General features: G+C 37.4%; 2 protein-coding genes, 1 non-coding gene and 1 pseudogene across 9 annotated transcripts; 2 read left to right on the top strand and 2 right to left on the bottom strand.

The window, feature by feature from the left end:
- Window positions 1–19,822: 19,822 nt before the first annotated feature.
- On the top strand, window positions 19,823–53,243 carry GORASP2 (golgi reassembly stacking protein 2). 2 transcript variants are annotated; one of them, XM_061184732.1, is made up of 10 exons: window positions 19,823–20,061; window positions 32,144–32,224; window positions 33,804–34,007; window positions 34,690–34,776; window positions 35,558–35,688; window positions 38,663–38,795; window positions 40,492–40,615; window positions 44,702–44,788; window positions 45,803–45,913; window positions 50,536–53,243. In XM_061184732.1, exons 1-10 carry the CDS (start codon window positions 19,999–20,001, stop codon window positions 50,592–50,594), a joined length of 1,080 nt encoding a protein of 359 aa, XP_061040715.1. In that variant the 5' UTR covers window positions 19,823–19,998; the 3' UTR covers window positions 50,595–53,243. The 2 variants fall into 2 exon arrangements, with proteins under 2 accessions (XP_061040715.1, XP_061040706.1); XM_061184723.1 differs by lacking the exon at window positions 50,536–53,243 and adding an exon at window positions 47,523–49,178 and having other exon boundaries at window positions 19,824–20,061.
- A 27,650-nt stretch (window positions 53,244–80,893) lies between these two features.
- Window positions 80,894–81,391, bottom strand: LOC133098726 (elongin-C-like; annotated as a pseudogene).
- Window positions 81,392–85,287: 3,896 nt separating this feature from the next.
- On the bottom strand, window positions 85,288–235,977 carry TLK1 (tousled like kinase 1). Of its 6 annotated transcripts, XM_061184746.1 has the most exons (21): window positions 235,294–235,977; window positions 193,716–193,834; window positions 171,160–171,231; window positions 151,812–151,887; window positions 148,745–148,791; window positions 147,147–147,242; window positions 145,315–145,404; window positions 144,185–144,277; window positions 139,940–140,050; window positions 139,689–139,825; window positions 136,511–136,699; window positions 117,839–117,905; window positions 105,929–106,026; window positions 103,596–103,677; window positions 97,914–98,005; window positions 97,739–97,828; window positions 97,410–97,579; window positions 96,959–97,094; window positions 93,466–93,577; window positions 91,939–92,046; window positions 85,288–87,125 (listed from the first exon to the last, which is right to left on the bottom strand). In XM_061184746.1, exons 1-21 carry the CDS (start codon window positions 235,430–235,432, stop codon window positions 86,949–86,951), a joined length of 2,301 nt encoding a protein of 766 aa, XP_061040729.1. In that variant the 5' UTR covers window positions 235,433–235,977; the 3' UTR covers window positions 85,288–86,948. The 6 variants fall into 6 exon arrangements, with proteins under 6 accessions (XP_061040729.1, XP_061040747.1, XP_061040766.1 ...); XM_061184764.1 differs by lacking the exons at window positions 148,745–148,791; window positions 193,716–193,834 and adding an exon at window positions 170,029–170,097 and having other exon boundaries at window positions 235,294–235,373; XM_061184783.1 differs by lacking the exon at window positions 193,716–193,834 and having other exon boundaries at window positions 235,294–235,304.
- Window positions 104,585–104,656, top strand: TRNAE-UUC (transfer RNA glutamic acid (anticodon UUC)). The gene has a single exon. It is a non-coding gene; the product is annotated as a tRNA-Glu (tRNA).
- Window positions 235,978–288,358: the final 52,381 nt, after the last annotated feature.

Below are 288,358 nucleotides of genomic sequence, written 5' to 3' on the forward strand. Positions count from 1 at the left end.
CTGACATGAGAGAAATGGAAACTTCCGGATGTTCCCTGTGGCAACTGTCTAGTAATTCACTACGGCTGACTCAGATTTCAAAATCAGTAGAGTTCAGCCCCTCTTCCTTGCCTGCCCCCAAATATCTGGCACAATCCAAAATCAATAATTCAGTTATGTGGATTATCTCAAAGGTATGAAGTAGTACAATAAGTAAGTCCCTCATTTTGTGTGTCTCTGTATTTGTAAGGCAAGTTTCACATTTCACTCCGGGCATATCACTTGCCTGGCCAGATTTTCCTTTCTGTGTGTTTTGTTCCATAGGACCAGCGGCTAAATACCACAGCTTGCAGGAGGTGGGTGGAGGTGGGAAGCAGATTTTGCAATATCTGTAGCAATCTTCCAAGTAAATAATAGCCATTCAGGAACATAGACCTTTGTTTCATCAGTTCAGGAGAATTCATTCTCAGTGGAGAAAACTCATTTGCTGGTGGCAGTGATTCAAGCTGCTAACTTCACAGAGAATATTGCAGGAGCCAAATTCTTTCTCAGTTATGGAGGTCAGAGGTGAGGCAACCGTGCTTACAGGGCAAAGCTCTTTTATGGATTCCCTTAAAAGAAGCTTTCTGCTTTCTTCTTTACAGCTGATTAACACCCAATGGCCATTTCCTTAAAAAAGAAAAATTCAATTCCTCAGTTTAATTAACTTTCCTAATGCAGTATTCACCACAGCTGGCCAGAATTCAGATGATAACTTGAGAGACTTCATAATACTTGATTTCAGTTCAAGGTAAATGGTTGTTGCTGTAGTTTGCTAAATTCCAAGTATTGTCTCAGGGCTGTGTGGTCAAGATCAGGCCTGGACTTAACTTGTGGCTGGCCCATGTGAGGACTCCTGAGTAATGCATCCATTGTAGGTGGTTTTTGGAGAGCCTGAAACTTTTTGTCTTGGTTTGACATTTTGCCTTGACTTCATGGTCAAAGCTTTTTTTCTTTAATATTTATTTATTTGTTTGTTTGTTTGGTGGGTCTTAGTTGCAGCACATGGGATCTTCGTTGCCATGTGCGGGATCTTTAGTTGCGGCATGTTGGGTCTTAGTTGCGGCATGCGGGATCTAGTTCCCTGACCAGGGATTGAACCCGGGCCCCCTGCATTGGGAGCTCGGAGCCTTAACCACTGGACCACCAGGGAAGTCCCCAAAGCTTTAAGATCAGTGTTCCAACCCTCTCCAACTCATTCGCTGCCAGCGTGGGTTTTGTTATTGTTCATTTTAAAACACTCATTCTTTGAACTATTAATAAACAAATGTTTATTGAGAATCCAGGGAGCATGGTTTACTTTGTACATTTACTGAGTAGCTGTGTATTTAGACAATCATATGCATTTTTATTCTTTTATTATAGCTCTTCAGTATTATATGATAGAGGCAATAAAGTATAATGGCTAGGTGCATGAATGCTAAGTCAAATTGCCTGCGTTCAAATGTAGCTCTGACATTTCACAGGTATGTGATCCTGGGCAAGTTAATTGACGGCTCTGTGCCTCAGTTTCCTCATATGTAAAATAGGGATAATAACAGGATCTACCTTGGTGTTGTTAAGTAGTAAATTAGTTGATAAATATAAAGCAGTTAGAACAGTGCTCTGGCTTATAGTATGTCTTCATAATGCTCACTCATAGTGAGCATTTATTAAAGAATATCACTACTGAAAGATCATTATTTCATTGAGAAGGGAAATTGTAAATTGTCTACAACTAATTGTCCTGTCAACTATCATTCGCCTATTACCTGTTTTGTGCAAGGCATGAAGCCACAGAGGTGAATCCTGCATAAATTCTACCCTCAAGTTGACTGGGAATCTTGCATGTACATCACAATTGTGTAATGAGTTGCTGCGTGAAGAAGTCGCTCCATCGCACCAGCTGGGCTATGACTGAGTCAGTACCCTGTACATCACACGATAATGTGAAGTGTCACAGGGCTCTGATATCTAACTCATTATTTCCTTTAAGGCTTTCTAAATTACCTTACCTTTGTTGGTGATCTCTGCTCTTGGGGAAAAAAAGCCTGGGGCACAAGAAAAGAAACAATTCCTAGTGACCTTTAAAAAGGTGTTATTGTATGTCACTGATTCTAAGGCACACATTTTTTTCACCTTTTTCACCTCTGAAATTGGATGCAGCTAGAAAGCTTTGCCATTGCCTTCTCATGATCAACCGTGATCAAAGGAGCTCAGCTGTCACTTCAGTTCAGTTAGGTACATTGTCAGTACCATAAGACTTGAAATTTATCGTCGTTAAAATGTCTTCAAAAAGATTACACTATGATTTAGATCAAAAGTTACTGTAAAGGGACTTCCCTGGTGGTCTAGCGGTTAAGAATCCGCCTTCCAATGCAGCGGATGCGGGTTCGATCCCTGGTCAGGGAACTAAGATGCCACGGGGCAACTAAGCCCACGCTCGGCAACTACTGAGCCTGCGCTCAAGAGCCCGCACGCCACAACTAGAGAGCCCGCATGCCGCAACAAAGACGCGACGCAGCCAAATAAATAAATAAATATATATTTTTTAAAAGTTACTGTACAAACGGGAAGGCACAGAAAAAGAGTACTGCAGTATATGATAAAAAAAAAAAATTGTACCTAGTGAGAATAAAAGAGAGCTTTCATTGAATACAAAACAAAATTCTAAGTGCTAAGAAAGCATGGGCCATAGTTAGCAGCATTCTCTGTTTCTTCATGATATATTATATAATGGTTCATTGTACAATTAGAAGCTTCTTAGATTTGATGAAATGTAGTACATTTCAAAGCCCTAGAAATAATTAGAAGCTCCTAAAATAGTTACCTTGAAATTTTCCCCAACATTCCAAATTTTCAATTTGGGACAGAACCAAAATTCTACCTATATTACTATTTAATTAATTTTTAAACTCATCTCATTTTTTAAACCTGAATACATTATTTTGAAAAAAAATATTATTCTTATAAATATGAAATGAAGGTTTTGATGTGCTAGTCAAATGGTTTAAATATGAATTACAATAAATGCATAAACATTAAAATGAAAAAGACACATTTGACTTTTTACCACCTAAAATCATCTTAAAATAGAATGCAGGATCCCTTGGGGGAAACCCCACATTTAGATGAGATTCCACCTGCTCAGATTCGTCACTTCCTCCCAGCCACTGAGCCATTTCCAGACTTCATTTGCATTGGCTTCCAAGAACTCCACACTGAAAAATCATGCCCAATCTGAACTCACAGAGAGCGGCTGCCAATTTAGTGTTTGACTCCTCAGTACCCATAATTCCCATGTTTGTTTTTGTTACCAAGGGACAGAAAGTCGATGCCCTACTTTGGGCCATCGACTGTAATGACCGACTCTCTAAGGTTGCCTGAGACTTTGCCATGAATTGTTACCAACGTTTTGACACATTAATTTTGCTACTTTGGGGGAGGGGTCTGATTTTAGCCTAGGGATATCATTTTCAAGATTGGTACTTGTTCTTCAATTTACTTCCAATTTGTAAACCCAGTCATACATCTTCTTTGACTCAATAGAGCATCACTTTCACATATGGGCAGGATTCTTGTATCTACAAGATGAGGAAATTCTATTTATCAGCAAGTGACACTTTCCCCACTTCGCACTTCCTACTAATTATGGCTGTTAAGTTTTCAGCATCCTATCACAAAGAGCAGCTCATTAACTTTAATTATGTTTGAAATCCGTTGGCTCCAGTACAGTGAAGCTGGCAGGTGCCAGAGGGTTAGAGTTGCAGAAATTAATTAACAAAGAATGAAAGCTCTTATTAGCTGATGTTTTTTGCTATCTTCCTTTTTCTCATTTAACCAGTTTAGAGTGGATCTAAGACCCTTCAATCTGGAGGTAGAGAAAAGTTAAGAACTGAATGTTCAAGACCCAAGAAACCCAAGTCTCAGGCCTCGGCCAGGAACAGAGTAGAGTACTTGGCTTGTCTTTCACCATTTTCCAACTAGTGTATCACTATCAGGTCTGGATTTAGAAAATCCACAGGTCAGTTGGGTTCCAAATCACCTCTAGCTGGTGTCAATGTTTAGTTGATTCCAGATAGAAGTTAACCCTTGAAAGCATGACTGGAATCCCTCTGCATGGCAGCCTGTTAAAACTAGATTTCAATGGCCCATGGAAGTCCTCTCCTCTGTGAAGATGTGGTACTTTGCTGTTATTCTTTAAACAGCAAACTAGTTAGAATCGATTGTGGTAAATTCCACTGTTAAGTTCATGTCTGTTCTAATTTCTCTTTTTAAAAGTAATTTCCTGATGTGGCAAAGTAGTACTCTCCAACACTGCTAGAGGCAGTGTAAATTGGTACAATCTTTCTTTCTTTCTTTTTGTACAATCTTTCTTGAAAGCAAGATAGCCAAAAGCGTAAGATGCCATCAAATGCACATGCAACTTGACCAAGATTCCGACAAGTATTTTGTCCAAGGAAATAATAAGAAATGTGAGCAAAGACTTATCAACAAGGAAGATCATCACAGCATTAATTATAGAGTGAAATATTAGAAAAACCTAAACATCCCAGCCACCTGAATATTATACAGCCTGCAGAAGTGATGTCATAGAATATATGACACAGGAAAATGTTTACCTTACGTTGTGACGTGAAAGAACTATGTCACAGAATTATATAGTGTTATTCTAATTTTTAAGATTTGTATACATTTGTAGCACTTATGAGGGGTAGAATTACCATATATTTAAATTTTCATCTCCATATGTTTCTATATTTTTCAAACTTTCTACATTGAACAACTACCACTCTTGTAATCAGAAAAGAAACATTAAAGGCTTTAAAAAAAGAAATAAAAGAAAGCAAGCACCTCCTCGAGGCAGAGCACAATTGTTGTAATTCAAAGTTTATCAAAGTCAAGTCCTTATTCTTCCTGAAAGTTCAGGAGGGAGGAAACTATGATTGGCCATGTTCTTGGCACTGTGCTAGGACATTTTGCCTATTATCCCACTTAATCATCACGATAGTCTTGAAAGGTAGACACTGTTATCTTTATCCTTATGGGTGAGGATGCAAAGTCTGAGAGAACTTAAGTAGCTTAACTTACCTCAGTTGGCTCTCAGTTGGTTGAGAGCCAAGAGCACAAAGGCACCATATTGTTTACATTTTAAAAACTTTGTATACATAGTGTCATCCTATACATTTCCTTGCTTTTTTGTTTAACTTTATACTTTTGAGATCTAACTGACAGTCAGAATTCAGAGTCAGGTCTCATTCATTTTCATTCATTGATTTATTCATATATATGTCTGTGTGTGTATATATACACACACACACATATATATAAACACACATATGTAATTATGAGGATGGCTAAAATAGTTCTGGCATATGAAAAAATAGAGAATCATATAACAAACATAGAGAATAATTTAAAATATCCATATATTCACTTCCCAGCTTAAGAAGTTAAATATTTTAGATACAGAAGATGATGCCTATGTACTTATCCCTAATTCCATTCTGTTCTTTTCTATCCAGAGGGAGCCGTTATCTTGAACATGGAGTTTATCATTCCCATGCAAGTTATTGTTCCTTTGCTACATACGTGATTATCCATAGACTATACTGAATCAGTCACTGTCCAGTCAGGAAAACAGAAACGATGTAGTAGACACAAGGGAGATTTAATGCTGAGAATTGGTTATAGAAGTATAGAAAGGGCTGGAGATGTAAACGGGATGAGGAGGCTATGATCAGTTTCATCCACTTGCCCCTCCAGGTCAATTCTGCACCTTTCTTTGAACTCAGAAAGCTGAGCTGTACAGACTGCCCCACTGGACTCTTGACCTGATTTCCGGTCAGTTTTGGACAATGGAAAGTGCTGGCCAGAAGTAGAGGGGAAGAGGAAAATGAGATCAGAGTATCTACTTACCTGCCTTCTTCCCTGTTGGGGTGCTACAGGTTGGCACTGCCACTGCTAAAATAGCCACCGATACTACTGAAATGCTCATTTTCAGTCACCTCCTACTATTGCTGTTACCACGTGTGCTGGAAGCACTGCCAGGAATGCAAAGGAAAATGGCATCTCCCTTTCTTTGGTTTTGCCTGGCACTGGCAAAACCTAACTAGAAGCCAGGTGACAAGGGAACCTGCAACATGTAGTTCACAGGTTTCCAGCCCTTTGCAATACAGAAGGGTGCACAGAAAGGGCTGGAGTGGGGTTGAGAGCCAACAGCGCAAGTGCACAATATTGTTTACATTTTAAAAACTTTATATAGAGAGTGTTATGCTATTCATATTCTTGCTTTTTTGTTTAACCTTATACTTTTGAGATCCATCCATGTTGATATATGTGGCTCTAGTTTATTCATTTCAGCTGCAGTATTGCATTCAATAATGGTATTTCTGCAAGGGAACAAGTGAAGATAGAAACATGGCATTGGAAGAAAAGAGGTATAAAGATAATAAATGGCTAACTACCAATACTAGGTAATATTAGATGAAAGGAAAATGTTTCCCAAAGCTGTTGATTCCTTCATTCAACACAGATTCATTGAGCTTCTGCCATGTCCCAGGCATTGTGCTTGACACAAAGAACAGAAAATTGAATATGACCTGGTCCCTGCTCTCCACTTGCTGATGCATACACAATTAGATATACAATTTTCATCATGGTAATAAGTACTATGTAGAGGTATGACTAGTGTGCTATAGAGGCACAGAGCTTGATAAGTAGAGAAAAGAAAACTACAGAGCAATTTCAGTTATAGGTATAGATTTTAAATTTCTAAATAAATAAAATACAGTATTACCAATGGAATGCAGCAGCATAGTGAAAAAATAATACCGTATCCAAAAAAGACTTATTTCAAGAATGTAAAATGCTTCAACATTTTAAAAAACCTATAAACATAACAAGTTAAATGAGAAAAATCATGGATTAAGTGGAATTACATCCAAAGGCATTTGACATAAGCTGAAATTCAGCAGCAGCTTTTCCTAATAAAAACTTGAAATAAAGTAGGCTTAGCAGGATTCCATCTTAACATGATAAAGATTAGTTAGCAAAAACTGAGAGCAAACATCATATTAAATAATAAATTGTTAAATACATTTCCATTTAAACCAGGAGTAAGATACCACTAGTAATCACTTCCTTTTGGAAGTCTTAAATAATACAGCAAGTTTTTTGGGGTTTTTTAAATCATTTTTTATTGAAGTATAGTTAATTTGCAATGTTGTGTTAGTTTCAGGTATACAGCAAAGTGGCTCAGTTATATATATACTTATATATACATACACACACATATGTATATTCTTTTTCAGATTCTTGTCCATTATAGGTTATTACAAGATATTGAATATTGTTCCCTGCGCTATACAATAGGTCCTTGTTTATCTATTTTATAAGTAGTAGTGTGTATCTGTTAATCCCAAACTCCTAATTTATCTCCCCCACCATAATTTATTTCCCCTTTGGTAACCATAAATTTCTTTTCTATGTCTGTGAGTCTATTTCTGTTTTGTAAATAAGTTCATTTGTATCATTTTTTAGATTCCACATAGAAGTGATAACATACGATGTTTGTTTGATTTACTTCACTTAGTATGATAATCTCTAGGTCCATCCATGTTGCTGCAAATGGCATTATTTTATTCTTGTTTATGGCTGAGTAGTATTCCATTGTGTGTATATATACCACATCTTCTTTATCCATTCATCTCTTGATGGCCATTTAGGTTGCTTCCATGTCTTGGCTGTTGTAGTGCTGCTATGAACATTGGGGTGCATAGATCTTTTCAAATTAGACTTTTCTCCAGATATATGCCCAGGAGTGTGATTGCTGGATCATATGGCAACTCTATTTTTAGTTTTTTAAGGAACATCCATAGTGGCTGTACCAACTTACATTCCCACAAACAGTGTAGGAAGGTCCCCTTTTCTCCATACCCTATTTAGCATTTATTATTTGTAGACTTTTTAATGATGGCCATTCTGACCAGTGTGAGGTGATACCTCATTGTAGTTTTGATTTGCATTTCTCTAATAATTAGCAATATTGAGCATCTTTTCATGAGCCTATTGGCCATCTGTATGTCTTCTTTGGAGAAATGTCTACTTAGGTCTTCTGCCCATTTTTTGACTGGGTTGTTTGTTTTTTTGTTATTGAGTTGTATGAGCTGTTTGTATATTTTGGAAATTAAGCCCTTGTTGGTCACATCATTTGCAAATATTTTCTCCCAGTCCATATTTTCTCTTTTCATTTTGTTTATGGTTTCCTTTGCTGTGCAAAAGCTTTTAAGTTTAATTAGGTTTCATATGTTTATTTTTGTTTTTATTTTCATTATTCTAGGAGACAGATCCAAAAAAAATGTTGCTGTGATTTATGTCAAAGAGTGTTCTGCCTATGTTTTCCTCTAGGAGTTTTATAGAAAATAAAAATTAGACATTGTCGCAAACATCTAATTGGGAACTATGATATTGCTATTAAAACAGAAGTATGTTCATCGCATATTAAATGAAAGGAAGAGGGAAAGCAAACTGCAAAATCTGGTGTATAATGTAACCCTTTTGTGTGTGAGAGAGAAGAAAAGAACAACGCATGTGTATGTTCATAGGTTTGTATCAGTTTGTATTTGTCTAGAGAAAGAAATGGTACTATACGTACCCAAATCTTAACACTGGTTATCTCAGAGGGGTAGAGTTAGAGTATGAGAGTTAGTGGACTTTTTATTATTTTAATTATACACCTTTGTAGTATTTTTAAATGAGCATATATCACTTTTATCATCTGGTAAAGTAAACAAAACTTTTCATCAGATGGGAGGTAGTCAAGGGAGGCTTCCTATAGTGAGGCTTTGAGCTCAGTTTAAAAAGATGAGCAGTAGTTCACTGAAGATAGAAATAGTAAGAAGGGCTTTCTCAGCAGGAAACAGCGAAAGCAAAGTCAAGGAATATATTAGCATGAGAACTCATTGATTTTCTCTACCTGGACTGAACTTTCTCATTGAAAGAAATTTTCCTCTAGGATGGGGCTGGAGAAGCACTTTCTGGCTGACCAGCAGAGACATAGCCCCAAAGAGAGAGTCTAGACCAATGGTGGGAGTGGCCTAAGGAACATGGCATCCTTGGCTCATGCTGGAGGGGGTTGACTGAGGACATAAGCTCTCTGGGGGCATGGACCCTCCTGTCCCTGCTTGGACAACTCCATCCCTCAGAGTCTGCTTAATGGCTGTATAAGGTGGCACTCAAAGTCAGAGGGAGACCCTTTGGGGTGCTCTGCCCTGAGGGTCCTTAACTCTTCCCCCTCCGCCCATGCAAATGTCCACCATGCTAGTGCCGCTCTCTTCTCTCCTCCTGGTCCCCACCCTTCCCCAATATTCTAATCCTTTGCCTATATTACTCAGAGGAGTTCACCTCTCCCAAGCCCCTCCCCCAATCTGCACATCCAAACCCATCCTGATTTGGGAAATCATTGAGACTTTTTCTTTAGCATAAGCCAACCTCTTACAAAGACTCTTTTGAAATTATATGTAGCAAAACATTTAGTTTGTTTTGAATCACAACTATGGTTATTTTCTCTATGAAGAGTTTCCTGATTTCTTTCTATCCACATTCCATCTTTTCACTCTCTATTGGCCTCTCAATACGTTTTAAAAATCATATATTTCATGGAAGAATTCTAATTTTCTAATAAAACAGTGTCTCACTCAAGAAGTCCAACTGATATGTTATAAAATACCCTCCCATGCAGTTAGATTCATATGAGATGGAGAAAAGTATGCCTGTAGCCGACACTTTAAGCAGGAATTGTAATCAATTTTCTTCCCTTATCCCCACTCCCTGGCAAGGACTAATCTGTTTTCTGACCCTGTAAAATCATCTTATCCAGAATGACATATAAATAGAATCTACAGCTTGTAGCCTTTTACATCTGGCTTCTTTCACTTAATGCTTTTGAGATTCAACCAGGTTGTATCAGTAGTTTGTTCCTTTTTATTTCTGAGTAATATTCCACTGTTTGGATGCACCACAATATGTTTATCCATTCACCAGTTGATGAACATTGGGTTGTTTCCAGTCTTAATGATTATAAACAAAGCTGTTGTAAATGTTTGTATATAGGTTATTGTATACACATTTTGTCTAGACATTTATCTTTTGTAATTATCTAGGACTGAGATCACTGTATCATAAGGTGTTTGTTTAACTTCAAAAGAAACTGTCAATCTGTTCTCCAATGTGGCTGTACCACTTTACATTTCCACCAGCAATGTTTGAGCGTTGTAGTTACTCCACATCCTTGCTAGTGCTTGGTATTGTTAGCTCTTTTTATTTTAGCTACTCTGATAAGTATGTAGTGGTATCTCATTGTGGTTTTAGTTTTCATTTACATAAAGCTAATGATGTTAAGCATCTTCTCATATTCTCATTTGTCATCTGTACATTTGTGTGTGTGTGTGTGTGTGTGTGTAATATCTGTTCAAGCCTTTTGGTCATTTAAAAAATTGGGTTGTTTTCTTATTACTGAGTTACTACAGTCCTTTATATATTGTGTGTATATTTATTAGGTATGTGTTTTGCAAATATTTTCTTCCATTATGTGGCTTATCTTTTCTTTTTCTTATTAAGTGTCTTTGAAGAGCCAAAGTTTTAAACTTTGATGAAGTGTTATGTACCATTTTTTTAATGGTTTACATTTTTTGTGTCCTATGTAAAAAATCTTTATTTATGTTTTCTTCTAGAAGTTTGAATTTTTAAAGTTTTGCACTTTAGGTATATTATCTATTTTGAGTTAATTTTGGGTTAAGGTTAAGTATGGGTTGAGATTCTTTTTTCTTTATTTCTTTTTTGGATGTCCAATATGGAAGTGCAATTGTTCCAGTACCATTTTGTGAAAAGATTATCCTTTCTCCATTGAATTTCCTGAGTACCTTTGTCAAAAGTCAATTAACCTTATATGTAGGTCTCTCTATTCTATACCACTGATCTGTGTGTCTATACTGAAGCCAACATCACTGTGACTTGATTACCAAAGCTTTATAGTAAGTGCTTCATGGACCCTTCCCTAGTCCCAAGGGTAAGTACCAATTCATTTAAATCAAGTCTGGTATTTCTATTCTCTTTGTCAGAGTCTGGTTCAGGCGTGATAAAACCTTGGCTGATAAAACATGTGTTCTGGATGGCTTCTAAGAAAGTGTTCCTTGGTCTTAAAAAAGATACAAAGCCAAAATATGTTCTCTTCTCATATGCTGTCACATGACAATGTAACGTGTGGAGCTGCCACTACCGTCTTGTTTTCACTTATGAAAAACTAAGAGAAGCAGAGAGAAGCTCACCTTCCCTGTGCCCTGACATCATTGAGACCATGAGTTAACCAACTCTGGAATTTCTCTGTCTCCAAACTTCTTATTATATGAAATAATAAAATTTCCTCAACTTATAAGCCACTTTTAGTTGGCTTATGTTACTTGCAACTGAAAGCATTCCAACACAGCCCACATTTAGAGCAACACAAAGGAGAAATACTTGACTGGAAACATTGTAAGAAACACGAGGACAAGATTAAGAAAAGCAAGAAAAATGAAACAGATGAACAGTGATAAAGAGGATTCAAGAGGAAATTATAGATATAGAAAATAGCCAAGGAATATCTAAACACATAGACATTTAATGTTCTAATAATGAGAACTAAAATATTAAATCTGAATGTATATTTGAATATATAGGAAAAAATTAAATATTACTGAAGGATACCAAATGAGCATTAACCAAATAGTCATTTCCCATTCTATGATAGAAAGACTCAACATCATAAAGGTATAGATTAATTCTCTCTAATTGATCTATACATTTAACAAGATCCCAGTAAAAATACTAAGATTTTTTTTAACTAGGCAAATGAGTTTGTCTACTTCAGGGGCCAGCAAACTATAGCCTATGGGCCAAGTCTAATGCATCCTGGTTTTGTAAATAAAGTTTTGTTGGAACACAGGCACATCCACTGACTTACTTATTGCTGATTGCTGCTTTCACTACACAATGGCAGAGATGACTAATTGCTATAGAGATGTAGTGGCTGCAAAGCCTAAGATATTTGCTCTCTGGCCTTCTATGGAAAAAGTTTGCCACTCCTTGATCTGGTTCATATGGAAAAATAAGCAAGCAAGGATAGAAGGAAAATTCTGAAAAGAAAGAATAATAAAGTGACCACTCTACCAGCTATTGAAATATATTGGAAAACTATAGTAATTTATGCAATGTGACACTGGTTCATGAATAGACAATGGGACAAAATAGAAAGATTATATATAAAACAGAATGAAATATATATTGGGAATTTAGTATTTGGTAAAGGTTATATTTCAAGTTATATTTCTTCTGGGAAAATGTGAATAATGCACTAAATAGTTTTAGAACAACTGAGTAACTATTTGGGGAAAAATTAGGTTGGATCTGTTACTACTCTCATCAAAATAAATTACATCGAGTGATTCCAACAGGATACGCATTGGTTGCCTCCAGGGAAAGGAACTTCCTGGGTGACTTGGCCACAGTTGTCAAAGGGAGACTTAGTTTTCACTGTTCATTCTTTTTATCTGTTGAATCTTGTTACAAATGAGCATATTACCTATTCAAAAATTAATAAGTAAAAGTTATTTTTTTAAGTAATAAGATCTAAAAATATCACAAATGACACAGGGAAGTTGGAAAGCCCAAAGCCCTCACAATTTTGTATGTATTTCTAAAAGAATAATTATTAACATACCTAAAAAATTTACAATAATTCTTTAATATTATCAAATATCTAGTCAGTGTTCAAATTTCCCAGGTTGTCTTATAAATGTCTTTACAGTTAGTTTGTTCAAATCAGGAGCCAAACAAGAGCCATACATTGTGTTTTGTTTATATACCTCTTAAGTCTTTTTTTTCTTTAATCTATAGGTTTTCCCTCCCCTATCTTTTTTTTTTTTCCTTGCATTTTATTTGCTGAAGAAACCAGGTTGTTGTCCTGTAGTTGCCCACAGTCTGGAGTTTGCTTGCTTAACATGTTCCTCAGTGTGCTGTATTTACTGAAAATGTGTGGTTAGTTTCCAGAAGCTTGATCAGAGTGGAGGGGTTTTTTCTCACAATATCTTAGAAACATCAATGTAGCAATATTGCCATTAACATGTTCTGACTAAAACCTAAATGTAGTCTCTGAACTTTTCTAAAATGTATTCTATGGGAATTCCCTGGCTTTCCAGTGGTTAGGACTCCATGCTTTCACTGCCGAGGGCCCGGGTTCAATCCCTGGTCAGGGAACTAAGATCCCCACTAGCCACGTGGCCAAAAAAATAAAATAAAATGTATTCTTCAATAACAGGGCTTCTCCAGCTAGCTCTGAGATTTAAAAAATGTTAATAGTGAGGTCCCTAGTTTAACTTCCCTATCCTGCTCCACACAGGACTATGAAACAGGACAAACCCTCCAGCTACCTTCAGTGTTCTCCTATGTAGCCCTGGGCTGAATTCTCCCTCCTCCAGCTTGGAAAGAGAGGTAAGCGTGTAAACTCAGCTACAACCCTTTAGTTCCACTTCCATTCCAGGGAGAGGCAGCATGGTGTAGCTAAAGGGCATGAACTTTGAAATCGATAGGTCTGGATTTGAACTCTGATTTACCATTTACTAGCTGTGGAATCTTGGGCAAATCACTTAACTTCTCTGCATCCCAGTTTCTAAAAAAATGAAGTTACCACCTTTCATTAACAAAGTTATTTTGATGATTAAAGATAATGCTTATAAACTGTTAAGGGTGTAAGACATATATGGCTGTCATTCAATAAATGAGGGCTACTATTAGTGCTCTAATTGTTAGTGCTCTAATTATTAGTGCAATGGAAGGATTTCTGAACATATGGTCAAAGACTTTGGTACCACATCTGGTTCTGACACACCAGCTGCTTCAATTTAGGCAAGTTACTTAACCTCTCTCTTCCTCCACGTGTATCCAGCCCAACTCATTCCCTCCATAAACAAATGAGTTTGTGGCCCCTGGTTACATCAGTAATATGTTACTGTTCCTAAAGTATCAATATTTGCAAATGACATTTTATATGCACTAAAGCAAGATCAAAGTTTTCCTGGAATAATATTACTCCCAGCCACTTAGATTTCAATACACTTTTTAAAAAAAGGACTTGAGAGGTGTGGCCAAGATGAAAGAGTAGGAAGACCCTGGGCTCACCTCCTCCCACAGGCACACCAAGATTACAACTGTTTACAGAGTGGCAATCTATGAGAATCACTTGAAGACCAGCAGGAAAGATTTTCTACCACTAAAGATATAAAGAAGAAACCATAATGAGACAGATAGGAGGGGCAGAGACACAGTATAGGCGAGACCCACACTCCCAGGTAGGCAACCCACAAACGGGAGGATAATCACAATTGCTGAGTTTCTCCACAAAGAGCAAGGGGTCCAAGCCCCACATCAGACTACCCAGCCTGGGGGTCCTGCATTGGGAAGAGAAGCCCCCAGAATGTCTTGCTTTGAAGACCAGTGGGGCTTGAGTATGGGAGAGCCAGAGGGCTGTACGAAACAGAGACTCTACTCTTAAAGGGCACATGCAAAACCTCACACACTCCAACACCCAGCACAGAGGTGTTAATTTGAAAGGTGCCTGGGTCAGAACCATCTACTGATCTTGGAGGTCCTCCAGAGAGGCAGGAGGCAACTGAGGCTCCCCTGGGAACAGAGACGCTGGTGGCAGCCATTTGGGGAACTCATTCTACCATGAGGACACTGGTGCTTCAAGGCTATCATTCAGATTTGAGGAGAGATAAAGAGCTTTACAGACAAGCAAAAGCTGAAGGAGTTCAGCACTACTAAACCAGATTTACAAGAAATGTTAAAGGGACCTCTATAAGTGGAAAAGAAAAGGGTACTACTAGAAATATGAACATTACAAAAGCAAAAGTCTCATTGGTAAAGGCAAACATACAGTAAAGGCAGTAGATCAACCAACTATAAAGCAAGTAGGAAGGTTAAAGGCAAAAGAAGTAAATCATCTATATCCACAATAAGTAGTTAAAGAATACACAAAACAAACAGATGTAAAATGTGATCTCAAAAACATTAAACATGGGGGGGAGGTGTAAAAATATACAGCTATTAGAATATATACAGATAACATTTTATCCAAGAGCAACAGAATACACATTCCTTTCAAGTCAACATGCAACATTCTGCTAGGTAGATCATGTGCTAGGCCACAAAACAAGGCTCAATAAATTTAAGGAGAACAAAGTTATATCAAGCATTTTTTCCAACCACAATGTTAGGGGACTAGAAATCAACTACAAGAGAAAAACAGCAAAAGAAACAAACACATGGAGGCTAAACAATATGCTACTAAACAACCAATGGGTCACTGAAGAAATCAAAGAGACAAATGAAAATGGAAACACAACAACCCAAAATCTATGGGACTCAGCAAAAACAGTTCTGAGAGGGAAGCTTATAGGGATAAAAGACTGTCTCAAGAAACAAGAAAAATCTCAAAATAACAATCTAACCTTACACCTAAGGGAACTAGAGAAATAAGAACAAACAAACTCAAAGTTAGTAAAAGGAAAGAAATAATAAACATCAGAGCAGAAATAAATGAAATAGAGACTAAAAAACAAAAGGAAAGATCAGTGAAACTAAGAGCTGGTTCTCTGAAAAGATAAATAAAATTGATAAACCACTCATAAAAAAAAAAGACCCAAATAAATAAAATCAAAAATGAAAGAGAAGTTACAACCAACCCCACAGAAATAAAAAGACTCATAAAAGATTACTATGAATAATTATATGCCAATAAAATAGACTACCTAAAAGAAATGGATAAATTCTTAGAAACATACAATCTCTGAAGACTGAATCAGGAAGAAATAGAAAATATGAACAGGCTGATTACCACTTATGAAATTGAATTGGTAATTTTAAAAACTCCCAAAAAACAAAAGTCAAGGATCAGATGGCTTCACGGGTGAATTCTACAAAACATTTAAAGAAGAGTTAACATCTATCCTTCTCAAACTATTACAAAAAATTAAAAGGGAAGAAATGCTTTCAAACTCATTCTGTGAGGCCAGCATCAGCCTGATACCAAAATGAGACAGACTCCACAAAAAAAGAAAATCAAAGGCCAGTATCACTGATAAACATAGACGAAAAAATTCTCAACAAAATATTAGCAAACCGAATTTAACAGTAAATTAAAAGGCTCCTATACCATAATCAAGTGGGATTTATCCCAGGGATGCAAGAATGGTTCAATACCCACAAATTAATCAACATGATAACACCACATTAACAAATTCAAGAATATATATTGTATGATCATCTCAATAGATGCAGAAAAAGCTTTTGATAAAATTCAACATCCATTTATGATAAAAACTCTCCACAAAGTGGGTTTGGAGGGAACATACTTCAACATAATAAAGGCCATATATGACAGACCTACAGCCAATATGCCCAGCAGTGAAAAGCTGAAAGCATTTCCTCTAAGGTCAGGAACAAGACCAGGATGCCGATTCTTGCCACTTTTATTCACATAGTATTGGAAGTCCTAGCCACAGCAGTCAGACAAAAAATAAAAGGAATCTGAATTGGAAAGGAAGTAAAACTGTCACTGTTTGCAGATGACATGACACTATATATAGAAAATCCTAAAGACACCACCAAAAAAGTATTAGAACTAATAAGTGAAATCAGTAAAATTGCATGATACAAAATTAAACACAGAAATCTGTTGCATTTCTATACAACAACAATAAACTATCAGAAAGAGAAATTAAGAAACCAATCCCATTTACAATTGAATCAAAAAAAAAAAAAAACCTAGGAATAAATCTAACCAAGGTGAAAGACCTGTACTTGGAAAACTGTAAGACATTGATGAAAGAAACTGAAGATGACACAAACAAATGGAAAAATATACTGTGCTCATGGATTGGAAAAATTAATATTGTTAAAACAAGCATACTACCCTAAGCAATCTGCAGATTTAATGCAATCCCTATCAAAATACCAAAGGCATTTTTCACAGGATTGGAACAAATAATTCAAAAATTTGTATAGAAACACAAAAGACCCTGCAAAGCCAAAAGAATCTGGAGGATTAATGAAACCCAGAATAGACACACAAAATTGCGTATCAGATGCTTCTCCTTCCAGAAAAATAGATTTCATCTCGTTTGACTTTTTTTAGTCTGTAGATATTTGCTTTTGCTGGGCTTCGTTTTTCTGCTGCCTGTGATGTTTCAAAATACCAACTTGCCTGCAGCAGATTCCAACTTCAATTGAGACTGAGTTGGACAATAATTTCCCATGTGTTCCTCTCCATCATGTTATATTAATTTATATTAGCTTTGGCAACATCGTTGGTTGTTCTTTTATTTATTTTATTCTCTTCCCTCTGAGCATATTTCCCAAGTAAAAGAGGGAAATGAGTGGCACCAGGAAAAACAGGAGCAATGGTTATCACATAGTCTCAATCCCAAATCAGGTGAGCCTTGCACCTCACCCTCTACCAATTGCCGATAAAGAAGTAACACAGGTTTTGATGAGGCACAAATAGGAACAGCAGAGGTAACTTATTAACTGATCCTGAAAAAGGAAAGGTTTGGAAACTCTTCAATCACACACATTCAATTCAAATCAACAAATAATAATACTACCATGTTCCCAACTCTCAACGAGGAACTGGGAATCTAAAGGTGAAAAATATGGTCCCCACCCTGAACGAATGGACTGTAAATGGTGGAAGACAGGCCTGTGATGATGATGATGCTACCAGAAATGAAAGAACTAACTATTCCAGGAACTCAGGGTAAGGAGAGAGTCGTTCTGAATTTAAGGATAAATAAGTAACATTTGAGATAGGCCTTAAGTGATTAGTTAGAATTTTCTGAAGTAGAAAATGTAGGAAAGAGCATCCCAAGATGTATGGATGAGCTTGAATAAAATCAAGAAGGTAAGAAAGTAAATGGCTGAGATACATTACAGCTCTAAGGAAGGGCTGGAGTTGCTCATGGGCTACTTAAGGTCCACAGCCAGGGTTCTGCAAACCATGGCTAGTGTTAGACGTCTGGGAAACAAAAATTTTGACCACTCAACATAGCAACATCTTATGACCCCACCACGAAGAGGATTATAATTGCCAAGCAGAACAAGAATATTATCATCAAACCTAGCTCTTACACTTATTCCTTTGTGTCAAATTCATTAATTCATTAATTTGCATCAAATTCATTAAATTAGCTGCCAGGCACTCTGCTGAGTATTAGAAACACAGAGCTGACTCCACTGCATTCTCTGTCCTTGACGAGCCTAATAACTGGAGAATTCATTTATGTATGTACTAGGTCTCCTAAAAACCTTGTATTGGTTTATGGACAGCAAAGAAAGAAAAATGATTTTTTATTTTAAATACTCTTTTATTGTTACAAAAGCAGTCCATGAGCATTTTAGAATGTAGAACCAGCAAAAACAAAAAATAAAACATCTCTGTCACCACCCAGGAATCACCACTGTAACCCTAAGCTGGCATCCTGCCACGTCTTCATATACATACTATGTATTAACACATATTTTATTTACAAAAATGTTTTCATATTGTTTACAGACATATCCTGTCTTATAACCTGTTTTTTTTTTCAGCCAATAATTTCCACTTTTCCATGACAGTAAATGCTTTTCTTCAAACACTCAGTATTCACATTTTCCCAATTGAGCCCAAAATGTCCTTTACAGCTAATTTCTCCAAATCAGCCCCCAATTCAAGACCTTTCATTTCATCTCCTGGTTATGTCCTTCATATCTCTTTTAACCCAGTACAGACCCTTTCTTATTATTCTGACTTGATGAAAAGAACTGACCAGCTGTTCTAAAGAACAGCCCATTTCTTTTATTTTTGCCTGGTTGTTTCCTTATGAAGTCATTTTACTTGTTCTTCTCTCCTTTGTATTCCTGTAAACTGGAAGATCTAAATAAAGGTGTGAGAGGAGCAAGGTAAACATTTTGGTCTGGAATACTTCATGGGTGATAATAGTTACTTCACGTTGCTTCACATCAGAATACACATGTTCTGATATCTGGTTGATCCACCGTTAGTGATGGTCAAATTGACCCCTGGGCAATAACTGGGGATTTTGGAGGGAAGGGACAAAAGGAGCAACCGAGTAGGAAAAGTGTGAATACAACTTGGCTACTTAAAGGAAGTGGAATGGGGAACCCAGCATCAGGCGGTGCAACGCCAAGGTCATCCAACTGTGTTTCCCACTCTGGCATCGCTCAGGTTGTGATAGACTGATCTTGTTCTCACAATTAGGGAAGACAAAAAACAAAAAGAAAAAGAGAACTTTGGTGGGTCCTCCATAACTCTTTAGGACATTTTCCTTTATAAAACTGAGCTAAGCTGAGCGGACACGGTACTCCGCCCACGGAGAGCCACTACCACGATCCTCTGTGCAACCTGGGGACAAGACCTAGAGGTTCAGAGACCCAGAGATTAGGGAGCTCGCTGTGTTTGCATCCGCCCCTATTCTTTTCAGCAGGAGCCCCTTCCCGGCCTCTGGCCACCAGGGGGAGCTACAGTCAAGCGACCGTTCTTTCGGGAGAGCGGGAACGCGTCTGGATGAATCTTGTCAAGCCCAGGGACCCGTAGTAAGGTGTAGCGACTGGATGAACTGTATTTCTGCTCTCTCGCGAGCACGAATAGGCCTCTCCCCGCCCTCCACTCCAGCCCTGCCTCCCGGGCTCAGACCCCTTCCGGTGACTCGCGGCAGGTGGCGCTGTCTACGGCGTCGCAGCGGCCCTGGCTGCCGCGGCGACTATCTCCCAGCGGGCAGTGCGGCCCGGCTCTCCTGAGGCTGCGAGTGCCACGTCCCAAGTGCTACGCGGAGAAGCGGAGAGGGCGGTGCGCGGGGGGGGCGGGGAGCAGCGCGGAACTCGGCCTGGCCACACTGATCGCCCGCCGCCATGGGCTCCTCGCAGAGCGTCGAGATCCCAGGCGGGGGCACGGAAGGCTACCACGTCCTGCGGGTAAGGGCTTCGACGGCGGCCCGGGGGCGGCGGGCTGGAGGCGGGGCCCGGCCGCGGGGAGGCGGAGGCCCCGACGGGCTTCTTCCCGGGGCAGCCAGGCCCGACCCCGCGAAGGAGAGGCGACCGCGGGCGCTGCGTTGGCCGAGGCCGGCTCAGGAGGCCGCTCACATCCCGCCTCCCCGTAGCGCCCCGGGCCCGGGTCCGCCGCTCTGGGAGGATGGGCTGGGACCAGAGGAGGCAGCCGGCGACTTGGGCAGGAGCGGCCCAGGCTAGAGGGCAACCTTGACTCCTTTCCTCTTCACGGCCTTCTCTGCCCCCACCCTTTCATTCTTAGCTCCCAAAGTTAGGGAAGGCTCGGGTGCAGTCTGCAAAAGAGGTGATGGTGAAGGTAGCATTTGAGTTTTCCGAGAAAAGGAAGCCTGGAACCCGCAGACTAGAGGCGGTGGATGCGACGGCAGGTGTTGATTCTCCTCCGCGCTGTCCGGGTGTCCGAAAAGGCCAATTAAGCAAACAAAACGAAATGGCCTAGAAGTAGGTTTGACGGACTTAAATCTACTTGATTTTGACTGTAGTTTTTTCTCTCCTGTGTCGCTCCTGACCTTACCAACCCTCCTCTTCCACATTTCCTGGCGGTGGGAACTTCCGTTCTCTTTTTTCTAAGGCTGCTCAGGGTGTGGTGGAGATTAAGGTTTAGATCCACAGTGTAAAAGAGGTAATGGAGAGGAACGTTTTTTTAAAAAAAATCCAGGTAAATAAAGGAAAGCAACTTCGGTCACCAGGATGCAGAGAAACATAGTATCTCGAAAGGCGTTAGCTAAGCCCCAGTTATGAACAGCCTGGGTTGTACAGAGCGTGTGGTCCTTTCCTCAAGGAACTGGGAGTCTTTAAAAGTGGCAGTGTTGGTTGTGTGCTGTGACACCTGCGTTGAGTGATAACATGATGGACTGTCAACAGAGTGGCCCCAATCTGTAGCACCATTTCAGGACATAATATAGTGTAAACAGATAGCTCCTCACAGGCAAGAGCATTTTCACTGAAAGTGGGAAAGTGCACTTCCTGGTGCTAGTCATCTTCTTCCTTAGGTCCCATGTTTTAGGTGAGACAACATTCTTAAACTAAATTACCAGACATCTGCTTGATAGGACCGTTATCAATCACCTTTCTGATCTTCAGGATTATCACGTCTAGTTGTCTCTCCACTCTGCTAAAAATCCCTCTTGAAGCCATACGCTTGGTGGGAAAGGATGATTTTCCCAGAAAATAAAGGGAATCTATAAATAAACCATAATACTTTCCTGTTCTCTTCAGCTAAACCAACCCCCAAGTGCCACAGTGATAGGGGAAATGGAAGAAGAATTGTCAGATCCCAGATGTGAAGTGAAAGTTAGTGGCAGTACTTTCTCTATTCTCTGGTTTGATTCTGAGTTCTCTGCTTTGCTGTATGTTATCCAGTATTACTAGCTGATTCTCACAGTTGCTGATTGTGGCCCTGAATCCTTGGGGATTCGTGATATTTTTATAATAACGTGCTAGGTAAAGCACAGTATTAATGAGTGTTAAAAGTCTGTAAGAAAGCTGTACACATCAAAAGGATTCCAGTTCAGTGACTTCTGTTGACTTTTGTTAATGACTACGTTCCACGTTAAACAAGTTGAAGTGTATTTCTTTACATAGGTGCACCTCCGAAAATCAGCACTCATACATATTCAGTAGTGCAGATGCTGTTATTCTATAAATATGATTTTTAGAAGCACTAGGGACAACCTTAGTTTCCAGTCTGCATCTGGAGCATAAATGTTGCAAAAGATGAAATAATTCTTTTTTCATTTGAAGTTTATTAGAGGGAGCTTTAAAATAGTAATGGTCATCTAGTTTAGGAGAATTTTTAAAAATGTTTCTGAGTTCCTAACCCACTCTGCCCTGATTCTGTAATTGGTTTCTTTATCTTTGTTTTTAGAGGGGAAAAATACTCTGTTAAATCTCAACATATAAAAATTTTCTTTTCATTTATTATTGCCTAAATTATGGTTGTATATTTCATCTCTGGATTACTGAGCTTGTAAACCAGAGTAAATATGGCAGGATAATCATGGAATAAAATCACCCATGTTTAACAAGTTCTAGAATGATTTAATTAGAAGTTAGTTTTCTTTAATAATTCCCTGGCCATTTCCTTGCTAGTGATAAAAACTTGTATGATTGTGTTTTGAAATACCAATTTATAGTGACACCCATATACACTGCTATTTTATTACTGTTATTTTTAAATTGTATTCCTACAATTCAGAGATTGACTTTTATGTTTTCTCTGTTATTTTTTCATATCCATTGTTAGATTCTGCTTTAAAAAATATTTAGGGGACAGCCTTGAAATGTTTCCAGATTTTCTGCTATGAACAGTATACTTACCTTTTTATCTATTATGTATTAATGCACATTTTCATTTTGTGATCATATTATATACCCAACTCCCCATACTCACCCTAGAAGTAACCAACATAGTTTATGTATCCTTTCAAGAATGTTTTATGCGTGTAAAAGAATCCACCCCCCCCCCAACCTTTCACTGTTTCTTTTTGTTTCCTTTTGTAACTGTTAGAATAACATGCTACATACCATTAAACACCCCGGTCATCTTTTTTGGCAAAGTGTCTTGTCTATCTTTCCATAGCAGCGCACAGAGATTTGCCTCTTGCCTTCACCTAGCTCCATAGTAAGTCTGTTATACCATAGTTTGGTTAAGCACCACCTCCTGGTGTTAGACATTTAGTTTTTCTAGTCTTTTGCTGTTACAAATACATATCTACGACCTTAAATCCTACCTTTCGTTTTCACTTAAAATGTATTTTCCCATATTATTGAATTGTAATGTCTTTATATAAACATTGGTCTTCATTTTAGTAAATTACTACATTGTTTTCTGATTATCAGCACGTGTTCGTTAGAGAGCATTTGGATAAGTTCAGAAAGTATAACAAAAAACCTAAATTACCTGTAATCCTACCATCTAAAGGTAAATACTGTTGAAGTATTTTTCCTCGTCTTTTTTTTCCCTGTGCCTACCATTGCCCTTTAGCCATGTTTCACAAAGATTTTGAGTAATATGATATAATCAAGTACAATATGGCCAAAAGTTGTCATAGGATGTTGGCTTTACAACCTAAATATCCAGCAAATGAGTAATTGTTAAATAAATCAAGGCCTAACTACAGATTGGAATTCTGTGCATTCAGTGAAAATTATGTTTTAAAACACTCTGTGGTCATAGGTATGCCTCCGTGTGTGTGCATGTACATTTGAGTGCCTAGGGAAATAAAATGGAAAGGTAATAAGCCAGGATATTAAAAGGATTATTGGTGGATGGTGACATTTTTATTCCTTTTAAATTTTAATATATTACCCCAGATTTTCACAGTGACTATGAAATATTTGTATATTTACAAAAAATATAGTTATAAAAATTATTTTTTGAAAGTGGACTCCTAGTGAAAGATTTTAAAATTTGTTCAGAAGCTTTCTTTTGAAAATATAGGGAATTCCCTGGCCGTCCAGTGGTTGGGATTCCTTGCTTCCTCTGCAGGGGGCACAGGTTGGATCCCTGGTTGGGGAACTAGGATTCCACAAGCCGCAGGGCATGGCCAAAAAGAAAAAAAAGAAAAAGAAAAAGAACATTGTATTTCTGATTCCCTTATGCATTGGGTCCGGTTCCGCATTCACCATGCATACCACTTTTATTCCCATTCTCTAATCCTAACATAAGGCAGGAGAAATGTTAGCCAGGACTTACCAGTTTTGTTAGAAGTTACTACAGTTGCAGTATGTTGAATACAGAATTCTTGTCTAGATTTTCTATTAATTATCAAGTAAACCCAACAAGACCATTTTCAAAATTACGTTTTTGGAGTTGCCTCATGGATGCCCATTATAAGATGTTTCTAAATTAAAATATTCAAATTAATTCCACTCTACACTTAATATTCTTTGAAACAGAGGGTATCTGAGGACATTCTGGAACCAGTGTTCACACCAGTATGGGGATATGGAAAATGTCATGTTCACTGTTCCTTATAATTTCCTCTGAGAGAGATTTTGAGATGATAGATGTTTTGAAGGAAAGGCCATTGAGATGAATTGTGTTTCCAGTGTAATAACAGGCGTTTATCTTCTGAGCCATTTGCTGCAGGCTGGGCAGCATTAGGTACTCTCCTTAGAGGAGAAAGTGAGAGTAAGTGGAATTATTTCTATAGGAAACAGAATACCTAGACCGTATCTACTATTATATAGATGTGCTCTTTTTCTTTTATTTTAAGAATTGCCTATACTTTTTTAAAAAATTAATTAATTAATTAGTTAATTTTATTTTTGGCTGTGTTTGGGTCTTCGCTGCTGTGCACAGGCTTTCTCTAGTTGCGGTAAGTGGGGACTACTCTTCGTTGCGGTACGCGGGCTTCTCATTGCGGTGCTTCTCTTGTTGTGGAGCACGGGCTCTAGGCCTGCGGGCTTCAGTAGTTGTGGCACGTGGGCTCAGTAGTTGTGGCTTACGGGCTCTAGAGCGCAGGCTCAGTAGTTGTGGCGCACGGGCTTAGTTGCTCTGCGGCATGTGGGATCTTCCCGGACCAGGGCTCGAACCCATGTCCCCTGCATTGGCAGGTGGATTCTTAACCACTGTGCCACCAGGGAAGTCCCTAGATGTGCCCTTTTTTAACGGAACCTAAGTAATCTACATGAAATCCTGCAAGATTTCAACTTGGTACTTGTTCTGAGAAAGTGAAATCCCATTATTTGATAGTCATAATTTTTTTTTATTCTAACCCAATGTTTCTCTAACTTTTTAAACTCATGCCCCCATTTGAAAAACATAAAAATCTCACTATTATCCCTTCTCTTCTCACTCATTCTGAAACAATGGGTATAAAAAGAAAACAGTTGGGTTATTTGATGTTTGCCAAATATAAAGTTATAATTGAAAAAGCTTTATAAACACCATTTGAAGATTCTAACCTGCTCCCAAAATTGATCTCTTCTAATAAAAGGCTGTGAAATTGTTTAATACACATTCTTTGATATTGCTTTCAAATGTAGGAATCAGAATACTTCATTTTATTATGAATGAATGTTTTATTAATGCCATGAAATACAATGTTTGTGAACCTTAGGACACTTTCAGGAATTGTCAGTATCGTTAGACATAAACTTTTCCTGATATTAATAAGCCTCGAACAAATTAATAGTGTCATGTTGTTTGTATACCCTTATATATTTTTGTGATGAAGTGTGTTTTAATGTATGGATCTTCAGGATCCTCATTTGGGGAGACCTGCTCTTGGTGGGTAATTACGGTTTCTGTCTCTGGTCAGTAAGTAGTAGAGTGCACAGAACTGGCTTCAGTGCCTTTCTGGGTCAGATACTGACAGGGCTTTTTAATAATTCCCCTGAAATTTTCAGAAGAATTGAACTTAGAATAACCACTGATATCAGTACATTCATTTTGCTGGCTTTGATATTCTACCAAAAGGATTATATTGATTGATTTAGTAATAAAAAAGCAGTTAACAATCTAAACTAGAAAATATCTATAAAGATTTGATATGTGCTTTAGAATCTGACTATAGATTGCCTTGGGAGTTGTGATTATCAAGTAAGAAGACTTTTTTCCAAACAACATGCAAAAACAAAGTAGTTACTTTGAGAGACTGTATAGGTCCTCTTGGCATCGCATATCAATTTACTACAGCATGAAGAGAATAATGCTGGGGTTTTTTGGGGTTTGCTTGTGTGTTTGTTTTTTTAAGCATCAGTGAGAGATCATGTAAGCACATTATCAGCAGTAAGGAACCTTGTCATCTTGTGGACATGGATACATTGAGAGACTATCATAGTAGACCACTGGAGACCACCCTTGTGAATCACTAGATTCTAGTGTCACTCCATCACTTCATTGTCTTCCCTTGGGCAAACCTTTGAACTTCTTTGAGCTTCATTCTTTTTATCTGAAAAGTGGGGATAAGAGTAGTGCCTCCTCCACCTTTTTTTTTTACTAAAAACCACATTAGATAGTGTACATGAAAATATTTTGAAAAAAATTGAGCACATTAAATTTCTTTATTAAAAAAATGCTGTCTACTTCATTGGTTATTCTGAGGATTAAATGGCATATTCCATGTAAAGCACTTAACATAGCATCTGGAATATGATAAAAACTCAATAAATGTTAGCTGTTGCCTTTATTAGCATTTACATTATTGTGTCACCTATTGAGAACAACTATTATAGTGCCAATACTGCTTAAAATATACTTGTTGTAAACATTTTAATTAGTATTTCCATTTAATTAGTCATTCAGCAGCTACTTTTTGTCCATGTACCTAACCCTGTACGTCACTGCTGTTTAAGTTTTGGATCAAATCTGACCCATTAATTTTATAAATGTCCCTGTTAATTTTTAAAGATCCTCATTTTTGAGGAAATTTTACATCTGTATTTTAAAAGATAGGTGAGTGCCAGTGTCCTTTTCATTGCTTTGCCACAGTGCTACTAAACACCTGAACTAAAATGACCTACAGTCTGTATAATTAAAAATGATCTTGTTGGGTTTGATCTACACTGTAAAATCTATAGATAGCTTAACAACAGACTTCTTTCATGGTGAGTCATTCAATCTTAGAGACTATCTAGTCAGCCTCCTCACTTTACAGCTAAGGAAAAGGAGCACAGAAAGATTATTGCCTGAGATCACACAGCAAGTTTTCTTTCCCTAAGAAACAAATACCCAAGTTGGTATTTGAAGAGTATAAAATGAGATGGCATGTTGTCAGAGTTTTAGTTTCTTTTGGAGCGGACCAGTTTCTTTCAGCATCGTTTTTCTAACATGCAGATCTTTTCTAGGAAGCTATGATGTAGTGATGGGTTTTTATTTCATTTAATTAGCATTAGAATTTTATTTCAAATTTCTTCATATGTCACAAGTTACATCATTGGGTCAGAATCAGGAGAACATGCTCTTTGAGTTATTTTGATAAAATATGTGAAGAGAATGTTTTAGCAGGTGAGCCTTGAACTCCTCCAGTCTAGCTTGGGGCTGTTACAAATAGTGCTGCTGTGAATGTTACATTGTGTATGCCTTTGGAGAACATATGTATTCCCAGTCCTACTGGGTATACTAAAGAGTGGAATATTTGGCAAAGGTGTGTGTGTTTTAGTATAGATATTGCCAAATAGCTTACTAACGTACATTCCCACTAGCAGCAATTAAGGTTTCTGATTGTTCCATATCCTCATAACACTTAGTATTTTCCGTCTTTTTCATCTTGGCCATTCTGATAGGTGTGTAGTGGTATCCCATTGTGGTTTTAATTTGCATTTCCTGATGACTATTGAAGTCGACCACATTTTCATATTTATTGACCACTTCAGCATCCTCTTTTGTTTAGTGTCTGCTAAAATCTTTTCTCCATTTCTTTAAGTTGTCTGTCTTCTTTTTTAAACAGCTTTATTGAAATATAATTTACATACCATTAAATTCAGTCTCTTAAAGTTTACAGTTCAGTGGTTGTTTAGTATATTCACCGAGTTGTGCAGCCATCATCAGTATCTAATTCCAGGACCTGTTTATCACCCTAGAAACAAACTCCCTACCCATTAGCAGCTGCTCCCTTTTCCTCCTACTCCAAGCCCCTGGTCACCACTAATCTACTTTCTATGGATTTGCCTATTCTGGACATTTCATATAAATGGAATCATACAATATATGGTCTTTGTGACTGGCTTCTTTCACTTAGCGTAATGTTTTCAAGGTTCACTCATGTTGTAGCATATATCAATACTTAATTCCTTTTTATTGCCAAATAATATTCCATTCTATAAGTGTACCACATTTTGTTTATCCATTCATCAGTTGAAGGACATTTGGGTTGTTTCCACTCTCCAGCAGCTATGAAATTTGTGTATAAGTTTTTACATGGACATGTTTTCATTTCTTCTGGTTATATACCTAGGAGTGGAATTGCTAGGTCATACAATAACTCTCTGTTTGACATTTTGAGGATCTGCAAAACTGTTTTCCACAGAGGCTGCACCATTTTACATTCCCACCATCGAAGTATGAGGGTTCCGGTTTCTCCACATCCTTGCCAATCCTTGTTGTTGTCTTTTTTACTTTAGCAGGTTTTGTGAATGTGGAGTGGTATCTCATTGTGGTTTCACTCTCCTTCTTAATGATTTGCAGTAATTCTGAATTTGTTCTGAATACAGTTCCTTTGTTGGATATTATGTTGTATCATTTCACTCTCTCAATTGTGTGTTTTGATGAACAGAAGTTCATAGTTTTAGTAAAGTTTATCAGTTTTTAAAAAATTTATGGTTAGCTTTTTGTGTTCAGTTTAAGAAGTCTTGGGACTTCCTGGCGTCCAGTGGTTAAGACTCTTCCAGTGCAGGGGGCACGGATCTGATCCCTGGTCAGGGAACTAAGATCCCGCATGCCATGCAGCATGGCCAAAAAAAAGAAAAGTGTTCATACTTGATGATCTCAAAGATATTCTATGTTTTTCTCTAAAAGCTTTATTGTTTTACATTTGACCTTTAGATCTGACGTCCATATAGAATTGATTTTTGAGAGACAACATTTTTTAAAATGATTTATCTCCTTTTCCTAGCTGACTAACGTTCTATGTCTTTTTCTCTTTTTTTTTTTAAGAGGTGAGAGATAATTAATACATGGTTAGAAAAATAATGTAGTGTCCAGGAATTAATTGGTTATAAAGATTTGCCCTCAGGTGGTGATTGTGGAGTTAGGAAGAGGAGCTTAAGATTTGTAGGACTCCTATCATATGTCAGAGACTTCGCTAGGCATTTCATGAACTTAAACTCATTCAATCTCTACAATATTCTTGTAAAGTAGATGGCATTTTCTCTTCCTTGCAGATGAGAAAATTGAGGCCCAGGAAGATAAACTTTCCCAAGCTCAAAAAGCTAATAATTAGGCAAACCATGACTCAAAATCAAGTCAGTTTGGCTCTAAAATTCTATTACCTTTTCACTGTACATTTTTTCAAAATCATGTAAAATCTTAATTATTAAACTTTCAAATTTAATCTATTCATCTTAAATTGCTGTGATATTTGGCCCAATAATAAATTAAATAGCCCATGGAGCCGGGTATATATATTTTTTCTTTTCTTTTTTTCTTTTTTTAAATTAAGATGGTTTGAAGGAAGCAGACGAATCAACAATCATGAGATCTCATAGGGGACAAAGTATTGAAGTGGTAATCTGATGCTTGAGAGATTAGGTGCCTAAGAGATTCTTGTCAGTGGGTAATACTGCCAGAGGAACTTACCTTTGTGGATGTTTAATTTGTGGTGTAGTAGAATTTATTTTCCATGCTATGAAATGTAGGAAATTTTCTTTAAATGAATTAGGGTCAAAGAGAGCATTTTCTAGGGCTCCCTCTGCTGGCTTCCTAGTAGTAATTAAGATACCTAGATGCCAGAATTGTGCTGGTACTAATGATGTAAATAAATTTAGGAAAGAAATTAATTTCAGGGTCCATTAGAAACAGAGATATCGATGTTTCTAGCAAATGAAAATAGAAAATAGAGAAAGGATTATTTACATTTATTTATTTATTTTAGAATCCAAATTTAGCTCTTAAATCTTTTTAGAGTTATGGGGAAGAACAATTCTAATGGTATTGGAAACGTTCCATTTCAAACAAATAGTGGTAAAACTTGATACTTGGAGGGTGGCATGATAAGAATCAGTGTGTGGGATCACCTTTCTTGGTTGGTGATGATATTACAAAAGTATTCCCTTTAGCCCTTTTTAACTAAAAGGTAAAGTGTTGGCAGCCTCAGTGGAGAAGTCCGAAATTGATCAATGGACTAGTTTTTTTCTAGATAAAATGGTCATTTGGAAACATTTCCAGTCAGAGAATTAGATGATTAGATGTGGACCCAGTTAAATTCCCTTCTGAGGGGGCTCCTAGGGTCTGTGCTAATTATCCTCTTTTCACACCTCAGGCATTTCGAACCTAATTGATAGGAACCTAATAGACAGGTATCTTACACCTAGAGTATTATGACTTTTTTTGCCAGCTAGCTGTGACTTGACAGTCTCTTTTCTTGTTATAATAGCTCCAGGCAGCCACCATTTTCCTTTCAGAGTTGCCATTTGAGGAGAAATCTATCTGCCATTTTGGAATATAAAATAGCCCCCATTTAAGAAAACTCAGTATAAAGAAAATAAACAGTATGTACTGATTATTTTTATTAGAGAGCCAACACCTTTAAATAATAAGTCCCTTTGATATTTAACTCGTTTAATTTACAAAAATGATTTAACCCCACATTTGCAGGAAATTTTACATAAAACAAGGTCAAACAGTTTTAGCAAGTTAAACATTGAGCCATCTTTATAATGGACAACTAACTATTCCTTACTGTGACAAATGAAGAAAATCTAGTTTTACTTCTTCAGAGGCAATGATAGTATAATTTGGCTTTAAATGAATAAAAGGTAACATTAATCCAAATAGTAATGAATGTATCGTTAATCCAAGATCAAGTCTCATTAATCCAAGAAGTCTGGTATAAGAGGGACATATTCTGGGAACAATTTGCGTTCCATTTTGAAAGCATTAAAATGATTTGTTACTGTGTGAATAGCTACAGATTGATATATGGATGGATGTGGATCTATTATTTGCATTAGCCTCAGAATTGACTGTTAGAACTGTTTAGACTATTATATAAGTTCAGCCTACAAATACCAATGCAAACTCTTTTCATAGGATAGTTTTGACCGTATTTAGTAACATCAAGCAGGATAAAAATTCCTTAAAACATTATGAAAATATTTTAGAGGAAATGCAAAATGTTCTGTATTAACTTTTTGCTCTTTTGTCATATTACTACCATTACTAGCTACTAATATTTATATTACTGCAAATTTAGGAAATTTAATAGTTTATTTTAATCCATTTCAAATTGGGGATGCTAAACATTTGAGTTGTTGAGAAACTAGGTAATCTTAATCGTCCATGTAAAATCCTCTATAAGTCTAGCTCCATTCTTTCCTTCCAGCCTTCTTACTGGGCTAATAGTTATATACTTTTGAGTTTCACCTCTACCACTACCCAGCTGTAAGACCATAGGCAAGTCATAAGATGGTTTCTTCACCTGTAAAATAAAAGAATTGCGCAGAATCCATGATTTTAACACTTTATTTGGGTTGAGGAGAAACCCTTTGAGAATCTGATGAAAGCCATGGATCTTTATACCCTGAAAACTGCTGATTCATACAAAATGTTGCATATAATTTATTTCTATCCCATACCACCCTGTTGTCTCTAGGTATACTATATTATGATCCTCATTTTTCAGACTCCCTCTAGGTTTTTACTCATATTATGTCTTCAATTTTCAAATGTTTTTTCTCATCCCCTTATCCATCTGCACCTTTGAAAGTTCTACCCCCTTTTAAAGCACAATTCAAATGTCATTTTTTTTTCTGTGAAACTTCTTCAGTCAGATTTAATCTTCCCCTTAGAACTCTGTACCTCCATTATAACCATTAACATCTTTGGTCTTGTATTACAGCTATTAGAGGTCTGTGTCCTCCATCTCCCCTTCTTCTTGCCTGTTCCTCAACAGATTATAAATGTCTTGATAACAGCAGCTATGTTCCTACATTAGTTTTGTAATTGAATAGTGCCTTGCTAGTAGTAGTCATGGAATAAGTAGAATAAATTAATTTGAATTTGCCGCTCAGTTGTAATGATTAACTGTCTGCTATGTCATGTGCTAAATGCTGGGAGGATTGTCCCCCACCCACCAAAAAGCAGAAAGTGGTGTGAAATAGAACCATAGAGGAAAAACCTCATGTACGAGATGAATTTAAAGAATGAGTAGAATTTAGGGAGCTGCAGGGGCATTATCTGGGAGATGAAGAGAAATAAGAGAACTAGTGGGTACCTGTATCAATGAAATTAATCTATTTTTACTGAAAAGTGATGGGTATTAAAATTTAGCTATTGATTCATAATTAAGCTTTGCATTTTTCATTTTTGGCATTTTTGTTTTTACAGGTACAAGAAAATTCCCCAGGACATAGAGCTGGACTGGAGCCATTCTTTGACTTTATTGTTTCTATTAATGGTTCGAGATTAGTAAGTTCAGCTTTTTGTAGTTACGCCTATGGTATTTTGTAATCTTTTGAAAATGGAATTTTTCAGATTATCTGGGATGGATGTGTATTCATTGGTTACAAACATTATTTAGAGTATGATACCAATAAAATAACCCTGTGTTAGTAAACATGAGAATGTCAAATATAGAATACTATACCTCACACTCCAGTGATTATCTTAGGAGAAGAAAATCAGAGACTTTTACTTTATATGTTAAATATTTAATTTTTACTTTTACTTTATATGTTAAATATTTAATTTTTTTAAGCAGAAAGACGTGGTTTTGTTGCTTTTTCAAAGATGTCAGACTTTTGTAGGTTATTGACAAATGGATTAGTAAAGGCTCATTCTCAAGTAACTTGTCAGTTTTCTTGTTGCTCAATTCCCTGATATATCAATAGAAATAATGTTACAAAACTATACAGAGATGTGTTCCAGAAGTGCACAACTAAAACCACCTTTTATAAGTTGCTTTCAGTTTACATGTAGTAAAGTCCAATAGGAAGGAAACTATAATTTCCGTAAAGGAAATTCTTATGACAATGGCTGCTTGGTTGGTTTATTTTTTCACAACAGTCTTAAGTTTTTGTTCATTACTACCAACATCACCTACGTAATGGCCTTTATTCATTTATGTAATGAAATATTTAACATACTGTTTCCATTTTCTTTTCCTGCCAGTTTGTAATAAATAAAGTGTATATGTAGGAGTAGAGTCCAAAATTAAACTTCAACTCTAGCAAATGTTTTAGATTTTTAAAATCAAAGTCATACCAACTCTGTTAGTAATATGTCTTCTTGTGGAGTATTTTGGTTTTTTATCATTGAAGCCCCGGATCATTTCAAATAATGTTGTCTTGCAAATTCTGTAATTCCATAGTCAGCTATGGAGTTGTTGCTAATGTTACTTGAACACAAGTTCATGTGCCTGACGCACAGTGGGGCCAGACAGTACCAAAATGTCAGAGTCTGGAGCAGAGAAAGGTTTATTGCAGGGCCAAGCAAGGAGAATGGGTGGCTCATGTTCAGAAAAACCCGAACTCCCCAAAGGGTTTCAACAAAGCATTTTTAAAGGCAAGGTGAGGGGAGGGGTGTCCCAGGGTATGTGATCAGCTCATGCACAATTCTCTGGTTAATGGTGATCAATCCTTAGGCGCCAGTAGGTCTGGAGGCTACCTGCTCATGATCTTCAGGTAGTTAATTTCTTCCTTTTGGTGGTGGTTTTTAGCATTTGAAAAACTCAGGAAATATGCATGAGATACTATTATCTGGGTACTTCAGAGAGGTACTACAGCAGAGGATAGGGGGAAACGCCTGTCCCAGGAAGGCCCCATAGGGTCCTGCTCTGTTACACTAACATAAGTTCTTAATTTCTTGACATTCTTTTATTTTGAGGAGTATTTGAATGTTAATGAAACCTCCACCTATTGAATGTTTTATTTATGCTAATAATATTATTCCCATAGGGCCATGGGATGCTTAAGGTAAGATAATTAACATTAGATTTTTACTGTTAAGTAAATGTTTTTTATTAAGAAAAATGTCTATGTGTTTACAGAATAAAGACAATGATACTCTTAAGGATCTACTGAAAGCAAATGTTGAAAAGCCTGTAAAAATGCTTATCTACAGTAGTAAAACACTGGAGCTGCGAGAGACCTCAGTCACACCAAGTAACATGTGGGGTGGCCAGGGCTTGTTGGGAGTGAGCATTCGTTTCTGCAGCTTTGATGGGGCAAATGAAAACGTTTGGCATGTGTTGGTAGGTATCAACTGTGAACTGTTACTTGCAGTTTAAGAAACAGTGTAGAAAGGTGTTTTAATAGTGGTTGTTTCCAATTTGGTGAGATTGTAGGGGTATTATTAGGCTATTTTTAGTTTCTGAAACTCAGAATTGATTGCTTTTAAAATATGGATTAATAAAAAAGAAAAACAACTTGAGGAAGAGAAGCAAATATGATGCCTAAGAATTATTTTTCTAATGATTTATCCATTAGAAGAAGGTATTTTAAAGCAAATAGCTACGGGAACTTCCCTGGTGGTCCAGTGGTTAAGACTCTGCACTCCCAATGCAGGGGGCCTGGGTTCGATCCCTGGTCAGGGAGCTAGATCCCATGTGCCACAACTAAAGATCCCGCATGCCGCAACGAAAATCCCAAGTGCTGCAACTAAGACCTGGCGCAGCCAAATAAATAAATATTTAAAAATAAAATAAAGCAAATAGCTACAGAAATGTTTTAAATATTTATTAAATATTGTGGGTTGTTTAATGCTTGGGAGATTAAATATATCTATATATATATCCTATAGTTTCTGATCTGACATCTCTAACAAGAAAAATATGGGGGGGTTAAATTACTATAATTAAGGACTGAACTATACAATTTGGAAGATTATTTTATATGCAATAATTTGATGGGGGGGTTGTTTTTGTGTCATCCTAGGAAGTGGAATCAAATTCTCCTGCAGCACTGGCAGGTCTTAGACCTCACAGTGATTATATCATTGGAGCAGATATGGTCATGAATGAGGTAATTCGTTTGTTTATTAATACTAACAATTATTTAACATTTTCTCATTAATGGTTAAGTTCAGAAGTATATTTGCACACTTTACATTTAAAGTTGAAATTTAGGTCTTTGCTGATCAAGATAGCTTACGCTCCAGGGTGTTAAACAGAAATCTGAGAGGTATGTTACTAGGTACAGCTGTGAGGAAAAACATACACTCTGTGGCAATTGCACAGATTTTGTGTATGGTATATATTAGAAATCTCTTGTACCTCAAGATTAAATCGAATCCTCATCTTGATTATTGATTTCCTTTTCTCTTTTCCTTTCTAAGGTAACAAAATTGGCTTAGCTGTATTAGTTGGATCCTTTTCCTTGTCTGTTAGCTAGTGGAAGTATATATTGCTAAATCACAAATGAGAGAAAAAATAAGGTGCCCAGAGAACCAGGTCTTAATAATGGATAGTAAGCAGAATATGTAGAATTTGGGTATAGAAGACTTATACTAAAATTGCTGACTAGGTCTTACAGAACTGGACATGAGGCCTTGCATTGTGTAGATAGGTAAAATATTGAATTAAACCTCGTTTGGAGTATTGGTTTTAAGAAATGATTTTTATGTCTAGCAACAGGGCCCAGAATCTGGTTTTTGTGTGTGTAGTTTTTTTCGTTCTTGTTGTTTTAGGTGTGTTTTTTGTTTGTTTGTTTTAGGTTTTTGTTGTTTTAGATATTAGTCAGGTTCGAGACCTATTATTCTAAAGTTCAGTAACAAAAACATTTTTCTCCTGTAATGCTTTTGCAGTCTGAAGATCTGTTCAGCCTTATTGAAACACATGAAGCAAAACCATTGAAACTTTATGTGTATAATACAGACACTGATAACTGTCGAGAAGTGATTATTACACCAAATTCTGCATGGGGTGGAGAAGGCAGGTAAGGTCATTTTTTAGACTAAGTTATGACTACTTAAATTTACCAGTCAGATATGTTGTAAACATTGTTTTTATTTTGAAACAAGTTATTGGTTTATTGTAAGACTTCTCTTGAGAAAAGGAAAGAGCTGACCTAGAATATTGAATCCAATAATTCATTTTTTTAAAGCACATATTTAGTGAGCATGGTACACATACCCAGTCCTTTTTTTTCTGATCTAAGAACTAACAAACTTTTTTGTTTTGTTATTTTAGTAAAATAGTTTTCAGTTTTATTTTATTTTCCCAAAATTCCCTCCTCAGCAGTGGGACAATACAGTATAACTTTCTCTAGCTGCTGGGGAAATTTCTTAGCACTTTGTGGAAACTGTTACCTTTTAGAAATGGACAGGCTGATTTTAACCAAAAGTTAGACAAAATTGCAACAACAATAAAAAGCAATTTAGAAAGAGGATCAAGCCAAGCAGAAAAGCAAACTTTATAAAATCAGTTTTCTGGGACTGTTCATCAAGTCAGTTCCCTAATTTCAAAAGGCCAGACCAAAGCAAAGCATGCTGACTTAACATGGTATCTTTAGGTCTTCTGTCTACTGTTTAAATTGAACTTTTTCATTATTTTGAAAGTTCTAAGAACCTTTTTTAATTTGAGGAATTGTTGAGTGTAAACCAGAACTATAGGAAAGCCTAGAGTTTGGAAACTTAAAAAACTACCAGTGTTTTATAAAAGTTCCAGCACTTGCTGGGAAAAGGATGACTTAGTTGATGCAGACGGAGAAAGCCTGTTTGCTCACAGTACCTTTACCCACACTACCTGAGGTTCTACAGCTAAATGTATATTGCCACCAGAATGCTAACTTGTTGCAATTTGAGAAAATGAGATAGAAAATGTGGCCTGTCTGGGGGCCATACTTGACCAAGTTATCATTGTCCTTTGTCCAGGTTTGTAAACACACAGAAAGATGATCTTCTTAAGGTATTCAAAGTTGATTTCATTTCAGAGGGACTGCCTCATATAAACTAAATTTGCAAAGAAGCTTCTGTCTTCATTAGAGTGGCAAATTTTCAGTTTACAATAGAAAAATACCCCCTCTCCAGCTAGAATAATACTTAGATCCTATTACTACCACAAGATTGCTTGGTGAGCATGAAATCAAAGTCTAAGGAAGAGATTCTAGATGGTGAAGTTCAACAGCAAAGAACATTACTAGTTCATTAATTTTTAATTATGCTGACTAAATACTGCTACATTCTTGTTCTTGGAGCCCTTCTTTTCTAGACTTCAGCAGTTATTCCTTTTCTATGGAAGACATTTTTCCTATTGACATGGTTTAGTACCACTGATCAGCCATTGCTTTAGACAGGCCCATACAGACCACTTTCCTGAGTCCGCCCCCATTTGGCATATGTGTGCCTCTGGTTTTCATTCCTTCCTCAGAGGCTGACCACATTGCTTTCATTACAGCACATTTTTCTTAGCTTCATTCTTGGGCTGTCTTTAAATTTATGGAGGTCTCCCTCTTGCCTCAAGTGCCTTCTCTACCACCACTTAGTTCTTTTGATTGATAAGCACCTTGTTTTTAAATGTAGCTACCTCTGAAAGGCTTGTATTGATCAGTATAAATTATTTAATCTTTCTTTCTTCCTCTAAATCTATCTGAGATCCAGTTCAGTAAAATTTGCAGCTTGATGGTATAAGGGAGGAAAAGTGGGAGAAGAGGGAACAAGTAATTTTTTAATATGAAGCATTGTTATGAAATCAGATTTGGATAAGGAAGAGACGAAGTTGGCCACTGCCTGCTCTCCCAGCTTTTGGTGGTAGTAGTACCCATGGAAATAACAGATGCCCTGGCAGGAGAGAGGCACAGTGATACCTGTGCATGTCCTACTCAGAAAGTGCAAGTAGTTTGGAAAATAAAAGCAATTGTGATGGAAACATAAGTTGGAACTTGATTGTGAAAAGCCTTAAATACCGTGGTCTGGAATTTGGATATACTTCGGGCAGTGTTAGTTCTATAATATTGTAACAGTGAGGGTTCTTTGGTTCCAAATAGTAGAAACCAGCTGCAGCAGACATGAATTTATAGCTACGGAGTCACTCATATAATCAAAGACTCAGAATGGGAAAGGACAGGACTCAGACACCTTTAGGGATTTAGAAAGGAAGAACTAATTGGCAATTTCATCACTTTCTACTGAAGGGATAAAGCCATTTTGGTTTTTTCTGTCACTTCCAAGATTTGCAGCCCTGGGCAAGAGAGGTAAATTGGCCTGGCTCTGGTCATGAGCCACTCCTTGTTTTGGGCAGGACAGGCCCCCTGATTGACAGTCCCACCCGTGCTGCACAGAACGGCAGAGGAGTAGTTCTCCAAAGGGAAGAAGGAAAAGGGAATGTTGGGAAGACAGCAGACTCTGGAAAGAAGACAACAGACTATGGGAAGATCACTCTGGAAAGTGATTGTATCTTATTAGAAAAATATCTCTGGTGGCATTGGGAGGATGAATTAGAAGGAATCTGGATTAATTTGGATTGATATGTGTCAGGTTCTGAAATAGACCTGTAGGTTGTGTAAATGACATCAACATACAAAAGTGCTTGGAGCTCTTCAGTGGAAAGTCTATATGTCATTCATTGAGCAAATAATTATTTAGTGTCTGCCATGTGCCAGGAACTGTTAAAGCAGTAAACATACCAAGGTCTCTGCCTTCAAGGACCTTACCATTTTATTGGGGGAGACAAAATAAACAAATAAATATGCAATGTGTTGGATGGTGATAAATACTTGAAGAAAAATAAAGGAGAGTACGGTTAGTGTCTGTGGTGGAGAGAAGTGTGCTATTTAATAAAGGGTCGTCAGAGGAGACTTTTGATAAGATGACAGTATTTAAAAGAATGGAGATTTGTTTTTCTGTTTCAAAACCTCAAAAATGCGAGCTGTGATTGATAACAATAACTTTAAGAAAAAAATATCTTCATAGCCTAGGATGTGGCATTGGATACGGTTATTTGCATCGAATACCTACACGCCCATTTGAAGAAGGAAAGAAAATTTCTCTTCCAGGACAGATGACTGGTACACCTATTACTCCTCTTAAAGATGGATTTATGGAGGTAAGATAACTTTACTGCCTGATTATACCATAACTTTCCACCCAAATGAGTAGATGTGTGGGGTGGTAGCACTTATTTGAGACTGGGCAGATGATGAGTTAAATATTGACATGTTAGATTTGAAGTTCCTGTAGGATATCCAAATGGATATTTTCTGGTTCTAGATTTCAGGAAAGAGGACAAGGCTAGAGATACAGATTTGGGAATCAGCAGAGAGGGTAATTTAATCCAATGAACATTGATAAAAATCATCAAGGGACTGGGCCTGGGTGGGTCAGAGGACCGAGGCCAGAATCTTGAACATCCCTAGTGTTTAAATGGATGGGCAGAGAAAGGGGATTCAGCAAAGGAAGCTCAGGAGAAGGCCAAAGGGAGAGAACAGAGCTTCAGGAAAGGGGGCATAGGCAGCTATGTGAGGTACTGCAGAGAAGTCAGGTGAGAGGAGGAGTGAAAAAACATGTCCTGGGCTAGAGCAACTTAAGGCTTGATGGGATGCAGATCCCAACTTACAGGAGATAGAGGGTGAGTGGTGAGTGATATGGTGATGATAGTTGCTGCTTCCTATTTCAAGAAACTTGACTGGGAAAGCAAAGAGAGCTAGGGGTGTGGGAAGTATTACAGGATCAAAGTGAGGCTTTTTAAGGAATAAGAGGTATTTGTGCAGGCTTACAGGCTTTTAAAATGTTTCCTGTGTAGGCCTTATAGGACAGTTAACTCTTCTGCATGACTAAATAAAAACCAAACATTCAAAAAGAAAATGCTACAGTTGTAAAGAAAGCGCTGCTGCCACTGTCATTTTATGATGCATGGTTGGGCCATCCCCAATTCTAGAGGAAGTGAAGGGGAGCTATGGGGAAGTGTAACCTCTCCTCATCCCCATCCACCATTGGCTCATGACCAGAACCAGTGTTGTTGTATGTTCAGACTCCTGCTACCATATCTGCTGCCCCAATCAGTGCTCTCTGCCCCAGACGAGGCACTATGGGCAGTCTGAGAAGACCAGAGGGTGAAATGGCAGCTAAGGAGAAGGGCCAGAATACAAGTTATGTTGGAATGTGCCAGAGGGCACTGGAGCTGGCGTAAGTTGGAGGATTCAGAGGTGAAATCACCCATCCACCCATCTGTAGAGTCCATATAGATTCATTCCCACCCCCACCCCATGCTCCCAGAAGGTAGAGATCTGGCTGCCACATTCATTCATTGATGAGAAAAGGTAAGGAGGACTCATGAGGTTAGACATCTTAAGAAATTTTTAAGGAATCTATCATGGTATTAAGACTTCAGCTGACTTCTTCCATGAGCAGTGAAAATTGAAAACACAAAACTGGCTGAGAATTCAAAGAAGAAGAAAGCAGTGGTGCTTTAAGGGTTGAGTATAATCTTTTTTGGCTGGCTGGGAAGGAGGAGAGGGAATCTCCTTCTGGTGTCGAAGTGGCTAGAACAGTGTGTATCATGGGCTAGATGCCATGTGTTAAAAGACTGGAAGTGACAGGAGGGGGAGATGTTTACAGTGCATGGTCCTTGGCACGTATCAAAATTAGGAAGGAGTGTCTGAAAGCCAAAGTACCAGGTGAAAACTTTTGACAGTTAGTACATGATCGAAAAAGGTATCTCTAGGACCCGTGAGAGCCAATATTTATATTTTCTTTTAAGTAAATTTGAGTAATTTTCCTTTTTTCTTTCTTTTTTTTGGAAGGTCCAGCTGTCCTCAGTTAATCCCCCGTCTTTGTCATCACCAGGAACTACAGAAATTGAACAGAGTCTGTCTGGACTTTCTATTAGCTCAACTCCACCAGCTGTCAGTAATGTTCTCAGTACAGGTGTGCAGAAAAATAGATTCTGTTTTCAGTCTACTTTGTTTTACACGATATTGTTTTCTGTCCGAAGCTGTAGAATTTTAGAAGTTGATGCCAGTGTACTTTGAAAACTGTAAACGTGCTCTGCATTGACAGGCCCTGTCTGAAAGCTGGTACTAAATCATCACAGGCATTCGAACCTCTTCTCAGACAATTTTAGACCTTGGGCTTGTCTTGTTGTAGTCAGGATTCTACCTTTAATTTCTGTTTAATAGCTCTACTTACTCAACAAATGTTTGCATATCCCCTAAGTAGTAGACACGGGGGATACAAAAGTGAGCAGTTTACCATTCCTTTCCTAGGGACTCAGTCTTGCTCAGGGGACATACGCCTATCTCCTCTTTTTCTGTACTCCTTGTTCTACCTAATATACTCCTTTTTTGTTTGTTTGTTTTGGTTTTTTTCAACAGCTTTCTGGAGATGTAGTTCACATAGCATTCAATTTACCCATTTACAGTATACAATTTAGTGGGTTTTTCAACCATCACCTCAATCAATTTAGAACATTTCATTACCCCCCAAAAACACCCTGTACCCGGTCACTCCCTGTTTTCCCCAATCCCACAGGCCTAGGCAATTACTAATCTACTTTCTCTTTCTAATCTAGACATTTCATATAATATGTGTGGTCTTCTGTGACCTTCCTCTCTGGCTTCTTTCCCTTAGAATAGTGTTATCCATGTTCATTCATGTCATAGCATATATTAATAATTCATCTTTTTTTATGGCTAAATAATGTTCCATTGCATGGATATGCCACATTTTGTTTATCCATTCATCGGTTGAGGGACATTTGGATTGTTTCTACTTTTTGGCTATTATGAATAATGCTGCTGTGAACATTTGTGTACAAGTTTTTGCATGGACACATGTTTTCATTTTTCTTGGTTATATACCCAGAAATTAGAATTGCTTGGTCACATTAACTTGGTATGTTGATAGAGTTTATTTTTCCCTTTCCTTTATTTATTTATTTATTTATTTTTAACATCTTTATTGGAGTATAATTGCTTTACAATGGTGTGTTAGGTTCTGTTTTATAACAAAGTGAATCAGCTATACATATACATACATCCCCATATCTCCCCCGTCTTGCGTCTCCCTCCCACCCTCCCTATCCCACCCCTCTAGGTGGTCACAAAGCACTGAGCTGATCTCCCTGTGCTATGCGGCTGCTTCCCACTAGCTATCTATTTTACATTTGGTAGTGTATATATGTCCATGCCACTCTCTCACTTTGTTCCAGCTTATCCTTCCCCCTCCCCGTGTCCTCAAGTCCATTCTGTACGTCTGCATCTTTATTCCTATCCTGCCCCCAGGTTCTTCAGAACCATTTTTTTTTTTTTTTTAGATTCCATATATATGTGTTAGCATACGGTATTTGTTTCTCTCTTTCTGACTTACTTCACTCTGTATGACAGACTCTAGGTCCATCCACCTCACTACAGATAACTCAATTTCGTTTCTTTTTATGGCTGAGTAATATTCCATTGTATATATGTGCCACATCTTCTTTATCCATTCATCTGTTGATGGACATTAGGTTGCTTCCATGTCCTGGCTATTGTAAATAGAGCTGCAATGAACATTGTGGTACATGACTCTTTTTGAATTATCCTTTCCTTTTTTTAAATCTCCTGTTTTCTGGTTTTCTTTCTTTATACCAAGAGTATATTATATACTCAATTAATGTTGACTAAGTGGATGAAATACTGTGACATGGTTTAGTTTTATTTCATTAATAGCCTTTTATTCTTGAGCTCTTTTTTTAATATTTATATTCCAAATTTGATCATATTCCACTTTGTTCTCGAATGGATTTAAAACAGCCCATCAAGATGCAGTTAAGGTCAACAGTATGATCCCTGGAGTTTGTCCCCTAGGTTCAAATCTCAGACCTTTTCAGAGTCTTTGTTTTATTTCCCAAAGATATGTATGAAATTTAAATTTTTTATTTTTTATAATTAAAAACTTGAAACATATTCAAAAGTAGATGACTATTAATAAAGATTCATTTGCATAACAAGTAGTACAACCAGCCGCCACCACCCAGCGTCACCAGTTATCAGTACCGTAACCTACCTCCCTACCCACTGCTCTTTGCTGGGTTTTTTTCCCAGCTTTATTGAGGTATAATTTGCATACCATAAAATTAACTCACTGCAAATATAGAATTCAATGATTTTTAGTAAATTTATGGAGTTGTGCAATCATCACCACAGTCCAGTTTTAGAATATTTCCTAGATGACATTAAATGTTAATGTCATCAGTATCAAGTCATGGATACATTTGGAAGAGATTTTAAAGTATTTCATTCAAGCAGTGTTTGAGTTCTTTTTATGATATTAAGATTTTTTTCTTACATCCCATCAGATGTAAGAAATGGTTTTTTAGTTTATTCCTGAATAGACTTTCCAAGACAGCAATCCAATCTGTGTCTGATAACTCTCACCAGGCTTTACAGTAAGTGTTCCAGTGCAAAGTGTTCTGGCTTTAGGAGATAGCTGACATCTCTCTTCAAGTTCCAGTTTCTTTTGAGAGGCATTTTAAATCTTTCCTGATTACATTACAGTTATATTGTCATGTAAGCACATGCACTGAGATCCCTGGTCTTATTACACTGTAGAGAAATGGTTTCTTGAATATTAAAAGACAGACGTAAATAAAGCAGAAATTGCTCAAAGGAAACTGAAAGAAATCAGCATTTTCACTTTGAGTAAATAAATTTAAAAACACTCAAATGTTCTAACATTATAACATGTGAGAAGCCACTTTTTGTTAGGCATTTATTTTTCTGTCTTTGCTTTAATTATATTGCTGCAAAGTAGCCCAAACAGTAACTGTAGAAACATTAAAGTATGTGGTTTAAAAAAAAACCTCTGTAGATTTGAAAATTTTGGATTAAGAAATTTTCAGAAAATGAATATATCATTTTGAAATGACATTAATCGATGTGACCCTCTCACACTTTCTGTCTCCCTTTCTTTTTCTGCCCCTTATCAGAATGTAAATTTCCAGAAGGTAGTGATTTCTATTTTCTTTATGCTGTAAAGTTGCTCAGTGCCTAGAACAATGTCTGACATATAGTAGGTGCCCCCCACCCAAACTTTAAAGACTGAACACACCAACCAACCATCCAACCCCTTTGAGAATCTGATAAAACAAAGAACCCTCTTCTATTTTTGCATGGCTCCAATTTCTGCAAAAAAGTAAATACATTACTAAATAAATTTTAAAAGCTATCTGAAAATGGTTGCTTCAGACTTTTAGGCACAATTCATTCTTGCTACCATATTTAAGCAGATCTCTGTAAGACAAAATCTAGAATCCATGTGCAGTATTACTGTTGTTTGGACATCAGCAAAACCTCCCACATGAGTAGGTGGTAAGCATTAATAGGTAATCTTTATTAGGTGGTATCGTAAGAGTTACTTGAATGTAAAGAACATGACCTCCTCAAGCTAACAGCAGTAAAAGTGGGAATGTACTAGACTTAAAGGAGTGTCACAGAACCTAAGGTCAAAAGGAAATGAAGACTCAGGAAGCCAGGTCATTCTCCCCATCTCTGGAGGTCCACATGCTCTTCTGTCTCTTTCAGGCCATCTACATCATTCTCTTTCACAGACCAGAATTCACTGTTTGATGTGGCACATAGCCCCCCAGCAGCCCCAGGTGTACGTGGCCTTTTAGGTCAGGAGCCCAATAGAGACTGATTAGGATCCTTGTGTCCCATTTCCAAATTTCCAAAACAGTTTTCTAATCCAGCCCTGCTTAGGTCAGGAGTAAAACTCTTACCTGGTTTTACTTAGCTGCGGAGGGCTTGCAGAGCCCCCCACCCTCTTGGCTCATGGTCTGCTAACAGCCATTGCGAAGGGCCAAGGGCAGAGTAGGTGGATGAGCTGTGGCAGTGATGCAGCCAGAGACCAACTGACTAAAGTCACTGAGTGAAGACCTGACCACGGCGGGAGGGAAGGGACTGAAGACTGTCCGAGATAGTCTGCTCATTCCTTATCAACTGAAATTTTTAAAAGGTTGTGCTTTTATTTTAGGTGTACCAACAGTACCATTATTGCCACCACAAGTAAACCAGTCCCTCACTTCTGTGCCGCCAATGAACCCAGCTACTACATTACCAGGTAAGCAGCAGGAGACATATATGTAATAACAATAGGTTTACTGATATTTTGCATCTTAGAAAACAGTGAAAAAAATTTATACCTTTGCGGTGACTATTTATGTCTTTTACTCTCATTCTATCTCTGCTGTAACTTTGTGATAAGTGAGACCAAGTGGCAATGAACTGCTGTCACCAGCTAGTCAGCTGCTGAGCCTTGGGCTCCTTAACCCCAGCCAACCATCCTCCCTGCCCCCAGTGCAGCCTGAGGCAGGAATAAGGAGTATATAGACTGTCCGTCCTTCAGCACAGGGCTTTCTGGTCGTTGTTTAGTGAATAAGACATTGTGTCATGGAGGAGAGCAGTCCTTACTTGAGTCTTCAGTAGCTCTAATGTTAGGTTAGATTTTTGTTTATTTCATTTACTGTGAAGACCAAGTCCCTTTATCCAGCAGATAATGATCAGATATTATTTCAATGATCAAATATACTTGCATTGTGAGAGCCTTTAATTGTATGGCTAAAGATGTCATTACACAGACATATTAAGCCATTAACCAAATGTGTGCACACACAGAATGATAAAGCAAGTGTGGTAAAATGTTATTTGAGAAGTTTGAGTGAAAGATATACATGGGGATTCTTCATATAAATTAGCAACTGTAAGTCTGAAATTAAAAAGGAAAAAGAAAAATAAAAAAAGGCTGAGAGACTGTAAACCTCAACCATCAAAGAAAATCAGTTCCATATTTGCTGAGATAAATCAGCCCCTCCTCCAAGACACAGGCCAGCATCATTCTTGCTTTCGGGTTCAGAAGTGTGTGTGTGTTTTAACCCTTACCCACTTAGCCATCTAATCACTTAGGTATAGAAGGATGCTTCACTTGGGAGAGATTTTGTTATTGTTACTGTTGTTAACGATACAAAACTGCCACACGGTAAGTGGACTTCTGGTATTCTCACTTTGAAGTGGGTAGTATTTTCTTCAATATGCAAGGATTGGATGGTTTATCTTTTGTCCTCTGCCTTCTCTTCAGGTCTGATGCCTTTACCAGCAGGACTGCCAAACCTCCCTGCCCTCCCCAATCTCAACCTCCCTGCCCCGCACGTCGTGCCAGGTGTCAGCTTACCAGAGCTCATGAACCCGGGTATGTTGCCCATCTTGCCTTCCTAGGACTCTGTCTAATAAAAAGCTTTATCCAGGAAAGGCAGTCCTCTATTTCAGTCTTTCTCTGGCAAGGGCAGATCAGTTTAACAAATTTCAGCTGCTTCAAATAAAAATCAATCTTTTTTATTTAAAAAGCTTGAAAAAGAAGAGGAGGAGGAGTGTCTTTGTGATGCTCCTCTGCCTGGCTGCCTCCCCCCCACCCCCCCCCACCCCGCTTTCTCCTCTCCTGCGCCTGACAGCTCAAGCACCACAAAGGCCAGCTGTAGAAATAAGGAGCAGTGGCGCGGCCTTGCTGGGCTGAGTTGGATGGGAGGTGTGCGCAGTTCACTCAGTGGGGGCAGATGAACTCCCTGTGATTCTCCTCATGTTTTGGGCAGCTGCCACCCGGGGAGTAGTGATACCGGTTTTGCGTGGCTGAGGCTAGCTGGGCTTGCTACTTGATAAATATTCTTCGTTATTAACAAATTTTTTATAACAAAAACTGCGAGAGATTTTAGCTACAAATAGTTAAGTTCACAGATATTCAGAGTGTTTACACTCAGATTTTATGCACTGATGAAAATGAAGCAGCAGAATGTCCCCACAAGTCTGCTCTTCCGGTTAATGATTGCCCAGATTATCTTTAGCTTTGAGATGGCCACAAGTCAGGTCTGACTTTTAATTGCTAATCTCAGGAATTTGGCCTATCAGTGATGTCAGCGAGTGATCTTATTACACCGTGGTGTACATTGCCACATTTCTAACGGCCCCTGTTGTAACACTCATCATCTACACGTATTCGTTACCCATCCTCATTAACCCATTTGCTTTTCAGCGCAATGGGTTAAAAAACAAATGAAGTCAATAAGTTCAAACTAATGTTTACTGTCTCAGTGCTCCCTTTGTCTTTTCTTTCGTGCCCTGTATTCTTGGCTTCTGGCTCTGCCCTTTCCCCAGATTGACAGGCTCTAAGAGCATTAAGGGTTTCACCAGGCCCCAGGTTGCCCCAAACCTGTTTTACAACCTGCTTTTCCTTTGTTTCTTAAAGAAGTAATACTCTTTCCCTTCATCTGCATTTTAAAATCATTACAATAAACCCGCCAAGTGTACTATAAATAGTATACTATAAATAGTTACAAAGGCTGAGTACTTCTGGTGAGGCTAATGCCAGGGGCTACACAGCAGGCCCCTCCCTTGTGAAACCTTCACAGGAGGCCTGGCCCCTGTGTCTCCTCTTCCTCTTGTCTGTCCAGAGGGCAGCTTAAATCCACCTGCAGCTTGCCTGGGAGAGTGGAGTCCTCCTGCTGGGCACTCCGTGTAGCTGCATCGCAGGCTGGGTGGGCTCCTGTCCATCCTGGCTGGGAGAATCATTTCCTCCCTGAGCTCTGGGCTGAGTCACACGAGGGAACCTTTCCTCCTGGCCAGCTGGTCCTGCAGTGAATATTTAACTCTGTCCTGGCCTCCAACTGAGGATAATCAGAAGTTGTGATTTGTATTGTCTCTCCTCAGCTTCAGTTTCCTTAACGAAATGCAAATTAATAGTCGTGTGATGCTGACTGCTGCTCTTCTAGTGCTGGGAGGATGTGTGATCTATGCCGTTTTTGTCCTAGGTTTGCCACCTCTTCCTTCCCTGCCTCCCCAAAACTTACCTGGCCTTGCACCTCTCCCCATGCCATCCGAGTTCCTCCCGTCATTCCCTTTGGTTCCAGAGGTCTCTTCCGCAGCAGGCTCCACAGAGCTGCTGTCCTCTCTCCCACCCACCGGCAGCCCACCCTCCGACCCTGTCCCGACCACTGCAAGGGCAGATGCCGCGTCCGCACTCACCGTGGGTGTGACGCCCCCCACTCCCAAGGCCCCGGCCACTGTTGAGGACAGAGTCGGCGAATCCATCCCAGCCAGCAAGAAGCCTGTCTCTGCGGTTACGGATGCAAATGCCTCTGAGTCACCTTAGCTTTGGACCAGCCTTCAGAATTGGCGTGGTGTGCTTATTTCACCACAGGAGTGTGTCTGGAAATGCAAACTATCGTTAATTTCATACTAGTTTGTACCGTATCTGTAAGCATCCTGTAAATAATTCTAAGGGGAAAACTAAGCAAGAGGACGTGGGTTTGTATCCTGCCAAGTGGGGGTGGGGCTCATGGGCCGGGGAGGGAAATGTCAGGAAGTGCTTGTATTTTAAAACAACCAAAAAGAATTGTAAGGGTGGCTTGCTGCCAGGTTTCCACTGCCATTCTTGGGGGCGTCCGTCCTTGGGAAAGGTGGTGACAGGGTGTCCGCTAGGCCCCCTGTCCTCCTGCTGCTCCTTCTGTAAGAAAATGAAATACTTTATGCCTAATACCCACACGCAACATTTCTTGTATTTTGTAAATCATTTGCGAGAATGCAGACCACCTCAGTAAACCATGAAAGGAAAAGATATTTTACTTTTTGGTCTCTGAGAGTCACATCTCTATTAAGGTTTACACGAAAATTCCAATGAAAGATGTTAAAGTTACACTATGTACACTATTAATTGAACATCTTTTTATTCAGCCTATACACAGATCTTTGTTTTGAGCTCTCAAAAGTACTCAGACAACATTTTGTAACTGCTGCCGTTGTTATACGTCCACCAAAAAATGGCATTTAAAAAGAAATAAAGATGTTGCACAGTTTTAAACCAGAAGGTGGCACTTTGTAGCTACTTATAATATTATAGCTATACTGGGAAGCATAGATACAGCAATAAATTACAGTAGTTTTGCTTTTCTTCTTGTGGTACATTTAAATTACAACTCCTGACTGCCATGGTGCATTCGTTCCTCTCCAATGCATCACACTGCGTTCATGTAATTTTTCATGTCTGACGTTTGCTGTCTTCTGAATTTTCTAAGAGATGGTAAGTTATGTGGAATTGATTTATTGAATGAAATTAAATGCATATTATATCTCTGTTTTTAAAATAAGATGAAAGATTGATCGGTTATTGACCTGGCACTAGCATGAATGTTGCCAGGGGAGCAGCACGTGGAACTGGTCTGTGATCACTAGCTGGGAGCTAGAGTTATCAGCGCCCACCCGGTGCCAGCCAGTTTTTAGGATAGGTCCATTTCTGGAGCCAGGTTTATACTTAAAGCTAAATGATAAAAGAAGGCTCCACCTCTAATCATAGCTCCTTCTGTTTGCATTATAAATATTTCTAGAATATTTCTTTCAGTTAACAATCCTGTTTTTTGAAATGGAGCTTTAACAGGTAGGGAAAATATTCACAAGCATAACTTAAATGTTACAATTTTTTACTTTCCAGGATAGGAAAAGTTGAGTTGTTATTACTTTCTAAAAGATGTTCATATTTTTTAAAAATGTTAAGGAGATACTTAATGGAAAGCAAGTAAGTAATTTTTAAGCTTTAAAGACAGTTTCTTTAACAGTAGTTTTTCCAGTGCAGTGATTCTTAACTCTTGTGAGGTCACAGTTCTCATCTGAGGATGACAGCAGCCCTGATGACATCTTCCCAGAAAAATGTCTATAAGCATATAAAAAATACTAAGCTCTGGGGAGAGAGAGGGATTCTTAGTACTCACTTGGAAGATGGGCACAGACTTGGCCCAGATTGGCTCATTGGATCTTCCTGAGGTGGAAAACACTTATTTTAGATATTCTCTGCTTCCTTCAGAAAAACCAGTTTCGGTGTTTATAGACAGTAGCATATCCTGTACCAGGGGCCAGAAACACGGATGTAAAAGATAGTGTCCCTGCCAGTAGACCACTCACTGTGGCCTTGTAGAGGGACAGCATGGGTGGTCAGTGCTCAGGGCACTCGAGGATAGCGCTCTAACCATGGAGATGTGCCCCGCAGTGAGGATGGCAGTCAGAATTAGCTTCGAACCCCTGGGTCGCTCAGTGTGCCTACGTTCACGTGAGAGGCACGAGGCAGTGACAGGGAGGGCGCTGGTTTGAATAGGCCCGGTTATCAGAACAGTTCTCAATATAACAGTGGTTTAAACAAGCAAGTTTATTTTCTCTTCCATGTTCAGAGTTGGAGGTGGTCTGGCTGAGGCAGGACCAGCCCTTGGCAATGTCAGAGACCGCAGCTCCTGTCTTGTAGTTCTGCCTGGTGTGGTTTCCATTTCCAAGGTCGCCACATGGGCCCAGATGGCAGCCAGAGCTCCCACCATGCCCTCCTCGTTCCAGCCAGAAGAGAAGGGCCAGCCCCCCTCTTTGGGGGACATTTCAGAGAAGTTTCACGCAGCACCTTGGCCTACATTCTTCTGGCCAGTGTGGAGTTATATGGCCACTTCTAGCTGAACGGGAGGCTGAGGAATGAAGCCTATGCTGTCATGTACTGAGGAGGAAGAAGAGTGACTAGTGAGGCCCCGTGAGCAGCCCCCGCCGAGCCCTCACGTGGCCCCCGCACAGCACCTCCGTTTGCCCAAGATTCGATGGAGCCAGAGGAGGCAGTTTGGCCAGGGTGCTGGGGCGGGAGTAGGAAGATTTCTGAGAGATAACATTTGACGTGAATTATTTAGGCAAAGGAGGGGCAGAGACCATTTGAGGTTAGAAGAATGAATGGTGAGGAGTAGAGCGCACGGGGCCAGATCCTGAGTGCCAGGCTGAGGAGTTGGGACTTTGTCTTAAAAACAGGAGTCACTGGAGGATTTCCGTGCGGACAAGCTCATCTGCATTTGAGGAAGCCTGTCTAGCAGTGGAAGCTGGAGGGGCAGTCAGCCCTGAAATGAGCGGAAAGGAGGGAGGAGCTTCAGAGCAGACGGAGGAGACTCGGGAGGCTGCTGTCACCTGAAGGCCACTTTGGTAGCTGAATAGTCTGTGAGGATAACTTTATCTTTACACTTTGTGTTCCTGTTTTATGCTTAGTCCCATACTAAACACGCTTACCTTAGAACAGCTGGCTTTAGCTCTATTACTGAAAATTGAAGAAGAAAGTGAATTGAAAAAGACTTTCCCCATTTGTGAGGCAGCAACTAATGTTCAAGAATGGCTCGGCCGGGGCCTGTGGGTGACGGCCTCCCCTTTAATTATCTGACCACCGAGTAAGGGGGGTCAAATTGGAACCACTTCTCTGAGAATATGGATTCCTGGGTTCCTGAGTTCTGGAAAGCTTTTCAGGGAATGAGAGACACTAAACCCATATGTCTCCTTCATTATACCTGCCCCTCCCCAGGTCCAGTTAGCAGAGGCCCTGCACCGCCTCCTGGGTGATAATTGAGACAGGCTGGTCTATAACTTGAAGTAATAAGGCAACAGAAAGTCCATTGTCTACTGACACTTTCACCGCTTAGCAAAGTGCACACGTTAGAGAAGGGATCCTTTTATCAATGATACTGTTTGTAGTAGATCTAGGAAGAACAGTTTCTGGTCTTGCTAACCAACGCGTTCCTTTGTCAGCTTCTTACACGTGAGCCAGTTTGATTAACTACAAGAATGGGGAAATAACGCCAGAACCACAGGCCAGCGGAAGGGCAGGTGAAACCACTCCCAGGCTGGCATCACTCTGGGAGCTGGAGAGGGACAGAGACAGAGAGAATGCACTGTTCACAGGGATGCGGCCAGTGGCAGAGGCACCCACAAGCTCCAGGACTGGGGACAGAGTTCGCTGTCTGTCAAAGAGCAGCTGAGGACTGACCAGTGCAGGAAAAGCAGCCTCTCCAGGGAGTTACACGAGCACCGTGCCCTCTGGTCACTCTTCGCCAGTTCAAACAATGAGAAAGCACACTCCATCTGCTGGTGGGCGTGGGCTCAGGGACTTTGTTATTAGAGTTAAGGTTGCACCATATTTCCTGGCACTAGATAGAAACAGGCCTCGGCTCGTGGGGTAAATACTGAAGGGAGGAGCTGAGCCAGCCCTGTGCAAAGCCCTCTGTAGGACAGTCTACACAGTGAACAAGAGGTAGCTTCCTCCAGACTGGTTCCTTTGAGCCACACTGTATATTTTTAAATGTGAATTAATTGCCAACATTTCAAAATCAGAAAATTTCACATAAATCCAGATTTCTGGTTTCTCTTACCCCACACCTGGCAACACTAGTTCCTCAGTCCCACAAGGAAACAAACGCCCCCTTGAGCCTACACCCGCCAGTTTGCCACCTGGCCCACTGGTTTCTGCCATCTGCCCGGTCCACAGGCGTCTGAAGTTTTATCCTGGTAGGGATGAGTATTATCCTGGTAGGGATGAGTGGGAAGCCTGGGCTTCAAAAAGTTGGAGGGTCCAGAGCCTAGGGGATCCAGGATCAGAAAACAAGATATTTCATGGACATTATTTTGGATCCATGAATCATGGTGAAATGGGCGCTAAGGTTGACAAAATTTGAAGCAGTCCCTTAAACTATAAACCTGGGGGAGACGTGGGTGTCTGGACAATGACAGGGACAGTGACAGGAATTTGGGTCTCCAGCCTCTTCTGGGACCAAAAACCCATTAGTTATTTACCTTAACAACCAAATCTCTTGAAATATATCATCAGTTCTCTTTTTTAGGGACCAAGGAGTAGGTAATAAGAGGTCCTGCCTGAATTCCCGAGGGGCTTTCTTGCCCTGCGCTCTATGGCCTCGAATCCTGGTGAGAGGGAAGCCACTTACAATTGCCCAGCTCTGGCCAGGCTGGCCCAGTTTGAGACTGGAACTAGTAAGTCTGCCTGAGGTTGGGGGGTTGAGGAAAGCATCGCCGAGGAACACTCGCATTGGGGTGCCTGGGGTGGGGTTATGGGAACTTCTCATATACTTGTACATCAACAGAATTTTTAAAGACGCATTTGAATTACTTTTCAGTCAACAAAAACTATAGGGTTATTTTCACGTAGGAGAGAAATGGGAGACTTACAGAGCCAGGACTGCCTAGCCTGGAGGGGAGGTACTGGCCTTCAGCAGCGGCATTTAAAAGCTCGCCACTAAGAAATCCCTAGCACTGGCCCTAGATTAGAATTATCAGTGACATTTGCCTTAATAGACCTGCACTGTAATGATCTGTGATACTATGTTGTGTTTGTAAATCAGTTTGGCCGGAAATGCCCCTGTGTGGTTCAGATAGCTCTGCTGAGCACAGAGACATGATGGCAAGAGTTCACATTGTCTCTAGGAATTGTTCTGGCATTCAGATCACCGGAAATGATGCCAGCTGTCGGGTATATGAAGTATTCGCAGTTCTAACACTGTTTCATTTGAGATCAGCAGCTGAAAAACCTGTGTGCTTTGAGGCGGTGGGGAACATAAATGTGAGAGCAAACGCCATCTGTCTTGTTAGGGAGCTGAATAAAAGCAAGAAGAAGCAGGTTCCTATTGCCTGAGTCCGGGGGCTCAGAGCTCATTGTGATTTTAATAAAGAATTTACCCTCCGTCTCTGCCAAGTGTTTGTTTTTCTTTTTCTGGTATGACCAGAAATAAAAAGGGTATGAAACGTCAGAGACAGTGAAATCTATTTTTCCAAATTCAGATCTCTACTAGGCAAATGGTATCAGGTGAGATGAGAACCCCACCCACTGGGGACTTCCAGGAGGAGACAGGTGAGGGGTGACTATGGCCATGGAAGGAGGCAGAAGAGAGAGAGAAAGAAGAGGGGTCCTTGGGCAGGCACAGGTTCTAGACTTGATCCCACGGACTGGTGTTGACCGTTGTCCATGGAGGAAATTTTTGTTTTCTAATTTTATTACCTATATATTTATTTTAACATATATTGAAAAAATAGAGCTGCTTCCTAAGATGAGGCTAAAGTAGCTTCCTTTATAAATAAACTTTAGTGAGAAAAAGGAATCAATTTAAAGAGAAGCACTGAGTTGACAACAGGTTCCAAGCGGCGAGTTGGGCACGTTTTTCTACTAATTCTCCCGGGCATCCCAGCAGGCGGTACTGCTCTCTCCATTTACCAGAGAAGAAACCTCCTCCAGTTCACACAGCGGGAAACTTTGGCGTAGGAGCTGACTCCTGGTAGGTCTGTCTGCTCCCAAGCCTCAGTTCTGTCCCCACACACCGGGTTGGTCGCAGGGCCCAACACTGACTTCTGCCCAGGGACTTTCGTTGTCTCCAAGGCCACGTGGAACGGGAGCCTGGCCCGCAGTGTGCGCGCCGCGGCCACCAGGTGGCGCTGCAAGCCCGGAAAAGCCGCGCCCCGTCGGAGGCCGCGGGGTCTCCGGGCCGGCCTCGCAGGGCCCCTGGGCGGGGCTGGGGCGTCGCGGCAGCGGCCCCAAGGGTGTGGGCGCTTTTTTGTTCTTTGGAAAAGGGCTCGGGGACTTAGTCCCGTACTTCCCTTCCACCGCAGATGAGTTCAGCTGGGTGGGGTTGCAGAAAAGCACGGGTGCATTCACCGAAAGGAGTCCTCTTTCAACATAATTTTAAAGTAAATAGATCAACCTGAGGATTGTTAAGATAAAAATGAAAAGCCCTACGGGTGTCTGTGAACCCCTCAGATACTTCAAGAAAAACGTCAGAAGTCTGAGGACCCGGTGGGGGAGGTGCGGGGTCTTGCTCCCCACCATTCCCAGCCCCCATCCTCCCTCACCCTCGGCCCCCGGCCCCAGGCTCCCCACTGAGGTTACGGCCTGTCTGTGGTGGGTGCACCTCGCACCGCCCACCAACCCTCCGAAGGCAGAAGGGCTCGAGGCCCCGCTCATCCTCCGCGCGGCTCCGCGGGGCACACACTCCCGCCTCACAGGCCCGGGCGCACCTAGTGGGGCAGCTGTGTTTGGGCCCAGGTGATCTGAATCCACAGGCTTCCCCCACGCTGCTGATAATGAGCAATTTAGTATCCGCTGTGCTAAGTGTAAGGCACGAGGATCCCGGGAGCGGGATGATTTCCACGGGAGGAGGTCTGAGAAGGCTTCCGGGGGAGGTGACGTCAGGGCTTTGAAGGACGGAGAGAGGCTCTCAGGCGAAGTGGAACCGCATGGTTGGCAGAGGCAACAGCGTCCGCAGTGACACGAAGGTACGTGGCACACAGTGTGTTCTGGAACCGCACATTGCTCCAGGTGTCTGGAAAGCGAAGGGCGACGTCTGGAGTGGCAGCAGTTGCAGCTGGGGGTTGGAGGGGAGCCTTGGGTGCCAGGGAGCTCAGACTGTACCTTAATGGGGAGTTGATAAAAGCTTTTTTGTTTTGTTTTTGCAAGGGAGTAAAGAGTTTGCCCTTTACAAAGATCAGAGGTTTGAAAATCTTCCCTTTTAGCAAGCCTTTTTTAAATGAAGTAGGTGGAACATAGACTTAAAAACCAAAAATTAAGGTGGAACTGCCGGCAGCTTCCCTCTAAGCAGGAGGGGAAAGCGTGGGAGGCATCCCTGAGGAACTGGCCCCAGTCACCCCAGAGCTGCCCTGCGTGGGGAAGAGCTCATTCCCACCCCCAGCGCCCTGCTCTCGGTGTGGCTGGGGAGCTCCCTCCCTTTGTCCTAGTCTGTAGAGGTCTGGGAAGAGCCAGAAACCCAGTGGGGTGAGGCCTCTTCCTCTTCTGCAGCCCCTCTCCAGGCAAGGCAACCCTTTACACCTGGGTGCAGAAAAGCCACCGACGGACCCGTGCTTTCTCAGCCCTGCGTGCTTAAAAAAATTACCGATGTACATGGCTCAGGGAGAGAGCTTGGGAGGCCTTGGAGATCTTCTCCCTCGATTTCTCATGTTACAGATGAAGAGAGTGAAATCCAGAGAGGTAAAATGACTCTCCTTCGGGCTCACAACTATAGGGCTGGTCGAGCTGGGGCTGGTACCCAGGTGGAAATAGGAACCATTCATTTGTTCTTTCAGCCTGGCTGCAACCTGTGCGGTGGGGGGACGGGGTGGGTGGGCAGCTCCCAGCCTCGTGGGAAACACGCAGATACGGAGGCAGCTGGAGAGCTAGGGTAGAGGTAAGCTCGAGGTCCTGTGCCCGCACCTAGGGGATGGTCTTAGCGCACGCCAGAGCTAACATTACCCTCATTTTTGTCAGAATTTAAAATGCCAGTGATTTTGTCAACAGTGAGACAGTGCAGTCATCAGGGTTCTTAGCTGAGATAAGAACCCCATTTGAAGCAGCCTAGTCAGTCGGTGGCCATTTAACCGCGGGCTCCTGGAGGAGCTTCAGCAGCTGGAGGGGAGCCACGCGTCTGGGCTGCAGCTCTCTCTGGGCACTGGCGTCTTTCTGCCCCTGCAGACTGGCGGACAAGTGCATGCGGAGGGGATGACTCAGGTTGGAAAGTGCTGCAATGTGACATTTGAGGAGGGGAGGCCGCCCCTAGGGTTGCACCATCTGTGCGCGTTGGTGGCAGGGACCGTGTCCGGTTTAACCGTCTCTGCAACACATAGCACATCGCTGGCTCACAGCAGGCACCTGACTTCTGCTGAATGAGCGACCATCAGAATGTGTCCTCATCTAGCTTGGAGTTTAGTCATGGGACCCAGATGAGAACGAGTCCGTGCGGTGAAGGTTAGAGTAGGACCGGCAGAGAGGGCGCCCACCCCACCTGAACTTCCCCAGGCCCGGGACCCTCAACAGGGATGTGAGGGTGGAGCGGCACGCCTTCCTGGAGGAAGTACAGAATGCGGCAGGGGGAGACCACAATCGTCCCTCCCCCCGGGGGCGACAGTTGTCAGTGGGGACGAGAGTGGGGTCTGGCGGTGTGCTGTGCATGTGACCTAGGGTGACAATAGGGTGAGGGCTGCGCACAGCTGCTCTAATACCCAAGTCACAGGCTCTGTATTCTCTCATTCCTCATCTAATTGGGGTGGGGGAGAGGCGTGGGTTTGTTTTTGTTTTAGGATTGGGGGCTTAGCTCTTTGCTTAAGAGGAAACGGTAAGTTGTGGGAAGGAATTGAATCTAAAGAGAGTCTGATGGGATTCTCGCTCTCAAAAGATGATATTCAGAGATTTATTCTTTTATTTATAATAGGTTGGGGGAATTCATAAAACTTTTCTTATTAATTAATTAATTTATTTATTTTTGGCTGCATTGGGTCTTCGTTGCTGCGCGCCGGCTTCCTCTAGTTGTGGCGAGCAGGGGCTACTCTTCGGTGCGGTGCACAGGCTTCTCATTGCGGTGGCTTCTCTTGTTGCGGAGCACGGGCTCTAGGCGCGCCGGCTTCAGTAGTTGTGGCTCCCGGGCTCAGTCGTTGTGGCTCACGGGCTCTAGAGCACAGGCTCAGTAGTTGTGGCACACGGGCTTAGTTGCTCCGCGGCATGTGAGATCTTCCCGGACCAGGGCTCAAACCTGTGTCCCCTGCATTGGCAGGCGGATTCTTAACCACTGTGCCACCTGGGAAGTCCCCATAAAACTTCTTAACTGAGAAAAAGTTAAAACCTTGAAATATCTGAACATGTGAGATACTACCAGCTCTTTGTTATCTTAAGAGAATGGAGTGGTGTCTGGAGAGACCTGCATTATATAAAATATTGGCAAAAGTATCAATAACATAATCATGGGGGGATTTAAGTTCATACATGTAATAAAAATGACTCAAATTATTAGAGTACCTTTTTGGAGAATTACCAAGGAAAGATTTTTAGCTTAAGTGATTTCCAATTTTTCACAGCTAACATTTGTCCAAAAGTTTCTCTTTTGAAGAGTCAAGGAGAATGGATAGCATTAAAGTATATCTATGAGCTGCTTCAGATTAGAATTCCCTAAATACCCGGAGTACTGCCAGCTATTATTGCCAGTATTCTCAGTTTTCACCCCAGGGTATGCTTTGGCACTTTTGATAGTTTGGGGGGTATGACTGTGTCATGTTATTTCATTTCTGAAGTGAGGGGTTGTTACAGTGAAATGATCTTAATTATTTTACGCTAGAGTACCATAGACGTTCGACTTTTCTATGTACCTCTTATTATTTTTTTCAGTAGCACTTATCACATTATTGTCTTACCACAATATAATTTCACTTTTTTGTGTGTGATTCTCTAATTGTTGTCTGTTTTCTCTATTGGATTCTATATTCCAGAAGGACATTTTCCTGCTTTCTTCTGTATCATCAGACTCCAGAGTATCTGACATAGAATATATGCTCTGTAAATTCTTGTTGGATGAATTGGAAGGATCTTTGAGGAATTTTAGATTAGGCTAGATAAGAACCCATTTTACAGCATCCCTGAGTGCATTATTTTCTAAATGCTCAAACAGCATTTGTGAAGGATGGGATTCTCATTTAGCAGCTTATATCATTTAAAAGATATAAGCTGCTAAATCCCTCCCATTTTGAAAATCCTTCTTTGATTTACTTAAATTTATTCATAACTGAAACCACTTAGATATGTTGACTTGTCTGATTTTCCAAGCAACTTTTTTTCCTTGAAGAAAATAATATATGACACTTTACCTTTATTTGAAGATGAAGAGATTGGGGTGAAGTAATATTTCTTGAGATATAATTGACATATAACAATATATTAGTTACAAATGTACAATATAATGATTCCATATTTGTACATATTGCAAAGTGATCACCACTATGTCTTGTTAACATCTGACAGCATACAGCATTAGAAATTTTTTTCTTGTGATGAGAACTTTTAAGATGTACTCTCAGCAACTTTCAGATATACAATAGTATTAACTGTAGTCATCATGCTGTATGTCACATTCCCTTGACTTATTTATTTTATAACTGGAATATGTACCTTTTGACTCCCTTCACACATTTCATTCACCCCTTACCCATCAACCACCAATCCTCTGTATCTATGAACATGTTTTTTTTTGTTCATTTGTTTAGATTCCGCACATAAATGAAGTCATATGGTATTTGTCTTTCTCTGTCTGACTTATTTCACTTCCCATAATTCCCTCAAGGTCCATCCATGTTGTTGCAAATGGCAAGATTTTATTCTTTTTAATGGCTGTATAATATTCCATTATATGTATATTTATCCCATTCTCTTTATCCTTTCATTCTATCAGTAGACACTTAGGTTGCTTCCATGTCTTGGGTATTGTAAATAATGCTGCAATAAACATGGAGGTGCAAATATCTTTTCAAGTTAGTGTTTTTATTTTCTTCAGGTAAATATCCAGAAGCAGAATTGCTGGATCATAATGGTAGAATAATTTTAAAAATATTTATCTATTTCTTTATTTATTTGGCTGCGTCGGGTCTTCATTGCAGCACGCAGGATCTTTAGTTGCAGCATTTGAACTCTTAGTTGTGGCATGAATGTGGGATCTAGTTCCAAAACCAGGGATGGAACCTGGGGCCCGTGCATTGGGAGCATGGAGTCTTAGCCACGGGACCACCAGGGAAGTCCTAGAATAATTTTTTTTTTTTAAACATCTTTATTGGAGTATAATTGCTTTACAATGGTGTGTTAGTTTCTGCTTTATAACAAAGTGAATCAGTTATACATATACATATGTTCCCATATCTCTTCCCTCTTGCATCTCCCTCCCTCCCACCCTCCCTATCCCACCCCTCTAGGTGGTCACAAAGCACCGAGCTGATCTCCCTGTGCTATGGCTGCTTCCCACTAGCTATCTATTTTACATTTGGTAGTGTATATATGTCCATGCCACTCTCTCACCCTGTCACATCTTACCCCTCCCCCTCCCCATATCCTCAAGTCCATTCTCTAGTAGGTCTGTGTCTTTATTCCCATCTTGCCACTAGGTTCTTCATGACCTTTTTTTTTTTTCCCTTAGATTCCATATATATGTGTTAGCATACTGTATTTGTTTTTCTCTTTCTGACTTACTTCACTCTGTATGACAGACTCTAACTCCATCCACCTCATTACAAATACCTCCATTTCATTTCTTTTTATGGCTGAGTAATATTCCATTGTATATATGTGCCACATCTTCTTTATCCATTCATCCGATGATGGACACTTAGGTTGCTTCCATGTCCTGGCTATTGTAAATAGAGCTGCAATGAACATTTTGGTACATGACTCTTTTTGAATTATGGTTTTCTCAGGGTATATGCCCAGTAGTGGGATTGCTGGGTCGTATGGTAGTTCTATTTTTAGTTTTTTAAGGAACCTCCATACTGTTCTCCATAGTGGCTGTATCAATTTACATTCCCACCAACAGTGCAAGAGTGTTCCCTTTTCTCCACACCCTCTCCAGCATTTATTGTTTCTAGATTTTTTGATGATGGCCATTCTGACCGGTGTGAGATGATATCTCATTGTAGTTTTGATTTACACTTCTCTAATGATTAATGATGTTGAGCATTCTTTCATGTGTCTGTTGGCAATCTGTATATCTTCTTTGGAGAAATGTCTATTTAGGTCTTCAGGCCATTTTTGGATTGGGTTGTTTGTTTTTTTGATATTGAGCTGCATGAGCTGCTTGTAAATCTTGGAGATTAATCCTTTGTCAGTTGCTTCATTTGCAAATATTTTCTCCCATTCTGAGGGTTGTCTTTTGGTCTTGTTTATGGTTTCCTTTGCTGTGCAAAAGCTTTTAAGTTTCATTAGGTCCCATTTGTTTATTTGTGTTTTTATTTCCATTTCTCTAGGAGCTGGGTCAAAAAGGATCTTGCTGTGATTTATGTCATAGAGTGTTCTGCCTATGTTTTCCTCTAAGAGTTTGATAGTGTCTGGCCTTACACTTAGGTCTTTAATCCATTTTGAGTTTATTTTTGTGTATGGTGTCAGGGAGTGTTCTAATTTCATACTTTTACATGTACCTGTCCAGTTTTCCCAGCACCACTTATTGAAGAGGCTGTCTTTTCTCCACTGTATATGCTTGCCTCCTTTATCAAAGATAAGGTGACCATATGTGCGTGGGTTTATCTCTGGGCTTTCTATCCTGTTCCATTGATCTATATTTCTGTTTTTGTGCCAGTACCAAACTGTCTTGATTACTGTAGCTTTGTAATACAGTCTGAAGTCAGGGAGCCTGATTCCTCCAGCTCCATTTTTCGTTCTCAAGATTGCTTTGGCTATTCGGGGTCTTTTGTGTTTCCATACAAATTGTGAAATATTTTGTTCTAGTTCTGTGAAAAATGCCAGTGGTAGTTTGATAGGGATTGCATTGAATCTGTAGATTGCTTTGGGTAGTAGAGTCATTTTCACAATGTTGATTCTTCCAATCCAAGAACATGGTATATCTCTCCATCTATTTGTATCATCTTTAATTTCTTTCATCAGTGTCTTATAATTTTCTGCATACAGGTCTTTCATCTCCTTAGGTAGGTTTATTCCTAGATATTTTATTCTTTTTGTTGCAATGGTAAACGGGAGTGTTTTCTTAATTTCACTTTCAGATTTTTCATCATTAGTGTATAGGAATGCAAGAGATTTCTGTGCATTAATTTTGTATCCTGTTACTTTACCAAGTTCATTGATTAGCTCTAGTAGTTTTCTGGTAGCATCTTTAGGATTCTCTATGTATAGTATCATGTCATCTGCAAACAGTGACAGCTTTACTTCTTCGTTTCCGATTTGGATTCCTTTTATTTCTTTTTCTTCTCTGATTGCTGTGGCTAAAACTTCCAAAACTGTGTTGAATAATAGTGGTGAGAGTGGGCAACCTTGTCTTGTTCCTGATCTTAGTGGAAATGGTTTCAGTTTTTCACCATTGAGGACAATGTTGGGTGTGGGTTTGTCATATATGGCCTTTATTATGTTGAGGAAAGTTCCCTCTATGCCTACTTTCTGCAGGGCTTTTATCATAAATGGGTGTTGAATTTTGTCAAAAGCTTCCTCTGCATCTATTGAGATGATCATATGGTTTTTCTCCTTCAATTTGTTAATATGATGTATCACGTTGATTGATTTGCATATATTGAAGAATCCTTGCATTCCTGGAATAAACCCCACTTGATCATGGTGTATGATCCTTTTAATGTGCTGTTGGATTCTGTTTGCTAGTATTTTGTTGAGGATTTTTGCATCTATGTTCATCAGTGATATTGGCCTGTAGTTTTCTTTCTTTGTGACATCTTTGTCTGGTTTTGGTATCAGGGTGATGGTGGCCTCGTAGAATGAGTCGGGGAGTGTTCCTCCCTCTGCAATATTTTGGAAGAGTTTGAGAAGGATAGGTGCCAGCTCTTCTCTAAATGTTTGATAGAATTCGCCTGTGAAGCCATCTGGTCCTGGGCTTTTGTTTGTTGGAAGATTTTTAATCACAGTTTCAATGTCATTTCTTGTGATTGGTCTGTTCATATTTTCTATTTCTTCCTGGTTGAGTCTCGGCGGGTTGTGCATTTCTAAGAATCTGTCCATTTCTTCCAGGTTGTCCATTTTATTGGCATAGAGTTGCTTGTAGTAATCTCTCATGATCGTTTGTATTTCTGCAGTGTCAGTGGTTACTTCTCCTTTTTCATTTCTAATTCTATTGATTTGAGTCTTCTCCCTTTTTCTCTTGATGAGTCTGGCTAATGGTTTATCAATTTCGTTTATCTTCTCAAAGAACCAGCTTTTAGTTTTATTGATCCTTGCTATTGTCTCCTTCATTTCTTTTTCATTTATTTCTGATCTGATCTTTATGATTTTTTTCCTTCTGCTAGCTTTGGGGTTTTTTTGTTCTTCTTTCTCTAATTGCTTCAGGTGCAAGGTTAGGTTGTTTATTCGAGATGTTTCCTGTTTCTTGAGGTAGGCTTGTATTGCTATAAACTTCCCTCTTAGCACTGCTTTTGCTGCATCCCATAGGTTTTGGGTCGTCGTGTCTCCATTGTCATTTGTTTCTAGGTATTTTCTGATTTCCCCTTTGATTTCTTCAGTGATCACTTCGTTATTAAGTAGTGTATTGTGTAGCCTCCATGTGTTTGTATTTTTTACAGATCTTTTCCTGTAATTGATATCTAGTCTCATAGCGTTGTGGTCGGAAAAGATACTTGATACGATTTCACTTTTCTTAAATTTACCAAGGCTTGATTTGTGGCCCAAGATATGATCTATCCTGGAGAATGTTCCATGAGCACTTGAGAAAAATGTGTATTCTGTTGTTTTTGGGTGGAATGTCCTATAAATATCAATTAAGTCCATCTTGTTTAATGTATCATTTAAAGCTTGTGTTTCCTTATTTATTTTCATTTTGGATGATCTGTCCATTGGTGAAAGTGGGGTGTTAAAGTCCCCTACTATGATTGTGTTACTGTCGATGTCCCCTTTTATGGCTGTTAGTATTTGCCTTATGTATTGAGGTGCTCCTATGTTGGGTGCATAAATAGTTACAATTGTTATACCTTCCTCTTGGATCAATCCCTTGATCATTATATAGTGTCCTTCTTTGTCTCTTGTAATATTCTTTATTTTAAAGTCTATTTTGTCTGATATGAGAATTGCTACTCCAGCTTTCTTTTGATTTCCATTTGCATGGAATATCTTTTTCCATCCCCTCACTTTCAGTCTGTATGTGTCTCTAGGTCTGAAGTGGGTCTCTTGTAGACAGCATATATATGGGTCTTGTTTTTGTATCCATTCAGCCAGTCTGTGTCTTTTGGTGGGAGCATTTAATCCATTTACATTTAAGGTAATTATCAATATGTATGTTCCTATTCCCATTTTCTTAAATGTTTTGGGTTTGTTATTGTAGGTGTTTTCCTTCTCTTGTGTTTCTTGCCTAGAGAAGTTCCTTTAGCATTTGTTGTAAAGCTGGTTTGGTGGTGCTGAACTCTCTCAGCTTTTGCTTGTCTGTAAAGGTTTTAATTTCTCCATCAAATCTGAATGAGATCCTTGCTGGGTAGAGTAATCTTGGTTGTAGGTTTTTCTCCTTCATCACTTTAAGTATGTCCTGCCACTCCCTTCTGGTTTGCAGAGTTTCTGCTGAAAGATCAGCTGTTAACCTTATGGGGATTCCCTTGTGTGTTATTTGTTGTTTTTCCCTTGCTGCTTTTAATATGTTTTCTTTATATTTAATTTTTGATAGTTTGATTAATATGTGTCTTGGCGTGTTTCTCCTTGGATTTATCCTGTATGGGACTCTCTGTGCTTCCAGGACTTGATTAACTATTTCCTTTCCCATATTAGGGAAGTTTTCAACTATAATCTCTTCAAATATTTTCTCAGTCCCTTTCTTTTTCTCTTCCTCTTCTGGGACCCCTATAATTCGAATGTTGGTGCGTTTAATGTTGTCCCAGAGGTCTCTGAGACTGTCCTCAGTTCTTTTCATTCTTTTTTCTTTATTCTGCTGTGCAGTAGTTATTTCCACTATTTTATCTTCCAGGTCACTTATCCATTCTTCTGCCTCAGTTATTCTGCTATTGATCCCGTCTAGAGTATTTTTAATTTCATTTATTGTGTTTTTCATCGTTGCTTGGTTCCTCTTTAGTTCTTCTACTTCCTTGTTAAATGTTTCTTGCATTTTGTCTATTCTATTTCCCAGATTTGGGACCATTTTTACTATCATTATTCTGAATTCTTTTTCAGGTAGACTGCCTATTTCCTCTTCATTTGTTAGGTCTGGTGTGTTTTGACCCTGCTCCTTCATCTGCTGTGTGTTTTTCTGTCTTCTCATTTTGCTTATCTTACTGTGTTTGGGGTCTCCTTTTCACAGGCTGCAGGTTCGTAGTTCCCGTTGTTTTTGGTATCTGTCCCCAGTGGCTAAGGTTGGTTCAGTGGATTGTGTAGGCTTCCTGGTGTAGGGGACTAGTGCCTGTGTTCTGGTGGATGAGGCTGGATCTTGTCTTTCTGGTGGGCACGTCCACGTCTGGTGGTGTGTTTTGGGGTGTCTGTGGCCTTATTATGATTTTAGGCAGCCTCTCTGCTAATGGATGGGGCTGTGTTCCTGTCTTGCTAGTTGTTTGGCATAGGGTGTCCAGCACTGTAGCTTGCTGGTCGTTGAGTGAAGCTGGGTCTTGATGTTGAGATGGAGATCTCTGAGAGATTTTCGCCATTTGGTATTACGTGGAGCTGGGAGGTCTCTTGTGGACCAGTGTCCTGAAGTTGGCTCTCCCACCTCAGAGGCACAGCCCTGATGCCTGGCCGGAGCACCAAGCACCTTTCATCCACACGGCTCAGAATAAAAGGGAGAAAAGATAGAAAGAAAGAAAGAGGATAAAATAAAATAAAATAAAGCTATTATAATAAAAAATAAGAAAAAAATTATTAAGAAAAAATTTATTAAGAAAAAAAAATTTTTAATTTTTAAAAATAAATTTATTAACTTTTTATAATAAAAAATAAGAAAAAAATTATTAAGAAAAAAATTTATTAAGAAAAAAATTTTTTATTTTTTAAAATAAAAAATATAAAAAACTTATTAAGAAAAAATTTTTTTTGAATTTTTAAAAATAGAAAATAAGGAAAAAATTATTAAGAAAACACTTATTAAGAAAAAAAAATTTTTTTAAGTAAAAAAAAAATACAAAAACAAAAACAAAAAACGGACGGACCGAACCCTAGGACAAATGGTGAAAGCAAAGCTATACAGACAAAATCTCACCCAGAAGCATACACATATACACTCACAAAAAAAGGAAAAGGGGAAAAATTAATATATCCTGCTCCCAAAGTCCACCTCCTGAATTTGGGATGATTAGTTGTCTATTCAGGTATTCAACAGATGCAGGCACATCAAGTTGTTTGTGGAGCTTTAATCCACTGCTTCTGAGGCTGCTGGGAGAGACTTCCTTTTCTCTTCTTTGTTCGCACAGCTCCCGGGGTTCAGCTTTGGATTTGGACCCGCCTCTGCGTGTAGGTCGCCTGAGGGCATCTGTTCCCCGCCCAGACAGAACGGGGTTAAAGGAGCAGCTGCTTTGGGGGCTCTGGCTCACTCAGGCGGGGGGTGGGGGGGAGGGAGGGGTACGGATGCAGTGCGAACCTGCGGCGGCAGAGGCCAGCGTGACGTTGCACCAGCCTGAGGCGCGCCGTGCGTTCTCCCGGGGAAGTTGTCCCTGGATCACGGGAGCCTGGCCGTGGCGGGCTGCACCGGCTCCCAGGAGAGGCGGTATGGAGAGTGACCTGTGCTCGCACACAGGCTTCTTGGTGGCGGCAGCAGCAGCCTTAGCGTCTCATGCCCGTCTCTGGTGTCCGCGCTGATAGCCGCCGCTCGCGCCCGCCTCTGGGGTCCGCGCTGATAGCCGCGGCTCGCGCCCGCCTCTGGGGTCCGCGCTGATAGCCACGGCTCGCGCCCGCCTCTGGGGTCCACACTAATAGTCGCGGCTCGCACCCATCTCTGGAGCTCGTTTAGGTGGCGCTCTGAATCCCCTCTCCTTGCGCGCCGCGAAGCAAAGAGGCAAGAAAAAGCCTCTTGCCTCTTCGGCAGCTGCAGACTTTTTCCCGGACTCCCTCCCGGCTAGCTGTGGTGCGCTAGCCCCTTCAGGCTGTGTTCACGCCGCCAACCCCAGTTCTCTCCCTGCGATCCGACCGAAGCCCGAGCCTCAGCTCCCAGCCCCCGCCCGCCCCGGCGGGTGAGCAGACAAGCCTCTCGGGCTGGTGAGTGCTGGTCGGCACCGATCCTCTGTGCGGGAATCTCTCCGCTTTGCCCTCCGCACCCCTGTGGCTGCACTCTCCTCCATGGCTCCGAAGCTTCCCCCCTCCACCACCCGCAGTCTCCGCCCGCGAAGGGGCTTCCTAGTGTGTGGAAACCTTTTCTCCTTCACAGCTCCCTCCCACTGGTGCAGGTCCCGTCCCTATTCTTTTGTCTCTGTTATTTCTTTTTTCTTTTGCCCTACCCAAGTACGTGGGGAGTTTCTTGCCTTTTGGGAGGTCTGACGTCTTCTGCCAGCATTCAGTGGGTGTTCTGTAGGAGCAGTTCCACGTGTAGATGTATTTCTAATGTATCTGTGGGAAGGAAGATGATCTCCGCGTCTTACTCTTCCGCCATCTTCCCTAGAATAATTTTTAACTTTTGGAGGAAACTCCATACTGTTTTCCATAATGTCTGCACCAATTTACAGTCCCACCAACAGTGCATGAGGGTTCCCTTTTCTCTGCATCTCAGCAACACATTTATTGTCTTTCTGATAATAGCCACTCTACAGGTATGAGGTGATATTACAGTTTTGATTTGCATTTCCCTGATGATTAGTGATGTTGAGCACCTTTTCATGTACCTGTTGCCCATCTGAATGTCTTCCTTGGAGAAAAGTCTACTCAGATCCTTTGTCCATTTTTTTAAACTGGATTGTTTAGTTTTTTGCTATTGAGTTTTATGAGTTCTTTATATATTTTGGATATTAACCCCTTATATGTATGACATTTGCAAATATTTTTCCCACTTGGTAGGTTTTTTCATTTTGTTCATGGTTTCCTTTGCTGTGCAGAAGCTTTTTTATTTGATGTAGTCCCACTTGTTTACTTTCACTTTTGTTGCCTTTGCTTTTGTTGTCAAATACAAAAATGTCCTCACCGAGACCTTTGTCAAGGAGCTTACCACCTGTTCTTCTAGGAGTTTTATGATTTTAAGCCTTAAGTTCAAGACTGTCATCCATTTTGAGTTACTTTTTGTATATGACATAAGATAGTGGTCCAGTTTCATTCTCGTGTATGTGGCTGTCTAGTTTTTGCAACACCATTTATTGAAGAGACCTCCCTTTCCCCATTGTATATTCTTGGCTCCTTTGTCATAAATTAATTGACCATATATGCATGGGTTTATTTCTGGGCTCTCTATTCTGTTCCATTGATCTATGTTTGTGTTTATGCCAATACCATACTGTTTTGATTACTATAGCTTTGAAATACAGTTTGAAGTCACAGAGTATGAGGACTTAAACTTTGTTCTTCTTTCTCAAGATGGCTTTGGCTATTTGGGTCTTTTGTGTTTCCATATGAATTTTAGGATTTTTTGCTCTATTTTTGTGAAAAAAATGCCATTGGAATTTTGATAGGGATTGCATTGAATCTGTAGCTTGTTTTGACTAGTATGGACATTTTAACACTATTAAATCTTCCAATCCATGAACATGGACTATTGTTCCATTTATTTGTGCCTTCTTCAGTTTCTTTCATCAGTGTCTTAGAGTTTTCAGTGTACATGTCTTTCATCTCTCTGCTTAAATTTATTCCTAGGTATTTTATTCTTTCTGATGCAATTGTAAATTGGATTGTTTTCTTAATTTCTCTTTGTGATAGTTTGTTATTACTGAATAGAAACACAATAGATTTTTGTGTATTGTTTCAGAATCCTGCAAGTTTATTTAATTTGTGATTAGTTCTAACAGTTTTGTGTGTGTGTGTGGAGACTTTGGGGTTTCTATATATCATGTCATCTGCAAATAGTGGCATTTTTACTTCTTCCTTGTCAATTTAGATGCCTTTTATTTATTTTTCTTGCCTAAATGCTCTGTCTAGGCCTTCCAATATTATATTGAATAAAAGTTGTGAGAGTGGGCATCCTTCTCTTGTTCCTGATTTTGGAGGAAGAGCTTTCAGGTTTTCACTGTTGAGTATGATGTTAGCTGTAGGCTTGTCATATATGGCCTTTATTATGTTGAAATATGTTCATTCAAGGCCACTTTGTTGAGATTTTTTAATCATAAATGGAAATTAAATTTTGTCAAATGCTTTTTCTGTATCTATTGAGATGATCATAAGATTTTTTAATTTAATTTTTATTTTATATTATAGTTGATTTACAATATTGTGTTAGTTTCAGGTGTATGGCAAAGTAATTCAGTTATATATATCCATATATCCATTCTTTTTCAGATTCTTTTCCCATATAACTTATTACAGAATATCGAGTAGAGTTCCTTATGCTATACAGTAGGTCCTTATTAATTATCTATTTTATATAGAGTAGTGTGTATATGTTAATCCCAAACTCCTGATTTATCCCTCCCCTTCCTTTCCCCTTTGGTAACCATAAGTTTGTTTTTGAAGTCTGTGAGTCTGTTTCTGTTTTGTAACTAAGTTTGTTTGTATCTTTTTTAAGATGACACATATAAGTGATACCATATGATATTTGTCTTTCTCTGTCTGACTTACTTCACTTAGTATGATAATCTCAAGGTCCATCCACGTTGCTGCAAATGACGTTATTTCATCATTTTTAATGGCTGAGTAATATTCCATTGTATATATATACCACATTTTCTTTATCCATTCCGCTGTCAAGGGACATTTAGGTTGCTTCCATGTCTTGGCTACTGTAAATAGTGCTGCAATGAACATTGGGGTGTATGTATCTTTTTGAATTATGGTTTTCCCCAAATATATGCCCAGGAGTGGGATTGCTGGATCATATGGTAGTTCTGTATTTAGTTTTTAAAGGAACCTCCATACTGTTCTCCATAATGGTTGTACCAATTTGCATTCCCACCAAAAGTGTAGGAGGATCCCCTTTTCTCCACACCTTCTCCAGCATTTATTGTTTGTAGATTTTTTAACAATGGCCATTCTGACCAGTGTGAGGTGATAACTTCATTGTAGTTTTGATTTGCATTTCTCTAATAATTAGCGATGTTGAGCATCTTTTCATTTGTTTGTTGGCCATCCATACATATTCTTTGGAGAAATGTCTATATAGATCTTCTGCCCATTTTTTGATTGGGTTTTTTTTTTATTTTATTTTTTATTTTTAAAATTTATTTATTTATTGGCTGTGTTAGGACTTCATTGCTGCGCATGGGCTTTCTCTAGTTGCGGCGAGTGGGAGCTACTCTTCATTGCAGTGTGTGGGCTTCTCATTGCAGTGGCTCCTCTTGTTGAAGAGCACAGGCTATAGGCACATGGGCTTCAGTAGTCGTGGCATGGGGGCTCACTAGTTGTGGCTTGCAGGCTCTAGAGTGCAGGCTCAGTAGTTGTGGCACACGCGCTTATTTGCATGGCATGTGGGATCTTTCTGGACCAGGGCTTGAACCCGTGTCTCCCTGAATTGGCAGGCAGATTCTTAACCACTGTGCCATCAGGGAAGCCTGGGTTATTTGCTTTTTTGATAGTGAGCTGCATCAACTGTTTGTATATTTTGGAGATTAATCCCTTGTCAGTCACTTCATTTGCAAGTATTTTCTCCCATTCTGTGGCTTGTCTTTTTGTTCATGGTTTCCTTTGTTGTGCAAAAGCTTTTAAGTTTAATTAGGTCCAGTTTGTTTGTTTTTGTTTTTATTTTCATTACTCTAGGAGGTGGATCCAAAAAGATATTGCTGCAATTTATGTCAAAGAGTGTTCTGCCTGTGTTTTCCTCTAAGAGTTTTTTTTTTTGTTTTTTTTTTTTGTTTTTTTTTCCTCTAAGAGTTTTATAGTACCCAGTCTTATATTTAGGTCTTTAATGCATTTTGAGTTTATTTTGGGGTATGGTGTTAGAGAATGTTCTAGTTTCATTCTTGTACATGTAGCTGTCCAGTTTTCCGAGCACCACTTATTGAAGAGACTGTCTTTTCTCTGCTGCATATTCTTGCCTCCTTTGTTGTAGATTAACTAACCATAGGTGTGTGGGTTTATTTCTGGCCTTTCTATCCTGTCCCATTGATCTATATTTCTGTTTTTGTGCCAGTACCATACTGTTTTGACTACTGTAGAGTTGTAGCATAGTCTGAAGTCAGGGAGCCTGATTCCTCCAGCTCCATTTTTCTTTCTCAAGATTGCTTTGGCTATTCGGGGTCTTTTGTGTTTCCATACAAATTTTAAAATTTGTTGTTCTACTTCTGTGAAAAATGCCATTGGTAATTTAATAGAGATTGCATTGAATATGTAGATTGCCTTGGGTAATATAGTCATTTGACAATATTGATTCTTTCAATCTAAGAACATGGTATATCTTTCCATCTGTTTGGGTCATCTTCAAATTCTTTCATCAGCGTCTTATAGTTTTCATAGTACAAGTCTTTTGCCTCCTTAGACAGGTTTATTCCTAGGTATTTTATTCTTTTTGCTTCAATGGTAAATGGATTGTTTGCCTAATTTCTCTTTCTGATCTTTCATTGTTAGCATATAGAAATGCAACTGATTTCTGTGTATTAATTTTATATCCTGCAACCTTATCAAATTCATGATGAGCTCTTGTAGTTTTCTGGTAGCATCTTTAGGATTTTCTATATATAGTATCATGTCATCTGCAAATAGTGACAGTTTTACTTCTTTTCCAGTTTGAATTCCTTTTATTTCTTTTTCTTTGACTGCTGTGGCTAGGACTTCCAAGACTATGTTGAATAAAACTGATGAGAGTGGACATCCTTGTCTTGTTCCTGATCTTGGAGGAAATGCTTTCAGCTTTTCACCATTGAGTATGATGTTAGCTATGGCTTTGTCATATATGGCCTTTATTATGTTGAGGTAGGTTCCCTCTATTCCCACTTTCTGGAGAGTTTTTATCATAAATGGGTGTTAAATCTTGTCAAAAGCTTTTTCTACATCTACTGAGATGATCATATGGTTTTTATTCTTCAATTTGTTTTGTTTTTGTTTTTGGCCACGCCACCACACAGCTTACAGGATTTTAGTTCCCTAACCAGGGATTGAACCCAGCTCATGGCAGTGAAAGCCCAGAATCCTGACCACTAGGCCACCAGGGAACTCCCCTCTTCAATTTGTTAATGTGGCCTATCACACCGATTGACTTGCGGATATTAAAACATCCTTGCATCCCTGGGATAAACCCCACTTGATCACGGTGTATGATCCTTTTAATGTGCTGTTGGATTCAGTTTGCTAGTATTTTGTTGAGGATTTTTGCGTCTATGTTCATCAGTGATATTGGCCTGTAATTTTCTTTTTTTGTGATATTTTTGTCTGGTTTTGGTATCAGGGTGATGGTGGCCTCGTAGAATGAGTTTGGGAGTGTTCCATCCTCTGCAATTTTTTTGGAAGAGTTTGAGAAGGATAGGTGTTAGTTCTTCTCTAAATGTTTGCTAGAATTCACCTGTGAAGCTATCTGGTCCTGGACTTTTGTTTGTTGGAAGATTTTTAATCAGTTTCAATGTCATTTCTTGTGATTGGTCTGTTCATGTTTTCTATTTCTTCCTGGTTCAGTCTTGGAAGGTTGTACTTTTCTAAGAATTTGTTCATTTCTTCCAGGTTGTCCATTTTAGTGGCATATAGTTGCTTGTAGTAGTCGCTCATGATCCTCTGTATTTCTGTGATGTCAGTTGTTACTTCTCCTTTTTCATTTCTAATTTTATTGATTTGAGTCCTCTCCCTCTTTTTCTTGATGAGTCTGGCTAAAGGTTTATCAATTTTGTTTATCTTCTCAAAGAACCAGCTTTTAGTTTTATTGATCTTTGCTACTGTTTTCTTTGTTTCTATTTCATTTATTTCTGCTCTGATCTTTATGATTTCTTTCCTTCTACTAACTTTGGGGTTTTTTTTTTTTTGTTCTTTCTCTAGTAAGGTTAGATTGTTTATTTGAGATTTTTCTTATTTCTTGAGGTAGGATTGTATTGCTATAAACTTCCCTTTTAGAATTGCTTTTGCTGCATCCTATAGGTTTTGGGTCGTCTTGTTTTCATTGCCATTTGTTTCTAGGTATTTTTTGATTTCCTCAGTGATCACTTGGTTATTTAGTAGCCTATTGTTTAGCTTCCATGTGTTTTTATTTTTTACAGTTTTTTTTTCCTGTAACTGATTTCTAATCTCATAGCATTGTGGTCAGAAAAGATGCTTGATATGATTTTAATTTTCTTAAATTTACCAAGGCTTTATTTGTGACCCAAGATGTGATCTATCCTGGAGAATGTTTTGTGAGCACTTGAGAAGAAACTGTATTCTGCCGCTTTCATGAGGAGTGTCCTATAAATATCAATTAAATCTATTTGGTCTGTTGTGCCATTTAAAGCTTGTGTTTCCTTATTTATTTTTTGTCTGGATAATCTGTCCATTGGTGTAAGTGGGGTGTTAAATCCCCCACTATTATTTTTTTTTAATATTTATTAAGACATAGCTTCATCTCTCCATTTCATTATTCATTTATTTTTGGCTGCGTTGAGTCTTCGTTGCTGCACGTGGGCTTTCTCTAGTTGCGGCTAGCGGGAGCCACTCCTCATTGTGGTGGCTTCTCTTGTAGTGGAGCACGGGCTCTAGGCGCACAGGCTTCAGCAGTTGTGGCACGTGGGCTCAGTAGTTGTGGTTCGTGGGCTCTAGAGTGCAGGCTCAGCAGCTGTGGTGCATGGGCTTAGTTGCTCCATGGCATGTGGGATCCTCCCCGACCAGGGCTTGAACCTGTGTCCCCTGCATTGGCAGGCGGACCCCCAACCACTGTGCCACCAGGGAATTCCCCCCATTACTATTGTGCTACTGTCTGTTTCCCCTTTTATGTTAGCATTTGCCTTATGTATTAAGGTGCTCCCGTGTTAGATGCATAAGTATTTACAATTGTTATATCTTCTTCTTGGATTGATCCCTTGATCATTATGTAATGTCCTTCCTTGTCTCTTATAATAGTCTTTATTTTAAAGTCTATCTTGTCTGATATGAGTGTTGCTACTCCAGCTTTCTTTTGATTTCCATTTGCATGGAATATCTTTTTCCATCCCCTCACTTTCAGTCTGTATGTGTCCCTAGATCTGAAGTGGGTCTCTTGTAGACAACATATATATGGGTCTTGTTTTTGTATCCATTCAGCCAGTCTATGACTTTTGGTTGGAGCATTTAATCCATTTACATTTAAGGTAATTATGTATGTTCTTATTGCCTTCTTGTTAACTGTTTTGGATTTGTTTTTGTAGGTCTTTTTTCTTCCCTTCCTCTTTTGTTCTCTTCTCTTGTGATTTGTTGACTATCTTTAGTGTTGTGTTTGGATTGCTTTTTCTTTTTTGCATGTCTATCTATTGTAGATTTTTGGTTTGTGGTTACTATGAGGTTTTGATATAGCAGTCTGTATATATACAAGTTTGTTTTAAGTTGCTGGTCTCTTAATTTCAAATGCATTTCCAATATCCTGCATTTGTACTCTCCTCTTCTCACAATTGCTGGTTTTAATATCATATTTGTTTGTGGAAGATTCCTACCTTTACTGTATGTTTGCCTTTACTGGTGAGCTTTCCCATTCACAATTTTCTTGTTTCTAATTGTGTCTTTTTCTTTTCCATCGAGAGAAGTTCCTATAGCATTAGTTGTGAAACTGGTTTGGTGGTGCTGAATTCTCTTAGCTTTTGCTTGTCTGTAAAGCCTTTTATTTCTCCATTGAATCTGAATGAGAGCCTTGGTGGTAGAGTGTTCTTGGTTGTAGGTTTTTCCCTTTCATCACTTTACATATATCATGCCACTCCCTTCTAGCCTGCAGTGTTTCTGCTGAAAAATCAGCAGGTAACCTTATGTGGATTCCCTTCTAGGTTATTTGTTGCTTTTCCCTTCTTGCTTTTAATATTTTCTCTTTGTCTTATTTTTTGTCAGCTTGATTATTATGTGTCTTGGTGTGTTCCTTCTTGGGTTTATCCTGCATGGGGCTCTCTGCACTTCCTGGACTCAAGTGTGTTTCCTGTCTCATGTTAGGGATGTTTTGGGCTATTATCTCTTCAAATAATTTCTCAGGCCCTTTCTCTTCTCCTTCTGGGACTCCTATAATATGAATGTTGGGGTATTTAATGTTGTCCCAGAGGTCTCTTAGACTGTCCTCATTTCTTTTCATCCTTTTTTCTTTATTCTGTTCCCCGGCAGCGATTTCCACCAATCTGTCTTCCAGCTCACTTATTCGTTCTGTCCCCTTTATTCTGCTCTTGATTCATTTTAGTGTATTTTTCACTTCAGTTATTGTATTGTTTATCTCTGTTTGTTCCTTAAAACTTCTAGCTCTTTATTAAACATTTCTTGGATTCTCTAGGTCTGTGCCTCCATTCTTTTTTGACGATCTTGGATCATCTTTACTGTCATTACTCTGAATTCTTTTTCAGGTAGATTGCCTGTCTCCACTTCACTTAGTTATTCTTCTGGGGTTTTATCTTGTTCCTTCATCTGGAACATATCTCATTCTGTCTAACTTTCTGTGTTTGTGGTCTCCATTCCTCAGCCTGCAGGATTGTAATTTTTCTTGGTTCTGGTGTCTGCCCCCAGGTGTGTGAGGTTGGTCTAGGGGCTTGTGTAGGCTTCCTGGTGGGAGGGACTGGTGCCTGCCCACTGGTGGGTAAAGCTGGGTCTTATCCCTCTGGTGGGCAGGGCCATGTCAAGGAGTGTGTTTATAGGTGGATTTTGGCTCAGGGTGACTTTAGGCAGCCTGTCTGCTGATGGGCGGGGCTGTGTTCCCCCCCTGTTGGTTGTTTGGCCTGAGGCCTCCCAGCACTGGATCCTGCAGGCTGTTGGGAAGGGTCAGGTGTTGGTGCCAAAATGGCAACCTCTGGGAGAGCTTATGCTGATGGGTATTCCCTGGGGTGTCTGCCAGTGTCCTTGCCCCTACAGTGAGCCACAGCCAGCCCCTGCCTCCCCGGGAGACCCTCCAAGACCCACAGGGAGGTGTGGCCCCAGCTCCTATGGAGTGACTGCTTTGCCCTGGGTCCCAGTGCACATGAAATCTTGTGTGCGCTCTCCAAGAGTGGAGTATCTGTTTCCCCCAGTCTTGTGGAGCTCCGGCACTCAAGCCCCACTGGCCTTCAAAACCAACGCTCTGGGGGCTCCTCCTCCCAATGCCAGACCCCCCAGGCTGGGGAGCCTGATATGGGGCTCAGAACTCTCATTCCTGTGGGAGATCCTCTGCAATATAATTACTTTCCAGTTTGTGGGTTGCCCACCTGGCAGGTGTGGAATTGGATTAGATCATGACAACACCCCTCCTATCACCTTGTTGTGGCTTCTTCTTTGTCTTTGGGTGTAGAATGTCTTTTTTTGGTAGATTCAAGTCTTTTTTGTTGATGGTTCTTTAGCAGTTAGTTGTGATTCTAGTGTTTTTGTGAGAGGAGGTGAGCTCAAGTCTTTCTACTCTGCCATCTTGTCTCCAGCTCCTGAATCACTGCAGAAACATTCTGGAAATGAAGCATGCTAATCTCCTAAGCCCATTTAGAAATACCTTTGATCATAAGATTTTTATTCATTTTGTTAATGCAGCATATTATATTGCATTGCAGATGATTTACTCCTTCCATTCCTGGAGTAAATCCCACTTATTCAGTCATGGTGCATGATTTTTTTTAATGCATTGTTGAATTAGGTTGGCTAATATTTTGTTGAGGATTTTCACATTTATGTACATTAGGGATATTTGCTTGTAATTATCTTTTCTTGTGTCATCCTTGTCTGGTTTTGGTGTCAGGGTAATGTTAGCCTTGTAAAATGAGTTTGGAAATGTTCTCTCCTTTCCTATCTTTTTTTTGGATGAGTTTAAGAAGAATTGGTGTGTATTGTTTAATGTTTGGTAGAATTCAGCAGTGAAGCCATCTGTTCCTGGACTTTTGTTTGTTGGGAGGTTTTTGATTACCGATTGAATCTCCTTATTAGTAATTGGTGTGTTCAGATTTTCTATTTCTTCATAATTCAGTCTTGGTAGGTTGTATGTTACTAGGAATTTATCCTTTTCTCTAGGTTGTCAAATTTGTTGGTGTATAATTATTCATAGCAGTCTCTTATGATCCTTTGTATTTCTTTGGTATCAGTTGTAACATCTCCTTTTTCATTTCTGATTTTGAGTCCTCTTTTTTGTTGGTTAGTCTAGCTAAAGTTTTGTCAATTTTTGTTTATCTTTTCAAAGAACCAGCTTAGTTTCATGTTTTCTATTGTTTTTTTAAGCCCCTATTGTTTTATTTCTGCTGAGTTCATAATTTCCTTTCTTCTAACTTTGGGTTTTGTTTGTTCTTCTTTTTCTTGAAGTGTAAAGTAAGATTGTGGTTTGAAATTTTTCTTGTTTCTTAAGGTAGGCATTTATCACTATGAACCTCTCTTAGAACAGCTTTTGATGCAGCTCTTAAGTTTTGCTATGTTGCATTTCCATTTTCGTTTGTCTCAAGGTATTTTAAAATTTATTTTGAGTTATTCTTTGACTCGGTTGTTCAGCAGTATGTTGTTTAATCTCCACATACTTGTGAATTTTCCAGTTTTCTTCTTGTAATTGATTTCTGGTTTCAGGCCATTGTGGATGGAAAAGCTGCTTGATATGATTTCAATCTTACATTTATTAAGACTTGTTTTGTGGCCTAACATATGATCTATCCTGGAGAATGTTGCATGTGCAACTTGAGAAGAATGTGTATTTAGCTGCTTTTGGATAGAATGTTCTATATACAGTTGACTCTTGAACAACATGGGTTTGAGTTGTGTGGGGGCACTTATATATAGATTTTTTTTCAATAAATATACAAAAATATATGTGTAGAACATTGTGCACAAGACTTGTATTGAAGTGGATAGTCTATCTTTACATAGACATAAGGTGAGTGATATTTAATATGAAACTAATAATGTATTAGTTTTCTTACTATTTTATAACTTTGCTTTCAAAGAATTATATTACCATACAGTATGCCTCTCTCTCGTAATTAGAGAAAACTGCATATCAACCTATCATCACAGATAAATTTTTTTTAAAAAAATGTGTAACAGTGTTTCCAATACTATATTATGAATATGACTGATACTTTGTGCCATAAAATTTTCACAGTGATTCATTCATTGGTGTGTAGGCTAGGATACTGTGATGTATTCCTATGGATTACAGAAGACTACCATAAAACAATCATATTACTGCTTCTTCATTATCAATGCATGAATTGTTATACCTGTAAATAAATATGAATTTTTTCATTTTTGATATCTAGTGTTAATAATACATATATCTGCAGTGTTTTGTATAAGACAATATTTTACTGACAGATGATTCATCTTGTAAACCATGTAAACTTACGGTATCAACAAGTACAGTACTGTAAATGTATTTTCTCTTCCTTATCATTTTCTTAACATTTCTTTTCTCTAGCTTTATTTTAGGAATACAGTATATAATACATATAACATACAAAATGTGTTGATCAATTATTTGTGTTATCAGCAAGGCTTCTGGCCAATACTAGGCTATTAGTTTTGGAGGAGTCAGAAGTTATACATGAATTTGACTGCATGGGGGGTTGCTGCCCCAACCCGTGTTGTTCAAGTCTGTTAAGTCCATCTGGTCTACTGTGTCATTTAAGGCTGATGTTTCCTTATTTTCTGTCTGGATGATGTATCCATTCATAAAGGTGAATATTAAAGTCCCCCACTGTTACTGTATTACTATTTCTCCCTTTATGTCTGTTAATATTTGCTTTATATACTTATATGCTTCTGTTAGGTGTATAAATATTTGCAAATGTTATATCCTGTTTTTGAATTGATCCCTTTATCATTATATAATGCCCTTCTTTATCTCTTATTACATTCTTTGTCTCAAAGTCTATTTTGTCTGATACACGTATAGCTACTCCAGCCTTTGGTTTCCATTTGCATGAATATCTATTTTCATCCCTTCACTTTTAGTCTGTGTGTGTCCTTACGTCTGCATGGGTCTTGCCTTTTTACCTATTCAGCCACTCTTATCTTTTGATTGGAGAATTTAGTCCATTTACATTTAAAGTAATTATTGATAGGTATGTACTTATTGCCATTTTGTTAATTGTTTCCTGTTTTGTAGTTCCTTTGTTCCTTTCTTCTTGTTCTCTTCATTTGTGATTTTTCTGTAGTGGTATGCTTAAATTCTTTCATCTTTTGTGTATCTACTATAGATTTTTGCTTTGTGGTTACTATCAGGGAAAAAGTTTTTTTACTAATAACTATGTGTAGATATATTCCATACCTCTGGGAAGGAAGCTCACAGGAATAAAATTCTAAAACATTCCCACTGATGAAGTCTAAATTGTCAAAAAGAAACATTAATTTTTTTTTTTTTTACATCAGTGCAGCAACCACCATGATGATATTTAATATTCATGGTGGCTTGAACAGAAACAATCTTGAGATCCAAATAGCATTTCTAAAGTGAAGAAAAAAGAGTTCTGGAAATAGAGACCAGTTAGGTCTCCAACCCAAAATAGTCATGTGCCTTGGATGTGCAAGTCATTAGTTTGTGTAAACTTCCAAAATAGCTGCATGTGCTGGAGTGAAGGGAGTCATTTATGGAGTCTACCTTATGTCATTGATGACAGGCAGGGCTCATACTAAGCAATTATGCACAGATACGAGTTAAAATACAGAAACATCTCCACATTGATTGATAAAAGGCTGCTGCTTGGAGTCTCCCAAGTTCCTACCCCAACTGGTCCCATCCCTTCCTCAGAGTGTCCCACAGTTACTCTTGACCCTCTCTTCTGCACTATGGCCAGTATTTGTTCTGACTGGTCAGAGCTCATGCCACATTAGTTGGAGGACCTTCTGAACCCACTTCTAGTGCTAGGTGCATGAAAGGCAAGTACTATTTTTTTTTTTTTCAGTCAATAGTCTTTATTAACATGCAAGTATCATGCGCCACAAGATATACAGTTTTTCCTAATCTTTCAGTTCTATTTCAATATTTTGAACTTCAGGTAACTTCTGGACCTAACATATAAAGTAACCTACTAAAATGGATCAAAGTTAAACTGTATTCTAGCTATCACCTTGACCTTTAAGATCACCACTTAGGTTTATAATTGGCATTATTTGTCACCAAGTAGCAGAATATATATTTTTAAATTTTATTTATTTATTTATTTATTTATGGCTGTGTTGGGTCTTCGTTTCTGTGCGAGGGCTTTCTCTAGTTGCAGCAAGCGGGGGCCACTCTTCATCGCGGTGCGCGGGCCTCTCACTATCACGGCCTCTCTTGTTGCGGAGCACAGGCTCTAGACACGCAGGCTCAGTAATTGTGGCTCACGGGCCTAGTTGCTCCGCGGCATGTGGGATCTTCTCAGACCAGGGCTCGAACCGGTGTCCCCTGCATTGGCAGGCAGATTCTCAACCACTGCACCACCAGGGAAGCCCCCAGAATATAAATCTTGTACTTGATAATTCTATACTAAAATATGTAACAGTATGTCTTAAGATGTTACTAAAATATATGCAATTAACATTTATATTTAATTGCTTTCAATAACAATGTTAGGTCTTCTAGGAGGAAAAATTACTTTTGTCGATCTTGGTTGTTTATGGTTTTTGCAGGTTCCAGAAAAACTGGTCCATACTGAACCAGTCTTAAAGTAGTAAGCTGAAGACTTAAATTTTTAGACCCTATAGTAACAGCTTTGTTTTACTACCAAGAGAGAGACAATAATAAACCCAACTCTAGTGCTTCTTTTTCCACGACTAAGCAGAGACACTCTATTATAGTTCTTCAAATTTTTTTTTGTCTTAGCGTAAAAGCTGAATGACCTCTTTTATAAGTTTGAGTTCAGAAGACCCACATTATGGATATCATGTCTAGTGGGACATACTTTAATAGAAGATAATTAATATACTATATCAAAGTGCATTATTAGATTTGCACTGCATCTCTCCACGTTTTTCATATTTTATAACATTTCAGTTGAATGGAGGAAGACTGGAATTGTCAGAAGTCTTGCTCTTAGGATCTAGATGAAGTTCATAGTGAGTCTTTTAAAACATATTTAAATAATGAGAAGTGTAATCACAACAAGGGACTGTGTAAGAATGACTATTGCAAAGGAGACTTTATAGTCAATGGATTGGCCAAAATGCAAAATGCACGTGAAACTAAAGTCATGTAGTTTACTTGTTGACCATGTGGCTACAGTTCAAAAAGTCTCTGCTCCAAAAGCTGTACCTAGTAATCTTCCAAAATTGATTTTAAATAAAGTTCTTAAATTGTAGCAATAAACAAAAAGACAAGATACACTTAAACAATACTGCAGTTTATCAAAAGACACATAAGAAATTTCAACTCTGTCTGTGACAGTTATAAAAATCAATATTTTGGCTAAGTTATAAATATGTTTATAATGCAATTATATGCAGTTGCATAAGTCTAGTAATGCTAATGACAGCTATAAGATCAGGTTTTTAAAACAACACTAAAAACATAAAAACATGTAGCCCCATTATTTACCTGTAGAACGTGTTGAATTTATGCCTAAATTTCAGCATTTACTATATCACCACTGTTCTAATTTTAAAAATCACATCCAAAGGATAAGGCAAAACCACCTACGAGTTGGCATATTTGTTTATTTCTCAATTTGTAAAAATGTCCTTAATTTGCTGATGTAGCAAACAAATTTCAACTCTGATTGCTATGCAAAAGAACAGAAGGTAACTGCTTTGCAACGAACTTTAAAGTTCAATTGCACACAGGCAACATGCTATATACGAAAAACATACTAACTACGGGTATTAAATACTGAAAAAAGTTAAACAGTTTATTATAATTTATTTTATTTAACAATCTAGGAAGTTTGCAGCCATCAGCAGTTCCAGTGCAATTTCAGGTGCAACTGGAAATTCAGGAATCTCCGTGGAGCTGTTAGTGTAGCGAACCTTGTAGGTAAAATACATGCATACTTTTGACAGCACATGTGAAGGGGTCTCTCTAAAATTGACTTCATTAGTTTTGTTCTCAGCAAACTGACCTGGGCCACTCAACATGCCTTTTTTGTCCTGATGTTAGCGCATGTTCTCTTTTTACAATAAATTCATGACCATCCGAAGATATCAATTTGACATACATGGCATCAGGGCCCTCACAGCCACCACAGGTTTTCTCTTCTCCATCCATTGTGTTCTTATGAAATTCTACTTTGCGTCCACAGGAACTTTAGTAGCTTCTCTTCAGCCCCGCAGCCACTGTACCGGGTCCCCGCGCACTGCCACAGTCCCTACACCAGGCCCCACCCCCAGCTGCCTGCCTGCAAGTACTATTAATATATACACTTTACAGATGTGGAAGGTAAGCCGAGAGAGGTTAGTCAGTGACTTCTCTAAGGTCATCCAATTATTAAGTTGCAAAGCCAGGTGCAAAGTCAGGTCAGACTTCAAAACCCAGACTTTCACCACTTTTTTATTCTTCTGAATACCTCCTTAAAAGGAAGTTATGAATTTGGTCATTAGCAGACATAAAGAGATGAAATAGGATCAGTATGAATGACATAAATCAGCCATACTCATTCTTTAGATCAGGTAATTTTAGTATCTAAGTTTGTCCCATCCTAGAAAAAAATCCTCATCATCTGATCATGTCAATGGTATTTAAACCAAATATACCATATACTCCACCAAGAACAGTGGGGTGCTGGTCATGCACGTCTACTGTTTAGCTTGGGTATTTGGTTATGGGAACAGCCTAAGTTCTTCAGATGAAAATGGATCACATATTTATAGAAAATTTTAATTACAAAGACTTTTAAAAATCAAAGTGAGAGTCACTTGATGAAGTCAGGATTACTCATTTGTGATCTTGGCACTGGAGCACCACACATGGGTAATTTCATTAGATTTATAAGACTTTCTCAAGTTTTTGACTTAATAGAGTCAGTTTTCCAGATTTCTTATTAGAGACCAACCAGTACCATTGCAGGGAGAGGAAGCAGAATATACCTTCTATGCTCATGAAAGTGGGCTGAGGAGGAGAAAGGTGAACTGATTCCTGCAAGTTAAGCAGAACCTAATCTGATTGTTGACTTAAATTAAAAATGCAATGAAAAACAAGTGTGAGAACAGGAAAAGGTCTGTGACCCACTCTCTGCCTTGCCTAGAATGAATCTGGACAGAAGCCCCTCTCTAACATGACTCACAGCCAGCCATCAAGGCACAGCTCAGGTGGCACTCCTGATCTAACAATTTAAGAATTCTTTATATTTGCTCTTTTATGGTGACAATTATGTTTCTATCTGTTCATTTTTGTCATTTTGAAGAATCATGATAATTTAACACAGTAAACAAGTTTTATGATAAAGAGGCAAGCGAAATGTTAGCATGGTAAGAACCTGGCTCTAGGACTCCAAAGTCCAGGCTTTAGTTCTGATGTCATTTACTAGTTATGTGGTCTTACCAAGTTATTTCTTTTCTCCAACTGTTTCCCCCTCTGTAAAACTGGGATAATACCACCTATCCTACCTCAAATGGTTGCTACTATCAAGGAAAACCCTGGGATGTACAGTAGAATTTCCTCTGATGAAATAGCCTTAAATGGTTAAGGTATGATCCTTTGGGTAATTACAGTTGAGACAGAGTTACTTTTTCTTGTTGCTGCACCCCACCACCTTCCCTTTTCAGGTAATCTAATCATCATTTGAAATGAATGAAGTATTGTAAAACTGTTCCTTAAAGGAAAATAATTTATCACAGGAAGCAAAGTAGACTGCATCTTATATGTAGGATAAAAGCAATAGAATAATTTTTGAGTCTTAAAAAAGAATAACAGCAGCTTTATATACATGGTATTACAATGTGCTGGGCTTTATATATGTGAGCTAATTTACTCCTTGCAACCACTCTGTATGGTCGCACTGTTATCTTCATTTTCAGATGAGGAACCTGAAACACAGGTAGTAAATGGCAGTCAACATTTAAGCCCAAAGAATCTGGTTCTAAAATATGAATTCTTACCAGTATTATTGTTACTGCCTTTTTAAAAACAGTCATAGGTATGTAGGTAACCTACATCTCTAGTATTTTAAATGAGTGAGGATTTCCAGGTGAAAACTATGCATTTTGATCCTAATGAAAGATGACTCTTCTAAGTTCTCTGGCTCTATGCAATCGTTTTGAAGTTAAGTTTATATACATTTACTCAAATCTTTCCCATTCAAAAATCCAAGAATTCCCAGGGAGAAAAATCCTCAAAAAAAAGAAAAAAAGGAGGGAAATGAAAGCAGGGGAAGGTAAATGGAGATGTGTATGTTGTAATTCAAATCAACAGATAAGTTATAGAAATTCGAAAACTGTTATAGAATTCCTGAAATCCAAAACTAGAATTCTAACAATTTTATTTAAAAACTAGCTGCTAAAACACTTTTTGAAACAGATTAAGCTTGGGAGGAAAATGATCAGATAACATGTCAAAATTTAAAGTGGGATTAGAGTAAGACGTGCCAATGTGATTTTAAAAGACTAAGAGTAAGGCTGTCTTTTTCACACAAATCAAACGGTAAATTCTAAGAGTAAACTCACAATCTAATAGGACTGGACCATCTGCACTACCACTGCAAAACATAGCTAATAACACCTGATGGTAATCAGCATTATTGCATTTAATAAGTAACGATCAACAGCAAAACACAATATACTCTTTAAATTTGTTTCACTGAAATTCTACCATTTTGGTTTCATGTAATGAGGTATTTGTAGAAGTATCTGTTCACATTTTATGTACTATTTAAATTGAAAATTATTTTTAAGGAGCAGGGGATGGCGGCAAGTAAAAAATAGACTTGAAACTTTATTTGTGAAAAACAACCAAATATCTACCCAACTCCAGACTTAATAAATTAGGGTGGTTTCTACACTTACTTCCTCTCAACATGCATGCACTAAAGCTAATTCATACCAAAGATTTCAAATTCTATGCAAAAACTGTACATTTACCTTGCAGTGCTTAAAGGGAGAAGACCTTGGCTACTGTCTTAGGAATATAGGAAATACTTTAATTCTGAGGACAGAATTCAGGAGACCAAAAAACAATGTAAGCTTCAAGATGTTAGAGCCAAAGATTGCCAGAGTGACTGAAACTACTTAGTGACAAATACCAGTTTCCCAGGTGAAGGTAACAGTACTCACTTTGGCTCAATTAGAGCTATCTTGTACCTGCTGGGATATGGGCATACTACCCCAAATCTGTATCATTTCTTTGGAAAAATTTTAGGAGGAATAGATGGTCTCTAAACTGATTTACTGCCTATACATCTTGGACTCTAAACAGATGATTACCTAAACCCAGGGAAGCATTTTATTTTATGGCTTGTTTTCCTCCTTTTCTGCATTTTGACAGTAGCAGTCACTTTCATTCATTTGAAAATAGTGTGGTCAAGACCAGTGATCTAGGTCTGTACCACTTCTTCAATCTCATGTTAGATGTACACATCCACTTAAATATCTCACCAAAATTTTAAACAAACTGGGTATTTTCTTTTAATTCAGGACTTAAAATAACTGTTACTATATGAACATAGTATTTTAGGATTCAGAAAGATGAAAACTCAAAATTGAAAAATTGGCCGACAGCACCTAAAGCACTCAATTGGTGCTAACAAACATTCCATTACCACGTCAATATTTTTTTTAGTAGGATTTCTATCTTAATCTAAAGAGGAACAGGTATAGCCCTTAAACCATTCCTGATAGGGCTAAGTGTTACTTACCCAGGATTAGCTTTGATAATGGTTATTAGGTATACTTTAACAGCTTGAAACGCTTCATACTTATCTTGAAGTATACTTCAAGAATTTATTCAGTTAATTCTTTTTTTTTTTAATTATTGATTTTCTTTTATCTCTTTTAAATTTTATTTATTTATTTATGGCTGTGTTGGGTCTTCGTTTCTGTGCTAGGGCTTTCTCCAGTTGTGGCAAGTGGGGGCCACTCTTCATTGCAGTGCGCGGGCCTCTCACTATCGCGGCCTCTCTTGTTGCGGAGCACAGGCTCCAGACGCGCAGGCTCAGTAATTGTGGCTCACGAGTCCAGCCGCTCCGCGGCATGTGGGATCTTCCAGGACCAGGGCTCGAACCCATGTCCCCTGCATTGGCAGGCGGATTCTTAACCACTGCGCCACCAGGGAAGCCCTATTCAGTTAATTCTTAAGGAGCCAAGTCAGTCAATGTCCTAAATCTTGAAAGCTCCCTTCAAATGTAACTTCATAGTCTTTAAATTTTAACTGTCATTGTTTATTACTGTTTTGGCTACATTCTCTACAATTTCAGCAGCATCTTAAAGAGACAATGTGTCTATGTACAATGAAAGAACAAAGAGCCATGGTTTAACTGTACAATATTAAGGGGAATCTGTGGTAAGCATAGCCTCCTTTTTCAGCAACATGGACAATTTACGTGTAAGTATCAGCATTATGAATGTGATGATAAAGAAATTTCTTAGAGGAGTGAAATACAGCATCCTGAAAAATAATGGTTTCTACCATACAAGGCAGTTAGAAAATGTTCACATTTTAACAAATCTGTACAAACCACAAGAAACTCGTTTGAGGGACCATCATCCCACCTTGCTGATAAGAACCTTCTAGAAATGTAGAATTACCATGAACAATTTATATAAATCTAGTATATATGTGCTCCACAGCCCTAGAAACCAAGAAACTGATTTCGAGAGCTCTTTATGTCCAACACGGATCATTTTTACATGCCTTGATTGTTAATAAATGCCTGCTTTTAATAATCTCTCTATAATGTACAGTCAACTTGCACCTTTAAGGAGGTCATTTGATTTTTTTAGCAAAGAAGCAACATCATTTAGCAGCAATTAAAGCGCCTTCAAGAAGACTTAAAAAAAATACAATATCCAATTAGAAAAGCCATATTTTTAAACATTTGTACAAGAATAAGCTGCTGAAACTTGGTAATTGAAATACGACATCTGTACACAATTTACAATAGAGCTAGAAGGGAATTTATCATTATCCTGCATAGAACTGGTCTGCATTTGGTTACGTATTGTCACTTGTTTGAATGAACAAGGCCTGGTAACAAAAGAAAAATACCTGTTCACAATTCTAACATGTTGAGAACACTGGAGATATTATAATTTAGTGAGTTCAACTGATTTCAAAACAAGCAGCTCACTTTGTCAAAGGTGTAATGTATCTAGGAATAGCTCTCCCTTTAACATGACCAGTGAAAAAAGCGGACATGTGATTTCGAGGTACAACTTGGTAAAAGCCAGAATAGGCAAATGACAAAAGTCTAATAACTTTGTCCAACGATTCTAACTCTCACATTCTATTACTATAAAACACAACTGTCACTGTCATTCAGTTCTTACTTTGGTTGCAGCAGATAAACTGCTGAATGCTGAAGAATGTATCCAGGCACTAGATAGTTCCTGTGTTAGAAATATGTCTCATATTTTTCCCATGTGTTTTTAAATAATGAAAAACCACCCTTCATATTAGAACTCTCTAGTAACAACCAAATGTATTTAAGTATTATAAACGTTATTTACAGTGTTCCCCCAAAAAACCATTTTTCTTTTATCTTAACATGGTATTCCTGTTTCTGTGCAACAGGCAGTCACCCTTCACTGCTCAAGATTACAGTCAGAAGTGTACATTTATTCACTGTCCATGAGCCACTCTCATACAAACGATGCTATGAAGAACTTCAGTTCACAAACAGTTCTCAACCATATCCTGTGTAAAAAAGAAAACAACAAAAACACTCAAAAGCTCTCAAACTCAAGTATGCATCTGGAAGCAATTCAAAGACATCATGCCAATTTTGGAGGAAAGTCAGTAAGTAATTATGCTTGAAGAAGGGGGTGTAGGGGATGCTGTCAGCCCAACCATGTGTAAGTTTCCTGAAGAATTGGATCTTCTCATGTGTGGGAGAAGGTAGGGGTCATTTGCCAGTTGGTGCACATCAAACCTATCTTCTTTTCGGTATGCCAAACAGCGTCTTATAAAGGCCTAAAAAAAAAAAAAGTCAGCAATTAAAATCTTTTCCTTTTCTAAATATCAATCAACTAAATACTACAGATGATGGACACATTTAAAACAATAAATAGATTTCACTTCACTGGGGATTCAAATTTTTTAAGAAATTGTAGCAATAGGGCTTCCCTGGTGGTGCAGTGGTTAAGAATCCGCCTGCCAATGCAGGGGACACGGGTTCGAGCCCTGGTCCGGGAAGATCCCACATGCCGCGGAGCAACTAAGCCCGTACGCCACAACTACTGAGCCTGCGCTCTAGAGCCCGTGCTCTGCAATGAAGAGTAGCCCCCACTTGCCACAACTAGAGAAAGCCCACATGCAGCAACGAAGACCCAACGCAGCCAAAAATAAATAAGTAAAATAAATTTAAAAAAAATTGTAGCAATAAAATTATCACTCCAAATTCAACTCTCAACTCACAGCCCCCTAGTAGTTCACTTTACAATCTAAATACTATTGCTACCATTTAAACTTATTGCTGGAAAGCTGCATTTTTTTCCTTAATTTTTATTGAGATTAAAATATACATAACATAAAAATTAGCATTTTAACCCTTGAGTGTACAATTCAGTGACATTAAGTACATTCACATTGCTGTACAACATCACCACTATCCATCTGCAGAACTTTTTCATCATCTAAAACTGAAATTCTGTACCCATTAAACAGTATCTCCCCATTCTTCCTTCCCCCAGCCCTTGGTAACTTCCTTTATGATCTGGCTATTCTAGGTACCTTATATGAGTGGAATCATACAATATTTATTTGTCCTTTTGTGTCTTTCACTTAGCACGATGTTTGAGTCATCCATGTTGTAGCATGCATCAGAATTTCATTCCTTTTTAAGGCTGAATAATATTCCATTGCATGTACATACTACATTTTGTTTACCCATTTATCTCTTGGTTGACATTTGGATTGTTTCTACCTTTTAACTATTGTGAATAATGCTGCTGTGAATGTTGGTATATAAATATCTGAGTCCTTGCTTCTACTTTTTTTTGGTATCTACCTAGAAGTAGAAATGCTGGATCATATGGTAATTTAAAAAAAAAAAAGACACATTAGTTTCAGATATACAACATAATGATTCAACATTTGTATTGTGAAAAGATCACCGCAATTGTCTAGTTAACATCTGTCACCATATGTAGTTACAAAATTGTTTTTCTTGTGATGAGAACTTTTAAGATTTACTCTTAGCAACTTTCAAATATGCAATATAGTATTATTAACTATAATCCCCAGGCTGTTCATTACATCCCCATGACTTATATAACTGGAAGTTTGTACCTTTTGTCCCCCTTCACCCATTTCCCCCACCCCTCACCCACCCGCCTCTGGCAACCACCAATCTCTTCTCTGTATCTGTGAGCTTGGGTTTTTTAAGATTCTACATATAATGGCAAGATTTCCTTTTGTTTAATGGCTGAACAGTATTCCATTTTATGTATATATATATACAAACACACACCACATTTTCTTTATCCATTCATCCCACGATGGACACCTAAGGTTGCTTCCATGTCTTGGGTATTGTAAATAATGCTGCAATGATCATGGGGATGCAGATTTCATTTTGAGTTAATGTTTTGGTTTTCTTCAAATACTCAAAAGTAGAATTGCTGGATCATATGGTAGTTCTATTTTTAATTTTCCGACGAACCTCCACATTGTTTTCCATATTGGCTGCACCAATTCACAATCCCACCAACAGTGCACACAGGTTCCCTTGTCTCCACATCCTTGCCAACACTCATTTCTTGTCTTTTTAATAATAGCTATTCTACAGGTATGAGGTGATTTTGATTTGGATTTCCCTGATTATGAGTGATGTTGAGCACCTTTTCATGCACCTGTTGGCCATATGTAGGTCCTCCTTGGGAAAAAACCTATTCAGATCCTCTGTTTTTAATCAGATTGTTTGATTTCGTTATATATTTTGGATATTAATCCCTTATCAGGTATGAGTTCCAAATATTTTTCCCATTTGGTAAGTTGTCTTTTCATTTTGTTCATGGTTTCCTTTGCCATGCAGATTTTTCATTTGATGCAGTCCCACTTGTTTACTTTTACTTTTGTTGCCTTTGCTTTTGTTGTCAAATACAAAAAGTCCTCACCAAGACCTATGTCAAGGAGCTTACCACCTATGTTTTCTTTTAGGAGTTTTATGATTTCTAGTCTTAAGTAAGTTCAAGACTGTCATCCATTTTGAGTTACTTTTTGTGTATGACATAAGATAGTGGTCCAGTTTCATTCTTGTTTATGTGGCTGTCTAGTTTTCCCAACACCATTTATTGAAGAGACCACCCTTTCCCCATTGTATATTCTCGCCTTCTTTGTCATAAATTGACCATATATGTGTGGGTTTATTCAGGGCTCTCAATTATGTTCCATTGATCTGTGTATTTTTATGCCAATACCATACGGTTTTTTTTTTTTTTTTAAATAATCAATTTTATTTATTTATTTATTTTTGGTTGTGTTGAGTCTTTGTTGCTGCATGTGGGCTTTCTCTAGTTGTGGTGAGCAGGGGCTACTCTTTGTTGTGGTGTGCTGCCTTCTCATTGTGGTGGCTTCTCTTGTTGCGGAGCACAGGCTCTAGGCACGCAGGCTTCAGTAGTTGTGGCTCGTGGGCTCTAGAGCACAGGCTCAGTAGTTGTGGCACACAGGCTTAGTTGCTCCGCAGCATATTGTACTGTTTTGAATATTATAGCTTTGAAATGTAGTTTGAAATCATGGAGCATGAGGCCTTCAGCTTTGTTCTCAAGATGGCTTTGACTATTTGGGTCTTTCATGTTTCCATACGAATTTTAGGACTGTTTGCTCTATTTCTGTGAAAAATACCGTTGGAATTTTGATAGGGATTGCATTGAATCTGTAGATTGCTTTTAGTAGTATGGACATCTTAACATTAATTCTTCCAATCCATGAACATGGAATATCTTTCCATTTACTTGTGCCTTCTTCAATTTCTTTCATCAATGTCTTACAGTTTTATTCTTTCTGATGCAACTGTAAATGGGATTGTTTTCTTTTCTCTTTGGCTGCACCCCAACCAGGGATCGAACCTGGGCCCCAGCAGTGAAAGCGCCAAGTCCTAACCACTGGACTGCCAGGGAAGTCCCTGGGATTGTTTTCTTAATTTCTCCTTCTGCTCTTTTATTATTAGTATATAGAAATACACAAAAATTTGTTGCATTGATTTCATATCCCACAACTTTACTGAATTTGTTGATTAGTTCTAACTTTTTTGGTGGTGTCTTAAGGGTTTTTATATATAAAATGATGTTATCTGCAGATAGTGACGGTTTTACTTCTTCCTTTCTGATTTGTATGCCTTTTACTTCTTTTTCTTGCCTAACTGTTCTGGCTAGGACTTCCAACACAGGCCCACCTTGTTCTACTGCACTTTGCAAATACTGCAGTTTTTTTTACAAATTCAAGGTTTGTGGCAACCCCATGTTGAGCAAATCTATCAGCACCATTTTTCCAACAGCTCACTTTGCGTCTCTGTGTCACATTTGGTAATTCTAGCAATATTTCAAACTTTCCATCATTATTATATTTGTTATGGTGATCAGTGATTTTTGTTACTATTGTAATTGTTTGGGGGATGTCATGAACTGCACCCGTGTAAGACTGCAAACTTAATTGCTGAAATGACAACAAAGGATTTAGAATATTACATAAACTTAGTTCATAAAGCAGTGGCAGGGTTTAAGAGGACTCCAATTTTGAAAGCTTTTTACCCACAGTAGAACTTCTTTCAAACAGCACTGCATGCTACAGAGAAATGGTTCATGAAAGGAAGAGTCCAAGAAATTGCCTCAGCAGCCAACACCCTGCTCAGTCAGCAGCCGTCAACAGCAAGGCAAGACCCTCCACAAGCAAAAAGATTACTACTGGCTGAAGGCTCAGAGGATGGTTAACAGTTTTTAGCAAGCATTTTAAATTAAGGTATGTACATTTTTTTTTAAACATAATGCTATTGCACACTTAACAGACTACATTATAATGTAAACAAACATAACTTTTATATGCACCGGGAAACCAAAAACTATGTGTGACTTCTTTATTGCAATATTCGCTTTATTGCAGTGGTACAGAAACGAACCCACAATATCTCTGAGGTGTGCCTGTAACTGTGTTGAATGTGGAATACTGCATTTCTCCCTACAAAATTCTAGAATCTTCTTTTTCTGGAATTTGTCTTCTGTAAAACAAACACTCCTTTCACCCTCATTCCACTTTACTGTCAATTTAGTTTGGCCAAAGGATATGATGCCATTTTGCCCTAATACTTTTTCTTCCTGTTGAGCATAGAGTGTACAGCACAAAGTGAATATATCTATGTAACTGGCAAACAGATCAAGAAAAAGAACTTTATCAGAACTCCTAAGAAAGACTTTTCATGCCCACTTTCAGGCACTGGATCTGCCCCCAATCTATTGGGGTAACAGCTATCCTGACTTTTAAACACCATAATTGAGTTCTGCTTGTTTTGAACTTTATGTAAATGTAATCGTAGATTATGTTCTCCTTTGCCTGGCTTCTTAAAAGAATCACAGACCATATTTGGGTCCTTAAAAACTATCACAACCAAAGGCCTAAAGCAACTCTCTTCCAGAGCAAATCACCAGCCCCTACTGGACAGATTTTCCTGTGGCTGCAATCCCTTTTGCTTTACTTACTTACTTACTTATTTAACAAGTACTTACTTTGTTTTAAGCACAATTTATGAAATCAAAAATTTACTTCACAAAGCTTATTTTCATAAATTTAGTACCTTTGCTTCACTGCTTACAACCGGTTTTACAGGGAACTGGACATCTGTGGCTTTTAATATTGTATTTTCTTGAAGAATGTCTTGTTGAGATTGATTGTGACCAAATGGCTTAAAAAAAAGAAAATGAATAAAATGTTGAGAAATTTATCTCACCAAATATTTAAACAGAGATATTATCAGAGAATCCCCAAGATACAAATGATTTGTGTTCTAAAAAAATCTTATTCTCAGTTACTTGCAAGCTGGGATGCATTCTCATAGAAACAAGGTTATAACTGATAGCAGGCTGAGGAAGAGCATCTGATCAATCCTTAGCATAGCCAAAACATTGTGAATAAGCAATAGAAAAATCATACCATTGCAATATAAGTGATTAATTAAGATAAAAATAAAAACAAAAAAATTTAAAATTTTATTCTGAATGTTTAAGTTTAATTAGAGAAGAGATGATGGAGAAGTAGTGGAAACATCTGTGAAAAGTCCAAAGAGTAAAATACCTTGAGTATGACACACTAACTTAAATGAAACAGCTCTGGGTTTGGTCCTAACATGCAATGAATTCCCAGACAAGTCCCTGAATCTCTCTTTTCACACTGATGGAGGGACTGAATGGGATAAGGAAATCTATGGTAGCTTATAGTTCTGACTTCAATGTAAAGAGAGGTTTGGGAAAAATTAGTACTAAGTTTGATGGAATTTCCCTGACGAAGCACAGAGGGAAACATGCTCAGGCCAAACTGTGTGTGTTGGGTGGGAATGGGGTAGAGGAGGTGAGGAAGTGGAGAGAATGGAGGATCATGAACAGTTTTGACTCCTTTGTTCCTAGCAACAGAAAAACGTAAGCACTGTTAACAGGTTACTTCTCCTTAAAAGAAAAAAGGCCAAGAGCAGGCCAAAGAAGCTGTTGTGACATTAAAATAATTCTGATCCACAGAAATTTTTGGAAGTGATAATATATTTAAGATCATTTAAAAAATCAAATGGAGTAACCATGGTTCAGGCATCCAAAATGGAGCTGGGTGGCCATTGTGGATGTGGTTTCAGACACATTCCTGTATCATAGAAAACCTGAACTTTCTGAACTGTATCAAACTAAAGGAAACCACTAGATGTTTTCAAAACCGTATCTGCTAGCAATTGCCAGCTGCAACCTTGTACTTTCAAAGTCCCCCCCACCAACTACGTAATCATTTCAAACCCCAATCTTTGCTTAACAAGCACCCTTACTTCTTGCCAGCTCCAATCCTAATTCTTGACAATTTGTGTAAGCTTGCAGTTTTTTGCCTATAAGCACCCTCCCCCGCTTTTGTAGTCCAGCGGAACACAATTCAAGTGCTTTCATGTATTTCTGCTTCCCAGGCTGCTCCTAACCCCAAATAAACGGTTATTTTGGGTTTTGTTGTTGTTGCCTCAACCAGGTCTCCATTCTTGGAATTCTTGACTAAATTGACTTCGAGTTAATGAAACTTTAAGAGGGGAAAATTCAACTTATCTCCATATAGCTGAATCTGTTATACTTGAACTTACTTTTCTACCATAAAGACACTGAAAGAAGATGACTCCGACTGACCACACATCAACCTTGTTGGAAATCTTCGGTGGTTCCTTTCCAACTACGAAACACTCAGGAGGTAAATACCTAGTTTTTTGGGGAGAAAAAAAGGAAAGGATATTAACAATTTATAATTTAAAACCTTCTAAATGTAAAATTTTATCCATACGAAAACCTTAGGTGATTTTCACTGATTAAAGTCCTAACTTTTAAAGCATTTACATCCCTGTATCATTTGACTTTAGAGCCAAAACAAACAACTTTGTGGTTAAAGTGTGTAATATACAGTTGACCCTTTTCCAACACGGGTCAAACTGCACGGGTCACTTATATGAGGATTTTTTTCAATAGTAAATACTGCAGCACTACACAATCCCTGATTGGTTGAATTTCGGGCATGTGTAGGAACCACGTATATGAAGGGCACCTCCAAGCTATACTCAGATTTTTGACTGTGCAGAGGGCCGGTGCCCCTGCACTGTTCAAGGGTCAACTTATATACATTTCTGTAGTGTATGATCTACAGAAGTGACAAATTATCATTAGAAATTACAATGTTCTAATCTGAGTAAGTATCTACTAATAGAAGAAATCCTCTCCTATCCCCCTTCACCAATCTTCAAACTGTAGGCAGTTCTCTTCCTAAAATACACATCTGATAAGCCAGTTCTTTTGTTTAAAGAACCTCAACCTCACTCACTGCCCAGGCAAGACCTCGTATCTCTTGCTTGTAATACGAGACCTGTCCTAATCTAGCAGCAACTTAAAATTCCAAAATCTCTTCTCCTGAACCCCAGCCCCTCAAACTGGCTAGGCAAAGCGGATTCACTTGGTTCCCTACACTGTGCTTCCCCCACATGCTTCTGAATATGACAACCTCTTATGCCTTTCTTCTTCAAGACCTGCCCAACTTTCACAAGCCTTCTCTGCTTCCCTCCAGGCAGATGTTACCTCCATTACAGCGTTAATTCATTGTACAGTTTCAAACAGTAGCAGCATCAGAAATATATGGAGCATTCAAAAATACTATTTTTATTTATAAATTCATAATTTTAGATAAAGAAAAGGTAAAAATAGATTGTAAAATTTATTTAAAAGGTAAAAATACATATAAGTAAAAATAAATTTTTACTTATAACCTTAGGTTATATGTATTGATAAAAAGCTCCATCAGGATGCAAGCATCTCACACTTCAAAAATTTAGATAAACAACTACAAAGTCCTGAAAAGGAATAATACAGCTAAATGGGAAGCTGCTCTTTTTTTTAGTTTTATACTCACTATGCTAAAATCGTTTAAATTTCAGCAGAACATTCACAGATGACCAATAACTTATTTGTGATGTAAATCCTTTCCTACCCACCAAATCAAGTAAAAAGCCAGATTTGTTTTATGAATAAAAGTATATATTTTCTGTAGGTTTATGTGTGTGTAACTGAAACAAGAATGACTCTTAAACACTGTGCTATACCGTCTCTCAAGGTAAAAGGGTATAAGCAAGGAGAGGAAGTGTAGGAATAGATACCAAAGCTACTCGGGGAAAATGACCAGCAGGATTTAGTGGATGCTTGCATTTGAGACCCAAGAGGAAGGGAGAAACAAAACTCGTTTTCTTCTAAGTGATACTGACAAATAGTTTAAGCTTCTGGGGATAATGTGTAAAAGCACTACATACCTATATTCTAAAAGTTTGTATAGGACATCGTTTACCAAATACATAGCTAAAAAAAACCATTTTGTGGAACGCTGTTTCTACAAGAAGTATATAATTCCAGGTTCCTAACATGGAAATGCCACGACTATATCTGCTTCCTGCACAGCACCCTAAACATACGCTTCCCTGTCTCATGCCCATCTGTCAGGGGGAAATTTCCTTGCCCTGCCCTACACTAGGGAAGCCAGAGTGAGAGGGAAACAGTAAGGTGGGAATCTCTGCAGAGGAAGGATGATCTATTACTTAGAACAGGGTTTTCAAGCTGTCTGCCACAGAATACAGGGTTCTACCAAGAAGCCTTATTTTTGTTGGTTTTATTAGGATTCTAAGATTTTTGTGGTGAAAAAAGGAGCCTTGTTGCTAAAAGAAAAAAGTCTAAAGACTACTGACTGAGGGTACTGACTTTTAAGGAGTTACTAGTTTGAATGATTGATAGATTTTTTAAAGAATATATATTGAGGGCTTCCCTGGTGGCGCAGTGGTTGAGAATCTGCCTGCCAATGCGGGGGACACGGGTTTGAGCCCTGGTCTGGGAAGATCCCACATGCCGTGGCGCAACTAGGCCCGTGAGCCACAATTGCTGAGCCTGCGTGTCTGGAGCCTGTGCTCCGCAACAAGAGAGGCCATGATAGTGACAGGCCTGCGCACCGCGATGCAGAGTGGCCCCCACTTGCTGCAACTAGAGAAAGCCCTCGCACAGAAACGAAGACCCAACACAGCCATAAATAAATAAAATTAAAAAAAAAAAAAAGAATATATATTGAAAGAAAACTATGATACATTATTATCTTCATTTATATTCCTAAAAAATGCCACGAGCATAATTTGAAACTCTGAACTGGCTTTAAATGAATACATGGAACATGACTAATCCTTATTCTGAGAAGTAAAGTCCACATAAACCTGTGGCATTTTATAGAATTGGTTATTACTGCCCAGGCTATGTGAAGATTGTTCTAAAAACTCTAATGTCACATTTATGTTTGTAGTCACCCTCCTGCTCAGTGAAGCTGAGTAGTTATCTCCCTTCCATTTAAGATTTCACTCCTCTTGCTAAACTAATTTATTCTGAAAACTAAATTTGTTTTGAAATTTTATAGTCTATGTTCTCCACTTTGGCAAATTTGATACTAACTTTGAAAATTCACACTGAAGTAATTTTTGTCAACACGTAGGTAACTCTGAAGGGAATGACATTCATTTAGACTCATATCAGTGAACCTATGGTTCTATCTAGATTTATATCTGTATGTATGAAGTTATTAAAAAGATTTTTGAGCGTTAAGGCCAAAGACCAAGATTGTACCAAATTTCTCTTTCATTCATTATCGACAAAACATCCATCTTAAACAAAAAGTGTAACCACAAAACCTCTACAGGGAGGGCTTAATGCTTATTAGTTATTGCTTTTAATAGCTAAGATATTATATTAAGTATCATTACTCATGATAAACATCACTCTAACATTATAGAACAAGATTCACAAATTCTCCATGTTAGGAGTTTCTAGCTGGTAGGGAACTAGCTGGTAGTCACGTGCTGATGCCAAGTTTTTCTTCCTCCGGTTTGCTGATAGTTACAGTTAAGACCAGATGAGAAAACAGGACTGATGACAGTAGTCTCTCAACTCAGAGACTTCATATCAGTACTCTCATCACACCACAGTAATCTCAAAGGTATGCGAAAATAAACTCTCATTAAAAAGACTGGGCACTAATCTAGATAATTTTGGTGTTTTTAATAATACACTTACCAGTAAGTGCCTGCCCCTTGGGAAGTTAGATCCATTCCATCTACACCATAGCTGTCATCATCCATAATCTTGGACAGACCAAAATCAGTTATTTTGATTTCTCCACATGCTGTTCCATCTACCAGAAGGATGTTTCCTAAGAACAAAGTATAGTTCTTTTAATGATACATAAATGAAAAACATTATCTTTACTACTAAAGCTGGACTTTTGGGAAATAAATAATACACTTAACATACATATGTAAAAATATAATTAAAATATACATTTAAAATATAGTTTTAAAATGTAGTGATACAAATTTTAAAAACACTTCAGATACTACCACTAGTATTCCACTGACTTTTAAAAACTAAACCAAAAAGCATATTTTCAGATAACTTAATAAGTATGACATTTAAAAATTACACTCTTTAAAGCTTAAATTATTTAGACAAAAATTTTATTAATTACCTGGTTTAAGATCATAATGTATAATAGGGGGTTTGATTTCATTGAGATATCTTAGTGCATTTACAATCTGCATTACAATAGACCTAGCTTCTTTCTCTGACATTAATTTATGTTGCTTCAGATAGAAATCCAAGTCATTGCCTTCACAGTATTCTAACACTGTACAAAACCTACAATGGAGAAGAGAAAAAAATCAGACATAAAATATTATCCAATAATTCAGAATCACAATGGACAAATGAAGAGTATTTATATCATCACTATGGAATAGGGGAAGCAAAAGCCAACATGTCTTTTCTTAAAAAATAAATCCTTTTATATTCACTTACGTATCTGTATCCAAGGAGAAATAATCATAGAGTTTAACTATTCTGGGGTGATCCAGTTCTTTGTGTATTCTATACTCTCTGCAGGCATGTCTACAAGAAAGAGAATATATTAATTCTCCATGACGATTAAATATATTTTCAAAATTGATAAAAATCATAAAGAACTAATATTTACTTGTGGTAGTTTTCCTTCTTCTCATCCCTCCAGCTTTTATTAAGCTGATGGATCTTCACAGCAGCATATCTTTGTTCATAAAGGTCAAAAGCCTAGGATTCAAGGAATAGAAGAGTTTGGACCAAAGACCAACTGAATAGCTGAAGAGATTTTTTTCTTTTGAGTGATAATTTTTGCAATAATATGGAATGAGAATATACATTACGATTTTTGGTAGTCATCTCTGCTAAGGTTATATATAGTTCAGTGGCACATTTATTATCAGAAACAAGACACAAATTCCATGGTGCTAAATCAGAGAAAACCTTAATGTGAATTTTCACGTTCAAGTTTTATAAGTGCCAATATACTGAATCAAGATAAAACAATAAAGCTCTCTGGGTTGTTTTTTTTTTTTTTGGCTGCATTGGGTCTTTGTTGCTGCGCACGGCCTTTCTCTAGTTGCAGCAAGTGGGGGCTACTCATCGTTGCGGTGCGCGGGCTTCTCTTGTTGCAGAGCACGGGCTCTAGATGCGAGGACTTCAGTAGTTGTAGCGCACGGGCTCAGAAGTTGCGGTGCATGGGCTCAGTAGTTGTGGCTCGCAGGCTCAGTCGTTGTGGTGCACGGGCCTAGCTGCTCCGCGGCATGTGGGATCTTCCTGGACCAGGGATCAAACCCGTGTCCCTTGCACTGGCAGGTGGATTCTTAACCACTGCGCCACCAGGGAAGTCCCAAGCTATCTGTTTTTAATATAGATGTTCTTCTCTATACTGGTAGTAGCAGTAAGCGGCCAGGAAAACAGGCAGCTGTAATACTTTTTTGGTGGGTTCCTGTATCCTTTCCTAGCAACTCCACCTTTTTTTTCCCCCCCTTATTGGAAAATTAACAAGTTCCTAACAATTTCCCAACTGTTTTAAAAAAATTCTAGACTTTTATTATGAAACTGTTTAAACATAACCATAACCATTAATTATCACACCTAACTCTATCAGCAATATTTCCTTAATCTGGGCTCAAAAAAGGTTTTATACTGGTTTGTTCAAATGACCAGACTATTTCTTAAATAAAGAATGATCAATATTTTAAGGCTTCAGGTGACTTATAAATGTTTTTTAAAAAAATGAATATCATTAAAGAGGAATTTAATAATTTAGGTTCAACTGTGACTTTTACACAAAAGCACTCCCTTAAGAAAACACTAAAAGCTTACATATTTATTAGGAAGAAGGTTCCTAGTTCCCACTCCCTCTATCAATTTAACCTTAAAATAAGCAGTAGGGGTAAACTGCTTGTCACGAAATTATAAAAGCATGAGATCAGAAGTAATATAGGATGCAGTAATTAAGAATATTCACTTTGGAGTCAGATGAACTTATTAGCTGCATGACTTTGTGCTTAATACCCTCTCTAATAGCCTCAGTCTCATAAAGTTTGGGTTGTCGACTAAATGGGGTGAAACATATAAAGTGTTTAGAATAATATATGATTCATAATAAATATCCAATAAACATTAGCTCATTATACTATTAAAAGTTAAGTTTTAAGAAATATAATAGAAAAGAATAAAAATAAAAGTTCATGTGAGAGAAAGCAAAAAAGCTTTTATAAAACTCAAAGGCAAAAATGACTCTACTACCCAAAGCAATCTACAGATTCAATGCAATCCCTATCAAACTACCAATGGCATTTTTCACAGAACTAGAACAAAATATTTCACAATTTGTATGGAAACACAAAAGACCCCGAATAGCCAAAGCAATCTTGAGAACGAAAAATGGAGCTGGAGGAATCAGGCTCCCTGACTTCAGACTGTATTACAAAGCTACAGTAATCAAGACAGTTTGGTACTGGCACAAAAACAGACATATAGATTAATGGAACAGGATAGAAAGCCCAGAGATAAACCCACGCACATATGGTCACCTTATCTTTGATAAAGGAGGCAAGCATATTCAGTGGAGAAAAGACAGCCTCTTCAATAAGTGGTGCTGGGAAAACTGGACAGGTACATGTAAAAGTATGAAATTAGAACACTCCCTGACACCATACACAAAAATAAACTCAAAATGGATTAAAGACCTAAGTGTAAGGCCACACACTATCAAACTCTTAGAGGAAAACATAGGCAGAACACTCTATGACATAAATCACAGCAAGATCCTTTTTGACCCAGCTCCTAGAGAAATGGAAATAAAAACACAAACAAATAAACAAATGGGACCTAATGAAACTTAAAAGCTTTTGCACAGCAAAGGAAACCATAAACAAGACCAAAAGACAACCCTCAGAATGGGAGAAAATATTTGCAAATGAAGCAACTGACAAAGGATTAATCTCCAAGATTTACAAGCAGCTCATGCAGCTCAATATCAAAAAAACAAACAACCCAATCCAAAAATGGCCCGAAGACCTAAATAGACATTTCTCCAAAGAAGATATACAGATAGCCAACAGACACATGAAAGAATGCTCAACATCATTAATCATTAGAGAAATGCAAATCAAAACTACAATGAGATATCATCTCACACCGGTCAGAATGGCCATCATCAAAAAATCTAGAAACAATAAATGCTGGAGAGGGTGTGGAGAAAAGGGAACACTCTTGCACTGTTGGTGGGAATGTAAATTGATACAGCCACTATGGAGAACAGTATGGAGGTTCCTTAAAAAACTAAAAATAGAACTACCATACGACCCAGCAATCCCACTACTGGGCATATACCCTGAGAAAACCATAATTCAAAAAGAGTCATGTACCAAAATGTTCATTGCAGCTCTATTTACAATAGCCAGGACATGGAAGCAACCTAAGTGTCCACCATCGGATGAATGGATAAAGAAGATGTGGCACATATATACAATGGAATATTACTCAGCCATAAAAAGAAATGAAATGGAGGTATTTGTAATGAGGTGGATGGAGTTAGAGTCTGTCATACAGAGTGAAGTAAGTCAGAAAGAGAAAAACAAATACAGTATGCTAACACATATATAGGGAATCTAAGGAAAAAAAAAAAAGGTCATGAAGAACCTAGTGGCAAGATGGGAATAAAGACACAGACCTACTAGAGAATGGACTTGAGGATATGGGGAGGGGGAGGGGTAAGATGTGACAGGGTGAGAGAGTGGCATGGACATATATACACTACCAAATGTAAAATAGATAGCTAGTGGGAAGCAGCCATAGCACAGGGAGATCAGCTCGGTGCTTTGTGACCACCTAGAGGGGTGGGGTAGGGAGGGTGAGAGGGAGGGAGATGCAAGAGGGAAGAGATATGGGAACATATGTATATGTATAACTGATTCACTTTGTTATAAAGCAAAAACTAACACACCATTGTAAAGCAATTATACTCCAATAAAGATGTTTAAAAAAAAAAAAAAACCTCAAAGGCAATCATAGTAAAAATAGGAGAAAATAAAATTCTTAGTACTAATAAAGTTATCATCCGTGTATATTGATTATAATAACTGTATATGACACATCTTTCTCCCAAGATTCGGAGAGTAAAGTATACCTTCCCATAAAGTTAAGATGGTAATCACTGAGCAACTGATTCAATGTTTTCCACCTTGGTATAGAGAAGAGTCAATTTTTTGACTTACAGTCCGCTACTTTGTTTACCAAGCGACCTGGCAACAGTGAAAGGACTTGAAGGGGTTGGAGGGGCTGTCATTAGTATTTAAGTCAGTACTGAGGGTTCAAGTCATTAGGGCCCCACAATCTGCATTTTCTAATTTCTACAGAAGCCTTTTCTTCCAAAAGAAAAGTCCCTTTTAGACCCTATCTATGGGGCTAAAAACAATGGAAATACTGTTGGGCAGTGGCAGAAGACTGTCATGAAAGCTATCAGTAGGCTCAGAAGCCGGGCAACTTCTAGGCGGAGCTAGTGCTAGCTAGCTACACTTTTGGTCATTTTTAGATCCACAGTGAGCAACATTATGACCTTCTTTTCTACCTTGTGGCCTGAGTAAGACTACTCAACCATTAAGTGCCTGAGGATGAACTACCATTAGAATCAGAGAAATAGGAATTGGAAGAGAGCTCACAGATCACTCTTGATGGGTAACACTTAATGCTCATCCAAGTTAACAAAACAAAAAATAGTTCATGGTTGAACCAAGATCAGAAATGAAGTTCTCTGAATCCAAATCCCATAATTTCCCCCCGAGTCAGAACTGGATACAGGTTGTCTCGTTGAACAGAGAGGATTTCTAATAACAATCTAATGAGCTTACATTTTCTCAGCAACAAAGTTCTATGTGATTTTCCTGTGATAGTTTGTTTAATCACTATAATGATCCTATTAGCATTCCCAGGTGAAGACAGGCAGAGGATGGTAAGCAATAAGCCCAAGTTTATACAGTTAGTAAACAGCAGTCAGAATTAGCCAGGATTCAAACCCAGCCTGTCTGGCTTCAGAACCCAAGGTCTTAATCTGACTATACCAATACATAATGAAGCACCAAGTGTTACAAGGAGCTAATCAAAGGCAGACTAACAGGGAAGCCTTCTATAGGAATTGAAGTTTAAGGTGAGACTATGACCTTCATATGACTTTATGCTAAGAGCAAATGGGAAGCCACTGGGGCTTATAAGCAGGGGAGTGAGATGATCAGACTGCATTTTATAACAAGGCCACTCTAGCTGCAGCATACACAAATGAACTGGAGAAACTCAATGCCCAGAAAAAGGTGATCAGCTAGGAGACTTGGGCAGCAATGCAACAAGAGACAATGAGGCCCTGAGCTAAGAGAGAGGGAGAAGGGTCATTGCTGGATTTAGGAGAGCTTAATGACATTAATAATGACAGACACCAGGGACTGGTTATGTTGGGGGAAGGGAGTTAAGGGCAAGGTGAATTGAAGGATGGCTTTTATGTTTTTCACTTGGGGGACTGGGCAGATAAATGGCAGTGCTGTGTATTAAAGTAGGGAGCAATGTTAAAAAAGGGGGGGGGTTGGGAGAAGAGATAACTTCTATTTCAGATGTGAGTTTGCAGTGCTTATGAAGCATCCACATGAGGTGAACAGACTAAGTCATATAAACCAGCAGGTATGGGGCTCAGAAGGAAAGTGTGGGGTAGATAGCTATGTTTCCATACATCTGTATCTGAAATCAAATAGGTGATAACTTAGTGAATGCGAGGGGGATATATTTGAAAAGGAGAACAAGAATGATGAGACCTTAGGAACTACAATATTTAAAGGTTGGGCAGAAAGATAACATAAAGTGGAAAAAAAGTAAGGTATAAAGCATTAAACATGATGAGTAAATATTTCTACATTTATAAATACACATTTGAGAAACACTGGCCTTAAAATAGGTAGAAATTAGGGTAAATTCAGGACGTGTAAGACTTGTGACACATGTTTAAATTAAGAGATACAACCTTTCCATAAATGTACTATATTAAATGGCTACCTGCCTATCTTGATTCTAATGGCTGTTATTACTTGTATCAGACTGGCTAGTGATAACCAGGTACCAAATATCAGAGGGACTGCAAAGGCACAAGGATAGTTTTTAGACTCTTGAGATAAGACAACATAAGCCACCACAGACTCTTTTTTGTAATGAGAGGACATAAAACCAGTCAAAAAATCATAAAATCAATAAAAACACATGCACTTCTTAACCACATATTCCTATATCTTTGTCGTATTAGTATGAAGAACAGGAAAAAAATGTACATTACCTTATACACTTCACTAAAGCCACCTCTACCAAGCAGATGGAGTAATAAATATCTTTCATTTAACGTTGGGTGATCTTTGAACCTTAAGGGTGGGGAAAAAAACACTCAGGCACATGAAAACACCCACAAAAAGGTTTCATCCACAACAAAGTTAGCTCTCTTATTCTACTCCCAGCTACTTCTTTTTCAGCTACTCTTCTGCTAATTTTGAATTCCATTCCATACTTCTTTTCCTTCTCTAACTGCATGACTATCACCCATCTTAACGCTCTGGTGTTCACAAAGCTTAACATTTACAGCCGAATATTCAGGTTCAATGACCAATTATAGCACTGTGATAAAGACCTACCGACTATTGTATTACTAAGAGCTTTATGAAATCCCATATCTATTCAGCAGGAATTACTTCCCTTGGAAAAATATACTTTTATTTTGGGAGTTATAGTTAATCAAGTTTTATAATATTGACATATGATTAAAAATAATTATATTTATAAACTGGCTTTCATCCACAGTGAAATTTTACAGCCTTTGCCTTTTATAAATAAAATTTTAATTCCCAATCAAAAAAGAAATGCTTTAAAAAAAACCACCACAGACAATACTGCTATTACTATTTAAAGCTTACTGCACCTGCTATACATTAAGCACTCACCTGTATTATCTCATTTGGTTCTTAACCAACCCTTTGAAGTAGGCCCTGCTACTACCTCTATTTTACAGATGAGGGCACTACTGCACAGAAAGGTTAAGTAACTTGTCCAAGGTCAACAGCTAATACATGGCAGGGCTTAGCAGAAAAATGTGGTTCCAAAATGTGCACTCTTGATATTTAAGGAAAAAAAAAAAATCAATGATAGCTTTATAATTCCAGATGCAAACACACGATATTTTATTCAATATCAACACAGCTTTGATAATTTAAGCTTTTCCTGAGAACTTATAAATAAAAGAGATTTCTGCTAGTTTTAAAGCAAAATGTAGGGAATTCCCTGGTGGTCCAGTGGTTAGGACTTGGCACTTTCACTGCCGTGACCCAGGTTCAATCCCTGGCCGGGGAACTAAAATCCTGCAAGCCACGCAGCCAAAAGAAGAAAAAAAAGAAAGAAAAGAAAAATGTAAAGCTGTAACAATTTATTTAATTTTCATCAAGTGGATTAAGTAATACCCACAAACAAGTTTGGACATAATTTTCACAAGAGCCAATTTTAAATTAGTTTTGTCTTATCTGCTGTATCAGAATTTTCATCTGGTACAATTAAGGATATTACATAACTATATTATTTCATTGACATTATACACTGGAATGATTGTGTTCATACAAAGATGATCATAAATAGGCCTTCTATTAAGCAAGATATTTGTATTTCACGGCAGAAATAGGCCACTTCCAATTCTGACACTCATGTTAGGTCATGAAGATTTAAATTACATAAGTCTCAAAGTGTAAAAAGACATCCTTCCTGTCCTCTACACTGACTAAATCCAATTAATGCCTTGCTTAATTTCTGTCTTCTTCATAAAGTTCCCACCAGTCCACATATATTTTCTATTCTTTGAATTCCTTTAGCGTTTAATGTCATTTTGATAATTAGGGATTAAGGACAGAGACTATAACTTAAGCTACTTTTCTAGTTCTTCTCCAGTTTTTACATAATGCTGGATACATGGCTTACTGCAATCCCTTTGGTTGAAATAATTTTTTCCTCACTACTATAATATTAATTTTGGTATTTAGTTAACAAATATTTATTCTGTGCCTACCATATGCCAGGCACTGGTCTAGGTTCTGGGGATATAGCAAGAACAAAACTAAGTCCCTGCTCTCATGTAGCTTACATTCTAGTGAAAGGAAACAGATAAAATAACTGAAAAAAAAAATTTTGTAATTCTAAATAGTGATAAGTGCTAAGAAGAAATAAAGTAAGGCAAGGATACTGAAATAGGGGATGGAGTGAGGCAAGGACTGCTATTTTAGATAGGGTGGCTTCTCTAATGACCACTGGGAGTGAAATAAGGAGTAAGCCACTCAGATATTTAGAGGAGGAACATTTCAGGAAGAGGAAATGGCGAGCACAAAAGCCTTGAGGGAAGCCTTGAGTCAGACACGTTTGAGGGGGCCAGTGTGTCTACGACATATAAGTGAGGGGAGGATGAGAGAGATGGGGTGGTGAGGTGGCCAGAGACCAGATCATACGAGGCCTTCTGAGCCACGGGAAGGACCTTAGGTCTATGATGAGAAGCCCCCCAACAAGGAAATACTGTGTTTATGATCTCCAAGGGGAGAAAAAACTTTTATCATGTAAAACTGTGAAATACAAATAATGACTTACTGTGAATTATCTTCATTATTTATTCTTTTGAGCTCTCGAATGTGAAGATTTCTGACTCTTTCCAAACGTTCAAGTTCTGCCTGGATTTCTGCCTCTTCCTGAAAATGAAGAGAGGGGACTATAACAAGCTCAATTTATTTGTGATATAAAAAAGATATTTTTACTCATGCACCAATTTTTTACAGTGATGGGAAGAATAGTGTATTATAAAGTACCACTGAGTTAAAAGACCAAAGTGCTCTTTTCAATGCCTGAAAGATAGGAAGAGATAAGGCAAAAGCCTATTTCAAGAAACCATCCTCCACATGAAAATCTATATACCTAACGAGATGCTGACTTTTATTCTGTACCACAAGAAATCTATTTTTATAATGTCTAAACTGAAAATGACTGCAAGGTAGTCTGAAACTGACTTATAACACAAAATGAGCTGAAAGTTTTATTTCTGGTACATCCAAATTTTAATTTACAAGGGAATAATTTACTAGTACAAAACAAATGAAATGGAGATATTTCACAACAGTTAAAAGAGGAAGAAAGGTAGAAGACAGAACTACTGATTATTGAGACCTGACAACATTTGGAATACACACACACACACACACACACACACAGTCTGACCACTCACTTTGGATAAATCCCACTACAATTTTAAAGAGGCTCTTAAAACAAAAATTTTATGAATAGCTGTGGCAGATCCTTAGTTATCAGAGCAGACCGAGGCAAATCCTAAAGAAATTTACTTTAACATTCATTTAAACATTTTGATAAATATTTTTCATGTCTCAAAATATACAATTTTTAGAACATTTAAAAAAATTAGACACCAAAACAAATAAAATCACCCATTACACACATACCTCTTGTCAATATAAATTTAAATACTACTTAAAAAACAAGAACATATCAAATTTCAGTGAAAAGTTCTACAAATGCCCAATTTTATAATATTTTTGAATAACTATTTATTGAGTAAGTAAACAAATCCAGATTGCCTTGGCCTAAATGTGTACCACTACCGTTATAAATCTATACCACGTGGAATAGAGGTTATTTAAATTTTTTTTTTTTCATTAGCACTGTCTCTTAATGATTTATCTTCTGATATTTTTAAAAAAATCCTTTATCTCAAAAAATTAATAGTTCTGAAATTTACTTTGAAAATATAAATATTATTTCATCGTAAAGCAGATAATAGAGATATAAAGTCTATTACACCTTTATCTAAGGCTTAAACTGAAAGGAATATTCTAAGTATCATAAAGAAAAACGTTCACAGATTAAAAAACTAAATCTAAGTATGTTGTTCATATTCCACCTGACCTTAAGATTATTTCAGTTATTTTAAAATGAAACAACCACTACTTGTTGCAGAGATATTTAATATAAATTAGGCATTAGATGATACATAGAAACCCTCAAAATAAATTTAAGTAAAAAAAAAAGAAAAATAAATAAATTTAAGTGAAGATGAACTTTTCTAAAATTTTGGGGAGAGTTTTCTAAGATAGATACACTAAATTCTCTGAAATTTCCTCATTTAATGTAGCTTCAGTTACAAATATTTCTAATTTTAATGAAAAAAGAAAAAAGGTAAGATAATGTCCCAGGGGATTAAATAACTAAAGATTCATTATAAGGAGAGGAAATAGATTAAAAAGCTTTGGAACAATAAAGTCAAACCACAGTTCAGTTGTCTCCATTTAGTTATATAAAGTAGAATAAGAAACTGGCCATATAGTTGTGCCCATGAGTATGAAAAAATTCAAATTCATTTATGCCACAGAACACAGAAAGTGGTAACCTTCTTTCTTCAGATTACTAATGTTTGCTGCCTTAAAACCTGCCATTAACCATTAACTTCTTATACATGTAGGAAGCTACTAAACACTTAGTAAGTTGGTATAATTTTAAATAATCTGATAAAATGGTGAAATGCCTATTAGAATACCAGCAAAAATACTTGTTTCAGCTTTCATTTGAAAATGTGGTATGGGGATACTATTTTAAAAATGAATTTATAGAAATTAAATTTTATTAACTCATAAATATATAATTATGAGATTCAACTAGATTGTTGACACATAATTACATTTGTTTTATAATTTTTGGTAATCTTCAGATGTTTATACAATGGCAGTAATCAATATCACAATACACTTACTAAAGAAAATAAAATGTATGTCTGTGCCAGCTAAGCAAGCTTTTTACCCTCTATAAAACATGACAAGTATGCCCCATAAGATCTTACAATACAAAAGCACAGGCAAGCTTCATTCAGTTTGAACTGTAGTGTTTACAGGAAGAAACAAAATGTCAGGAGCACTAATTTAAAAAAAAAGCTGGATCCTAGGTATTTAAGAGGCATGTCGGGCTTCCCTGGTGGCGCAGTGGTTGAGAATCTGCCTGCCAATGCAGGGGACATGGGTTCGAGCCCTGGTCTGGGAAGATCCCACATGCCGCGGAGCAACTAGGCCCGTGAGCCACAATTACTGAGCCTGCGCGTCGCTCCGCAACAAGAGAGGCCGTGATAGTGAGAGGCCAGTGCACCGCGATGAAGAGTGGCCCCCGCTTGCCGCAACTAGAGAAAGCCCTCGCACAAAAACGAAGACCCAACACAGCCAAAAATAAATAAATAAATAAATAAATAAAAATTAAATAATGTATAATTCAGGTGTACTTTAAAAAAAAAAAAAGAGGCATGTCAAGGGAAGGAACTATAACAAAGTCATATGCAAATAGACATAAATCCTCCATAGTCATCAGTGAAATAGATTTACATCTTCCATATTGTAATTTAATATTTATTCCACAATATCTTGGACCTTAAAACAAAGTGACACACTTCTAGAGGAAAGATAATTCAATAACTCTAAGTAACTTCTCTCAAATCCCACTGAGAAAAAGTATACATGCTATTATGGATTGAAGGTTTGTGTTCCTCCCAAATTTTGTATGTCTAAGCCCTAAACCCCAATGTGATAGTATTTGGAGAAGGGGACTTTGCGAGGTAATTAGAGCTAGCTTAGGTCATGAGAGTGGAGCCCTCATGATGGTATTAGTGGCTTTTTGAGGAGGAAGAGAGAGAAAGAGATCTCTCCTTCCAACCCCACTACCTCTTTGTGGGAGCACAGAGAAAAAATCATGTGAAGGCTTGAGAAGATGGCCATCTACAGATGAGGAAGAGAGCCCCATCAGAAACTAAACCCTGCTGGACCTTGATCTTAGACTTCCAGCCTCTAAAGCTGTGAGAAATAAGTTTCTCTTGTTTAAGCCATCCAGTCTATGGTATTTTGTTATGGCAGCCTGAACAGATTAATACACATACTTTTAGGCAAACGCTAGGCAATACTGCTTAGTATCCTTCCTCTCCTTACAGAAAGGGGCAAGGCCCAGTTTTGGTCTGGCCCCAAGGTACAACATCCAGAATATGGTAGTCTTAGCAACTAAACTTATCTTTACTGCAGATCATTTCCAAAGATCTATATACTGTAGGCCATGCTCTCCTTGCTTGAGACTGACATTAGCCTCTGGGCCATCCTCAGAATTAATCGTTTTCAGAGGGTTCAGGAGAGGCAAGGCAGACCTGGGCTCAAAACTGATCTGAATCATTATGGAATGGAAGCCTGAAACGCATGGCAAAGGTAGTCCAAATTATTAAAATAAAAAAGAGAGGCAATCCAGACAGCTAGATCATGCTTAGTAAGAACACCAAGTTTCAATCCTCAAGTCATCCACCAGCTAAGCAATTAAAGCAGAGAAGGTCTAAGAAGAAACAAACAGCATCTCTGGAAAGGAACTGGTCTCTGTAGACAATTATGGTGTTGAAGGGACATAAGTAAGAAAAGATCCCATTAAAGAGAGAGGTAGGTTTGGTAATCACATACAATAAAAGGACATGGCTCTTTTCCATTTAAACAAAAAGATATAGCAATGGACCTTAACAGTACACACTACAGCTATTTTAACAGTATTTTTAAATAAGATCTAATATTCTGAATTACTTAAACATATTAAAAAACCCAGGTCAGACAAGTATACAACAACAGATCTCAATATTGCCTCATCATTTAAGTAACATGCAAAACACACCACCTTCTAAAATTTTTAACTTTTAAAAATTTATATGGAAGGTAAAACCAGTTTGTCCCTCACCAGATATTTAGCATAGAAATGCTTTCTATTTGTAATCAAAGTCCTTTCTGGCAACTTAGTATCCTCTTGGCTCAACATTCTAAGCTAAAATTACATTACAGCAACAGTAGAATCTCTGCAAAATGCCCGATTAAAACTGCTAGGCAGATTTGGGGTATTTTTGAGCATTTCCCTTACTGGCAATTTCTTTTTAAGTGGGGGTGTGTAGGCATTAAAATATAAAGCTTAAAGAGTTATAAAATGCATTTTCACATGTAAAACTAATGGATATCCTGAAAAAATTAAACATCCTAGTTTAAACGTCTTCAGCAAATCTTTAATGTATGTTACATGTCAGCCCCACAAAAAACCCCTCAATTTCGAAGAGCGGCCTTTCTATAAAGCCAAGATAAGATAGAAAGTATTTTCTGATATATCATTCTCAGCTTGCCTATAATCCATCAGGGTTGGTAGAAGAATTCTGTGTGGTATATTATGAAGATGGTGAAAGCACAGAAAAGCTTATCACTTACAATAGTATATTCAACAGCACCAAAACAGCATTAGTCGGTCTGGGAAAACTAGTTCAGAATGAGGTTTCAACAAGTTTAACACCAAATTCATTTTACTAGTATGAACAATACGAATCCCTCAAAAGTTAGTATCTCCAGGTCCTCAAATTAAGTTTTAATTTGATTAAATATTTATAATGTCATTCTAAAAGTTTATCACCAGGAGAGTGAAACGTAAAATTAACAAAAGGCACTATTAAAGACTAACAGAAAGGGCAGTGCAGAAAAAAAGAATTAGGAAGAAAATTTTTACCGATTTACTTCAAATTTATCCTTATTAAATGTCCTCAAATTTTTCTCCATTATATTCTTTAATATATCTTAAATATAGATATGAGAGACATGAGCCATTGGAAATATGAACCAACCAACAAAAAAACCACGGTGAATGTATAGAGGTCGGTTTTGAAACTACTGCCCATAAGCCTATTTTTGCTTGAGTATGGTTGTATAGATTGAGGAGTAGGGTAAGAGGAGGAGAAGGTACAAATATTATGAAATTCCTAAGGAGGTTTTCTTTCCTAACTATATATATGCTCTCTCCATGCCCATCCTCAATCACTGAGCTGGATATTACTGAGGGAAGCATACTGCATTTCCCTCAGGTGTGTTTAACTGGCTTAGATAATTACTTTAGAACCTTAATGTTTTCCTCTCTCTGCACTTCATTTCCTTCTTTGGGGGGGTAGGGGGTCGTTAATCTCTCTTCAAATGCATAAATATATACATCAAAACCCTTAAATGGGAATAAGTGTTAAAATGGACAGGTTTTGATTCTGTCAGTTCCCCCATTCTGTTTAAACAAACCCAACCCTATCTTCTCAGCAGCAAATAAATGTAACAATTCAACTCTCTGGCAAACTTTAAATATTTAGTACACTTCCTGAAAAAGAAATCACAGCTACTGTATTAGGGGGATGAAATTCCTTGATGTTAAAAACATTAGCCAAGGTGCTGACACCAAGTCTTAGCACATACAGGTACAATGCCTTACTACTATACTTTCCTCCAGCTTTCTGCCTCCTTTTAACCTTTTTCAGGACTTTGGTGGATTCCGTATTTTTTTTAAGTATGAAAAGATTTAACTTTCTACACAATAATGAGAAGAACCTAATCTTCTAGACCCTCTCTATACATATGCATATAAACGGCATGGAGTTACAGTTCTTGGCCAGTGGCCAAGCAATTGTTCTCTCTTTTTTGTGAAACAGTGATCTCTACACTGAACTTACAAACCTGAATAAATTAAACCCTGCTCTAACCAATGCTTAACATGACTTCTAAGATTCTTTCCAAACTTTAAGAAATTCCATTGCCTATATAACAACTGGATTAATATCAAACACTACAGAAGTAAAACACATTTTACTGCTAAATTTTCACTTGGGTAAGTGAACAATCATCTACTACCAAGTAAAGATGTATAATTATAAATGGTGAGGGAAAAGCCAGGAATATGTTTGTAGGTTTACAATGAGAGTAGGAAGTAGAGTATACACTGGGAGCTTTCCTATCTACAGCTAGTTCCATGTTCTCTCAGCACAGGCAGCTTTCACAGATAGTACTCATTTTTAAATGGAAGCAATACTAAGCACAAAATGTCAAGTTTAGAATTCCAACACTCTTCTTGGCACTCTTCTTGCCCACACATGCCAAGAAGTCAGGAACCTCATAATCTTCTTCATGGGCTTAATGGTGACTTTTTCTAGTATAATGCATTTTCACTAGATTTCCACTGAAAACTACTTCCTACACAAGTAGCACCTTGTGTTATGTTCTAGAGAAACATAATGTACAATGTGGTTGGCTCTGAGAGAAAAATTTCTTGAATATAAAGGTGCACACACAGTTTTAGAGATTAAGCCCTCTAGCATTAATTATTTTCATACTTTTATTCAAAACTAAAGTGACGAGATGCCACATATGCAAACTTATTCTTTGTGGTCATACTAAGGATTTGATAAATCAGATGACAATGGTATTCTAGAAAGAAAGACCAAAGGAGGTATCAAACTTCAAGAATATTTGGGGGTTAATTCACCTAAAACCAATGCCCTGTATCCTCCACTGTTCAAAAGGCTTGCAGACAATCCATTGTCTTCCATTTCAACTAGTTGCATGGTCCACTGTGAAGGAGTGAGAAAAGAGCTGTGTGCTTGTTCTTGACCTGTAAAGATTTCATCATGGAAGATTAATACTGATGCTGCGGCTGCCTGTTACTGGTTGTTTCTCTTTGCAGGTGCCAAAATCGGTCAGAGAACAGGATTTCAGTGGCAGAGTTGTTGCTATACTGTTATCTCTTCAGAACGGAGGCACAAGGAGAGATGAATGCCACATCGCAAGGAGCAAAGGAGAGAGAGAGAAAGAAATGGTGTCAGGTGGCATGTTGGATGTGATTTTTGTTTTAGTAGAGATTGAGATGACTGTAATTGTTTAGCTGATTCCTTCGGTCTGCAAAGATACACTTGTGTTGGTGCTGATGGTTCTTGACTAATCCTGTTTCAATTACAAGTTGGTTATGTTTTTCCAATAAAAATTTCTGATACTTATATTCAGGGCTTCTCTCTCTCTCTCTCTCTCACACACACACACACACCCACCCACCCACCCACCCACACACACCCCAAAACACATACATTAAAGCCAATCCCTACAATACTATCTAATATTCCATATTGAGATGTCAAATCTTCTATATGCAGTCTCTCCAACTAATCAAGTATTTAAAATCCAGAAGACAAAAAAATTCGAAGACTAGAAAATAAGGAGCAACATCTCCACATGCTGTTCACATCACAAACTTGAATAATAGCAGTGGCATGACATAGTTATTGGTCCCAATAACTTTCAAAATTCTTACTTCCTCTTTATTTTGGCATATTATGATTGGTAACTTGTATCTTTTAAATAATAATATGACTACAGAGATACTCTATTACAAGGAAAACGGTTTTTCAGGGATTTTTTTAAAAAGTTGTTTGTGTTAGTTTAGTAACAGTTCTTGGAAAGCACATCCATGTAGTTTTCTTCAATTCCAGAATAAAGATCTGAACGATACAAACAACAACCTAGCAGAACTCCTCAAATCACAAAGATAAATGACTTTCCCATAACTAGAATGTATCAAAGACTGGTATCAAAACAGGATCAACCATAAAAGCTAACTGGTATGTGGTTTATTAGTTTCCTTAAATCCAGAGATTCCACATGTGGCACAGGTGGGATGGGATTTTAAATGGGATTTAGTTGCTCTGCCTCAAAGGAGCAACTTTTTGAAGACAGGAAATTATTCCCATTGCAACTACAAGCTTTTAATGAGTGATAATTAAGGAAGTTTGTGCATAATTACTAGCAGCAAAAAAGTTATTTTTTAATAAGTTTTAGGAATAATTTGTACAGTCTCCATATACTTTACTATATAGTTCTTTTCCGTTCTATTCAATCTTTAGCTCTATAAAAGGTAAAATTATACTAGAGCATATTCACACATTTTAACCAAAAAAAAGTGCTTTCCCTGTTGACCTTTAAAAATAAACTTAGAATGAAAAACAATGAAGCAGCTAATAATAAAGAAATATTCTAGTTGATAGAACAGTCACTAACAGGATACCCAAGGAAAGTAATATATAAGAGAAAGAAAGAAGTATGTGTGTGTGAAAAACTTAACTGCTCTCCTTTATCTGCAATGAAAATGAAACAGCATGTTTCTGGGAAAAAAAAAAAAGCAAACATTCACATTACTCTAAGAAACAGGCAGAGAAAGCTACAAGTGACTTAATTCTTCTGAATACAAAAGGATCAACTTGCTATTTATCTACAACTAGAGAACTGTAGGAATAAAGCGTAAGGGTACTGCCACTGAAATAGGAGAAAAAAAAAAGAAAGAAATAGCAGTGAGAAAAGGTTCAAGTTTTCGCTTTGCCAGTTACTAGCTGTATTAATTCAGACAAAGCAAACAGAGAAGATCTCGGCATTCAAATTTAACATTAATGTTCACTTTAGAATGGTTAAAACTTCAAAGTGAATAAAACGTAATATTATGTAATCCTCCTGAAATGGGAATTTGAATCGTGCCTGATTTAGGCAGTGTGGAAATAAATCACTTAGTGAATGAGTGAGCAATAACTTCACAAACTGATTAATAACTAATACAATAAATATTAAATAATCCTTGCTATATTAAAAAAAGATGATGCTGCATAATAACTTTCCTAATTTCAAAAGAAAATAAGCCCTTAAGTAAGTTTACATTTACTATTTGGTGGTTACCAGAAATATGTATTTATTTTAGCCATGGACTTACTGCTCCACTCTCATTTGTTACTCTATCACACTAACAGATTCATTGGATTTGGATTTATTATGTTTCTAACCCTACAGAATAGTATAGAATATGAACTGAATTTTATGATTTATTCAATGGTAAATATACTTTCTCATATTTCAGCTTCTCTATTCAATTATTATGATTATCTTTATGAAATACAATGCACATCATAAATTATTTATCTCAAGAAAAAGTAAATAGGCCTTCTAGTCTCCTATGTCCAAATGGTATGGGTTTCGTCAATGATGGACATTTTTTCCTTTGGTGTCAACAAATTTAATCTAATAATTCCATTTAACTTCAAGAGTTTTTATTAAAGGGGGAGTGAGAGTCACCTTTGCTAATGCAGGAGTATGCTGGGCTCCATATCTAAACCCTAAGCTGATGTAGGTCACATGATTAATTCCTATGCAGGTTACATGGACACCAAATACTCACAGATCAGATCCAGCCTATGGTAGAAGCTATATAGTTACATGTCAGGGTATAGTTCATGTTGGCTTAAGATAGAGGTGATAACATCTTTTCTTTCAACTCAAGCTTGCTCTCTATGTGTTAAAAGTGTCCAATCTACCTGTGTCTTAGAAAACAAAATGACCTATTTTTAATGCCCTACTTTCCAACTGTGCTTTAGAATGCCAAATAACTTATTTTTAACACATGTAACTGAATGATTATTATTTTTAAATTGTACGACTCAAAAATTAATACCCAGTGGTAAGTAGACAACTGCTATTTATTTGTGCTCTAAGGTGACACTACGTACTCAATTTTGTTCTCTGTGTGTACTACTAGCAACTTTCTTCATAATGCATTCATTCTCCTCACCCAAAATAGTCTTTCAGAAGAAAACGTGAGAATTCAAAAGACATGATAGTATATTTCAGCATTAATTCATCCACTCTCCCAAAATATTCCATGATGGAGATCAAAGAAAAGTAATGTTGTAAATTGGTTAAGAAGAAGATAAAGTTAGAAATCTAAAACTGCTCAGTAAATTTGATAAAAGCTGAAAAAAAAAATAGGAAAAAGATTATGGAGCGGACAATTATTAGAAAGAATGAGTAAATACAAAAAATGGAGAAGTCAACCACTGGGAAAGAAGATAATATGGAGGTTAGAAGAAAAGGTGTAGTAATCTACAACAGCTTACAACTGTTTATATAATATCTAGACATTTAAGTATATGTACCTCACTTACAAAATAGAAGTGTTTCAGAGAAATGAAATATTTTCAATGTACCAGGAAAGCTTTAAAATCAACCAACCACCCACCAACCAAAAATAAAAACAAACCCTCCTCTGAATCCTTTTAAGTGTTTTTGTAATACAAATAGCTGATTCCTAATTTAACTGCTTTATAATTTCAGATTTTATAATAAGTTTTCATAAAATAAAACACATGTAAAATCTCATCATTAGAAAGAGTAATTTGAAATTTACTATTATATGTGAAAATAATAACCCTCCAGTTAATTATATTCTTTAGTATCCCATTATCATGAGAGGCTGGTTAGAAAATAATTGATAAATCTTTATATGGGACATCAAACACAGGTCTCTATGAATTTATTATCAAAATAGCATAGGTGGGCAGACAAATACTTGTACTAATTCTTAACTACAAAATCCCCTCTTCCCTTCTGTAGTCCCATTACAACTCCATCGGATACAAAACAGACTGAAGTTGCCTACTCATACCAAAGAGCAAGAGAAATGTGAATAATTACAACAGAATACAAAAACAAAACAGAGCAGAATAAATCATTTTAGAATTTACTGTTCAAGTAGTTTAGGTTGAAACTTTTCTGAGCAGGGGCATAGACAGATATGACATAGTAAAGAACACTAACACAAATTACACACACATATATATATGTGTGTATATACATATACACACATACATATGTACACAAAATATAATTTTTTTCTGTTCCCTGTAGTTAAATGGCAGGGATCTGAAGCATGGTGATAACATTCCAAAAACAAAGACATCTACAGTGAGATGGCGGCTGCTGCAAGGATGGGTTTCTCTGACCTACCTTACCCTACCCCAGGGAGATGACTTCATAGATACTATCTTCAATTAGTTCCCTAACTCAGGTTTAGCTATTATTCAGCCTATTTTAAAAAACGTAAGTAACGTGACAAGCAGAAAGCAGAATTAAAAAATTGGATCAAAGGAAAAGAATTTTATATCTGTCGGTAACTTCATTTTGAGGGGGAAAATCTACTCTATTATTTCTTTGAAGTGGTTTGAACTAAAAAACAATGAACTGATTACAATTTCAGAGTTTACAAACAAGTACAAAGCTACACATTATAAAAATTTACTAATAACATATAGCAATGTTTTTCTAAATTATATCATTTCATATGATTACTGATGATCAGGTTCTTCTAAATTTGCCAATGTACATATTTTAATTGAAACACTTAATTGAGCATTCAATATCTTCAAAGTTAAGCCAAAGAAACATGTTTGTTATTAATTTATACTTATTTCAATTTATTATGAAATGGACACAAACAATATGGAATCTTACATTTCATCTTAAAAATGAAGCATTTTTTTACAAAAAGATAGCATTTAACAGAGTAATCGTAAGAACCTGGAGGTCTGGCCAGGAATCATTCCTCCATTACAGGGACATGGTATCATCAGCATCTCAAATGTCTCTAAGTTGCCACAAGGTAAAGGAATGTTATTTTAATATTTCAACATAAAAATGCATCTTTAATGCCCCTCTTTTTTGGTCCAAAGTTTTTAATTTGGGTGCTTTCTCTCTTAAGTTTTGACTTCTTCAATAAGAAACTTATAACACAACTTTCCACAACCTCTGGTAAACTAAAAAATCCAGCATATGCTTCACATACCTTTTTGAGATGTCCTAGTCTAAGTTTGAAAATTTCTTCCTGTTCATGATATTCTGCCAAAGTCAACCTGTCAAAATGAAATTGTAATTCTAGATATTAAGATTAACACTTATTATTTCTTATTAACAACCAACAAAAAATAAGATAAAATTAATCAAATGGAAATACTAAAATGCTGACAACTTTCAGCCCAAAATACATAAGCCAAAAGTATTCCTCAGAATACATCTTATTGAAGGTATTCTTCAGAATACATCTAATACTTACAGATGGAACAATTGACTGATTCATAAATTCAACAACTATTTAATGAGTACCATGAATCAAGTGATATTCTAGAATTTAGATCTTAAGGATACAATGAAAAAGACAGTTTCTCCTTACATTCTGGTTTGAACTTACACTCCATAGTGGGGGTAAGAAAGCAGAAGAGAAACAACTTAGTCCAGAAATAAAATAATCCCAAATAACAGTAAGTGTTATGAAGAAAATTAGAAAGGGTGGTGTGATAATGACTGTATTACACTAACTTGCACTGAGTTTTAGGGAGGTAATCTTGATCTAAATATCAAAAAGGACCTAGGGGAGTATGCTCTAGACATAGATTAAAACAAGTACAAAGACACTAAGATGGATACAGGTTGATATATGAGAAGAGGAAAAAATGCAAGTATCAGAACATAGTCAAAGAGGCTGTCAGCAAAAGACGTAAAGCAGGGGGGCAGCTTCTGTATGGACTTTTAGACCAAGCAAAGAATTTCATTTCACTTTAAGAGTACTGGGAAATCACTGCAAAGGGAATCAGTCCAATTTGGGCACTGGTTTAAAAAAAGAAGGAACGAAACTAAGACATTTTTCCCTTCTCTGCTTCCATGTGCTAGTGAATAAGTGAGATATAGGGATGCTAAAACTATAGTCAAACCACCAAATTATTAATAAATATAAACAGACATAAGACTTGAAAGTACTTTATGGTTGTTTTATTATTAATTTCAAATATTCCTATATAAATTTGAAAAATAATTGCAGCTAACCCTTGAACAACAAGGGTTTGAGCCATGAAAGTCCACTTATACTAAGATTTTTAAAAATAAATACATATTACAGTACTACATGATCTGTAGCTGGCTGAATCTGTGGATGTGGAATTGCAGATACAGAGGCCAGCTGTAACGTTATGTGCTCAATTTTCAACTGTGGGAGGGGTGCAGCCCCAACCCTCATGTTGTTCAGGGTTCAACTGTAGCTTGATGTATGTAGAACCATAACAAGACATATACATATTATAACATTTCCTAAGAAAAAATGATTCTGTATCATTAAAGTGAAAGAAAGAGAAAAAAACACCACTCACCAACAAAACAACTTCCATTTCATACACCAATATTGAAAAAACTGCTTTTATCTATCACATTCAAGCCCTTGTTTGTTTACTTATGTGTTCTGGGTGTATTTGGTTAAGCTCCTAACCCAAGTATGACTTATTTATGCTTGGTGCAGGCCCCTCAGCAACATTCAGTATGAATTCTATTTCCCTTTAGCTAGATGCTATTAAATTTACTAATTCTAAGGAAAGGGTATTCAAATGAAACAACAAAAAACCTCCAAGAAATTCAGTTAGCATTCCATTAGAAATATCTTAAGAGTGAAAAAATAAACATTTAAAATTAAATCTCTCTACCCAGTCTTAGGTTAATACAACCACTGGATTTTATTATACTGAATATAGCAGTACAGTTGCAGTGGCTGCTTAAATTCAGAGAACTAAATGTTGCATTGTGAATGTGAAACATTCATGCAGATGGAATGAAAGAAGAAGGGGGTAAGGTGATATTTTTTAAAAATGAGGTTTGAAAACTAAAATCGATAATATCTCAACTAGCCCAGTAAAGTAAAGCCATAGGAATTTTGGCAAATAGCTTCTGGATTGGCATATATGCCACCAATGGAAATCACCTGTATAACAATATCATAACTTCCTATTCTTAAAATACGGTTTTAGGCCCACTGGTAGACCATAGGATGGGCTCAGAACTAATTTTTTAAAAATGTGTAAATATTTTGTTTGTTTCTATACAGGAATAAAATACAATTCTATACTTTGGTTTTTACTGAGTTACAGTACAGCTAAATTTAGTATTCATAAATTAAAATTCATATGACTAATTTACTTTCCTAAAATTTTTGATACTGTATTCTACTAAGAAGTTTGGCTATCATGCAAAACTGTACAGCTACTACACACACAGATGGCTGGGAATTTCTGCAATTTGGAGGGAAGATATTTTGTTGTCTTGAGTTGGTAGTAGTTTTCAATAGCTACTTTTCTTCTGAGTTAATAATAAATCAATGTCAATTAACTCCATGATGACTTAGTTTGTTGAATACTGTTTGGTTAATCTTGTAGTATAATGTAATGCATATTTGCTATTTACTAGCATTTAGTTCCAGTTGTTAATATGTTTGTGCTGTGGTTCAAATATAAATCATCCACATCCCTATAGCTAAAGCAAATGCACACAAATACTCCCTTCCCTAATTTACTTAGTATAGTGATACTTCATTGATTTCAAAAGCTTTGACCTCAGAGCATTATTTTATAGGTATAATCCTAATATGAAACACATACAATTCTCACTAAAGGTTAATGGTAACTTTCAGCAGCAGCAGCAGCAGCAGCAGAACTTTGCTATTTCCTTACTGCATTTTGATTATTACTACTATAAAACTTCAAATAAACAGTAAAAAATATATGTATGTATATATATATTAATTTCTCTCTGCTTGGTTTTAAAGCATCAATAAGCAGATTTCACAGACAGTATTAAATACTGGGCTACTGACTTTCTTGGGCAGTGACTCTTACCATTTTGCAATCATGGATATCTAAAAATAACCTAGGGACTTGCCTGGTGGCGCAGTAGTTAAGAATCCACCTGCCAATGAAGGGGGTACGGGTTCGATCTCTGGTCTGGGAAGATCCCGCATGCCGCAGAGCAACTAAGCCCGTGCGCCACAACTACTGAGCCTGCGCTCTAGAGCCCGCGAGCCACAACTACGGAGCCCGCGTGCCACAACTACTGAAGCCCGCACGCCTAGAGCCCGTACTCCGCAACAAGAGAAGCCACCGCAATGAGAGGCCCGCGCACCACAAGGAAGAGTAGCCCCCGCTCGCCGCAACTAGAGAAAGCCCGTACACAGTAACGAAGACCCAATGCAGCCAAAATAAATAAACAAATAAATAAAGACCTCTTTCCTTTAAAAAATTATAAATAAAAAAATAAATCATCTTAAAATTTGTATGGAGACACAAAAGACCCCAAATAGCCAAAGCAGTCTTGAGGGAAAAAAACAGAGCTGGAGGAATCAGACTCCCTGACTTCAGACTATACTACAAAGCTACAGTAATCAAGACAATATGGTACTGGCACAAAAACAGGAACATAGATCAATGGAACAAGATAGAAAGCCCAGAGATAAACCCACACACCTAAGGTCAACTAATCTATGACAAAGGAGGCAAAGATATACACTGGAGAAAAGACAGTCTCTTCAATAAGTGGTACTGGGAAAACCGGACAGCTACATGTAAAAGAATGAAATTAGAACACTCCCTAAGACTGTACACAAAAATAAACTCAAAATGGATTTGAGACCTAGATGTAAGACCGGACACTATAAAACTCTGAGAGGAAAACATAGGAAGAACACTCTTTGACATAAATCACAGCAAGATCTTTTTTGATCCACCTCCTACAGTAATGGAAATAAAAACAAAAATAAACAAATGGGACCTAATGAAACTTAAAAGCTTTTTTGCACAGCAAAGGAAACCATAAACAAGACGAAAAGACAACCCTCAGAATGGGAGAAAATATTTGCAAACAAAATCAACGGACAAAGGATTAATCTCCAAAATATACAAACAGCTCATGCAGCTCAATATTAAAGAAACAAACAACCCAATCCAAAAATGGGCAGAAGACCTAAATAGACATTTCTCCAAAGAAGACATACAGATGGCCAAGAAGCACATGAAAAACTGCTCAACATCACTAATTATTAGAGAAATGCAAATCAAAACTACAATGAGGTATCACCTCACACCACTTAGAATGGGCATCATCAGAAAATCTACAAACAACAAATGCTGGAGAGGGTGTGGAGAAAAGGGAACCCTCTTGCACTGTTGGTGGGAATGTCAATTGATACAGCCACTATGGAGAACACTATGGAGGTTCCTTAAAAAAACTAAAAATAGAATTACCATATGATCCAGCAATCCCACTACTGAGCATATACCCAGAGAAAACCATAATTCAAAAAGACACATGCACCCCAATGTTCATTGCAGCACTATTTACAATAGCCAGGTCATGGAAGCAACCTAAATGCCCATCGACAGATGAATGGATAAAGAAGTTGTGGTACATATATACAACGGAATATTACTCAGCTATAAAAAGGAACGAAATTGAGTCATTTGTTGAGACGTGGATGGATCTAGAGACTGTCATACAGAGTGAAGCAAGTCAGAAAGAGAAAAACAAATATCGTATATTAACGCATGTATGTGGAACCTAGAAAAATGGTACAGATGAACCGCTTTGCAGGGCAGAAGTTGAGACACAGATGTCGAGAACAAACGTATGGACACCAAGGGGGGAAAACCGCAGTGGGGTGGGGATGATGGTGTGCTGAATTGGGCGATTGGGATTGACATGTACACACTGATGTGTATAAAATTGGTGACTAATAAGAACCTGCAGTATAAACCAAACAAACAAAAAAAACAACTAATACTAAACTTTCTTTGGGTTATTTGTATGGAAATATGTTAATATAATGTTTCAGACATTACATGAAATTTCTAAAAATCTTATATGTTCTGGTATAATGTAAGTCATAATTCTAGTTATTACTTTAAAATGTATATCTCAGAAATAACTAAATTTCCTTGTCAATTGCATTATTATGAACTTTCATGAAATCTTTAACTGTGGTCATTTTTAAGTCTTTTGTCATTTACAGACAGTTCTGGGTGTACTCTGATGCTTTTGCAAAAATGTTCCTATAAAAGGGTTTCATCTTCAAGGAATTCATGGAAAAGACTCTGACAAGTACAGGTTTCTGGTAACTGACTATACTGCGGAACTGAATGAATAAGCATTTTCAGAACTCTAATGGAAAACGGATGAATTCATAAAAGTGCTAACAAAAGATCAAGATGAAAAAAAAGAATTAATTACATGGGACTGAGTGAACTGATGAGGATGATTATAATTTTTGTGACTTTCTGTTTGAATAAAAAAAAAATCCCACAAGAACTCAGAGGCAAAAAATATACAAATCAATTTTCAATGCAAAGTAAAGGAGCTGTTACAGTGGAGGATTACTGGACTGAATGTCAATATTATGACATAGTAAGAGTGTGTTTCGTGTTTGGTAATTGCAATCACTGTTGCTTTTGTTGTGGTCATCCATTTACAATGCTTGGTGTCAGTTTATTTATCTCTTGTAAAAATAAAATACAGTGTGTGTGTGTGTGTGTGTGTGTGTGTGTGTGTGTGTGTGAAAATAAATAAATAAATAAAAAATAAAAATAACCTAAAGGAATTTATAAACACTCTCTCCAGAAAATTTCACATATACATAATTTTGGAGTTCAAAGATACCAGTTTAAGAATTCCTATTTCTGTCTCACCAAACAGAATGCAAACCCCCAAACAGCAAGAGACATTTCTTACATTTCTTTGCACTTCCCTAACAGAAAGTACCTGACATGTATTAGCGTTTTAGATATTTCTGTTGTCTACTTCCATTAATGAAAAATACTTTTAGATAAAATGTAAATGTATTTAGATACAATTAATTGAGGACGATCTTCTTTAAAGAAACCGGATTTTATTACATATATGAAAAAGAGCTAAGCTAGGAAAATAATAATTTTAATGACTTAATTGCCATGTCAATTTATTTTATGATGTGCTTTTTAAGATGCTTAAAAAACATCCACCCCCTTAAGCAAGTCAGTTGCTTAAATTATTTAGCAAATCTCTTAATCACAGAGAGTGCAAAGATAAAGTCCAGTCCCTCCGTATATGAATCATATCTGCTATTACAGGCTGAATATTAATATTTTATTACACATTTAGGTACATGTATTAGGAGCATGCTAAAGCTCTTAAATAAAGCTGTTCAGTAGATTAATGTAAAACTATTTAAAAAGCCAAGAAATGTAAAACTCAAACATAAAACTTAACCCCTGATAACCTGCCACAGTGAGTATGAATGAATGAGAATTTTATTTTTAATTCAAAAATTGTTTTACAAGAGTTTAATAGAAATGTAGGATGTCTGCAGAAGTAACCGTAGAAATAACAGAAAACAAGGAATACATATTTCAAAGAAATTTGATATTCAATTCTTTAAAGAAGTTCTGTTTAAGCAGGAAACTACCCTGAAGCCTCAGAGTTAAGGAATACAAGCTCTGGTAAACAGACTGTTAGAGGCACTTAGGAAAAAAAAAAAGTATCAAGCCCATTTATTTGTACAATTTAGCAAACCTTTATTGAACATTTAACTATGAGCCACATGTTGAAGATTAGATTTTTTTAAATGAGGGAGGAAGCCGATGAGACTACTCTGCCTTTAAAGAGCCCCCCCCCAAAAAAAGAGAAGTTTCTAGTTTTTTTCTAGTTTTCTAGAAAACTAGAAACTAGAAATAGAAGAAAACTTCCTTAACATGATAAAGGGCATTTATTTAAAAAACCACAACTAACATCATACTCAATGGTGAAAGAATGAAAGCTTTCCCCGTAAGGTCAGGAACAAGACAAGAATGCTTTCACCACTGCTGTTCAATATTGTACTGGAAGTCCTACCAGAGGAGTTAAGTAAGAAAAAGAAATAAAATGCACTGAAATTTGAAAGGAAGAACCAAAACTATTTCTCTTCACAGATGATTTAACTCTGTATGTAGAAAATCTCAAAAAATGAACAAGAGCTAATAAATTCAGCAAAGTTCCAGGGTATGAGATCAACACACAAAAATCAGATGTGTTGGGCTTCCCTGGTGGTGCAGTGGTTAAGAATCTGCCTGCCAATGCAGGGGACATGGGTTCAAGCCCTGGTCGAGGAAGATCCCACATGCCGCGGAGCAACTAAGCCCGTGTGCCACGACTACTGATGCTCCCGCACTCTAGGGCCCATGCTCCACAACAAGAGAAGCCACCACAATGAGAAGCCCAGTGCACCACAACGAAGAGTAGCCCCTGCTCGCCGCAACTAGAGAAAGCCCGCACGCAGCAATGAAGACCCAACGCAGCCCAATAAATAAATAAATAAAATGATTAAAAAAAAATCAGACGTGTTTGTATACACCAGCAATTGAACAATCTAAAAAAGATATTAAGAATACAATTCAATTTATAATAGAATCCAAAAGAATAAAATACGCAGGAATAAATTTAACTCAGGGTGACTTGCACACTAAAAACTACAAAATATTGCTAAAGAAATGAAAGCATACTAATTAAATGAAAGGACTTCTGTGTTCATGAATTAGAAGACTTACTATTGTTAAGAGGGCAATCCTCCCCAAAGTGATCTACAGACCCAATGTAATCCTGATCAAAATACACGTCACCCATTTTACTAAAATAGGAAAGCTGATTCTTAAATTCATATGGAAATGCAAGGGTCCTCAAACAGACAAAACAATATTGGAAAAGAAAAAGTTAGAGGACTTACACTTCCTATTTCAAAAATTAAAACAAAGTTATATTCATCAAAAGAGTGTGGTACTGCCATAAGGATAGACACATACTGTATGATTCTTTTTAATGAAGTATCCAGAAGAGGCAAATAGACATAGAGAAAACAAACATAGAGAAAGCAGATTATTTGTTACCAGGAGGATGTAGGGAGGGAGGAATGGGGAGTGATTCATTAATGGGCATTAGGTGTTCTGGGTGAATAAAATGTTTTGAAACTAAGGGAGGTTGTGGTTGCATAACATTGTGAACGCACTAAATGCCACTGAACTGTATGCTTTTAAGTGGCTACTTGTATATTATGCAAATTTCACCTCAACTTTTTTTTTTTTTAAGTATCACTGGGAAAAAGAAACGGGGGTGTGTGGGAAGGATGAAACTAGTCTGCCTCTAAAGAGCCCAATGTTCACAATAGAATAAAAACTGAATTGAGAACTAACGACTTACACCAAGTGCCAGTGTGGTGTGTAGAGTAATGGCTCCATAAAGATGTCCACATCCTAATCCTTAGACATGTGAGTACGCTAAGTTACACAGCAAAGGAGAATTAAAGTAGCAGATGGAATTAAAGTTGCTAATTAGCTGACTTTAAAATAGGGATTTAGGGACTTCCCTGGTGGTCCAGTGGTTAAGACTTCACCTTCCAATGCAGGGAGTGCGGGTTCAATCCCTGGTCAGGGAGCTAAGATCCCACATACCTCGTGGCCAAAAAGCCAAAACATAAAACAGAAGCAACACTGTAACAAATTCAATAAAGACTTTAAAAACGGTCCACATCAAAAAAATCTTAAATAAATGAAATAGGGATTTATTCTGGATTACCCTTTGGGGATGTAATTACAAGAGGCCTTAAATGCAGAGAGAAGGCCAGACATCTCAGAATCACAGTGACATAACATGAGAAAGACTTGACTTGCTACTGCTGGCTTGCAGATGGAAGGGGATCACGAACCAAGCAATATGGGCAGGGCCTCTAGAAGCTGGAAACGGCAAGGAAATGGGTTCTCTTCTAAAGTAACACAGCCCTGACAACACCCTGACTTTAGCCCAGGGAGACCCATTTTGGATTTGTGATCTCCAAAACTGTAAGATAATAAATTTGTGTCGTTTGAACTCACTGAATTGGTGGTAATTTGTTACAGCAGCAGTAGGAAACTACTACAGATCTTGGTACCTGGAAATGGGATGTTCCGATAATAAACACCTAAAAATGTGGAAGTGGCTTTGGAATTGGGCAGTGGGCAAGAGGCTAGGAGAATTTTGAGGAGCATGATTTAAAAATAACCTTAGACTGCCTTGAACGGACTATTAGCAGAAATACGAATGTTAACAACTCTGCCAAGTGAGGATGCAAGGAATTCCATGAGGAGCACAGTACGGAAAACACAAACAGCCTTAGAGAACACCTGAACTGTCATGAATGGACCGTCAGTAGATAGTAGAGGTGCCACTGGTGAGAACTCAGAAGGAAATGAGAAACATATTCTGAAAACTGGAGGAATCCTTGTTATTATGAAAGAAAGCTTAGCAAAACTGTATCCTATAGTTACGCAGAAAGCCAAACATGTAAGAAATGAACTTAGGAGATTTCCAAATAGAGTGTTGAAGGTGTGGACTGGTCTCTTCTCACTGCTTATGTTACAATGTAAGAAGAGAGAGGTAAACTGAAGGGGAGACATGTTCAACCAAAAAACCCCCCAGGATTTAATGTTTTAAGAAATTCTCATCTTGTTCAGAGTACAAAATACACCAAAATTGAGATTCATGGTCAAAGCTGCTCTCAAAAAGCAGGATGTAGCTGGACAACCTTTTGCTAATACTCCAGAGAAGTCAGGATATTCATCACATAAACAGTCTTTAAAAAGATGAAGTGGGTGACTCATAGATCCTCTTAGCCTTCTCCGCAGAAGCCAAAAATAGCAATGAAATTACCTAGAAAAGAATCATGGAGGATCCTCTTGTCTAATGGAGTGAATCCTTGTGTCATACATGAAAGATCCACAAGATTCTTGAGAACTTTATACCAGCAGAAACACTACCAGCTTGGAGTTTAAGGGACAGAGAGAGTACAAAATGAAAGGCTGTCAAACACTCAAAACTCTACAAGAAAGAAACTGGTTGAAAAAGCTACTCAGCAACAAATACAGGCTAACCTTCATGAAAAAGAAATCTTCATGAAAAACACTCAGAGGACAGAAACTTGCAGAGCCACACGCTACAGAAAAATTATTACCAGACCTTGAAACCAGAGTTTGCCTGGATGGATTTCAAAACTGCTTGGGATCAGTGACACCTTTAATATTTTTCTGTTTGAATGGAAAATGTCTCTAACTCTTATCCTATGCCTGTCCCCATCACTGTATTTTGGGAAGAGATAACTTGTTTCTAGAGGTTCACAGATTAAGAGGAATTGTTCTCAGCGTGGCTTATACACAGAGTCTCACTCATAACTGATTTAGATAATGAGATTTAGAATGTTTAAATTGATGAGATTTAGATAAGATTTTTTAGATGTGGAGTTAAGGCTGTAATGAAGTTGAGACTTTGCAGATAGGATAAATGGATTTTGCATGTGGGAAAGATGTGCATCTTGGGTCAGAGGGCAGATTGTGTAGGTAGAATAATGACTTTCCAAAAATGCCACATCCTAATCCTCGGGACTTGTGAATATGTTTAAAGGCCAAGGATTAAATGGGATTAATATTGCTAATTAGCTGACCTTAAAATAAGGTGACTATCTTGGATAATACAGCTATGAGTACACAGTGTAAAGAAAAAAATTTTTTATCTGAAGGAAACTGGGAGAAGGCACAGAAGAGGTAACATCTGAGCCTGGTTAAACAGGAACAGCAGAAAGAAGCCAGGAGGAAGAAAGAGGGCACACAGGGGCATGGTGACCCAGAAGCACAGCATGTAGACGTGCAAGCAAAAAGAAAAACCAATGTATACTGTAGATTAAAGAAGTTATCTTCTACTGTTTGCTAAGAGTTTAAAGACAGATCAATGCTGAATTTTATATATTTTGGCATCTATTAAGATGATCATATAATCTTTCCCTTTATGTAGAAAATTACATTGATTTTTCTTATATTAAACCAACCTAGCATACCTGAAATAAATCAAACTTGGTCTTGATAAATTATCATTTTTATATATTACCTGTTGGGTTGCTAATATTTTATTTAATATTTTTGCATTTACTTTTTTAAAAAAATTTATTTATTTTTAAATTTATTTATTTTTGGCTGCACTGGGTCTTCGTTGCTGCGCGCAGGCTTTCTCTAGTTGCGGCGAGCGGGGGCTACTCTTCCTTGTGGTGCGCGGGCTCCTCACTGCGGTGGCTCCTCTTGTTGCGGAGCACAGGCTCTAGGCACACGGGCTTCAGTAGTTGTGGCACGCGGGCTCAGTAGTTGTGGCTCGCGGGCTCTAGAGCTCAGGCTCAGTAGTTGTGGTGCACAGGCTTAGCTGCTCCACAGCATGTGGGATCTTCCCGGACCAGGGATCGAATCCGTGTCCCCTGCACTGGCAGGTGGATTCTTAACCACTGCGCCACCTGGGAAGTCCTGCATTTACTTTTAAAGGCAATATTAGACTATAACTTTCCTTCCTTGTACAGTCTATCTTGAATTTTGAGAAGACTGTGCTGGCCTACATAAAATAAGTTGGAAGTATTTCTGCCTTAGCTACTCTTCAAAAGTTTTTAAAAGATTAGCACTATTTCTTCCTTAAATGGTTGGTAGAATTCATAGATGAAGTCCTCTGTACCTGGAGTTTTCTATGATCAAAGATTTTAATTACAGGTTAGATTTCTTTAACAGTTACAGAAGTATTTGATTTTGTTTCTTCTAGTGTCACTTTTGCTAAGTTGTATCTTTCTAGAAATTTAACCATTTCACAAAAATTTTAAATTTAAGTCATTTACAATATTTTGTTTTCCTTTAAATACCTGTAGACTCTGTAGCAACATTCCTTTTTTCATTCCTGATAATGGTTGTCTTTTCTCTCTTTCTCGTTTCCAATTTTATTAGTCCCCCTCACCCACAAAAAAAACCCCACACACCTTTTTTGGATTGGTTGATTCTCTATATTGTATGTTTGTTTCCTGTATCAAAATTTCTGCTCTTTTCTTTCTTCTCCTCCTTCTGTGGTTAATTCTGCTCATCTTCTGACTTACTGAAATAGATGTTCAGTTTATAAAGTTTTAGTTTTTCTTCTTTTCCTATATACGTATATAAGGCTATAAATTTCCATCTAGATATTGTTTCAGATTTATCTCACAAATTCTTGCTATGTAGCACTTTCACTATCATTCATCTAAAAATGTCTTCTCATTTCCATTGAGACTTTTGCACTATCTTTTTTGTTTCTGATTTCTAGTTTAATTCCACAGTGGTCAGAGAACATATTCCATACGATTCCAATCCTTTAAGTTTCACCTATGAGTTCTACCAAACATTTAAGGAAGAAACAATGTCAGTCTTACATAAACTCTTTCAATCCTTTGAAATTTGCTGAGGCCTGCTTTATGACCCAACATGGTCAATTTTTATAAAAGTCCATGTTTAAAAAGAACATACATTCTGCAAATGTTAGGCGGTTACATGCTCATTAGGTCAAGTCTGTCAATCCCACTGAATTTTTCTATACCCACATTATATGTTCTGTTTTATATTGTTTTATTTTTATCTACTTGTTCTATTACTAAGACATGTGTGTGTTGAAATCTCCCATTATAATTTGTGGATCTGGCCATATCTCCTAAAAGTACTGTCAATTTTTTATCTGTCTTGAGGGTATGTTATTATGCACACAAATTTAGAATTACTATATGTTCCTAGTGATTTTAAACTTTTATAGTTATGAAACAATCACCTTATTTCCTGTTATTGTTTTTGCTTTAAATTTTACTTACTGTGTCTGATATAATACGGCTTTCTTTCAGATGGTATTTGCCTAGAATGTTTTCTTTCTTAACTTTTATTTCTAATATATTTTTTCCCCCTTTGGCTGCTTTTGAGAATTTCTCTTTGCCTTGATTTTCTGAAATTTCATTATCATGTGTCTGGGTGAGTATTTCTTTTTATTCATCCTACTTGGAATTCTCTGGCCCTCATGAATCTATAGACTCATCTTGCTCATCTGTTTTAAAATATTCTCAGTTATCTAATCTCTAAATATTGCTTTTGCTCCATTCAAGATTGTCTTTCTACAGAGTCAGCTGACTTGTCAACAGTAATAATTTAAGTCAGAAGACAGTAAAATAATATCTTCAAATAACTACCAACCTAAAATTCTAAAACCAGTAAAGGGACTTCCCTGGTGGTCCAGTGGGTAAGACTCCACACTCCCAATGTAGGGGGTCCGGGTTCAATCCCTGGTCAGGGAACTAGATCCTGCATGCATGCCGCAACTACAGAGTTCGCATGCCACAGCTAAGAGTCTGCATGCCACGATTAAGAGTCCACATGTCGCAACTAAGAGTCCGCATGCTGCAACTAAAGATCCCGCATGCCCCAACTAAGACCCAGCGCAGCCAAAATAAATGAATTTTTAAAAATAAATAAATAAATAAAACCAGTAAAAATATTTCAAGAATGAAGGCAAAATAGTTATTTTCAGACCAACAAAAACTGAAAGACATCACTACCAACAGACCCACACTAAAAGGCAATTTCTAAAGGGTATTCTTAGGCAAAAAGATCTTACTAGAGGTAAAATCAGAGATGTAGGATAAATGAAGAACAAAACAGTGATAAATACATAGGTAAAGTTTAGATGAACACTGACTATACAAGACAATGTCTTTAGGTAGGGGTGTGTGTGTATATATATGTATGTATATAAACACAACATACTTCTAATACAGAAAAAGAATCAAACAAAAACTAAGCAATCCAAGAAAAGGTAAGAAAAAAGGAAAAAAGGACAGAGACTAGGCAGGATAAATAGAAAGCATGAGAAGAAAGATGAGATTTAAGCCCTAATAAATAAGTAAATACATGAAATTAAAATGGATTAAATGCACAAATGAAAGATTTTTTCAGACAGGATTTTTAAAAAATCAATTACACATTTATAAAAACCCCGAGAATATACAACACCAAAAGCGAATCCCAATGTACACTACACTTTGGGTGTTAACGCTGTGTCAATGTAGGGTCATCAATGGTAACACATATACCACTCTGGTGCAGGATATGTTGATAGTGGGAGAGGTTGTGCACATGTGGGGACAGCAGGTATATGGAAACCGTACTTTCTGCTCAATTTCGTTGTAAACTAAAACTGCTCTAAAAATACATCTTATTACTTTAAAAAAGTCTGTTATGTTAATTACCAGGAACAAGTAATCAATCAAATAACAACTTCATGCTATATAAAATATAATCTTGAGTTAAAATTTAAGCTTTAAATGAGAAAAGAGTGACCTCTAAAACTTTACTCATATAAAATATAAGGTAAAATATTATTGTTTACTTTGCAATCATCCTCCATGAAACACAAAATATACAGATAAAATCAAAACAATTTAAAACTTATTTAACATGAAGTCAAAATCTTGATTAACATGTATTAATAATATACAATTAAAGCAAGGATCATTTAGACATTATCCATAGCTAATACTAGCTATGCAAACTACTTACTCTGAATAGTAAGTCTTTGTGACTAAAATGAGAAATTACTACCTAAAAAACTTGACTGAATCTTGCTGGTAGTTAAAAATTAGTTAAGAGCCAGGAACCATGCAAGTACTTTATAAGCATCACCTCATATCATCCTTTCAACATTATGATGTAGGTACTTTCACAAGGAAATGGAGGCTCTAAGAAGTAAAACAGCTTACCAAAAAAACAACCTGGAAGAGTCAGGGCTGGATTCCATATCTGTCTGACTACAGAGCTTAAAATGCTAACCACTACATAACAGTGACTTTATTTTCTATATTAATTTCTTGATAGAAAAATAATGAAAAATTCATTATCTCTATTCTAATAACTATGCTAGATGTTCTGCACAAACAGGGATTCAAAAGAAGTTTTTAGAAGACAGTTGCAAAGTATGGCTGCTAAAATCAAATTAATATATATGAATCAAAGTGCTTCTGTGGCTTTTTTCCCTATTTAAATCTATATTTGTATAAGGATGCAATCTAACTGCCATGTAGTATTACTTCATTTGCCACTCCAGGAACACACAGCAGTATAAGTTCTAAGTCAACATACGCAATAAAATGGGATGACAATGAGACAAGTCTACGACTAATAAACTACAGTTAGGGCTGTTAGCACCCTAGAAGACAAGTCGGAAGCAAAACACCTGTGGCAAACTAGAAAAAATGGCCTTCTGAGAAGGAGAAAATGAAATTCAATCAAATGCTTATGTATTGTAATTTAGTATTTACTGACCACTTTCCATATGCCAGGAACTGGACTAGATATTGGGAGTATAGAGATAAAATAGTGAGATAAATGTTACAATATCGACAGGCATGTACAAAAGGCACCTAACTTGAGGGGAAATGGGAAAGAAACTGGGAAGAAAAAAGGTCAAAGAGGATTTCCTATTGGAATTGGCATTGGAGGCAAGACTTTAATGATAAATAGAAAATGAGACAGGTAAAGAAAGGCAAGGAACAAGATGTACAAAAGCACAGAAACAAGAAAGCATAGTCCATTTAGATAGAGACCTGAAACAGTTTAATATAGGATGCATAGGGCAGACATTGGAGAATGAGAGAAAAAAGAAGGCCTATAAAGGGTTTTCATGAGAGTGAATTTTATCTTGAAGGCCAGTGAAGGAGGTTAAACATGAAAATGACATGATGAGATATGTAAGAAACAGTAATTTAAGTTTAAAAAAAAAAAAAGAGAGAGATGCGGTCCTATAGTAAGATAGTGGTAATGAAGACTGACAGATACAAAAATGTTATGGAAATAGACACAGAGAACAAGGGAAAGGCAAACATCTAAGATGTTTCTAGTGTCATTAACTGAGTGAATGATGATGCTGTGACTGAATACACAGAGGGCACTATGGCAATACCTCAAAGTGATAATTAACTCCTATCCTTCAAGGATCAAGGAAAAGCTCTCAAGAGGAGGAAATATCTAGTATGGGATTTAAAAGATGAGCAGAAATTAAGACAATGGGTTCGAGTTTAAAACTTGGTGGTGTACATATATACACTAATATGTCTAAAATAGATAGCTAATAAAAAACCTGTTGTAAAAAAACCCAAAACAAATAAACTTGGTGGTGAGTGGGAGGCACTGGTCAATGCCAAAAGATGAGGCTAGAGAGGTCAGAAGCTGCCAAGTCAAAAGTGCTTTCTGGATGATATCATTCAAGCAATGGAGAGCTATGTTAGGTTTACACGGAAGAAAAAGAAAGGACCATATTTTTATTTTGGAAAAAAAGATTCTGACTACAAGTTGAAAATGGATTCAAGGCCTAGACCAAAGCTGAAAGGTGACGGGGTGGGTAGGGGTGGGGAGAGAGAACCCAAGTAAGAGGTGGCAGGGGACGCATTTGAGCTCTAGAAGATTGGGTGTCTACAGGGGTGGAGTTAAGCTAACACACACTTTCTCCTGTATAATCGCTCATCTACCCATCTACCCTTTTTAAAGCAACAAATTTACTAATTTATGAAAAGTAAATCGTTTGTTGTCGTTTTTTAATATCAAGAGCCAAAGGATTTAATTCCAACTTACAACAACCCCTCCAAAAATCAGGAAAGGCTTAAAGAAGGAAGTACATTTTAGACTTCAAAATATAAGATTATCATCACCTGTTTATTAATGGAAAATAAAATGAAAATGGATTAAAAAAAATAAATGGAATCTTGATCAAAAAGCTATGAGTGACAACCAGAATTCTGGCATGTGGAACTGCGAGGATGGTGGTACCATGTACTAATTGAAAAAACACGGGAGGTGGCAAGGGGTGTGCGTGTGTGTGGGTGGGTGTCCGTGTGGAGAGAGAGAGAAAAAGAGGGGGTGTCGGGGGGACTGAAATGGGAAAGATAAAAATAAACACAGTTTTAATTTTGTGTGTTTAGTAAATACAGTTTTGAACAGGCTGCATTAAAGGCTCTTGTGAGGCATTTAAGTACCAATATCAACTAAGCAAGGATATGACATTCAAGACTGAGATACAAACATGTGATGATACTCAAGAGAAAGAAGTGGGCTGGAGACAGAAGTCTGGATGTCAGCAGGATATACATGCTAACTGAAACCCTAGGAGTAGCTAATACTCAAGGAGAATACATAGAGTAAGAAGTAAGATGGCCTAGGACAGATTCTTAAAATCCTACATTTTACAAATTGGTAAGGTAAATGATGTCCGAAGAAGAGACTGAGAAGATGTAGCCAGATAAGTTAAAATGAAAATTAGGAGAACAGGTTATTTCAAAAACTAAGGCAAGAAAGAGCCTTTTGGGAAAAAGTCAACAATATCCAATGCTGCCAAGTTAAAGACTCAAATGTCTATGGTATTTAGCATCAAGGAGATAATCTTTAAAAGAACAATTTCAGTTAAGAAAGGAGAGATTTGGAAAGTGAGGCAGAAGAGACTGCAAGCACAGGCAAGTCTTTCTGGAAACCTAGTTATAAAGATGACAGAATATGGAGACTGGAGGGATTTAAATTGAGGGAGAATTTTTTTGTTTTGTTTTGTTTTCTAAAAGGAAGGAACCAGTAGAGAGCAAAAGGCTGAAGATGTAAAATAAAGGAGGTATCAATAGAAGAGGTCCCTGATGTAGCAGGGGATGGGCTTCAAAGCATAGATGAAACATTATTTCTCAACAAAGGAGAAACATATTAAATATAAAATGGAGGGTGTGTGTATGTATTTTCTACTCACATAAACTTATATAAGGTCTTATAGAACAGAAAAATTATATAAATTAGGTTGCATCTATACACTGAAATTCTAACAATGGTGTTCTCTGTGGGACGGGATCAAGGTCTGTACTGTTTCATTATGTTCTTTCATATTTTCTGAATTTCCTATGATAAGCACATAACAATTTTTTTAAATGTCTTTGACTTTTGAATTATAAAAAGTAATTCAGGGACTTCCCTGGTGGCGCAGTGGTTAAGAATCTGCCTGCCAATGCAGGGGACACGGGTTCGAGCCCTGGTCCGGGAAGCTCCCACATGCCACGGAGCAACTAAGCCCATGCGCCACAACTACTGCGGCTGCGCTCTAGAGCCTGCACGCCTAGAGCCCGCGAGCCACAACTATGAGCCCGCGCACCTAGAGCCCATGCTCCGCAACAAGAGAAGCCACCGCAATGAAAAGCCCGCGCACTGCAAAGAAGAGTAGCCCCCGCTCGCTGCAACTAGAGAAAGCCCGCTCACAGCAACAAAGACCCAACACAGCCAAAAATAAATAAATAAATATATAAAGAAATAAATAAACTTATAAAAAAAAGATAAAAATTTAAAAAAGTAATTCATCATTAAAGCAGAAAACCTAGAAAACAAAGAGAAGCAGAAAGGGGAAAAACAATACCTATAACCTCTGAATGTGCTGCTTTCATAGGTTGAGATTACTTAACATTCTCTCAGAAAAAGGAACACTAATAGGAATGTTGAATTGGAATAATCAAAACTGATAACTGACTATCATTCAGACATGGAAGAAAAAGTGGATTCCAGCCTCTTCTTAGCTACCTAAGTCTTCATTTTAAAAGAGGATTAGTAAATCTCCACTTAGGTAGAATTCAGATTTGGGGGCTTATTATTATTTTAGAAGTAAATTTTTTCAATACTGCCTTCCTTCCTGGCCATAATGATTTTTACTACTTACTTATAAATAACATCCATTACTAACATTCATGCTCACTGGCAACAATTTAAAAAAAGGAAAATTAAAAATGCAGGCTTACAGTTGTGGTAAATTTGGTCTAACAAAGGGATCATTTTCTGCTCCATTGACTGCTTTGTTTTTCCTTTGTTTTGGTTCAGAATTGGTAGAGGGTGCCTGAGAATTATTAGCTGTGGGAGGTTTGCGTTTGGCTAGAAGTTTCCTTTGCCTTTCAATATCTTCCCTTTGCTGATTCACCCATTCTTGTTGCCTGCATAAAAATAAACGTAAAAGAAAATTAACCTTCCATTACTTTTCACAGTTAAAACATGAAAATACATTAAACATGAAAAATCATATAATATAAATTTGTAACCTTATGGTCCCACCCTTGTGAACCAACACCTTCTCAATGTCCACGTCTCATTTGAAACATTCATTTCTGAATAAGGTCTTCCCTAAACCCCCTGAACTAGAGAAAGATGTGCTGCCACATATAATTTCATAGTACTTTGTAGCTCCCCACCTCCTCCTTTCTAACAAATATTCCTACAGACACTTGATCAGAATGTGTCTGGTTAGACTAAATCACTCCATGAGAATAGAGACCACAACTATTTTATACCCTATTGTACCCTTAGTGCCCAGCACAGTGACTGGCACATGCTAAGCATTCAATAAATATTTGTTGAATAAAATAAATGAGCTATTAAAAAAAAAGAATTAACAGAGTTAAAGAGTAGGTTTTATACATGCATCTCATTACTTACTGTTTAAAGAAAAACTTACAAAAGACAAATGTGAATTTAATAGAGTGTTATTTTCTAAATGTGTCTCTGTCAAATTTTCGGAATGGGTAGGTGATATTTTGAAATGAAACAAAAATTGACCTCAGAAATTTAGGAAGAAAGAAGGAATTTTGACACTTTAAAGAGAAAATAGCAAAAAATAAATAAATAAATAAAGAGAAAATAGCAAGAAAAATTTACATGGCTTTGAAAAATGGGCAATTAATATAAGTAAAAATATTACTGCTTCCAACTGAAGCTTTTTAAAACCATCCCATCATACAACGCCTTAAGCTTGTTCTAATATAATTATGTTCCCTCTTAGGTCACCTCACCACACTAGGAAAAAATTTAAAACTCTACATGGTGGTGATACTCAGATTTAGAACAAGTCAAATATTTCAATTCCTTGCTCCCCCACCCCTATTCAAACCAGAACTAGAGAACTTCTACTCTGCTGACGAAGAATTGGTTTTACATACATTTCCTTGTCCTATGGTTCTAGCCAGGTAGTAGCAGAACATGGTAGGAGGGAAAGAATCAAGAATCACCTAGGTAAAAGAGTAAAACGGTGGAGAAAAATCTCAAGAATAGCAAAGTTAGAATAAGACTTTAATCCAGTTTTCTCCTTGAAGTGGTTATAAATAATTTCAATTTATTTAAAAATTAATTTTAAAGCTAGTTTCGGGTACAATCAAGATGTTATTAATGAAAATAAACAGCAATAACCTACTTAAATAATGAAAGAAAAGAATTACTGGAATTGATATATATCTAATCCCTGATTATTCAGTAATGACCTACATTTTAGAGATTATTAATATAATATTACTAATTTTTATTTATTTCTCTTCTCATCCTCCAACTACTTCGGGTTATATCACAGATATATAGCTTGATATACACTGATAAATATCAACTGCTTGATATAAAATATGTATATGTAACAACATACAGTAGGCCCTCAGTAAATGCTTATTAGTAATAAGAAATGCAAGTACTAGATTACTGCTTTATTATAAAAGGATACAACTCAGAAACAGCCAGATGGAAGAGATGCATAGGGCAAGGTATGGGGAAAAGACATGGAGTTTCCATGCTCTGAGCCTGATACCCTCCCCAAATCTCTACATGTTCACCAAGCCAGAAGCTCCAATTTTACTTTTTTTGACAGCTCAATGGAGAAATTTTAACAACCGGCAGAGTTTATATTTTAAATTCATATTTTTAGTTTATATTTAAGGTTATATTATATAAACTTCTCTCTTATTCATTACCAGGACAACTGTAGATCTGGGTTTAGTAGCTCAGAAAAACACTCGAAAATTGTAAGTTCTATCTCAACTGTATTTCCTACTCTCCATTTCTACTGTTAATATTTTAGCTCAAGCCTTATCACCTTTCATTTGGATGCTTCTCCATCTGAACTCTCAACAATCTATGTTCTTTCCAATATTATTCCCACATCACCACCAGCTACCTTTCTAAAACTCAAATCTGACCCCACACACCACACATAACACTGTAAGAGCTCCCTATTATCCACAGAATTAAAACCCAAACTTCCTACCATCATAAAGACACTGTCTTTCATTATAGTATACCTCACACCCAGCACAGTTGTGTTGAACAGAAGCTGGATAAATCAACTGAGATAGAGAGAAGACCATTCTGTGCTTAAGTCCTGGGAACCAGTGTTTGAAACAGCAGTGTTTAAGTGATACTATGTGAAATAAAGCTTTGCCTTCATTTTCCATTTAACTGGACTGACTCTGGGAAAGCTGATTTAGATGCTGGCACCACTCTTGCTTTGCAGGTTTTTAAAAGTTTTCCAGCTAAAAAAACAAAAACAAAAAACAAAAGGAGGAGCATAGATCCCGGCTCAACACATAAACAGTCAACCTACCCTTAGCTACCACCATCTGAACTCAAGAAAACATGGCAACAACGATTTCTCCATTTTAAAGTTTACCTCAGAAGTGCTAAAGCCACATGCTCAGTTCAACTGACTTATGAGTTACTATGTCTGAGGCTGCAGAGAAAATGTTCCTGTCTTTTCCATGGGAATAGAGAGCAGGCAAGTGCTGAAGTAAGGACTGGGGAATGGGGGTGGGGGTGGGGGAGAACTAAGCAGAAAAATCCCAAGATATATAGATAAAAATCTTCCAATGAAAGTTCAAACTTTTAACAATTTCCCTCCCAACTAACCTATAAAAACCTAGGTCAGTTTATGTTCTGGAAAAGTCATATTTAGAATAATACATCATACTGTACAGATGAATGCTAACTAATCAAGAAGTCTGCTAAAGCTAAAACTGTAATGCCTGTTCTATGTTCCTTTCAAATGTATTAAATTCTGATATCAAAGAGTAGTAAGGAGTAGATGTAGAACATAATTCCAAATCTATAATCTTTGAAAGTAATGAAAACCCAAAGGAATACTAAATTTTTTAAAATGTAAGAGTGACTAACTTTACAAGATTCTGAAATGCAAAACCATCTGTCCATTGTTCAGTAAATGAAGCACCATGTCTAACGGTCGTGAAATGCCCAAGGCGTAATCTGTCTTGCATACTCTTCTCTCTGCTTGACAGTTTTTCTTGTGTACTCTGAAAAAAGGAGGAAAAATCATCATTCAATTTTATTAATTTAAATTTTAAAAGCATACAAGGTAAAAGGGGCTAGTGAAAGGAGAGGGAAAATTTATTGAACTTTTAACTTACCTTTTCGATAAGTAGTTTCTTGCTCATTGATATGCACTTATTTAATCGTTCCTTGTATTTTTCAAGTAATTTTTGTTGTTCATCTATCTGCCGTCTGAGATCACAATTAGCCTACAACATAAGTAGACGATGAAAAAGGTCTACAATTTGTGTATATGAGACATTTAAGAATATTTATACATTTTGAACAAATTTCATAAAGAGAAGGATTAATAAGATTAAGTATTTGAATATGATACTAAAAAATTTGTTAAAACATCTACTTACCATGGGAATAATACTGTTATATGCTGCTTAATTGTGTAGTGGAAAAGTACATGGAATTTGTATCCATACTCCATGGGTTCAAATCCACACTCTAGGATATATAATCTGGGCTAAGTCAAACAAGTTAGCTGAACCTTAGCTCAGTTTTCTTATTTCTAAAACAGAGTAACACCATTCTACCTCATTTAATTAAAAATAACTGAAATATAGTAATACAAAGCGTCTAAACACTTAAAAATGAATGTGAGTTCTCTTCCATCTTTCGTAACTAACAAAACTTCTTTCTCCATTAAACTTGTGGAAGACACTGCAGATGCCTATCCAATAGCTAACTATTCTCACCATCTTTCTTGGCCATATGAATACAAATTTTGTTAACTTTGTAGGCAGCCGTACGCTCAGGCAAGGGGCTTCTCTCTAAACTCAGAAGATGAGTCTGATTAGTCTAGTACAGTCAGTCACCAGGGAACAACCTGGAGAGCTTGTTGGAACACAGATTACTGGAACCCATTCCCAGTTTCTGAATTAGTAGCTCTAGAGTAGGCTCTAAAAGTTTATTTCTAATAAGTTCCCTAGTAATGTTGATGCTTCTGGTCTGGGGATCATTCTTTGAAAACCATAGGTCTAGGCCAATCATGGTGGAAGCCAAAAGACAGCGGCATAATACATCAAAAATGCTGGGAGAAAATATAGCTGCCAACCTAAAAGTATGTATCTAATAAAATTGTTTTCCAAGGAAAAGGGTAAAATAAAGATACTTTCAGAGGAACATAAATGGAATTTAGCATCAGACCCTTATCATTAGGTGCAATTCAAACAGAACCCCAACAAATTGTTTATGTGTGTGAAAACTGAAAAACTGACACTAACACTTCTCTAAGACAGCAAAGGGCCAAAAATAGCCAAAAAGGAGATGATACTTGTTCAACCACACATCAAGATTTAATATAAACCTAGAGTAATTATAATCACCCAAATCTATTTTCTCCTTCTTCCGTAGTAATGGAAAACCAACATTTTATTCTGGATTGATATGTGTCTAGCTAAAAGACTGTATTTCCCAGCTTCCCTTGCAGCTAACGATGGTCAGTGAAATGTAAGCAGAAGTTGTTAAGTGGAACACCCAAGAAGGCTGCACACAGAATTGTTGCATTTTTTATTTCCTTCCTCTTCTTGTTTTCTGCTTAAGAACACAGATATCATAACTGTGACTCTAATAAATATTTTATACCTTGATATGATCTTCAAGATGAAGGCCATGTACTAAGGGTGAAAGAGCAGAAAAACTGAAGGAGCCAAGATCCTATATGACACCGTGAAGCCATCACACCTGGGCTGCCCCCTTCTGCTCTTCTCTCAAAAAACAATATTGTGTCTCATTTAAAGTACTGCTGTTTATGGAAACCTGTCCGGACACCTACGGCCTGAGCAGCTCAGTTGTCTCTGCTTGATAGCAAGGCTCTGCCTGGCCGGAAATAAAGCATGGCCAGTGAAATGGCATTTCCACAAAACCTACTACCTTCCATTCAAAGGTCCGTGGCCCCTTATGCTTTGTCCAGGGGGATAACAGCCCAACCACACACGTGTAGACATCGCTGTCTGGACAGATGAACAGGCTCCAGGCCCTCCTCAGTCACATATGGGATGAATGGTCAGTGTGGCAGTAGCAGCTGCAATTGCAGTGCCCCACCCAGCCTCCCTCACTAGCCCAAGGGCCAGGGAAAGACTGCGCCTCCACCCTTCTCCTCACAGAGGTGAGCAGCATGCAGAGAAAAGGAAAGCCTGTCTCGGGTGTGTTAGTGAGGGGCACTGTGTTCCATGGGTTATCACAGCGCCATTTCCTCCTGGGCCTGCTATGGAAGGGCCCACCTCCATCCCCAACTGGATTTGGTTTTGGGCGGGTGACTCAGTGGGCAGGAGACACTGTACCCTCATGCTCTGACTTGGAGCCCCCCTTTCTGTTCTACTCTCAAAAAATAAGATTGTATCTCATTTAAAGTACTGTTGTTTATGTTCTCTGTTACTAACAGCCAAAGACAACTGCTAAATGATAAAAAGATGCTGTGGTACCAGTATAGGAATACACAAATAGAATATGGAACTTAACACAGAACACAGAAATAGATCCACTTGTATATGAAAACAAGATTGCATGATGGGGCTGGCAGTAAAAAGTGGACTTTTAATTCCGTGGTCTGGACAACTGGTTCTCTACATAGAAAGAAATTAAAATGAAACCTTACTTCACACTATACCCAAAAATAAATCCCAGTGAGACTTACAACTTGTATTGAAAAAGCAGACTATAAAACTTTTAAAAGAAAATATAGAAGAACATCTTTATGATATTAGGGATAAAAACAACAAATTATTTTGGTATATCTTTGATAATAATTTGGTACAAACTATAAATAAAAAGATATATTTAATCATAAATTTTAAATGATCTAATCATCAAAAGACAGTACAAAGAAATAAAAAGATAATTCACACACTGGGAGAAAAATCAACATACATGGCCAACAAAAAACTGATATCAATTTAAAAAACGACAGGAACCCATTAAGAAAAACGAGCAAAAAAAATGATCATTTATTTCACGGAAGAAATACAAATAGTTAATAAATATTTTTAAAGATGCTCAAAAAATAAAGTGAATGCATAATAACAAATACCTTGTTACACCCATTAAATTGAACCCCCAAATTAAATATGATTATAATGAACCTTGGCAAGGATAATAAGCAATAAGATTATTTCTTGCTCATTGTTGGTGGAATGGAAACTGATCCAACCACCTTGGGAAAAATTTGCTATTATAAAGCATAGTTTAAGATATGCATGCCCTATACTCTGGCCATGTCTCTCCTAAGCATATACCATAGAGAAATTCTTCCACATGTGCCACAGAGATATGTACAAGAACATTCTTAGCAGAACTGTTCATACTAGCAAAAAGTAGAAATAAAATGTCCACCAAGAGCAGAAAAGATAAATTATAATATATTCATATAATGCCTTACTATATAGCAGTGAAATGAACAAACTATTACATGACAATCCCACATATAATGTTTAGTGAAAACAAGCAGGGCAAAATGGTACAAACAGTATAATTTTGTAATTTATATAAAGTTCAAAAATAAAGTGAAATAATACGTTGTTAAGAATGTATAAGATATATGTAATATAACTATAAAGAAACATAAAGGCATAAGAAATAAATAAATACAAAATTTAGAATAGTGGTTAATGGTAAAGGGATGTGAGAGAGTGAATGGGATGGGACCAGGAAAGGCACACTGGATGTTTCAAAGGTATCAGTAATTATATGATCACGGATGATGGTTTCATTGAGTTTCTATACCAACGGTTCTCAGTGTTGGCTAAATTAGCCGTTAAAACTACCAATGCCCAAGCCCTACGTCATATCAATTTAATCAGAAACCCTCAGGGTGGAGTTTAAGCATCAGTACTTTTATAAAGTGCCTTCCACACTTTCCATCCAGTGATTCTAATGAGCAGCTAGGGGTGAGAACCACTGCTTTACCCCTTACTCACTTATTAGGCATACTTTTTGATGTGTCTTTTTATAAAGTTTCCATTAAAAATCTCACAAAATTGCAGTAGTTACTTCCTCTAGTATAGTGTCAAATGGCAGTCAGGTTTATAAGAAAATCAATTAACTTTAAAACTACCATGAAATGGATATCTGTCTTAGGATAGTTGATCAAGTAAAAATAAATTTTATAAACTTCTATTTCTCCAACTGTTTCTCAATTCACATTTAAAGAGCTAATAAAATAGTTTTTATCATTTAATAGTTGATACTTTCAATTACGTACTTACACTAAAAGAAAAGGCTTATTTTTTTTTCCAGTAATAGAGTTTTTTTTACAATATAAGTATTTTCTCACCAGTGTTACTATTGCCAAATAATTTACTCAAATTCTTCCCACTCCATGACTTCTTACTTACCCTGAGCAAGTCATCTATACGACCTTCCTTTTTTTCCAGGTCCTGGTTTTTATTACTTTCTAATGCTGCTAATTTCAGCATTGTAAGGTCAGTCTAAACGAAAGAAAGCTATTTTATTACCCCATTATATATATATCACTGCATGCAAACATAAAATTAGATTTTACTCTGATTCTAAAGAGCAAAGAAAGTATTGGAGTTTGTGTGTGTATGTAAAAAGTATCACAAAAAGTCTTACTGCAGTTTTAAGTTTTAATATCTTCAGAAGCATAAGTGCTATAAACTTAACAAGAAAAATTTTAAAGGTTAATTATTTAAATTTTTAGAATATTGATATGTTCTTCATTAAAATTCAATATAAACACTGCTTTGTGCTATCAACTCTAGCTGACTTTTGAACATGGCAAAAACTTTCACAAGCTGTTTGCTGACTGAAAGCAATGTACTTATAAATCCTGGCCTAAAGATCATCCAAAGAAAGAAGTTTTGATGCACGCGCAACAGTTTGGACATGACCTGAAAGAAGAAGTATAATGGCAATAAACTGCACAACCAAGGTGGCAAGCAAGAAGATCTACTTTTTCAATTCTTAATCTCAGACAGTCACCCAAAAACTGTCACATGTATGAAATTAAAATGAAAACCTTAGTACTCAAAACTCATAAAACTAAATAACTGTAAAAGATATCTGATTAATTTTCAAATGATTTTTAAGTGTGTAGCATATATGAATATACAAAAATACAGACACACGGAACAAACTGCTTTAATGTCCACTTATAACAAATATAACACTTTCATGAAGATATCGATTATATGTACTTGGATGTTAAGTTCAAAAAGAATCAGTAAACAGAATTGACATGTTATGGTTGTTCTGTTTATTTATTTTGCTTAAAATATATTTTTAACCAGTGTGTAACAAAGGACAAGCTGATAGTAAATTGGGTGTTTCAATTTCTCACCCCCTACAAACTGTTTTTTTTTGTTTGTTTAGTAATTAGCTTTCTTGATGCAGAATTTTACTTTATGACTATGTCTAAAACAAAGAGAAGACATCTTAATTGTGTGTACAAAGTTGGTCACCGGTTTCTCAGAAGTCATACAAAGAAATTTTAATTACCATTTACCTGAGTAATTTTAAAGGATAACTGCTTTGGTTGTACAATAGGGTGGTCCCCAAAAACTAATGCAGTAGGAGAAGGGCTATTCGGTCGAACCTTAAAAAAAAATATTAAAAATTTTACATTAGCAAGAAAAAAAATAGGCTTTTGCTTAGCAACAACTAAACATTTCTTAAGTTTTTATCAGGATAATAATTCAAAACATAATTGGGGACTTCCCTGGTGGCACAGTGGTTAAGAATCTGCCTGCCAATGCAGGGGACAGGGGTTCGAGCCCTGGTCCGGGAAGATCCCACATGCCGCAGAGCAACTAAGCCTGTGCGCCACAACTACTGAGCCTGCGAGCCGCAACTACTGAGCCCATGTGCCACAGCTACTATAGCCCGCACGCCTAGAGCTCGTGCTCCGCAACAAGAGAAGCCACCGCAATGAGAAGCCTGCGCACTACAACAAAGAGTAGGCCCCGCTCACCGCAACTAGAGAAAGCCCACGCACAGCAACGAAGACCTAACGCAGCCAAAAATAAATAAATAAATTTATTTTTAAAAAAATAAAAAATAAAGAATTAAAAAAAAAATAATTGAACTTAAAAAATTTTTAATCACCATTTATTCAATAAGCATTCATTAAGTACCTCCCTCTTATAAAGCCCAATAAAAGAGACAACCAGCCATATATGCCCTGCCCTCAAGGAACTTAACAATCTGGTGCCATAAAAGCAAATTTAATGCTTTCAATCTGTTAACTAAAACAAGGCCAAATACATTATTTTAAAACAAAAATATTAAACAGATTATGATGGTTCAAAAAGTAAAACTGTAAAGACCTTAATACAGAACTCTTTTAGTAGTGGGTACAATAATGCATGCCCATATGTAGTATAATATCAATTTACTGATAAGTTTCATGGTTTATCTAGTCACTAGTTTTAAAATACATTCACTGAAAGCAACAGATTACATCATGTACCAATGCTATCACTACAACTCAAAGTTATTTTTGAGTCTTATGCTTTACTTAGTATATGGCAATATGATGTGCCCCAAGGTACAAAATGAATAAGACATTAAGAAATATATGTCTACAGACAGAACTAGAAAGGGACACTGGAAGTAAAAACAGGGTACTTGAATAAATAAGAGATACTCTGATTTTTAAAAATTTTTAATTCATCTTTAAATTACTGAAAGCCAACATTGTTTTTCTGGTTAGACAATGAACTTTCACATAATGAAAGTAAAAAAAGTAGAATAAAATGCAATATGTAGAAAAATGCATAGAAAAGAGCTAGGTCTTAAAAATGTTAGAAACAAACCAAAAAGTTATAAGAGAATTTTCAGGTCCAAGATCCTTCTCCTATGCCAAACTACATTATCCGAGGCTGATGGCTGCCTACTCTATTTCAGGATTCCCAGAAAGGAATTAATTATGCTACCATTTTAGTGGTTAAGAAATTTAATTGTTAAGATCCCTGACTAGGGATCGAACCCGGGCCCTGGCAGTGAAAGTGCTGAGTCCTAACCACTGGACAGCCAGGGAATTCCTGATCCCATCATTGTTTTATAGAAACATTACTTCTTTGGGGAACAAATTCCCCCAAATCGAAGAACACATCTTATAATTAATTCAGGAAATCTTTAACTTAAGAATCTTACTTTCAGAAATAAAGTTCTAATAGCATCAAATCATTAAAAAGAATTCAACTCACCTCACAGAATGATTTTTTTAAAGATAAACGCTAATATATGTAAAAGGTCTCAATAAAGACAAATTATAAAAGTTATTCATTCAGTACACATAAACTCTGAGACACAAAGACTACATACGTAAAAACTTACAGATGAGGAAGGAGTGGAATGTGAATGTGAATTCTGAGGAGAACGGATTGCAGGAGGTATGCCTCTTACTGGACTTGAGCCATTTCCACCTTGGTACTGAGGGAGAAAGGAAACATCACTATTTATTAACACAGGTTTAGACAAATATTATTTTAGATACGCCATTATGAATTAATTTAAGTGTATCTTATTATTATTTTTGTGGCAGACTCAAAGACAAATTCCCCCAAAGCAAAGAACAAGTCTTATTTTTCCTTCAAATTTTAGCACAGTTCCCTTAGGTTTGTTAAAACAGTATGATCCCTAATCCCAAGAAACTTTAACATGTTTACATGTAGATGTTAGTGAACATAATCAACTATCTTAAAACAGAGCTGTCAGTCCCAAGATCTGTTAAGTATCCAAATGTTCATAGCACTATAAAAGAACTATACAAACTAAGTCCCTTCTTTTTAACAGCACAAAGTCTAATAAAAATCAATCCTTTCTTACATGCATAACATGCATTATAGTGCATGACTTAACTGCATATGAAGAGAAGCCAACCTAATCTGTTCCATAGCTTTCTCAAGTCTCATGTTTCTGAACCAAGAATGGAAGGAGAAAACAATTTGCTGCTAATGGCTTCATCTCAGGGTACAGGTATGAACAGCAGAGATGAGAACTTCCTAGTGTGTTCATTAAACAGCTTCCTGCAACCTAGGAGCTTTGTCTAAATTTCTTATCTATAGTGCCTAGCATAACACTCAGCACACAGTAGGCATCCAAGACGCTTGAGATTTGTTTATTTGATCCTACCTTTGGCAAAGATTTTCAATGATATTAACACTAAGGGACTGACATCAACTAAAGAGCATTAGGTGTATCTTATAGTCTGCAACAGTTTTAGCTTAGACGCTGTAAACTCAAGAAAGAAAAACATGGAGGATAAAAAATATATATATATTTTAAACACAGCCCTTCTCCTAATCAGCAAATTCTGCTCTCTCTCAAGGAAATATAAATATTTTTCAACTGAGTAGATGTTTGTTTTAATAATCACATTAATATTTTATAATGAAAACTGGTAGGCAGAAGTGTTTCTGTGTAGAAGAAAGGAAACATTCCAGACTAAGTAAGAATTTAAATTTACCACTGTTTATTATTTTCAGGGACTCTTAGATTCACATCTCTATCACTATTTAATCTCTATCCACAGGGCTCAACTGTTGCTGTGGTACTGACAGCAGAAAGAATTCTAGAGGCTGGGAGACTTAAAGCTACTCTTTGCTCTTCCATTTAGAACTTGCCTTTACGTAGGCTACTTTGTATCTCTGGCTCTCAGTTTCCTCATCTGTAAAATAAGAATACTAATAACACCTGCTTTGACTATCTCCTGGATATAAGCAAATACAGGAGAAAGTACTTTGAAAATTATGATGTGCCATACCAAAGTAAAAGTAAAGTTTAATATTCCTAGGAAGTCAGGACATCACATAGTAGTGAAGTTCTGCTCTAATTAAGTAGATAATCAAAAGTTGACTTTGTGCTTCAAACAAATTATTTCAGCCCATAGCAAAATTATATTAAGAACTGAAGATATTTCTCAATGAACTTACTTCAAAATAGTCGCTAATTTTGTGGCCACGTCCCCCAATACTTTTTCCTAAAATACAGAAGTAAAAAATTTTATAGATTTAAAGTCAGTCATGACTATCTACCACATACTATATCAGAAAGAGAATGTGCCAAACTTAATTTCCCTAATACACACAAAAATAATCTATTTAATAAAAAGAATATATTTTAGTTGGGTAGTGATGGGCATCAAAAGAATATAAGAGCCCTCAGAGGGTCAGATGCCGACTTCAGAATTCCAAAAATCAAACGATATTTCAATAGATACATGTCAATTTTAAAAAGTCCTGATTATGGGAGAATCAAATAAATAAATCATATTAAAAGATCTCTGCTTTTAAAACTACGCTATTCAGATTGCTTAATGGCTAATAATTTCATAAAAACATGTCAATTAATAAGAAAAAGACAAGTGGCAGCTGTATAATTGACAAACCAATTCACACCTGTAAATAATGAATAAAAAAGCTTGGTCAACACAAACCATAACAAACTGACAATAACATGCTTTAATATGAACGCTATTTCGTAAAATGTTTTGATTTTCTAAAAAGTATTTCCAAATTAATAGGATTTTTAAAAAAATAAACTAGATTTTAAATATTGTCCTTATATGACCATATTGATAGTGATCCAAATTATTACAGATCACAGTTCTTTAATTAAAATTTTGCTCTAAAATGGACTTTTCAAAAAAAAACAAATAACAAAGAAACAAAATGGACTTTTCATTAGTTTTATAAATATTGAAGTAAGAAGTTGCTAAGAAATATGGCGTTTTGGATGGGAGGCATCCATCCTTCACTGGAATTATACTGAATAATTTCTTCAAGCTACAAAAGAAAAACTAATGATAGCATGGAGTCAAAAGCTTTGGATAATATAAACATATATATTTATCAATTCAATACTGACTTATATACATTCATTCACTTATTTTATTCAACAAATATTTCTTGAGTGGTTACTATGTGCCAGGCATTACTGAGATGAACAAACAATACATTTAAAAGTTCAACAACCTCAAATTCCTTCTTGGAACAAGGTAGGGGGAAATTTTTTTAAAACTACTAAGTAATCAGGACTATAAATACTACCTAGAAATTTTGAACACGAGTTTTGTACAGATTTATTCAGAGGTCAGGGAGCACTATAAAAGTTCTATACCAAAGAACTTCCCTTCTGCCTGTAACAGCTTTCCTGCAGATTCTGAAGAGGTGCTATTTTTTAAATGAAGACAGAGACATTTTTGGTTGCCTACCCAGAAACTATTTCCCCAATTTTTTTTCCCTAACTGAATCCAAATTTTATTCTGTTAACATTCCCTCCCCTACATAGCACATGTAAGTAACTTCAGGGGAGGCTGACTCCTATCTGGCCTCCGTTCCTAGTTCCCCTTCCTTCCTTCGGATTAGAAATGCAATTTTGTTCAGGTATCATGCCTTCTCCACACAACCTGTACTTCTAAATGGAACTTTACCCCATTTTCATTTTCAGAGATGGGCCTGATTTTTTAAAAAATATTTATTTATTTATTTATTTGGTTGCGCCGGGTCTTAGTTGCAGCAGGCGGACTCCTTAGTTGTGGCATGCAAACTATTGTTGCAGCATGAGTGTGGGACTTAGTTCCTTGACCAGGGATCGAACCCGGGGACCCTGCATTGCGAGCATGCAGTCTTAACCACTGCGCCCCCAGGGAAGTCCCGAGATGGGCCTGATTTTAAGGGCAATAATACCTCTCTTGGACATAACTGGTTTTGGAATAGACACATGACCCTATTCTGGCCAAGAAGATGACAGGAAAGGTTCGCTATGGACTTAAAGAAGCCTACATCAAAGAAACAGGGAAAAAAGAAAAACACACAGAAAACCAGCCTCTCTCTAAAGCAAATACAAGTGTGGAAGATGAAATGAGGAAATGCAGTTAAAACTGGCCACAGTCCTAAAACCATAAGAGAAAAGCAGACAATTCTGTGGATGGCAGACCACAAAGAAAAAGATGTGGCTTCTTAAAGACACAGGTTGGATCAACCAACCCAGAAGTCCCAGGCTATTTTGGGACCTGCTTTTAAAAGTGAGTTTTAAAATCTGAAGTTAAATCTATCATAACTAATATAACTAAATAAATCCAAGCCCATTAACCACATCTTGGGGAAACTACACTAAGATCAAAAAGGACCTCAGGGCAGATTGAAATACAAAGTACCACAAACTTAGAGAAAGGTGCTAGAGTGACTCAACTCCCTCCTTCCACAAAGATAGCTGCTGCAAATATATTTCTTGATGCCAGTGCCACATGTAAATACTAGTAAGCCATGGGTTCATGGCTCTAGATTTTGTGGCTCCAAAACATGTAATATATGTGTAAAATCATCATTACATAAGATTTAAGAGCCCAATTTATTGTATTTAATTTTGAGAAGCCAAATTAAATGACAATACTATCTTGTCCATTATAAGAAGTTGTGTAGTCTAATGAGAGTAATTTTCTTACAGTTCATAATACAAAATGTAAGTATGAAAGAAAGGATGAAGAACAGGTATGGAAAGAAAAAGATGGCGCTTTAATGAAGTACTTCAATCATTTTTATATAGTCTTTTTTTTTTTTTTAATAAAAGGGATGAGTAAGTTTGGGTACTTGTCTCAAAGTGAGATATAAAGTTCTTATTCAAAAATGAGAAGCCATTTCAATACCATAATTCATATAAAGAGAGAAAACAGAAAGGTGATAAAGGCAATGCTTGTCAGGTTTGGACATGACACTTTTCTTTCTAATTCTCAAATTAAAAAAATAAGGGAAATGTCAAAAGCCTAAAAACAGTAACCATAAACAAACTACCTGTGGTACAAAAAGATTCCAATTTCATAAAATTATTATTTCTTACACAAAGTACATTCTTAAACTATTATTAATGCAGAAATTACATGGTATCTATAGAAATCACAAAAACACACTACTTTTTAAAAAAATTATTAATTGATTAAAAACCAGAATAATTAATTGTAAATGCCTCTTCGGCTCTGAAGGAAGATTTTGCTTCGCTTACCCTGACTACTTTCATTCTGATTTTCTGCTTTTCTCTTTCTTCCTCTGGATGATTCCGATTGTTTCTTCTCTGGTGTCTACAGAAAGCAAGTTAACAGAACTTTAAATTATAGTTTTAACGGACAAAATTTTACAATCGCTATAAATGTCATTTTTATTTTCGAGGTAAAAAATTTTGCTCAATAGCGTTCATGCAATGTAAACATGTAATTACTTACATACAATTTATTTAAAAGATAAAATTTCCTATTGTGTAAATTTTTAAAATTTGAAGTGTAGGAGACCTGGTACACATTACCTGAAATTTACATTTACAGAATTTGACTTGAGGTGGATGAGAAATCTGAGAGTAATCAGCCTTTAAAAGATGCCCTTCAAATTCTTAACTGGATAGGGCAAAAAAAAAAAAAAAAAACCCCGCAAAATAACAACAAAACACCGTATGTTTTTCCCATTAGTTTTCTACTATTCGTATATATTCTATAGAAGTAAAATAAACTTGGACTAGAAAAAAAGAGCAGAACACAAACCTTAATATATACAATCCCTACTAAAAAGAACCATTCACCTAAATGCCTAAAAATTATTATCCAACAACAATCAAAGCAAATTCATAGATTATATCCTAAATCAGGTGTCTGCAAACTATAGCCAGATGGCCAAATCTGGCTGGCCACCTGTTTTTGTAGGGCCCATAATCTAAGCATAATTTTTACATTTTTAAATGTTTGAAAAATATAAAAACCAAACAAGAATATTTCATGATATGAAAATTATAAGAAATTCAAATTTGTGTCCATAAATTTGGTTCTATTGGAACACAGTCACACTCATTCATTTATGTACTGTCTGTAGTTCCTTTCACACTACAGCAGCAGAGTTGAGTAGCTGTAACAGAAACTGCATAGCCCATAAAGCCTAAATACCTAGCCCTTTACAAAAAAAAAGTTTGCAGAGCCCTGTCCTACGTGATGGCTTGTTCTTAAATTACAGGTTTGCTCTTTTAACTGATAGGAAGTATTTCCATCAGGCTAAAACAACAAGTAATTTTTGTGCAGTCTGACAGAATGCTGTGCTTAGTGAAAAATTAAAACCAAATGTGCACAAGGCAATGGCACAGGGCCCTCAAATTCTAGAAGCTTGGCAAGTACGTCTGGTGCCAGAACAAAGGATATCTGAATGAATGAAACATCAAGGCAGCTTAAAATAAATCTCTAAAGGCAACGTAGTCCTCCAACAAGGAAGGGACTTAATCCGTATTTTGATGTCTCTTGTAAGTAGTTCTGTGATTAAACAGTATGAATGACAATATACAACCTAACTCATACTGAGCATCTATGGTTCCCCAAAGTATTATCTGGGGAATTTTAAGTTCTCTCACTGACATTCTGCCAACAAGATAACAGATTCAGAGAGGTTTAAGTGAATGTTACTAATCTCTGAATTCTTTAAAGACAGAAGTTATACTTTCTCCCCACCTCCTCCTCCCACCTCCATACCTAACATGATAAATAACAAATATTAAATAACTTACTCAAGGTAACCAGGATTCAAATCAAATTCAATTCTGTGTATTTCCAAGGCCTAAATGCTTTTTCCCCCTTCTATGTGTCATGATTATATATCCTACATCAAGAAGTAACTGAATGAATCAACCATACAAAAATACTTCAAATTTTCATTAAGTTCATAAATAAAATTCATTATGTCCAATAAACTGCCTTTATGTTTTCACATCGTAAACCAGAGATCTTAAAGAAATCCACTCTAACTAGCAATCTACTCAGGAGACAGACTGACATACCAGCAATTTAAGGTAAATAGTTCATTAGTTTAGTTTCATACTCAAAATTACCAAACTCAGACTTAAGTGGTAACCAATCTGTTATTCTCCTTGGAATAAAAATATCACCAAATTAAAAATTCTAAGTTAACAGTTTTATAAAGAACCCTATAATCTATCTTAAAACAAAGGAGGGGACTTCCCTGGTGGCGCACTGGTTAGGAATCCACCTGCCAATGCAGGGGACACGGGTTCGATCCCTGGTCCGGGAAGATCCCACATGCCGCAGAGCAACTGGGCCCGTGAGCCACAACTACTGAGCCTGCGCGTCTGGAGCCTGTGCTCCGCAACAAGAGAGGCCGTGATAGTGAGAGACCTGCGCACCGCGATGAAGAGTGGCCCCCGCTTGCCACAACTAGAGAAAGCCCTCGCACAGAAACGAAGACCCAACACAGCCCTAAATAAATAAATAAATAAATAAAAATAAAAAATAAACACACCATTTTGCCTTCCTATGAACTTTAATCTTTTTTCACCCACATCCTAGTATGACTACCTCATGCTGACCTTTGACTTCATTCTCATCTCATAGATTATTTTAGGGCTGTTCTGTCAGCCCCAATGGACCATAATTTCCTCAGAAGAAAGTACCATGAGTCTCTGAAAAAACACAGACTAAGAATCCAACTCTGGGTCCACTATTTACTATAACTTTCAGTATGTTACTTAACCCAAGACTCAATTTTCTCATCAATTTTAAAGGTGATAATATGGCATAAAAGGATTGTGGGGATTAAATGAGAAACATACCAGAAACATAAGTAGTATAGCATCTAGAACAGTGTATAGTCTATATCAGTAAGCTATTCTTATCTGAATGGCTATCCTTCTATTACTCCAAATAATCCGCGCACTTTTATGTTTCAAAACTTCAATCACGTGTCACTTGTTAAATAATTAGCAGCTTCTGCCCTAATAGTTTACAAATAACTTGTAGGGTTTGCAAAATAAGCAATATTTCAACTCTGATCTCAACCATAAGCCACAGAACTTATAGTCTAGGCCCTAAGTATTACATCACTAACCCTAAGACAAATGTACTTCAAACAGTTTTTTTGGTTTTGAATTTAAATAATCTGAGCAACACCTATATTAAACAAAACAAAAACTCTCAATGAAGCCTAATGCTGCCAATTCTCCTAAGACATCCTTTGTGTATGGACTTATTTGGGGATTTAAAAGCTAGAGGATTTAGGGTAGGCAGAAACTCATCAAATATTTAACCTCTAAAATGGCTCATCACTGAGAAGAAAAAGTTCAGAATACTATCTGCGACTTTCAAATTGTACTCCAGAGACACCTTAGAGGACAGAAGGTTGTGTCTCCAAAGTTACTAAAGGGAAGGAAGGAGCAGGTGGCTGAGCTAAGGCTCTAGCCACCAGAGACACATCCTATCCCACCTCTACCCCATCCCTGGGAACACAGCATGTCTTATTTTAATATTGAGAGTCTATATCAGATTTCTTCAAAGAAAGAGCTCGATGGCTTCAAAAATGTTTGAAAAACCACTGATCCTGACCAATCGATTTCCTAGAAAATCTAAGGGAGATCAACCAGGCCACTACTGTATTTCTGTAAAGTGTAAAACTTGGACATATTGAGCATTTTATATACAACATTTTCAAGCTTGTTACTGCTCTCAATAATGCTGTCATTCTTTCCTCTATTTTTTCTCAATTATTGCACTATAATTGACCACAACAGGGAAGGATTATTATGGAAGGCAAAATAATATGACTTGGCTTTAAAGTAAAGATGGAAAGACTACAGTATTATAAAAAGTTAAAGAATTCCGACATACAGTGGAACAGTGGTTAGGAGAAAATGATGGAAGAAGAAATTGGTATTCTTTAAATCAATTCAGCTTTATAAATGCTAGTTTGTAATCATACCAAAACCTGAATGATTACTCTGATATTTAAATGTTCCAAGCTATTACTGTGAATTTATATAGCATTTTCCAGAGTTGGAAGGAAGTTCAAAAAACAAAGACAAATCTAAAGGACTCAAGAGGTGATAGTGATATACCTAATGTTCCAATTTCATTTGGAATTTAAGTCAGTGATTACTAAACAAGGTTTTCATATCTAATCATGTGGCCTGTTGGTTTATCTTACAATAAAAATAAATCTGCCTTTCATCAATGCAAATAAGACCAAATATAAGGAAATAAGAACCTTAATGCTGTCACAGAATGAGGGAGAGAAAGCAATATGGATTGTTCCAGGAAAACAGATAACCACCTCTACAAGCCTCCAACTAGAGAGATATTTTAAATTACTGGCATAAATGCATTATAGAAAATTGTAACAGTATGTGAAAAGATATTATAACATCAACAAAAGAGGAGTGGATATTAAAATTTATTCTTCACCTCTACCTTAGGTAGAGTCCATCAGCTCCAACTGAACAGAACAAAAAGAAAAGTGAGATAGCATCACCTGTAACAAAATTACTACAGTTAACAGACACCGATATATTTAATTTCTTTCTGTTAAAGGAGAAAATACTTTAAAGTAGAAAGAAAAGTTACTCTAATATTAAATAATATCTGTAACAAAATATTCAATCCTCAAACTTGTCAGAATGAATTTTTTTCTGATTGATTCATTTAGCTAAAGACTGGTTTGAAAAACACAACTCATTGGCTATTTCAATGATTCATATAGTTACTCAGGTCTCAAATTCAAGGTCACTATACTTTGAACAAATGGCACATAAACCTTTTTGCCCGCAGCTGGTAATAACCATGTTTTATTCACATTTCTAGGCAAAACTTAAAATGTGGGAGAAATCTTTGTTATTTTAATGGCACATAACAAAACAGCACTGAACTAAAAAGGGAAATCTGGAGCCTTATAAAAATAATCAATGTAAAATAGATGTTCTAGTCAAGAATATCAAAGATACAAGATACTATTTCTTCCAACATTTTGCTATAAAAATTAGGTTAGAATAATGCACTGTAAGAAAACTGAAATTCTGTAGTGAAAACTTCCTTGCTGCTTTGTATCCAATTTACATTTAGATAAAACGTATCATAAAATATGTATATCCTAATTCCAGGATGATTTTGAGCTGGCATGACCTGAAATTCAGTCTTTCTCTGCCCAAGAGTCAAACTTTAATACCAACTATTATCTGTAAATGTTTGCTTGAATCTTTGACACCTAAAAGATCTATTATTTGGCTGATTTCAATATAAAAAGCATAAAAAGTTCATGTACGCAACATTTTGGGATCCTATCACCAAATAAAAGCATTTCCTTGCTGTTCAAAGTAAACCCAATCAACATATCAGCAATTTTTAGTGTAGCCTATTTTCTCCTGTATTGCCTTTATCATTTAATAATACGTAATATCAAAGATGGTAGAGAGCCAAAGAGATGAAATTAGGTAACCCTCAACTAAAATGCACGCTGCCTTACCGGTAACTAAAAGTGTGCCAGCTCACAACATTTTTAAAAGCCTGAAGGATTTTTACTCCCTCCACAAACATACAGCATCCATAACCACATCAGTAACTAAAAGAAATATAATACTTAATCTTATTTTCAATTTTTAAAAACTACCTTACTTGCCATCCTCACAGTTGTACTTCTTAGGTTCCTATTACCTGGACCCATTTTAATTTACATTCACATATGCTTAAAAGGAGCATACTAAATCTTCGATATTGATAAAGCGCAGTTTTGTTTGCCATTTTCTTATCGTTTATATAGCATAACTATTTCTTGGCATTTTCCCTTCTCTGGCTTTCCCTTTGACTTAAGGCTTTATCTGTTAAATAGTATAAACCATAAAATTAGAATAAAGCTGGACTTCCTCCTCTGTTCATATGATCTGACAGGCAGTTTTCAAATCATACAATCAGAATAAAACAGCCATAGAGAGCAAATGCTGTGGAGGGTGGGGGGAAGCAAATTTTCAAGACAACTTAGTCTGGAAATGTTGGCATTTTGAAGAGTACCTGTAATAGTAAAATTGAGAACGTGATTTCGCAGCTTTTCTCCCATTGTGACACTCATGATGCAGTAACATATCCTGTATAGTATCCCTATAGACACTGGCTGAACATGAATCCCTAGATCCTTATACAATTATGTCTTTGGAATAGACACTTTTAAGCGTAAATGCTGTGCCAGAGGATATGCACATTTAAAAATTTAAAGATATTTCCAAATTGTACTATCAAAGGTGATATTAAATCTTTACTCACACTATAACTGTATGAGGGGCTTCCCTGGTGGCGCAGTGGTTAAGAATCCGCCTGCCACTACAGGGGACACGGGTTGGAGCCCTGGTCCGGGAAGATCCCACATGCCACGGAGCAACGAAGCCCGTGCGCCACAACTACTGAGCCTGCGCTCTAGAGCCCGCGTGCTGCAACTACTGAAGCCCGCGTGCCTCGAGCCCGTTTTCCGCAACAAGAGAAGCCACCGCAGTGAGAAGCCCGCACACCACAAGGAAGAGTAGCCCTTGCTCACCCCAACAAGAGAAAAGCCCGCGCGCAGCAACAAAGACCCAACGCAGCCAAAAATAAAATAAATAAAATAAATAAATTTAAAAAAAAACACCATTCACTTTATAGCAGTACACCATACTCAATAAATATTTGTTAATCAATAAGTTTTTTTTTTTTTAAAAAACTGTATGAGAATGCCCCAAAATCCTTTAAGATGTTTCCCTCACATGGTTTTTTTTTTTTTTAAAAAGTGGGATTTCATTGTTACAGTTTTCTCTATAGCAATACTGCATTATAACCAGAAAAAAAGGGGTTGATTTTATTTTTTAAAGGAAATTGTTCTATCATTTATCTATTAGCACTGATTCTCAATGTTGACTATACTTCATAATCACAAAGCTGTTATTTAAAGCTCATGCTGGCATCCCCATTCCAAATTTAAACATCTCTAGAGGGAGACCAAAGGAATCTATATTTTTTAAAAGCTCCAAAACTAATGCTGATATATCATCAGGATTAGCAATATAGCCAATCTAATATATAATAATATAGCATGTACTTCCTGCACATTCCACTCTAGAGAATCCCTAAAATTAGTAAGTTATTCTATATATAACCTTCCATTAAGAACTGCAGACCAAAATTGTGACATATAACAGAAAATTCATTAGGATAGGAGAAGTCCAGTGCATTGTCATGGTTACTCAGTTATTTTAGAAAATGAGAATTAATCTTAAAGAAAATTAGTAAAATACTCACTATGTTCTGCTGATATAAAAATACACCTAATATTTTTAAAACTCTACTATAGTACAAGCATACCTCATTTTATAGCGCTTCATAGATACTGCATTCTTTTACAAATTGAAGGTCTGTGGCAACCTTGATCTAGCAAGTCTTTTGGCACCATTTTTCCAATAGCATTTGCTTACTTCCTCTCTCTGTATCACATTTTAGTGATTCTTGCAATATTTCAAACTTCTTCGTTATTATATTTATTATGGTGATCTGTGATCCATGATCTTTGACGTTACTACTGTAATTGTGTTGCAGCGCCACAAACTGTGACCATATGACAGTGATCTTAATAAATGTTGTGTGTGTTCTGACTGCTCCACTGACCAGACATTCTCGCCCTCTCCTCGTGCTTCCCTATTCCCTGAGATACCACAATATTGAAATTAGGCCAACTAAAACTCTACAATGGCCTCTAAGTGTTCAAGTGAAAGGAAGAGTTGCACATCTCTCACTTTCAATCAAAAGCTAGAAATGATTAAGCCTAGTGAGGAAGGCATGCTGAAAGCTGAGACAGGCCAAAAGCTAGGCCTCCTGGGCCAAACAGTTAGCCAAGTTGTGAATACAAAGGAAAAGTTCTTGAAGGAAATTAAAAGTACTACTACAGTGAACACACAAATTATAAGAAAGCGAAACACCGTTAATTGGGGATGTGGAGAAAGTTTGAGTGGTCTGGATAGAAGATAAAACCAGCCACAACATCCCCTTAAGCCAAAGACTAATCCAGAGCAATTCTATGAAGGCTGAGAGAGGTGAGGAAGCATAGAAGAAAAGTATGAAGAAGCAGAGGTTGGTTCATGAGGTTTAAGGAAAGAAGCCATCTCCTTAACATGAACGTACAAGGTGAAGCAGCAAGTGCTGATGTAGAAGCTGCAATGAGTTATCCAGGAGATCTAGCTGAGATAACTATTGAAGGTGGCTACACTAAACAACAGGTTTTCAATGTAGATAAAACAACCTTCTCTTGGAAGAAGATGGCACCTAGGACTTTCATAGCTAGAGAAGTCAATGCCTGGCTTCAATGCTTCAAAGGATAGGTCGACTCACTTGTTAGGGGCTTATGCAGTTGGTGAGTTGAAGTTGAAGCCAATGTTCATTTACCATTCTGAAAATCCTAGGGCCCTTAAGAATTATGTTAAGTCTACTCTGCCTGTGCTCTATAAATGGACAACAAAGCCTGGATGACAGCACATCTGTTTACAACATAGTTTACTGAATATTTTAAGGCTACTGTTGAGTCCACTGCTCAGAAAACAAAGAGATTCCTTTCAAAATATTACTGGTCATTGACAATGCACCTGGTCACCCAAGAGCTCTGATGGAGATATACAAGATTAATGTTGTTTTCATGCCTGCTAACACAACATCCATTCTACAGCCCACAGGTCAAGGAGTAATTCTGACTAAAAGTTTTATTATTTAAGAAATACATTTCGTAAGGCTATAGCCATAGTAATTCCTTTGATATAATTCCTTTGATAGATTTGGGCAAAGTAAACTGAAAACCTGGAAAGGATTCACCATTTTAGATGCCATTAAGAACATCTGTGATGCATAGGAAGAGGTCAAAATATCAATACTAACAGGAATGCGGAAGAAGTCAATTCCAACCCTCATGGACGACTTTGAGGGGTTCAGGACTTTAGTGGAGGAAGTAACTGCAGGTGTGGTGGAAATAGCAAGAAAACTAAAATTAGAAGTGGAGCCTGAAGATGTGACTGAATTGGGGCAATCTCATGATAAAACTTTAATGGATGAGTTGCTTCTTATGGATGAGCAAAGAAAGTGGTTTCTTGAGATGGAATCTACTCCTGGTGAAGATGCTGTGAAGATTGTTGAAATGACAGCAAAGGATTTAGAATATTACATAAACTTAGTTTATAAAACAGCAGCAGGGACTGAGAGGACTGCCTCCACTTTTGAAGGAAGTTCTACCATGGGGAAATGCTACCAAACAGCGTTGCTGCTACAGAGAAGTTGTTGGTGAAAGGAAGAGTCAATGTGCAGACATCACTGTTGTTTTATTTTTAAAACGGCCACAGCCTCCCTAACCTTCAGCAACCACCACCCTGATCAGTCAGCAGCCGTCAACACTGAAGCAAGACCCTCCACCAGCAAAAAGATAACAACTTGCTGAAGGCTCAGAAGATGGTTAACATTTTTTTCAGCAATATAATTTTTTTTTTTTTTTTCAGTAGAAAGGAAAGGTGCTTTAATCAGAAAAGCCGGCAATCTGGGAAGAAGGTGGACTCATGTCCCAAGAGTAACTCTGAAGATTTCTTGCTCAGCCATGACAGTTTTTAAAGGGAAAGGGGGGTAAGCAAGATAATATTTTTAAATTAAATCAGGTACATTGTTTTTTCAGATATAATGCTACTGCACACTTAGACTACAGTATAGTATAAACATAATGTTCATATGCACTGTGAAACCAAAAAATTCATGTGACTCACTTTATTTCGATATTGCTTTGTTATGGTGGTATGGAACTAAACCTGCAATATCTCTAAGATACACCTGTATAAGATACTGAAACCAAATTGCTCAGTAATGTCAACTTGTGCTGAATGTACTTAAGTCTAAAAGCATATTTACCAGAAAAAACATCTGTGAAGTGCTGCCAGTCCAGGCATATCTTGGATTGGCAAATTTTATAAATCATCTTAAATCTAAATATTTCCAAAAAAGAATACCACTTTTTTCAACAGACTAACTAGGGTCATTTATCTAACTAATAAGTTAGATACTACATTAGTTATACAGAAAAAGTATAGAACAATAGTTGAGAACATCACTTTGAAATAAGACAGACACTTTAAAATTAGAACTTTGACTATTAACTTACTATCTGTGGGCAAATTAACCTCTCTGGGCTTCTGTTTTCATACCCAGAGATATGAAACTTATAGAGCTGTAATCTAGCTCCACAGGTAACATGCTACAACTTTATTTTCCCTCCTTCATTAATGGGGTGGTTCCCAACCAGAGGAGATCTGCCTCTACCCCCCGAGGATATACGGCAATATCTGGAGACATTTTTGGTTGCCACAACTTAGGGGTGGGAGGATGGGCTACAGATATCTAATGCATCATGCAGAGATGCTGCTAAGCATCCTACATTACACATGACAACTCCCTCCCCACCCCGAGAATTATCTGGCCCCAGATGTCAATAATGTTAAGGTTGAGAAAGCTTGCTTTGATGAATACATAAGAATCACATGTAGCTGACACAAAAACTGCCTTATACTACAACTAAAGTACATTATTAAATTTATTTATTCAACAAATATTTACTGAGCATCTACTACGGTTAAGTGCTATACCAGGGTCCACTTTAAAGTATATCTTCATTCTTAAAATGACATGGCATGTTCCTCTTCGAATCTTGTTTTCAACAGTCAGCTTAGAACTTTCTTGCTCTAAAAACCACCCACCCACACTAAATGTACTTTTAAAAAGGGAAACATTTAACAGCTGTTTGTTTGCTTTCTAAATACATGGCCTACAGAATCAATATTTCAAGATTTATTGATTTATAAGAAATCAAAAATTATCTAGACAGAGTATTATCAGAGTTTCCAAGAAGGGAGCCTAAGTGCTTTTATTTTGAAAAGGTGATTCTGACACACATAGTCCTCCACCTTTATGGAAACAGGGGCAGAGTCAGCCAGTATCAGGCCATTTGATTTACAGTATTTTTCCTTCCAGAAGACTAAGGATATATATATTCAACCAGGATAGACCTACTTCCTTTGCTGTGAACTCTGTCATATAACACATTTTAGAGTTAGACACTCCATAACTCTAGCTGAATATACTTCCTGTAAGAGCTCGTCCTTTAGGGACTGCCTCGGCCCTTCACTGCAGGGGGCTCGGGTTCGATCAACAACAACAAAAAAGAGTGTGTCCTTTAATGTTTAGTGGCAGAATTAAATAGTTTTCTCTTTTTAAATAAAAGGAAAATTTACAAATTAATTCCAGGTATTTCACAGGAACTATAATTTCTAAGTTTGATTATTAGTCTTAACAGAGAGAGAAAAAAACAAATTTATTTCCTTACTGAGAAAATGTCTTTATTGCTGTTACAAAATCTTACTAACCTCACCTAATAATACAGTAAGAAGAAGTCAGTGAGAAAATACTGCCAAAATGAAGATAAGTAAAGGAGAAGACAGAGGAACCAATCAAACAGAACACCACAAAGGGCATTTATCAGGCTAAAACATTTCAGAAAATAATGTAGGTTACAGGACACAAAGAATATTTCTTAAAATTGATGAGGGCAGTAAACTAGGTATCTAACAATCTTTAGAAGCTGAACAGATTTAAACAGAATAAAGTCAAAAACAAGGTAATTCATTTAGGGGGAAATAGGCATAAAAATGTTAACTTTCAGCGACTCTTAACTATACATCACTAAATTCATTTTGCAAGTTTTCTTTCTTATTGGGTGCTCAGACTAAGACATTAAAGAAAAGATTTGTCCAGGTTATAACACATATATACATATATAAATATATATATATATATTTTACATATATATATATAAAACTTAAATGATTTTAAAAAAATCAATCTAAAATCTGAAATTTTAGGCTGGTATTATCTCTATTTTCAAATAAAATCATAACTTCCAATCAATCTAAGGTAACTAACTGTTCCTTGAGGAAACATTTCAGCTAAACACTATTTAGAAGGCAAAAAGGAAATATAAAAATGTAGAGATGGGGATGTATATAAAAACAAGGTGAAAACTGGAAATGCTCATTTCTTAATCCAGCCAATTCACTAATATCAGAGACATCCCATTTAATCAATTATATATGTCTATATATAATTTTAAATATCAAAAAAGGAGATTTTTTTAAATTAAAAAACTATTGAAGAACTATATAAATAATATGACTTGTTCTAAAAATGAAAATAATGCCCCCCCCAAAGCTAGGTCTAAGGTAGTTTTAGTTCTAATTCCCTAGTATTCTTAATTTCTACTTCCTCCAAAATATGAAAATAAGAACTCACATATAATGTGGCCTTTAAAAATTATTTTTTAAAAAGAACAAAACAAAGCATTAATGCTTCAAAGGGTCTTCAACTCCATAACTTCAATTCAAATAAGGAGGGGGAAAATCTGACTTAAATACCAAGACTACTTCTAGAAACTAAAATCAAATGAGAAAGTTAATTAGATCTTCTTTCATAAAATGGCCTTCATTAATCGTTACAGGTAAATTAAGACAATCAAGGCACTGTATCTATATTATATTCCTCTTTCATTACAATCATTACAATTCTGAAAGTGCATCTAAGTTTAAATGTCTAGACGCAACAACTGTCCCAGCTTCTGTATATCTATAAATTAAAATCCTTAATCTTAAATAACTCAAAAATCCCCAAATGCACTTGGATCAAAAATAAACAGTAGGGACTTCTCTGATGGCGCAGTGGTTAAGAATCCGCCTGCCAATGCAGGGGACATGGGTTCAAGCCCTGGTCCAGGAAGATCCCACATGCTGCAGAGCAACTAAGCCCGTGCGGCACAACTACTGAGCCCATGTGCCACAACTACTGAAGCCTGCGCATCCTACAGCCCATGCTCCGCAACAAGAGAAGTCACCGCACTGAGTAGCCCATGGACCGCGACGAAGAGTAGCCCCCGCTCGCTGCAACTGGAGAAAGCCCTCGCGCAGCAAGATCCAACGCAGCCAAAAATAAAATATAAATAAATAAATTTAAAAAATAAAAATAAACAGTAATTCAATGCCAGTGGATAGAGGGTTAAAGAATTGACAATTACCCAGAAGGAAGTGGGAAATAAACTTTAGCTCTAGAAAAAGATAGTATATGTTTTAAATTGTTCAACTCTGATTCAGGTTTATATAGAAGTAGTATAAAAGATAAATATTCAAAATTAAATTAAGACAAAAATGGAATAATTGACGTGTGTCTGCTTTACAAACATCATTATGTAGTATATTGTACGTACATGTAACAATAGGCTTAAAAATATATTTCAATGAGATTTATATTCAGTCTTATATTCATTCACAAATAACCAACCACAGTAAGAAATAAAACAGAAAAATATATTCTAGGACATCCAAAAGAAAAGGTAGGGAGGAGGTATGGATATGGTATTAATATTATAAATTATAAATTCCAAATGAGCTACAAGATAATTTATCTCAGCATCTTGGGGTAAGGTACAGTGGGGACAGCAACTGTACAGAATTTAGAGAAAGTGAAGATGATCTTCATGTTTAGAGAGGGAAGGGTCCTGCAAGGAGAATGGCAAATGGGTGGATCCAGGCAGGTTCTGAAACTTGGAAAACGTTGATAAAAGGAAATATGGGCTCCTTCTCTCATCCTCATAAATAATCTGAACTTTCAGCCAGTAGATAAGGCGCACAGACCATGTCTCTAACTCCTTCAGGCATTCTAAAACATTTAAATGAGTGACCCCTCTCCCCTGTAAACTACTTCCTTGTCTCTCCCATAAATTTTTTATCATTCTCCTCACACCCCCAACCTACTCATGATTCTTCCTTCAGTTGATAACCTCTATTTTCACTGTGAAGAAAGAGAAAGGTTATTAGGTATGGAAATTCATCTATCAGAGGAAAGGATGTTCCTAGTCAGTCCTGTCCACAACTAACCCTGTCCTCCCAGAGTCTGGAACTCACCATTCATACCACCTCCAGGAAAAATTTAGCTTAGGACCTCCCTGGTGGCACAGTGGTTAAGAATCCACCTGCCAATGCAGGGGACACAGGTTTGATCCCTGATCGGGGAAGATCCCACATGCTGCGGAGCAACTAAGCCCATGCGCCGCAACTACTGAGCCTGCGCTCTAGAGCCCGCGAGCCACAACTGCTGAGCCCGCGTGCCACAACTACTGAAGCCCGTGCACCTAGAGTCTGTGCTCCGCAACAAGAGAAGCCACCACAATGAGAAGCCTGCGCACCGCAATGAGAAGCCTGCGCACCGCAATGAGAAGCCTGCACACTGCAAAGAAGAGTAGTCCCCACTCACCGCAACTAGAGAAAGTCCGCACGTAGCAACGAAGACCCAACGCAGCCAAAAAAAAAAAAAAAAAAAAGTTTAGTTTAGTTTATCCTCTCTCTTCAGCACTTTGCTTGTCCTTGTCCCATCACGGGTCTGCTATAACCCTTTCCCTAGCACATAATAGGTCTTTTAGACTCTGGATACTGCCTCCTTTTCTTCACAGTCAAGATTCTTCCAAGAGTAGTCAATATATGCTCACTTTCCAAGTGCTCCTTAATCAACTAATATCTGGCATCTTGCTCCCATTAGTCTACTAAAAGTAAGCCTAAGTGACAAACTCTTAGTCACTTTTTAGTCATTATCTTAATTCACTTCCATAACATTTAATTCTACTCATTATTCTCCTCCTCTTCTATCCACCTCCTTACCTCCTACTACTCTTTCTCCAGCACACCCGTCTCGCCTGCTCACATTTCCTAGCATTACACACACTATCAGGATGAGTTCATCTGCAAAAGCAGTTTTTAAACTTCTGGGTCTCAAAACCCGTCTACAAACTCTTAAAAACTGTTGAGTTCCCCAAAGAGCCTTTGTTATGTGGGATATAACTACTGTTATTTACCATTTTGGGATTTAAAACTAAAAAAATTTTAAAACACCAGAATACACAATCCATAAATCATCAGAATAATGATATCATCACATGTCTTACAGCCTTTGGAAATTTTCACTGTAAACTCATGGAGAAATGAAAGTTAAAAAGCCAAATATGTCTTAGCATTACTGTAAAAGGGCAAATAATGTCTTAGCACTGTTTGTATGCCAAAAACCACTAAGTCTTCATCTTTAGCCTGACCTCCTTCCTGAGCTCCAGACAGCCCCTCTGCCTTGGTCATTTCATAAGTATTCAAACTCAGTGCTGTCCAGAATTTAATTCATTACCTTCTATGCTAACCTATTCATCTTCTTTCTGTGTTGTCTATCTCACTCAAAGACACTATCATTCACCTAAAGCTAGCTACCTTTAAATAATCCTCCTCCCTTTCCTTCTTTACCCTCATTCAGTAATCAAACCCTACTGCTTCTACTTTTAAAATCTAGTGGAATCTGAGAGCTTGTCAGAAATGCAAACACCCACTCCAGACCTGTAAGAACCCTTGGTAATTCACTTGCTATTAAAGTTTGAGAAGCATGGGCCTGGGTGGTGATAGCATCAATAGTTACAAAATCCAAAGAAGGCAGAGCCCAAAAGGCAAACTTGAGAACACTGTAATTAGAACCCCCACCTGAAGTTTTTCTTCCTGTTAAACCTTGGAGTTTTGTAAAGGCAGCAGCATTCCTTAACTAAATGGTCTTCCCAACTTAGGTTTCACCTCCCTCCCATCCTATCCTATACATTGCCCCCTGAGGGAGCCTTCTTCATCTCTACTTGTTTTGTTTCCTCTCCTTTCATCTCCTAGAAAGAAGTCCGAATTCCTTACTATGAAAGACAAGAGCATTCAAACCCTGACCCCTGCCTATCTTTCACCATTCTTGCGCATCTTCTCTATACCAGAAGTTTACAAACCAGATGAATCACCCAGGCAGCTTGGTTTTTTCTTTTTTAAGCTCCTCAGGTGAGCTAAAAGGCAGTTAGGATTGAGAACCACTGCCTTACATCTTGAACAAAACTTTGTGCCATGCTTCCATGGAAAAGCAAAAGCACATCCTAGTGCCTCTGCCTGCTTTCTTCTCATACTTTGCCCTTGTCCTCTGGGATGAATCCATAGGCTTTCTTAACAACTTAACTATCATCTGTTCTATTTTTTTTAAAGATAAAGAGACTATTTTTTTTTCATTGATTAATTAACTTATTTATTTATTTTGGCTGTGTTGGGTCTTTGTTGCCGTGCACGGGCTTTCTCTAGTTGTGGCGAGCAGGGGCTACTCTTCGTTGTAATGTGCGGGCTTCTCATTGCGGTGGCTTCCCTTGTTGCAGAGCATGGGCTCTAGGCGCGCGGGCTTCAGTAGTTGTGGCGTGTGGGCTCACTAGTTGCAGCACACAGGCTCTAGTGTGGGCTTCAGTAGTTGTGGCACGCGGGCTCTAGAGCATAGGCTCAGTAGTTGTGGCGCATGGGTTTAGTTACTCTGCGGCATGTGGGATCTTCCCGGACCAGGGTTCGAACCCGTGTCCCCTGCATTGGCAGGTGGATTCTTAACCACTGCGCCACCCGGGAAGTCCCTATCATCTGTTCTTTGAGGGAAGACCTCTCTTTCTCTTCCTTCCCTACCTCTCGCCTGCAGGCAGATGGAATTAGGGGTTTCTTGCTCTTTGCTCCTATAGTACCTTGTGCTTACATCTATTACAGCATAGCCCACACTGTTTATCAAACAGTTTGTTTGTCCTACTAGACACTGATCTCATGTGAAAGCAGGAATTGTATCCTATTCATCTTCATATTCTCTGTGCTTGGGCACAGAGGCTAGAAGATAATAGATATGTAACAAATGCTTACTGAAAATTTTTGGAGCCTGTTGAATAGACCTAGAGTGATGTAAAATAAAGCAAAACAATACCAACACCTTCCTATCTACTAGACGATTTCATTATAAAAAAAAAACCCTTTCTGTTTTACAATTCTACATTTAGAAATAAAAGGCAAGTTTAATTCATATATAAACTGCAATGAAAATTTTCAGTTGAAGTAGATTTAATCAACCCAACAGTGAATATCAGATGCTTTTCACTTTTAATAGTACAAGGATAGATGAAAACAAGAGGGTTCTGAGTGTCTGAAAACAGTATTAAGAAGAGGATAGAAAGCAGGGGGTTATTAGTAGGTTAAAATCTTCATAAATACTAAGAGGAAGTCACAGATAATGTCCAATTGATGAACCAAAAAAGATATGCATATTATTTATATTAAAATGTGGAAATAAATACCAGGAAGAAAAGCTAAGAGAATGGAGAGCAGGGTGGGGTAAGGGTGAGTGGTAGAGAACTGCTATTAAAAAATAATACTAAACCTTTCAGCACTATTTGTCCATAAAAACAAAAACTGTTATTTTAAAAAATGTGATGGTTCAGGGGATGGATTACCAAAAGAATAAAATGACATCAGCAGACAACGAAATACTACATAAACTTTACTATTAGGTGTACTGGGGGAAAAAAGAAGTACTTCTATCCTGCAGCTGTTTACTGCCAACAACTTTATTCATGACTTATATGAATATCTGTATTGTGACGTATATGAAATTTCACCCCAATGGAGTTCATTAAGGCATCTAGTACAGAAATAAAATCTGGGAATCATTTTCCAGACAAATCACTTCTTAAATGGAAAGACAGACCACCCTCCAAATTTCCTTCTTCAAATTTTAAGGAAAACATATAATCCATAGTCATTTCCAAAATATTATGCCACTTGACTTAATCATTATTTTGCAAAAATTCCAGATACAGAACACAAAACAGCAAAAGCCAAAAAATTTTAAGATTTTTCTATCGTGGCCCCAAATGTCAAAATTTCTACACAAATAAAGCTAAGTACATCCAATGGTTAACCAAATTGTATTTTAGTGCAAATACCATTACGGTCTTTAAAAAAAATTTTTTTTTAACCTAAGAACATAGCCAAAAGTGAGCCTTAAAATTCTTTTAAGAGAAGTGGTATTTTCTTACAAACTGATTCTTTTGGAAGATTTCAAATATTGCATCTACAACGCATACTGGGAATATAGATACCTATAAAGAACATAGAAATATATAACCATTACATGTGGTCTAACTTTTACTATATTTTTCTATTAAAAAAATCTATCAGAAACACTAGATTTGGTGAACAGAAAAGAGAAATATCTAAAATTATTTTATTGCCCTTCATAACATAAAAGCCTAAGAAAAGAGGAGGCATGTGAAATTACTATATAGACCCAAATCTGTGGAAGTATCAAGAAATGTTCCAAAATCCAGGAAATATAAAGTGAAAACATTCTTGATATGGTTTTTGAAAAAAATGTACTTTGACAAGATCTAAACCTACAATTTTTAAGGACTTAATGTGTGTTAATTTGATAAAAACTAAACTGTGATAATCTGGTGCTACAGGGGCTACTAACGCTTACCTCAAGGGAACCTACTGCAGATAAAGTCCCGTCACTTGCACAGTCCTTTCAGCTGCCTGCCAGTTGTCTCTGTGGAAGGGAAAGCCTGATGAGTGAGAGCCCTATGCCACACTCCTTTGGAGTGTCAGGGTGCCTGCACAGAACTCCACAAAACTGTCTACCTAGAGATTCCTAGATGCTTTCAATAACACAGGGCTTAAAAAGATGCCACCTTTGATATTCCCCTTCCACTGAACACCAAAACCAGATGCCTAAGAGTTACTGGGTGCTAATGACCTATGGTATTATTATCATGGTGATATATCTATACTAACCCAAGCAGAAAAAAGACTAAAATGGATCAAGTAGAAGTTAACACTGACAGGGAAAATACACACACACACACACACACACACACACAAATGCTGAAAAGTGACAGAACTCCATAATCTGAGAAGAGGAAATATTACAGACTGTATCTGCAAAAAGTGAAGTTGCAGCATCAATAAATGAATGCTACTACCCAAAGAACCTCCTGTCTAAACATTTTTAAAAATGCCATCAAGAATATCATGCTCAACGTGAACTATACCATGGATCCAAATACCTACTTATAAAATTCCATATATTTTCTTAGTGGGGAGAGTAAGTGGGTGGGGGAGGAGGGGATTTTTCAGATATTTTAAAATATGTAAAGTGAAAACCAACAGCATGAAATCCCACAAGAAATTTCAAAAAGAGAAAAAAAATGTGTTTCTGTATCTCAAAAAGTAAACAAACCTTTACTCAGGACCAAACGAAGAGGGAAGTATAACAAGAAATAATAGAAAACTGTGAAATACAACGTATTGCAAAACCACATTCATCTCTTAGAATTATGAACGGCTAGTAACTTAAGAATATCTGTCTATACCATTAATGTACAAGTTCACCTACATAACCAAAGAAACTATATTTTCTTTCTAATGTCCAATACAGTCTTCAGTTTGAATGTTGTGCTTCATAAAACAGAATAAAATGCTCCTACAAAAAACTTAACAAGGATTAACCTTTAGCACAAGTATTAAAGAAGGAAAGAAATTAATTAAAAAAAAAACAGTGATTCCAACTTTTACTTATTAATAGCACCATATGTAAAATGAAGTTACTTACCTCTGATTCTTTGTCACTCAAAGATCCCAAGCTTCCAAAACTGTGATTAGAGCTTTCATTATTTGTTGAGGCCTGTTAAAGATTTTTAAAAAGGTAAAAATTAGGAGTAATTTAAAATGGAACATTTTACAAAGTAAATAATATATCTTTATAATTAAAAATAAAATATGATTCCTTTAAATAAGGAAGACAAATGAAGTAAAAATAAGAAACACCAACTTCTTAACACTATACTTGGAAAGTTTTATCAAATCAATAAAGTTCTGCTGTGTTTCAGGGACTGACTTGTGTTAGCTGACTTTTTAGAATATCAAATTCAGAAGCAAAGGAAGTGAGATGTTGTTAGGATAAAAAGATCCCTAAAATTACTACCCAATGTATAAAAACTAATGCCTCCTTTAACTGAAAGTATAATTTGTGTTCCTTAATTTTCATCACAATCTTATGAAATTCCATCATATCTCACCCACACCCCTTTGCCTCTTCATATTAACAAACTGGTCAATCTTTGGTTTCTGTTTGTTTGGGTTTAGCCTTTTAAAAAAATCTTTTACTAACTTGACCATTTTAACTGCGTCACTCAGAAGAGTTTTTAAATTTCCTTTACAATATTTTTGAACTGTGACAGTAATGAACTATCACTATGGCAGATAACATTTTCCATGTTTCCAATGTGTTTCTATGATGGTTATTACTTTGTCGACTTTTTTGGACCATCAGTACATTAGATCAATGTCTTCCAGGAATGTTTAGACCAGACAGACTATAGCATATATGCCAAAGATGACATATGAATGAACTTCATGTACAAGCAGGCCAGCTGGTATCCGTTTCCCTTCAATTTGTAAGAGTAGCTGCTAATACTACCATTACAAGGTTGCAAGTTAGCCTATAATTACCCTCAGACTGACTAATTTCCAAACTGATGACTGATATGATACATTGCATATATGTCCAGTGCTATGCTGGACACTGTAAAGGCTATTTTCAACACAAAATAGCATTTGAACTAAGATTCAAGCACTATTTAGAGGAATTATAATCTAATTAGGGCAAGATTATCAAACTTGAAAAAGAGAACATCATAAACAGCAATTAAGAAGTGATAAATTATAAAGATTCAGGGACAATGGAGGCAGTGGCAACGTTTCTGAGCATCCCTAAATCCCCAAACCCACATACAACATTTACAACAAAACTGGGTGACAAGGAAATCTACAGAAATCTCCCTAAAACAGCAAGTGGGAACAAATCACCAACAACCATAGAACCTGCATGGTATGAGAAGAAGCAAAAGAAAACAGAGTGTCTGACACATCTGAGAACAGAGACTCCCAAAACAGCTATAACTGGGTTCCTGCATTTTCCTAAGTCTGAAGTTGGGGCAGTTAGCCTCTATGAACTCTTAAAACTGATCCTTCACTAACAGTGTCACAATGAGGATAAGCTACTGAGCATGGAATCAAAATTGAGCACATTAGGTACAATGAAGATTAAGGAATGAGAATAGTGGGGAAGGGAGCAAAGCCTTAGAAATCATAGAAAGCAAATGCCACACTTTTGAAGAGTTCCCAAAAACAACAGCAGAGGGAGCTCTGTAAGAAATGCCATCCTAAACCATAAAAAAGTAAGCAACAGAAAATGATGTAGGTCAATCCTATGAAATTATAGGGAAAAAAAGAAAAAGATACAGAATTACATCCTAACAATAAAAGCATACCAGAAATATATGCCCACGAAATAGGTGAAAATTATAACCAACTACTTCAAAATGAGATAAAAGTCATTACAAAAATGACTCAAGATGTGCAAAAACAACATAAATCAGATTTCAAAAAACTCAGAAATAAGGTAACAGAGCTCAGCAAAGCATTAGAAATTGAAAAAAAAATTTTCAGAAATGAAGATTAAGCCTGAATGAACCCAAGAGAAAATACATACAACAGATAATGTTTTAAGAGAATGAGAAGGTAAAATGGAGGAACAGTTTTGAAATCAAAAGAAATGAAGAGATTAAAAGGATGAGAGAAAGCAACAACTTAATGAAGTAACAAGGATCCAACATTCAGATAACAGAAGTCTTTAAAGAGCACTACCATAAGAGAATAAATAGTAAAGACTATAATTCAAGAAAACTTTCTTAAAAACAACAAAAAACAAAACCTGAAACTACTGACTGAAGGAGCACTGTGTACACTTAAGAATTCAGCCCAGAAGGCCAACATCTAACTTTTCAAAGTCAACACTTTATTTATGCCAGAAGAAAACAGAGTAATATATTTCAGATATTCAAGAAAAGAAAATCTGAATTAAGTGTCTTATATTTGGTAAAATTGATTTTTATCACATGGAAGACCCAGATAAACTTATCGTAATGCCAAAAACTGGGAAACACTGGCTCCCATGAGCCCTTCCAAAAGAATCTAGAGAATAAGCTTTAGACAACCAAAATGAATAGTTTCAACCTAAGAATTTATGGCAAGCAATATTATTATTTACTTGTTGATAAAGACTAAATGAGAAGTACAAGGAAGAGAGTATAAAATTTAATGGCTAAATGCATGCAAAGTTGTTAACACAATTTTTTTAAAAACTGTGCTATGGAAATTCATGGAAAGCACAAGCAAAAAATGTTTTAACTATTTTCCATAATCTCTTTGGTCACTGTGATAGTACACATTGTTGAGACTGCTGTGTGTGTGAGATACAGAAAGGAGTAAATAAATAATTATGTGATATTCTAAATTCTATCATCTGCTTTATGTCCTTCAGAACCACAATTCTTGGTATAGAAGAAAGAAGATACAGATGTAAATAAAAACCTTATAGTTCTGATTTGAACTGGAAATATTAATATAAATACATGAGATTTTTACTTTTTAAAACAAAAAAATCCTGCCATGAGTAATAACAGAATACCTCTTATCAGACCAACATTCCCTCAGATAACAATAAATCCTAGACAAAAATATAAATAACAACTACCTGAAGGCACTTGAGCAGCCAGAAATAGGCAGAATCTGGTTAGAAGACAATATTTGGAAGGAGGAAATAGAACTGGATGGGTTTCCTGTTTTTACAGCTTTTGCCTGAGGGAAGACCCCTAGACTGAGCTGCACAGAGCAGTTGAAATGTGAATCAAAAGATGCAGTCTTACTGGCTTGAAAAGCAGAGTTTGGAGCTACCACAGCAGCTGAAAAGTGAGAAGGCACATACTGGAAAATAAAGAACCACAAAGAGAGAGAACCACAGAGAACTCTACCCATGTCTCTGACTGGTCACTGTTGTATGCAAGAGTGGATCAGACTCTAAGCAGTCCAGGTAAGACTAAAATGACTCAGAGACATCAGCTGCCATCCTCTGTGGGGAGACATAGTTTAGATTTCAGTTCAGCCAAGTTAACTGCTTGCTAATACAAATAATAACCAGAATATTAACACTCTCCAGAAAAATACACTAAACCCCAGAGTCACTATAATGTATCATTCACAGTATGCAGGATATAACAGAAAATTTCTAAGCATATGAAGAAACAAGAAAATGTGACCCATACTCAAGAGAAAAGACAATCAATAGAGACCAACCACAAGGTAACCCAGGTATTGGAATTAACAAAGATCTTAAAGCAGCTACCTGCAAGTATGTTCAAGACACCAAGGGAAAATAAACTTATAATAAATAAAGGAACAAATTGTAAATTTCAGCAGAGAAATAAAAATATAAAAAAGAGCCAAATGGAAATAGCAAAACTGAAAAATTCACTTTCTAAAATAAAAAATTCACTGTATGGGCTTAACAGCAGAATGGAGAAAGTACTGAAGATAGATCAAAAAATTATTCCAACTAAAAAACAGAGAGAAAAATACTGAAAAGCAGTTGTCTGTTGAACACTATTAAGTAGTCTAACATAAATGAATTTGGAGTCATAGAAGGAGAGAAAAAGGAGCAAAAAAAAAAAAATTGAAAAAGCAATAGAAAATTCTAAACACTGGTGAAAGACATAAATTTACAGATTGAAGTAGCTCACTGATGTCCCCAAACAGGATAAGTACAAAGAAGATCATACCTAGGTACATCATAGTCAACCTGCTGAAAACCAAAGATTAAAAAAAAACACCTTACCTCATACCTGTTAGAGTGGCTTTTATCAAAAACACAAGAAATAAGAAGTGTTGGCAAGGATGTGGAGACAAGGGAACCCTCCTACACTGCTGGTGGGAATGTATTGGGTTGGCCGAAAAGTACCTTCGGTTTTTAAGTAAAAATAAAAGACACATTTTTCATTTTCACCAAGAACTTTATTGAAAAATGTATTCACCCTTTTGTTCCACTACCTTCTGCCATTTTTCAGGCAACTTCATAATTCCACCTTCCCGAAACTTTTTATCTTTTTGAGCAAAGAACTGTTCCAGGTGCCTTTTACGGTCATCCAGGGAACCGAAAATTTTTCCATTAAGAGAATTTTGTAAAGACTGAAATAAATGGAAATCCAAAGGTGCAATGTCTGGTGAATATGGAGGATGAATCAGAACTTCCCAGCCAAGCTGTAACAGTTTTTGCCTGGTCATCAAAGAAACATGCGGTCTTGCATCATCCTGATGGAAGATTATACGTTTTCTGTTGACTAATTCTGGATGCTTTTCGTTGAGTGCTGCTTTCAGTTGGTCTAACTGGGAGCAGTACTTGTTGGAAATAATCATTTGGTTTTCCGGAAGGAGCTCATCACAGAGGACTCCCTTCCAATCCCACCATATACACAACATCACCTTCTTTGGATGAAGACTGGCCTTTGGTGTGGATGGTAGTGGTTCATTTTGCTTGCCCCACAATCTCTTCCTTCCGTTCCACATTACCATACAGTATCCACTTTTCATTGCCCGTCACAATTTGTTTTTAAAACGGAACATTTTCATTATGTTTAGGTAGAGACTTGCATGCGGAAATACAGTCAAGAAGGTGTTTTTTGCTTAACTTACATGGAACCCAAATATCAAAGCGATTAACATAACCAACCTGGTGCAAATGATTTTCAACGCTTGATTTGGATATTTTGAGTATGTCGGCTATCTCCTGCATGGTATAACATTGACTGTTCTCAATTAATGTCTTGATTTGATCACTATCAACTTCAACTGGTCTACCCGACCGTGGAGCATCATCCAGCAAGAAATCTCCAGCAAACCACTGGAGACATGTTCGATCAATCACAGCACCTTCTCCATACACTGCACAAATCTTTTTTTGCGTTTCAGTTGCGTTTTTACCTTTCTTGCAACAATAAAGCATAATAGGCCAAAAATGTTGCTTTTTTTCTTCCATCTTCAGTATTAAAATGGCTACATAAAAATTCACCAACTTTGGTAAGTCTTTTTCTTAAATCCACGCTGATATGACAGCTGTCACATATAATCTAACAAAGTTGTTTCAAATGAAGTTAAAGACAATTAACTGCTACTAGAGCCATCTTATGGAGAAATATGAATGAAACTTTTGGCCAATGCAATAAACTGGTGCAGCCACTATAGAAAACAGTGTGGAGTTTCCTCAAAAAATTAAAAATAGAACTACCATATGATCTAGCATTTCCAAGTGTTTATCTGAAGAAAACAAAAACAGTAACTCAAAATGATATCCGCAACCATAAACAAGACCAAAAGACAACCCTCAGAATGGGAGAAAATATTTGCAAATGAAGCAACTTACAAAGGATTAATCTCCAAAATTTACAAGCAGCTCATGCAGCTCAATATCAAAAAAAACAAACAACCCAATCCAAAAATGGGCAGAAGACCTAAATTGACATTTCTCCAAAGAAGATATACAGATTGCCAACAAACACATGAAAGAATGTTCAACATCATCAATCATTAGAGAAATGCAAATCAAAACTACAATGAGATATCATCTCACACCAGTCAGAATGGCCATCATCAAAAATCTAGAAACAATGAATGCTGGAGAGGGTGTGGAGAAAAGGGAACACTCTTGCACTGTTGGTGGGAATGTAAATTGATACAGCCACTATGGAGAACAGTATGGAGGTTCCTTAAAAAACTAAAAATAGAACTACCATACGACCCAGCAATCCCACTACTGGGCATATACCCTGAGAAAACCATAATTCAAAAAGAGTCATGTACCAAAATGTTCATTGCAGCTCTATTTAAAATAGCCAGGACATGGAAGCAACCTAAGTGTCCATCAACAGATGAATGGATAAAGAAGATGTGGCACATATATACAATGGAATATTACTCAGCCATAAAAAGAAACGAAATTGAGTTATTTGTAGTGAGGTGGATGGACCTAGAGTCTGTCATACAGAGTGAAGTAAGTCAGAAAGAGAAAAACAGATACCGTATGCTAACACATATATATGGAATCTAAGAAAAAAAAAAAAAAAGTCATGAAGAACCTAGGGGCAAGACGGGAATAAAGACACAGACCAACTACAGAATGGACTTGAGGATATGGGGAGGGGGAAGGGTAAGCTGTGACAAAGTGAGAGAGTGTCATGGACATATATACACTACCAAATGTAAAACAGATAGCTAGTGGGAAGCAGCCGCATAGCACAGGGAGATCAGCTCAGTGCTTCGTGACCACTTAGAGGGGTGGGAAAGGGAGGGTGGGAGGGAGGGCGACGCAAGAGGGAAGAGATATGGAAACATATGTATAACTGATTCACTTTGTTATAAAGCAGAAACTAACACACCATTGTAAAGCAATTATACTCCAAAAAAGATGTTTAAAAAAAAAAAAATGGGAAAAAATGATATCCACACCCCAATGTTCACTGCAGCATTATTTACAATAGCCAAGACATGGAAGCAACCTAAGCGTCCATCAATTGATGAATGGATGAAGAAAATGTCGTGTGTGTGTGTGTGTGTGTGTGTGTATATATATATATATATATATATGAATACATATATATATATGAATACTATTCAGCCATTAAAAAAGGGAAATCTTGCCATTTTCGACGACATGGATGGTCCTAGAGGACATTATGCTAAGTGAAATAAGTCAAAGAAAGACAAATACCTCTGATCTCACTTATTTGTGGAATCTTCAAAAACAACAAACAGAAAAAACCCCAAGCTCACGGATACTGAGAAGAGACTGGTGGTTGCCGGCGGAGGGGGGGTCGGGGGGGTGGGTAGAGGGGAGAAATGGATAAAAGGGGTCAACAGGTACAAACTTCCAGTTATAAAATAAATAAGTCTTGGGGATGTAACACACAGCATGGCAATGATAGTTAATAATACTGTATTTGCATATTTGAAAATTGCTGAGAGAGTAAATCTTTAAAGTCCTTATCACAAGGAAAAAAACTGTAACCAAGTATGGATGTTAACTAGGCTGTGGTAATTACTTTGCAACATATACAAATATGGAGTCATTATGCTATACACATGTAATCTAATCTTACATGTAATCTAATCTTAAATGTAATGTAATCTTAAATGTCACCTATACCTCATTAAAAAATTTATGATTTTTTTTAAAAAAGAAAAAAATCTTGAAAGCAGCCAGAGAAAGATAACATATTACATTCATGAGAACAAAAAAGGATATGACTGACGGCTAGCTTGTCATAATAGATATTGGAGGTCAGATTTCATCTCTGGAAAAGTGAGCCAGGAGAACTCTGGATTGAGACACATAAGCCACAGCTGAGGAAAGAGAAGACATTAAGTGCATGTCTACACACTAAAGGAAGAGACTCTTAGCACCTTCCTGTGCTAAATTCTAGAAAGTCAGCAGCCAAACTTAAACTCTACAGGCTGGAGAGTACAGAATTTCTCTCTAGGAAAATAAACCATCTCAAGAGACAAGACTTATAGACACCAAGAATCAAAAATCTCTCAGAAAAATGACCCAGCCAAGTCATCCTACTGTAGTAAGTCCTGCCTACTCAAACAACGCTTCCAATAAGTGTTTCAGTGCCTAAAGCATAGATATGCAAAGCCCAATATCACCAGATGTCTGAAAGATATAAACAAATATTTTTTAAAAACCCATAAGAAAAAGACAACCCAGGGAGCAGAAAAAAAATTCACACAGAACTATTACTAATATCCTAGTGACAGCCAACTACGAAAATGAAACATTTCAACAACAACCTAAGGGGACTTTCCCTGGTGGTCCAGTGGTTAAGACTGCATGCTTGGGACTTCCCTGGTGGTGCAGTGGTTGAGAATCTGCCTGCAAATGCAGGGGACACGAGTTCGATCCCTGGGCCAGGAAGATCCCACATGCCACGGAGCAACTAAGCCTGTGCGCCATAACTACTAAAGCTTGTGCGCCTACAGCCTGAGCTCTGCAACAAGAGAAGCCACTGCAATGAGAAGCCCACGCACCACGACGAAGAGTAGCCCCTGCTCACCACAACTAGAGAAAGCCCGCGTGCAGCAACGAAGACCCAATGCGGCCAAAAATAAATAAATAAATAAATTTATTTAAAAAAAAAAGACTCCACGCTTCCACTGCTGGTTGGGGAACTAAGATCCTGCATGTTGTGCAGTGTGGCCAAAAAATAAATAAATAAATAGCATTTTTTTAAATTAAAAAAAAGAACCACCCCCCCCAAAAAAAACAACCTCCTGGAAATTAAAAATATGATAGCTGAAACACACAGGGAAAAAAAAAGGACGAATTCAAAGATAAAGTTGAAGAAATCTTCCCAGAAAGAGACCAAAAAACCTCGAAAAAAGAAAACTAGAGAATCAGTCCAAGAGGTACTGCTCCAAATGAGAGTTCCAGAAAAAAAAGAAAGAGAAAATTAATGAGCTAAAATTATCAAAGAAATAATTCAGGACTTTTCAAGAAGTGAGAGAGTAGCATTGACATATATACACTACCAAATGTAAAACAGATAGCTAGTGGGAAGCAGCTGCATTGCACAGGCAGATCAGCTTGGTGCTCTGTGACCACCTAGAGGGGTGGGATGGAGATGCAAGAGGGAGGGGATATGGGGATATATGTATACATATAGCTGATTCACTTTGTTATACAGCAGAAACTAACACAACATTGTAAAGCAATTATACTCCAATACAGATGTTAAAAAAAAAAAAAAAGGAACTGGAAAACATTAGTTTTTGGATTGGAAGGACACACTTTTGAACCAAGCACACTGGTTCAATGAAGATCCATACCAAGGCACATTATAATAAACAAATTTAAATGCCAAGGATTTGAAGCTTCTAGAGAAGACTAAACAGGAATACCTACAAAGGATCAGGAATGAGAATGGCACTGGAGTGCTCAGGAGTAACACTGGAAGCTAGAAAGCAATGGAACAATGCCTTCAAAATTCTGTTAAAATGATTTCCAACCTAGAATTCTACACCCAAACTAACAACCACGTGGGAAGAGGAGAATATGCAAGGTCTCAAAAATCTGACTACCCATTTACCTTTTCTCAGGAAGTGACTAGAGAATCTGCTCCACCAAAACAGAAGAATAAACCAAGAAAGAGGAAAATATGGCATACAAGAAACAGGAGCTCAAAAACGGGACAGACACAAAAGGAATTTCCATGATGATAAAGAAGAGGGATTCCAGGATGACAGGCACCCAGAAGAAACAGAGAGTAACTAGTAGCCTAGATAAGAATGGAAGAATGGAAGATTTCAGGGGTATGTCTACAGAAATATAAGAATAAAATAAATAAATTTACATTTGAAAATGAGAGGTTTACACACCTCTGCTGGAGATTATATGGATGCTTACACTGAACACTAACAAACTAAAGAAATAAATCAACTCTAGGAAAAACAAAAAGTTGTACAAAAGAAACATAATCATGGAATCTCATGCTGTGAATAAAATTTAGTCATAACATAAACAATGAAATAATGACCTAACCCAAAACTAAAATATTTCTAAATCAGGATAGGGTCAGGGAAGTTTGAGTATTTCTACAGCGGTAGAGGGTTGGATCATTTAAGAGTTAACGCCTCATCTTCTATAACAGGAAGTCAATAAATATCTAAAACTGAAAAAAAAAAAAGACAAAGAACTATAATAGTCTTACTTAGAAATACAGACATAAATAAAACAAAACACATATAGTATAATAAAAAGCTACAGGTGAGAAGGACTGCCTCTATGAAGGATAAATGTAGGGTTAAAAGAATGGGGCATGCTTCTACTAATTTTCATCATAGGCTTGGTAGGACAAGTTGGCTTTTAAAACTCTGACCATGGATTGTGTGTCTTTTCCTTCTTGATCTGTAGGAATTCTTTACATATCCTTGGTATGAATCCTCTATGACTTGGTCTTTTCACTCATACATTGGTATAATTTGAACACAGTTTCATTTATCAAATGGTTTCCTTTATGGCTAGAGCCTTTTGTGACCTATTTATGATATCTGTCATTATTCTTATTAAAGCTTTATTATTTTTCATATTTAGATCTACAGTCACTTGGAATTGATTTTTCTATCATGGCAAGAAATGAAGGTCGAGTTGTTGTTGTTTTTTCCCAATGTGGCTATCCAATTGATCCAGCATCATCTATTATAAAAGACAACCCTTTCCCCACTGCACTGCTGTGTCACCTTTGTCATGTATCAAGTTACTATATATGAAAGGCTCTGCTGCTGGACTCTATTCTGTTCCATTGGTCTATTTTCCTTTCCTGTGTCAATATCACAGTGATGTAATTCTACTCCTTGGTACATAACTAAGAGAACTGAAAACATATGTCTACACAAAAACTTGTATCAGTGTTCACAGCAGCATTATTCATGTCAAAAAATGGAAACAACCCAAATGTTCACCAACTGATGAATGGATATACAAAATGTGACACACATCAATACAATGAAACATTCAGTCATAAAAAGAAATGAAGTATTAATACATACTACAACATTCATGAACCTTGAAAATATTATGCCAGGTGAAAAAAGCCAGACACAAAATGCTACGTACTATGATGCCATTTATATGAAATGTTCAGAAGAGAAAAATCCATAGAGACAGAAAGTAGACTAGTGGTTGCCAGGGGATGAAGTGTAGGGTAGGAAAGCAGGGGAATGAGGAGCTGCTGTGAATGTTTATAAGATTTCTTTTTGGGGTGATAAAAATATTCTGGAATTAGTGGTGATGGCTGCACAGCTTTGTGATATACCAGAAACCACTGAAAAGTACACCTTAAAAGGGTCAATTTTATGGTATGTGAATTATATCTCAATATAAAAAGTTTCAAGTTATTGAGGAAAAGGGAGCACAGTTGGGGGGGGGAGTGTGACAAAATCTAGTACATAATCACTTATACATTCAGACATACAGTATGTGCACATGCAAGCACACACTCATAGACTTTTGAAGCCTTCAAAGCAGAGAATAGAGTTGTTTTTTCTTTTGCAAACATTCATGAGACATTTTTTAAAATATAAAAGCAACACAGGCACATAGAAAAAATTTCATTACAGAAATATAAATATTTCCCTCCCATATCAGTCCTACTATTCAGAGGCAACAACTTTTTTTTTTAATTTAACTTAATTTAATTAAATTAATTAATTAATTTCTTATTTTTGGCTGCGTTGGGTCTTCATTGCTGAGCACGGGCTTTCTCTAGTTGCGGCGAGTGGGGGCTACTCTTCCTTGCAGTGCGCGGGCTTCTCATTGCGGTGGCTTCTCTTTGTTGTGGAGCACAGGCTCTAGGCGCATGGGCTTCAGTAGTTGTGGCACTCAGGCTCAGTAGTTGTGGCTCACAGGCTCTACAGCGCAGCCTCAGTAGTTGTGGTGCATGGGCTTAGCTGCTCTGCGGCATGTGGGATCCTCCCGAACCAGGGCTCGAACCCATGTCCCCTGTATTGGCAGGTGGATTCTTAACCACTGCACCACCAGGGAAGTCCGAGAGGCAACCACTTTTTTAAAAAGTTGTTTTTAATTAAAATTTTCAATAGGTAATGCAAACAAACTACTTCAGTTCATTTCTTATCATCTTTCTAAGGCTGTATGTCTACACTAACAAATTAAATATACGTTCATTGATTCCTCCCTTCTTACTCAAAAGATAACGTTATGCAGACTGTCCCACATTGCTTTCTTTTCTCTTTATGTTGGAAAAATTCCAAATCAATACATAGATAGCTTCTTCATTCCCCTTTTCCTTTGTTACTTCCTTTCTTTCAAACAGGTGCAGAGTATTCCACTGGATGTACTACATTTCAATAATTCTTTATTGACCTTGCCATAAAAGATGAAGAACTTAGCTCACTGGCATCACAACTTCCCTTTCTTCCTATTTTTATTTTCAAATCTTCAGTTACTTTCACTTCAAATAATAAAAAAACTTTTTTATTCTTTAACTTTAAACTGTGCATGACTCCTTAATATGTAAAATAAAATAAATCTTTACATTTCCTCCTTCTCCCAACATGATAGCTACACTATAACTTTACATCAGTACAATTTATAACATTTACCTTTACCTTCTATCTGTATTCCTGCAACAGAGCCACAAACTCATGCCACAAGGATCTGTGGCAAGTAAAATAAACAGGTGAAGTAGGCTTGGGATAAGAGAAGAGAAGTGGCATATGACAGAATATCAGTTCTTTCTCTTCCAATTTTTGTTATCAGCTATGAACACTGAATTAGCAAATGGTGAATCCTTGATGCTAAGGGAAATACAGGATTAGGTTCCTGCAGGCTTCTCATCACAAGTTCATCAACTGATCAACACATAACCTTGTTTTGTTTTTTGTTTTTTTATATATATATCTTGGCTGTGCTGGGTCTCCATTGTGGGCTTCTCTCTAGTTGTGGCGTGAGGGCTGTCTAGTTGTGGCACACAGGTTTAGTTGCCGCGCAGCGTGTGGGATCTTAGTTCCTAGACCAGGGATCGAACCCACGTCCCCTGCATTGGAAGGCAGATTCTCAACCACTGGACCACCAGGAAAGTCCCCATAACCTTGTTTTATATAAAAGTGTGTTTCTGTTTAAAGACCCCTTGTTTAATATGTACTGTCGATTCATTCACATTGAATTCATGGCCAACAACACTAACTCATGCCTGAATGAAGCTAATCTAACAAGCATATTTTCCCCCTAAGGCACATCACAGTCCTCTTGTGCTTAGAACACTAGATAACACTTGACTACCACCCTGAGGGGCTATTTTAAACAGTAAAACTACCAACAAAAAGCACAAAAATGTGAAAAACATGGCATTAAGTAAACTGAGAAAAGAATACTTGTTTACAGTATGAGAGCTGAAAATGTAGGCAGAGTGCCACTTTATTCAGCCTCAGGCGACTCAAATTTTTCACCACTCTGCATATGCACAGGCCCGTGAATGACCAGCAAAAGCAATGTAAGTATTGGTTTTGAAGTCACAAATAAGTTGAATAAAGAGTATTGATTGTGTGTATCTATCAAATCAAGCATATAATCATATTGTGCAAATCCTGTATAGCCTTGCTCTTTTATATGTTTGAACAGTCAAAATCCAGAATTATATTAAAATCCCTCAATATAGCTGTATTTTAATAAATTTACCATGTATTTTTAGAACTGTTTGCTATATAAAAGTTTATAACTGTCTTATCTTTTTTGTGGATGCTTAGTCCTTAAAAAGTATCTACCTTTGTTTCATTCAGGCTTTTGGTTTTGAAGACTGTTTCATTTGATACTCATTCATGCATTCAAAAATAATTATTGAGGGCCTTAGCATTGCTGTAGATGCTAGGGATATAGCAGTGAAAAAAAAAAGACTTAGGTCCAAGTGCTCATGAAGTTTACGTTACAAGAAGGGAAACAGACAATAAACAAACATATAAATATTTAGTAATATATAAGGAACCAATAAGTACTTTAAAAAAACTAAGTAGAGAAAGGGAGAGTGGTATAGGTATCATACCTATACATAGAGCAGTCACAGAATGCCGCTCTAAAGAGGTGACATTTGAGCAGAAACTTGAATGCAGTGAGAGAGAAGTGTGTTTGAGGCAAATGGCAAATAAATCAGTGTGACTGCAGTAGTGGGACAGTTATTAGTTGAATAGGGTAGTCTAGAGCTAGATCAGAAGGTCTACTTAGAGTACTGAATTTTATTTTAAATGTGATGGGAAGTCTTTGGAAGGGTCTGAAGTTGGGGAGAAACTGATTGCAAATTTGTATTTAATTCTACTTTCTTTTACTTTATGATTGTCTGAACTATTTTCTTTCCAGTTACTTCCAATCTTTGTCATTTTGGGGGGATGTTTCCTGTCAACAGCCTGAAGATGGATTCTCATTTATTATCATAATATATACTTGGCTTTATTTCTTCCATATTATATAATCGCAGGTAAAAATAGAATATTTTTGTTTCCTCTTTCTGTCTTCCTCACTTTTATTAGACTAAGTTTCTTTTTGTTCCTCCTCCTACACCCTATCACAGTAATTTAAAAGTTCTATGTATAGTATCTCTGTTGCTTGTGCTTATTACTTTCTTACTTTTAGCAAACATATAACCCTATTCTTCTCTATAGACAAATCAAATCTTAATGAATTATTCTGTAGTCCTAGATGATTTTCTTACCGTTCACCCCTGTTCCTCTTCTCCCAGAGCATGATCACTATCAGAAATATGATCCTTCGAATGCTTTTATTTCCACATTACAAACTCCTGGTGTCACTATTATTAAAATTTGCCCCTACTGATACTGCATTTCACAGGCACATCATCACCATCAATTTAAATAAAAACACTGTAAGAGTCATTGCTCACCACTATGTTACATTCTGTAAGCTTTACCTTTATTTATTTATTTATTTATTTATGGCTGCGTTGGGTCATCATTGCTGCGCGCGGGCCTACATTTGTTTTTAAATTTAAATGAATATTTTTAAAATACAAGCTTACCCCCAAAAGAACAGTAAAACCAACATTAATTCAATATCATCATCCAACATACAGTCCATACTCAAATTTCTCCTGTTGTCTCAAAAATGTCCTTTAAAACTGTTTTTCTCCCAATCCAGGAGCAAATTAGAACCCACGGATTCACACATTGCATTTGGCTACTAAGTCTCTTTCGTCTCATCCAACCTAGAACAGTCCCTCTGCTTCCCTTTGTTCTTCGTGGCACTGAATACTTTAAAGAGTCCAGGCCAGCAGGATGTCCCAGGAGTATTTCCTCATGATTAAATTCAAATCAAACATTTGCAGCATGAAAACTACAGGTGATGAGTGTTCTTCCTATTGCATCACCCTCAGGATACATATAATGTCAGGCTCTCTGTGACACTGCCAATGCAAAGCTTGACCTTACTTATTATGGTGGTGACCAACAAATCTCTCCTTTTTAAAGGCATATTTTCTCTTTTATAATTAATAACTAATCTATAGAGTGAAACTTTGAGACCTTGTAAAACACTGTTCTCCAAAACATTTTACTAAATGGTTTTAGCATCCATTGATGATCCTTACCTTAATCAATAATTATACTAGGAAATACTGTGTTGATTTTCTGATTCTATATTCCTTCTACATTAGGTAACATTCTTCTAAGAGACTGCCACATAACAATAAACATACCTAGCTTGGTTCCTAAGTACCATTCCCCACTAAAATGAAGCAGGGCTCTTTGAAAAGGTCTGTTCACATTCAGCACAGAGACCACAGTGACACTAGAGAGAGATGGTAGAGTTGTGTATGTATACATAAGCATAAAATTGGCAAAAATACTTATATTTCTTAAATCTAGATAAAGAGTATACAAGTATTCTTTGTAAAATATTTTCAATTTTTCTAAAGGTATAGTATTTTTTTCAAAGTAAAAAGTTGTTTAAAAAAAAACAAAAAAACTGGGGGGAGGAGGGGAGACCCTGCAGGAATGCATAAATATCAGTTTGAGAGAACAGAAATAAATAAATGGGTATAGAGTGTCATCATAAAACTAAAACTAGAATATGTAACTTTAAAACATCAGGAAAAACTCCATTTGTCCAACGGAAAGCAACGAGTAGAAGGGAATAAAAGTCAAGTACGATTAGAAGATATCAGCCAACAGATGGCAGAACCAAGTCAGAAAATAAAAATAATTATAAGTACAATGGAGTAAAACCCACCATTTAAGAGATAAAAATGCTCATATTCCGTCAAAAAAAGTTGACATGTTGTCTACAAGAAACACACTTAAAAACAATAAAAATTAAAGAACAGAAAAACATATACCTAAGACAATATGAACCAAAAGAAAGTTGAGGATAGTATTCTTAAGATTTGAAAAAACAAATATTTTTAAAAAATTATATAGTCATGAAACGAAAAGAAGATATATGCATGTAAAAATATAGCCTCAAAATACATCAAGCAAAAACTGATAAACTACAAGCTGAAATGAATAAAGCTGAAATGTATACATCAATAATCACAGTTAAAGATTTAAAAATACTTCCCTCAGAAAAAGATAGCTCAAGCCAACAATACAAGGAGATACCTAAGATCTGAACAAATACAATTAGGAGCTATTAGATATGAAATGTTTATAAAACAGGGCACATTTCAGGATTGATGCCATACGAACTGTATTTTCAAAATGTAATGCAATAAATTATAAGTCTGTAACAAAAGAATAGCTCAAAATAACTAATAATCTAAGAGGAGGGAATATACAAATGTTTACAGTAGCTTTATCTGTAATTCTTAAAATACTGAAAGTAACCTAAATGTTCCTTATCTAGAAGAAATGGATTAAAAAGAACTGTGGTATACTTTTACACACTACTATATAAAAAATAGATAATCAACAAGGACCTACTGTATAGCATAGGAAACTATACTCAATATCTTATAATAACATATAATAGAAAAGAATCTAAAAAAGAATATATATATACATATATATGTATGTATAACTGAACCACTTTGCTGTACATCTGAAACACAATATTGTAAATCAACTATATTTCAATAAAATTTTTTTTAAAAATTGTATATTTTATACAATAGGATACTATTCAACAATAAAAAGTAACTATTGGTAACATTACAACAACATGGATGAATCTCAAAGAAATGCATTATGCTAACTTATAAAAAGTCAGACTCAAAAGGCTACATATTTACAATACTTACCCCATTTATATGACATGCTTGCAAAGGCAAAACTATAAAAACAGAAAACAGATCGGTGGTTGCCAGAGGCAAGCTAAAGGGGTAGAGTGCAAAAGGACACTGGGGAGTATTTTGGGAACTATTTTATATCTTAATTGTGGTGGGAGTTACACAATTGTATACATTCACAAAACTTATAGCAGAACTATATGATTAAAAGGGGTGAATTTTACCCTATGTAAATTATACATAACTTAATAAAAACCATGGGGGGGGGGGCTCTCATAACCAAACACTTAAAATCTATACATTTTATCATATGTTAATTCTGTCTCTATATAAATAAATAAATAATCTAATTCATTCAACTCAATAGCTGGAAGAAGAGCCACGGAGCAAATCCAAAGTAACAAGTAAATTATGATGACAGAAATCAATGGGAAAAAAAAAAGTGAAATAGATTAAAACCAATATCTGTTTCTTTGATTAGTCAGAGCTCTGGCAAGAATGAACAGAAAAGGAGAACTGAAAGAATAAACAGAAATGAAATAACAAAGGAGATTTTTTAAAGTGTTATAACCATACACTAATAAGTTTGAAAAGCTTAATTGAAATAGATTAATAAACTAAGTAATATTAAAGAAATTTAAATGTGAAAGACCTTCCTTGCAACAAACCCCAGGCCAAGACAGTTTTACAGGTAAATGTCTACTCATTTTCCCATGAACATTTTCTACAACATACAGGATGTTGAAAAAATTGAAAATAGTGAAAGCAGCAGCAGTTCATTTTATGGGGCTAGTGTGACACTGTTTTATAAAACAGACAAGGTAGAGTGATGAAAATGTTCTGTATCTTAAAAGGAACATGGATTACTACGAGTGTACACATTTGTCAAAACTCACTAAATTATTACTCTTCAGGTCTCTGCATCTATTTCTCTTATAAGCATATATGTAAAAATCCTAACTAAAATAGTTAATCATGTATTAAATCCAAAAGTATTTTTTAATATTTATTTATTTATCTTTATTCTTTTGGCTGCGTCAGGACATCGTTGCACTGCGTGGGCTTCTCTCTAGTTGTGGCGTGAGGGTTTTCTCTCTCTAGTTGTGGCGTGCATGCTCCAGAGCACATGGGCTCTGTAGTTTGCGGCATGCAGGCTCTCTCGTTGAGGTGCGCAAGCTCAGTAGTTGTGGCGCGTGGGCTTATTTGCCCCACAGCATGTGGGATCTTAGTTCCCCGACCAGAGATCGAACTCGCGTCCCCTGCACTGGAAGGCAGATTCTTTACCACTGGACCACCAGGGAAGTCCCCTAATAAAGTATTTTTTAAAATAGTGTATCAGGGACTTCCCTGGTGGCACAGTGGTTAAGAATCTGCCTGCCAATGCAGGGGACGTGGGTTCGAGCCCTGGTACGGGAAGATCCCACATGCCGCAGAGCAACTAAGCCCGTGCACCACAACTACTGAGCCTGTGTTCTAGAGCCCACGAGCCACAACTACTGAGCCCACATGCCGCAACTACTGAAGCCCGCACGCCTGGAGCCCGTGCTCCACAACAAGAGAAGCCACCGCAGTGAAAAGCCCGCACGCCGCAATGAAGAGTAGCCCCTGCTCGCCACAACTAGGGAAAAGCCCATGTGCAGCAACGAAGACCCAACATAGCCAAAAATAAATAAATAAATAAAACAGTGTATCATAACCAAGTAGGGTTTATCACAGCAATGCAAACTTCAACATTTTTTTTTAAATTTGTTATACTTATTATTTTAGAAACAAACAAAAACGTCTTAACTAACCAGTAATAGAAAAGTTCTTCTGTAATTTGGTCATGGTTATATACACAAAACCCATAACAAACACTACACTTAATGGAGAAACTTTAGATGATTCCTTCTCAACAAGACATAGTACTGAAGCTCATGACCAATATAAAAAAAAAATTAAAAATTGGGGGAACATAACTATTTCTCTTAGAGAAACCTAGAGAATCAACAGAGTAGTACAACCAATAAGAGACCAAAAGCAAGACTGCTACATACAAGACCAGCCTATAAAAATAAAAAAAAACCCTAGGTCAGCAATAGCCAACTAGAAAATATAATAAATAATATTTCAGCCACAAAAACTTTAAAGTATCCAGGAATAAGCCCCCAAAATTCATAAAAACTAGCCAAGAATTCTTAAGAACTCTACAGAGAGAACTGAACGAATGGAAAGACATTTCATGTACTTGGATGGGACAACCTAATCTTATAGATTTCAGTACTCCCAAAATTAATCTATAAATTCAATGCATTCAGAATAAAAATTCCATTTGAATCTTTTAAGGAAAAAGATACAAATAAGTTATTACAGAAGAATAATCCCCAAATGCTAACAAGCAAATAAAGAGATGCTCAAATTTTATATGAGGGAATAAAGATCCATAAATAATTAAGTCAACCTTATAAAAGAAGATTAAAGGAGAGACTTGCTCTACCATATAAAGAAGACATACCAAAATACAACTGTATTCTTTTTTATGTGATACTGGCACAAGAACACAGAGAGACCACCGGAACATTAAAGAAATCTCAGACACAGACTGGTATATACACATGGCAACTTAATATATGATACAGGTGCCAGCACAAGTCAGTGGGAAAATATGGATAATTTAAGAAGCATTGTGGAGAAAACTGGTTTACTACATGGAGAAAAATAAAACTCAATCTCTATCAATACTATGTAAAAGATAAGGCCTCGGACTAAAGAGTAAATATAAAAGTAAAACTGTACAATTAATAGAAGGAGCTGTAGAATATCTTTGTGCCTCAGGGGTGGGGAAGAAGTATTTAACTTTTAGAATACCATCAGAGTCCACTGGACCCAATTTTAGTTTTTTAGCTTCTTTTTCAAGTAATTCTGTTTGTAATAATTAATATTTCAGGACTTTTATTCTTTCTTAGAGATCATCCATAGAATAAAAATAAGATTTATTTTTAATAGAATAAAACACATTCTAGCTTGCAATTAATTACCAGATGTCCACTGGCCTTTCATCAATCTACAATACATTATGGGATCTTACTGATCTTATTTTTCCTATATTTTGTTATTATACCATCCTAGGAACTCATCATTACTTATCACTGTTCATCAATTATTCCCAACTATGCTAATACAAAGAAAAACCACTAAAATAAAAAGAAAATGGAAGAATGATGGTATGATAGGCAAAATATTGGCCTCCCAGTGATGTCCATGCCCTAAACACCAGAATCTGTGAATGTTATTTTACATGGCAAAAGGGACTTGCAGATGTGATTAAGGATAAGAATTTTGAATTGGGGAAATTATACCAGCTTATCCAAATTGGCGTGGGTCCAATCTAATCACATGAGTACTTAAAAGTGAAGAACCTTCTAGGCTATGGTCCAAAACATATGACTGCCAAAGAACTGTAAGAGAGATACAACATTGCTGCCTTTGAAGATGGAGGAAGGAAACCACCAGCCAAGGAATGCAGGCAGCCTCTCAAAGCTGGAAAAGGCAAGGCAAAAAGATCCTTCCCTAGAGCCCACAGAAAGGAATGCAGCCTTGCAGACACCTTGATTTTAGCCCAATGAGAGCGGTGTCAGACTTCTGATGCTACAGAACTGTAAGATAATAAATCTGTACTGTTTTGAGCAACTTGGTGATAATTTATTATAGTAGAAATAGAAAAACAACACAGATTAAATCACCTAAAAGGACGATGCAATAGTCAAATTTTGATCTTTTAGTTATCTTCTTGCCTTGCCCAAAGTACCACATCATCTTTCAAAAACGTATAAATGACTAAGAAACCATCTTTGTAGTCTGATTTTAGCTTTCATTTGACTCCAGCTGGGAATTAAGAAATTTTCATTTTCCACTTAAGATAATCAAGAGAAGAAAATGACAGAAGAAGACAATTTATAATTATTAGACAAATCAGAAAATAAATACAAAGAGATAACAGCACCTAAAACTGATGATGGTGACACTGACTATATAAATGAAATCTGAGTCTTCAAATGACAGTATCCTAGATGAATTTTCACAAATTCAAGAATCAATGAATTGGACAATACATTTCTAAGGGGAAAAAAAAAGGGAAACATGGTATTCTCATCAGTTAAGTCATTCAACTGAAGGACTTCACCATACAATATTCTGCAACAAGAACCTGGACCATTTCATTATGCTCAAAGGACACATAACAATATGCTTCATCTTTTATGATGTTTGTGCACCAAGATTTACTTGATACAAAGAGATTTTTAAGTATGTTTAAATTCATATAAAATTTCTAATAAAGTTGTTTTTCATTATAGTTTTATTCTTATTGTTGTAAATTAGTAAAATAACAAAATATAAACATAGCAAAAAGGTCTATTTGACCCAGATGGTTAATGGTGACGACTGTTTTTCTTAGGTACAGACCATAAAGCAAAAAAATTGGTGAGTTTGAATACAACAAAATTAAATAGTTCTGTACAATGATGGATACCATGAACAAAGTTAACAGACATGACAAAATGGCAAAAGTTATTTGCACTGTATGTAATCAACATGGAATAAATATGTAGAATATACAAGGAACATGGGAAAATCAGTTTGAAAAAGAAAGTAATTCTGACAGAAAAATAGGCAAAGAACTGGAACAATTTATAAGACTCCCAAAGAGCTAACAAGCATTGAACAAATGCTCAAAATAATTGGTGGTACAAGTAAGACAAAGATACATTATTTTGTACCAACTGGACTATCAAAAATGAGGAATCTGGATGATGCCAAGTGTTTCTGGGATATGGAGATATAGAAACAGTTGTACAAAACTAATCTGCTGAGAGTGCAGGTTAGTTTTATTAGTTTTATACAACTGTTCTGAATAGCAATCTTGCACTGTTTATTCAATTTAAATCTATACATACCCTATGCCTTATCAATTCTGCTCTTGGGAATATATTCTAAACAAATGCTCACAAAGTTCCATAAGGGAACAATTACAAGAAATTCACTGCAGTGTGAGGTAGTGGAGAGTTGGAGACAACCTGATATCTACCACTGGAAGGCCCAACAGATACACTATTAATTTTACGCAGCAGTGAGCAGCAGTGGATTAATGTACAGATAGGAACATACACAATAGAAACGTGGGTGATGGGGCAAGGAAGAATCAAAAACAAAGGACAGGAGAGGTAAAAATTATGTAAATGGGAGAAAGGCAGTACAATCTACCAAACTCCTTTTTACCCCTGAAACCTGTTATGCTATCTTATAACGTAATGCCCCAAAATATATTATGCTATACTAGGAATCAGGTATAAAAACAATGGATTTTTTTCTACACATTATAAAAATTATAGTAAGTATAATTTGCTGTTAAGTACGTATGTAGGGATCCTTTACAAAACATATTTTATATCATTTAATACAAGGAAAAAATGTCAAAGATTACAATTTTACTCACTTTAGCTCCAACACTGCAACTGCCCGTGCTCCCAGTGCTCCCACTTGCAACTCCTGTAAATCTAGCTTCCAATAATTCTTGCCTTCTTGGATCCAGACTATGAAGCTCATCCATTGCACCTATTAAGATAAAAAAACAAACAAAAAAAGTACACGCACATACATATATATGTATTTATATACACACATCACAAAATATGTGTATGTAATTAGTTGAGATGTAAATATAAACTTAGTGAATTCTAAAAACAGATGAAAGTAAGGACTTAAAGATTTTTATAATGTCCACACTTATTTATCAAAATAATCTATGGTGATGGTGGATTTCCAATACTTTTGACTGCAATCTACATTAAGAAATATATTTTCACCCAAATCAGTACACACATACATACATATATTAAAAGTTCCACAAATATTTCTTACTGTATGCAGTACACGCCAATATTTTCTAGTCTATTCTAGTCCATTAAAAAGGAAAAACACTGATTGTGAGCTGTTAAACTGATTTCATGAGCCATTAATGGACCCAGGTCCATAGCTTGAAAAATACCACTTCTCATAATGCAATCTCCCTATTCTAAGCTGATACAGAATTTTGGCACTAAGTGGTATTATTGCTTATATATACTTTATCTGACTAATTTTAAACTGGGAAGACTCTTATTACTGTCACATCCCCAAAATTTTTTGTACAGTAGATACTTTTCAGTTTCTATCAGACAGACAGAAAACACACACATATATCAAGCAGATAACTGAGGTAACATCTATTATTAAACAATAACCCTGAAAATTAAGGGGGAAAAATGAGTGCCCTCCTGTAACTGCTACTATGCAAACTAAAGCACTGATAAAACCTTAGAACTGACATAAATGATTGGTTCTCAAAGGGAACAGGGAGGATATTATCAGAATTCAGAATCACATGTGGAGCATTTATAAATTACACTAGACCACTTCCATGTACCCTGACATTCCTCTCCTAAAGGTTAAGAGCTATTACTATAAATCTTACCCTTTAAAATTCCCTTCATTACCTTCCATCTTCATCTGGATAGAGGACTACATGGATAATGGCCACCCTTCCATGTTTATTAGCATTCCTGTACCTGCATATATCTTCCCTGGCCATTCCTCATTCTTCCATCTTAGACAAAACGGTAGCTACCTTCAAAAAGCTAAAGCCTTCAGTTCTTGCTTTTGATCCCATTCCTTTTTGATATTCAAGGAATCTTGCATTTGCATGTATCCCCCCCTCTCTCTTGCATCTTGTCCCTCCCTGCCTCCTCCTGCCTCATTTATATGTCTTTAAAAAAGAAAAAACAAAAACAAAAAAACTTTTGCTTGAATTTCGTGCTATTAATATTACCATTTAATCCTTTCCTTGAACTAGTGATTTATAACCCTATCCTCCTTAGGTCCCTGGAATCTGGTTTCTATTATAAGTATACTCCTGATAATGTACTTTCAAGTATCATCAGTACTTCCAATTTTTTTCTGATCCTGCTATTACATCAGAAACAGTCATTGTCAGATGATAGATAGACAGATAGATAGATAGACAGAGAGAGAGAGAGATAGATAGACAGACAGATAAGAAGAGCATTTGCTCCAAGGCTCTGATATTTTTTTCCATTTTCTTCATAATGTTTGACAAGCAGAAGTGTCTAATTTTGGTGAAGTGAAAATTATCTAATTTTTCTATTTACAGTTATTATTTTTCTATTCCTTCCAAGAAAACTTTGCATGTCCCAAAGTAAAAAACATAGTGGATTTCACCAAGATGGCGGAGTAGAAGGACGTGCTCTCACTCCCTCTTGCGAGAACACCAGAATCACAACTAGCTACTGGACAATCATTGACAGGAAGACACTGGAACTCACCAAAAAAGATACCCCACATCCAAAGACAAAGGAAAAGCCACAATGAGATGGTAGGAGGGGTGCAATCACAGTAAAATCAAATCCCATAACTGCTGGGTGGGTGACTCACAGATTGGAGAACACTTATACCACAGAAGTCCACCCACTGGAGTGAAGGTTCTGAGCCCCACGTCAGGCTTCCCAACCTAGGGGTCTGGCAATGGGAGGAAGAATTCCTAGAGAATCAGACTTAGAAGCCTAGTGGGAATTGATTGCAGGACTTCGACAGGACTGGGGGAAACAGAGACTCCAATCTTGGAGGGCACACACAAACTAGTGTGCGCACTGGGACCCAGGGGAAGGAGCAGTGACCCCTGGGGAGACTGAAACAGACCTACCTGCCAGTGTTGGAGGGTCTCCTGCAGAGGCGGGGGGTGGCTCTGTTTCACCGTGGGGACAAGAACACTGGCAGCAGAAGTTCTGGGAAGTACTCCTTGGCATTAGCCCTCCCACAGTCTGTCATTAGCTCCACCAAAGAGCCCAGGTAGGTTCCAGTGTTGGGTTGCCTCAGGCCAAACAACCAACAGGGAGGGAACCCAGTCCCAACCATCAACAGTCAAGTGGATTAAAGTTTTACTGAGCTCTGCCCACCAGAGCAACAGTCAGCTCTACCCACCACCAGTCCCTCCCATCAAGCCTCTTAGATAACCTCATCCACCAGAGGGCAGACAGCAGAAGCAAGAAGAACTACAATCCTGCAGCCTGTGGAACAAAAACCACATTCACAGAAAGATAGACGAAAAGGCAGAGAGCTATGTACCAGATGAAGGGACAAGATAAAACCCCAGAAAAACAACTAAATGAAGTGGAGATAGGCAACCTTCCAGAAAAAGAATTCAGAATAATGATAGTGAAGATGATCCAGGACCTCGGAAAAAGGATGGAGGCAAAGATCGAGAAGATGCAAGAAATGTTTAAAAGACCTAGACGAATTAAAGAACAAACAAACAGATGAACAATACAATAACTGAAATGAAAAATACACTAGAAGGAATCAATAGCAGAATAACTGAGGCAGAAGAACGGATAAGGAAACACAACCTTGAAATAACACAATAGACCAGATAGATTTAATTGATATTTATAGGACATTCCATCCAAAAACAGCAGATTACACGTTCTTCTCAAGTGCGCATGGAACATTCTCCAGGATAGATCATATCCTGGGTCACAAATCAAGCCTCAGTAAATTTAAGAAAATTGAAATCATATCAAGCATCTTTTCTGACCACAATGCTATGAGATTAGAAATGAATTACAGAGAAAAAAACGTAAAAAACACAAACACATGTAGGCTAAACAATATGGTACTAAATAACCAAAAGATCACTGAAGAAATCAAAGAGGAAATCAAAAAATACCTAGAAACACATCACAATGAAAACACGACGATCCAAAACGTATGGGATGCAGCAAAAGCAGTTCTAAGAGGGAAGTTTATAGCTATACAAGCCTACCTCAAGGAACAAGAAAAATCTCAAGTAAACAATCTAACCTTACACCTAAAGGAACTAGAGAAAGAAGAACAAACAAAACCCAAAGTTAGCAGAAGGAAAGAAATCATAAAGATCACAGCAGAAATAAATGAAATAGAAACAAAGAAAACAATAGCAAAGATCAATAAAACTAAAAGCTGGTTCTTTGAGAAGATAAACAAAATTGATAAACCATTAGCCAGACTCATCAAGAAAAAGAGGGAGAGGACTCAAATCAATACAATTAGAAATGAAAAAGGAGAAGTTACAACAGACACTGCAGAAATACAAAGCATCCTAAGAGACTACTACAAGCAACTCTATGCCAGTAAAATGGACAACCTGGAAGAAATGGACAAATTCTTAGAAAGGCATAACCTTCCAAGACTGAACCAGGAAGAAATAGAAAATATGAACAGACCAACCACAAGTATTGAAATTGAAGCTGTGATTAAAAATCTTCCAACAAACAAAAGTCCAGAACCAGATGGCTTCACAGGTGAATTCTATCAAACATTTAGAGACGAGCTAACACCCATCCTTCTCAAACTCTTCCAAAAAATTGCAGAGGAAGGAACACTCCCAAACTCATTCTATGAGGCCACCATCACCGTGATACCAAAACCAGACAAAGATACTACAAAAAAAGAAAATTACAGACCAATATCACTGATGAATATAAATGCAAAAATCCTCAACAAAATACTAGCAAACAGAATCCAACAACACATTAAAAGGATCATACACCATGATCAAGTGGGATTTATCCCAGGGATGCAAGGATTCTTCAGTATACGCAAATCAATCAATGTGATACACCATATTAAAAATTGAAGAAGAAAAACCATATGATCATCTCAATAGATGCAGAAAAAGCTTGTGACAAAATTCAACACCCATTTATGATAAAAACTCTCCAGAAAGTGGACATAGAGGGAACCTACCTCAACATAATAAAGGCCATATATGACAAACCCACAGCAAACATCATTCTCAATGGTGAAAAACTAAAAGCATTTCCTCTAACATCAGGAACAAGACAAGGATGTTCACTCTCACCACTATTATTCAACATAGTTTTGAAAGTCCTAGCCACGGCAATCAGAAAAGAAAAAGAAATACAAATTGGAAAAGAAGAAGTAAAACTGTCACTGTTTGCAGATGACATGATACTATACATAGAGAATCCTAAAAATGCCACCAGAAAATTACTAGAGCTAATCAATGTATTTGATAAAGTTGCAGGATACAAATTTAATGCACAGAAATCTCTTGCATTCCTATACACTAATGATGAAAAATATGAAAGAGAAATTAAGGAGACACTCTCATTTACCACCGCAACAAAAAGAATAAAATACCTTGGAATAAACCTACCTAGGGAGACAAAAGACCTGTATGCAGAAAACTATAAAACACTGATAAAAGAAATTAAAGATGATACCAACAGATGGAGAGATAGACCATGTTCTTGGATTGGAAGAATCAATACTGTGAAAATAACTCTACTACCCAAAGCAATCTACAGGTTCAATGCAATCCCTATCAAATTACCAATGGCATTTTATACAGAACTAGAACAAAAAATCTTAAAATTTGTAAGGAGACACAAAAGACCCCAAATAACCAAAGCATTCTTGAGGGAAAAAAATGGAGCTGGAGGAATCAGACTCCCTGACTTCAAACTATACTACAAAGCTACAGTAATCAAGAAAATGTGGTACTGGCACAAAAACAGGAACATAGATCAATGGAACAAGATAGAAAGCCCAGAGATAAACCCACACACCTTGGTCAACTAATCTATGACAAAGGAGGCAAAGATATACAATGGAGAAAAGACAGTCTCTTCAATAAGTGGTGCTGGGAAAACTGGACAGCTACATGTAAAAGAATGAAATTAGAACACTCTCTAACACCGTACACAAAAATAAACTCAAAATGGATTTGATACCTAAATGTAAGACCGGACACTATAAAACTCTTAGAGGAAAACATAGGAAGAACACTCTTTGACATAAATCACAGCAAGATCTTTTTTGATCCACCTCCTAGAGTAATGGAAATAAAAACAAAAATAAACAAATGGGACCTAATGAAACTTCAAAGCTTTTGCACAGCAAAGGAGACCATAAACAAGAAAAAAGATAATCCTCAGAATGGGAGAAAATATCTGCAAATGAATCAACGGACAAAGGATTAATCTCCAAAATATATAAACAGCTCATGCAGTTCAATATTAAAGAAACAAACAACCCAATCAAAAAATGGGCAGAAGACCTAAATAGACATTTCTCCAAAGAAGACATACAGATGGCCAAAAAGCACATGAAAAGCTGTTCAACATCACTAATTATTAGAGAAATGCAAATCAAAACTACAATGAGGTATCACCTCACACCACTTAGAATGGGCATCATCAGAAAATCTACAAACAACAAATGCTGGAGAGGGTGTGGAGAAAAGGGAACCCTCTTGCACTGTTGGTGGGAATGTCAATTGATACAGCCACTATGGAGAACACTATGGAGGTTCCTTAAAAAAACTAAAAAGAGAATTACCATATGATCCAGCAATCCCACTACTGGGCATATACCCAGAGAAAACCATAATTCAAAAAGACACATGCACCCCAATGTTCATTGCAGCACTATTTACAATAGCCAGGTCATGGAAGCAACCTAAATGCCCATCGACAGATGAATGGATAAAGAAGTTGTGGTACATATATACAATGGAATATTACTCAGCTATAAAAAGGAACGAAATTGAGTCATTTGTTGAGACGTGGATGGATCTAGAGACTGTCATACAGAGTGAAGCAAGTCAGAAAGAGAAAAACAAATATTGTATATTAACGCATGTATGTGGAACCTAGAAAAATGGTACAGATGAACCGGTTTGCAGGGCAGAAGTTGAGACACAGATGTAGAGAACAAATGTATGGACACCAACGGGGGAAAACTGCGGTGGGGTGGGGATGGTGGTGTGCTGAATTGGGTGATTGGGACTGACATGTATACACTGATGTGTATAAAATTGATGACTAATAAGAACCTGTAGTATAAAACAAACAAACAAGCAAACAAAAAAAAACAACTAATACTAAATTTTCTTTGGGTTATTTGTATGGAAATATGTTAATATAATGTTTCAGACATTACATGAAATTTCTAAAAATCTTATATGTTCTGGTATAATGTTACAAATCATAATTCTAGTTATTACTTTAAAATGTATATCTCAGAAATAACTAAAAAAATAAAAATAGTAATCTTTGTAAGTTTTATGTTTTTCTGCTTAGGTCCATGATTTACCCTAAATTACTATTTGTATATGGTATGAGGGCAAGGATTTTTTCCCATGTGGTTTTCCTGTTTTATTAACCACCATTCATTGAAAAACAAAAACAGCAAAATTCTGCATCCACCAATAAATAGCCTTGGTGGCTTTGTCAAAAGTCAAAAAATATATATATGGTCTAGTATAAAGACAGACATATAAACCAATGGGATAAAATAGAGAGCCCAGAAATAAGAGCACCAAGACCATTCTATGTGGAAAAAAGTCTTTTCAACAAACGGTATTTGAAAAACTGGATATCCACATGCAAAAATGTTAAGTTGAACCCTTACCTTAACACCAAATACAAAAATTAACTCAAAATGGATCAAATACTTAAACATAAAGACGTAAAACTGATATCAATATCATTAATCATTAGGGAAATGCACATTAAAACCACAATGAGATAGATACCACTTCACACCCATTAGGATGGCTATTATCTAAAAACAGACAATAACAAGTGTTAGCAAGGATGTGGAGAAGTTTGAACCCTTGTGTGTTGGTGGTGGGAATGTAAACTGCTGCAGTCACTGTGGAAAACAGTATGGCAGTTCCTCAGAAAATTAAACATAGAATTACTACATTATCCAGAAAGTTCCACCTCTGAGTGTGTGTGTGTGTGTATGTGGGTGTGCTTCACCCCCAAAGGAAGTGAAAGCAAAGACTCAGATATTTGTACATCCAAGTTGATTGCATTATTCCCAATAGCCAAAAGGAAAGAGCATCCTAAGTGTCCACCAATGAATGAATGGATGAATAAATAAAATGTAGTATACACATAAAATGGAATACTATTCAGCATTAAAAATGAAGGAAATTTTGACTACAACATAGATGAACTTTGAAGACATTACGCTAAGTGAAATATGTAAGACACAGAAGGACAAATACTGTATGAACGAACCCTTGTGTGTTGGTGGTGGGAATGTAAACTGGTGTGGTCACTGTGGAAAACAGCATGGCTATTATACTAGAGTCCTAGAGTAGTCAAATTCACAGAGACAGAAAGTAGAATCATGGACGCCAAGGGCTGAGGGACATGGTGGAATAGGGAGTTAGTGTTTAATGGGTACAGAGATTTGCTTGGGGAAGATAAAGTTCTGGAGATATGGTGGTGATGGCAGTACGACAGTGAGAATGTACTTAATGCCACTGAACCATACATCTAAAAATGGTTAAAATGGTAAATTTTATTTATGTATATTTTACCACAATTCTTAAAAATAATTTTTAAAAAAGAAAATAATAAATTGGATTTAATCAAAAATTTGAATTTGCTAGTTCAAAAAACACGGTTATAAAAATGAAAAGGCAAGCAAGAGACTGCGAGAAAATGTTTACAAAACATGTATGTGCTATATATACTATGTCCACTCTTTGGCTTGGAAGCTGGTTGCTGACCCAATAGAATTTAGCACGAAAGATGAGGACATTAGTCCCTACTTTGACTTGCACCAGCTAACAATGTGGTATTTTGTTTCCCATTGTTTTTGTTTCTTAGATGTATAGCTTCCTCTCCTCCATGAGGTCCTAGAGGAAGCTGTACATTCAAGGGAAAACAAAACAAAACAATTAGCTTCTAACTGAAAACCCTTACTAGGGTTCCCAACCCCACTGTAGTCCTTAACACCTTCTAACAAGTTTTTGTGACATTTTAAAGAGTCAGTATGTCCCAAAGACCCTGGTATAACTCCTGGCACATAACAGATGCTTAACAAATATTAGCATACCTGCCTAAAAATCTACCTAACCTTGAATACTAGAGCCTTGCTTCTCAAAATGCAGTCCACTGACAGCAGCATCTGTTATCACCTCAGATGCTTATAAGAAAAGCAAAATCTTGGGTTCCACTCCAGACCTACCAAATCAGAATCCATATTTTAACAAGAGCCTCAGAAAATTATGTACACTCAAGTTTGAGAAGCAGTGCTATAGAACAGAGGATACCACAAACTTTGGGAAGAGCCTAATCATAAATATTTTAGTCTCTGTAGGCCACTGGGCAAAATCATGTAGATGTTTATGTAACAAGAGAGAAAAGCTTCCCACAAACTTTTTGTTGACAAAATTTAAGATGTAATGGGACTTCCCTGGTGGCGCAGTGGTTAAGAACCCGCCTGCCAATACAGGGGACACGGGTTCGACCCCTGGTCCGGGAAGATCCCACATACCGCGGAGCAACTAAGCCCATGTGCCACAACTACTGAGCCTGTGCTCTAGAGCCCATGAGCCACAACTACTGAGCCCGTGTGCCACAACTACCGAAGCCCGCGTGCCTAGAGTCCATGCTCCACAAGAGAAGCCACCGCAATGAGAAGCCCATGCACCGCAACAAAGAGTAGCCCCCACTTGCCACAACTAGAGAAAGCTCGTGCACAGCAATGAAGACCCAATGCAGCCAAAAATAAAAAAATAAAAAATTTAAAAAAAAGATGTATACGATAACTCTATATAATATATTGTAATAGATCACTCTGATAATGAAAAGAATGGAACTGGCAGGGGAACATTCTGCTTAATTTGAGTTTCCTATAATCAAAATATATTCCAAGTACTCATCTGATAATGATGATCAGATTTTATGGATTTATCTTTGAAAAAGTCCTTTCTGAAAAATAAGTACTGCCGAATGCTGATATAAACCTGGAAGCACATGACTTTAATTGAGCATATTCATTATTTCAAAGGCAGTTAGAGAAGTCTATTAGATTATTCTTTTGATATTTGCCTCTCAGTATGTCACTACAGTGCAGATTAATCACTTCCAATTGAAGGTTAGGTAGAAGTTCCTCAGATGCACAATTAAATTGATTCTGAATTATGGAAACATTCTTTGCACTTGCATCAATGTCTGAAAAATGCTGCTGGAACTGTAGTTTGAGGTTGGAAAATATATTCAAGCAAATTCATGTGGGAATGAAGATCTCACTTTGATGGGATGAGAAGTGTATAAAGCAGCTTGATGTTACTTGTAATTCAAACATTAAGTTACCACTCAAATGACTTTACTGCAGCTAAATTTCACGTATCAGCGCTATTTTGCCGTGTAATTCTAGGTTAAATTCATTTAAAAATATTTCCAACTCTGCAGAAAAAGCTGATTTCCAAAGCCAATCAGTATTTGATAATAGTGGTTGAGGGCAGTCCCAGTTGTTCAGAAAAATTTCAATCTCAGTCCTAAAATCAAAAAACTGCAATAAAATGTTACCACTGCTAAGCCAGTCAGGATATTCAGCTTCTATTTCTAACAAAAATTTGTGCAGCTGATGCTAGTTAGGTCCATGAGAGCAAATGGAGTTCACCATTAACAATACTGATTCAATAACGTGATAAATTCACCTATTTTCTGCAAAGTACCTGTTGATGAATAATACAATGAATAACAATAGGCTTTGAACACCTCACATTTTTACAAACTTTGTAAATGTGTCCAACTAAGCCTTTTTCTGTTTCACACATATTTTTTACCACCATCAGCTGTAGCATGTCTTAGCAGATTCCACCTCAGGTTGTACTTAGTGTTTTCTCAACTGTGAAAATACTCTTGCCTGTAGTTGTTCTACACAGATTATTCATAGAGGCTAATTTTTCTGCCACTTCAAACTTGGCATTGACTCCTCCAATAAACAACTGAGTAGTATCAATAAAATCTGTGAACTCATCAAGAGACAAGGAACACCACTCTAAATCTTTCGCCTTGTTTTTAAATTGACTATTGATGTTGTTTCAAATGTCCTCAACTCTTAAGTCAACTGTTCTTGCCAAAAAGTTAATAGTCTAAAACAAGTTTATTTTCTCTGGACACATTTCTTTGCTGCAATCAAACACAGTTTAATTAACTCACCATCAGTAAATAGCTTTCTTTGCTTGGCTAACGAATGAGTCACTCAGAAACTTATTTTGGTGGCAGCCTCATTTTCAATTTTATTTTTTATGAAGTTATGCTGTAATGAGATATTCCATTTTAAATGAACTGTTACTTTAAAAATTTGAGAGTTGAGAATACTGTGGTGTATGCTTAGTCTAGAAATGTCAACATATACTGTATTCTATCACACAGTGTCACTGCAAAATAAGAACAATTTCTTGCTATCTAATTCAATAATAAAATGATACACACTCCACTGTGCCGTAAAAAGCATGCCATTCAGAGTCCATTGTTCTCTTCTTTTCTTGTTTTGACATGATGGATATGCAGTGGTATAAAAAAAATAAAATAAGTATTGCAGACTGGCAATACACATGGCACTCAAAATACTGTCAAGTTATAACTGCAGCACTGAAATTCGTAGTGCACTGAAGCAGTAAGAAGTGAAGAGAATGCCACATAGGGTCTCTGTCACAACTACTCAGCTCTGCAATTATAATGCAAAAGTGGCTGCGTTCCAATAAAACTTTACTTATGGGTACTAAAATTTGAATTTCCCATGTCACAAAGTATTAGTCTTTTTATTTTTATTTTTTTAACCATGAAAAAATAGGTAGTTTGCTGACTCCTGTTATAGCTAACACATTTCAAAAGTTTTAATCTTTTATGAAATCAAACTGTCATTTCTGATACATCCAAAAATTTGGTTCTCAATTACAAGAGGTGAGATTTTTCTGAAGAATATGTAATTTTACCATGATCCATGAAATTCTTCATTATACAATAAACGCTTATACTTTTGAAAAAGAAAAAAATTATAAAAGGGACTTCCCTGGTGGCATAGTGGTTAAGAATCCGCCTGCCAATGCAGGGGACACGGGTTCGAGCCCCGGTCCGAGAAGAGCCCACATGCCATGGAGGAACTAAGCCCGTGCGTCACAACTACTGAGCCTGTGCTCTAGAGCCCGCGAGCCACAACTATGGAGCCCGTGCTGCCACAACTATTGAAGTCCGCGCACCTAGAGCCCGTGCTCCGCATCAAGAGAAGCCACTGCAATGAGAAGCCCGCGCACCGCAACAGAGAGTAGCCCCCACTCGCCGCAACTAGAGAAAGCCTGTGCACCGCAACTAGAGAAAGCCCGTGCGCAGCAACGAAGACCCAATGCAGCCAAAAACAAAATTAATTAATTTTTTAAAAAAAACAATAAGAAATGGCAGTGACCTGCCCAAAAGCCATTCTATGTTTAAAAAAAAAAAAAAATTATAAAAGACACTATAAAGACCATACCATCCTTAAAGAATACCCCGTCTCAAAATACAACCACCTGTCTCCTAATTATGCTACTATTCTTACTGAACTGCTCCCCAAAATCTATTGTAAACCCAAAACTTCACATAAAACATATAACAAGAGATGTCACTACTCAAATTAGAGATCAATCACATCCTATTTTATGAAGAACAATTTTAGGAAAACAACATAAATAAAACCACAATTTGACCCATTAGAGCAGTCTGTCATGGCCCCTTCTAATAACTTCTTTTTTCCTCTCTCTCTCCTTCTCTTTCACACACACACTCACAAACTCACTCAATAAATGTTAATTATTATACAAGTATGGCCTCCCAAGGTGGTCAGTCTAAAGAAGGACACATGTATTTGGACATATTAGCAGCTCTGGTTGGTCAACATTACTTTATAGTTATAGCACCTTTTTTATGACAATGAATCAGTTTTTCATTATTTCATTTTTAAAGTGCCTTAAGTCTTCATCTTCCTTAGCAGAGAGTCAAAACAAAATAAAAATATCTAGAAAGCATGTTTTCAAAAGGTTAAAACCAGAATACCAGTTACCAAAAAGAAATGAGTTTGTTCAATAAGACCTTTCTAATATTAGATTCAACTGCTACTCAGCCATTACTTCATATTTTTTTAAATTTAAAACTTCCTTTACTCTGAAAATATTTTAATTCATTCCAGGTTTTAATTGTTACTTTTCATATTACATATGATAAGCTGATTTATACAGAACAGTAAAGTCTTTCTTCAATTAATACTTTTCACATTATGCCTGACAAGGCAGAGATTAAAAACAGAAATACCATAATAAAGTTAGAAATTATTTCAACAAGATAAAATATTCCATTTAAATCATTCCTTTTCATTAGTTTTTAAAATGCATTTGAAAGTATAGGAAACTAAAAGAATTCAACAAGTTTACACTGTTTAACACTCCAGAATTACTTCTGACTCATCTTTAAACATCCACTCTAACATGGTTAATAAACAGAACATATCTATGTTCATACACAGTATTTTGTATACTTAGTGGATATACTTATTATTTTTGTTGACTACGTTGCACTTCATCATTTATTCCACTGTCTGATCTCCTATTTAAAACCAAATATTCTAATTTTTTGGCAGTTAAATGAACATGTTAAATGACCTATCACAAGAGCAGTCCAAATTCTTTATTTCCTAATATACTTTCTCCCTCAGGAATCCAATAAAAATACCACCCACATTTTTTATAATGATTTAAAATATTAACATTTGGACATTTAATTCACGTAAAATTTAACTGTACATATCTAGAATTTTTTCCAAAGGGAAATATCATACAATTTCTCACAAATTTGACCTTTGCCCACTGATCTGAAATACATCTCTAGTCATGTGTCACATTCTGATATAAACATGGGTGTGTTTCTATATTTAATTCTGTTTCACTAAACTATTTCTGAACCATATATATCTCCATTCTATCTATCTACACATAGAAATATTTATGTATTGTACATATACACATAAATATTTCACCTAGAATGACTGAAAAGAGTATGTATAAAAAGCCAAGTTTCTGAATCTATTCTACTGATACACATTCAGTTACATAAGCCTGTGGTAAAGAGAAAACAGGTCTGATCTAGAATCACTCCAAGTCAGATTAATACCTCACCTTACCTTTAAGATAAGTCATTTTAAACACTTTAATTATAACCCTTCCAGCAAAGGATTCAGACAACCTGAGACGGAATTTTCATGTAACGATATGTAGCTTGCCCCAGATATGAGGCATAGAGTTCTCGTTTATGCTTCTCTATACTGTCATGACCTTGGAGCATGAGAATAATTTAATTTCAATTTTATTCTTACAAATAAAAAATGTCTGACGGCTACTTTTTCTTTCATCAAAAATAAAATACACACACAGATAGACAAGTTGTGTCAATATGGCCAAGTTCCTTAACCTCTCCATGTTTCAGCTTCCTTATGTATAAAATGGAGATAATAAAAGTATATACCTTATAGTTGTTAGAGTAAAATAAGTTAATATGAAGATTTCTGAACTATATTTGTCACTTAGTAGTCAATAAATGTGAACATATATGTATGCTAAAATACAAGTGCTCAATAAACATTGGCATGTATAATGTACATAATATAAGCTCTCTTCCAGCTTTCTCCCTGAAGCTAGAAGTTCCTGGTAGGTAGAATAGCATATACTTCAATTCCTCATTTCTTTAATGTATTAATAACATGACTAACTCCTCTTCCTCTAGCTTATAACAATTTACCTTAAAAAGCAATTATACACACACACATACATATATACATATATGTATCACACACACATACACATATGTATACACACATACATATATATGTATATATACATACATATATATATATCTTAATACTAGGCTATTTTTCTATTTTAACATATAGTTCTCATTTTAAAGATAAGGAAATTGAGACACTGAGAGGTTATGTTACAATGCCTTTTGTTAGAACTTATATCCACTCAACTAAGCACGCTTGTCCCAAAGGAATGGTCCAAAAGAAGGGTGTAAGGGTGTGTGTGGGGGTGTGTGTGAAAGAGAAAGAGCGCCTGCCGAGAGAGCACGTGACTGCACACAGTAAGAAGGAACATTCTCCAGGAAAGCTCCAAAACAGGATTTTGGTAAAACCTCCTCACTACTAGGAAATCAGCTGGTATCCTGTCACTAACCAAAGTGCAAATTACTTAAGAATCTTTTGTAGTTTCATGAGTTTTCCCATTATTAATACAAAACATACTTGTATTATAACAATAATAAACAATACAAAACTAGAAAAGTGAACAGTCCGAATACTTCCCTGTCTCCCAAAATCCCACTCCTCACAGGTAACCATTTAACATGCCTTAAAAAGCACAGCGATGATTTACTGCCCACAGTACTCCTTCTTGGTCTATTCTTCTATCCCAATAGTGCAGGGTAAAAGAAGGGCTACAGAACAGTCTTAGAGCTCATTTGCAACAGGGAAGGAAATCTCTGACCAGGAAGTAAGCTGCATGTACTACATGTAAGAAGTCCAACTTAAGCACTATCTACCTATTAAAATACTACCTAAAACAACGCATTATAATAAACAAGGATAAAATATTCTAAATGTTTATACAGTGATTTCAACATAAGTATCATCTCACCAACACTGGCTCTATCATGGCTTCAACAAGATTCCTGAAATGAATTTCTTCGGACATTTATTGTAGCAATGTAACTTTAGGGCTAAGGTGGGCTCTGCTGCAAGACTGAGTTCAAATCCCAGCTCTGCCACTTAAAGACCTCCTCATCCATAAATTTCTGGTAATAACAAAGTCTAGCTCACAGGATTGTTAGGTGAATTAAATGAGATAATACTTGTAAGCCCTTAGCAGGTTCTTGGAATATACAGCCTCATTAATTTTTGCTTACTCTTACTAAGTGCCAGAAAAATAAGCAACTTACCCAAAATTGCATACCAAACAAGTGATGTGAGGAGAGAAAGCAATAAAAGATTATCAGTAGACAGGAGAGCAGGCCAATTTACTCACTTGCTTTTCAATTTCTCTAGCGTAAGTCTTCACATAAAGAAGAAATATATATTTCTTTCTATTAACAGATCTACAAAATTTCCAGCAAAACAGACTACTCTGTTTAGGAACCCTACCTGCTCTAAGTGCATAAACATGTTCAACACAAATTATACTGCTCGATGAAAATAAAAATAATCTTTAACCATCACTCCTAACTCTGAATTGATGTAAAACTCCAGAGTGCCAAAGTTTAGGATCCAGATACATAAATTAGCGCATAAGCCCACTGAGATCATAATGCTCCTCTAGAAAGACACATTTCCCAATGAACAAATACCCAAAAAACAAAAAAATTTTAATTTTAGTAATAACTTCTATTAGCTGCAACCTTAACAGAAACACCAACCTGTAACTTGAGATAAATATATAACACAAACTAAGTAAACCAATTTGAACAAAGGATGAAATATTATAATTTTTAACAGGTTCAACTGTATGAAGTTACAGGTATTCAACCATTTTTAATCTATAAAATAGGTTCAGATGGTTCAACCTAATACTCAATGGCCTATGGTATAATCAATCCCCTAGTGCCTTTACAAATGATTATGATTGCCATTTTTTACAGTGTTCAGCGATTCAAACAAATTGTGGGTCACATCATTCTCATACATCTTTATTAGTGTTTAAATCTCAAAACTGCCAAAACAGAGTGACAGATGCAAAGTCTTACTAAGTTTATAGCTTATAAGGTTGGCCCTCAAATTTTCACCATAGTCTCCAGCAAATCTATACAATCATTTAAAAAGTCTGACTTATATACCAAGTTTTCTTTCAATTATAGCAATTTTCCAACATTTCTTTCCCAATGCCAATTTATTTGCCTTATGCAAAAAGGGACATGTATTTTTATAAAATTGTGACGATAAAGAAGCAATTTCAAGTCTTTTCCTTTTTACCCTTGGTCATGAACCCAAAATTGCCAACAGTACAGAAAAATGCAAAAATGCAAAAAACTGGAACCTAAAATAATCCCACCCATTGCCTACTACCCAAAGATAACCAAAGTTAACATTTAGGTTTATTTTCTTACAGTCTTTTTTCTGTATACTTTTTACTCAACAATTAAGATTACACTTTATAGTAGCTCCCGGCATTCAAAGATGTTTCCACATTTCTAATTTCAACCATCTGCAAAAGACTCTGAAAGTTGATGACATAAAAACTGCTGAAGTGCTACTAAATGAGAGAAACTTATAACACAACCTCCATCCACCCAATTCTCAGTTTGGGTTTGTTTTTCCTTGTCTGTAGTCATATATCTGGAAACTCTCACAGTTACTCCAACCCCCCACGAAAAACATTTTTTTGGGAAAAATATTCCCCCCAAATAAACGCAATTAATAATATTAATGATGAAAATGACAGTGGCAGTTATCTGCCATAAAAAACAAGTTTCAGGGGACTTCTCTGGTGGTCCAGTGGGTAAGACTCTGGGCTCCCAATGCAGGGGGCCCGGGTTCGATCCCTGGTCAGGGAACTAGATCCCGCATGCATGCCTCAACTAAGAGTCCGCATGCTGCAACAGCATGAATGAATGAATGAATAAATATTAAAAAAAAAAAAGCTTCAGATAAATTACAAACTTATGTATTTATATAATACATTCACTGCATGTTAATGTTACTACCCTAATAATATAATGCAGTGTACATGTTTTAATAAAATTTATTTAAATTTCTTTACAAATAACTCCAACTTTTGTGTTAAAATTGATGAGTAGTGAAGCTGTGTGATGGGTACATTAGGGTTCACTGCAATATTCACTCTACTTCAATAAATTAAATTTTTTTCCCATAATAAAAAGTTAACTTCTTACATTTCCCCACATTTTTGTGAGGAAATTTGTGTTTTAAGGGCATTTGCAAATTTCAGAACTAGAAAGTTGTCTGGCATCCATTACTACTGTCAAGATCCTACACTACTTACTGCATTCTACCCTATGTTCTTCCAATTATACAAAAGCAATTTTCCACATTATTATGTTTTCATGAACATTATTTTCATGGCTACCTAACATTCCATTAAATGGATATACATTAAAATGTTTAATTATTCCCCTACCATTGGGGATTCAAGTGGTTTCTAATTTCTTGCTATTAAAAACAGTGCTGTAGCAAACACTGTCCTACCTAAAATGCTTTATTTGAATGTAGGGTTATTTCCTTAAAACAATGACTCCCAAAGCATGATAGGAAAGACAATTGTAAATATTTACTATCCCTCCCCAGACTCACCTCAGCAATCTCCATCCAGAGTCATTAGGTAACTGTGCAGAAAAGTGCTAACACAGTAGACCTGAGGATGCTATCTTTAGAAAGGTCTCCCAGCAAAGAAATCCCCACCTTTCCCTAACTGATAAGGTGGCTCACAGTGCCTAGGTTATAGAAACAATGTAGTATAACTAGGAAGAAGATGCCCCAGTAAAAACCTTGAATGCAGAGTCTCTAGTGGACTTCCCTGGACACACACATTGCACACAAGTTGCTGAAATTTCACTGCTGGGGGAAGTGTGTGCACTCCCTGTGCCCCCTCTTGTGAGGGAGAGAACATAAGGAAGCCTAAATATGGATCCCTCCAGGCTCTGCCTACGCTTTTTTCCCTTATGATCCGGCTGTTCATCTTTACTATGTCACCATAATACATCTCAACCACGAATACAACTATATGTTGAGCCCACTAGTCTTTCTAGCAAAACTGACACAATATCTGAAGCCCAGAGACCACTCTAAGATACCATGTTCAGAGCTCTAGGCAAGAACTGGTGATTACCCTGCTTTCTGAGGTTATGGAGAACCCCCTAGGTAAGTTAACTTTACATATCTCCTTCCCATGCCAAGATAGGTGAATGCTTCTTAGTTTTGAAACTCCTTGGCAGACACAGTCATTCTGAGTCTGCAACTGTATCAATGAGCTGGCTTATCTCCTCCTCTCACAAGAATGTAAGCTCCAAAAGAACAGGAATTTGGGGGTTGGGGGCGGTTTATTTGTTCACTGAAATATCCAGGTGCCTAAAAGAATGCCCAACACATAGAAGACTCTCAATAAATATTTGTTTAATGAATAAATGGATATTCTCAGGTATCCTATCCCCAAATTCTCAAAATGAAGAAACCTACTAGGGACTTCCCTGGTGGCGCAGTGGTTAAGAATCCGCCTGCCAATGCAGGGGACACGGGTTCAAGCCCTGGTCCGGGAGGATCCCACATGCCGCAGAGCAACTATGAGCTCCCGTGTGCCACAACTACGGAGCCTGTGCTCTAGAGCCCACGAACCACAACTACTGAGCCCGCGTGCCACAACTACTGAAGCCCACAAGCCTAGAGCCTGTGGTCCACAATGGGAGAGGCCACCGCAGTGAGAGGCCCGCGTGCTGCGGAAAAGAGTGGCCCCTGCTTGCCACGGCTAGGGAGGGCCCGCACGCAGCAACGAAGACCCAACGCAGCCAAATAAATAAATAAATAAATAAATAAAATAAAAAATAGATGCTGTAACACCCTTCTTACATAAATTCTTCGAGAAAAACGGTAAAAGAAAAAGTACTTCTCAACTCATATTTATGAAGTCAATGTTACCTTGATAAAAAACCTAACCTTTTCAGAAATGAAGATTAAGCTTGAATGAACCCAAGAGAAAATACATACAACAGATAATGCTTTAAGAGAACGAGAGGATAAAAAGTAGGAACAGTTTTGAAATCAAAAGAAATGAAGAGATTAAAAGGATGAGAGAAAGCAACCACTTAATGACATAACAAGGATCCAACATTCAGAAAACAGAAGTCTTTAAAATGCACTACCATAAGAGAATAAACAGCAAAAACTGTAATTCAAGAAAACTTTCTTGAAAATTAAAAAAGAAAAATTGAAACTACTGACTGAAGGGGCACCATGTACACTTAAGAATTCAGCCCAGGGCTTCCCTGGTGGCGCAGTGGTTGAGAGTCTGCCTGCCAATGCAGGGGACACGGGTTCGAGCCCTGGTCTGGGAGGATCCCACATGTCGCAGAGCAACTGGGCCCGTGAGCCACAACTACTGAGCCTGCACGTCTGGAGCCTGTGCTCCGTAACAACAGAGGCCACGACAGTGAGAGGCCTGCGCACCGCGATGAAGAGTGGCCCCCACTTGCCACAACTAGAGAAAGCCCTCGCACAGAAACGAAGACCCAGCACAACCCAAAACAAACAAACAAACAAATAAATAAATAAGAATTCAGCCCAGTAGGCCAACAACTAATTTTTCAAAGGCAACACTTTATGCTAGAAGAAAACAGAATAAAGTATTTGATATTCAAGACAAGAAAATATAAAGTGTCTTATATTCAGTAAAACTGATTTTTAGCACATGGAAGACACAGATAAACTGTTATCAAAATGCCAAAAATTGGGAAATACTGCTCCCATGAGTCCTCCCAAAAGAATCTAGAGAATAAGTTTGCGAGAAAGTTAAGTTATAGACCTATCTCATTCATGAACACAGGTGTAAAAATACTAAACAAAAGATCAGCAAAGTAATTTGTATAAAAAGAATAATAGCTCACAATTAAATTGGGTTTAGTCCAGGAATACAAGATTGGTTTAATACTTAAAGAGCAATAAAATAATTTATCACATTAAAAAAAAAACCTGGAAAAAAGTTAAATGATTGTCCAAATAGATGCAGAAAAAGCATTTGATAAAATTCAATAGCCATTTGTGATTTGAACAACAACAAAAAAAAATTAGTAACTAGTAACAGGAATTTCCTTGACCTGAGAAAGGACAGACCCAAAATAGCCATATAATAAATTGTAAAATACTGAAAAATTCTCCCCCCACTTCTAAAATTAGTAACAACACAAGGATTCCCACTATAACCAATGTATTCAATACTGTACTAGAGGTCACAGTCACTATAATAAGGCTGGAAAAATAAATTAAGTATAAGGATTGGAAAAGATGAAATGAAATTATCATTCATAGGTCATATGTTTATAGAAGATGAATCTAGCTGAGATAAATTATTAGAATTATAAGCAAGGTTGCTGGTTACCAAGTCGATATGCAAAACTTAACTGGATTTCTACGTATCAGCAATAAATAGAAAATAATAAAAGTTAAAAAGAAATCCCATTTACAATATCAAAAAGTAAAAATAAAACATCTAAAAGTGCAACAGTAATTATGCAAGTTTATTACAGAGAAAACTATAAAACATTATTAAAATGATGAAGGGAATACACTATATACATGAATTATAACACTCATTATTGTAAAGATATGATTAATAGATTCAGTGTAATCTCAATGAAACCCCCAACAGATTGGTGTGTTTATTTGTTTGGTTTTTGAAATTAGCCAAAAATAGCCAAGGCAATGTTGAAGAAAATCAATAAAGTGTGTATTAATTCCCTACTGCTGTCCTAATAACAAGTTACTACAAACTTAGCAGCTTAAAACACCCATTTATTATCTCCAGTTTCTATGGGTCAGAAATCTTGGTGCAGCATGGCTCAGCTGGTTCTCTGCTTAGTGTCTCACAAGGATAAAATCAAGGTATCAGCCAGGCTGTGTTCCGGTCTAGACACTCTAGGAGAGAATACATTTCCAGGTTCATTTAGGATGTTGGCAACACTAAGTCCCAAGCAGCTGCAGGACAGAGGTCCCCATTTCCTTGCTGTCCATCAAGTGGGGTTTAGTCTCAGCTTTTAGAGGCTGCCTACATTCCCTGGCTCGTGGTCCCCTTCCAAAGGCAGTAACAGCAGGTCAAGTCCTTTTCATTGCTTCTGAGTCAAATCCCTCTGACCTCTCCTTCTGCCCCTTTCCTCTTTTGCTTCCTTCTTCTGCCTTCTTCTCTTCTGACTTTTCTATTTTTAAGGGCTTGTGTGATTATATGGGACCCACCAAAATAATCTCACTATTTTAAGGTCTGTTGATTAGTAACTTTAATTACATCTGCAAAATCACTTCACAGCACTTCCTAGGTTAGTATTCAACTGAATAATTGGGACAGAAATGTTGGGAGAACACCTTTAGAATTCCACCTATCAAAAAACAGGGAAGTTTGATTTACTGGATATCAACCTAATTATGAAACTACAGTAATTAAGAAAATATGATACCGGCACAAAAACAGACAAACATAATACAGAATATAGAGCCTAGAAACTGACCTGTTTCTGGGCACAGACACTTGATTTACAAAAAAGGGTAGCACTGCAAAACAGTGGGGAAGAACAATTCTTTTCAGTAAATTGTGCTGGGACATCAGGACACTCACAGGGAAATGAAACCTACTCCCATCTCACACCACACAGAAAAAAATCAACTTCAGAAGGATTACAGATCTAAATATGAAAAGCATAATAACAACAAAGCTTCTGAAAGATAATACCGGAGAGTGGGACTTTAGGAATAGTGGCATGAGGGGCTCGGTGGACCATTTCTCCAGTAAAACAACGATTTAACTGGTGAAAAAAATTTATTTAAACAACCAACTATTTAATGTCTCTGAAAATTGTCCTAAGGGCATACAGCAAATGGAAAACCATTTATTCAAGAAAACATACTAAACAGAGGTGAGAACAGCAAGTATCCATGACATATGGGCCATAAGCCACTCCCAATTACACCCCACAACTCAGGGTGACAGAAGTTCTACACCAGACAGGTGCTACAGGAGCTCCCACACTCCAGCCTAGGACTAAAATTTCACCCTGGCAGGGGAAGGCTGCTGGCATCTCTTACCTGTCGCACCCCCCAGCTCCATGTTGCAGAAACTCTATGCCAGGGAGGCCTGGATGAGAAGACTAGGGGTCCCTCCATCCAACCAGCCCCCACTTATAAGGCAGAAAAGCTCTTCTCCAGGTGGAGTAGGCCAAAAACACTAGGTCCCTATTCCTCACTCATAAGGCAGAAGTTCTTTACCAGGAGAGGCAAGATGAAAGTAGGATTTACTCTCCTTGCCCAGCACACTACTCCTAGAGTGGGGTGTCACTTCAAGAGAAGTGATCTCCTTGCCTCTGACCCTAATTTCACTGAGGCAAGGCAGAGGTTCTTCCCGGGGAAAAGGTAGACCATTAAGAACAGAAAGCTCTGTTCCCCCCTACCTAACAGAATGACTTTACTAGGACAGACTGTGGGGAACCTCATTTCTAAGGGCAATGTCCAAAACTATGGAGATCCTGGAGGTGAATAACTAAAAGGAGGCAGGTAGTTCCACAACAGTAGTACCAACAAGCAAAGCTACAAACCAGCTAGAAGTTTAACAGAGAGAACTAGGCAAAGAAAAAGGCGGTAAGATTCCTCAAGGTAAGCAGCACAAGTCTCAAAGGCTGGCAACACTTAGCTTCTGCAGAGACCTGACTTAATGCAATCAAACTATGGAGCAATTTATGCCCTGGGATGTTGGTGAAAACAATAGAGCAATAAGCTAGCAGTCAGTGGAGGCTGACAGCTGGCTGTGACAGCAATAGAGACAGACCAGCCAAAAGCTTAACGGGGAGATCAGGGAAAGAGGCAAAGAAAACAAGGCCAAAACCTATCAGCTCTGGTGGTCAGGGAGACTGCACATGACTTTGAGAGGGCCCAGATGTTGGATTCATCAGACAAAGAGTTTAAAGCAGCTATTATAAATATGTTCAAAGAACTAAAGGAAACCATGTTTCAATAATTAAAGGAAGGTATTATTACAATGTCTCATCAAGCGAGAATATCAATGAAAAATAGGAATTACACAAAATAATCAAATGAGAAAATATGAATGCTAGTAAAGAGAGCATAATTGCATATTTCTTCTCCTTTCTTCCCTTAACTAATTTAAAAAGCAACTACACATACAACATGTATATAATTGTACTGTTGGGTCTATAACATAGAAAACATAATATATTTGACAGTAACAGCACAAAGCAGACAGGTGGAAACAAACTTTATTGGAGTAAGGAAATAACATCATATGGTATAAATCAAATCTACAAGAGGTAACATCGACATATATACACTACAAATGTAAAATAGATAGCTAGTGGGAAGCAGTTGCATAGCACAGGGAGATCAGCTCAGTGCTTTGTGACCACCTAGAGGGGTGCGATAGGGAGGGTGGGAGGGAGGCACAAGAGGGAGGGGATATGGGGATATATGTATACATATAGCTGATTCACTTTGTTATACAGCAGAAACTAACACAACATTGTAAAGCAATTATACTCCAATAAAGATTAAAAAAAAAACCTACATGAGGAAATGAAGAGAACCAGAAATAATACATAAGGTCAGTATAAAAACTATAAACGTGTCTTCCTTTCTTATCTCAGTTTCTTTAAAAAAAACTTTAAATTATATAAAATAATTATAACAGTTTATTCTGGGGTAACATATAGTATACATGTATAACCAAAAAAGGGGAGGATGGAGTAGAGCTATATAAAGAATAAAGTTTCTATATATTGCTCGAATTAAGTTAGTGTAAATCTGAAGCAGATTTTGATAAGATGTATAACGTAAACTTAGAGCCATCACTAAGAAAATAACTCAAAAAAGAATTAAAAATCACAAAAGCAATTAAAATGTTACACTAGAAAATACTCAATGCAAAAAACAAACAGTAACATAGGTACAGAAGGATAAAAAGACATGAGACACACAGAAGACAAACGCAAAATGGCAGACATAAATCCAACCATAACAAAAACATTAAATGTGAACGGATTAAGCAATATAATCAAGAGGCAGAGACTGTAGGAATTGATTAAAAAAGAACACAATCAAATTAAATACTGTCTACAAAAGACACACTTTAGATCCAAAGACACAAACAGGATAAAAATAAATGGATGGAAAAAGACCCTGCAAACAGCAACCACAGAAGAACTGAAGTGGATATACTACTATCAGCTTCTAAAATGATTTTAGAAATGAAGAGAAACATTTTATAACAAAGGGTCAATCCATCAGTAAGATATAAAAATTATAAACATATATGTACCTTATAACAGACCTTCAAAATACCTGAAACAAAGCTGACAGAAACAAAGGGAGAAAAAGACAATTCAAAACTAGCTGAAAGATTTCAATACTCCATTTTCAATAGCAAATAGAACTAAGCAGAAGAATAACAAGGAAATAGGAAACAAACAAAATAAACCAACTAGACCTAAAAGACATCTAGAGAATACTCCATTCGACAATAGAATATATGTTCATTTTTTTTTAAGTGACTTTTTTTTTTTTAAAAAGCTCCTGACTTATTTATTTATTTTATTTTTTATTTTTTTTTTTGCTGTGTTGGGTCTCCGTTTCTATGCGAGGACTTTCTCTAATTGTGGCAAGTGGGGGCCGCTCTTCATCGCAGTGCGCAGGCCTTTCACTGTCGTGGCCTCTCCTGTTGCGGGGCACAGGCTCCAGACACGCAGGCTCAGTAGTTGTGGCTCACGGGCCTAGTCACTCTGTGGCATGTGGGATCTTCCCAGACCAGGGCTCGAACCCGTGTCCCCTGCATTGGCAGGGAGATTCTCAACCACTGCGCCACCAGGGAAGCCCCTTAGAATACATGTTCTTCTAAGGCACACATGGAACACGCTCCAAGACAGACCATACACTAGGCCACAAAACAAGAATCAACAAATTTAAAAGAAGTGAAAGCACACAAAGTATGTTCTCTGACCACAATGGAATTAAATTAGAAATAAATTCAGATAGACTTAATTGATATTTATAGGACATTCCATCCAAAAACAGCAGATTACACTTTCTTCTCAAGTGCGCATGGAACATTCTCCAGGATAGATCACATCGTGGGTCACAAATCAAGCCTCAGTAAATTTAAGAAAACTGAAATCATATCAAGCATCTTTTCTGACCACAATGCTATGAGATTAGAAATCAATTACAGGGAAAAAAACGTAAAAACCACAACCACATGGAGGCTAAACAATACGTTGCTAAATAACCAAAAGATCAGTGAAGAAATCAAAGAGGAAATCAAAAAATACCTAGAAACACATCACAATGAAAACACGACTATCCAAAACCTATGGGATGCAGCAAAAGCAGTTTTAAGAGGGAAGTTTATAGCTATACAAACCTACCTCAAGAAACAAGAAAAATCTCCAATAAATAATCTAACCTTACACCTAAAGGAACAAGAGAAAGAAGAACAAACAGAACCCAAAATTAGTAGAAGGAAAGAAATCATAAAGATCAGAGCAGAAAGAAATAGAAACAAAGAAAACAGCAAAGATCTATAAAACAAGAAACTGGTTCTTTGAGAAGATAAAATTGATAAACCATTAGCCAGACTCATCAAGAAAAAGAGGGAGAGGACTCAAATCAATACAATTAGAAATGAAAAAGAAGTTACAACAGACACTGCAGAAATACAAAGCATCCTAAGAGACTACTACAAGCAACTCTATGCCAGTAAAATGGACAACCTGGAAGAAATGGACAAATTCTTAGAAAGGTGTAACCTTCCAAGACTGAACCAGGAAGAAATAGAAAATATGAACAGACCAATCACAAGAAATGAAATTGAAACTGTGATTAAAAATCTTCCAACAAACAAAAGTCCAGGACCAGATGGCTTCACAGGTGAATTCTATCAAACATTTAGAGAAGAGCTAACACCCATCCTTCTCATACTCCTCCAAAAAACTGCAGAGGAAGGAACGCTCCCAAACTCATTCTATGAGGCCACCATCACCCTGATACCAAAACCAGACAAAGATACTACAAAAAAAAATTGCAGACCAATATCACTGATGAATATAGATGCAAAAATCCTCAACAAAATACTAGCAAACAGAATCCAACAACACATTAAAAGGATCATACACCATGATCAAGTGGGATTTATCCCAGGGATGCAAGAATTCTTCAATATATGCAAATCAATCAATGTGATACACCATATTAATGAACTGAAAAATAAAAACCATATGATCATCTTAATAGATGCACAAAAAGCTTTTGACAAAATTCAACACCCATTTATGATAAAAACTCTCCAGAAAGTGGACATAGAGGGAACCTACCTCAACATAATAAAGGCCATATATGACAAACCCACAGCAAACATCATTCTCAATGGTGAAAAACTGAAAGCATTTCCTCTAAGATCAGGAACAAGACAAGGATGTCCACTCTCACCACTATTATTCAACATAGTTTTGGAAGTCCTAGTCACGGCAATCAGAGAAGAAAAAGAAATAAAAGGAATACAAATTGGAAAAGAAGAAGTAAAACTGTCATTGTTTGCAGATGACATACTATACATAGAGAATCCTAAAGATGCCACCAGAAAACTACTAGAGCTAATCAATGAATTTGCTAAAGCTGCAGGAGACAAAATTAATGCACAGAAATCTCTCACATTCCTATACACTAATGATGAAAAATCTGAAAGAGAAATTAAGGAAACACTCCCATTTACCATAGCAACAAAAAGAATAAAATACCTAGGAATAAACCTACCTAGGAAGACAAAAGACCTGTATGCAGAAAACTATAAGACACTGATGAAAGAAATTAAAGATGATACCAACAGATGGAGAGATATACCATGTTCTTGGATTGGAAGAATCAATATTGTGAAAATGACTCTACTACCCAAAGCAATCTACAGATTCAATGCAATCCCTATCAAATTACCAATGGCATTTTTTACAGAACTAGAACAAAAAATCTTAAAATTTGTATGGAGACACAAAAGACCCCAAATAGCCAAAGCATTCTTGAGGGAAAAAAATGGAGCTAGAGGAATCAGACTCCCTGACTTCAGACTATACTACAAAGCTACAGTCATCAAGACAATATGGTACTGGCACAAAAACAGAAATATAGATCAATGGAACAAGATAGAAAGCCCAGAGATAAACCCACGCACCTATGGTCAACTAATCTATGACAAAGGAGGCAAGGATATACAATGGAGAAAAGACAGTCTCTTCAATAAGTGGTGCTGGGAAAACTGGACAGCTACATGTAAAAGAATGAAATTAGAAGACTCCCTAACACCATACACAAAAATAAACTCAAAATGGATTAGAGACCTAAATGTAAGACTGGACACTATAAAACTCTGAGAGGAAAACATAGGAAGAACACTCTTTGACATAAATCACAGCAAGATCTTTTTTGATCCACCTCCTAGAGTAATGGAAATAAAAACAAAAAAAACCAAATGGGACCTAATGAAACTTAAAAGCTTTTTTGCACAGCAAAGGAAACCATAAACAAGACGAAAAGACAACCCTCAGAATGGGAGAAAATATTTGCAAACAAAATCAACGGACAGGGCTTCCCTGGTGGCGCAGTGGTTGGGGGTCCGCCTGCCGATGCAGGGGACGCGGGTTCGTGCCCCGGTCCGGGGGGATCCCACGTGCCGCACAGCGGCTGGGCCCGTGGGCCACGGCTGCTGAGCCTGCGCGTCTGGAGCCTGTGCTCCGCAACGGGAGGGGCCGCGGCAGTGGGAGGCCCGCGCACCGCGGTGGGGGGTGGCCCCCGCTTGCCGCGGCTGGGGAGGGCCCTCGCACAGAGGCGAGGACCCAACACAGCCAAAAATAAATAAATAAATAAATTAATTAAAAAAAAAAAAATCAACGGACAAAGGATTAATCTCCAAAATATACAAACAGCTCATGCAGCTCAATATTAAAGAAACAAACAACCCAATCCAAAAATGGGCAGAAGACCTAAATAGACATTTCTCCAAAGAAGACATACAGATGGCCAAGAAGCACATGAAAAACTGCTCAACATCACTAATTACTAAAGAAATGCAAATCAAAGCTACAATGAGGTGTCACCTCACACCACTCAGAATGGGCATCATCAGAAAATCTACAAACAACAAATGCTGGAGAGGGTGTGGAGAAAAGGGAACCCTCTTGCACTGTTGGTGGGAATATAAATTGATACAGCCACTATGGAGAACAGTATGGAGGTTCCTTAAAAAACTAAAAATAGAATTACCATATGATCCAGCAATCCCACTACTGGGCATATACCCAGAGAAAACCATAATTCAAAAAGACACATGCACCCCAACGTTCATTGCAGCACTATTTACAGTAGCCAGGTCATGGAAGCAACCTAAATGCCCATCGACAGACGAATGGATAAAGAAGATGTGGTACACATATACAATGGAATATTACTCAGTCATAAAAAGGAATGAAATTGGGTCATTTGTAGAGACGTGGATGAATCTAGAGACTGTCATACAGAGTGAAGTAAGTCAGAAAGAGAAAAACAAATATCGTATATTAACGCATATATGTGGAACCTAGAAAAATGGTACAGATGAACTGGTCTGCAGGGTAGAAACTGAGACACAGATGTAGAGAACAAACGTATGGACACCAAGGGGGGAAAGCGGTGGGGGGTGGTGGTGGTGGTGTGATGAATTGGGAGATTGGGATTGACATGTATACACTGATGTATATAAAATGGATGACTAATAAGAACCTGCTGTATAAAAAAATAAAATTTTAAAATTCAAAAAAAAGATTTTTAAATATTGTTAAATTTATTTATTTAACCTTTGCAAATTTTTATATTGTGTGTTTTACAACATGTGTAATATATCAGCATATATTGTAACATTTTACAAAAAAGAAAAAGAACTTACAGGATGAATTAATTGAGTGCTTACAGGGAAATTTACAGTTGTAAATGCCTATATTAAAAAAGAGAAAACATAGGAAAACATTTTTCATGAACTTGAGATACTTCTTAAATACCATAAGGGAGTGGGGGAACAGGCCACAGAATGGGGGAGGGGTGTTAATAAAAAACAAAAAGTACTTATCCAAAATAGAAGAAGAATTTCTTCAATTAATTTTTTATTTTTGTAAAGAGAAACAACACAAAGGAAAACTGATCAAAAGATCTGAACAGGCACTTCACAAGATATATCCAAAAGTCAATAAACTTATGAAAAAATGGTAAACCTCTTAACTCACCAGGGAAATGACAATTAAAACCACAAATACCACCTCATATCTACCAAAATATCAAAAATAAATAATATTAACAATTCCAGCTGTCGGTGAGGGTGTAGAGCAATGGGAACTCTCATACACTGTTCATGGGAATGTAAATTGTTACAACCACTTTGGGAAACTGGCAGTATCTACTAAAGGCAAACACACACATAGTCTATAACCCAGGAAATTTACTGTTTGGTATATATTCAACAGAAATTAATAGTACATGAAGAGACAGGTATAAATATGTTCATACAGCATTATTAGTAATAATAGAGAAGTGGAAACAACCCAAACATCTATCAACAGACTGTATAAATAAACTGTGGTATACGCATACAAGTACTATTATAGAGCAATGAAAGTGAACAACAGTTACAGGAATTAACATGGATGAAACAAACTCTAAAACATACGTGAAACAAAAGCAGCTAGAAAAAATATACATAATGTGTGAGTCCATTTATATAAAATTCAAAACAGGCATAATTAAGTCAGAATAGTGATTGCTTTGGAGGGATGGGAGAAGGTAGTGAATGACTGATGAGTGCAGGAAGAGAGCTCTGAAATGCTGCCAATGTTTTATTTCTTAACTGAGTGGTCGTTATGTACATCATGATTTATGGTAATTCACTGAGCATTATTTATCATGTGCATTTTCTGTATATATTAATATTATGATACAATAATGAAAGGTAAAGCACCATATAACATTAAAAAATAAAATCAATTGAATCACAGTAAAATTAGAGTACTTGAACTTTAGACGGTAATAATTTTTTAAAGACTGGGCTTTTGATATAAATATTAAGTTCAATCTCACTAGCAATCAAGACATACCAAGTGAAACAAGATGATAACATTTAATAGTTAAACTGGAGGAAAACTGTCTAATTCCCTTCTCTAGGGAATACTCTGTTCATACCTATTGAGAGAAATACAATTTCCTTCCTTCCCACTTTTCCTTTTTAAAAAACTTTCCTTCACAGCACTGGAGAGGGTTGTTCTATGATCCACAGGAGAATAGTGCTACTGTGGTTCCTGAATTTCCAGTTTCTAGTTCAGTCCCCTTGAGACCTAAATGGGTTCTAAGAGACACTCAGCCCTATATCCTTCTAATAATAAATTTGTTTTGCTGAAGTTTTTTTCTAGCAACCAAATGACCAATGAATATAACACCTTGACAAAGGCTATGCTACAACCACATTATATAATAATTCTGTTTATATCAGAAGTTGAAACTAGCATCACAGATTGTTTTATCTGACCCACAGTGGTTTTTTTTTTTTTTTTTAAGTATAAATTACATGTTATGAATTGTAGTCTTCCTCACTAGACTTTGGCCAAGCTCCTAGCAGACAAGGACTGTATCTTACATACCTTTGTTTACCTAGTGCTATGCTCCAGGTCCAAAAATACTTGCTGAATGAATAAACAAACTATGCCAATAAGGTTTCTAAAAAACTCTAAAGCTCTGACAATTGATTCACTTCTGAGAAGCAATAACAGATTTTAAAATCCTGGTTATCCCATAGGGAAAACAATAGTGACAATACACATTAAATGACATTAAAAAATTCATGCCCTTTTGCCCAGTAAAGCAAACCCTTAAAATGTAAAATAAAGAAATAAATCAAAGGAAGAAAAATTGTATGTATAATAAATGCCACAATATTATATAGTGAAAAGAAATGAGACTAACAATTATGATTATCACTTGAAATCTGCCTCTGTCATACACAACCCTGCTAGAATTCTTCAACAAGCCAGGGAGACAATCTATGTATGTCAAGTGTACTCTGGCCATAAGGATCTTAATCCAGATGGTACGTGTTCCCTATTATTGACATTGAAACAAAGAAAAAATTTTTAATTGTAAAGCATCCTTGTATCTAAATGTAATAGTAACAGTTAACACATACTGACTGGTTAACATGCCACAAATTTCTCATTTAATTCTCACAACCTTATGAAATAGTTACTATTCCTTATCCCATCCTACAATCAAGAAAACCCAGGAATTCCCTGGCAGTCCAGTGGTTAAGACTCCACGCTTCCACTGCAGGGGGCACGGATTTGATCCCTGGTCGGGGAACCAAGATCCTGAAAGGCGCATGGCCAAAAAAAAAAAAGCATTTAAAAAAAAAAAAAAAAAAAGAAAGAAAATCTACAGATGCATGGAGAGGTTAAGTAACTTACTACAGTAAGTGGCAAAACCTAAACTGATATCCGGGTCTAACAAATACGTGCTTGTAACTACTTCTACATAATAATGCTTCTAACATAAGGTACCAATATCTAAGTATAAAAGACTAAGTATAATGCTGTCAACTAGGTCAGAGAAGTAGGAGACATTGATAGGAAAGAGGAGTAGGGGGCCAAGAGCTTGCCGAGGACTGCCATTCATTAGCCTTTTGGGTTTGTTGTTTAAAACTATAAAATAAAAAATTTTTAAACAGTGAGAGAAATGCCCGGAGAAAATATAATAAAGCATTTGATAAACTGGATTAGATACATGTTCAGTATGAAGATCACAACCCTTTGGTTAACTGCAAGGCACTGTGTGAATAATATTTAAGCCCAGTAATTCCTAGGATGAGGTGAACCCCGCCTGGTTCAAAAATACATGCCTATCTCATGCACTGCTGCTGTATGAGTAGAACACAATTCTTCAAATAATAATTTGGCAATAGTTATCAAAAGCCTTTAATTGTTTTATACTTTTTGCCCTGATAATTCCATCACTGGGAATCCTCTTCGGGGGGTGGGGGGAGCTTTTACTCAGAGATATTATATCAATATCTATTGTAGCCAAAAAGTAAAAGTAAAAAGAAAAGAAATAACCTAAATAACTAACTATGGTAGTTAAGATGTTTTTGTTCACCATGATCCATTCCTCAGGAAAACTACCACTCACCCAATTTGTGTGACCTTCAGCGGTCTGTCAATCATGGCTTTCTGTGGATTCCCCAACTCACTCTACCTACAGCCATAGTGGCTACCTTGCTGTACATCTCCCAGGTACCAGTGATTGGTTAAGGAATTGACAATCATAATGCATGAGCATCAACCCAGAAGTGACATGTGGACATTAGGAAAAAGTTTTGTCTTTCAAGTGTGGTTGCTAAGCCAAAAGGTATGTGACCGGGCTCCAGAATCAAGAGGCTAGAAGAACCCAGAAATGGAGTCCAAGAGGCTCAGTGACATTATTTGAGATGTTGGATCTAAGCTGTTTCCAAAGCCATTCCATCCTCCTCCACACATACAATTCCCAGTTACGTGAACCAGTAAATTCCTTTTTTAACTTACCAAAGCTTGTGTTAAGTTTTTATCACAGGTAAGCAAAAGAATCATGACTAACACACTACCAAAAGAAGAATGGTTAACTAAGTAAATTATAGTACATCCATTCAGTATCCCTGTGGTTAAAATTCAGTGGAATAATGCTGACAGAATAGTATAACTGTTAAGAGCATGCACTCAGGAGCCTAGTCTGAATCCTGAATCTGCTACATATTCTCTATGTGTCCTTGGGTTAGTTAGTTAACCTCTCTGTGGCTCAATTTCCTCATCTGTAAAATAGGGATACAATAGTACCTACTTCATGACTGTTAGAAGTAAATGAGTTACTATTTACAAAGTGCCTAGAACAAGTCCTACCATTAATAAGTATATGCATCTTTTAAATAAATGAGATAAGCAAAAATATATATACAAAGTTAACTAAACCATGTAACTTCACTGATGTTTTTTAAAATCTGTGTGCAGAAAAAGTAAGAATACCCTATTTGTCAAAAAAGAAAAAAAAAATGAAACATGCCTCAGGTCTCATGAAAGACAGGATGAATCTGATTGGCTTCATACAAATCCCCCTGACCTTCTCCAGAGGCACCATATTCACCATCAGACAAGAAGCACATACATAGTGTCAAGTGTGGAATTATGAAATCACAATGTATGACATTTAACAATACCAGCAAGTACCAGGTTAAAGCTTAATTTAAACCTAGAAGTCATTTCTCCAACTAAACTAGTTTCCAGGGAAAGGTACAAATTTATGAGCAGAACGAACTCTTAATAATCCATATAAATGAAGGAGAACAAATATTATGTCAGCCCCCAAAACCACTCATATTTGGCTTTGTTCTGCATCCTTGTAGCATACAAGCATTTTAACTTAAATAGAGGTATAACCTGTCTTCGTGAAATTCACAAAATTTCAAACCTAATAGTGAAGCCACATTGAGAAGATTTAAGTTTCACAACCTACCACCTGTTTCAGATCTGCATCTTTCTACATCATGCTTTGAATTCCTATCAACCCATTCAAATTCTGTCTCTCATTAGATACACTAAATAATACATGTTACCAAGGGATCTGTTTTGTATGCAATAAGGTAATTAAAGCTTTAAGTGTTTTAAAAAATACTTCTTACAAGATGAATCAGATTAAGCTTCAAGCTTCCTTTCCCTGCCATATTGAATACTAATAAAACTCAAACATCTGCCACTAAAGCATCTCAATTTTGTTCAGAGCCTCATGCACCAGGTTAAAACCCTCCACAATAAGTGGACTATTCCTATGTGGACAGTCAAAAATTCTCCATTCAAATTCTAATGTTTATTTGTTATTGCTGTGGTGAGCTTATGAGGTCAAAATATTAAGATAAATGGCATCCCAATTTAATTATTAAACATGAAAGTAAGATTTTTCATTAGTATACCTCTAACATTTTCCATGAAACGTAAGATCTGTACAAATTGGTTTTGGATTTTTCTTTTTTTTAATCTTATCTCCACATACATACAAAACTCATGCAAAAAAATAATAATAACAAAGTTTACCAGTAAATTGAATGAGCCTAAAAGACTGATTGGTAAATTAAAATTTGTTAAGGAAAAACGAAGAAATTACCCAAAACTAAATTTCCATATCTTAGGCAATATATCCCAGTGGTTAAAATGCAGACTTGATTCAAATCTTAGCCCTAACATTTACTACTCTGTGTCATACTGGGCAAGTTTCTTTACTTCTCTGTACTTTGGTTCCTCATCTGTAAAATGAGAATGATAATTGTATATACCTCACAGAGTTATGAGAATTAAATGAATTAACATGTACAAACAATAAACTTTAGCTATTATTGTTATCCATTATCACTCTCTAAAATATAACTTGCCTATGAATTACTAAAATGAGTATCTCCCTGGGTCTGAAATACGTGCATATTAAGTATATAATCACTCCGTTTTAAAAAAAAAAAGCTTTAACAGATCTTCAACAAAACTTTTCGTTAGGTGCCACCTCTATAGAGCAGCAGTCCCCAACCTTTTGGCACCAGGGACCGGTTTTGTGGAAGACAATTTTTCCACGGACAGGGGTGGGGAATGGTTCAGGCGGTAATGCAAGCGACGGGGAGCAGCAGATGAAGCTTTGCTCACTCTACGCCACTCACCTCCTGCTGTGCAGCCCGGTCCCTAACAGGCCGCGGACAGACCGCAGCTGTAGCGGTCTCCCGGGGTTCGGGGACCCCTGCTATAGAGGACATCCTACTATGCACTGAGAATATGGAAATGAACAAAACACAGTCTCTGAATTCAAGACCTTTCTGTCTAGTACGCAAAAAAAATAAAACTATAATAAAAGGTAGTATGACAAAGGTGCTATGAAATAGACAATCCTATACGACACTAAAGAGCAGAGGCATCTAACTCGGGGGGAAACACCCCAGAAATAATTTCTGAGGAACAATCACCTAGTTACTTCACTTCAGGGCACCACATTATTATTTATGTAATTTACACAGCTTTTAATATATTCATAACAGTATTTTAGAATGTAGATCATTAAAAAGACAAGATCACCTAGCACACTACTGCTTACCATGCTCATAAATAAACTTAAAAATCTTTTGGTAATAATGAAGATGAGTATCTTCTCTTAACAAATTATAACCTTGAAAAGGTCACATTGCTTCTTCAAGAAACATTTCTTTCACCAATAAATAAAAGCTACAAACTTTCCTCCAGTAAATTATAATTAGCACTAATGTCAAAAGAATAATATTTTTGAGCTGTTAGAGAACTCTGAAGGCTTCGAATTCAACTCCCTCATTTTACAGATGAAAAGGAGCCACAAAGTATAATGGAGAAAGCAGTAAGTTGAAAGTCAGAAAACTGAATCTTGGTCCCAACTCTCCTACAGTAAAAGCCTGGGCAAATTATCTAAGTTTCCTCATCTGTAAAATGAGAGGTTTGGATTCAATTGCTTCCAAGGTCCCTTTCAGCTCTGTAATTCTCATTTTATGAAACTGAAGCAGAGAGATAAGCAACTTGCCCAAAGTCACCCAGCTAGTTAATGGCAAAATTGGGACTACACTTGGATTCTAATTATCAATGCACTTTCTCTTCTCTACCATACTTCTTCTCCTACTTCACCATTCCTCTGAATTATTCTAAGATTTCTGGAAATTATTAAAGAGCATGAAGGAGTTTATTAAACTAAATGACTTAATCCTATGGCTCTTCTATAGAAAATGAGCTTTAAGTCTAAATGCAAGAAATACATGAAGTCTCAAGCTGTGTCACTTACTACACTTAAGTTGACCCCAAGAAAGTTACAGGAGTTTAACCTTGACTTCCCAGCACCTAAAATCTAACCTTTCAATACATCTCACAGAAGAGATTATGTTCCATATTAAATTAAAATATGAATTGCTATAGGTAATGCTATAGGTAATGATAGCTATTACATGCATAATTCTCTCAATAAGATGAGAATTTAAATTCTTCACTTTATGTTCTGGCTTTATTTAATATGCATTTTTAAATTCAAGAGAGATCAATTTAAACGCTTTGCCTTCATGCATCCTTTTTTCAGATTCTCTAGCTTTAAAACCATTAGATTAAGCACATTACTTCTGAAATCACATACACAATTACAAATGAAAGACTATACAGACTGCTGACAGTTTCTCTTTCTGAACTGAAAATCAGCCCCCCACAGCATTCTAAAATTCTGTGCCCAAGTATATGACAACTCTACTAAACTGTATCGTAAGCAGCATCTGATTCCCTAAAATGTCTTCGAAGCTTATTATATTTCACAGGGAATTCATTAGGATTTCAGGAAGACTAACGGTGTTGATTCCAGAAAATACAGAAAAATCCTCAGAGGAAAAGCACGATAAAAATGCAAAAGAGTAATAAAGTCAATGATAGTTTCATGCTACTGACTTAAGAGAATATTCAAAAACATTCATGGATATGTAAGTACAGTTTAACTATATTTACGAATTTTCAAAGAATCACAGAATGTTTGCAATTTTTAACTGGATGGGACCTTAAGTCACTTAATCTAATAGCACACAAAATAAGAATCTACAGAATTTATCTCTAGCTCCCCCAAAAAAGTCTCCGTAGTTTGCTTTAAATTCTTTAAAGCAGTTTTTTCATTGCTGGCCAAGTCTACTAGTTATACAGTTTTTACATTCTTGTCAAAAAATGATACTGAATTCATTCTGTGCCTTCCTAACTTTCACCTGCTGGTCCACCTTCTATAACACCATAATGAACACATTCTCTCTTCTATTTATGTGTTTGAAATGCCTGAAAACAGCTATACTTTTTCCCACCCTTTAGTCTCTTCTTTAGTCTAAATGTATGGTCCACAGATTTCTTGTGGGTCCTGAAGACACTTCCGGGATAAAATGTACTTCCACATCACAAGTACCTTTTTTTTTTTTTTTTTTTTTTTTTTCATTTATTTATTTATTTATTTATTTTTGACTGTGTTGGGTCTTCGTTTCTGTGCGAGGGCTTTCTCTAGTTGTGGCAAGCGGGGGCCACTCTTCATCGCGGTGCGCGGGCCTCTCACTATTGCAGCCTCTCTTGTTGCGGAGCACAGGCTCCAGATGCACAGGCTCAGTAGTTGTGGCTCACGGGCCTAGTTGCTCCGCGGCATGTGGGATCTTCCCACACCAGGGCTCAAACCCGTGTCCCCTGCATTGGCAGGCAGATTCTCAACCACTGCGCCACGAGGGAAGCCCCCACAAGTACCTTTAAAAAAACTGTCACTTGTCGAATTTTGGTGTAATATCAAAGAATAACTTCCAAAAAGACTATTAAAATAATTCTTTTGCAACTACATATCTATGTGAAGTTGGATTCTCTTCACATGCCTCAATCAAAATATATCTCAACAGACTGAAAGAAGAAAATCCAGCTATCTTCTAGTAAGCCAGAAATTAAAGTGGTTTGTAAAAATATAAAACAACGCCACCAGCCTCACTGAAGTGTGTTTTCGTTTTAATTTTTGGCTGCATTGGGTCTTCGTTGCTGTGCGCAGGCTATCTCTAGTTGCGGTGCGTGGGCTTATCATTGAGTGCAGGTTCAATGCAGGCTCTCACTGAGTGCAGGCTCAGTAGTTGTGCCGCACGGGCTTAGTTGCTCTGCAGTATGTGAGATCTTCCCGGATCAGGGAACAAACCGGTGTCCCCTGAATTGGCAGGCGGATTCTTAACCACTGTGCTACCAGGGAAGTCCCCTCACTAAAGTTTTTGTTTTAGAATATTTATCTTCATTTTAAAATTTGTTAACATGTAATCAGATTGTTATTTTTAGATAAATATTTTTGAAGTTATTTCATTTCAAATATAGTAAATATTAATAGACATAACCCACATAAACAAAATCTCTTCCTCAATAATTTTTAAGGGAGTAAAGGGGTCCTGAGACCAAAAAGGCTAAAGCACAGCCTATTTCTCAGGGGCAGATTCCCAGACTTCTAACTATCTTGGATTTCCCTCTCTCCTCTAATACGTACATATGCCTCTGTAAGGGAGGCACCTACCACATATCTATATATTCATGAGCTAGAATCCTTAAACATACAACCCTGTCTTGCTCCGGCAGGTGACTTCAAGAAATTAGAGGGCCATCTGGTACACTTAACTGTTAACATCTCCCTACAGGTATTACTCAATCATCTGGAGTCAAATACTTCAACTCTTCTGTCTAAAGGATGCAGTCTATAAATATGGAAACAGAGCAAGTTTATTTAAACTGTGATATTATCTTTTTGACCAAACTACTTTCGTTATTTATATAAAAGTAAAGCAAATTATTCATATCTGGCAAGATGGAACAGAAAAGCCAAGTCTTTTGTATAACCATTTATTTGACTCTTAGCAGTAACCCATTCAAAAGTACCTATGTACTGATACGCAAAAAAACCACCTGCTCATCTAGCCAGTACACACACCAGGTTCCTCGGCCTCAGCAAACAAACCTGACCTTATTTGAAAATTTAATTTCTTAACTTCCTACATCCTTATTCACAGATTAGAAGATAAAGTGGGATAGAGAATTCAGCCACAGGTTTAAAAGACCTAATGTGAAATCTAGAGCTACACTGCTGAGCACCTCTCAGAGAATTTTAAGATTGATAAAGGAAAAGCTTTGGGACTCCGAGGGAAGAAAGAAGTCTACACTATATCATATAAATTCCTAAATCTTATGAGTTAGGCTTATGGATAAGATACTTATGGAACAACTTTGAAAATAGCCCATTTTCAAAGTAAAGTTTGCTTAAAAGGAGTTCATCACATATGTAACTTTATATATGTACATATGTGTGTATCTCTTTTAAGTTTAAAATTTTCTATTATATATTACATTTAATTGGCTCAATTTTTCAAGAAACAAAGTTTATTCTCTCCTTGATACATACACTCAAGTTCCATTAATAGTAATGGTTCTTACTATCTATCAGTCACCAGCAATCAAAGCTCTCAATTTACATCAATTTACACAACATACTAATGTTACTTGGAAAAGATGCAAAGCACTTGTTAAAATAAAAACTGGGATCACACTCAAAATAAAATGTTTCCATCTTGATACCTAGGGCTTCATATATGCAATTCCTATTAGCGTTATTGAAATCTGAAACTATAGCTTCAAGATGAATATATATAATCCAGAAGAGAATTAATAGTTTTAACTTACTTCCTGGTTGGTCAAAAAAACCAATGTACCACTGTCACCATACAGGTACTTGGGTGTGAAGTATAACTTCCACAAAAACATGTCCTGTTATTTCATTAGTAAATAGAGACTCACTATTCAGGTTACATAAAAATCCAAACTGCTGGACAAAATTTCTGGTTATTTGGAGGGTCAAGCTAAATTATTCCAACCCCTGAAAAATTTAAAACATCAGGAAAGTTGCAGAATAGTATGAAAATTTTTTAACTAGAGTTGAACCTCAGAAACTCACAATCTAGATTTTTCAGCCCCCAAATTATTAATTATAGATGTTACAGATGAGCAATTCAACACTATGCCCTCAGTATCTAGCACAGTGTTTAGCTCACAGAAATGGCTCAGCAAATATTTAAGAAATGAATGAAAAAAAGGTATAGCCTTAAAAGAGAGTCTTTCCCAAGACCATCATTTACTATCACTCATTACACTATCATTCCTAACACTATCATTAAGCATCTTAATGAAAGTACAGACAAAAGCAAAAGGATACTAAAAGCAACAACTGCTCTGTTTACAAAATAGATTTTAAAACATTCATTTACAAATTTTCAACTGCAAAAAGAAAAATCACCAGGTGTACTAAATTTGAGTGCGTCAATAAATAAACTTTTATCTTCTAATAATCAGAACTCAGGGTTGGGGGTGAGATGGAAAGGGGAAATGTCGTGTCAATGTATTCAGCATGCTTAATGGATGCCATAAATCAAACCTTCCCCTGAATTTTCCAGAGCAAATTCATACCAATCTTTGAGCCTATTGTCACTTTCACACATGCTCACAGGAACAAAATGACAAAGAATGCTGTGCCTGAACCACTGGATTCAGGGCACAAACCACTTGATTAACAAATGTCAAGGCTCTGAGTCGTAAATATTGACAGATATTTTCAAGATAAATTAATCCCACCGACTCCTGCATAAATCAAAGCTCCTGGTATCTTTAAAGGATTCACTAGACTACTGGACTTCCAGACGTTTTTTTTGAAAATGTGGCTACAATCTCCCTGTGTGACACAACCGGCCGTGAACAACCCATTTACCAATTGCTGATGAATACCGCTAAACGTTTTCCAGACAAAAGAGCGTTAAACGTGATTCTACGCACATTTATTCTTCCCCCATAATTCTCCCAAATTTCATTTTATGTCGTATACTTAAAGTTAAATACAGCAAGTTGAAATTTTAGTCAAAAGCACTCCGGTGTCTTACTAGCTGTGTAACTGCTACATCTGGTGGCAGCACACTTGCATGCAAGAAGCCAGAAAACTTAGAAAACAATTGTAACCGATCTGGTGCGTGTTTGCAGTAACCTTTACGCAGATATTTCCCACAAAACCCACGACCCTGTCAAAGAACAGTAGCCTACTTGCAGTAGAGAGAGAACGCACAAACACGCAGGAGGTGATGGCGAAGCAAAGTTGCAACCACCTGGAGGGATGGTTTTAAAAGCCTGCCCACGAATCAGTCTGTCGTTTAAACTGCTCTAGGGGGCCAGGCAAGGGATCAAAGTCGGCTTTGATAATTTCAGAGGCTCCCCCCAAAGGGCAGAGACCCTGCAAACGAGAGGCATCCTCCAGGTCCCGGGCAGCAAAGCTCGCAGAGCGGGGACCGCCTCTAGGGGAGGAGTGCGCGAGGGAAGGGGAGGGGGCTCGAGGATGAATGCTTCACCAAGAGGGAAAATCCACCAGAGACCCGAGGCCAGGAGGTTAAGAGTACTGAGTGTACTAGCAAATGGAGCAGAAAGGGGCTCCCGTCCGGGGTCAGGCTTCCCATCCCAGCAGGACTGGCTCTTAGGAAGCCCAGGCGAGTCTGTGCGCCGCGCCTCGCTCCGTCCCCTCCAGCGCGCACCCCCTCGTCGGTCTTCTCAGCCACCCGCGAACCACCACCCACACACGGAGCTCTACCTCCCCGGAGCCGGGAGGCCTCGAGTCCACCTCGCCCCCTCCCCCACCCCGGGGTCGGAGGAAGGAGACGCGGGGGCGCGGGGGCCGCGGCGCAGGAGGGGAGGCCCGCGAGCGGGCGCGGGCGCGGGCGCGACGGCGCTTACCTTCCCTGGGCCTCCCGGATGGCGGCGTGTGATTCAGCAGGGACCTGGCCGCCGTCGCCGAGCCCGGGGTTGGAGACGTGGAGAGCTGGGACCAAGATGGCGGCCCCTCCAAACTTCCACTGCTACTTTGGACACTCATCAAGCTACTTTCTGGGAACCCGACTCCCCCCCTGCGACGGCAGCGGCGGCAACGGCAACGGCACCGGCACCCGCCTCCGTCATGGCGGGGGCCGCGCTGAGGGCGAGCGAGAGAGCGAGGGCAGGGAGGGGAGATTCAAGGGGATGGGGGAGGAAACCGAGAAGGGGGGAGGTGGGGAGGGTAGAGGTGAGGGGAGGAGAGGGGACGGGGAGGAGGAAAAGGGGGAGAAGTGAGGGAGCCGGCGGGCGCGCCGGGGAAGAGGCGGAGGGAAGGAGCGCGGCGGCGGAGATGTCGAGGGGGCGTCCGCTGGGGCCGGGGTCGGAGAGCGGGCGGAGCGCGGGCTGCGCCGGCCGAGAAGACTTCCGCGGGCGGAACCTGCCGGCACCTCTGCAGTGCGTCGGCCCCCGGCGTCGCCCGAGTGGCGGCGGCGGCGGCGGCGGGTGGTGGGTGGCGGCTGAGGCGGCGGGATAACCTCTGCATCAGTTACAGGCGGCGGCGGCGTCGTCACGCGCCGCCTGTGCAAACACTATCGCGAGGCTCCTGCGCCTCCGGTAGCGGCGGCGGCGGCGGCCGCGGCCGCGGGAGCAGGCTTCGGGGAGGGACTGCCAGGGGTTGGGGGCGGGGGGGCTGGGGAGGGAACGAGCGCGCGAGGGAGGAGACGCGGGCGCCGGGCGCTGCTGGCTCACCCGCGGATCGCAGCGCTGCGCGGGAGCCCGGCCGACCGACTGGCGTGCGCGGGGGTGGCCTCCCCGAGCCGGCCGGAGGGAGGCGCACCCCGCACGCGCCCCCGCCGCGCTGCACCGGCTCCCGCGCCCGATCCGCTGCCACCTGACTCCCCCTCTCTCGCGGAAGCGCGCCTGGCTTCCGACCCACACCCAGCCTGGAGAGAAATGCTTGTGCTCTCGCTGGGCTGTCGTTTCTCAGGAGTTCGATGTGATCATTTCTCAAAATGGAACTGAAAAGTTGAGAGTTGCTTCTTTCTTGCCCCTCTCTACTGTGCAAAAAAACCGGTGTGCCTTTCCCCGTCTACAGAATGGGAGTGATTATCGAATAAAAGAGCTAAGAAAATAAGTTGGGGGGGATGGAAATAAAACTTTGTTTTCCAAAACAGAAAATCTTTACCGGTGTTCTGCGCTGTATGTGTGGTCTAGCAGTTCTTTGTTTTAAAACAGTAGGTGGGAAATCTAAGAAAATTTTGATCACCGAATTAACATATTTAGGGAAACTATCCAGGGTTCATCTTGTAGAAGAGGGTATGGTTTCTAGAAAGTTCCAGGGCCGCTGCTGAGCCCTGACTACAAAATCCTAAAGCAAATTGCAGCATTTGCTGAAATTTATAGGTACAGTGTAACTTTCTACACACCCACACACGGACAGACACATCAGGGATTGGGCATCTTGTACATAAAGGAGCTGTCTAATAGTTCAGGAAAAATACAAGGCGATTGCTCTCTTTAAAAAACCAAATTGAATAGAACACTAAAAAGATTATGATATAGAGCAACTGTACTGGCACGAGGAAATGGCATGCAGGGGGACAAAAATGTCATTTCTATTTTTTATTTTTATGACTTTGCATTTCTCATAGTAATGTTTTGTTCAGATAAACTATCATACTAGAATAGAACCTTGGTTGTCAGTTATCTCCAGAGGTAATTTTAGTTTTCTTATGCTTCAGATTCTTCAGTGAGTTTTTAGTAATGTTCTGCTTTTCAAACTTAAGAGGGACATCTCACAAATTAAACAATTTTATTATTTTTTAAATTAATTATCTATTTAGGCTGCTCCGGGTCTTAGTTGCTGCACGCGGAATCTTCGCTGCAACACGCGGCTCTTAGTTGCGGCATGCATGCAGGATCTAGTTCCCTGACCAGGGATGGAAGCGGAGCCCCTTGCATTGGGAGCACAGGAGTCTTACCCACTGGACCACCAGGGAATTCCCCTAAACAACTTTAGCGAGTTATAATTAACATACAGTAAACTACACATATTAAACTGTACAACTTGATAACTTTTGATGTGTATACAACCCTGAAACCATTTATACAATCAAGATAGTGAATATATCCATCAGCCTCCAAAATTTCCTCTACCCCTTTGTGGTTCCTCTTCCCCTACACCCCCATTCCCAAGTAACCACAGATATGCTTTTTGTCACTTAGATTAGCTTGCATTTTCCAGAACTTTAGATAAATGGAATCGTACGGTTTGTACACTTTTGTCTGGCTTCTTTTACTCAACATATTTTGAGATTCATCTACATTGTTGCATTTATCAGTAGTTCATTTCTTTTTATTGCCGAGTATTCCATTGTGTGACTATACCACTTTGTTTATCCATTCACCTGTTGATGGACATTTGCATTGTTTCCACTTTTTGGCTATTATGAATAATGCTAGTATGAACATTGGTGTACAAGTCTTTGTGTGGACATATGCCTTCCTTTCTCTTGGATACATATCTAGAACCTTACCATTAGATTTTTATACCAAAGCGCATTCACCCTAAGGCAAAACAAGAATTCCTATATGATAGGTAATAGGCAACTGTACGCTCTTTCAGTATTTTAAGAGTAAGCTTAGTCAGCTGATTGTGGTGAAAAGAGCACAGGACAGGAAGGAAGTCAAGAGGCCTGGGTACTAGTCTCAGCAGGTAACAATCCTTCTCGATTCAATTTCCTCATCTATGAAAAAGAGGTTAGAGTCACTAGGTGATCTCTAAAGCTCCCACTGATTCCAAGACTTTATACGGAGCTCTAGAGAGTAGTAAACAAAACCCAACCAAAGAGATTTGGTAGTAGGTTATCTTCCTCCCAACCCTCCCCAGAGCCTCAGGTTACCTTTACACCAACCCTGGTTACATTTTATGCAGACTGACTCCTTTTATTTTAAATGGTAACTAGAGGATCACAGCAAATAACATAATCCAATTACTTTTGATTTATTTTTGTTACAAGTGCTGCCTTGGAAAGACAATTAAATGATTGATTCCTGCTTTCTTGTAGCTTATGATAAAGATAGTCAACACTGACTTACTTATAAAGGGGCTACTGCCAGCAATAGGGAGCTACTTAAATAAACCATGGCTTAGCCTGAAAATGGAATGTTATGCCATCACTTAAAATCATGTCTTTGAAGAATACTGAAAAGGATGATAAATTTTCATGTATATTGTAAGAGAAAACATGGGTATGATCCCGATTTGTTTGTAAGTATGCAAAACAAATGACTGCAAGGATGCACCCCAAAAAAGTGCATGGCTAGCCTTGGGCTGTAAGATTGCATAATTATTCTTTTCTACTTTCTGCTTTGCCAAATTTTGTGCAATGAATCATGTATTTCTTAAGTAATTTAAGCATAAAAAGGGCCTGGATGCAAATCATGCAAATACATAATTTTATTAAATTATTGTGATAAATGAAAGCTTTTAAATGGTAAGGAGAGGCTCCCCCACTCCTTGCACATCAGCTAGTACACAGGCATTCAAATAACGTTTGATAGAGAGATAGATGGGATGGCTAGAGTGTTAGCTTGCTCAACAGGAAAAGATATAAGAAAGTAAGGAAAGTCCAGATTCAGCCACTCTGGGGAAAGAGAACTATCAAGAAAAGCAAGAAAAGATCATTGGAAGGGGGTTTAGGGCAAGATTTCTTGGGGAAATATTCCCAGAGGGAAAGCCAGCATGAAAACCCAGGAGTAAAACTGCCTACAAAGAATTGGGGAGAATATTCTTTCTGTGAATTGAGAGCTCCATGAGGACAGGGACCCAAGCCCCTAGTGCAATGCCCGGCACAGAATCAAGGACTCTGTCATGGAATGGGTAATGAGGATCAATGAGCTGGGATACAGGTGAGGAAGCAGTCCAGGAGAGGAGGTCTTCAAGCCTCTCCTGATAGAAGGTCACATACAAAAGGGGAGATCTAAGCCCTGACTATCTATAGTCATAATTTACAACTATGTTTATTAGACTCTTTTCTATTTATATGCCATAGTAAAAAATATTTACAAAGCACCCAATATTATAGGTATAATAAATTTTTTTTATATCTCTTAACATTTGATTCCTTCTAAATTTGAGGAAACAATTAATGCTTAAGTCCCTTTCCCCCAGACCAGTCAGAAATGAGCCCAGAGACTGGATGAAATGTCCTTTCTTAGTACTCCCCCATACAGGGGCTGCTGGAGTCACTTCATACCACCCAGAGAGCAGATTGTACAAGTCTCTCCCTCAACTCAGAGTTCAATGATGTCACATTGGTAGCTTGAAACTGGCCATGGTAAGAGTATTTACAACACCAAAGTCAGCAAAATCTACAAATCAAGGCTTCCTCACCAGCACACCACTGCTCCCACAGTACATAGATCATTGCCTCATTATCCTCCATTTCCCCGCCTTGGCTGAAAGCCTGGGGAGGGCAAGGACCTTGTCTGTCATGTTTACAGTGATAGTCCCAGCATCTAGCACCTGCTCGGCATACAGCTGGTGCTGATACATATTTGTTGAGCCAATCAATTACCCACAGAGCTGGTTAGCAAGCACCTGAGCCCCCTGAGCTAATCTGCTCGTAAACAACTCTGTTGGCCATGCTAGCAGAGGAAGAAAAGGCCAAATACTCCCCCACCCCCTCACACTTTCACTTCATTGGCCAATGTTTGTGATTTGGTAAAGTTCACTGACCTTGTTAGGGTTGCCAGATGAAATATAAATTTTGCAAGGGCCATACTGATACTAAAAAGTTATTTGTTGTTTATGTAAAATTCAAATGTAACTGAGCAGCCTGTATTTTTATTTGCTACATCTGGCAACCCTAGCCCTTTTGAACTAAGCAAAACGTAGGTAATGATGTATTACCTAGTAAAGTTGAAGATACTATTACCTGGCAATTCCATTCCAAATAATATATCTTAGAGTAATTCTTGTTTATGTGCACCAGGAGAAAGAACAAGCCTGTCCGTAGCACTACTGTTAATAGCTGCCGAAAACTGGAAACCACCCAAATGTCCAACAACAAGAAAATAGATAAATAGAGTTATGTATATTCACACAATAGGATACTATACAACAATTAAAATGCTCACAGGCATAATGCTGATTTATAAGAACAAATTAAAGAAGGATGAAGGCAGTTTGATTCATTTATAAAACATTCAAAAACATTCAAAACTAAATAATACAGTGTTCAGAAATATATATGTGGCAAAACTAGAAAGAAAAAAGAAAAATGAATGAGAAGCCAAAATCAGAGTAGGTACTTCCCTCAGGGAAAAGGGGGGATGTGATCATGGAGGACCCACAGGGTCTTCAAAAGCATCAATAAATGCACTACTGTTAAGTCTGGTGAGAGTGTGGAGGTATGTTTGTCTTACTCTTTTTCTTTAAACTATATATATTTATAATGTATATATATATTAGATCTGCTCTCATATGTATGAAATATTACATTACAAATGTTTAGGAAATGGAGTGTGCTGGGCCTTTTTATTAGAGTGAACTGAAATGCCCAGCCTGTCTCCTCTTGCCTGAACTCACCCCCAGATTTGATTTCCTTCTTTGTCTGAATGTATGCACACAGATCAGAGCTCTCAAGATACCTGCCCTACCATCGTGACATGTCACCCTAGTAGTACTCTTTTTGGTAGACGCTTAGACAGATGACTCCATTGCATTGGATTATGAAGAATTCTCATTTCACTGAGTATGTTCTACCTGCCCTGCACAATTCACAAAGCCACTGCTTGAAGATTATGGTTTCCAAATCCCTGCAGAGATAGTTTCAGGGTTTTGTGCATAATAGGCTAGGTTACACTTCCTCTGCTCTCTCTAGCAGTGGAAGTGGTTTCCTTCTGGTTTGTCAACTCATTGGGGGAGGGGGAAGCAGTGCAGGAGAGGAGGTCTTCAAGCCTCTCTATACATAACAAAAGTTGGAATTATTAGATTCTCAAAACAGATTCATTTCACCTTAGGTTAAAAATTATAATCAGCTTCAGAACAATATTACCTCCCCCAAAGAGCACTAGAGGCTGTTCTCCAAGGGCATGAGTATTATGAAATGTTTACAAAAACGAAGTGCAACAAGCAAACAGTGCTCATAGCAGATTTTAAATCAACAATGTACCCCTTAACAAAGCAGTCTACTTAGAAAAGTGATTAAGAAAACATATAAAACCAATTGTAATCTACTGTTCCACTTCACTCATCCTAAGTCTTACTGATTAAACTAAAATATAAATTCATCACTTCAGAGGGAAAAACAAAGATTCCCAAAACCTTACTTACGCTGGACTTTGTTTCTGCAGTCCTAATTTTTTTGTAGGCAAAGAAACTGATGTTCCCTTTCATAAACATTAATATCAAATATCCTTGATTTTTGACAATATCTTTCCAACTGTATAGTTTCAAGACTTTCAAAATCACTTAATGCAAAAAAAAACAAAAACAAAAAAGCAAACAAAATCACTTAATGTGTGACTTCCCTGGTGGTGCAGTGGTTAAGAATCTGCCTGCCAATGCAGGGAAAACGGGTTCAAGCCCTGGTGCGGGAAGATCCCACATGCCACAGAGCAACTAAACCTGTGCACCACAACTACTGAAGCCCACGCACCTAGAGCCCATGCTCTGCAACAAGAGAAGCCAACACAATGAGAAGCCCACGCACGGAAACGAAGAGTAGACCCCGCTCACCAAAACTAGAGAAAGCCCGCGCACAGCAACAAAGACCCAACGCAGCCAAAAATAAATAAATAAAATAAATTAAAAAAAAAAAAGACCCAACGCAGCCAAAAAATTAATTAATTTTTAAAAATCACTTAATGCTTTCCTAACAAATAAAAAATGCTAAATCTTTCTTAGCTACACGACAAAAATAATGTGAGATGTATATAACCTCATACATATTTAGAAACTTTGAAACAATATAAAAACATCAAATATTGATGAGAATTTCTCCTCCTTCCCCCGCAAAAGTCAAAAAGTCACCATGAAGCAAGAGGGGGGTTTCTGAGATGCAAATAGTATTCTGTTCCAGGTGCTGGTTAGAAGTGAGTGTCTAGTTTGTGAAACTGTACACTTACAGTAAAAAGTTAGAAAAATTTTTTAAGAAAAAATTTGGCATTCTGTGATTCTAAGTATTTGCACACGTCCGTGCACACACACGCATGTGGGCATACACTCTAAAGAGAAATTTCTTGTTTAATGAGAAAATAAAAAGGAGTATATTTTTAAAAAGGAAAATGTTGTTAATATGAGGGGAAATGAATGGCAGTTTCTTACGGAAAGAAAATGTCTTGAAATCAATAAACACACGATGAAATTTCCAAAACTGCCACCATGAAAAATTCCTCAAGTAAATATTTATCTACTTAGCTATTGCTCACTTTGAGCACTTAATAAAGTTGTTTGGGAATGGTTTATAACTTGTATATCCATTGGTTTTGAAAACTGTTACAGACTGATAAGCATTGGTTTCAGGAATTATTTGTTGAGCACCTATCGGGGATAAAGCAATTTGCCAGCTGCTGTGGAAGTGCAGAGGTGAGTCACACATGTAGCTTAGAGGTAATGATCAAAGAATAGTCCAGCAAATGACTACTATCCAAAGTAGAAAATGATGCATTTTCTAGAAAAATGGGAGAATTTGAAGGCAGGAAAGATTACATTTGAGGCTTCCTAAATGAGGAGCAATTTTAGCTGGGCCTTGAAGTGCATCAAAGTGATCTAAATTATTATTTCCTTTTCAAGATTCAAAATTTATCCATCAGAGTCTGAATCTATTCCATACACCAACTTAAGACTCTATTCTATTTTTTTATTATATTTTCAGTTTCAGATAGTCTTGAGCACCTAGTTAAATCTTTGCTTATTTCCCTTCTTTCCCCTGTTTAGAAGCCTCAAAACACTTTTCCAATCCCTCCTAGAACTGCATCTTTCAATTTACCATAGGCTTCTCCTTGCTCTGAGTTGTGAGAGGACATGGACACTAGTATCAAAAAGTAATTTTCCTGGCTGGTTCACTTTGTTGTGCAGCGGAAACTAGCGCACCATTGTGGAGCAATTATAGTCCAATAAAGATGTTAAAAAAAAATATGGACAGTTTCAAAAATATAGAGTAAAACAGAAGAGAAAGCAGAAAAAAAAAGTAATTTTCCTCACTGAAACTAAGTCACCTGCTATGCAACATGGAGAAAAGAAACCAAATTAAGTTACATAAAGCATTGACTTTATTGGTAATCAACAAAAAAGCATATCAGGAACATTCTCCCATGAATCTGACACAATTTGATGAATCATAAAATGAGTCACTGAATCATAAAAAGAACTCATAATTTGGAAGATAGGGTTGGAAAGAGTTGGTGGAGATGCCCAAAACAATAATGAGAGATGAATTGATGCTAAGTCTGAAATGCTAAAAGAACTATAGCAACAACATAGTTATACGGAGATTTTATCTAAAATGATGGGCTTTCTTTTGGGAAACAATTTAGCAATATGGATCAAAAATCCTTTAAAAAATGTATTCCTTTTGGGACTTCTCTAGTCCAGTGGTTAAGACTTCCCGCTCCCAATGCAGGCGGCACAGGTTTGGTCCCTGGTTGGGGAGCTAAGATCCTGCATGCCGCACACTGCGGTCAAAAAAAAAAAAAAACAACAAAGGTATTCCTTTTGACCCACTAATTTCATTCTGGAAATCTGCCCTAATGAAATAATCCAAAATTAGAAAAAAAGTGCTTTTTCTCCTTTCGCACAAAGATAATTTTATTCAATATTATTTACAATAATTAAAAGTTGAAAATAACCTAAATGTACAATAATAAGGATGTGGTAATAACTTATGGCTCATCTAATATGATAAGGTCATTAAAATGATTGTGAAGATTTTATATAACCAAAAACAACTGGTTTGCTTATAAGAGCATTTCAGTGAATAAAGCAGCATATAAAAATTATATATACAATATAATCTCAATCACATAAAATGTATATAGTAAAAAGACTGAAGGGACATATACTAAAATATTAACAGTGGCTGTCTTCATGTAATAAAATGATGGCAGATTTTTGTTGCTGGCCTTTGTACTTTTGGGTATTGTCCAAACATTTTATAGGAATAGCAATTACTTTATGAGAAAAAAAAAACACTGTATTTTTCCAAATGACTGGGTTTACTACCTCAGATTAGATTAATGAAGGCAAACAAAAGGAAGGGTCAGCAGGTGATAGGGAAAGAAAAAAATGTTTGGTGCCTCCTTTTCCATAGTTTCCAAAGGTTATTGTTTGGCTTTTTATTGGTACAATTAAACAAGTGTAGATTTTAAAAGTATTTGTGGAAAGCTCTCAGGAACCCACTAGCAGAATCAGAGGAATGTCCACCTTCAAAAAAATCACAGTAGAAAATAAGAGAAAACAAAACCAAGTCTGCAGAGCAAATGACAAAACTGCAAAGAAACAGCATGCATGTATGAAAACAAAGGCACAAAATCATGGCAGTAGTGAGACTAAGCATGATCAATTTACTTATTAAATTTAGATTCCCTACTAATAGAAAAAGCCTCTCAGATTGTGTTAAAGATCAAAATCCAATACTTTGCTGCTTATAAAAAATACATCTAAATAAAATAACATAAAAAGACTAGAGAAAAGGATGGGTGAAATGCAGTAAGCAAGCTTGCAATAAATTAGAGAAGCATTATTAAGTCAAAATAGAATCCAAGGCAAAAAATCTTAAAGGGTATTTTGATTTAATATGAATATTAGATACCCCAAAAAGATAAGCGGCAATAGACACAAACAATTCACACAGTGGAAATGTGATTAGTTAATTGAGGGAATGTGATGGAATCACGATCTCTCTGGTATCTGTTTTTCCTCTCCACCCTGGGCACATGGGAAAACTATACTTCCCAGATTCCCTTCAGTGAGATGGGGCCGTGTTACTAGATATAGACATCAGAACATGAGCTGAAATTGGGTGTGTCCCATCCAGGCCAAGAATTTAAGAGTCAATGTGCCACCATCGCACTCTCTCTTTTCTTCGAACAGGGATTATAGAGACCACATAATAATGTGAAGTCACATGATGGAAGTGACCTGGATCTCCCAGTCACTGCAGGGGGACCAGCTGCCTTATAAATTGGCCCACTGGCACTGGACTTTGCATGAGGAAAAATAAACCCATGTTATTTTAAGCCTCTGAAATTTGGTGCTTTATTTGCTACTGCAGCAGAATCTATCCTGTCTTAATTAATAAAATAAAGAAACGGCAAACTGCCCAAACAATCAAGAAATTTGAGTCTAACAATGAGGTTCCACTTCCCATGTGTTAAACAGAAGAGAGGAAAAAAACCTTAAAATATTAATACTCAGTGCAGTGGGGGAAAGGATAATCTTGTCAATAAATTAGACTGTGTCAAATGGATAGCCACATAGAATATGCATCTTGATCCCTACCTTACACCAACTACAAAAATATATTCCAGATGGATTGCAGATCTAAATATGAAAATAAAAAATAAAGCACTTAAAGGAAAACTTGGGGGGACTTCCCTGGTGGTGCAGCTGTTGGGAGTCCGACTGCCAATGCAGGGGACAGGAGTTCAAGCCCTGGTCCGGGAGGATCCCACCTGCTGCGGAGCAGCTAAGCCCGTGCACCACAGCTATTGAGGCCCGTGTGCCTAGAGCCCGTCCTCCGCAACGGGAGAGGCCACCACAGTGAGAGGTCCACGCACCGCAACAGGGAGTGGCCCCCGCTTGCTGCAACTAGAGGAGGCCTGCGCGCAGTAACAAAGACCCAACGCAGCCCAAAATAAATAATAAATAAATAAATTTTTTTAAAAATTAAAAAAAAAAAGAAAACATGGGGAAATATCTTCATGGCTTACAGGTGGGCAAAGATTTCTTAAACAGAACACAAATGTGCTGACCATAGGAAGAAATTTGACAGACTGAACTATATTAAGAATTTCTGATCACTGAGAGACTTTATCTAAGATAGTGGAAGCAAACATGGAGTCGGAAGATATTTGCAATATATACACCTGATAAAGGACTCATATTCAGAATATGTAAAATAACAATAATAACAACAATAACCTCCTACAAATCAATAAGGAAAAGACAAACAATACAGTAGAAAAGTAGACAAAAAGATTGAACAATTACTTCAAAAAGAGCATATCCAAATGGCTAAAAAACATATGATAAAATGCTAAACATCTTTGGTTAACAAGGAAATGCAAATTGAAGCCAAATAAGATACCATTCACCAGAAGACTAAAATGAAAAAGACAAAATATCAGACAGCATGTAGAGCACCAGGAACTCCCATACACTGGTGGAAGTGAAAAGTGGTGCCCTTGGAAAACGGGGCAGTAACTACCAAAGCTGAAAATATACATATATTATGATCCATCAGTTCATTCCTAAGTACATTGCCAAATGCCCAAATGCCTACCAGAATAAATACATTGTGGAACTTTCACACACTAGAATACCATACAGAAATGAGAATTAACAAATCATAGCTACACCAGTGACATGATGAATTGTACAAACATAATGTTGAACAAAAGAAGGTAGACACAAAAGATTACATATTATGTGATTCCATTTATATAAAGTTCAAAAACAGTTAAAACCATCCTATAATGTTAAATCATTCAGTACACCTTTGGAGGGTATATGAGGGAGAATTCTGGGATGCTGGCAATGCTCTGTTTCTTGATTTAGGTTCAGATTATACAGTGCATTCACTTTGAAAATTCATCAAGCTGTACACTTAGATTTGTACACTTTGGTGCATGTGTATTTTACTTCAATGAAATGTTTAACATATATAATAAAAATATATACATTCCACAAATACATAATACCAAATTATAGCAAGGACTTAATTAAACTTGTATTCTCATACATTATTGGTATCAAGGAGAAAATGGTACAACCATTTTGGAAAGTAATTTGGATGTATATGTGCAACATACATTAACTATATAACAACACACATATATTCCCATTTCTGAGAATCTTTCCTAAGGAAAAAATCCAAAACATGGGAGAAAACTATGAACAAAAGTTTTTATCACAGAGCTAAGGTCAACTATAACTATAGCATATCCTCTTGGTATATTTTTATTCAGTTTTGACTGCTTTGAAAACTCTAGTGCAACATGAGAAAAACTTTTAGTATAATGCAAGGTGAAAAAGGAAAAAGGAAATTGCATATACCTAATTATTATAATTAAATAAAGATACAACTTAGAATAAAATGACTAGACAGGAAAACACACAAATGACACATACACAACATCCCTGACCAGTCTCAACCACTCCATAAATCACATAGGTAATGATGCCTCTTTAATCTGTATCTCCAGCCCACACATATCTTTTGAGCTCCAAGATATTCAAACTCATCACTACACATCTTCCCTTGGATGTTTCACAGGCCCCTCAATTTTTTCCTCCTATATTTTTTACCTTGGGTGGAAACTCAGCCAAGAATAAGAACAGGGATAGTTATCTAAACCAGAGATCTGAGAGTCATTCTTGTCATCCCTCACTATACGTTCCTAATACCCCCATCCCTTACCATTCCCTAAGTCCACACTGTCTCCTAAAGAGCCCTTTGAATTCATCCCTCTCCATCCATCCATCCATCCATCCATCCATCCATCCATCCATCTATCCATCCATCTATCCATCCTTCTGCCATTGCCTTTACCATTTCCCACCTAGATTATTGCAAGATCTCTCTAACTAGTCTTCCTGCTTTCAGCCTCTTTCAATTCAGCTGCTGTGGTTATAGTTGTAATACCAAATCTGAGTGTGCTTTTCCATTTAAAAATTCTTCTGGGGACTTCCCTGGTGGCGCAGTGGTTAAGAATCCGCCTGCCAATGCAGGGGACACGGGTTCGAGCCCTGGTCCGGGGAGATCCCACATGCCGCGGAGCAAATAAGCCCGTGAGCCACAACTACTGAGCCTGCTCTCTAGAGCCCACGAGCCACAACTACTGAAGCCTGCGCGCCTAGAGCCCTGCTCCGCAACAAGAGAAGCCACAGCAATGAGAAGCCTGCGCACCACAACGAAGAGTAGCCACCACTCGCCGCAACTAGAGAAAGCCCGCGTGCAGCAATGAACACCCAACACAGCCAAAAATAAAAAACTAAATTTTAAAAATAAAATTCTTCTGTGGTTACTCATAAGTGACTGGATAAAGTTCAAACTCTCTAGCACAGGGCTTCCCTGGTGGCGCAGTGGTTGAGAGTCTGCCTGCCGATGCAGGGGACACGGGTTCGAGCCCTGGTCCGGGAAGATCCCACATGCCGCGGAGCAACTAAGCCTGTGCGCCACAACTACTGAGCCTGCGCGTCCGGAGCCGTGCTCCGCAAAGAGAGACCGCGACAGTGAGAGGCCCGCGCACCGCGATGAAGAGTGGCCCCCGCTCGCCAAAACCGGAGAAGGCCCTCGCACAGAAACGAAGAACCAACACAGCCAAAAATAAGTAAATAAATAAATTTAAAATAGACACCTGGGCTTCCCTGGTGGCGCAGTGGTTGAGAATCCGCCTGCCAATGCAGGGGACATGGGTTCGAGCCCAGGTCTGGGAAGATCCCACATGCCGCAGAGCAGCTAGGCCCGTGAGCCACGACTACTGAGCCTGCGTGTCTGGAGCCTGTGCTCCGCAACAAGAGAGGCCGCGACAGTGAGAGGCCCGCGCACCACGATGAAGAGTGGCCCCCGCTCGCCGCAACTAGAGAAAGACCTCGCACAGAAACGAAAACCCAACACAGCCAAAAATAAATGAATAAATAAATAAAATTTTAAAAAAAGATAATAAAATAAAATAGACACCTATTTAAAAAAAAAAACAAAAACAAAAAAACAAAAAAAAAAAACTCTCTAGCACAGCCTATGGTGATTCTTTTTATCTTGTTATCTCCTGCCTATCTTTCCAGTTTTATGTCTGGTTACTCCCTCCCGGGAATCCCACACTCCAGCAACACCAAAGTTATTACAGTGGCCAAACAGGTTGTACGCTCTGTCTCACTTCCCTTGACTTCTTCCGGCTCAGAATTCTTTCTCCCACCTTTTCCCAACCTTATTTACCTGGCCCATCATCCAAAACTCAGTTCAAGATTCTCCTTGACTGGGAAAACTTCAGGGATCATATTTTTATATGGTTGTAATCATGGGGTACACTCAATTTTCCACCTGGTTTCTATCACTAACATTACAGCATGAGCAATTTTCTAGTTTGCCAAGGTGCTCTTCATAATTATCATTTAACATGCAATAAATTCTCTGTCTTCTTTGCTCCCACTGTATGCTCCATATAACCTTTATTACATCACTTATCACTTTGTTTTGTAGTCATTTTTTTATGTGTTCACCTCCCCCACTAGGCCCTGAATTATTTGAGGGAAGAGATTTTTGTTGTATTTGTTTCTACATCACCAGCACAGAGTCTGCTGCAGAGTAGGAATTCACTAAATAAAAGCGAACGAATGACTAAATAATGGTTGAGTTAGCTCAAGAGAATATGGTAATATATTTTTTTTCTTTTTCTCAGTTGCCCAAACTTTCTGTGGCTACTTATTTGCTTAGATTTGCCATCTTAAAAAAAAAAGGGGGGGTGGATTTAGAATATAATTTTCAGTAGTATTATATTACCTTTACTACTTTAAATTATTTTTGATTTATCAAACATATTACAACTCCCAACTTTGCTTAATATGTATGTGTACAATGAAGAAAGACTGGAAAAGCATTTGTTATCTCCTGCTCTATTTGTAACACACTTTCCTTGTACCTAATTATCAGTTAACGCTCAGTCCTTATCATAATAATCCTTCTAGTATGTATTTGATTCAGCTGATTACTCTGTCCTCCTTGAACCTCTGTCTTTCTTTGACCTCTGGAACAAACACTATCCTGGTTTCCTTCCTACCTTGATACCTTCTTTTGATCAGTCCTGTTGCTGGGCCCTCTGCTTCCTCTTCTGATCTGCTAAATGTTGGAGCCCACCAAGGCTCAATCCATGATTCCCCTCTCTTCTCTTCTCTTCTCTCCTGCAGCCAACTACCTCACTCCCTTTGGCCCTGGTTCTCAAGCCTAGCTACACATTAGAATCACCTGAGAAGCTTTTAAAAAGAAACGCCAAATCCAGGTCCCTTTTCTATCGGAAACTCTATCAGAACCTCTGGGGGCAGAGGCAGGATTTCATAGTTTTTAAAGCATCTTAAGTGATTCTAATGAGAGACCAGTATTGAGGATCACATTCAATGGGTTTAAATAGCATCTCTATGCAGATTAGTTCAAAATATATGTCCCCAGCCCTGACCTCTCTTTGAGCCTCAACCTCAAATATCCAATTGGTTCTCAACAGCTTCTCTTGGGCTAATAACTACCATGTCCAAAACTAAATGCTTGATTTTTGCCCCCAAACCTGCTCTTTTCCCAGTCTTACCACCTCTGCAAATGACCCCATCATTTAGTAGTTGCTCCCACCAAAATCCTAGGGATCATCTTTGAATCCACACTCCTCTCACTTCTCACATCCACATAATTCAGTCCTGATCTGTTGTACACTAAATGTATTTTCCGAATTTTACCATTTCCCCTCTCCTCCAAGCCTACTGCCCTAGCCTAGGCTAGCATTATCTCTTATAGAGCTAAAGCAATATCTGGTAATTAATCTCCCTGATTACACTCCTGCATTCCTAACCTCCATTTTTTTCCCCTGTGATGGGGACTTTTAGGATCTACTATTAGCAAATTTATATATACCATACAGCAGTGTTAACTAAAGTCATCATGTTGTACATTATATCTCCAGTACTTACTTATCTTATAATTTAAAGTTTGTACCTTTTGACGCCCTTATTCCAATTCCCCCACCCCCCCACCGATAGTCAATGTAATTTAGACTCAATGAAACATGGTAGTAAGTACCCAAATAAATAACATAATGGGTTGGGGGAACTGAATAAACATATAAGTAATAGAATAAATGTTATATATCTGGGCCAAAAAAATTATATCCTGGTTAATATATAGAGAGAGGAAACACACCATAGAAATAGGAGATTTTCATTGGTGTGAGAGGGGCAGAAAACCCTAGATTGCACCTCAAACACTGCTGTGGAAGCCCTTGGCATGCAGAACCCTAGGTGTCTTGAGGGCAGAGAGAGAGTCACTGGAAACAGAAATCAAATTTGGAACAGAACTGGTCATCAAAGAAAAAGAAGTATCAAAGATACTGGACAAAGGTTTGTCCAGAACCTGTCTCTTCTCAACTAACAAAGTGATACAAGTATAGCATTTTTTTAGGCTCAAAGTCATTGCTGAATAAGGTCCCCCAAAAGATATGGGAGTATCTCCTACCAAGGGTTTAGTGCATTTTTTAAAAACAAATATATTTTTATATTAATAGCACCAGTGTTTTTTTAGCTAGCATTTTTTGGTTTGGTTTGGTTTGGTTTGGTTTTTGGCCACACGGTGCAGCATGTGGGATCTTAGTTCCCTGACCAGGGATTGAACGCGTGCCCCCTGCATTGGGAGCCCGGAGTCTTAACCACTGGACAGCCAGGGAAGTCCTAACTACCATTTTTTAATGCTTACCATATGCCAGGTACCACGTGGAGTGTTTATATGCATTATCTAATTTGATTCTAACAATAAACTCTATGAGACAGGTACTACTGTTATCCTCATTTTACAAATGAGAAAGCTAAGGCTTAGAGGAATTAGGGAGCTTGTCCAAAGTCATGCAGATATTAAGGGAAGAAACCAGAATTGAAGCCCAGGTCTGCTTGGGGCCAAAGTCCATGCTCTCAACTGCTCTGGATACTGCTTTTTATATATTTCTATCCCCAGAGACTATGCTTCTAAATTTCTGGATGGAATGTCATGGAGCTTTCAATTACAGACTGGAGCCAAAAGGAAGTGTGCTTTTTAGCTTTTCACCCTTTCCTACTTCCTGACCATCTTTCTTCTTCCTTGAAGAAGAAATATAAGATAAACAAGAAAGATAAAGATAAGATAAAGAAATAAAGATAAGACTTGGTTGCAGACATACTTTGAGACAAGGGTAACAAAAGCTATCGAACCACCAGAACAACAGTGGAAAGATATCTCCAAGCTTGATGATCAAAGTAACCAAGATACAGCTAAGCAAAGTATTAGCCGAAATGGACTATCTGTCAGGTTATAAGGAAAACTACAGAGAAGCTTCAGATCTCACTTCCTAAATAGATTCAAACAAAGCTGCTATAATGTATATTGCCTTTATACTTTTTGTTAAACATTTATAGACTTATTAAACTAAAGAAATATAAGTGTGAGTTATGCTTTGTGTCACTTTTCTGGTTTGGGGTATCAATTTTACTTAACATTATCAAAACAGGCTTAATTTTCAAGTATTATAGCTTTTTACACTGATGACTTTTTTTTTTTTTCCCAGAGATGATGTACCATTTATTCACTGAAAAAGAGGGAGATTAGGCCTTCTTGATGAATTTCTTCCAATCTCCCAAAACTCCCTCTCTTCACTTTTCCAAAATAACACATTGAGAAACATGTTTGTACAAAAACCACATATTACTCCCCCCTCACAAAATCAGGTGGCTGTATCACAGGAATGAAACCAGATCAAAGACATAAAGAGAAAAAGTCACCACTTATACTGAAACATAACAGTGTAAGAATTCAGGTATTCTGTAGAATTATTACCAGCATAGTAAAAATACTTCCATCTGGATCTTTTAAATTTGAAAGTGATCACATTAAAGACCTGAGGTTACAAGAGACCACAGTATGAACCAGAATTCCATTTTCCTTCTAAGACCTCAGTGGAAAAGGTAAGTATTTGGAATGAGTTTCCTTTGGGAAAGACTGGTGTGAAAATAAAACCCTGGCCATTGTCAAAAGGCACAGGGGTCTTTTTGGAGTCAAAAGCAATGGAATTAAACTCCAGTAGGAACAAGCTCATTTCCACTCCAAGAGTCCAGAATAAACTCAAAAAAGGAACAAGGTCTCCTTGGTTCCAGTACTCTGATGGTGACCAGGGCCACCTGGTTAGAGGTAACACCTGAGAGTTTGAAAGGCAAATCTTAATTGTGGTTTAATTTTTTTTTTTTTTTTTTTTTTTTTGCTTTCTGATATTAAGGAAGAAAGTTCTAGGGTGTTTTATAAACACCTTCCCACACCCTCACATATGTAAAGCTTTATAGAATATATAGGAAAGGTATCCAAAAGATGTTCCACTTTGCATTCTAAATGAAACTGCCACTTGAGACTGTGAAGAGGCCAGGTGCTTTGGAAATCAAGCTCTACTTAAAACACCCTTTCCCCACCCATGGAAAGACAGAGGGGAGAGAAGAAGGACAAGAAGAGAAAACCAAGAACTCTTAAGTCACTCATACACTGATGACTATTAAATCTTATATATACTTTTTTTTAATATATACACTTTTTATTGCATTGGATAATTCAGTGTATTTTCAGTGCTGTAATTTTGAATGACTCTTTCCAAGTTTCTGAGGTAGCTTGCATCTGCTCTAGTTGCAGCTTTTTATAGCCTCATCTAATGATGGATTTGAAGACTATTCTAATATTTATTGTTACACCAGGATAGGCCTTACATTCCATATAAGAAGGTATGGAATAGCAATTAACAACTGTATAGGGAAATTGACAATGCTTCTCTGATGACAAGCACAGTTGTGGTGGTGTGACCAATTTACTCATTTCCTTAATAACCGTCATAGCTGTAATGAGTCATCCCTGTCTCTTATTCTAAATTATAGGGCACCCTTTTATTCCCAAATCAAATGAATATACATGATGACATTTTTTTCTTTCTTACTCTCATTTCCAAGACTTAATTTTTCATAATCTGCAGTTAAGAGCATCAGACAGACATGAGTTGGAATCCTGGCTAAGAGGAAGAAAAGATGAGAGAAGGTGTGGATTCCTCCGCTGCCCCCTCCTTGTCCTCTAGACATCTTTCAGAAGCTTTGAAACACGGCTAGGCTCTTCGTTGCTGTGAGACTGACATTTAAGCAGCTAGCCCCTTCCATTCATTTTATGAAAAAGGAAAGAGGAAGAGAAAGAGGAGAGGAGGAAGTAGTTTTTGGTTTGACAATCAAGCAGACAGTATTTGCTCTATACATCAATTTCATTATTCACAAATATGGAATTTTTAAAGGAGCCATTAAAGAAAAGTCATCTGAGGGTGTGGAGAAAAGGGAACCCTCCTACAGTGTTGGTGGGAATGTAAATTGGTACAACCATTATGGAGAATAGTATGGAGGTTCCTTAAAAAACTAAATATAGAACTACCATATGATCCAGCAATCCCACTCCTGGGCATATATCCAGAGAAAACCATACTTCAAAAATATACATGCACCCTAATGTTCATTGTTGCAGCGCTATTTACAATAGCCAAGACATGGAAGGAACCTAAATGTCCATCAACAGATGAATGGATAAAGAAGATGTGGTACATATATACAATGGAATATTACTCAGCCATTAAAAAGAATGAAATAATGCCATTTGCAGCAATATGGATGGATCCAGAGATTATCATACTAAGTGAAGTAAGTCAGACAGAGAAAGACAAATATCATATGCAATCGCTTACATGTGGAATCCAAAAAAAAAAAAAAAAAGATACAAATGAACTTATTTACAAAACAGAAACAGACTCACAGACCAGACTTAGAGAAGGAATTTATGGTTATCAGGTTGGGGGGTGGCATGGGGCAGGGGGAAGGTTGAAGGGGAGGGATAGATTGGGAGTTTGGGATCGACATGTACATGCTGCTGTATTTAAAACTGATAACAGGGGCTTCCCTGGTGGCGCAGTGGTTGAGAATCTGCCTGCCAATGCAGGGGACACGGGTTCGAGCCCTGGTCTGGGAGGATCCCACATGCCGTGGAGCAACTGGGCCCGTGAGCCACAACTACTGAGCCTGCGCGTCTGGAGCCTGTGCTCCGCAGCAAGGGAGGCCGCGATAGTGAGAGGCCCGCGCACTGCGATGGAGAACACAGCCAAAAATAAATAAATAAATAAATATTTAAAAAAAACAAAAAAAAACTGATAACCAACAAGGACCCTACTGTATAGCACTGGGAACTCTGCTCAATATTTTGTAATACTTAAATGGGAAAATAATTTTGAAAAGAATAGATACATGTATACATATAACTGAATCACTTTGCTGTACACCTGAAACTAGCACAACATTGTTAATCAGCTATGCTCCAATATAAAATAAAAATAAAAATAAAAAAAAAAGAAAGAAAAGTCATCTGAGCAGGCAGAGGAACACGTCCACCCTCCAGGTCCCAGTGTGCTAGTAGGTGGTATTTATCATAGGAATTCTGATGCTGAGCTGATGAGAAAGCCAGCCTCAGCATACTCCTAGTTGTTTTATCCATACTGCATTCTTTCTTCTGGGTATGGATAATTGAAATCACAGGTTAGCAACATAGCAGTGCTGCTAACTAAAGAGACCAATTGTTTTCTCCTATGATTCCTCGAAACAGAGGAGGAACTATCTCAGCAGAGAAGATTGCAACATGTTTTAACTTGTTGCTTCAGCAGCACACAAGGCTTTTCTAAATTGGCTTAAAAATGAGTGACTGTTATTGAGACAAAGATTAGAAACCAAATTTTCAGTCACGTAAATTCTGCAAATGAGTCACTTGGCATGTTAGAAGGAGTATACGGGCATGAAAACAATGGTAAGAGGAAGTATTTTTTACTTTAACATAAAGTTCAAAGTTAGAGAAGATGCCACTCATAAAACTAGAGGCCTAACAAAAATGTTGAAAAGTTCACAGATGATTAACTCTGATAATGATGATTGAGGAGTTGTATTTACATGAAGGAACAGATTCCTTCTGTAAGAAACCTTGAGCACAAGATAGTTTCTGTTTGGATTACATACAAGGACAATAAAGGTCTGCCATTTGTTCTCATCTTTCAACAGAAGCTGGAAGAATTAATGTCTCATTAAGGAAAATAGTAGCTGAAACAAAATATGGTGTTTCTTTTAGGAAATGTAAATAAAATATCAAAGTTGGTGGTGTAAAACTCTAACATCACCAAGACCACCAAATTGTCAGACTCACAAGTGAAGGCAATGTTGGTTTTTTTTTTTGACTCCAATAAGTATGGATCATTCCATGTGCTTAAGCAGTGAGGTGAAAATATAAACACTCTAAAGCTTTAGTGAACATCTGAGAAATCCAAAGTGAAAAGCCATGCCAACACGTGAACCCAAGTGTTCTAATGTCTTGTATGTCTCCAGACCTGCCCCTCCACCATGTTAACATCATCAAGGTTCTAGGTCCTCACCTCTCTCCATTTCTTCATAATCTGTCAGCTCCCTCTGGCTTCACTTCCTTCGTTATCCAGTCAGACCCCACAGTCCATCTCTTCAACCCCACTCTTGCCAAAACAATTAACTTCCTTATTCCTTTGAAAGGTCATTCACTGAACCCACTCTGAGTCAATCCAAGCACTGGCTTCTCCCTCTTATACCTGAACATCTGGAGAAAAAAGAATCATCAAGCTATCAAAAATTGATGTTAGGGCTTCCTTGGTGGCACAGTGGTTGAGAATCTGCCTGCTAATGCCGGGGACACGGGTTCGAGCCCTGGTCTGGGAGGATCCCACATGCCGCGGAGCAACTGGGCCCGTGAGCCACAACTACTGAGCCTGCGTGTCTGGAGCCTGTGCTCTGCAACAAGAGAAGCCACGACAGTGAGAGGCCCGCGCACTGCGATGAAGAGTGGTCCCCGCTTGCCACAACTAGAGGAAGCCCTCGCACAGAAACGAAGACCCAACACAGCCAAAAAAAAAAAAAAATTAAAAAAAAAAAATTGATGTTAGTAATAAGAATCACCAGGCTATCAAAAATTAATGTTAGTACTGGAGATCATTTTGTAATATATAGAAATATCAAACTGCTATGTTGTATACCTGGGAGTAACATGGTGTTGTAGGTCATTTATACCTCAATTACAGAAGTAAAAATTAAAATTAAAAAATAATGTTAGTAATGGATATCTCTGGGAATATAGGGATATAGGGAAATTTCACTCTCTGTACTAATAAATGTAGAAGGAATGATGGAGTTAGAAAATCACATTTTGGCAATCAGCATAGTAACAATTCAGGCACGAGGCGTCAATGGATGCTAATACTAAAGTCTGAAAGAGGAATGAGGAACAGAGTTCTATACAGTCTCAAAGTACTTCCTTCAAATACCTATTAACTACAAAAAGGTAGAGGAGTAATTTTTCAGTTGAGAAACCTGTCAGATACCTTCTTAAGCAACTGATCAAATCAATGCCGCCAGAAATGGGACAAATTGACATCATAGGCTACATATTGGGATTCAATAAGAAGAATCCAGCTTCACTTCTGTGATGTTCCAGGATGATCTGGGTCTAATCATAAGGAAACTTCAAATAAACCTATATTGAGAGGCATTCTACAAAATTATTGGTCTGTAGTCTTCAAAAATGTCAAGGTCATGGAAGTCAAGGAAAGACTGAAGAACTGTTTCAGGGTGAAGGCAACTGGAGAAATGTGACAACTGGGTACAGAACCAAAATATGTGTTTTTACAACATCACCAAGCAATTAACTCAATTCTGACATCACCTACCTGGAGATAGCATCAGATCCCACAGGTTAATGTCTCAGTCCAACAAGATCGCCTCCCCCACTTCAAGATGCCAGTCACAAATCCAGGTTGTTATTTGTACTTCTGACCAATTGGCTATAAATTAGAAGCTTTCACAACCCTCTCCTCGGGCTCAATTAATTCGATAGAGCAGCTCACAGAACTCAGAGAAACATTTACTTATGTATACCAGTTTATTATAAAAGGATATAATTCAGTAACAGCCAGATGGAAGAGATGCCTAGGGCAAGGGATGTGGTAAGGGGTGCAGAACTTCCACGCTGTCTAGGTGTGCCACTCTCCCCACACCTCCATGTATTCACCAGCCGAACTCTATCCTTTTGAGTTTTCAAGTAGGCTCCATTACATAGGCATGATTAACTAAATCGCTGATCATTGGTAATTGATTCAACCTTCAGCCCCTCTCCCTCCTGGAGGTCAAGGGGTGGGACTGAAATTTCCAACCTTCTATCTATCACATGGTTGGTTACCATGGCAACCATCCCCCACCCTTGCAGGCTTTCCAACTCACTTCATTAACATAACTCAGGTATGGGACTTCCCTGGTGGCGCAGTGGTTAAGAATCCACCTGCCAATGCAGGGGACACGGGCTCAAGCCCTGGTCCGGAAAGATTCCACATGCCATGGAGCAACTAAGCCTGTGTGCCACAACTACTGAGCCTGCGCTCTAGAGCCCATGAGCCACAACTACTGAAGCCCGCGCGCCTAGAGCTTGTGCTCCGCAAAAAGAGAAGCCACCACAATGTAAATCCCGTGCACCGCAACAAGGAGTGGCCCCGCTCACAACTAGAGAAAGCCCACGCAGCAACAAAGACCCAATGCAGCCAAAAATAAATTAATAAATTAATAAATTAATAAATTAAAAAAAAAAACATAACTCAGGTATGGTTGAAAGGGGTTTGTTATGAATATCAAGACACCTTTATGGCTTAGAAAATTCCAAGGGTTTTAGGACCTTTGTGCCAAAAAAATGGGGTGAAGACCAAATATATATTTCTTATTATAAATCACAATATCACAAACACATGAACCTGGAGTGAATCCTTTTGCTATAAAGAATATTATTGGGACAATTGCCAAACTTGAATAGGGCTTCTAGACAAAGGATATATGGGAGTTCTTTGCATAATTCTTGCAACTTTCTGTAAGTTTGAAATTTTTTCAAATACTGTAAGTTGTTTCCAAATAAAAAGTGAAAAACAAACCTGCTTTTCCATTTCTGAAATCAAGAATCATTGGATACATACACACAAAAAATAAGTATAATGTATATATAAGTTATGACCTTTAAAAATAAAAATGAACTCCTCTGAATTTACCACTCAATTTGAGAAATTAAATATTTATCAATAATGTTAAAGTTTCCAGTGTGCTCCTCTCCACCTCACCCCCACCCCAGGAAATAGTATCCTGAATATGTTTTATCATTCCCTTGCTTTTCTTTAAAGATTTACCACATATATAGAAATTCCTAAATAATATTTTCTAATAACTAAAGAAATTTAGCTTTTCCTTCCTTCTTTATTTATTGGTTGCTTTGATTTCATCTTTAAATCATCTTTTTTTATCATTTGCCCATTTTTCTACATTTTTTCCTTATTGGTTTGTAAATACTCTTTATATACTACAGGTATTATCTTTGTTATGTATGTGGCCAATATTTTTTCCTAGTCTGATGGTTGTCTTTTAACTTTGTAAATTTCTTGTGGTGCTTTTCACTTTACAGATGTTTTGAATATTTATTGGGTCAAGTCTTTTGATAGTTTTATTTACGACCTCTGGATTTCTTATCCTATCCAGGAAGGTCTTCCTAATTTAAAGATATCCTCCTGTGGTTTCTTCTAATACTTTGGTAGTTTTGTTTATTTTTATGTTTAGATCTTTAATCCATAAGTAATTTATTCTTTGTTTATGGTGTGAGGTAGAGATCTAAATTGACATTTTTCACCTGTGATAGGCAGAATAATGGCCCATAAGAGAGGTCTATACCTTAAACTTCAGAACCTGTAAATGTCACCTGACATGGCAAAAGAGATTTTGCAGATGTGACTAAGGTTATGAAATTTGAAATGAGATTATCCTGTGTCATCCAGGTGAGCCCAATCTAACCGTATGAGTCCTTAAAATTGGAGAACCTTTCCTGGCTGTGGTCAGAGGGAAATGTGACCATAGAAGAATGGTTAGAGGGAATTCCCTGGCAGTCCAGTGGTTAGGACTTCACGCTTTCACTGCCGAGGGCATGGGTTCAATCCCTGGTCGGGGAACTAAGATCCCGCAAGCTGCACAGCATGGCCAAAAAAAAAAAAAACAGGTGGGGGGAGGGGGAAGAAAGAAAAAGAGTGGTTAGAATGGTTAGAAAAATGCATTGTTGCTGGTTTTGGAGATGGAAGGGAGGCCAAAGAATGAGGATGGCTTCTAGAAACGGAAAAGACAAGGAAATAAATTCTCATCTACAGCCTCCAGGAAGGAATGCGATCTTGCCGACACATTGATTTTAGCCTAGTGAGCTCCATGTCAGACTTCTGACCTACGGAACTGTAAGATTATGAATTTGTATTTAAGCCACCAGGTTTTTGGTAATTTGTTAATTGGAAAACTAATATACCCCTCTAACCAACACTTTTTTTTAATCAAATATTCCATCTTGTTCCTAGTAAATTAAAATGCCATCTTTATATAATTCCCAGGCACATGCTGGTTTCTGAACTCTCTATTCCGATCCGTTGATCAGAATGGATCTCTTTTCCTGATCCATAATCATATTGCTTAATTACTGTTACTTTATAATTTTTTTATATTTAATGTCTTAAATCCTTCCTCTCCTTTTAATCCCCACTCCTACCTCTCTATTTAGGACCTCTTCATTTCTCTCCTCTTTCCTGACATCTTAACCACTCTGTCTCTGGTTTCTCCCTCCTCCAGCTCATTTTCCACTCTATTGTTAGAATGATTTGAAATGCAAGTATCATCAGACTTCTATCCTTTAAGTCCTTCACAGCCATCCATCAGCTCCAATTCAAAGTCCAAATTCCTTAGTATGGTACATAGAAGTGTTAGGACAAATGATGCTGCCTATCTCACCAGTGTCATCTCCTGCCCCTCCCTAATATACACCAAAGAACTTGAAGCTTGCAGAATGCACCACACTGAATCCTTTGTAGCTTGGATATGTTACTGCATCTGCCCAGAGTATCTTCCATTCCTCCTCCAAGCCAATGAGCACTGCACATTCAAAACTCAGATAAAACATCAGATTCCCTCAGCAAACTTTCCACATTCCTCATTGTGAGACTGAGCTAGTGCCCTTCCTTTGCGTTCCCATAGCCTCATAAGTATACCCCTTCTAGCATGCACTTATATGTTTGTACTGCAATTGTTGGTTCACTTGCCTCCCTACCTTACTAGATACTGAACTCCTTAAAGGCAGGAATTGCCTTTCATTTCTATACCCACAGTACTTAAAACAGAGTGCTAACAACATTGTAATAATAACGAATATGAAAAACAATGAAATAAGTGGTACCTGTTATTAAAACCTGGGTTAAGTGCTTTTCATAATTCAATAACTATGAAGTGTCAGCTCATAATTTTGTGTTTTGTGGAACTGTTTTTAATTACAAGTAATATTATCCAACTTGTTCACTCATCTTATTCACAAGGCTTGGCTACAAGTGACTTTGGGTTGTTTCCAAAGGAAGAAAGTTTCCTCTGTTGAACAAATTCAAAAGAACATGACTCAGGCTCTAAAAGTAATCCAGAAGAGAATTTCTAAAATATTTTGAGTAGGAATGGTATTATTGGATTGTTTTGGTAGGAATAACACTTAAACACCTGTGAGAACCACCAGATTCATTTAGGTGCCCCTCCTCTGTGCTCCCATACAGATGAACACAAATAGCTAGCCTAGCACATATCATATGGGAGTAATGTACAGTCATCCCTTGGTACCTTGGTACCCTTGATATTGGTTCCAAGACTCCTGTGGATACCAAAATGTGCAAATGCTCAAGTCTCATATAAAACTGCATTGAACAGTCAGCCCTTGGTATCCCCAGTTTCACATTCATGGATTCAACCTTGAATATCTTTCTACCAGTGGTTTTCAATCAGGAGGATAATACAGCTCCCCCCTCCTTGTAGGGGTGTTTAGGGAAATTTTTGATTGTCCTAATGATGTGGGGGGGGGGAAGGGTGTGCCCCTGTCATTAGTGGCTAGGAGGAGCCAGAGATGCTAAATATCCTACAATGTGCAGGATAGTCCTGCGCGACAAAGAATTATCCTGCTAGTGTTCACTAAACTTACTGTGGTAATAATTTCATGATGTATGTAAGTCAAATCATTACTCTCTACACCTAAATTTATACAGTGCTATATGTCAATTAAATACCAATAAAACTGGAAGAAAAAAATATCCTCCCCAAATTGCCCATAGTGACCCATTAAGAAGCTGACTTTTTTTTTTTTTTTTTTTTTTTTAATCTTTGACTTCCCATTGGCTTGGAAAGCCCAGCAATAAAAGTCACTCTGAACTGAAACTGCAAAGGGATGGGGGCAGGAATACTTAGCCATAGTCTGTAGGTTATGTGGGCTTAAATAATCAGTTCGTTACTTTGTGATCACCTTCCATAATTACTTCTATATTTCTCTCATATAACTGATGAAACATGAATGATTAGAGAATAAAGTCATTAAATTCAGCTATTTCTTTTTTCTTTTTTTGGTTGGTTCAGTTAAGGTTAATTCTAATCGAAATAGCAAGAAAAAAAAAAGTTCATCTTCAGTACTTTCTTCCATCAATCCACCCATCTCTAGGAGTCTCCTTCATATTTTGGCATCCACCTCCAAAAGCCTCCCCAATTTGGCACCACTCTAGGAAACAGACATCTTGGCCTGGAATGTGTACACCTGATAACACCATTCCTTCAGGGTCCAAGGTCTTAACTGTTTGAGCTGATAATTCAGGTAGCTCTCAGATAATACAGTTTCTACATTATATCCAAATTCCCTTCCGGTTTTAACATTCTATGATTCAATACCATTAAAAATCTACAATATTTTCACAAGTCCTTTCTAAATTTACTCATGACACTGAGCTATTTATCAGTGTTAACAGCTTTTACAAGAATAGTGCCAGTGCCATGAGTTGAAGTGCAAGAGAGAATTTTAAGGAGAAGGGGGCACAAGACCGTTTCAGCCAAATGGGAGATATTTTTTGAGCTGCTGGATTTTGGGTTCCTCTAATCACGATTTTTAGGAAAGCAGCTTGCCACCATTCCCTAGATCCATTCCTAGCTTTTATTTTATTTTATCTTTTTAAGATTTCTTTTTTAATGTGGACTATTTTTAAAGTCTTTATTGCATTTGTTACAATATTGCTTCTGTTTTATGTTTTGTTTTTTGGCTGCAAGGCATGTGAGATCTTAGCTCCCCGACCAGGGATCGAACCCGCACCCCCTGCATTGGAAGGCAAAGTCTTAACCACTGAACTACCAGGGAAGTCCCCATTCCTAGTTTTTAAAACAGCATTGTTTATTGCTTGCTTCTGCTAAAATGTCAACTTCATAGGAGCAAGAACACTGTCAGCTTTATTTGTACTGCATCCCCAGCACCCAGAACCATATCTATTCTATGGAGGCGCTCATTAAATATTTGTTGAATGAAAAAGTAATTTACTATAAGTAGAGATTTAATCATTTACCAATACAAGAATACAGTGATATTCTAAAACAAAAGGAAACTTCATGTTTAGAGGAGATTACATGACATATTGTGAACCCTGTACTGAATTGCAAAGTCATGGGAGGGGAGAGAAGCAGGAACCATCCATATGCATAACATGAAATATAAAAACAGATATCACTGAATTATAAGGAGCACTTAACCATGGTGCAAAGGTCAAGTGAAATTCATTTATCCCTATGTTTGATTTAGGTGAAGAATATCTGGTAGGCTCTCAGCAAAAATAAGATCAATTTTAATGTATTACCCTGAAAAGCCCAAAGTCCACTAGTTTAAGCAATAATTCTGGACACACTTAAAATATTATTTTACAAGATCCTAATATGCACGTTAAGACCTAAGCAAAATACTTCATGAAATAACGTTTAATACTTTACTGAGGACATACAAAGGAATTACAACAAGCTCATTTACCTCATTTACGTTTAGTAGGAACCAGCAATTATTTCCATTTTACAAAAGGACAAAATAAAGATAAATGAAATGTAAGTCAACCATGGAAAATCATCTTAGATCAATACCACATCCTAAGTGAAATTTCCATGCAACAAGATAATATTAAGGGAATTCAAATAAAACTGAAAAAAATCAACTCAAATATTGATAGTATAATCTTAAAACTTCAAATATTCCTGACTTTAAAATGTCAATGAGAAGCATGGGAAAGACTTGTGAAAACACTGTGCATTTTTCATTGCATAGGCAACCAATTTTTTAAATGTTCCAAGTCCCACAGAGGGTTGCAAAAGAAATTCTGTCTCCTGGATCCTTAATTCAAAATCAATACCAAGGGAAGCATTTTAATTTGTGATTGCATTCAGCAGCAAATAACAGAAAACATGACAAGTTTTTTTCATGTACCAACAAGCTTGAAGGTAGAGAGTGACCTCAGGTTAGGAGCCTTATATCTTTCTGCGCCTCCATCTTAGCATTAGTTTTGCCTTCATGTTTTTATTTTGTGGTCACAAGATGGCTGCTCTACCTCCAGCATTGCACATGAGTTCCAAGTAGGAAGAAAATGACAAAGGCAAAAGGCATATGCCAGCTAAAACTTGGAAAGAGATTTATCAGAAGCCTCTATTCAGTGAATTTTTGCTAAGGTCTCATTGACCAGAACTTGTGTCACATGGCCACTCCAAGCTGCAAGGAAAGCTGTGAAAGGTACTGTTTCGCTGGCATTATGCCACACTCTTCATTTCTATAGGATTCATGCATAGTAAGCTGTTCCAAGTTAATGTAGTATTGACTATCCAGCTGGGGGGTCCTGAGTAAGAAAGGGTGTGAAACTCAGAGGCAAATTTACCCTGATGCTAATGAAGCTTAAACTCAGCTTCCCTCACTTATAGAGATCCCTCCAAGACCCTGGGAGAAGTTCTGGAAATATGTTCACAAGGTCATAAATTTTTGTAAAATTTGTACACTTAAGATTGCAATTAATTAATACTATTGTTCTTTCCTACTCTGACTTTCCCACCCCTTAGGACACAATATAAGTGTTGTTGGTGTGGCCATGGGTATTTGGAGGATCAAGCTAAGAGGAAGCTAAATTGAGGACACATTCAGTTTGAATTTAGTGGATTATATTAAGGAGGGTCACAGGTGCTTCAATGTATAGTTGAGTTACTGCCACCCATCAAAGTGTAGGAATCATTTTCAGGAATACTCCTGCTGCCCACTGGGCTAACTCACCTGGCACCATGATGGGAAGGTAAGGGCTCAACATAAAGGTCATTAGTAAGCCACTACAATAGGACATTGGTGACAAACTATTCAACAAATGTCTTCAACTCAAAGAGTTACATTAATTACTGACAAGAAAATTTGAAATGCTAAGTCTCATATATGAAAGACACTAGGTAAAAGTTTGCCAAAATTTGAAAATAATCCTAAAATTCTACATGCCATTTCCAATAAGTTTTGATGCTGAAAGAAACTTTTCTAAATGATCAATAGCAAAAAACAAAATTCAAACTTGTTAGAGGAAAGCCTGGATTATCTTTCTATTCTATATAAAAAGTTATTTCAAAATTTGAAAGCTTCATATGAAGAGACAAATAACAAGGATGCAGCAAAAAATATTTTTAAAAAAATAGAGGTGTGTTAGGCAGTTAATAAAATGTGTGTTGTTTTTCTGGGTTTTGTGATATTCATGGTTCTCGCCAGTTTTAAATTTTTAATTTGTTGTGATTCCTTTCCTCATTTTAAATAGTCACTTTTGTTCCTAATTTTGTATTTTATTTCTCTTATCAAGTTCCCCCAACTTCCAAGTTGGGTAATTTTCAAGCTCCATAAAACCTGGTTCTGCCCTTATGCCTTGGGACCCCAGTGAGTCCCCTAACAAGAAACACTCCCTAAGGCCTTCCAAATTTACCTCCACATCCATTTTGGGAAGAAAGTGTAAGGAGAGTGCCGTTCTCCTAAGTCAGAACTGGAGCTGGCCAGAGGTGCCTACTTGAAGTGTCCTTTCCCCTGAGCTGCACGCTGAATTCACTTAGCCTTCTTAGATGAAGGTCACCGTCGGGCATCTCACAGCAGCCAGGAGACGGCCACAAGAAAAAACAAAAGGGAAATAAGTTTTAAATTCTCTTACTCCTCCCAGTGAAAACTAAACCTCTTGGTCCCACCTAGGAACTCCATTTTGTCATTGACCCATATTGGCATTCTTTCTAGCTGGATGTAAGAAGGGGTTCACCCAGCATGGCCAACACACTTCCCTGAGAGTGTCTTGTGAAACAGCAGTCTAACAAATCTCTGCTCCTTGGTATTACAGAATATAAAACAGAAATAGGGGCTTCCCTGGTGGCACAGTGGTTAAGAATCCGCCTGCCAATGCAGGGGACACAGGTTCAAGCCCTGGTCCGGGAAGATCCCACATGCCACGGAGCAACTAAGCCCGTGCACCACAACTACTGAAGCCTGCGTGCCTAGAGCCCGTGCTCCGCAACAAGAGAAGACACTGCAATGAGAAGCCCACAAACCTCAACGAGAAAAGTAGCCACCGCTCGCCTCAACTAGAGAAAACCCACGCGCAGCAATGAAGACCCAATGCAGCTCAAAAAAAGAAAAACACACAGAAAAAACCAGAAATAGACCCATAGACATAGAAAATGAACTTATGGTAACCAAAGGGGGAAGTTGGCGGAGGGGTGGCAGGCAGGAGAGGGATAAATTAGGAGTTCGGGATTAACATATACACACTATTATATATAAAATAGATGACCAACAAGGACCTACTGTATAGCACAGGGAACTCCACTCAATATTTTGTAATAACCTACAAGGGACAAGAAACTGAAAAAGAATATATATATGTATATATTCACATATATATCTAGCTGAATCACTTTGCCGTGCACTTGAAACTAACACAACATTGCAAATCAACTCTACTTCAATTAAAAAATAAATAAATAAAAAATAAATTGGGGGAATGCTGCATACTAGAATCTTCTCTAAAGAGTCCCAAGGCACACTAGCATCTTCAGAGCTTTCAGAAGTACAGAAGTGAGTTGACTTTGATTCCACATTTTCTAATCTAATTTGTCCATAGGATCCTTTCTACCCCAGAATACACCTTGAGAATTTTTGCTCTAAATACATGTACAAACAGTATTACTATTATTATTATATTCATAACATAAGCGGCAAGCCTCCAAAGGGCATTTGGATTTTAAAGATTCTTGGCAACAAAAGAAAGCAATCTGTAACACTGGACTTCAAGGGGTCATGGCCACAAGGTCAGAGATAGTTTAAGACAATGTTAGGGGACATGTTTCAAATCCCAACATCTTGATAGTTGTTGTTCTAGCCATTCATAAGTCTTGAGCCTGTTCACAAAAGAGAGGATTTATGATGCAGGATGTTATTTGTTACTTGATTATGTTTCCATGCTATTATACTCAGATTTGGAATTAGTTGCCTAATGGATCAATAATACTTTAACACATGAACTTGTTAGTTTTTAGTTACAGAATCTATAGAATGATTAAGATGTAAAGCCTGCTAATTTTCCTTGGTTAATAATAAAGCCAATTTAAATTGCTATGAGAAATTTTGTTTAAATTTGCTCTTTAACACATTCTGCTCAGGTACAAACTTGTACAGTATTGGTAACCACACATTTGGTAAAATAAGGAAATCTGTGAGCTCAGCCATATGCTAAGATAAATCAAGTATGTGAAGCCAGTAGCCATGCTTAGAAAAATCAATACGAGGAGTGAATGAATGAAAGGCCTAATTTAGGGGGAATGGACTCACTACCACTAGGACTTCATAAACCTAACCAAAACTCTTGTGTCTTCAAGGATATAAAATACATCTCCATGGTGACTTTTAATTTTTTGTTTGGCTTTATTATTTATTTATTGCTTTAATAATGCAATTGCCCTGGTCATGGCATGTCTGGATCTTTTTTCCTTCTTGTGCCAAAAGCAAATGGTTTACATGCCAGTGTGTCATGGATATAGTTGGGGCTCTCCATTGATGAAATGTATTTCTTTAATTTCTCTTCATATTAATCTGCAAACACAATGCTCAGGAAATGTAGGAAAATGAGCCTCTTCTATTAGGGCTACCATATATAGTTGTGCAGGTTGTGGACTGTACAACAGTCCACAAAAGTTGATCATTCTTTATGTAATTTTAGGTTCCACATTCTTTATTATGGAATAAACTAAATTTTTGTGGTTGAGAAAAAAGTTCAGTGAAATAAAATTTGAATAAAATTAGAAGTGAAAGCCATTGTATTTATTTTCCATTGAGAGGAAAAATCCATTTGTTTAATATTAGAAAAAAAAGAGAGGAGATTGAAGTGCAAGGCTCTTGGCAACCACTATGTAAATCATTATTCTGCTCATTCTTTGCTCCTTTTCTAAGATACCCTTTTCCTCAATCAGTTCAAAATGCAGAATGTCTGTGTCTGGCAAGTGGAAATGAAACTAGTGAAATTCTTCCGGCCCTCACCATTGAAGACATGAAATACTCTTCACAACCCCAAACACCCTTTTCCCAACAAGATAACGTCAGGCACTAAGAAGAGAACAGTACCTGAACAAGATCTATAGTCTATCATTTTCCAGGGGGCAATAATTAAATATAGCCTCATGTTTTGCTCCTGAAATTACACATATAGTCCCTGAATAATCAATACTGTTTATTTTGTGTGCTATCGTCTTCTTAGATCTCTTTTTGGTTGAACATATGGATAAAAACCTAAAAATGATTGCTCTTGTAAGATTTTCTGTTGAGATCCCAACTGGCTCAAAGGCATCGTAGCTACTTTAAGTGAGATGTGGTGGGACTTTTCATTTTGTTTAAATGTAATACAGACAGTTGTCTCTTCCTTATTAGAAAACATCAAATCCAGGAGGATTTTTTTTTAATGATCTCAAAAATTGACATATATATGCCAGTATTACATATATAATCATATATATATAATATAGGGCAGCCAAGTAACTGTCAATTTATATATATGTATATATGTATATGTATCTCCTCAGGTGCATGGACAGAGGTTGTAGAGAACTAAGGCGAGGGGAATGGATTTCCTCTCTGTAGGGTGAGTGAGGGCATCCCTTTAATCGGCTCTAAAAGACTAAGCAGCTGGCAGTTGAAATACAAAAAAGGTATGGGAGGAAGGAAGTAGTCTGGAGGTCATTATCAGCCTGGTTTTAAGAGAGACTTCACAATGAGTTGAAAAAGAAAGTTTAAGTACTTCCCTGGTGGCGCAGTAGTTAAGAATCCGCCTGCAAATGCAGGGGACACGGGTTCGAGTTCCTGGTCTGGGCAGATCCCACATGCCGCAGAGCAACTAAGCACATGAACCACAACTACTGAGCCTGTGCTGTAGAGTCCGTGAGCCACAACTACTGAGCCTGTGTGCCACAACTACTGAAGCCCGCACGCCTAGAGTCCGTGCTCCGCAACAAGAGAGAAGCCACAGCGCGCACCACAATGAAGAGTAGCCCCCGCTCACCACAACTAGAGAAAGGCTGCGTGCAGCAACGAAGACCCAACGCAGCCAAAAATAAATAAATAAATTAATTAACTAATTTTAAAAAGTCACCCAAGCGTACGTTCTTGAAAAAAAAAGAAAGTGTAAAACTGGAATTGGGGTAGGGAGTGGGTGGTGGGACTCTGCCTGATCAAACTTAAGCATTAGTGAAAAAAATACCAAATTCTACCTGTATGAATGAATAGGTCTCCAAAAACTTACCTGGTGAGATTATTTAATGTTTTGCTTTGTTAAAACTTATTTTCATAGTCTCTTTCAAAGTAGTGAAATATGGCTAGAATCTGCATCTCAAGTAAATCATAATTTGGGTCTTTAGTTAGACTAGAAAAAACTAAATGTTCCTCTCCTCCTGGAAGTGGGAGACCCTACTTTCAGGAAGAATATCTGTGAAGAAAAAACAGACTCAGAGTAGTATACTTTGAAATCTGGACTTCTACAAAGTGATAACATTGCTGTAATAGTGTTATAAAGTGTTTAACTGTATGGTTTAATGGGGGGGAAGTGGACGAGACGATACATGATAAATGTCTAGGTTTTTAGCAAAGAACTCATACTTTAAATCTTCTTATACTTAAGCGTTAATCTCTGAATATGAGAAGATTTCTTAGTTAAAAGTGACAGAGAAAATATATTTATGGAAAAGGAAACTAGTTAAATAACATTTTCCTTTAAATAGCATTTTGAAAAAAAACTTCATAATAACAGTCCAGAACTACAGGCACAAATATTAAACACTCAGTAGGATTTAATGTGGTGCTTTCAAAGTTTTATCAAGAGACTACCTGCAACAGACTCACTGGGAGGGTTTACTAAAATGCAGATTCCTGGGCCCCACCCCATACTTTTAAAATTGGGGGAGATGAGAACTCCAGAATCCGAATTTCAACTAATACTCTCACATGACTCCTAAGAACACTAAGCTATGAGAACCACAGCACCCAGGTTTCTTGTGGGTAGAATAAATACAATGTACCCATTTTTGTACCCTCAGTACCTAGCATCCTGCCTGGCCCAGAGCAGATGTTCAGTAAATGTTTACTTAAGCAACTTGTGTAGGGGAGATGGTCTTTCTCCTCTAATCATAGCGTTAAGTCCAGGTGTTTACTTAAGGAAAGTATTCATCTATGTCCTATAATTACCAGGGGAAAACAAGTACAGAAGAAAAAAGTGAAACCCAAAGGACATGGGCTGGAGAACTGGAAATACATTATAAATGTATTTGACATGCATATTTAATGTGTGATATAAATGCATAAGCTCAATTAATGTGCTATAAAGGTGTCAGCTCAATTAATTAAAGCATGAAACTTTTCTGCTCAGAGGCACCATTTAAGAAATAGCAATGGATCAACATAGCCCAACATCTCAATTGCAAAAAATATGTAAAATATCTGCCTCTTATGATGAGTAGGATAATTTTCAATATAAAAATTAACACATTTAAAACTGCAATGGAAAGATCCTGGAATGAGTGTGCCAAAGTAGAGGATTGGAATGGCTTTGGATAAGATATATAAACGGGCCATTAAAACTATTCAATTAGCAGGTTGTGAGACAGCTGGGCGGGATAGAGTTGGTGGTTGGGTTGGCGGTAATGAGAATGGGAAGTTAGACCAGTATCCAAAGATGTACCAGAAGTAGGTCTGATTGACTGAAGGATGGAAATGAGAAATGATTGCAAATGCCCTAAAACCCTGCATGATCAGAAAAACCTGAACCTAATATACTTATCCTCCCATCTACAAAAGAAAACATTTGCCTATTTTAGCTCTTTTCTGATTACAACTTAAAGTCTTTCCTATCTATTTACCTACTGATCAATTTTAAAATAAATTTATAGCACATTTCTGCAGTTAAGGAATTTATTTAAAAGATTAAAATGAACAAAGCATGGCTCTGATAGCGCCAGAATCAACCTTTTTTGGTAATATGTAATGTGCATTATTAAAAAATAAAAATCAAGTCCTGCCCATCCAGTAAGTTTCCAATGAAAGGGTCATGTTCCCATTTTTCAAAACAATGGAAGAATTGCTTTTTTTAAAAAGGTTATCTGTAACTAAGTTGTTTGCTACTTGGAACTATTTCTCTTAGAAGTAGTGTTATGTTAGTCATGTGCCCCTTTTAGATTAGTTTTCTATGCTAGTCCACAAAATCATGCCAGGGTCACTCTGAACTCAGAAGTCCCAGGAGTAGTGAGTCTTTCTGAGCCTTGAGATCTGAAACCCAGAGTCACTCTGAAGTTGGAAGGATCCCTCGCCAGTGGGTCTTCCGGGAGGTATGTGTTGGGGTGTGGCACAGTCAAAGCGGTAGATCCAGCGGTCCTCTTTGTTGGGGAAAAACTTCTCTGTCGTGGGAAGGTTCATCTTGTAAATTCAAAATTTGGAGGTTTCAGAGCCTGATCTATTGAAAAGGTTCTACAAGGCAGAAGTCATGGAATATGAGGTTTGGTATTGTCATGTCTTCATCATACAGAATACCAGTGAACAAGTAACCTGAGATTTTGTTGATATTTCAGACAGAGCAAGTCTAACGGGGGAAAAAAAAGCTATCTCACAATGGGTAAATAGCAATCGCCAAGTAGATGGTACACCTTTGACACAGCTTACAATAATGGCTCATGGACTCCCTTTTCCTTGAAAACGTGGGAACCACTAGTATTAAAGTGGGAGACTGTAAAGAGGCCAACATGGCAAAAGTTTTTTCCCTTAATTAAATCAGAACCAATACTAGTAGAAAATAAAGCCCCATTGAAATATACAAATAAGTGTATTGCTTCTTTGAAAAACATGATAGAAATAGAAATTGTAGGTTTTTCATTTTCCCCTCCCATCAAAATGCTATTTCTCAGCATTCCACAGTTATACTACATTATTTTAAGTGTGTTTCAGTGTATCCTTCGGGTGTTTCTTTTGCCATCCCATATCCTGGGCTGTTAAATTTCAGTTGAGTGATACCTTTGCACACAGGAGTTTTAAATTTTTGTCTGTGTAGCAATAATGATTTAGGTTTACCTTTATCATATGACTATCAGGAAATGGTTCTTTTCTCTGCATACCATTGGGATGACTTACATAGCCCACATTTTATAATCTTGGTGTGATGTATTGGGATCCATAAAGGTAGGCTTGATTGCTAGTTCTAAAAATCCATGGACCTCCAGGTTAAGAACCCATTCTTAGAGGGTTTTTTTAACTCTCCATTGCAAAATTTACTAAAACAGTTATTTGATATAGTGTTAATATTGTTAATCTTCCAATTAACTTCACTAAACTTTGAGGAATAAAGCTAGTGCTTTTTCCATTGTAAAAGTAATTTTAGGAGAAATAGGTACTCTCATACCCTACTGCTGAAAGCGTAAATTTTAAAAACATCTTAATTGTGGTAAGGTACGCTTAGCATAAAACTTACTATCTTAACTATTTTTAAGTGTAAGTTTCATTAGTGTTAAACACATTCACATTGTTGTGTAACCAATCTCCAGAATACTTTTTATCTTGCAAAAATAAAACTCTATGCCCATTAAACAACTCTTCATTCCCCCCATCCCCAGCCCCTGGCAACCACCATTCTACTGTCTAGCTCTATGAATTTGACTAATTTAGGTAACTCGTATAAGTGGATTCATACAATACTTGTCCTTCTGAGGCTAGCTTATGTCACTTAGCATAATGTCCTCAAGATTCATCCATGTTGTAACATGTGTCAGAATTTCCTTCTTTTAGAGGCTGAATAATATACCATTTTATGTATATACCACATTTTGTTTATCCATTCATCTGTCAGTGGACACTGGGGTTGCTTCCTCCTTTTGGCTATTGTGAATAATGCTGCTATGAGCATGAGTGTGGAGAGTGAAAGCTTATACAAAATTTCTTGGAGGAAATTTAGCCATGTCAATAAAGTTACTGTGGATTGGCGATTGATGACCTAAATAAGGATTATAAAAGAGAGGATGATAAAGTTATGGTTAAGTGAGGGGTTAAACATTTAAGTAGGTATGTTGTATAGAAAACAAATTAAAAATTTGTGTATTGGATCAGAATTTTGAAGGATTTAGAGTTAGATTGGAATATTATTGTTAAAGTGGATAAATTAATGTAAACTCGAGATTTTCTAGAGAAATACCTTTTCCAGCTCTGCATTAAGGTGGCCTAGCAGTGTTACCATCCCGGCTACACCAGGACAACATGACATGATATAGTTTGTAACCTGAGCATGTACCCAGATTTTGGTCTTTAATTCTAGCAGCCATTACAAGTAGCTAGTTTCATGTCCTACAACAGGGAGAAAAATCAACATAGGCTTAATATATCTTAATGTTTTCAGAAAGCAAGGATGTTTTTTAATAGTCACTGCAATGTTGAAAGGACAATGGAGCCAACTTAAAGTTAGTCCTGGTTAACTTACGTCAATTGAACTTTCAAAAAAGAAAAAGATAATTATGGCTAATTGAAATGAGTTGCATCTGTGAAAATCCATGAGTCTGTAATGGTGCTCAAAAAAGAAAAATCTACATATATTGTATAAAAGGAAATTGTGACCTAAATATGGCAAATAAAATAGAATATGCTAAATTTTTAAAATGTATTTAAATGTATTTAATTAATTGTATTTAATTAAGTGTATGTAAATGTATTTAAATGTATTTTTAATAAATAGGGAAATGACATTTGTGGATGTCTTATTTTTTCTGTTAAATATATCACAATTAATAAATTATAGATACATATTTATGATTCTAAGATAGCTTTTTTTTTTGCATTTTAATATGTCTGAAATTGTGCTTCTACAGTGGATGATGGCCTTTTCAGTTGCTGTTGGTGAAGAGCTGTATGTTCATACTTGGTCAGAGCTGTTTATAATGTTTTCACTTCAGTTGAGTAATGTGCATTGTTGGTATTTTACAGGTTGAATTTAACCACCATTTGAAATGTCTTTAAAAAAGTTTCTACTGTAATTTTGGCATTGAAATGAGGTATTGTGTACACAGAGAGGCAGTGAAACAGAGCAATGGAATGTGCCTTTGATATTAGCGAAGGCTTCATCTTCTGAGGAATGTCAACATATTTTCCATATTTTCTTTCAATCCAACAACTATGTGCTTTATGGAAACTGAGAAAGAGAGATACCCACAAGTAGATGAAGCTATGTTATATTTTGTCACTAGGATACATACAAAAAGATTCTTATTACTCAACAAGAAATACAACTGAAGGCAGGAAAAATTGCCAAATCCCTTGTAATAATTTCAGAGCAATGAGAGGCTAGTTTAACTGATTACTAAGTCATGCAAGACTATTGTTAAGGCATTTTGTCATAGTTTAGTTTTTTCCTTCTTTTATAAAGGAAGGTACATAAAGGTATATAAAATAATGGAGCAGCTGACAGTAGCATCTTATGCTTGATTAAAGTATGGTGTGCATTTTTTTCTCTATTTGATTAAGAAGGGAAAGAAAAAGTTATGGAACTCTGAGATAGCCAAATAATAATGGAAAAAAGGAGGAACTCTACAAGGATAGGAAGAACGAGGAAAGAGAGTCCAAGAGAGGGTGGAAAGATGGTGGATTAGACACATGTTCCAAAGAGGCAGGTGGGGGCTTCCCTGGTGGCTCAGTGGTTAAGAATCTGCCTGCCCATGCAGGGGACATGGGTTCGAGCCCTGGTCTGGGAAGATCCCACAGGCCACGGAGCAACTAAACCTGTGCGCTACAACTACTGAGCCTGCGTTCTAGAGCCCGTGAGCCACAACTACTGAGCCCCTGTGCCACAACTACTAAAGCCCGTGCCCCTAGAGCCCATGCTCTGCAACGAAGGGTAGCCCCCGCTTACAACAGCTAGAGAAAGCCCACGCATAGCAACGAAGATGGAACACAGCCAAAAATAAATAAATTAAATAAATAAATGTATTTTTAAAAAATAGGAGAATTGTAAAATAAATTACGATGTGTCTATGACAGAATACTATATAGTGATTAAAAGTGATGTTGTAGGTATATAAATTCATAGAGAAATGTTAAAAATATATAATGGGTAAGAAAAGCAGGTTATAAAAAGGTAATAATGTAGGATCCTATAATTTGAAGAATTATATTCATTTCTTTAGTATAGCTTCCTAAAGGTAGAATAACTCAGTAAAGTGTCCTTTTTCAAAGTCTATTTGTTTAAATCCTAATCCCCAGTAATCTCACAATATTACTATATTTGAAGGGACTTTAAAGAGGTAAAGTTACGTTAAAATGAGGTCATTAAAGTGGGCCCTAATCCAATATGACCTGTGTCCTTATAAGAAGAGGAAATTTGGACACAGATACATACAAAAGGAAGATCATGTGAAGACACAAAAAGATGGTCATCTGCAATTTAAGTCCTCTGTACTTCTAGCATGTAGCTTCCCAACTGTAATAAACATTATAAATCCATTCTGTCCTCATCATTTTTATCATCAGGGAGCGAGGCCTCAGAAGAAACCAACCCTGCCTATACCTTGATCTTGGACTTCTAGCTTCCAGAATTATAAGGAAGTAAATTTCTGTTGTTTAAGCTACCCAGTCTGTGGTTTGTTATGGCAGCCCTAGCAAATGAATACACTATTGATCCACCTTCTCAAAATTTTCAGGAGCTTGTACCACGAGTGATGTATGAGAATACCTGTTTCATACCTTCTACTAGTTAATTAGTCAGCCAAAACATAGTATCATATCCTAGTTTGCATTTCTTTGCATTTTCCTTATGTTAAAAAGTTGTATGACTCTTCTGAATTTGGATGTCATTACACTGCCATGATCGGTGAACCAATTGATTACTCTTAGATGAATAAAGCTGAGCTGGTGACCAAGGTGTGTATTCATTGTGCCCCTCTGAAGGGGAATCAGTTATCATGCCACCCACACCTTCACCGTCAATATCGCACCCCCTGTGTGTGTGACAGCCCTGGCTAGGGCTGCTCCCCACCATTCCTCCCCTTACCACCCCTTCAGGCCTCACCATGACTACTATTTTTCCAGTTTTAACACCAGTTCTCCCAGAAACCACACCCAGGCAAGTATGTGGGGCAGGCAAGTATTTCAGTCCCAGAAATAATCAGAAAAATCTCCATAGTGAGCACATCTAATGAGCTGAGCCCCGCAATAAACAAAGACAATTTCCCTGTGCAAAACCGAAGTAAAACAAAACAAACAAAAACCCCCCAAAACCCAGTCTTAAAGCTCAGGGATACTTTGGAAGCTGAAGTTATTTGCCTTGTATTGCAACATCCTTAGACCTGAACCACCTAGTGACTAAACTAGGATGCTTTACAAGGGAAAACTTGCTAGTTAATTAAATTAGGGCAAGGTTAATTCATAGAGAATGCCATGAAATGTGAAGGAAATAGGCTTTTCTGACTGTTACCAGCAGGAGAATGGAAGCTGCATTTGAACCTGAATACATCCCAGAGGCTGAGAGTAACTTCACCCAGCAGGTGTGTACAGCTGGGCGGACCAGGGAGAGCAGTTAGGAGCAGGCAGCCCAGAAGGTAGTTCTAAAGATACGTCTACTTATCTCATAAGATCTCTGCGGCGACCTCCTTTGGGCACATGAAAACCTTCCTTCTGGTTGATTTCTCTACTTCCTGCCCCATGTTACATTCTTAGAAACCGAAAAGTGCTCTGAAGACAGATGCTCAACAACTCAGAGAACTCGAATCTTACACGACTGTCACTGTCCATAACATGGTACATATTGCTGTAGAAACTTCATGCAATAAAATTTAAAAATATCATTTTGTTACTTACCTGGCTCACTTTCTATAACAGATTTTGGTGGTAGGAAGTCTTTTGGTTTTCACCACGAGTTATTTCAAATCGTTTGCCATGGTAAATTCACTTCCTCTTCCTTTTCTTGCATAAACTCATCTAAGGTGCCACAGTGTGGTTACCCCACATTCTAATACACCAGAAATATAACTATAATACTTCATTGATGTGCACACCAAAGCTTAATTTTTCAATGCTATTTTCTACTGACAACTCTCAGTCTAATATTCTACACCATAAATATGTTTGGTGATATCTGAGTTAAATGGACACTCCTTCTCCTTTTCCTCTCAGTTTAAAGCCTGACTAACAAGCCTTGCCAGTTTGGAACTCCAGAAATTGATTAGCATCTGCATAAGTGCAGCCTGGCCACTCCAACAGTTGTGTTTTATCATAGAAAAACATTCCAGATTCCCTCCCCCCCATCCACTCCTCCTTATGCTGACTTTTTGCCGCTTGAACCTAACATCTCCAAATTTCCTGAGATCTCTTGGGTTGATATTATCTTTATATCTTATAATAAGTCCTGATGTTTGATTCCATCATATCTTTCTTGCCTGGGTAAGTTAATATGGTTCCCTCAAGCATATAAGAGACATCCTATTATACTTCCTTTGTCAACGTCAGTGTGGTCTAAGGGAGAAGGATTCTGAACCAGGAGACAGAAGATTTCAATTCCAGCACCAGCTCTTTTTATAACTGGTTATGTGACCTTGGAAAAGCAATTTAAGTCCTCCGTGCTCCTGGCATGCAGTTTCCCAACTGTAATAAATATTATAAATCCATTCTGTCCTCATCATTTTTATCATCAAAGAACATTTATCAAATGCCTACTTGGTGATGGCACCTTGCAGGGTGAGGCAGGCAGTCAGTGCCCCTGTTATTCAGGGGTCTAAAGCAGAGAGTTTGAGCCTAATACAAGCATTTGATCACAAAATTTTACTGCTCTTTGGAGAAATAAGAGGAAAACACACAGCAAAAAAAATTTTTTTTAAGGTAAATGTATTTAATATTTTAAAAAATCTGTCTTATCTAAAGATTAAATCTAACATATTTTTGGTATAAAAAGTCATCTCTTTTATGAAACATGTCATTTCTTTTATGAAATTATGGTCATGGTAAATGTTACTTTCTAAAACTGTTCTCACCAAAATAAAAAATTTTGCTTTTTAAAAAATTTTATCTCCAAAAGTTTTTACTCATGGGGGAATTTCAAATCTGAGATCTGGCTGGGCCATATATCCCTTGAGAAAGGGTTTTCATCGCACCTCTAGAAGCCATCTTCCACTTGGAGACTCTGTGGTGTGTAGTTCTAGAACATTCTGAGTTGGTAGTATCTGGGCAAGCGGCGACCTAGTGCCCCTACTGCCTTTTAGTGTCCGTGTGGTGTGGGTAAGCCCTTTAGTCCCTCTGCACCTTAGGCTCCTCATCTGTCAAATGGGGTTGAGAGAGGTCACCTTTTATCCTAATGGGTGACAAAGACTCTCTTCTTGACCTAACTCTAGTCTGGTTCCTCTAAACTCTCCAGGCCCTGACCTCAGGCTCTGTCCTTGAGCCATTAGCCCAGTTTTAGCAAGAATCCTGCTGGGTCAGTTTAGTGGAAAATCCCGCACCCTTGATATCTGATCAAATTCCTCATCCCCCACTCTTAATATCTTATCACCCTGGCTTGCCTTCAGCAAGAATCCTGTTGAGTCAGTCTAGCAACAATCCCACTGGCTTTGATATTTTATCTTAGTAATTTTCCATACACTGATCCCCATCCTGCTCTTTGGCTATAAATCTCCACTTGTCCTTGCTGTGTTAGGAGTTGAGCCAGATCTCTCTCCCCTCCAGCACACCCCATTGTGGTAGTCCCCCTGAATAAAGTCTTCCTTTTAACAAGTATCACAAACAACTTTTTCTTTAACATAGGACACCTGAGAATGACATGTGTATTTGTACAGCTCCCTGGGCACTAATTGTATACAACTTCACCCCTCTCACTCTCCCTTGATAAAGCACACCTGGATGCCAAGTGAGTTAAATTAATTCCATTTTAACAGTGGTTCTCAAACCGGAGTGTGCATCAGAATAACCTCTAGCACTGGTTTATCACAGGCTGCCCCACCCTAGAGCTTCTGATTCAGTAGGAATCAGAACTTTGAATCCACTAGAATTTAGTGATCAACCAATCAATCAGTCAATCATTCACGAACTGTACTCTTATTATTTGTAATAAATTACTTTCTATACTTTGGTTTATCTGATTTAGTGACCTCCAAGGACCGTCCATCTAAACAATTCTTTGATGTTTAAGTGAGGCAAGACAACGGGTCTTCATTCAGTTGAAGCCTGACTCCCTCTGCAATCATATCCTCTTTCAACTCTTTCCAGTACCCCATCCACCCCACCTACCTAAAGACTCTAATACTCAGTGTCGTAGGGACCAAGGAGGGCACACCGTGTCTTGGTTTCCTGCATAAAAATGGAGTGCTCTTCTCCAGGTCTTGTCAGCTGTAAGGAGAATCTTCTATTTTCCTCAGGGATCTATCTAAGGGGATCAAATCTACATTCTGGCTCTCCTGAGGGTGGAGGGAGGTCATTCCAGGCCCAGCAAATGCTACAATTTGCTTTTAAGAATGTCCAAGACAGGCACCACGGTGATATATTGCTCTTTCTCTGATAAAGCCTACAGGTCATTTTAAGTTGAAATCAAAAAGGAACCAAAGAAAATACACACACACACACACATATGTGTGTGTATATATATGTATGTTTTCCTAATAGTGACATGTTGTCCGTGAAATATTTTAATGAATTGTTCTTCAGAGGCTGGTGGTCTAAAAGAAAGAAGAAATATTTCTCCGGGAATTTTGGAAGTCTACTGAAAGTCTGCCAGAAGCCAGGAAAGACAGCTTAGCATTACAGGGAGTGAGAAGTACACTGGGCAGCTGACCCTTCACTCCAGGTCCAGTGTCTTTTAGGAGGAGGCTCTGGTAGGTGCATTCACACAGTGGAACGCTTTATCCCCTCAGGCTTTTTTACAACAAACCACCACCATGCCTTTCTAATGAGAATTAATTATAAGAATAGCCAACTCATGGTAGCTCATTTTTAATTAAAAAAGCTAACACGTATCACGGTTCTCTATGTGGCAGGCATTATTACACGGACTTTCTTGGTATTCTAATTCATTCATATACTAATTCATTTAGTCTTTACAACAATCGCATAAGTACTATTATTATCACCATGTTATAGACAAGGAAACCGAGGCACAAAGAATTAAGTTGCCCAAGGTCACACCACTTAGTAAGAGGTAAAGGTAGGATTCAAACCAACTCTGGCCCCAGAGTCGCATTTTATGCTGCGTTTTTTTTTTTTAAATTGAGGACAACAACCTTGCAGATTAATTAAATCCATGATTCAATGTTTTGTTTGTTTTTTTTCAGTTTTTTTTCTTACTGAATTTTTTTTTTTAATCAGTCATCAATTTTATGCACATCAGTGTATACATGTCAATCCCAATAGCCCAATTCAGCACACCACCATCCCCACCCCACTGCAGTTTTCCCCCCTTGGTGTCCATACGTTTGTTCTCTACATCTGTGTCTCAACTTCTGCCCTGCAAACCGGTTCATCTGTACCATTTTTCTAGGTTCCACATACATGCATTAATATACGATATTTGTTTTTCTCTTTCTGACTTACTTCACTCTGTATGACAGTCTTTAGATCCATCCACGTCTCAACAAATGACTCAATTTCGTTCATTTTTATGGCTGAGTAATATTCCATTTTATTGAACCACTCAACAATCAGAAATTGTACTGGGTTAAATTGTGTCCAACCTCCCTCCTCCCCGCTGTGAATATCTCCAACTCCTAACCCACAGTCCTCCGGAATGTGACCTTTAGAAATAGGGTAGTTGCAGATGTAATTAGTTACGATGAGGTCACACTGCAGTAGGGTGGACACCTAATCCAATATGACTGGTGTGCTTATAAAAAGATGGCCATTTGTAGAAGACCTTAATAGACATCTCTCTAAAGAAAACATACAGATGGCCAGTAAGCACATGAAAAGATGCTCAGCATCACTAATTATTAGAGAAATGCAAATCAAAACTACAATGAGGTACCACCTCACACCGGTCAGAATGGCCATCATTAAAAAGTCTACAGGGCTTCCCTGGTGGTGCAGTGGTTGAGAATCTGCCTGCCAATACAGGGGACACAGGTTCGAGCCCTGGTCTGGGAAGATCCCACATGCCACGGAGCAACTAGGCCCGTGAGCCACAATTACTGAGCCTGCGCGTCTGGAGCCTCTGCTCCGCAACAAGAGAGGCCGCGATGATGAGAGGCCCGCGCACCGCGATGAAGAATGGCCCCCACTTGCTGCAACTAGAGAAAGCCCTCGCACAGAAACGAAGACCCAACACAGCCATAAATAAATAAATAAATAAATAAACCCAAAGTTAAAAAAAAAAAAAAAAAGTCTACAAATAACAAATGCTGGAGAGGGTGTGGAAAAAAGGGAACTCTCCTACACTGTTAGTGGGAATGTAAGTTGGTGCAGCCACTATGGAAAACAGTATGGAGGTTCCTCAGAAAACTAAAAATAGATTACCATATGATCCAGCAATCCCACTCCTGGGAATATACCCAGACAAAACTATAATTCAAAAAGATACATGCACCCCTATGTTCATGGCAGCACTGTTCACAATAGCCAAAACATGGAAACAACCTAAATGTCCATCAATGGATGAATAGATAAAGAAGATATGGTACATATATACAATGGACTACTACTCAGCCATAAAAAAGAATGAAATAATGTCATTTGCAGCAACATGGATGCAGCTAGAGATTATCATACTAAGTGAAATAAGTCAGAAAGAGAAAGACAAATACCATATGATATCACTTATATGTGGAGTCTAAAATACGGCACAAATGAACCTATTTACAAAACAGAAACAGACTCATATACATAAAGAACAGACTTGTGGTTGCCAAGGGGGAGGACGGATGCGGGAGGGATGGACTGGGAGTTTAGGGTTAGTAGATGCAAAGTATTATATATAGAATGGATAAACAACAAGGTCCTACTGTATAGCACAGAGAACTATATTCAATATCCTGTGATAAACCATAATGGAAAAGAATATTAAAAAAGAATGTCTATGTTTGTATAACGGAGTCACTTTGCTGTACAGCAGAGATTGCCACAACATTGTAAATCAACTCTACTTCAATTAAAAAAAAGAAGAAAAAAAAAAGAAGATGGCCATTTGAAGACGGAGACCCACAGAGATAACACCACGTGACTATAAAGGTAGGTGTTGGAGTTAGGCAGCTGCGAGCCAAGCAGCACCAAAGATTGCCAGCAAACCATCCGAAGCTAGGCAGAGGCAAGGAAGGAGTGCCCTCCTAGCCCTCCAAGGAAGGTTTCAGAGAAAATGTGGCTCTGCCAACCAACACCTTGATTTCAGATGTCTAAACTCCAGGACTATGGAGACGATAAACGTTTGTTATTTTAAACTCCCACTTTGTGGCATTTTGTTATGTTAATAAATGTTGTGGATTGAATGAATTCTTCCAGCATTTACTAAGGGACTACTCTTTGCCAAGATTATCTAAAAATGGGGCAACAAGTCTTAAAAATCAAGAGTAGACAGTGAATAACATTCCCCCCCTCAAATTTACAGATAACTTGATAAATATTAGCCACCAAAGCGTCTTCCAGAATCCCTAACACAAACATGACTGTGTTAAGGTTTACTTTCTGGGCCCTCCTGTTCCATTAATCTGTCTATTTTCCAGTAATGTTTCACCCCTTTTCCAGTTCCTTGCCCCCCTCTGGTGGAGGTGCTAAAGAATGGAGAAAGGTATGAAAAGCAGACGGCAGGAGGGAGAAGCACAACTCCCAAAGCTGATCATGAGAGCCTACACACCACTGTCAAACTGTAGAAAAAGCACTCTGAAGACGTTTCAGACATTAGTATCTAATGAAGGCTTATCAAGGTACTTTAAAAAAGGTTTGCCCAAAGACAACGAAGGTAACGATTATTCTGAGAGTAAATTTATTGAACATGTTGAGTGAAAAGAGCAAAGAAAAGTATATGTCATATAGTCTCATTTTATAAAACAATGATAAAAATTCCTGTGTACATATGTGTGTGCAAAACTGTTTATGTACGTTTATGTATATTTGAGATCGTATGAACATGGAGAAAGAGGTGAAAGTATACTGTATTAGTTTCCTATGGTTGCTATAACAAACTGCCACAAACTTGGTGCCCTAAAACAACAGAGAGTAGTTAAATTCACACAGATGGAAAGTAGAATGGTGGTTTTCAGTTATTGGCGAGAGAGGGGGAGGGGGAGTTGTTACTGAATGGGTAAACACCTTCAGTTTCACAGGATGAAAAGAGTTCTGGGAATTAGTTGCACAACAGTGTAAACATACTTAACATTAAATGTACATTTAAAAATAGTTAAGATGATAAATTTTACATTCTGTATATCTTACCACAGTTTTTAAAAAAGCTTTACACTCTTCAGATAAGTATTATTTTTAACCCTATTTTGGAGGAAATGAGGCACTGGAACTTGCCCAAGATCACAATCATAGTAAATGGCAGAGCTGGGATTCAAATCCAGGACAATCTGACTCTAAAGACCTTCCTCCTAATCACTATGATGTATCAAAGATAACCTAAATGGGAGGGAAGTCCAAAAGGGAGGGGATATCCGTATGTGTATGGCTGATTCATTTTGTTGTGCAATGGAGGCTAACACAGCATTGTTAAACAACCACACTCCAATACAAATTAATAAAAAAAAATTTTTTTTTAATAAAAAGAAAAAAGACACCCCCCCCCCCCAAAAAAAACCAAAAACAAAGTCATTCTCTTATGGTTCTGAAGGCCAGAAGTCTGCCATCAGCTTCTCTGGGCCAAAATTAAGGTACTGGGTGGGCTGCACTCCCTCTGGAATCTCTAGGGGAGAATCTATTCCTTACCTCTTCCAGGTTCTGGTTGTTGCTGGTGTTCCCTGACTTATGGCTGCATCACTCCAATTTCTGCCTCTGTGGTCATATTGTCTTCTCCTCTCCTGTGTGTGTCAAATCTCCCTCTGCTTCTCTCTTACAAGATCCTTGTGATTGTATTTAGGGCACTCCTGGATAATCCAGGATAATCTTCTATTACAATATTCTTAATTTAATCACATCCGCAAAGATCCCTTTTCCATATAAGATGACACAGGTTCCAAGAATTAGAATCTGCTATCTTTTGAGGACCATTCTTCAGCCCACCGCAGATACATGGGGAGGAGCAGAATGGTAGCCAGCCTTCAAGATGAGCCCCAGTGATCCTTTCCTTTTGATATTTGTGCCTTTTTGTAGTCTCTTCCCACACTGAATGAGGGCAGTCTATGTGTCCAACATGAGGTGGAGAAGTGACAGTGTACGATTTCCAGGCTAAGTCACAAAGGGCACTGTAGTTTCTGCTTTGCTCTCTTGGATAGACTGCTCTGAGGGAGACCAGCCATCATGTGAGGACACCCAAGCAGTGCTGTGGAGAGGCCCATATGCAGAGGAACTGAGGCCTCCCATCAACAACAAGCACCATGTTGCCAACTATATGAGTGTGCCACCTTGGAAGTAGATCCTTGAGCCCCAGACAAGTCTTGAATAATGACAGCATTCTCAGAACTGCCCAACTACCCAGCCAAGCTTTTCGTGACCCACAAAAAGGTATGAGAGATAATAATGCTTATTGTTGTTTTAATTGTGGGGTAATTTGTAGCAATAGATAGTGCCTATGGGAAAAGGAGAAACCAAGCCAAAAAACCAAATAAACAAAACTATAGTGAAAGAAATCCCTCTTTCTACCCCTGCATTTAAGTAAAATTATATATTAAAAAAATTCCACAGAGAATATTTTGGGCTTATACGATATTCATCTCTGAGAATAAGAAATGGATTTGAGCGACATACAGCATTTTACATTCTCAGGAGCAGAGGGGAAAGAGCCTGAAGTTTTGTTGCAGTTACTCTGCATCTTCTATACTGAGGAGTATAATTAGTATCTGTTGTTATTGCTTACCCTGTATCCATTCTTCTTCTTTCTAGCAATAGGGCTCCACTTTTCCTCTAGGGAACTACTCTGGAAGAACATAAGGGAGCAAGAGAATGAAAAAAGAGCCTATTTGAAGGCAGAATTGATTGAAAAATAAATAAACAAAAGAAGCCTCTGGATGCTCTGCTTATAACTTCAATAATCTGTGTAAGTCATATTTTTAAAGGTGTACCTAGTTATGTGTGTGTGATGCCAATGCACTCCTCTTCTAAACCACATAAACTCCTTGGATAAAAAAAGATGATGTATTGCTGTACAAGCTGTTAAAAAATTCAAAGCTTTCCACTGCTTCACAATTAAGTATAGATTAGTTTAAAGCATTCTACAATATGATCCAACCTATTTTTCTAGTCTTCCCTCCCTATATGTGGCTAAAACATTGTATTAGTCAGCTCAGAGCTGCTGTAGCAAGATGCCATAGACTGGGTGGCTGAAACAGTAGACATTTATTTTTTCAGTCTAGAAGATGAAAGTCCAAGATCTGGGTGCCAGCAGTGTTGGTGTCTGGTGAGACCTCTCTTTCTGGCTTGTAGACAACTACCTTCTCATCATATCCTCACATGGCCTCTTCTCTGAGCACGTGTAGAGAGAGAAAGAGAGAGATATCTGGTGTCTCTTCCTCTTCTTATAAGGATACCAGTCCTATTGGGTTACGGCCCCACCTTTATGACCTCATTTAACCTTAATTACCTCCTTGAAAGCGCTGTCTCCAAATACAGTCACATTGGGGGTTAGGGCTTCAACATATGAATATTGGGGGGAGAACACAATTCAGTCCATAACAGATATTGACTGCTCACCAAATATCCATGTACTCCCTAACATTTCCCAGCCTCCTTACAGTCAGTCAGGGTCATGTGACTAGTGGTGGCCAGTTGGCTGCAGCAAAAGACATTTCTGATTGAAGATTTTAAAAGCTTGGTGCATGACCTTCAGTTCTACTTTCCTCTTAATGACCTAGAAGCCATATATTCCAGATGGTGCAGGTATAAGATGACATGGCCTCCATTAGCCTGGGTCTTGAAATGACTATGCTGGGGCAAAACCCCCTGTCAGCTTGCAGTGGACATGTGTCATGAATTAAAGTAAATCTTTGTGGTGTTAAGCCTTTGTGATTTCAGGGTAAATTTGTAATTAAGCAAAACCTTGCATTTCCTGACTAATTCTTAAACCTTATCCTTCGAACTACTAAATAAATGGAAAGATGGTCCATGTTCATGGATCTGAAGTCTTATTATTGTTAAAATGGCAATATTCCCAAAATTGATCTACATATTCAACACAATCCATATTAAAATCTCACTTTTTTTTTTTAACAGAATTTGACAAGCTAATCCTAAAATTCATATGGAAATGCAAGGGACCCAAAATAGCCAAAACAATCTTGAAAAAAGAACAAAATTGGAGGAATCACATTTCTCAATTTTAAAACTTACTACAAAGCTACATTAATCAAGTCAGTGTGGTACTGGCATAAGGACAGACATATATATAAATGGAATAGAATTGAGAATCCAGAAATAAACATTTACAATCAACTGATTTTTCAACAAGGTTTCCAAACAACTAAGTAAGGAAAGAATAGTCTTTTCAACAGATGATTCTGGGACAACTAAATATTCACATGCAAAAGAATGAATTTGGACCCCTAAAACACACAGCATACAAAAGTCACTCAAAATGAATCAAAGGCCTAAATGTAAGAGCTAAATATGATGGCAGAAGCACAAACAACAAAAGAAAAAATAGATATATTTGACATCATCAAAATTAAAACTTTTTGTGCTTCAAAGGACATGATTAAGAAAGTGAGAGGCAACTCACAGATTGGGAGAAAATATTTACAAATCATATATGTAATAAGGGTCTTGTATGCAGAATATATAAAGAACTCTTACAACTCAACAATGAAAAGAAAAAATTCGATTTAAAAGTGGGCAGGACTTCCCTGGTGGCTCAGTGGTTGAGAATCTGCCTGCCCATGCAGGGTCTTGGGTTCGATCCCACATGCCGTGGAGCAACTAAGCCCGTGCGCCTCAACTACTGAGCCTGTGCCCTAGCGCCCATGAGCCACAACCACTGAGCCCACGTTCCACAACTACTGAAACCCACGCGCTCTAGGGCCCACGTGCTGCAACTACTGAGCCCGCGTGCTGCAACTACTGAAAGCCCGTGCGCCTAGAGCCCGTGCTCTGCAACAAGAGAAGCCCACACTCACTGCAACTAGAGAAAGCCCGCGTGCAGCAACAAAGACCCAACGCAGCCAAAAAATAAAGTAAAATAAAACCCCATATTAAAAAAAATAAAATAAATTTTAAAAAAAGAAAGAAAATAGTAGAGCAACATCTTTAAAAAAAAAAAAGTGGGCAAAGGATCTGAACAGACATTTTGCCAAAGAAAAAATAAAAATGGCCAGTTAGCGCATTAAAGATGCTTAACATCATTAGTCATCAGGGAAATGCAAATGAAAACCACAATGAGTTACTACTTCACACCCACTATGTTGGCTACAAGAAAAAAAGGA

This window comes from Eubalaena glacialis, chromosome 1, assembly GCF_028564815.1.
Source record: "Eubalaena glacialis isolate mEubGla1 chromosome 1, mEubGla1.1.hap2.+ XY, whole genome shotgun sequence".
NCBI lineage: Eukaryota > Metazoa > Chordata > Mammalia > Artiodactyla > Balaenidae > Eubalaena > Eubalaena glacialis.

Excerpts from the sequence above, each read along its gene's own strand:
- GORASP2 (XM_061184723.1), top strand. The coding sequence starts at position 19,999 with ATGGGCTCCTCGCAGAGCGTCGAGATCCCAGGCGGGGGCACGGAAGGC. Across the intron at positions 34,777-35,557 it reads CAGATATGGTCATGAATGAG|TCTGAAGATCTGTTCAGCCT; the intron begins GTAATTCGTTTG and ends ATGCTTTTGCAG. Across the intron at positions 35,689-38,662 it reads GCATGGGGTGGAGAAGGCAG|CCTAGGATGTGGCATTGGAT; the intron begins GTAAGGTCATTT and ends ATATCTTCATAG.
- TLK1 (XM_061184746.1), bottom strand. The coding sequence starts at position 235,432 with ATGAGTGTCCAAAGTAGCAGTGGAAGTTTGGAGGGGCCGCCATCTTGG. Across the intron at positions 139,826-139,939 it reads AGAAACTACTTATCGAAAAG|AGTACACAAGAAAAACTGTC; the intron begins GTAAGTTAAAAG and ends TCCTTTTTTCAG. Across the intron at positions 92,047-93,465 it reads AGTGTCTTTATGGTAGAAAA|CCATTTGGTCACAATCAATC; the intron begins GTAAGTTCAAGT and ends CTTTTTTTTAAG.